The sequence below is a fragment of the Enoplosus armatus genome, chromosome 17 (assembly GCF_043641665.1).
Source record: "Enoplosus armatus isolate fEnoArm2 chromosome 17, fEnoArm2.hap1, whole genome shotgun sequence".
In the NCBI taxonomy this organism is placed as follows: Eukaryota; Metazoa; Chordata; class Actinopteri; order Centrarchiformes; family Enoplosidae; genus Enoplosus; species Enoplosus armatus.
The window spans coordinates 8734217-9015006 of NC_092196.1; the positions used below are offsets into that span (position 1 = coordinate 8734217).

Sequence of the window (280790 nt, forward strand, 5' to 3'; positions counted from 1 at the left end):
TAAAACATCTAAGTGCTTCTTCCACCCCTGAATAAATAACCCCACTCGTTCTTCGGTTCCTCGTAGCTCTGCTGCCAGGAGCCTTTGATTTGTACTGAAAACTTCCTGTGAAGGAGACGGTGCTGTGGGCTCCTGCTGCAGAGAGGCTGCTGCCTGGCTGTTGTTGTTTACGGTCAGACTAATGTAAAGTAGGTCATGGGAGAAGGAGGCTTTGCTAGCCACTCATTCATCTGTCGTGTGTTCACTATCTAGCAATAGGTGGCTTCAAGGAACAACGTCTCTGTGGTGTGGTCAGTGATTTGCCGTGAGGGCTGGTTGTGAACAACAGCCAGGTAACGTTAATGATATCCTTTTATCCAGCGCTGATAGCAACACACAGCTAACGGAAGCTAACAAGCTGTTTTACGCTAGGTCTGGATCCGCATCACCAGGCGAGTACTCCACCTCCGGTCACACTTTTCTTATTACATGGCTAATAAACCGTAAACGCACGTTAGTCAACGACACCTGTCAGTGTACTAAGCTGTATACACGCGTATAACAGCAGTCTGACTTGAATAGTGATGCTTCTGACCTTGTTATAGCCTGCTAACATGTTATAAAATGCGCGGTTCAACGGGCTGACTACTATGTGGCTAGCGTTAGCTGCTCCTGTTAGCTAGGCTAGGTGCTTAACTGAAGCTAGTTAGGAAAACAGCATCGCACGTCAAAGGATAATAATAATTTTACTGATGATGGCAATAATCTGTGGACTGGGACCAGACTACTAACAATTTATTGACGCTAAGTTAAGTAGTTAAGATGATGTGTGTTGTGTTGTTATTGGTGAAATAAGACACCAGGATAATATGAAGAAAGTATGTCATACAGGGTGTGCAAGTGTGAGTCCTTTCAAAAAGATTCAGAGGACATGTAGTGCACAAAGCTACAAGCAGCCATGTAAAAAGCTACCCAGGTTAACTGCCACAGAAGCCTTCAGTGTCTGTGCCTGTCAAGATAATCATGTTGTCACTTTGTCTTTCAGCAGCTGGACTGATGCTGTTCTTCCAGCATCTGGATTGAAACCTGAACTGACTGGCAGCCTCTTCCACTGGTGAGACTCTGTAGCTGTCATGTCCAGACGAAGCAGGAACAGTCGTGCATGGCGATATGTTTGGGGTGGAATAAGACGGGATGCTGATGCCAGGGCGCTTGTGTTGGCCTCTGAAAGTGAAGAATGGAGCTACGACCGCCTAGAGGTAAGCATACAAGGGCTGCTGTTTTCCCCTGGACCTAAAGCTCTGAACAGATATGAAGTGTCAGTGGACATGTTAAGTTTATCTTTATGTCATATGATGCAACTTGTTTACACTCCAGGCAGGAGATAGGATGTGTCACCATGAGTAGACAAAAATCACGTCAAGGAACCTTGTCCAACTTAAACCCTCTGATTTGCCTCTGGCCATTATAAACAGTGTGTGTTTGTCGATGCTTATGTCTGATACTTGAAGCTAAAGTTTCAGTTGTTTGCATGCTTTGTATCAGATCTAATCTTTTTTTTTTCCAGAAAGGAGTGCAACATTATTTTACTATCAAATACTGGAGATGCATATTTTTTCCAATCCAGTGCCCAATTTTAGCTTTATAGCAGCTTATCATCAAAACCAGTGCTGTGTTGTTACATAAGCAATGCTGCTGATGTTTGAATTTGTTCTCTCTTTCTATGTTGTTGCTCCCCAGTACAGCGATTCAGACTCTGAGGCGGACTTTTCAGCAGTGATGGTGCCTCCAGTTCCCAGTGCAGTGCCTGTCACTGGAGAGTCCTACTGTGGCTGTGATTCCCAGGCTGAGTCCAACTACAACCCTCGTCTGCGAGGTTTTCACCAAGTGAAGGACTGCCACTGTGGAGAGGATGACCAAGGTACACGACAACTGCTGCATTGATGTCACTTGAGTTACAACACTGTAGCCAATCATGTTATCTTTTATTGAGCTCTTTGATTTGTTCACTTACAGATTCTACAAATAACGTTTTTGTGTGCAACAAAAAACAAAAAATATTACATTTCTTGTGAATAAATAAATGACTGAATGACTTCTGATGTTTCAGAGTTTGACTGGGTTTGGGATGCCAGCAGCCGGTCCACAGCAACGTTACTGAGCTGCGACAATCGCAAAGTGAACTTCCACTCTGAATACAGCTGTGGCACAGCAGCAATCCGTGGCTCCAAGGAGCTGGCTGAAGGGCAGCACTTCTGGGAGATTAAGATGACGTCCCCAGTGTACGGAACAGACATGGTAAACCTTATCTCCTTGTCTCCCAACACTGACCTGCTCTTATTATGTTAACTAATTTTTCTAAAGAAATCCAGAGCAAATGTTTTGCTTAATTAATGCTTAGAAATTTGTGTGGAAGTTCAAGTTTATTTGTCTATTTCTATACAGATGGTTGGCATTGGTTCTTGTGATGTCAATCTAGACAAATACAGACACACATTCTGCAGCCTGTTGGGAAAAGATACAGACAGCTGGGGTCTTTCTTACACTGGTAAGATCAACACAGCATGCTATGATGTAGTGGTAACTGCTCACAATGGTTATTTTTTAAGTTAGACATCAGTGGTTGTCTTCTTTTTGTCAGGCTTGTTGCATCATAAAGGCGACAAGATGAACTTCTCCTCCCGGTTCGGACAGGGATCCATCATTGGAGTCCACCTGGACACGTGGCACGGCACGCTCACTTTCTTCAAGAATCGCAAGTGTATAGGTTAGTACTGGCAAGCGAAGTCCACTGTTGACCACATCGCTGGTCGTTTGATTCCTATTTTTATGATTTGTAAGGATGAACCGAGCCAACTTTTTGTCTTCTGATACGATTCTCATATTCTGCCAATACTGAGTAACGATCGGACAAGAGTACTCTTCTGTATCAAAAAGTCCAACTAATACTGGATTTGTGAGGCTGATACTGTATACCTCTATCAACATTCTGGCGTATCAGTGCATCCCTACTGATTTGTGTACACTTTTGTGCAAATTAACAAACCTTAATTGCATCTGAAGCATCTCTATAATCATTTTTTTATAAAAACAAATTGGAGAACCTTAACAAATGCATGAAGCATACCTGTGTACTCTATTTAGTGGGGATTCTTTGAAAACTTTAGTACATGTGACCCACAGTGTGGTATTGTAACAAGGTAGGACTCATGGACATAAAAAGTTTTTTCACCATTCTCGATCTAGGTGTTGCTGCAACAGAGCTACAAAATAAGAGGTTTTATCCGATGGCGTGCTCCACAGCAGCAAAGAGCAGCATGAAGGTGATCAGATCCTGCTCTGCGCCCACCTCCCTGCTCTACCTTTGCTGTGCTCGCCTTCGCCAACTGCTACCGGACTGTATAGACACCCTGGACGTGTTGCCACTGCCGCCAGGCCTTCGTCAGTTGCTCAACAACAAACTGGGTTGGGTCCTCAGTCTCAATAGTGGCACCACAGAAGAAACCCCAGATGGGCCTGAGCGCCCCTCACGTTTGCCTGCCCCCCCCCTGGCTGGACCGTCCTCCTCCGAGAGTGACTCAGAGGGTTGTACGTCTGACCCAGAAGCCTGTCAGAGGAAGAGATGCCGCTGGACATGACTGCACGGCTCGAATCCTACCTCCTCTTCAACACTGGTAGACGTTACTGTCCTATGGCATCTAATCTAGTGTTGCCAGCCTCAATCTTTCCTCAACATCAATGTTACACACTAGTGAAGAAAATAACCAGGATCGGAGTGGTACGTAGGTGGAAAACTGTGATGGCAGTATTCCTGCCTGCACGTTTTTACTGTGATCTTCTCTCATGCCATTCAGATGTGTACATGCTCATCATACATTCAGTATCCAAATCAGCTTCAGTAATAAGTGAAAATATGTGGTGTTATTTTGTTAGCTAACATAACTTGTTGCCATGCGTGTGGGGATTAGTGAAATGGTGCAGGAGTGGACTGTACAGTGTAACACTGAAGTCAAGTATGGCCAAATTTTGGTGGTCATCATGGTATATTTGCAAAAAGGGGGTTTCAAGAATGAGAGCCTGTATATTTTCTGTGTTCATCTTGTATGCAAATAATGTATATTGTTCTCAACCTACATGCTATGAATGCATTATCAAAGTAATATTTTACCTGTTTTACTGTTATCTGCAATTTTCTGTTAGGTTGCCAAAGTAACAATCGGTGGGAGGCTGTGTCCCATGAGTGGAACAGTCCGCCCTAGGTCATAGAGTATTCTTTATTTCTCACCCACAAGTTACAGCTCTGAGGCAGAAAAATGTTTAGACAGATCAAAAACTAGTTAGAAAATGTTATAAGGAGGTGGAAGGAACCTGAATGTACTTTGCAGCTTTTAGTCCTCCAAAAATGGAAATGTTCCTTTTCGTCTTTCATGATTCCTCATCAGATCATTCTTGTTTCTTGAGGGAAAAAAAGTCAAATATGTGTTACTTTTATGGCAAAAGCTTATGCTACTTGTATGTAAAAACAATGGATTTTGTCTTTTCTAAAAGATGTAAGCAGTAAAAATTGCTATTTAGCTCTTTTAAATCTGATCACGAGACAAGTATGTCACTCGGAAAAGACTGCCACACATTTTAAGTCACATTTCATCGCTGTTACACCTTATCGCTTTTTAGAGCTTTAAAAAAGTTAGTTTGACAAAATATGAGATTATGAGCAGTTTTAATATTAAACTTTTTTTGTACTGATCTGCTTATGCAAGGGTGTTCTTTTGGTTTTCCCAAGGCCTTGTTCCATTACTTCCTTTACCGACTCCTCTTTACTGTAATTCATTAAGGTCGCACTCTATTAGCACTCAGACCCTGTTGGCCTAAAAGATTGCTGTATAAAGTTCCTTGTTAAAGGAGATCACCAGCTGTGGTCAGCTTGAATCCGATGGATTCCATTGATGAGAACAGCAGAAATTAGTTTCAATGTGGTTTTAGAAACCTCTTGCACTGCTCTTGCAGTACAATCTACCCCTTGGCTACCTTTGTGTATGCTCAGTGTGTTTCTAACAATAATTTTTTAAATATGGCTAAAAACACAGTTTACACGTCATGCTACTGTCTGGTGACAATCACAATTCTGACTGAAGCTGTGGATTTAGGACATACTGAGCACATGAAAGGACATCAGAGAGGTGGAGATTACTGCAGGAGTGGTTTTCAACGTTTCTACTCCTTTTCGTCTGGGAAAATAGCAAATTACAAACATCTTACAGCCACACAAGTCTACAGGGGCTGAGTGGTGTTAAGATCAATTTAAGTATTAACTAATCACGAATGACTGAGGAGGGGAACGTTAACCCTGGGTCACTTAGTTTCTTTGGAGTATCAAACCATAACAATTATTAAAATAGTGTTTGACCCAGGTGTTGAAGCTACACAGTATGCCAACTGCTGCCTCAGTCACCAGTCTTTGATTGTTTTCACTCCTCAAGGTCTTGGTTTAAGTAGACACACTCAGAGACTTATGGTACTATGCAATACAAGCATCTTATGTGATGATGTTTTTCAGAAGGAATGGGTGTTTTACGATGAGATTATGGAGGCCCTAACACAGCGATGATGGTACCAGAGGACCATGCTCATTAGTCATGAGTAGTGTGACATGACACACTTAATTCTGTCCAGTTTCGTCATAATTTATCAGATGTATCCCTATAGATTAAGTAATGTAACCACCAAGAGGCTAGTTGTAGTCCAGCAGATGTATTTTTTTGTCTTATTTCACAGTATTTGTCTTCACATTGATGCATCCATGCACTTTTTCTTACTGTTGTTCTGTAAATAGGGAAATTGTAAGTGTTTCTTCTATACCATGTCATATTAATAATACTGTATGTGAAGGCCTTTACTCGCCTTTTTCTGTATAACTTATCAGCATGATTTTCAGCTGAAAATAAACTGAATGCTAAATATGCACAAAGGACTGGATCTGTTTATTAATTACCAAGGAAACTGGTATCAAGGAAATTTCAATGTATTATTATCGTTATAATTATTATTATTATGTGTATTCATTTATTTGTATTTTGCATTCGTAATTTTTAATTCGATTTTATTCATGTTCGTATTTATGTATCAGTAGTTCTTTTAAATACTGAAAATCTAATCTGACTAATAATTTAAATCAGTACAAAGGCCAACACACTGCCATCATTTATTAAAGTATGAGAGTACATCAAATACAATAGCACATTTAGAAATTATATGGAACACCCTTATATGTTATTAAATATCCATTATTATCTAATAACTCGACACCTGTTATCGTTATCATTAATGTGCTACCTCACGGTTTCTGCTTAATTTACCTCATACGGAACAAAATGCGCACTGGCAGTTCAAAGGGGAACTCTTTGCGGTCGGACCAAACGAGCGGAAGTGTGCCTTGCTTGCGGAGGTCAACTGAATTGATGCTGTTCATCAGGGACAATCAGGTATTTTTAATTCCAGATTTTTGCAGGTAGTAGTTAATTAAAGTGTATTAGTCGGTGCCGGTGTACGAGACGACTTTAGAAGGTGTTTTTAGCATCTAAGGCTAAAGTTAGCTAACACACTCAGGTTAGCCTTGTTACATCAGGACTGTTTGTGCTCTCCACTGACAGTCCATGCTAACAGGTTTACATGAATTACTTCCTTCTGTAACCAACAGACCGAAGAGCTACTTCAGATGTACATACATCACTATAATCTGTTGCAGGATAAACATTGACCCGTGTGTGTGTCAGTGAGGATTGTGGAGTAGCTGCTGAACATCAGACAGTCATGGTGAAGAAAAAGCGACTTCAACTCATAGCAGAAATGGCTCGAAAGATCCGGGCGTACCGAGAGCTGAAGTCTCGGCCGCGGGAGTCCGTGAAGTACGCCCTGGACTATCAGACGCTGAGGCGGCCTCTCACGGGGAAGATGCTGCCTGTGCTGGCCTGGCAGGATGTCCGCAGGGAGAGTCGCCTCTTCTCCCTCCTGGCAGGCATGAGGATGTTCGGAGTGGGCCGCCTCTTTACCCGCAAGTCCTGGCTGGAGGACCACTCAGAGCCCAGCTACTGGCAGGTCACCAAGGTCAAGGTGGACTACACATCTGAGGTGAGAGCTGGCCACATCCGTGCGCTGAGTGTCAAGTCCGCACATTGTCAGTCTAAGTGTGGTTTGGCATGGGGTCTGATAGGATACCAGTAACCAAATTACACCTGATTCCTGTGTTTTCTAGAACATGGATCATGGCCGAGCATGGGGCATCCTCACCTACAAAGGTAAGATATGACCCTTTTTATTTGATTTGAAACTAGGGCTCAACAATATATCAACATTTATCTCATTCATCTGTCTCTGTAATTACACTATAACACATGGTGGATGTTTAATAGGGTGATAGAAGTATTTTAGACTTAAATTAGATTAGACTACTTTTATTTGTTCATTTGCTCATGAAAAATGTCTAAAAAATGGAAAAGGACAGTTCTAGTTTGACATCCCGTTATCGTACAGTTAGACTCTACTCAGACCAACGCTGTATAAAGAAAAACAGGATATATAATAGTAAACAGCAAGTGATAATAATTCTCTAAACAACTGCATTTAGTGACTTTGTTGCATTTTGTGCTTGGCAGGTAAAGAGGAGAGTGAGGTCAAGGAGGTGGACAAGGTGATGTACCATGACTGGCGCCTGGTTCCCAAACACATGGAGCAGCAGTTGAAGGACTTTGAGCCGCTCCCTGAGCCCCCTGTGCGCTACGTCCCCTATCCTCCCCTGCTCCGCGCCATGCTGCTGGCCCAGCAAAAGAAAGCATCAGGCAGCGTAGTGGCCGAGGAGCCGGCCTTGCCTTCAAAGAGGGATGTCCTGCTCAACAAAGACTATTTCCGTAAGCAGGAACAAGACAGGCAGAGGACAGGGGGGACGGCCGTGTAACACTTAGTGGTTCTGAAGATGAAAATCTTGGATATTTTGGACCAGATCAGTGTTGACACAAGCCGTAACTTCTTCTGTCTAAGTACACTGGAAGCCTTCACCTCAATATCCCTATATCTAAGTCCTGGACTTAGATGAGTTCTCTGCTGTTTTCATCTGAAGCAGACCTGTATGTAATATGTATCTGTGTGATGTGGTAAATATTAAATTTGAGATCAAATATAGCTGCTGCCAGTGTTTTTTGATGCTTTTGTGCCTATGGTATATACTACTTTTATACTTCATTAAGGTAATTACAGCACTGAGAATGCACAGTAAACACTTCATGTAGATATGACTGGGGACAGATACTTTAACACCTTGAAATCACCTTTTTTGTACCATCAGAGAAAAGGGAGTAGCAGCAGATTTGACAAAAAAGGTTTACTTTGACGTTAAAGGCCCTACACACCCAAAAACAAAGCGTTAATGGCAGCTATCGTGATTTTATAAAGGATGACTCCCTTTTACCACTGTGCTAATGACAAGCCTGATAAATCCTAACAGCCTAAAAGTGCATTTTGGTCAACATTACAACACACACACATTGATCTTGAGCACTCATGGTAATAACTTGTATATAATCTTACATATGATTTAAAAAAAAAATACATTTATAATAATACATTTCTATGTAAACAATTGCCTTATTATTGCTTAATATTGACTCAGTATCTCGTAATTTTGATTTACCATAATTATTTTCATTTTACGTTTTCGTTTTTTATCGTCGGAAATGGGCGTACACACATTTGCATATAATTTGCTGGACAGGTGCCGCTCCTCGTGAGCCCCGGAACACCACGTGCCCGCGCTTTGGGGACGCGCGTTCGTACGTCAGTCCTCCTTCCTTCCACCCTTCTTCCAGTCTGCTCCGCCCGCCGGCGACAATGATCTGTCTGTTTCTGTCTATATTCGCCTACTTCTTTCAGTCAGGTTGGTGCTACATCAGTTTATACTTCATGGATCATTTGTCGATCTTCAGTTTGACTTTGACACGTGATAAAGTGCTCACAGTTTCCACCATGTGTGAGCAGGAGACGCAGACTCACCGGTCCTCGGCTAGCTACAAGAGGAGCAGAGTTAACTGGTGAATCAATGGTGTCATGAAGCCTTCAATAACTTTGAGAGAGCTTTTTTTCTTTAACTAATTCTATGTTAAACAGAAGCAGTGTAGAGTGTGACTATTAATACTCAGATTGTCTGCGTTTTACTAACGTTACACCCTTAGCAGCTACTTTGTGCAACCACCAGCAGCGGAGTCCATGTGTCCTCCTCACTGTGAAATAAGTTGATTCATCGTCCTATTATTAGCTCGTGTTAGCGCGCTGCCATTGGTGCCTTTGTGGAGCCTGTGAGCGCTGACAGGCTGCCGCAGGAGGAGCACTGCAATGGGGCCGAAAAAAAGGTCACGGCGAGATCTGCATGAACTTGAAGATTTGGTGGTTAAACATGCACGGATTGAAGAATCTGGTGAGACGCGACGTAGGCAGAAAATAAGTGAGCTTGAGGATACTGTGGCTGAGAGGTTTGTTGCAGAAACTGTAGTTAAAGTGCAGAGTTCAGGCCCTGCAGACATGTAAGCAGGCTGAGGGGACTACATGTTCCCCCCACAGGTCTTTTTAGTTCCAGATTACAGTGGCTCTTAAAAACTAACAAATAACAGACAACATGTGTGGAGACGCATGTAGTTGTTGTTCAAACCTGTGTGTGTACTTCTGCATGAGGTTTTTTTGTTTTTATGTGTGTATCCACTGCAAGCAAAACAAACTGTGTTTGACACTGGCTGACTTTCTACATGGATTTGAGAATAAATGCACTCTGCACAAGTAAACACAGCTGTCACTAATGTCTGAGTTGTGTCAGCTTTGTATAGTCTCTGTCTCCAGGTTTACTACAACACACTTAAATGTTTTTTCGCCACTGTGTCTTGAATGAATGATGCAGCCTCCTCCAGTCTACGCCAAAGTGCATGAGAACTGCTCTAGCTTGTGTGTGGTGGCTGTTGACGTTCACTTTTAGCACTTACTGGTTTTACCTTAATTTTTGCCAAATGTTCTCTCTGGTTCTAGGCTGGACTGGCGTGAATGAGCGCACCTTCATTGCAGTGAAACCAGATGGCGTGCAGCGGAAACTGGTGGGAGAAATCCTGCGTCGTTTCGAGAAGAGAGGGTTCAAACTGGTGGGCCTCAAACTTGTGCAGGTATCTGGGGGTGTAGACCTTTTATTCTCCATCATATTTCCAAATAAATGATCATGGCTAAATATAATAAATTATGTTTTTTACATTTTAATTGAATATGTGTCTGTCTTGTGTGTCAGGCATCTGAGGATCTTCTTAGGGAACACTACTGGGACCTGAGGAGTAAGCCTTTCTTCAGGGGACTGATCAGCTACATGAGCTCTGGACCAATCGTAGCGATGGTGAGATTCTCCCACATACTGTACACCTGACCATAGGATACTAAAGGCTTTCAGAAATCCAGAGGGCTTTCGGTTTAACTCACATAATGAATCATAGTTTACATTTGACACATCAGTCTGTCATGAATGTAGAGGTGTAGTGATCAGATGTAACACAAGGGAGTAATCTTGTAGTATTGTTGTGCATGCTGTAGTCATGTGCATTCCTGCGTTTGTTCAGGTGTGGGAGGGTTTGGACGTGGTCAAGACGGCACGCAAGATGTTGGGAGAGACCAACCCTGCAGACTCGCTGCCTGGAACCATCCGAGGAGATTACTGTGTGGAAGTGGGCAGGTAAGATCACCTGAAGGTTCAGTTCTCCTCCTCCTCCTGAAGGAAAATGTGAGGGAGAACAGGCCTGAGAACAGCTGACATTTTGACTTGTCATAGTAGGAAAAGCACAGGTGTTAATGATAACATTAACGATGGCGAGCCAGCATGCACAATACCATGACCCTGAAACTGAAGCAGCTTAATGGGATTCAGCCATCATTTTATTTTATTATTTATGTCTGTGCTTTACCTACTATAACAAGTCAAAATGTCAGCTGTAAATAAGGCTTATAAGAATGATACAGGTGTGATTTGTCTGCTCAAACTGGTGAAACAAACCTAACTGGAGAATTTAGGAAGGACGGCCCCGTAGTGTGAATGTAGAAAGCTCACATGACTGCGATGTGATAAACCTGTCGCAAACTTCCACTTTCAACAGTGTAAACAATCAAATTGTGTTCCATCTTTTATGTTTTATGTTTTTTAAATATAGCTGTTGCTTCTGGAAGTAGCTACAGAATTGTAATCCCTGGATAAAAATGAACCAAATGATCAAAAAGAAGCTGACTGATGAAAGATAACATTTTCAGCTTCTGTCCAGGGCGGATTCAGTTTCTGTGTGTGTGTGAAGGTCCTGAACATGTTTGTGTCGGCTGTGCGTTGCAGGAACGTGATCCACGGCAGCGACTCGGTGGAGAGCGCCCAGAAGGAAATCTCTCTGTGGTTTCGTCAGAACGAGCTTCACTGCTGGGAGGACGGCAGCAGCCATTGGATCTACAACTGATGATCCACATTATGCTGTGTGTGTGTGTGTGTACACCTCTCCTGTAGGTAAACCTGTGGGGTTTTTTTGATGGATCACATCATACCTCAGATGAATATTTGTTTGGCTTTAGTAGGTTGTAGCCGCATGGGAGATGAAGTGTAATTACATTTTTTAAAAATCTATCTGAACTACATTTCTGAGGTGAAATGAATTTGCAAAATAAAACACGCACTAAGTGAGCAGTAATTTGATCAGTAACCTGACGGCATCTGCTTCTGTTACAGTTTTCATTGTAGTCTTTGTTTAGTCCAGAACATGAGCTCATGTTTACAGTTTTTAAGCAATAAGCTTGCAATGTGGAGCAATAAAAGGTCCTGATTCATAATGTTAATCAGGGATTGAAAAGAGCTGCATTTAAATCCACCCTAAAGGTTAATTTCTATTGAAAGTACAGGAAATTTTATATGTAAGCATACAGGCAATGTGCTGGGCAAAGCATTTGAAGTTACACAAAAGATCAAATAACAGAAATAGTTTGTTTTGGATCTAGTTCTGCTGAAATTCACGCTGCACGCAAATACATCTTGTTACTTGGAATAAGCTCCTTGCAATTTGTATGGTGAAAAATCAGCCAAAATATACATGTTTCTCCGGTAATAGTCCTTGCAATGAAAACCCAACAACATGGGAGCAATCATCTAACATCACCAACACAATGATTGCCTTTTTACACACTCATGATTTTCAGTTTCCTGTACCTTTTTTAAATTCAAAAAGTGTGTAAAACAGTTTGTCACTTGGGACTACTTGAATGTAAATGGTAGAAGTTTTGCTGATGCTTACAAGCTTTTGAGGAGCATATAGCTCTGATTGTGGTTTTGTAATGTCATCATGTCAGGCTCAGTTTCCAAATGAAAGAGAAACTGCACTTTATTAAATGCGCGATATCTTTTGTTCTATAAATCTGTGATTTGTCCAGTTTTTGTCACATTCAGGCTTTTCTAAAACACCATGATGCTGTATTCATTGTATTAGAAATGTAAAAAAACAATAAATCTGATCAGGAAATCCTTTTTTAAAATGTTTAGTCGGTTGTTATGTTTCTGTGTTTCGTAAGTAAGACATCCACACATCAACCGTACGTTGTTGTTTTCAGCACACAAATATGTTTAATATTTAATCCACACAGATAGAGATCAATGCATGAATGTCCATACTGAACAAAGAGGATGGGCTTCAGTGTGTCTGGAGATTAACAATAATCCCTGTACACGTAATGACGACAACATCACTGTTCACCTGCTTTACACCGAACAGTCCGATCAAACAGCCAATCAGACGAGAGAAATGCGTGTCGGACTGAAGCCATGACACGTTACGCTCTTCTTCGACTGGTTTAATAACCTTGTTCACACGACTCCAGCACGACTCTTCTGGCCATTTCATTTGCATCAGGCAGCGGCACCAGATATTTCATTATGTCATTTGGGGTCTGTTATCGCACACAGTCGGAGACTCCTCAAATAGAGGTGACTGCTAGATTGGATGCAAAATATTTTAGGTAACAGCAAAAAAAGCCCAGACTTCTGTACTGAATTCGACATGTAATTTTGACTTTCCATTTGTTCCATGCTGTCGTACCTTCGCTAACCCTCACATTTTTAACAAACCCAAACTCGTCCACTACAATCTTAAAGCCAAAACAAGACTTCTGTATGCTGTCTCATTGAATTTATATTCACTCACAAACACTGTCATAGACACCTGACATCTGCATCCATTAACTCCATTTAAACAGGGTCCATAGCATAAATGTTAATGGATTGCTGATTGGCTGTTAGAAAAATCAGACAGCTTTCATGTGGAAATGCAAGTCAGTGTTGTTCATTCACATTTCTGTACCTGCTGTTCTTTTTTTGGTACACTTGATGTATGTTGGGGCTCTGGGCTTTGCTTTAAGACGAAGGTGGAGGTTTTTACAGGTGACAAACTAAGTGGAGGAAGAGGAGGCGTAACTCTGGGGCAGATGCAGGACAATTGAGGTAAATATAGGAGGAGATACAGTGTGCTTACGGGGTGAATATAAGATCGATACAGAGGAGGGAGGTAGTTATGAGGCTGGGTTACAAAGCTCATGAAGATAGTTACAATGCCCTGGGTGGGACAGAAACAGGATGGCAGGCAGATTACTAGATCAGAGGAGGTACTTACAAGGCATTAAAGTTACAAGGGGCAGGAGGGGATATAATAGTTACAAGGGGTGATACACGGCTTGGAGGGTCGTTTAAGAGCCAAGGGGGAACTTTTACATGACCGGGGATAATTACAAGGTTTGAGTGGCTGGAAGCTTTTGGGGGGAGGGGGAGATTTCTTTAAGGAGATGAGTGGGTGAGGTGTTAAAGCAGATCCAGGTGTCACTCAGGTATGTAAGACACCTGCCAGACGATGATGTGGCTCCGCTCGGCTTTGCACAGAGCAGGTTTCAACTGCGAAGCTCCACCACTCTCTCCTTCCTCCGTCTCATCGTCCTCTCCATCTCCTGAGGAAAACAGACAGAGCTGTAATTCCACAACGAACACATACTAAACTTTATTGTGCTGATAATATGTTAAAAGAAGTGGACGTAGCCACCTTTAGGTTGACATTTTGGCCATCGCCATCTTGGTTTTTGGACCCAGAAGTGATCATATTTAGATAAGAGGGAGGAGTAGGACACTATGTATGCCCACCTATACCAGCAACCTGACTTCACCTGGTTCCTTCTCACGCCATGAGAAGTAGCTGCTAACAGAGTTAGCCTGTAAATGTACTTACCAAAAAGAATGAACAGCAGACTTTTACTACAACTGAAGGCCTCTATCCTGATTGACAGGTTGCCAAGGTAACAACTTGTCAATCACAAGGTAGCCCTAAAGCATACCCTGCTTTGTCTATTTTACTCTAAATGGGACCATAATTTACAAAACAAACATCATACTGTATTGGACAAGACTTGAAATTAGCGATTGAGACAATAAACTCATTAGGAAAATGTTTACTGAGGTAATATATCAAGTGAGAAGTAGAGTCATTTTCTCATAGACTTCTATACAATCAGAGTTGCCCCCTGCTGGCCATTAGAAAGAATGCAGGTTTAAGGCACTTCGGCATTGGCCTCACTTTTCAGACCAGCTACACTTAATACATGTGTGTTTATGTGCAGGTGTGACTGCTCACCTATACGGAAGTCGATGTAGCCCTCTCCTCCACTCAGCACCAACACGTTATGAACACTCTGGGCCTCCGTCTCTTGGGGCGCTGTTGAGCCCTGCCCCTCCGATGGACTGTCCAGCACACTGCCGTTTAGGGTGGCCAGGACATTTCCTGTCACGCACACAAGAAAAACAAACCTAACAGGTTAAAGAGTAGAGAATGCAGTCAGTTACAGACATGTATAACAGAATGCAGGTACTTATAATTGAATTCATGTGCTCTATGTTATTATGGGTTTAGACAGATGTTACCTGCTTTAAAGTGTTGGTGGTAAATGCCAGTAAATTAAACATGGCTAACAAGAGAGTACACTGACTTCAGAACACAAACTGGACATGATAATCTGCCGCATCAGCAGGCAGACCGGCTTTGTGCCTACCAGGTACGGAGACGAAGAACTTGACGGCATCACGGTGACCATGGAAACAGAGCTGGGCCTGTGCCATGGAGCAGTAGGGGATGAAGCTGCCGCTGCTCTTCTCAGGGCAGTCGTCACTGTACACATGGATCACTCCACCGGACGATGTAGGAGACACCTTATTGGCTGAGGGAGGAGGAACCCAGGAGTGAGAAACTGACCAACTGGGAATGTTTACAAGCAAATCATACGTGGTAGTATGACGCAGGCAAAAGAAAAAGAAAATAAAAACACCCACAAAATCCATGTTTCCACAGATCAACTGAAAATGAGAAATGAGACGGCTAAAACACATCCCTTTGCATGCAATAAATCTGGTACACATAAACATATCTTTTAGTCATTGACTCCGTAAATCACAAAGATAAACATCATGCAAAGCAACCAATGAGTAAAAGCACTGTTCTGATATACAGTAAAAAGTCAAATCATTGCACACAGAATACTTTTGGTGACCTTCAGCTAAATGTTCACAGATAAAAGAGGACTCATTGAGTTCCTGATATGTCTTCATGTTCACATCTTAACTACGCGTAAAGAAACTGGAAGCTTTAGTCTGCAGACACTGTTTCAGGGGACATGAAGGTTTGACCGGGCGAAGGAGGGAGGGAGCGCTCCCACTTACCCCTCACACCAAGGAGCTGTCCCCGGTGAAGGACCACCGCTACCGGATGCGGAGGAGGAGGAGGTGGAGGAGGGTGGGAGGAGAGCAGAGGAGAAAGAGGACAGTAACAGTAACGGTTATGACCAAGACTGTCTGTGAAAGAGGTGAAACCACTGAGGGAAGGCAGGAAACAGAAGGTGGAAAGAAAGACGGGGAGTTCATGGGGAGAAGAGGGAGTATGCTAAAGGAGAACACAGATAAACAGCACGGCAGTATGTGACGGTGTTTTGATTTTTTTGATAGAAAACTACAGACTCCTGATTGGTCAATTCCGGCTAACTTGTGAGACTTAAGATTTGATACAAGTTGATTTACAAGATTTGATGAAGCTGCAGTTAATGTCTCAAACTGAGGAATCCAGGAATAAAATGTTAAGTGACCACATGGTGGGGCTGCTGGATTCTGACCCACACCAAAAACAAACCACTTGGTCCTTTACTCATGGTCTAATTTTACACCAAATGTAACTCAAATCTGTTGGCGAGTTTTCGAGATACTCAAGTCATAGTCAGACAAACAGGCAAACAAATCAGACAATAAAATAACCTCTTTAGCAGAGGAAACTAACACTGTCTCAAGAGGATTTTAAGACTACTGAAGATTTAAAGGTGTGTTCAAACAAAACGTGAAAGTGAAAAGTCAATGCAAAGACACGAATACGCAAGTTAAAATGTTCAACTTGAGTGAAAGAATTGACTTGACTGAGCGAGCATCAGAGGACAAACTTATTGTGGCCATCTGTGGGCACCCAGAGCTCTACGATTCAATGTCTTAACTGTACAGAGACAGAACAAAAAAGCAGAGGACTTGAAGAAAAATGAGCGAAACCAGAAGTTGACATGGTAAGTTCTGAAAATATGTATCTGTAACTTGATTCCAGCTATCAGTTGTACTTTACTACACACCGACTTTGTAACGCAAGTAACGCAAGGCGAAAATTAGCTTTGTGTTTGGCCTGAACACACCGTAAGATTTGAGACTGCTGATCACTCCCCAAAAAACTTCAGGTCAAAAGGTCATTCTTCTATCATTATGCAGGCACTGTTTGCACAGTTTCAGAACTCATGACACACTTTTGTCCACATGTCACTTGCTATAAACTGTATAAATGAAACTCACTCTCTGTCAGTGGGATGGAGATGATCACACCGTTTCCTGTTCCTACCCAGAGACGATTTCCACCAATCAGAAGTGCTGTGATGCGCACAAAAGAGAAGCCCAGCTTGCCAGTGCCTGTGAATTACAACTAGAGTCAGCTTAAGACTGAACAGGCTGCTTGTAAGAGAGAATACAACACGCTACAGACACCAGCATCATTCACATTTTGCAGTTAAGGTAGCCCTTTAAAGGCACTCTGTGGATTTTTTTTTAGACATATTAAACGTTAGGTGTTGGTTGTTTCGGAACATTAGCTGACAAAAGTAATTTGTGAATGGCAAGCAAGTTAGTATCATGGAGCCAATGGTCCATATAAAATATAGGAACATTACAGATAGTAACGTTATTCTCGTAAGTCACAGTAAATCATCATGTGTGTGTCACATCACTGTTTTGGCCAATGCTCACTCGTGCCTACGGAGTGCGCAGGCAACAGGATGCTGACTGTAGTTAACTTAACAGCCGCCGGTGTCATTAATAACAAGGACTCCGCATAGAGCCTTTAAGATGGAGATATGAAATCTCTTGAATCTACATATTGATGAGGTAAGTTGCGGCCGACCTCGTCTCTGATGATGAGATTTCTCTCTAAAACAAGCCAACATAATCTCACCCAGCATCTTGCTGACGTATGGCTCAATGTCCACATCCTGGAGGTGCTGGTGTGTATGCGCATGGTAGAGACGCAGGGTCGAGTCCAGCCGGATCGACACCCACACGCCGTCGCCGATCCACGCTAGCTGCCGCACCTGACTCTCCCTGCGAGGGTGGGCGTCAAAGGACTTCTACAGAGCAGGAAAAGAAATCAACTCATTATTACAGTTTTATTGCACTTAAAAGAAGTCAGTGGAAATTGCCTCCCCATAAAAGACAAAAGCTGATTGTTGGACTCATGATGTGGCTTCACCTCGATCTGCATGCTCTTGGGTTGGATGACGTGGACCTTGTTCTTGTAGCCGCACCAAACCTTATCATGGACCACAGCCATGCAGCGGATGGAGTGATGAGGCCGACCGAGGTCCATTAGGTGGTAGTTGGACAAATCCCACTGGCCATCTGTTGACAAACACACACGCAGAATGCAAAGTTATAATAACTTGACAACAGTTCCTAATCAACACAAAACACACTAAGAGCATGAATTCAGTTCATTCAAGTTTCGTCATCAGTGTTGATTGAACTGAACGCATACATCTTGTGAAAGCCTTGTGATTGTGATTTTCTTAGTTCTTAGAGCTCTGTTAAAACAAATATTTAGAATCCCAAATACCCTCTGATCTATGGAATATGGCGAGGGTCCCGTCAGCGAGGGCAACCAGCACACGACCTTTCACATGCCTGCAATTATGGAGGAGACAGAGACTGTTGGAGTAACAGAACTTCATAAAAAAAGACTTCTGATTCTTAAAATCCCAACTACACAACCAATACCACTTACACCAGACTGAGCACAGAGTCTTTGAGTTTGATGGAGTGGAGGCACTTCTTCCAGTTTCCAACTGCTGAGTGGACGTAGAGCCTGGAGGGAGAACAGAGGCAAGATACTCCAGAGCAAAACCCAACTGCATATAGAGTTCAAAAGAAGCACGTCATGATATTTATATATATATTTATATTTATATGAGCATCTTGGATGGAAGATAGAAGCACTCTTTTAGGGAATCTTCCTATCCAGTGTGTGACTTATCTTTACTTGCAAAAGTAACAATAGAAATATAAGCTTATGACTCACATGTGAACAGGGTAAATAAATGATTGTACTATGTGTTTTTAGATATTTTGAGGCTGCAGCAGAAGTTTGTGAGTAGTTCTGCTGAGCGACTTACCATCCGTTCTGTGCCCCGAGCCACATAGTGGGAGCCACGCTGGTGCAGTTCTTGGCCTCTTCACCTCCGTCCTCTGACTCTGGAGGCTGAGAAGTTTCCTCTTTGGACTGACCTCCGTTCCTGTGTGGACACATGACATACAAATAGTCTGTGTATGTGTATTTGTAGATCTTTTTGTAGTGTGTTTATTCACATTTCTGATGATTGTCTTCATATGGACAGACTTTGACCTTCTACCTGTCAGAGGCGTCTGCTGGACGAGGCTGGGGATCGGTGAAGACGTGCTCAGTAAATGGTCCTGGAGGTCCCAGCTCTGTGTGGCCAGCCGTTGACTCAGGAACCTCGGTGGCCTCAGTGGCCTCCTCGGCCGACTGGGCGGGGTGAATCCTCCCATTCATGGGGGGAGCAGTGGGGGCTAAAGCACAACACCATCGTAATAAATAGACAAAGTGGTGTGCCTGACACCTTTCTATGATAATAAAACGATGCAGGAGTGTTTAGGTTGTGCTCACCCTGTCCTTTGTCCATAATGGGTGTGTCAGTGCGTGAGGAGCAGTTGCTACGGGCAACGCTGCAGTTGGTGGCACAGCCGACAAGAGTGATACCAGCCAACATGCCCTCCACTCTCCCGGTGTCCTCGCCTCCCCCTACTCCACCATCACCTGGGTCCAACACAATCTCTCCTGCTGGATAGTCACTCTCACTGGCAGCTGGATACAAACACACACACACACACACACACACACACACACACACACACACACACACACACACACACATATTAACCCATGTAAACACACACTATGGCTGAATCTTTCTCATTATATTATTATTATTTATTAAAAATCTTAGCAGTACACATTGTGGGGAAAATACTCAAGAGCGGAGTGTTTCTGGGGTCTGGGCCTCACTGATTACTGTACAAACTTCTATAACTTTATTCACTGGTTTTGGTGAAACTGGATCATATTTTATGGAAACCCCCCCTGATTTCCTCCAGCTGCTCTGCCTCAACCCTTAGTGGTTTATGGAGTTTCCTGATGGACAGATAGCTTTAAAGTAACTGCTAACTGTAGCTCCTGTTAGCTAGTTAGCTTTGCAGCTAGTGATCCTATTGGCTTAGCTGACTCTGCCCGGACTGGGAGCTCGGAGGGGGAGTGTTGGTGTTTACACTACTCACACAGGAGCTTTGGACCACCTCACCTGGCACACTGGAGATGCAGAGCACGTGGGCATTGCAGACGTTGAACTGGTCGACCAGTGAGCCCGGCTGGTTGGCATCGATGATGACCACCTTGCTGGCAGATTGGGTGCTGGTGAGGATCCACACTCGACTGCTCATGGTGTCCGTTTCCTGGAGCTCCTTCGACTGAGTGAGTGGAGGAGACGATGGAGTTTTAACACAATGACAACTAACTGAAGAAGGACAGATATGGTTCATGCGTTCTTCCACATCTATGATCAGTTTCTAGCCGACATGGATGTATGTTTTGAACTACTCTTTAGCAGTAATATAACTAACAAATCCTAAAATGGTTTTCACACTTGGTCTACCTTCCTCTTCTCTGGGGAGCTGTGGCTGCTCTTCTTGCCAGCTCCGTTCTCCTCAGCGTGCAGGGGGTCGCTGCTGCCTGACGGTGCTTTGGCCGGTACCGACTCCTGGCTGCTGGCTCTCCATCCTGTCAGGTCCACCCCAGCTGCACACCACAACTGCAAGCATGTGCACACACACATGCATAATTTAAATAACATGTAAATGGTCAGAGGTTTAACTGCCACCTGAACACTTGTGAATGACTTAAAATGCCCCATGAATCGTTATAAACCACTTTTCCTTACAGGTGGGACGTTGAAGCATGAAGCCTCATGGAGATGTTGCCCCCACCCCCTGTGTTCAACCCTATTTGGGGCACATTTAGGCTTCATTTTGGGCCTCTGGTTGCCCCAACTGTCCCCTTAAGTGCCCTTTGATTACCTAAGTGCACCTATAGTTTATAGCTTCAATCTGCATAGTGAAGATGAAACATTCAAGTGAACTAACAAGTAAAACACATTTTTGGGTAGGAAGGGACTTTAACTGCAGAGCTACGGTGCTTTATATAACAGACTGTCGCCCCCTGAACTCCTCACCTTCCTGTTGGGGTCCTTTTCTACCAGAGGACGACAGTACACCGGGACGGGCACATTCTTCATGCGGTTGTCCTCTTTCTCATTAGTGGTCTAAGAGTAGAGGTGATATGAGGTCAGGAGACAAGAAAAGTAATGAATTATTGTCTGGTTCCATCAAAACAACTCCAGTGTTACTGTCCACTAATGAAAAACAAAAACATTCAGTGTTTGTTATTAAGGTATTAAAGGAAAACTCCACTGGTGTCACTAATCTGTGATGTTGTGGTCACTTCCTCTCAGCATAACATATTTCTTCAGGTAATGATTTCCTATTTTTTTCCCAGGATGCCACTGAACTATGGACCACCTCCGCCTCTTCTATGATGGATTTATCTCTGCTGATGGCTGCTGTACATATCGGTGCAAAATGGTTCTTTTAAAGAGAATCTACTCTTTGATTGTGTGACCAAAATGAGATCTTTATTTCAGATTTTCTGCTATTAAACACCATTGTAGTTGTACTGGAAATATCCTGATGCGATGTCATGTTTTCCCCAGAAATAAGAAAACAAACAAAAACGTATGCTATTATTTAGTAACTTTAAAGTATTTTAAAGTGGATTTTTCCTTTAAGAAAGAACACTCAGATCAAAGCAGGAGTAAGTAAGTGCTGACGGCATCAATGTGTTAAGTCTGGCAGGTTGAGACAGACAGAGGTTAAAGGTTAAAAGGTTGCAACATTGGCAGAGGGAGAGATTAGATTGGAGTTTATCAGAGAGATGCAGTCATAAGAGGGTGGGTGTGTGTGTGTGTGTGTGTTTGTAAGTAACATTTTGTCTTTTGTCACATCATGCCTCAAAATGAAAATGTTCCCTTGGTTTTCATGCATTTCCAGAATTACATTTTATGGTTAAGTTGTACTCAAATCAAACAGTGTTGGTTTTTTACTTTCACATGGAGCGGACAGTGCAAGTACAGTTCATACTGTCTTGATTATCTGAATATGTATTCAGTGTTTTGTCTCTTGTTTTTTTCTGGTATTAGCCATCCGCTGCTATCTAGGGGTCGGGGGAAGGTTAAAAGTAGGGGAAGTCGTAAAGGCGCATGCTGGCGCTCTGTCAGTCTCACTTGCCTGTTGTCTCTTCAGCGGGCTGTCCTGAGCAGTATCCGTCGGACCACCAGGCTGTGGGAGACCAGAATTAGAGCCACCTGCCTACCAACACACTCTGCCCTCTGGCCTTCGAGCTGCACAGGGTCTGCCGGCCGGTTTAAAATACACTTCGATGCTATGAAATCATGTTTATGCTTGAAACCACAGTGGAACAGACTGAGAGCCTTCTACTATTCTTACAGCTGTCGTTTAATTTAAAGGATATTTTTCTTATTGTCAATAAATCTCATAAAAAGACCAAAACCAACAATGAATTGATCCAGCTAACAAGTATTGTCACACTGTCGCACATGTTCCGTCATGAACATGGACACTGTAGTTTATGTTGAGTCAATCTCACATACACCATCCTGCTGTCAAACTCACTGAAGCACCAAATGTGTATTAATCCGCATCTGAAAATAGTCCACAACAAATGCACTATTTACTCCTGTTTGACATTTGCTACAGTTCCCACAGTGCCCAGCTGTTTTATTAAACTACATTTATATTTACATTATTGTACGTCTTCAGTAGTACTGAGAGACAGACTAATGCAGTGCAGGTTTTGGTCTTGTCATGAGGTTTGTTGACAGCTATCAGCATGGCCTCAGAAGGGTCTCTGGCCATGTAGGGTGGGTTATGTGTGTGTGTGTACCTGTTTGAAGCGAGACGGCACACTCCAGCCACAGGCCTGCATGATGCCGTCATCACGGCGCATGTGCTCGCGGACCTGCCTGTACTGTTCACGCCGCTGTTCTCTGCGGGCCAACAGTGCAGAGTCGCTGAGGAGAGACGCAACACCGTTACTGGCCAGTCTGGAAGCAACAGGAGGGAGGGAAAGGAAGAGAGAAAAGGCGAAGCGTTAGCAGCCTGGCCAGCCACCAGCAAGAGACAGAGAGAAGAGACGAAAAGATAGAGCGACAGCAGTTGTTATCAGCACAAGTTAAACTAAGCTTTATTCTAGCTCAAGCTAAGCAATGTTTAACACACTAAACTGAAAATTATGATTTTAAATATGTTTAGTGTTTTAGCCAGTGTTTGTACAGGTATGCCCAGTTTATTTCATGCATGCCTTTGTGTCGATGTATGTCTCTATGTGAGTGATGTATCTGTGGCCTGAATTATTTATGTGTGCCTGTGTTTGTAAGAGAAAGGTAAAAAAAAAAAGCAAAGTCAACTTGAGGCAAAATGAGAACGAACTTTACGATTTAAACTCTGCCATCCTGTCACATCTTATATTAAAAACAGGAGGGTATAATAATTGTTGGAGGTCACGTTCATAATCACCTAAAACCGAACAGTTCAATGTGCAACTTTTCAAGTTCTACCTCATCTTTCCAAATTATCTCTTGAAGAACAATAGCATTAAGAGGTTTATCTCAATGGAATATGAAGGCGTTAACAGTCAATCCCAAATGCTGAATACTCGAGAATCTGCTGGAAGCTTTCTACTCTCCAAGCTGCCACAAGCGAGCAAGCAACCAGGCGTTCAGACCAAAGTGTGAAGCAGATAAAGATGGAGGTTTAGTGTTTTGTGAAAGTATCTAGCTGGTTGCTGCTCACTCTTCAGGGAAGAACTCCAGTGTGCGGTTGGAGGTGGAGATCTGACACATGGTGTGGCTGCGTCGCTGAGAGAAACCAGCTGGTGAGGGAGACTTATAGTGGATGTTGACGCTGCAGTACGGCCGCTTGACAGGCGGAGGGCTGGACGATGAACTGAAGAGACGTGCAAAGCTGGTGGATGGAGGGAGAAAAGAGACATAGAGGTTTTACTTTTGATGGTTTTGTTTTATCAAATCATTTGTTCAGGGTATTTCTAATTGTACTGTAGTAAATAGGTTTAACAAAAGCAGAATCTCACAACTGCCAGATGGTGGACTTCTTTTTCTCTTGGATTTGGGGACTCTCCCTGGACGCCCTGAGAGGAAAGAGCAAAAAATTATGTCTAAACCACAGTCCAGTGGTTTCCTTTTGCAGTGCCCACAAATGTCTACAATTTAAAAAATATACTTATTCTTTAAGATCATTAGTTTAAAAACAAAATATGGCAAATTATTTAGTTGTGTGAATAATGAGTTGAACCGTTCCCTTCCAGTGGTCATCCAAGTTCTACCTCTATAGTTTAAAGCAGCGTCTTCCTCTCGTCTACCTGATCATTTCTGTCCACCGGACGGCCTCCTGCAGCTCCATCAGTCTCTCTTTGTACTGATTCCTCTCCATCAGCACGCGGGCCATCTCCACCCGGGTGAACCGCCGCCTCTGCGTCATCGTCATATCGCCGTCCTGCATGGGTGATGAAAACTGGAAGAGAGCATAGCGCCATTATTTTAATTAAACCAGGTCTGAATATTGACAGCAGTTATGTTGTGTTTTAATGTGTTAAAAGTCTTTTTCTAGATCAATGAAAAATCTGTCATTCTACAGTGAGACTCTCATTATACTTCTGAAAAAGAAAATAACACTGATTTCTCAAAAAGGCCCATGCACTGATTCAATGTGTAAGACGTATGATGCAGACGGGGACAGAGGCAGTTTTACTCACATCATCACCTCCTTCATCCTTGGAGTCCCGAGATGCACCGAGAGCCTCTGCTCTCAACCTGCAGCCCAAAAGCAAGAACAGAATTACACAACCTTTATTTCTACTTCTGCACATGAAAGCGAGGAGTTGATGCCACAAGTCCACTGAGACTGGGAGGCACTGAGGGACCTTTTAGTAGAGAAATTTGAGACTCAAGTCTTTGTTGACAAGGCTTCTGGAGCTGCTGTGGACTACGACCAAACACAACATGACACAACCTGTGGTTGTGGGCTACAAAGTGGATCCATTTTATTCAAGCGTCCCAGTAAGCCATGACAGTGTGACAGTGATCCAGCATGCACAATACCCTGTTTGTTTGTTGGTAGTTTGATCCTCTCTACTTTCCATCCATCCCAAATTTACTACCATCCATTTCTTCTCTGTCTCGCTTCGTAGCCCACAAGTGTATCTATCTTTATTGGGTGTTGTAAAAATGTTGTTGTGCCTCTGGAACTGTGTCCTGGTGAGTTTTACAATTTCCAACTTAGTACTTTATGGCAGCGGAAGTTGGTTTGAACTGCAGGTAAAAGGCATCATCTTCAGATGTAAGCAACCTCCCATCTCATAAACACACATAAGCTGCCACACTCAATGACGCATCTCAATGAATTAGAATATTGAGGAAAAGTTAATTTATTTCAGTAATTCAATTCAAAAAGTGAAACTCATTTAAATTATATAGATTCATTACACACAGAGTGAAATATGTCAAGCCTTTATTTCTTTTAATTCTGATGATGATGACTTTGGACTTGATAAAACACAGTGGACCAACGCCAGCAGATGACATGGCTCCCCAAATCATCACTGACTGTGGAAACTTCACACTAGACTTCAAGCAACTTGGATTCTGTGCCTCTCTACTCTTCCTCCAGACTCTGGGACCTTGATTTCCAAATGAAATGCAAAATGTACTTTCATCTGAAAAGAGGACTTTGGACCACGGAGCAACAGTCCAGTTCTTTTTCTCCTTGGCCCAGGTAAGACGCTTCTGGCGTTGTCTCTGGTTCAGGAGTGGCTTGACACGAGGAATGCGACAGTTGTAGCCCATGTCCTGGATACGTCTGTGCGTGGTGGCTCTTGATGCACTGACTCCAGCCTCAGGCCACTCCTTGTGAATCTCCCCCAAATTCTTGAATGGCCTTTGCTTCACAATCCTCTCTAGGCTGCGGTTATCCCTGTTGCTTGTGCACCTTTTTCTACCACACTTTTTCCTTCCACTCAACTTTCTATGAATATGCTTGGATACAGTACTCTGTGAACAGCCAGCTTCTTTAGCAATGACCTTTCGTGGCTTACCCTCCTTGTGGAGGGTGTCAATGACTGTCTTCTGAACAACTGTGAAGTCAGCAGTCTTCCCCATGATTGTGTAGCCTACTGAACCAGACTGAGAGACCATTTAAAGGCTCAGGAAACATTTGCAGGTGTTTTGAGTTAATTAGCTGATTCAAGTGTGACACCGTGAGTCTACAATATTGTACTTTTTCACAATATTCAAATTTTCTGAGATACTGAATTTTAGGTTTTCATTAGCTATAAGCCATCATCATCAAAATTAAAAGAAATAAAGGCTTGAAATATTTCACTCTGTGTGTAATGAATCTATGTAATATATGAGTTTCACTTTTTGAATTGAATTACTGAAATAAATTAACTTTTCCTCAATATTCTAATTCATTGAGATGCGCCTGTACTATAAAATCTCTTGCTCAGATGTTATACACAGACTGGTTTTCAAGAGTTTAAGAGGCACATTTGAACAGCAGGTCTCAAGCCAACCAGTCGAGACAGATGACCACCCACCCAGAGCCTGGTTCTGCTCGAGGTTTCGGCCTGTTAAAAGGGAGCTTTTCCTCGCCACTGTCGCAAGTGCTTGCTCATGGTGGGAATTGTTGGGTCTCTGTAAATAATATTATAAAGAATACGGTCTAGACAGACTCCATATGAAAAGTGCCCTGAGATAACTTCTATTATGAATTGGTGCTATATAAATAAAATTGAATTAAATTTAATTGAATTGAAAGGTAAACACGGATGCATTAAGGAAAAAAAAGACATAAAACTGGGCTGAACAGCAAATTCACTGTATCCACAGAAAATAGGGAAGGAGTAAAGAAAAAGTAACGGTCATGACAGTGTGCTCCTTTTACGACTCATCCTTCTTTACAGGAAAGTTTCACAGTTAAGGAGTACACTCAGCAGGACACAGAGTTCCTCCTGCCACTGACTCAGCTAAGATTACTGAACGATCAATACAGGACATCACAGGGGTTTGAGTATGTGGCCAAGATGCTCAAGTGTACCTACAACACAAAAAACTGAGATCTGTATTCAGACATTTTGTCCTCTGGTTCTCATACTTGGACACGTAACCAGTGAGGTTTTCAAGACTATCATGTTACTCTTCTTCTGGGTCTGTTGCCAGGATGCATTCATTTGGTTTGTAACGGAGGGTCACTAAGGTTTGGATTACAGGTCAACAGTTACAGCCATTATGTTGAGGGATAAATGCTATTGTATGCTGTCCTGTGAATTTAACTTGCATTTGGCCTGTTTATTGTTGTCTGTAATATCTCCAAATTTATTTCTAATTACATTCCCAATTTAAAGAAGCATATTGTTTTCATCCTCAACTCATCATGTTAATCAAAAAAGTGTTATTTTCACCTCTTGAGTTCTTCTTCCAACTCCTTGACTCTGGCATCCACCTTGTTTTTGGACTGCCTCACAGCCTCCAGCTCCTCCTTCAGCACCTCCTGCTCCCCCGACAGCTCGTCCACTTTGGCAATAAGGTCATTTTTAACAATGTTGAGAGCATTTCTGTCAAACAAAAAGCAGAAAGTAAGATATCAAAACCAGCTCCAGGAAACCACATGCTGGGCTTTCATGTCTGCACACACTCGGTCTAAACTGAGCACACGTAAACTTTCTAAATCCAGAGGAGGTACAGATTACTGAACATCATGAACCCACCAGAGGAATGTCACACTCATTTAAACACATTTGTAGAGCACAAACAATTGAAGAATGAATGAAGATTAAAACTAACACAGTCACATGCACACATTAATCTTCTCTGTGTCTCTTACTTGGTCTCTAGGAGCTGTTTGTTCTCTGTCAGCAGGTTCTCCACCTCCTTGCCCATCCCTGAAACAGTTCACGTATTTGTTACTCATCACACAAAATACATAACATCCATAAATCTACTGATCAATAAGCAAAATGCATTTCCCAGAGTTTCTGTGGCAACTCTGCCTTTCAGACCAGAAAACCTCCACAAAAGGCGAAGGTTTAATAATTGAAATGAAATGAAAATTAATGGACAGATTATTGATTTAAGTGCTCATGTTAACAAGGAAGTTAAATCAGGTTGAAAAGGAAGGATTGTTGTTAAATAATTACAATGAGTACATACTCATGAAACTAAAGTTATTTAAGAAAAACAGTTGACTCCTTGAGTCCTGGAGCATCTTCGACTGCTACATCACCACTGGGCCACAATTGAGCTTAAAGTAGCCAACTGGTGAGAGCATACTGGCACAGTACAACACATTTATACAGAATTCAGGCTTGATCCTTTAACTATGACAGTGTTAATGTCAAACTCAACCTATTAATTCTGTTATCAAATCTTAATTATCGTAATTATTTCCAGACATTAATTGAGAAATGTACGTACACGCAGCAAGCACTGTGCAACATAAGCCAAGCACACAAACTTTAAGCAGAAACTTCAACACAGAGAAACTGGACATGAGAACATGTCAAAAACAAACAAACGAAACAAAAAGCCAAGAGGTTCTTCTATACCAGGTGTCAGTTACAAAAGAAACTGGTGAAGGTTTGTCTACAGAGAAAATGCTCCTTGGTGGAGACTGGATTAGAAAACTCTGCAGTCAGATCACATATCACAACATAAACCTTGCAGGGGAAGAAAAAAAAGTGCACATCTTTCTGGGTTCAACTTGTGTCTACAGTACTGGAAGCAGCTCAGACTGTTCAAGATAACAAACTGCCAGTTTATACCTATTAACTAAAAGTTATGTCTTAATGTAAATCACTCATATGTTGGACATGGAAGGTGGTGAGCAGGGCAGCCGGAAGATTTATTTTTCGATTAACACCCCATCTTAATGGAATGAAAAAACACTTGATCGAAGCCAACTGAGGTGTCTCCTGTTGAACTGTGGTTCACCACACAGCCCGTTTACCTTCCAAAACACTTTCACTAATTTGTTCTTGATTCAGAGTTCTGCACAGCCTCTTCCACCATTACATTACTCTCTTGTAGTATTTTGTTCAGGACTAAAAGGGTATTTTTATAATATATATGTGTGTGTGTGTGTGTGTGTGTGTGTATGTTCTATAAATTAGGAGCCCTTTTTTGAAAAATATTCTTTAAAATGAGGTATGTGGGAAAAAGGTGGCAAAAAAAATGCAACTATAAAGCCACACAAAAAACGGACACAAAGAAGGAACCAGAAGGATGTGAAAGCTGGAGGCCAGGGAATGATATAACAAGCAAATGTGACCATGAGCGTAGGCAAGGTGTGCCTTACCGAAGAAATCATCACGGACTGGAGGCAAAAGAAGAGGAAGGGAGAGGGAGAAAGAGGAAAGGCCACAGATCAGAGAAGAAAAAGAGTGGGACAGGAAGGGAAGAGAGGAGAGAGAGGATGCTGATAAGCATTTATTAATTTGGACGTGAAGAAGAGCAGCAGGGATAAAAAACCAGAACACAAAAGCTGCTATCTAGCCCTCGCACTGAAACAGCGTCAAGGATAAAGAATTATTTATTCATATATCATCAGGTTTATTTCAAAGTCGCAGTGAAACTGAATCTTTAAGAGCATATCGCTTCTGTGAAATAACATATTTCCTATTTGAACATGAGGCAGGGAGGGTCATTCTAAACCATTGGGATATACTGTAAATCTGTCATAATACAGTTGGCTGAAGATTTTAGGTATGTAGACGAATATAGCTTGTGGTAATTACTAAAGATCAAAATAATTTCACTGTGACTTTAAAGGAATAAGAAAACGGTTTTACTGCATGTGTATGGATATTGGGAATCTACAGTATGATCAAAAACTCCAAGATTTCCAAGCAATAATTATGTATTAATAATTAAAACTATAGTAATGTGCCTTTTTCTGATTTGTATACAGCGATTAATATCTACTCTTAGCTGTGGAGCTTGGAGAGTAGAAAAGAGTCGAGAGAGTAAAAGATTAAGATACCAACCAATGCATGCTCAGATACACACCTGAGAACTCGCCTATGGGTGTCACCAGCAGAAGCACATAAAAGGGGAAAAAAAGGAAACGGGTGAGAGGTTAACAGATGGACAAGAAGATGGGTCCCTTTCTATTTCTGCTATAGAGAAATCAGGGACAACAAATCTAAACCAAAAACTACTCAGGGCCAATAACATAAATTAAGATCCACCAGAATCCCTCAAAGTCTATTGGCCCAAAACAAGAGATTGACAATGGACATCTAAGATAAATAATAAGAATAAACATGTAATAAAGTGCAGTGAAATCTGACTCTCAACCTTTAAAAATAAGATCTGTTTAAACTCACAACCTATGAAATGGGCTGCATTAAACAAGCCTCTGCCCCATAAGAAAAGAGAGAATAAACTAAGTAGAAAGACAAAGAAATAATAAAAGTAACACTGCATGAATGGGTTGGGGGTGCAGCCAGTGAGGGATTGCATGGTTTTTCAGGAAGTGACGCAGGGATGAGCTGCTGGCATGGAGTGTATTCCAGCCTCAGCCATGCAAGGTAAAAAAGAGTCCACACAGCCTCACATGGAGCTCCTGCCCTGCAGTAACGCAAAGCAAACACGCACATGCGTCCGCCCTCACTTCCCTTCCTTTGGATCTACACTCTGATATTACTGAGTAATATCACACATTGGCACTAGAAGTAGTCTCAAGCTTCACTTTCACCAGCTCAAGGTGAGCAACGATCACCTCAGGAGGAGGTGAAGGAGCCAGCAGCACTTTTAAGGCATTTCCTGAAGTGAAATACTCACCACTTGCTTCAACTTTACTGCCAAGCTTTAAGACCCTAAGATATGTTTTAACTAATGAACCTGTGACTGCTGCAAAAGTCCTGTTCATACCTAGCAGCTCGGCGCCTGCATCTACATCTCCAATGATGTCTGACTTGGCGTCTTTGATCTCGTGGTAGAGAGAGTCGGTGTTGATGCCAAAGGCCTCGTTCACGATGCCCTGAGAGGGGCTGAAACACACACATCAGATTTCATTAGACAATAGCAGTGACGTTTGCCTCCTTAGACTTTCAACAGGTAAATGGCACCAAAGCCATAAATATGCAGCAAGATTTTGGACATACATACATTCACTGTTCACTGTCAACATGTGTACTGTGGATGTAACACAGCCACAGTCTATTTGTACCTGTTTCCTCCTCCATATACACGGGGGTCCACACACATGTCCAGCTCAGGGGTAGAATCAATGATCTCCTGAAACTCGGACCACTCATCGCTGCTTCCCATACCTGGACAAACATGATAATAATCATTTCAATTATATTTTTTGTTGCACTTTGGATGACTCCAAATTGGGGAGGGAACAAAGGTTGAGAGTCATTATCTCAAGACACTACATGTTTTAACTAAGGACATATTTGGTGACATCAACTTACCGATGCTGACATTCCTGGTTTCCTGGGAAACCTGCACCTCCATGTTCCGGCTGAGCCGCTTGGCACTTTTCCTGCGGTTCCCAGCCCGCATCGCATCAAACTCGGAGTTCGGGAGGAAGCCCTCGTTGATGGGAGTGACAGTGGCGGAGGGGACGGAGGAGGTGGGTGTGTTGGACTTGCTTCCTGTGCTGCTGGGTGTGGCTGCCACTGAGTCGGACTCTGATCCATCCTCCTTAATGTACACAGGAGGTATGAGACGATGACATAGGAGCAAGAGACAAGCATTATATGAGCATTATATAGTGAAGGCAAGGTCAGGCACTAACTCTTTACCTATAACTCCTGAGTTTACACCACAGATAATGGAAGATCACATTGTTTTATCACTTAATTTTTTGGCTATTTTGGAAACCTTAAAGTTTTGATCATGAATTCCTCATTTGTGCTGCTAATTTTAAAGGTATGAAGTCAAATTTTGGTATGACTTCAATGTCAAAATACATTTAATGTTCAGTGACTTCTCAGTGCATGAAACCGTTTTAAATTGTTTAGGGGAGTTATAGGAAATAGGAAATTATACACATATTTAATGTGATGACTTTAAACTGATTTTATGGATCAGAATGTCATTGTTCTCATTTACCTAAATATGTGCTACATACTGCCTCTGATTCTAATTGATTCTAACAACTAATCAAAACTTAAAATAAGGGCATCTAACTCCTAAAATGTGCACTTTAACCTGCGCATATGCTCTCAGGATGTTTTCATGACTAAATACCAGGAAGAGCCACAACAAGAAAACAACACTCTCCTCTTTATTTTCTTACCTTGGCTGTTTCTCTCACAGATAAAGCACTATATGCCATCAAATTGCATGAGTAACATAATTAAAAAAACAAAACAAGGGACATTTGGAGACACTGACTTAAACTTAATGTGCAAGTGTAAACTAAAACATGAGGGCGCATGGTAGAAGCTCCACGATCACACAGTTATAAAGAAAATTCCATGGAAAAATAAATATGGGCCCCAGCTTGCTTGAGTCAACATATATACCTAACAAATCTGACTTTAAAAAGGTAGATTTCCACATGATGTGAATAAAATTGTTTCCTCAACGGTGCAACAAGCAGGCGTGGGAGGGGAGGTGGTCCGTGTGGGCGTGGCTGGCAGGAAGGGGCAGCAGTAAGGCCGGCCCCTCCCCCCTTCCACTCCCCAGGCCGCAGTAATGGTCGTGGAGGAGGACAGGACAGCTGTCCGTCCCACCTGATAGGCGGAGCAGAAGGTAGACTGGCCGAGCTCGCTGACCTGCCAGATGTCTTTCCCGGGCATCATCCTAGCCCCCCCGAGACCCCCACGTACCATGCCTTCGCCGCTCGGGTACAGGCTCAATGATGGCGGGCGCTCCGCTTTGCTGCTGGCAGAGGAGACACAGAGAGATGTGGAGATTAATGTGAGATTGACTATTGAGCACTCATTTATTATGAGTCCCTATATATCACTTTTTCTTCTCCAGGGCTGGAGCCCATACTGTCATGCATTAGATGCAAGGCGCAAAACAACCCGGACGTGACATTTTCCAAAATGTTGAAACACAGTTCGACATTTTGAGAAATACGCTTATCCGCTTATCCGAGTTAGATGAGAAGATTGATACCACTCTCATAGCTGCACAGTAAATATGAAGCTACAACCAACAGCCGGCTATCTTATCCTAAAATAAAGTCTGGGATATAACCCTCTGTGACACAGCTAATTGTCGTTTTTACACTTCAGTTTTTGTACAGATTAAACAAAAACTGATGTAACTTGTGTGTTTATTAGTGAGCTTTAAAGGTGGATTTTTTGACAGAGCCAGGCTAGCTGTTTCCCACTGTTTCCAGTCTTTTTGCTATGCTAAGCGGATGCTGGCTGTAGCTTCATGTTTACTGTACAGACATGAGAGTGGTATCAATCTTCTCGTCTAACTCTCGGCAAGAATGTGACTAAGTGTAGTTTAACTGTATGTCTTTGGAGAAAACCGGAGCACCCAGAAGAAACACACTCAAACACGAGGAACTCCACACAGAAACAACAAATGCCTGCAATCAAACCCACTTCCTTACATAGTTAAAATTAGTAATATGGATAGAGCACGACAGGGATAAAAGATTCTAGGGGAAAGACAAAATGGCTGATTTACAAGCCCTACAGCGAGAGGCAACAAGGGCATGCAGTCCAGTCCACCAGGCCAAACACATTTGCCTCATGAGTTAACTTAATTTACTACAAGGGATACAGATGCAAGTCATCAACACAGGCAACTACAGGTAGTTTGCAGAAAACTCAACAGAGAGATACATTATGAATATAGAATAGAATAGATAGAATATCACAACTATAGGATCAAATGCAAGTTCAAAGATATTCCTATAAATGCACTGTACAGGAATTAGTTCCTCTTATGGGATTATTAATCACATGTACTAACTGTCTGTATCCACATCTGCTACTCTGCAAAACATCAGACATTACAGCTCCAATTGCTACTACTAATTGCAGAAGATACGTATTTCTTCTTTGTATATATTAATGCATATCCATATAACTGCTTTGTCTTTGCATAATATTATTGTTTCACTTTTTGAAGAGGGATAGACAAGACAAGCAGAGCAGGCAGACGGACACACTGACGGACTGACTGGCAACTCATGAGGGAGAAAGAGGAGAAGGTAGATGGAGGAAACTGAAAAATATGCATTGCATTGCTTATCATGACCTCTGAACCATTCCTCATTTCAGTATTTGTTACAATGCAGCATTGTTGATACATTCACAATAATAAATTGTTGTCACAAGCATCAATAACTGATAAAGGCAAACGCATACAGGAACACGTCTTTATACAAGGTGCTGAGGCACAGCAAAAATATGAGGAGGGGCATCAATAATTCATAAGTCACATTTTAAGTCAAAGCAGGCCGGCTTAGATAGCGGAGCTGATGGGAGAGGTGTGAGGGCAGTTGTGGGACCACGTTGGATTTACCTTTTCCTCCATGTGTGGCGTTGACTGTGCAAACAGCAGCACAGAGAGCAAGCCAGCAAGACAGACAGACAGACAGACAGACAGTGATTAGAGAAAGACAGGAGACAAGAACATGCCGTGGCACATGAAAACACACACACACACATACACACACACACACACACACACACACACACACACACACACACACACACACACACAGACACACTTTTTCACTTTTACAAGTTGACTACAGTTTAAAAGTAGTTTTACAATTCTGCACTTTTTAAGATGTCTTAAAACTGCTCCAGATAATCATCAGTTTGTTAAGAAGTAAGCTTGATCAGTAACCATCCTGACAACTATAACTAACACAAACTCTCACGAGCAAACACCGGCCTCATTCAGTGCTCTATTTCTACCAGTTGAAGATTTGTAGGATTAAGATGTCTCTGAATGGACAGTGTAGCTGAATAGATATTTAAGATACTGTGTGTTTAGTCAACATGTTGCAGGAGGCGCCTCATCTACAGCTGCAGTTCAGCTACAGAAGCCGCAGCAGATGTCCCCCTCCTCATCTTGCTTCATGATCTCATATATATTCAGGATTGGCAAATAAACTCCAAACTTTCTATTTTCTGACTATTTCCCACAAGAATCATAATGGCTGCCAGGTTTCTTTGTACAGTTCCTCTCCCCTCTGTCAGTGGGAGGTACCAGCTATTCATCATGGCTCCTGACAAACAAGCGGCAGAATCAACACGATGAGCATGTTGACACACAAAAATACATTCAGGACAAAACATGAAACACCAGCAACAAGATGATGCGTGAGCAAAGATATACGCGCAACGTTTACACAGGCAGAAAACAACTCACGTTCGTCCACAGCCGGGGCCTTCTGATTGGCTGTTGCTCCCTGCCTGCTGCATTTTGGACCGCTCTATGTGCTCGACGTACGTCTGAATCATCTGAGAAGATGTGAGAAAAGAGGGAGAGGAAAAATGTTATGTTTAAGGTATGAGAGATATCCCTGGACTGGTGTGTGAAGGAGTTGCATGTAGAAGTATAGAAGGAGAGTGATTTAATTACTAAATGTTGGATAACTCAAAGGACTATACTATGGCCTTTGCATATTGCTGTTTATTTACTAAAAAATCACTCACTTTAATGTTGAACATTTCTTAATGCACACTCCTTGTTTTCGATGTTCAAATTGTGTTCCTCTACTTTCCAGGCAGCCATTATTTTCCATTTATTCACAGCTTATGTTAGGAAATACATAACAGTGACAAACATGTCTGCACTAACAAGTGTGTTCTTAGCTGAAACCAATGGCTGCCTGGAATGTAGGCTAAAACTTTTTAAATGTAAAAAAATATGGCATGGTTTTGAGGAAAAGGTCGGCACCAATGTAAAGCATCTGATTTGTAGAAAATTTCCTAAAAAAGCAAAACACTGGTATGCTCCTTTCGCAATATTTTGCCTCATTAAGATGATGGCAATGGAGCGTCTGAGGATGATAATAGCCTCAGTATTCAAATTACCATTAGTTAACAGGCATGTATGTTTGGTGGGTTTTGGAGGTATAGAAATGTAAATATAAGTCATGATTTGTGAACTGAGACTCCAGCTGAAAAGTTGCTGGCCTGAATGTTTGCTCGTACCTCAGTGTGGCGCTGGTGCAGAGCGTTGTACTCTTTCTTCATGTCTGATTCTCGCTCCTCCAACCGAGTGACTGAGAGACAGAGAGAGAACAGTGAAATACATTTCATGACAATTGCATGGGGTATGACAACCCTAAGGTAGTTTTTGTTAACTCATGTTCAATCTTGCTTGCTGGTATTTTTGCTATTTAGCTGTTTGGGTCTAAACAGCAGATCAAATATGTATTCCAGTACTCATAAGGTACTGACAAGGGAACAAAAGCAAATCAGAGTTTCAGTTCAAAAGCACCATAATCTAAAAATACAACTTCCACCAACAGTGTGTGTACTTCCCATTAGAACTACAATGGACATGTATTCTTGAGCTTTAGTGTTACTTTTTCTTTTATTTGTGTATTTTAAGGAAAACAGCTTGAAGAGCTGCAGAGTTATTAGTTGAAATTCATCAAAATACTTTTAAAAAACTCAATCAATTCCCAGGTAATGGGACTAGGGCCTAAAGATGCTCAACTGAAATAATTTTTTAATGGATGTTAATTTTCTCCTGGTCTTGACTTAAAATCTAGATATGGTGTTAGAATTAACTTGGACTTGACTATGGCGATCCTGATTTCAGCTCTGCCTGGGACGGCCAGATGTGCACATGCAGTATATTAAGTAGTGGGGACGTCTGTCCACTCACTCTGGTCAGAATAGTTCTTTGTCTTGAGCTCCAGCTGTTTCCCCTGCAGCTCCAGAAACTCCACCTGCACCTGCAGGTCCTTCTTCTCAGCTTCCAACGCATCTTCAAATTCAATGAATTTCTGATGGAAGATGCAATAACAAATGAGAAACGAGGCCTTTACACAGCTGGAAATACATTCACAAACTGTACTAAAAGTGACAAATTTTATAATGATAACAATCACCTTTCAGGACAATTCAGTGACTCTAACTGTGCAGACTGTCCTGCATGAGTCAAACAAAGTGTGAGTGTAGGTTTCAACATGACACGACTGCTGAGTGGTCGTTTTAAAAAACAGTGTTTGGGTGAGAACCATGTTATTTTTTAAAGCCTGTGTCTTTAATAGAAGGGCTCTATAAAACACCTCTATTGGTCCCATAGTGTTCACATTAACTCAGTGACTGAGGAACTAGAATATACAAACACAGAGCTGCCTACTTCCCTTTCACATTGCCTGTTTGGGTTTTTCTTTTTATAAAGCTGTTCACAATGACGTCCTTTTTTCAGTGCAGCAAGTCCACAAAGTCTTAATACTGTAATCCTCCGACTGCAGGGAGACCATGGAGCCAGGAATATGCAGCAGATATGCACCACACAAAAAGGCACTTGCTACAATATGATGAACTACAGTGCGTTACAACCTCTAATATTGATGTCTGACACAGTGGAGAAAAACAATCCCTACTTGTTTATCATATGCAGAGTGGATTTTAGCAGGAAAATGAACCAATTAGTTATTTCAGCTACTGACTGTCTCCACCTCTGAAGGCAAGAAGATGCAGAAAAATCACAGAGATGTTCCAAATGTAATGGTCTAAAACTGGTGACCACCATTATGCTGTACAGTAGTTCTACCGTCAGAGCAGCAGATCACGAAATAATATCCTTCGTCCTATCCCCTTGGGCTGGGAACGTGTCCTACAGTAATGCCCTTCAAATGCACTCCTCTATCCACGACTTCTACCTGCATCCGACACCTAACCTCTCACATCTTTTGTTGTCATCATTTGTTATTAAAACGCAGCATTAATACAAGTACAGCATACAGTATGTAATGCTTCAGTCACAAGAGAGTTAAAAAACATGGTGGTGCATTTTCAAAAGGACATTTGATAAATGCAAACAATACTTACACAGGTAGAATGACAGTGTATGGATTTATGGGCTGGAATATTATGTTATTCTGTCCAGTACCAATAATTCATTAGTGTAGCAAAGTGTGTTTGACTGCAATGTGCTCACACTTCCAGCTATTTACGCTGTGTGCTACCTGAACAGAGAGTGAACTGACAATAGCATGGAAATAATGACATGCGGTAAAATACGAAGTCTGTGTTTGTTTGTATTTAAAAGTATAAAACCTTGAGGAAAAGCTGTCAGGTCATATGTTAAGATAATGGTTTTAAGCAAAGTTGACTTATGATCCCGTTGAATCTGCAGGCCATCAAGAGAGAAGGAGATAAGAGCCTGGTCAGATAAAGCAGAGGCCGAGATGATCAATCTTTTACTGTCATCGCACTCTGAGAAGTGTGAAACCAGCACACTTGGTGATACAAAGCGATGGGTCATTCCAGCAGGCGGCCCCATTAACAAGACAGAAAACAACAAAGATGGTACAAAATGGCTGAATTTGTTAACCTCACTTTAACAACTGTAATCCTGGAAGTCTTGGTGAAGGCTACATGAGCAGACAGGGAGTTGTGGCTTTGTTTACCATTAGCTTGAGCCTAATAACCTTGTAATCTGAGCCGCTTTTTGCTCGTTGCTCCCTGCGTCTTGCGAGGGGCTGTTATTGTTTTCCTCAGGCTCTGAGATTCTCTCTCACTCTGCCTTTTCTTCTTATTATCCTCTGTCCGGTCTGGCCTGTGCGTTTACCCGCTCACCCTGCAGCTTCCTTAACATCACTCACATTTCTTTCTCTCTGCTTTTGTTGTTCTGTCTCATAAGCACAAATCAGGTTACAGTGCCAGGCTCCCTCAGTGTGCTCTGTGCACTATTGATTTCCTATGATTCCCCACCCCTTGCACTTCGTCCCATCCCCCGTTACACCCCTCTGATAGTCAGACGAAACTGTTTATTTCTTCCATTCAAATGTGTCACCCAATTTGAGCATTAAAGCAGTAAATCTACTTCTGTCGCTGGCTGCAAACATGCAGTAATCTTAGCATCCTGAACGCCAAAGAAAATCTAGAAACATCAAAGATGATTGTATTACATTAAAGTCTGAATTGGTTAATTGCTACTTATAAATATGCTTAAGATATAAATAAAACCAAAGCTCAACATTTAATAGGTGTGGGACCAATATGAAACCCAGCTTTTGCAAGAAGGATTCAGACAGTAAATGAGAGAATACAACTTTATGCTCGTTTTAAATACAGAGCAAGGCACCGCTTCAGTGAACTGTTTGGCAGTCAGCAGAAGAAAACAGTACCGGCAGCTCCTCTGCGCCAATGTGACGGTACACTCACCAACACCTTCCCTGGATACAGAGTATACTGATATTGCACTGTTGGTCCATATGATAAAAGGGGAATATAACTCAAATTGTGGAAACGCGTGTGTCTTTAAATACAGTAAGATAAACTGTCTCACTAGCCAATAACAATTCAATATTGTTAACTGAACAACGTGGAAAGACGAAGTCTCCTTTTAAAGCTTTTTTATCATTGATAGTTTTGGTATATTGAGCTACACTGACAGGAAGTCTTATCTTATTCACAAAAACGTATAACAGACTTTTCCACCAGCTCAATGTCTGATTTAGGAGACAACTCTGATTTCTTATCTATGTATATGCGGCCAATAGAGAGACAGAAGAGTGCAGGGTAAATACAAAGGGTTATACGGTCACTATAACGGCAACTACATGTTTATTATAATGGATTTTTCTTCTGTCATGGTATTAAAAGAAGCTTAAATATGCCAACACTGAAATTTTAATATGAACCAGCAAGTCCTCTCAATTAGCAGCTTAAAGTGAAAACAAACTAGATAACCAACACAGGGAGGAAACACAGTGGGGAGAACAGATGATGAAACAGACTAAAAGCTGAGCTAAGCTGATACTCGCAGGGCTGCCAGTGATATGCTGAGGCCTCTTTGGATGGGAGGAGGATTACAGTTGCTGTATGATGCCTGCTGGATCCCACGGCTGCTGTGACACCGCTCAGAGAAAGACATTGGTGGTGAAAAAAAAAAAGATTTGCTGGAGGTGGAGTTTAGCCAGTAATGTGATATCTCCATATTGATGTCCACTCTTGTTGTTTGTGTCCCTGTTCTTCCTGTGTTTGCACGTGTGAACGCCCACTGAGAGTCCTGCTTACACCCTTCATCTGTCAAAGCATTGCTGTCCCTTTATCACCACATACTGTATGTACACTATCATGTCCTTACTTTGTCTTTGCATATCGTGTGCTTATGTATTTGCATGACTTAAGCTGTGGCAGCTCAGGTATACCAAAAGAGCCCTATAAATGAAGAAAGTGTTGGTATTTATTGTGCAGAAATTCATATTGTACATTTGTCACTGTTGAAGCATTAATATTTGCAGTGCTTGAGGCACTGTTAGTGGTTGTAGTTGCAGCAATAATGGAGGTGGTAGTATAAGTTGCAGAAGTAGTTGTGACAATAACACCTGTAACACTAAAATTGAGGTATGTCCAGTAATATCATAGTGGTATTAGCAGTATTGGTATTGGTAGCATGAGTAATAGTATTAATGAATAAACATGCGTTCTGCCGTCATCCATACATATGTTTGCGTTGCTGTGACAGTTGGGATTGAAAACTATAAGAACAACTGTATATGTTTAACATGTGAGTACTGTTTACTTGCATGTAGGCTACTTGTATAAGGTGGCCCACATACTGTACATATTTACATCTCTGCTACAAACATTTCCTAAAGAAACGTTCCTTTTCCTTTTCTTATTTTTATATTTGCACATACTTTTAGTTCTAAATCTTTGCTGCTTTCTACTCTTGAATGGGAGCACCACCCCCGGGGATCAATAAAGTAATTCTGATTCTGATTCTGATTCTTTTTCTGAGATAGAGTGACTGCATATTGACCTCAACATCTTGGCTTAACTGGTATGGTATCACTTCACTTTCCCAGGAAAGCAGATTTAGATTAAAAACTCTACTGTTCCTTGAATTGTGAGGTATTTTATAAAGCATTTCCATTTTGCAGGACTTTCCCTGATTTGTCTGACACCTGAGGTCACCTGCTGAGTAAAAACAAACTTATAAAATATTCTCAAGTAAATGTCTCATAATTTGTTATAAGCATAAGTAAGTACAGAGTTTGAGCACATCTTCAATGGGATACTCCATAAGAATTTGTGCTATAATAACTGTATGAAACGCCTAAGTTTTATTATGTGGCTACAGATTTTCTTTTTCACAGCTTGTTAGAAGACAGTGTGTGAAAATTGTTAACAGTATCTGCAGTGCATTGAGACTAAAAATAATCATGTCACAGGCCTAAACATGAGTCACATGTCTGATGAAAGCTCTCAGTGCAGACAGAGCACCGTGACTATGAAGGAGGCAGCATGACACTGGATGTGATGATGCGGGTTTAGAGGCCCAGACAGAGCCGGGGGGTCACTCACCTCCTCCGCCTGCTTGCGGAGCGCTTTCTCCCTTTCATACTGGGTGATGAGCTGCTCGTTGTCCTCCTTCAGCAGCTCCAGCTCCACTTCGTGCTCCTGGTTCTCCGTCAGCACAGCGTCCAGGTTTTCCAGGACGTTCACCACCAGCGGCATCAGCTCCTTCACCACCTCCTCGTCATAGCTGCGGATCAGCCGCTCGAACTCCCGGTAGATGCTGTTGGCCAAGCCCGACACCCGCTCCGACATCACGGAGCCGGAGCCGTAGTCGTCCTGGTAGACCACCTCGTCTATCTGCAGCTCCATCATCTTGGCAGCTGGAGCCGGCTTCTGTTTTCCAGATGAGGAGGCTGCGTTCAACAGTTTTCAGGCCTGTAAGGCGAGACTGTCACAAGGTTTGGATCCGCTCAGCGCAGAAAAAGGATGAGATTCAATCACGGACCTCAGATAAAGAAAACTTATGCCATTTTGCAGCAGCACACACTCTCTGAACGAAGACTGGCTGTTGTTGTGTGTAACCTTGAGCTCGGTACTGAAAATATTGGCTCTAATATTTGGATGTAAAGAGGGCCCCCTCCTCTTCCACTACCAGCCCGTTGTATCGCCTCCAGACGCGGCCCAGCTATTGCCCTCCTCCCGCGGAGAGCATCTGATCCGGGGAGCGGTGGATGTGCAGTGGGCCGGCCTGTGGATCGGCCCTCGTTGAGTCCATGCCGAGGAACGAAATGCCTTCGTCGATGATATTGCACCTGCCTCTCAGCAGCCGCAGCCATGGACCCCAGCCATTACTGGCAGGGGAAATAAATAAATTAATAAATAGGTAAATAAATAATCTAACGCTCCCGATCCCCGCCTACGCCCGATCCGCCACTATAATATCATTGCCTCCATGTTTTGCTCCCCTTGCAGCGGGCTGCCGATGCTGCTGGCCAGACTCGGGCGTTGATGGTGATGTCTCCCTATGGGAGAGGCTCTCCCTGCTGTTCAGATGGAGGAGCCAGCTGACCGACTCTGGCTGACGTCACACCGTCTGCATTGAGCAAGCACACTCATTGCGTCAAGTCAGAGAGACGACACCGGAAGCCAGCTTCACGATTTCAAAATAAAGCTACAAAAGCTGATTATGATGATGGCAAATAATGATAAATGATGAGCTTTTTTAATGATGTCAAAGCGACACATTCCTTTAATCACACTCTACCGATTTTGCACATTAAAAGCTAAATTTACTCGTCACGAGGAGTAGCCTAGTCTCCCTGTGAAAAAAGTTGTATAATGTCCTCTGTGGCTCTGGTGGGAGCTTTCTAAAATCAGAGAACATGACCCTGATGTTTTCATACACATTTATAACAAAGCCTGAGTTACAAACTGAGGGTGCTGAGTTTGACACATGTCCAGACAGGGAGGGTCAAATAAAACAATGCTATTGGTTGCATTGTGGGAAATGTAGGATTCAGTGTTTCTGAAGCTTGACCCATACTAGAGACTGAAGAGCGGGCTATTTCAGCCTCTGCTGCTTCAATCTTGACCATTCATTTTGGTAATCTGTCTCTTTTGTGTGTACCAACTTAATTGAAGTGCAGTGCTTAATTGCTGGAGTGAGTGACCCTTTTCATTTGAATGTTTGAAATATTAATTTTATGTTGTACGCTCTCTATCTACTCTATTCTTAGTGAGCTCATTTGTGTAATCTGTTCATTTTATTTAAATGACTGAGGTCATGTGTCCAAATTCCCCCGCCACAATCCAAGAAACGTCTGACACCAAAACAAGTACTACATTTTAACTTATTTTTCACATTACATTTATTCATTTATTTGTTCAGTTGAATCATATGTTATCTCCCTAAATGATGATCTAAATACCAAATTCTCATAAACAAATGCTGAAGACATGACCTCAGTGTCCTCAATGGTAGCTACAGAAGACAGGGCTTTTGAACTTTGGTTCATGCAGTCACATGCTTGCCAGTAGTTTTATTTTGTAAGTTGATACCGGAAGTTGTAGCTGTTATTACAGCCCACTTGACCTAAATCTGCTGCTAGAATTTAATAATAATGACAATGCACTCTCCAAAAATGAAATAAAATGCTTCACATTTGAGACAAACAATAGCAAATATACATGATTAGAGTTTATAAAACCGTGTAGATTATTTTAAAGCTAAAAGTAAAAATGTGGTGGTCCATTTTAATAAATAAGATTTCTCACCTGGCAGAATAAAAGTACCTAAAACATTTCGTTTCACTAGCAGTTCCTCAGTTTTTCTGAACACTAGCAACGAAAATCTATGTTATGGATTTAAAAGTTGTGTTTTCCAAAGGATTTGTGCTCTGGTCTACTTTAACCTGTAGTGTAGATTTGTTTTACTCTGCACATCATAGCCTTGTCTGAAGGGGTCAGGATATGAGAACTAGTTATGAACACATGTTGTGTTGACAGGATCCTGCAGTCATTTGATCAAGATTGGGAGGACTTCAGCTCTCCGTGGTCAGGCGTTTATCAGATACAGGTGCAGGAAACACACTTGACTCTGAGAGAAGAGATGAATGATGAGTTGCAAAATCTTCTTGTAGTGGACATTCATGATTAGCATAAAGAGGGAGGGGTATCTCCAGTTTGAAACTTTTGTACACATCAAAACAAACTGGATGATAAAATAAACTAATAAACATTACAGTATGCATGGGAAAACTTTTTGTCTCAGAAAAATAAACACGAGAAAGGCCTGATACTTCATATAAAATGAGTAGTTCCCTGTATAAGATTAATAATATCAGTGGGTGGCAATTTATGATCAACAAGACTAATGTTTTAACATAAGAGGGAAAGGTCACAACCTCAAGACCCCGCAGACAGGACAGCATACAACGTATGAAAATCACTTCTAGACAATAACAAAAAAAAAGGACGGTAAGGAGAGCTGAGAGCAAACATCTTTCACTTGAACCTTCTTTCAGTCAGACAAGTGTAGCTTGGGCTATTGTTTGCTGTGGAGAGTATTAACAATGGAGACAAAAACTGGTCAATGAAGCATAAAAACTGGGTAGATAAAGGCCCCACAGCTCCAAAGCCAAATGAATCTTAACTACCTCCATGTTTAACAATGACTTCCAAAAGCACAACAAAATGTAAAAATGCTTCTTTAAAACTTTAGTCACAAAAATGCTGTCAACAAAAAATGAGATGAGAGTAAATCTCTGGGTTCACGGTGTGCATCAGGCCTAAATGATCTTTCCTCACATGGTACTCTTTAAATGGCCACTCTGAAAGAGAGACAGCAGTATTAATGTACAATATGCGTTCCAGCAGGAACGACTGCAGCAGGGAATCAAGATCATTCAAGCCAGACAAACATAGAAGGAATGAACCACAAGCTAAACCTTATTTCATCAGCATAAAGCTTCAGTTGTCCTTCTTCTTTCATTCAGCAGGTGGCAGTGAAATACTGACAATATTTACATTTCACACAATTCATCAGTTTTCTCCACAGACTCACAGCAGAGGGTGGATGGTCCTTTGAAGGTCCTCCCTCGGTTTGAGGTTGAGGCGTACTGCTTGGTACTGCACCCACAGTGGACAAAACAGACTTAACCTTACATGAACTTGGATAAAGGTCTTGGTCACTTTGGATCTCTTGGTGTCTCTTTGGTTCTGAACTTAACATTTTATTTAAAACATTATCTTACAATTACAATACACAGAAAACAAGTAATGCAGTTTAGAGAAGATAATTTTAACTGAGATAAGCAGAATAAGAGGCTTCACACTGAACCTTTTTTCTGGACAGAATCTTGACTCACTCGAGTAACTTGGGATATCTCAGCTCCTGTTGTGTTTTCCTTCTGCCAATGAGTCACAGGATGCAGCAACCTCACAACATATCTCTACGACCTTCCAACCTGACGAGACGTCTGCCTTTTCAGCCAGAATAACTGAAAACACTTGAATGAGTAGAGTATTGATCACTTGTCCCATGTTATTGCCTAAAATGCACCATATGCAATTCTGTAGTATCATTTGAAGTCAACTGAGACACAAGTTGCTTGTCTGTTTGTACGGTAATCATGATTGAGGAGTTTACGTGACTGCCTGTAGTATCGTTTTACATGAAACGTTAGTTGAGAGCTGCATGTGGAAGAAGCTTTGGTTACAAAACACTCTGGTCAAAATGGTCCAAGCAATTAGCCAGAACTCATTTTATTTTTACCCACAATTGTTAAGCACAATAGGATGCTGAGCGTGAATGTTTTTATTTTATGGGTGACATCATGTACATGTAATAGCTTACTTTAGTTTGGCCTGTGAGCTTCCACATTGTTCACAGCCAGTCCTGCCTGCTGTCTGTGGCTTTAGGAAACGCATACTTAAGCATCATAATGTTATGATATATATGACATTTTTTAAATCAGTGCTTGCATGTAAAATAAGGAGCCCTAGTTTTGTGGTCAGCCTGATATCATGCACATAGGACTCCTATCCATCTCAGTATCTGTGTATACTCACATGTGCAGATATTATTTTGACTGCTCTTTCAGACCATTGTTTAAAGGAGAAAATGCAGAGCTAAAACTACATTTTCCTCCAAGGCATTAAGTGGCCATTTTGTCTTTAGACCAAGCAGCTTGCAGAGAGTGCTGCCAAAGGGCAAAGCTGGACAAAGGCATCAGTGTCACCGATTCAAGAATTAACTACAAATCTGGAGCAGACAAGACGTTGTTTGTATGTCACATTTACACTGATCCAGACAAACATTTCACAAGGTATGCATGGTATGTCCATTTCTTTTATGTGCATTTCACTTACTATACCGCTTTTAATTAGTAATTACTGGATCTCAAATATTCTGAGTAGAAATGTTATTTCTATGTTTTGGGAAAGTAAACAAAATAAGCAACCTCTAAATGCAAAACAACAGTTTTATTGCAATACACAGGATTTCTTTCTTCTGCTGCGCTCATTGCCTGCCAGGCACATCAACACACAGGGGACAGGCTGGCACCAGAATACCATGAATGTGCGTCATTAAGTGGGTGAAAAGGTGATTATCAATGAGCCCACCTGGACTCAGGTAGGCCACACGCTTGTCCAGAGTTCTTTGTCTTCAGCCGTTTTAATTTAAAACATAAACAGAGGCCTACCCCAAGCAAAACATAAGGCATGTTCTCAGATAAAGCAAGCAATGGGGACAAAGCAGAAAAGTACCTGCACAATACAATCGCATAAAATCAAAATGGAATTTCTTTAAGGAAGCAGAAACATTTGGGAGTACACAATTGCATTCATCTTTGTTTCGAAGTCAATTTTTGGCATCTCGAGAAGAAAACCATGGAGGAATAATTCTTGAGAAGGCAAGAAAGATGAAAAAATGCTGAGCTAACATAAGGCTTCTGAGTATACAGTCATTACTTGTAGTCCAACATGTGTATTATTTTGAAAAACGGCCAAAGAAAAGGTTTCATGTAGGCATGGTCAAGGATCTGGCAACGCATAAAAGGTGGCACTAGTGGAACTCCCTGAAACATTTTACATGTTACATTGGTGAGAAGATCTATTGACCCCCTCCTGACTGAACGCTTACACATTAAGGTTTGAAACAATCACCCTGAAATTTAAGCAAATGTCTGCCGAGATTTTTTTTTTTACGCAGGATTTTTGTTACACCAACTCATTTGAATCTAGGACTGTTTAAAGCTGAACATTGTACAAGCACTCCAATGTCTTTACCATTCTTGATGGTTTAGACCATCCAATAATTGTGCCTTACACCAAACTACATTTACAAGTGATTAAAACACAGAAACAGTAACCGCAATATTGAGATTGAACAGTGTCACACTTAAGTGAATAGGTTATAGCTAGCCTGTTGATTGATCGGTTGGTGATTGTATGATTGCAGGTTTCGATAAAGAAGAATATGAAGAATTGGACAAAGAGAGAAGTAGGGCTGAAAGTGCAAGAAGTTTAGGACAACATATTTGACCAGGAATCTGGTGTGAAGAACAAAAAATTCCTGGTGTGTGTTTAGATGTACAGGTGAAATAACCATGCGGAGAGGGGCGTTGGAATGAGAGAAGATTAACAGGGGAGCAGACATGGTGTGTAGGACACAAACAGGGAGGAGTGGCGTGTTCAGCTGATCAGTAGAATACCACACTAGACTTTCCACCAGGGGGGTTGAGGACCCTGTTGTGAGAGCGAGGCTTGGGTCCCAGGTGAGGCTCATGCTTCTTCAGCTCATTAGTCTCATCTCTTTCAACAGGAGGTGAGGAAGAGGAGGAAGAAGAGGGCTCAGGCTCTGGAGGGGCTGAGACAGCAGCAGGCTCTTCCTTGGCTGGCATGGGAGCTGGGGCGGGGGCAGCTTCCTCCTTCACCTCAGGTTGGCTGACCTTGGCTTCAGGTGCTTGGAGAGGAAAAAGAAATAAAGTCTTACAGAAATGCCTAAAAAGATAATATCCTAAAATATAAAAATAAAAAAATCTGTCTTAAATAAGAAAAGCAAATACGTACAGTCTATACGTTTTATTTATTTATTTCAAACTTAAGGAAACAGGTGGTATATTTGATTTGTTTGTATAACAAATCGGTGCAAAATTAAAAATATACATTTTATTAACCATACGATGTAGACCGGAGGATCAACAGGAAAGACAGCTGGTTTCACCACTTAATGAAAACAAAAAAGAACTAACTTTATTCTACTTCTACAGTGAGTAGGATGACTCAAGATAAAAATCTCCCCAAAAGACTTCACATGGACATCCTCCTTTATGTAACAAACCTGGTGATTCGGGTCCAGGTCCCACACTTAGATTGTCCTGAAAAAGGAAAACAAAAAATCAAGATTGGAGATTTCTCACCGTGTAATCAATAAAAGGACTTAAAGGCTCTCTTCTTCATGCTACTTGAATTAAGTTAAAGCACATTCAAATGTAAAACAGTGCAACTTCCAAGAGTCGTCTCCAAGTCATCTATTAGTGAAAGTATTTGTGTCACACACAAATACACGACCTATACTTTGATTTATGATTATTGTGGAGAGTCAGAGCTCAAGGGCACCTCGGCAGTGCCCAGGAGGTGAACTGGCACCGGCAGCCCTCCGGTTCCCAAGCCAAGTTCCCACGGACTGAGCTACTTCCACATTTACACTGTCAGGCCACTAGACTTGACCAGGTCTCTATTGAAAAAGAGATTTTAATCTCAACAAGACTTTTTCCTGTTTAAATTAAGGAAAATAAAATGAAAATGTTTATAGTCAATACATCCTGTAATCCTGTAAAATTCTATCATGTGCTTTGTATAGAGGATCAAACGAGTCATAGCAAGTAAGTGACCGTTACCCATCCTGTGAGTGGTAGTCAATAAGTGAAGCTTATTTGCATTTTCTCCTTGAACACAGAGAACAATAATTGAACACAGAGTAATATGGCAATATATCGGGTCATACTACCAGGCTTTTTAATCATCATTTTTAACTTCTGTGACAAGGAAATTATCATAAATGCTGTTAATACTGGTAAATTTCCCTCATCAAATTTTTTTCACCATGAGTTTTTTCAAATGAGCGTAACGTGTAACTGCAAAAAGTTTTTCCAAAATCATTTAAAACAATCCATTTTCACAGATGTGATAAACACCTCAGTAAGTTTACATGCCATTTCTAGGTTTTACAAAGCTGCAAGAAAACAGCTGTATGGAATACAAACACCACCACAAAGCTCATTACAGGAAACTGGTAAATTAACTGGTTTCTTGTGTCTGCTTGGAATTTATTTGTGTCACTGCTGAGATTGTTGCAATAAGACTCAGCAGTCTTAGCTAACAATGCTCTGGTTGCACAAACACTATTGACCCGTGGAGAAGACTGATTGATACACTATGGTATGTGACACAGTTGCTGTGCTCTTCAAGTCTTACAGGATAAAATGAGGATCGAATATAAGATGAATGAGGAAACTAGCAGACTTTTGGGGTGAACTATTCCTTAAAAACTCAATAACTGGTGTTTATTATTATTATTATTATTAAGAGTCAGGGTGAAAAATAATTTAAAAAAAGGGGGGGTTTGTGTATGTATATATACACGCACACACATATATATGCCAAAGTATAGTCAAAGCAAAGCATAAAATTTAGGTGTATGGCGTACCTTTGGTTTATTTGGGTGGCTTCGGGTTGGGCTTTGGACAGGTGCACTTTTTGCAGCACCAAATATGTCGCTGGTTGGTCCACCTGGAGGTTTGGGTCTCTGTGGTTGAGCTGGAGGTTCAGGTTCCCCAAATATTCCGCTACTCTTCCCACCTAATTAATGTACCAAGATGTGTGTTAAATTCTACAGCACATAATGTCATAATGACACTCAACTCTGTCACATTCAGTCTTGATGGCTCATGAACTGCACTGCCCATTTGGTGGTCCTGCATATTTATGACACTCTGGCTGTACCCTATGATTACTTATGTGGGATTTAAATATTTTGAAATCTGAATTGAGCTTCTTCGTGACCACTCATCCTTCAGCATCACACCATGTGCATAAGCAAATTACAGTGTCATATACAGTACACACACTACAGTGGCAGCAATTCACTGACCATGTCAGGGATGCTAATGCCACAGTGAAAAATTAGCAGATAAGGCAGTCCCAGCGGTTCCTGCCTGGAAACTCAGACCATTTTTCAATAGCAAACTGGACTGAAAACATACTTGACTGTACCACATATTCCACAAACTCTGGAGGTGGATTAAATGCAGGCACAGGGAACAGTGAAAGTGCTTATATTGAAATTATCACATTATAGTAACAGTTTTCACACCCTTTGATAGATGATCTGACTGTCCTGCCTCAGCACATCTATTAGCCCTGACAAGCTGGTCTGACCTGGAGGATTGGAGCGCTTGGGTACACTCTGGGCCTCCTCTGGTGCAGCAAAAACTTTAGAGGCCATTTTATGAGGTCTTCTTGATGGTGCAGAATCGTCTTCATAGCCACCAAACAGGTTACTGGAACCACCCCCAGGAGGCTGCAACACCCTGCAGAAGATGAAGAATATAGTACCACTTATCCAACTTTATTCAAGTCTCATTTCAATCAATTACCGTGTGCAAGTGTGACCTGGTAAAGACAGACTTCAAATAGACACAGAGGGATTTTTACTGGTTTACTTGAAATTCAACATACTAACAGATTGTACTGTATACACTGAGTTAATTTATTAAAAGGTTAACGCTTATCAGACGATGTTAATCCTGGTCAAATGAAAGGGAGGACATTAATGTTTTCAGTCATGGAGGTTCATGTTTACTAATTAATGTTACAAACATGATGTCACATTTTGGCACTGACACACGAAGAGGACAAGTAGGAAACAGTAGGTAACCAGGCTATAAATATGTTACAGTACAGCCGACAGCTTAAGTCAACACAGCCAAATAACAGGTTATTTGATTATAGACTGTGAATGGCGCCATATGTCTGAAAAGTATTAAGTTTATTAGGCTTGACACTATACTTTCTCACGTTATTAGAAGCTACTACATATGCGAACTCTGTTATTTTAGAGGAAATGATCCAAGAACTGACGCTTTCGGAGACAGTAAGAGGAAACTGAACCTCCTTTAACTATAACAATGTGGCCACAACGCCGTTGTTGAAGAGTACAAAGAAGAGCAGCCTGAAGTGGCTTTCGCACTTCCGCAGGCGCAGCAGACAACGCCTGGTCGGTTAGCTTAAAAGCTAATTCTTGACTCTTAAGTTTGCTAACGCAGACAACTCAACCCAAGCTAGCTCAAGATGAACGACTACGAAGGCATTTGGCTTAACTCAACATCGCTGAGTGCTAGTGTTATGTTTGAAGGCATTAACAGAGAAAGTGATGGTGCAAAATCTACGAAGAGCTGTCATATAACATTAACCTACATAGAGACAGTCGCTGGCCGACCGACTACTAACGTTAACGTTACACTCGAAATAAGACATTGTCGGCCATTTCTTTCACAGATAACAAAGCTACACGGCTAGCTACATATTCTTCACCTTGAACTTGTTTTGGAACCAGTATCCAACCCTTGAAACATGTTCGTCGAAGTCATAGTGGTTTTGTTTTGAGCCTTCAAGTTTCCGAAGACAACTTCGTCAGTTTGCCAACTGGACGACCAGCAAGTTCCCCCTGTCTGCGCGTGCCCAACCGAACTCCGTACTGAAGAATTTCAGTCCACCCAAGTGTGACACAGAAGAATATAACTGGTCCACTGCCAATCGGCTGAGTGATACGGTGCGCTCGTTTCGTAGCACCTGGGAGTCCTCCAGCTAAAATAGACTAAGTAATCCATTGCGTCGAAGTGTTTTGAGACAAAACTGTTCTTTGGTCACAACAGCACTGAAGCCACTGTCTTTTGTGCTCTGATTTGCACATCTGTTACATACATGTAATACCCTATACATGTCTTTCTTATATAAGTAAGCGTAAATATCCGCCCTTCTGGTCTGTCAAAGAAACATTAAACAACCGAACCCGTGCTCTGATCTCGATATATGACGCTTGTTCTTAGCACCAGGGCGCCTGGCGTGGACAAAGGCAACGTGGGCGGAGTCTGAGATAGCAAAGAGTGCAGATGCTATTGAATCAAAACCCTTACTGCCATATTTTGTGTTTTTTATAGCTGGCGCTTTGTAATCATGGTTGCAGTGTTTTGTTGCCTGCCGTAAATATCAAATTCTGATTCCGTTTAGCCGGGTGAATTTCGGCGTACGCCAGGATATATTCAAGTGCATCCTCTGAGTTCCGCCTATTGATTTGATCTTCAAAATGTCAATCACTTTCTGGGCGGAATTTATTTTTAGAGCGCCAAAAAACTCAATTGCGGTGACCTAATCTCATTGAAGTAAAGTTTAATTACTGACAAAACAATTAGATTATTGAAAAATCAAACTGGCTTTGTATTTTAAAATACAAATCGGGAAATTTATACGGCCTGACAGGAAGAGAAAGGTAATTGGCCCTTCGCAGGGCCTTTCTCACTAACAATTGGCGAAGCCTTCTGTCAATCAAATTTTAACCGTCGTCCTCGTGTATTTCTGACCAATCACAGGGTTTGTTTTCGAGCTGTAGTGGGCGTGCCTAAACGCGTGGACAATCGAACCCTAGGAACTGTCATCGGTAACAAGCTTGACGACTGCCGTCTGCTAGCAATGCTAACCTGTGCCTCGATTGGGAATACCACCAACAGGCTTCCACTTCAGGTAATTCCTAAACTTTGATAATGTTATCCATCTAACAAACTATTTGAGGCTCTGCATGAAAATAATAATCATGTTACTAGCAGTTTTGTAACGTTATGGCTTGTTTTTCTGCCACAACGTTACCGTTAGCTAGCCAACAACAGCAGCCATGCTAGGCAACGTTACCACGTTATGTATGGTGGCGATTCTTGTATACATGTAATACAGTTTACTACAACAAAGTTAATGACAACTGTTAGTATACATAACTTAACACATTGCACTTCTAAAGTAACGTCAGATTTCGAATATAATACCAAGCCAGTGGTTAGACTACTATAAACACTAGGCTGCAATGACTGAAACATTGCAGGGGGAAAAGGCATTTTAACTCTCTGGAATTAATTTAGTGTTCCTGTAAGATTTTAGATTAACCCCCAAGTTACACAGAAACGATATTCTGACGCTTAGTTAGTTACACCCACCTTTTAACGGTACAATTACTTGAAGTTGTAAGACTTCAAGGAGCGAAAGTAAATGTGAACGAACTTTACTGATAGTTTCGGGCTCTCACTGCGGTATATTTTCTGGCTGATGGAATTTGTCTTAGATTTGGTGTTTGGAGGACACAAAACAGTAACTTAAAGGCTGTGTGTGAATGAAGAAAGGGGGGCATTCCTCGTCATTTTCATACTCAAGCTACTGATGTCCAATAAATCTTTCTTTGTTTAGCTTTCTCTTGCTGTCATCCCTGCGCGCTGCTACCCTCCTGACTATTCAGAAATAAATAAATGAGTGGATAACAATCGAGCAAACAATATTATTAATTATGTGATGTTTACACATCATAACACTATTTTACTAATGTAATACGCCCTGTCTTGATGTGCACCGGGCACATAAAGTCCGGTCCTGATTTTGACGTTTGATTTATTATTTGTATGAGGCGATAGTAATGTTAGCAAATAGAGTATAGTCACAAAGCCTTACAATGGCAGGATGTAAATGAAATAAATTGTTTTGCAGACATAATTTCTACAGGCGATGGTGACGTAGTGACAAGCAAAGTCCACTTGCACACAGGTTAATAAAACTATCTATGCTTATCAATTCAGATGAGCTCAACTGACATGCGCTATAGTAAATTCCTCTTCAATGCATGCTGTAAATATCACTTATTTGTCAGCGGTTAAATAGTTTTATTTCTTGTTGCAAAGAAGCATTGAGTAATATTGTTGCTGATAGAAAACAGTTGAACTGCGCAGAGAGTTCAGCTCAGTCGAGGCAAGAGCAAGGAGAGGGCAGAAAGCGGAGAGATCGGTCTCGGTTTTATTATGCTCGATTTGATCAGTATTTGCCAATCTAACCGGTCGGACTCATGGTGAAGAGAAAGAAGACGTCGCCTACTACCGAAGAGCACGAAAATGGGTAAAATTATGTTTGAAATAAACACTTTATTTAGAGGTCGAATGCACCGAGGGGTTTCGTTGTCGTTTCTGCAGGGCGCTAAACTGAAAAGCGCTCGCATTTGAATTTAGTTGAAATTCAACCTAAAATATTGCTCATTTGAGCCGAAAGACACGTGCTAAAACACTGCCGGCACTTACTTAACTATTTTGGTTGTTGAATATAATTTATCTCAAGACGTTAAATGCATATATTTGGTGTTGTTTTGTCGGGACTGGAGAGGGGATTTGAAACAAACAGCGGCGGCCATGTTGAGAGACAGTGAACGTCGTCTTTAGAAGTTAATTTTGCACAACGCTTTGCTCCTAATGTGACAAATTTCCCCTGAATGTGTTTTGGCAGCATGACACCGGGCTCCAGGGAGGGGATCGGTGTCGATGGGAGAAGGAATCCGTCCAGAAAGCCCGAAGGTTGCGACGAGGAGGAGAGCGGAGAGCAGGCGAGCGAGGAGCGCAGTACAAAGGGAGACGACGGAGTGGAAATTCTTAATCCATCAGCCACGGGTCTCAGCCCCGGTTCAGCTCCGGTCCTCCCCGCCTCTCCACCGAACCGAACCGGGCTAGCCTCAACCCAGCATCCCCAGACCTCAGCGGAGTCCGCCCCCCCGTGTCAAGACCAGCATCATTTTCTCCGATCAAGCGTTCGACCTCCGAGCAAACGGATCCGGAAGGATTCAATCGGCTCGACCATCAATGGACATGGCGGGGCAAAATCGAAAGGTACAGTAGGTGACCGGCTCCGAGGAAAGTGTGCATAGGTGGGATTAGCGGGGGTCTGCTCTCAGTTGCAACTGTGTGACTGTGTTTAACAGTTTGTTTGTCAGTGATGGCTAAACTGGTGCTGTTTTTGTTGGTGTATATTCCCTCTCGGCCACTGGACTGTACGCTGGGTAGATCTCTGGCTGCTCCAACCCAAGTTGCAACAGCATCCCGTGAAAAGGAGGAGAGACACAGACCAGAGCTTAAATTTCAATTAGGATGTCATCTGGCCATTTTCACTTCCAATTTCGTAGAAACTTGCCGTCATGGCTGTAAAAGCAGGGGGCTGTTATGACTGTCGTTATCAACTGAGTGTAGGGAAAATAAATCACAGGTTTAAGACCTAAGTGTTTCTGCATGAACTGAGAGCAGGACAGGAAAGCAGCATTATTATACAGAGTTGCTCACGCTTTGTTCTATTTTTTGATGGGGGTTTTTTTTTTCGGTGAATAGAAAAAAGCCAACAAATTCATTGATTCACTGATCCAACCATGCCTAAATGAGGCATTTCCTCTTCTCCATACCACCAATTTGACAAGAGGCAAAGAAAGGTGTGGCATGAGCATTATTATAATATCAAGTATGTTTGAAGTTTAAAGCTACTGAGGTGGCTTCTGCTCATTTGGGAGCTTGTTATTGAAGTGTTACATCACCAACCAGAAACCTGTATCTTCCGAACTCAAGGCTTTGTTTTCCCTCACAGATTTAGTGAGGAATTATTACTGGCTTTTTTCAGTGTGTATAATTATGCTGCTCTGCAATCAGTTTTTTTCTCTCTCAAAAAATGCCTTTATAATTTAATTGGACTCCGGTCAGACAGGAGTTAACTTTTACAGCATATTGATGAATTAGGGTGCTCTGACTGGTGTGTTTCTGTTGTTGTTGTTGTTGTTGTTGGAAAGAGAGTATGATTGTTTCATCAAATGTATTTTTAGATTGCCCAAGTGTCGACCAGTTGACCAACGAAACCCTACTTGTTTTGATATGATGCTATATTGGTCCACAGCTATTTTGAAAGAGACACTTCTAGGTTAGTGCTTAGGAGCCACACAGATCTGTATTTGTAAATGAACACCCATTTTGGCTAAAAATCTAGCATTGCCTTAACATAGTGCGGTACTGCAACAGCATCTGCCTCTGTGCTTGTGTTAATGCCTCCTGGCATTGTGCTCTGTGTTCTGTGCTTGGCCATTGGAGCCCACCACGAGTTGGTTTTGGACCTGTGTACTGTGGACCTGGCTGTAGGGACTGATTGCTTTTCCTGCCTCCCTGCCAGAGCTGAACCACAGCGGTGGAAGCTCTGCATGTTTTGCAGTGTAATGGCAGTGGGTGGCTTTGTGTGCATGTATTTTAACATCTCCTAAACCACGCACCTCAGAACTACAATTGTATTTTTTTGCTATGCTATACAAAACAACTAGGGCCAAAACCAAAACATTTGGCTCCATCCTTACATTTTTTTACTCTGATATTAAAGCTCTTTTTTTCTCTGAATGCTTTGTGATGGGTTTGTGGGCTCCCGTCTCTGTGTAACACAGGGGCAGAGAATGGCTCTTCCTCCCAGGGAACAGTGGGACAGTCGGGGCCTGTGACCAGCTCCACAGGGGGGATGTCCAAGGCCTCCAAGGGCCATGGGTCTTCTGAGAAGGAGGAACAAGCTGGTAACCAGAAGAGGGCCCGCCGGCAGTGGGAGTCTTGGAGCGCAGAGGACAAAAACAGCTTTTTTGAGGGGCTCTACGAGGTAAAGGGTAGAACCAAATGGATTGTCATAGATTAAAAATGGGCACTACCTTATGTGGCACAAACTTTAACTTAAAACTTTGGTATTTATGTTTATGTTCATGTTTATGTCTTCTCATATGTATCTTCTCATCTTCCACTCATCTCTACTACTCTGGTCTCCAGCATGGGAAGGATTTTGAGGCTATCCAGAACAACATTGCAATGAAGTACAAGAAAAGAGGAAAGCCAGCCAACATGGTGAAGAACAAGGAGCAGGTCCGCCACTTTTACTACCGGACCTGGCACAAGATCTCCAAACACATTGACTTTGCTACTGGTGAGCTGTCATTTATCTTCCAAAGGCAGGTGGGACCTTACTGAGTCTTGGTGAAAGTTGGAGGGTAGAATAGTGTTTATTTCTGAGAGTCATTTTTTTTTTTTATTATTTACCTGCGATACCATCTCATCTTGTCTCACTTATCCTGTTATGTCCATGAGAGCTGTCAGAAAAGTTAACATGTCAGTCGTATGTGTCCGGGGGTTGAAAGGGGTTTTAGTTTATATTATTCACTCAGTATGTCATAACGGGAAGGCAAATTATGTCATACAATAAGGACAAGGCCTAGTTGTTCAAATCTAGCCAAGCTAGCCTTGTGGATTGGTTTTAATGTTGCTCTTAAAACAGTCGGTGTCATGGCAGAAATAATAAGAATAACATGGCAGAATCAAAATGGTGTTAATCAAGAGAATATGAATATGAATTTATTTCTAACTAGTCATATATATTCCAGGTGCATTTTGCTCAACAATTCCCACACTTATGTTTATGTAGCACTTTGTTAGGCAGGGAGACTTTGTACCAAAACATATGTTAAAAAAGCCTCTCCAGATAAGCTTGAGCCCATTTCCAGTACAAATAGCCCTCAGTGCCACTGTTGTGTTATCTTTATGGAGCATACACATGCCTCCTGCGATGCTGGTTACAGCAGTGTTGTGACTTTTGCCACCTTTCCTCCTCAGTGTACTCCAGAGTGCTGAAGAAATCCTCTCAAGAATTGTACGGCCTCATCTGCTATGCCGAGCTCCGCAAAAAAGTTGGAGGATGTAAGTGAAGGCTGTACATGTGTTTAAATGCTTGCCTTTTTAAAGGTGTTTTCTACTGTTAGCTTGGGACACAAGGGATGTGATTAAACACTGCATGCTCCCAGTCAGTCATGGGGGACAGCTGCTCTTGAGGGACGATGTTGTGAACGGCTCTCTGGCTTTGTGTTTTGTCTTTGACAGTAATGGACGATAAGAACGTGGCGAAGCTGAACGAGCTCATCCAACAAGGGTAAGTCGGTAGTAAAATTGAAAAAAATGCATAGCCCACTATTTTCAATTTTTATGTTAAATAACACAAAGGGTCTAAGCCTAAACTAGTCTGAGGTCACGATGACACATGCCAAATACAAGAAAAGTGCATACATTTACTGCATGGCTACTTTATTGTAAAACATTTTTGTTATTTTGTCCACTATTTTAAAATGTTCACCTTATTCTGTACAAGTCTGTGTTTATGGGAATTATTAGCCTACTTCCTTTGGGAAAAATCCAGAGTGACAACGAGGCTTCACTGAAAGGTGTAATGTGATTTCACTGCCTTTCTGTCTGTTTGACCAGGGCCACTACTGTGCGCTCCAAAGGGAGGAACTTGCGAATCAAAGCACCCATGTGCCGTGCACTGAAGAAACTTTGTGACCCAGATGGTGAGCATATGCACGCACACAGACTCCCAACACATACTAACAACATGCAAAGTAAACAAACATCAGTGCTGAAATTATAAACCATGGCAATGCTGAGGCACAGGGTTTGTGGGGGTGGGGTTTTGGCAATAACAATGGCAGCGTGTGGGCTACTGGTGTTTCCATGGTAACTCTGTGGGAGAAAAGTGAGGAGGAGGAGCAGGAGGGAGATGATGGAGATGACTGGTCTGACCTGCTGTCATCAACCCCTCTGTTCAATAAGAGAAGCTCACCAAACTTTTGAAGAAAATATTTGCTTTAACCAAGCAGGCATCTTCTATCTTTCTCATGTAGTCTGTGTTTATTTTCAGTGCTGTATCAGTGTTTTTCAAAAAATCTTGGCGAAGTGCCTCGTCTTGCTTTGTTCTGTTTACTCTTCAGTACAACTGAGTTTGGTTACTGTCTTTTTGCGGCCTGCCAATCCATTAAGCATGAAAGCTTCCACGACTTTCTCTCCTAAGAGAGCTTTGTTTGTTGGTGTTTCTCATTCAATGTCACTGTGTCTTTGTGTCCCTGCAGGAGTGAGTGACGAGGAGGACCAGAAGCCGGTGCGTCTTCCCTTGAAGGTGGCAGTGGAGCTCCAACCCCGCAGCAACCACTCCTGGGCCCGCGTTCAGAGTCTAGCCCACAACCCTCGCCTCAGGTCAGGCAAGCCTGTTAAGTAACGTCTGAGAGGACTTAGTTTAGCATAGCATATCAAAAGCCCAAATTTTAATTTACTTCAGGACCACATGAGAATCAGTTTGCAGTAATATCATAACTGCTTAAAATCCATGAGCATTTAGTCCACTTTCTTGTTTGTCCAAGTTTATTATTGTCAAGTTATAACAATGTTGCATGAATGCATCGTTGATCAGTTTTAAAATAGTGCCTGTTTGCATCTGAAGGACCACAAGACAATAACATAAGTTTGACCAAAACTTTAAAAAAGTATATATGCTTTAGAAAATGGTCAGCAAAAATCCCAAGTATACGTGTGTAGTATATTTGTAGTTAATGGGTTCAAACACGGCAAAACACTGCCCAGATCAATAGCTAAAGTTAATTTATACATGTGTATGTTTACTCAGTCCTTCGTTTAGTGTGAGACCAAGAAGTGCTGCATATGTTAGGTATTACCCAGCCCAGTGCTGTTCTGCTCCATCCTATCACAGCAGCTTGTAAATCAACATCGTTTTTGTTGTGTCTTTTCCAACCCAGGATGGTGGTGGAGCTCCACAGGAAAGTCTCCAGCCTCATTGAGTATCTGAAACAGAAGTGGGCATACCATGACCAGCGGATTGTATCCTTTTAAAAATCATCGTCATATGGGTAGAAACTTCTTTGATGCTACCTTTTATAGTCTTTGATGCAAAGACATCATGTAACAGTGGAGCAGTGAACTTTATGTGTTAATGTTCTTATAAACATAATCAATTTTAATGATGAGATAAGATGATTATGCAGTATCTGTTTTTATTGAGCCAGCTGCTAATAAATAGCATGCTACTATCAGTTATGTCTGAGTCCTTGACAGTGACGCTTCAGCTGAAGAGTCTCCTGGAGAGGGAGGCTCTGGAGGGCGGCCAGTCCAGCACAGCCTCTCCTAGCAAATCCCAGCAGGAGGAGCTCTTTCTTTTCCCAGCTGAGAGCAGCACCTTGACCACACTGCCTGGTGTGGCACGTGTGGTTCACTCCAAGGCCTCCTGCACTGTACACTGGCTAGAGAGCGGCAAGAACCGGCCTAATGCCAAGGAATTGCCAGCTGCCCAGATTCTGGGTATTCACACGGCTCCACCACTTCGGACTGGCACCAAATCTGGACGAGGAGGCACCGCTGCTGCAGCTGGTGGTGCTTCAGTGACTGTATTGGGTGAGAGTCGTCGAACTGAGCCCCTTAACGCTGAGCCTTTACAGGACAGTTATGTTTCTGTCCCTGCTTCCTCTCAGCAGACTGTGACTCCTCAGGAAGACAGAACTGGGATGGGACCCTCTGAGGGGGGCAAAACCTTCACTGGTGTGGAGGCCAGTGGTGGTTTAGCAGTGACCAAAAGCATGGAGAAGTTGTGTAGCGGTTCAGAAAGTTCATCGGAGCAGTGCAAAGAGGAGCAGAACACCAGCACCTCTTCCCCAGAGGCCCACCAGACCCCTCCAGCCAAACCTCCAGTGACTGGCTCGGAGGAGGGAATGTCTGCACCGGCAGCCAAAGAGCGGGCTGTTGAGCAGATCAGAGAGGATGGCTGGAGCACCCGTGACGCAGAGAACGTCACCCTGGCTGAGCTCTACCTGATGTTTGGGAAGCCTGGCAAGCTGCTGCTGGAGTATGAGTGGCAGCCCATTGCAGTTCCTTCCCACAACCAAGAAAACGGACAAGCCTTGGCACAGCCCAAGCCCAACAGGACGCACCGTGTTTTGCGCTGCCTGCTCAAGCTGGTTGCCACTGAGGTCAATCCTAAACCTTTGGTAGGGATTAACTGTTACTTCTCACAATGTTGTTGCTGGTTGCTGGATACTCATTTTAACTTTTATTTATGGACAAAACTTTTTTTTTGTGCATATTGCAAATTAGAAGTTTAACAGTTAAACATGGGCATGAAGATCACATGCCACAGTGGGACAGCAGTATGCAGGGTGCATATTCCTAAAAATTCCTAAAATTGCATTGCTAAGAATTCATCCACAACAAACCCTCCACAGATAAAGGTTAAACATTCAGATTTGTACAATGCCAGCTGAAATTTAGCTTTGGGAATGAGCTGTGAGTTGTGCTATGTGCCACCTTTTCAAACACTAGTGAAAACATTGTTTAGAAATTCACACGTAGAGCAGATGGTGTCATTACTGTGTGCTCTCCTTCAGGCTCCAGAGCTGTGCTCCACAGCCACATCACCACTCAAGACCCATCAGGAGGAGCAAAACCAGGCCGTCACACCTCCAGGGAAGGGTCTCATAGCAGGTGTTCGCAGCCCCAGCTGTGGCCGGCAACAGGCCTCTGTTCGAGGGTCCAGGTTACACCTGCCCAACACTGGAGCCGCAGGTATTCTTGGGTCTTTCTCACATACTCTCAAGCCGCCAATGTTTGTCTGATTCTCTATAAAGATTGTAGCTGCGGTCTTTAGCATGGTAGCTTGTTTGGGTTTAAACTGATTTAAATCAGTAAGATCTCTGATTAAGACTGATTAGGATGCGTCATGATGAATCATGAATCATATCCCACATATCAGCTTTGTTTCTTGGCCCATGTAAGTCTGCTGATATTACTGATTATATGTGTTTGTGCTGATGGCGCTGTAGTTGTTTTGGTTTGACAATGGGAAGTAATCATGAAGTGCAACTCATTCCTGCTTCATAGGTGATTGTTTGAATAATTATTTTGTGTATCATATTTTCCAGTAATGTTAGAAACCTGACACAAATAAACTGCAGTTGCTGTTTTGTGTGTGTGTGTGTGTGTGTGTGTGTGTGTGTGTGTGTGTGTGTGTGTGTGTGTGTGTGTGTGTGTGTGTGTGTGTGTGTGTGTTTTGAAATGAACACAAAGATTCACTGGATGCTGTTCATTGGCTTTATACATTACTCTCAAATAATTGCCCTCCTCACATGACATATCTTACTTGTTTATCCCCTCATCAGGTGGACGCAACCTCCCCCGCTCTCTGCTGGGGTCGACAGCGGGCGGCGACCCAGAAGGCGGCGTGTTTGCAGTACCTACCACACTGCCCCCCAACAGTTCACGGCACAGCAGAATGTTTTCTCCCAACAAGGAAGCTGAGCTAGCCTTCAGACAGCAGCTCGATTCTATCAGTGTAAGGCAGAGCAATTTTTTTACACCAATTGTATAAAGACTAAATTGGTATATCATCCACAGGAATATGCACAAATGTTAATATGCGTTTTTTTTTGCAGATGCAGTCAGATCTTTTCCTTTCTAGACAGAGAAAACCTCGAAACAGACAACTTCGAAAGCCACTTGTAGTTCAGGTAAGAGAAGAACAGAAGGGTGTTTTACTTTGTTTTCTGTGGTATCGCTATGTACATTATGTCATTTGTAAAGTATAAACTTCCTTTAGAGGGCTGTGACAAAGAATATGGAGGAAACATTGTTCCTACGGGTGTTGGAAAAGTTGGAAAAAATGTTCAGTCTGTGTAAGAAATTATGCAAAAAAAGAGTATGTATAAACTGCAAGTGCACACAGTTGGCCCTGGTGTGATTGGATTGGGAAGGAGTTATGGGTTTATGGGGTTCGGGAATTGGTTGAATGCTTGTACTGTAAATGTTTTGTCTAGCTGAAAGATAAACTGCATTTAATTCAGTTGCTTCTGTCTTGTCCACAGCGAACACTCTTACCCCGAACTACAGGAGATACTCCTCAGCACGTCTGCTCTTTCTCCATCCTCTCCAATTCCTCTGCCACAGGTACTCTTCAGACATCCTACAGTACACTTTGTTGTACTTTTCCCTGCAGTGCAGCGTAAAACTGTTACACTACATCATACTTAATGTAGGCCCTTGAATAGGCTTATTTATGTGTTAACATTGGTAATACACTCAGCTAATGTGCTCTTTGTACATAACTAAATGCCATTTCTGTTTTTCAACAAGAACCCCTCTAATCTCTCGCTCTCTCACTTCCCGTTTCTTCCCTCAGGAACTGGATCCTTCCGGCCAATCCACACTCGCCTGGCTCCTCCCCCCCGCCCCCTCTTGTCCAAAGCCTCCCCTGCAGCGTCCAGCTCTGCAGCAGCCAGCCAGCTCTCCAGTATGTTCTGCTAATTATTAAAATCTGTTTTATTAAAACTCTGTTAAATTCTAGATAGACTATAATTGTATTGTACTTTTGAGGTTTTCAGTTTCAGTATTCGTTTAACCTCTTCTTGTCATTCTTTATCCTCCAGTCAATGTAAAAAATAACAGTAGCACGTATAGATGTGCTCTTTTATTTTGAAATTCTCCTGGGTCTGGGACTGGGTTTTAAACTGATATTGTATACAATGGCTCCTTCACTAAATGGGCTCAACTAAACAGGACAATAAAATAAAACCACTTCAAGAGACTTCTACATTTTTGACCTCTCAAATTAAAAGTAATCCTCTACATTACAAATCAGTTGACTTATTTACAGTTGTTATTCCTTTTTTCTGCCATGAAAAAATAAATATTTTTCCTTCTGTTTCAAATCCAGTTATTCAAGTTATTTTTGAATAACACATTGTTCCCAAGATTTTTATCCAAAATCAAGTTCCTGTTTCAAAACGTATGAAAATGATTGGCATCTTTACTCCCACATGATCTCTGACAGTCAATATGGTTTTGAACAAGTTCTCTATTGTGTAGGGGTAAAAAGACAAAAAGAATGTTCTTCCAGCTACACTCGTCCTAGAGGAAGAACTTGTTTTTTTTTCTCCAGTGCTTCTGCTCTCAATTTTTAGATTGTTGTAGTAGTATTTATAGTGAAGTAAACATTTTTCATAAGGTCCTTCTTCACGTGCTAGTCTCAGTTACTGTTAATACTTATCAGGTATGTGCTGATGTGGCAAATCCCTTGTGTTTCTAAACTGTTAATGCTCTTTCAGGTGCCATTGACCTGGCAGCTAAGTCTGCAGGTATCATCCCTGGAAGTCCCTGTCGGGAGCCAAATTCTCCAGCTGTTGATAACAGCACACTGCTCGCCACCACACCCACTGTTGATGCTGAACCAGACTCTCAACTCCTGGAGCACAATGTCCCAGAGGTTTGTCCTGTGTACAGTGTATTCCTAGCATTGGTTGAAAACCACAAAATGGATTTAATATTACAACTAATACTGCAAGTATCAGTGTTTTTTAGATGAGGACATTCCATTTTCATATATATATATATATATATATATAACTATTAACCAAACTCAAATTTTGTGAGATGTTTGGTCACAACAAATCATATAACCGCTTTATCAAACTATTGCCTTCATCTGGGGATTCTCAGTAGTTATCTGTCTAAATATTCTTATCTGGGTAGAAATCGCATGTTGCTATGAAAACTCATCCGTTGTGGAAATAAAACCTGAGAAAATCCCTAACAGACCCAATTAAGTGTTCAACTTGTTCTTTTCTGCAGAATGGTGCGCCTCCACCATCTCCTGGAGTGACCGGGGGAGGGGACTCTCTCCTCTCTCCACCCAGTGTAGCCTCGCTCCTGGACATCTCTCTCCCTGGCCCCCCTGAAGAGGCTCTCGCCCCCGGAGATCCTCAGACACACATCAGTGACTCCATCATCGAGCTCGCCATCAACTCTGCCCATTATGGTGCGTGTGTGTGTTTCTATCCTACATGCTGACATTTGCTTGGAAACCTAAAGTGGGGTTTATTTCTGTAAAAATTACAAATGGGTAGAGATGGGTGTTATCATTAAATTAAAACGTCAGGCTTATTGAACACTGTGTGTATAATCTAATGGCTGTTTGCCTGTTCTGCTGCAGGTGAGGAAGCCACTCTCTCTTCAGCCAAGCTGAGCAACAACGACGGCTCGAAACTGTTGGCCTCGTCTCCCTCAGTCAGCCCGTCCAGAGGCTGGATCCCATCGCCCAGCCACGACCCCCAGTGGTACCCCAGCGACTCATCTGACTCCACACTGGGATGCCTCCTCTGTAAGACACTCTCTTTCTCTCTCACTATCTCTCTAACATACACAAGCAAATACTGACTTTTTTTTCAATATTTTCTTATTCATTGTATCTCTGCTGAACTCTGTGTGCTTCCTATCCAAAATGTTGATACTGCAAATGAAAGTTAAAGCCTGAGACAGACCAGCAGACTTACATCAAATATTAAAAACTACAGACTGCAGGTCTTTGCTCCCTTTGTGTCAATGAAAACTCTAAAATCAGAGTCTACTTCTACCTGTGTTGGGGTTGAAAAGTCTTTGTCAAATTGATTGTAAAATAATACACACTAACTTTAAAAGTGTGTCAGACAAATAATAAGACAAATAAACAAATAAAGTAACATAACTAAACCTCCACAAATAACTCTTTGCCTTCAAATATTCATTCTCATTAATGCACAATAACACTGACGCAGCTGCGGACTTCCTCTTGCAGCGACGTTCCATGAAGACAACTTTGTTTCCACTCTTCGTGTGTGCTGTTCCTTCTGTTCACTCTCTCCCTGTTTGTCTCTTTTCCTCCAGCCAGCATGGTCTCTCCTGATAAGGGCAGACGAACCACCCTAACCCCCTCTGGCCCCTCCAGCGGCACAGCTCTGCTTGGTCCTAGCCTCCTGGACTGCAACTCCCATGATTCCTTTCAGTCCCGAGGCCTTCCTGATGTGGCAGAAGTAAGTCGAGCCCTCTCACATTAAGGGATATACAAGTGGAAAGAATGTTTGTACTGAGTCCTTGTTAAAAGAATAGTTCAACATTTTGAGTTAGATGATACTACTGTCATATCCATGAGTGGTATCAATCTTCCCATTTTGTCAAATCTGGGGAGAAAAGGATTTTTATCTTTTTTCAGTCATCTTTGCTGTTGTACATTGAAAGCTCTTTGGTTGTGCTTGCAGATGGACTCTCAGCTTGCTTGTATGATGAGTGAGAGCAGCGTGGACTACATCGCTCGCTTCAATGACCTGGCTCAGGAGCTGGCTGTGACCGAGCCCTCCATCCCACCGCCCTGAGGAAGAGAGGATCCGGCTCCACCGACCTACAGCCATCTGGAGGACATCAGTTGAGCTGAGCGACCAGAGGAGAGCTTTCTCCTCTCTGTCTAGACTGTCGCCACGCTGTCGCTTCTACTTTGGAGAAAAGACGGCTGATGGTGAAAGACCAATGCCCCCCTCCCCAAAGCCATCCCTGCCCTGTTTGTAAAAGTGCAATAATAATGGTGAACCTTGACCGTTGTTCGAAACTAGTTGGTGAAATGGTGAAAGGTGAAATGCCCTTTAAAAACAAACACTTTAGAAAAACAAACGCGTTTACAAAACACAACCTCATGTACAGGAAAATACTATGCCATATCTGAACAAAATATTTTCACTGATCTTTGATGTCTCTTCCTGCTCTTTGTGTGTGTGTCTGTCTGTCTTCTACTCTCTCAGATCAACTCCCAAAATGTGTAAATCCGCCAAAATGTGCTGTTCAGATCCCAGCTGGTGGCAAACAGCTACTGGAGGGTGATTTTGAAAGCAATGGCAGTGAGAAAGAGGTTGAACGTGGTGAGATACTTGTCATAGTTGTTTCTGTGGCCTCAGTTGCAAAGGTAGAGCACAACGCAGCAGGGCAGGCAGAAGTAAAATCATTTGATACTGCCCTCCTTTTCATGCGCTCTTGATCAGTTCAGGTTTTATTGGTTGCATTTTCGGCACACGGCCTGTCGTGTGTTTGGAATCAGGTTTGTCATTTCTTAAGGTCACATGCAAAATGGCAGCTTTTGTTGGTTTACTACATTTGGTAGTAGCACTACAGATGTGATCATCTGCAGCTTACGACCCTTGAATTTTGTGCTGAAATCATATTGGAGCTTAATGTCCATCGCCAGTCGCCTTGTATCTTGCACTTCAAACAAGCTGTTTTCAGTCAAAGACTGAACAGAGGCACCCTTAACCCACAATGTGACCAATCACGTATTGAGTTTTATTAACAGACTAAAATTCAAAATGTCTTGGGCACCATTAAAAGTTTGCGGTAGTGTTACTCTCCATTTAAACTCCAACAGAGCAAGCTGTCAGAAGTATCTAATGAAATCAAACACGAAAGCCATAGTTGACACTCCACTTCTTTTTAAGTATTTAAATCACTAGTAAAACCGTCTGATTGGTTGTGCTCAAAACATTAATGACTAGTACTGATACTAGATGCTAACAAAACACTATGGCTAATGCCAACATGATTGGCCTCTAAACATGTTCACCATCCCTTTAACATCAGCACACTTTGTATGTGAAGAAGTTAAAGGTAAATGGATGCGTTTAAGTACTTTCTCTCTTACTTTCCACATGTAGTTTCACCATTGAGATGTACTGATGTTCACAGCAAACACACATGTATCATTTTAAGTCCAGACTCATTGCATCCAGATGTTTTCTGAATTTCAATTAACCAGCATCATCAATAATGCAGTATTGTGAACACTTTGTCTTGTCGACATGTTTAACTTCACCTCTGAGTGTAAACTGTAGGAGAGCTCGTTGTCATTCCATAAATGGGATTTAAAACGTTGGTCTCCTATTTTTATAAGCACCTTGGGGCTTTGACTCAATGTAAAAGCTCTTGTGATGTTTTTTCCTTTGTGAAAGACATCTGAAAAAGGCTTCATCTTCTCACACTAGACAAGAAACAATGAAGATGATTCTTAATATGAAATAAACACCAGGTTTTTGAATCTGGCATGTTTTTGTTTTTTTCTGTTGAAGGATTTATTTGTACAAATGGCAATTCCAGTATTCACTGCGCTTTTGTAACATAATGTAAATTGTTATTTGGACTATTTATTGTTAACATTTCAGAAAAGGTGTTTTCTGTTTAACTTAATATTAAGATGACATCTAAAAAGGAAAAAACTGTTTTAAAGTTTTCAGTTTGTAAAAGGTGTTTTTATTCTGTGTATAAAGATAGTTTAAAAAAACCTGCATGTGTTTTGTATTCATTGTGTGTACATTTTGGTAAAACCAGTTCAATTGCAAACTTGTAAAAGGATAGTATGTGGCCTGTGGGTTATTACCACAGTTTAGGGTTTGTCAGCTTTTCCAGAGATCGCCGAGTGGTTTCTCTGCTGACCGTAAACTAAATCCCTGACTGTCCCTATAAAGGAAAATAGGTTCTCACCTATCAAAACAATACAACTCATTTAATAAACTCAACAGGAATATACGGGGCAGAAATATATAGGGGATTGTGATGTTGCCCATCTGGACTTAAATTAAGTGCTAACTGCTGGACCCAAACAGGAAATCAAACTGACCTCTAAAAAAACTTGACTCTGCATTTGTTTCTGGACAGAGATAAGCAGCGTTTCCTTCCTCTACATGTAATAAAAGCATTTTGCTGTGAGAATAATTTTCAGTGGTGTGCTCTGTTTACCATATGGTACAAATGACCCAGAAACAGCATGTCAGGTGCTGTACCACAACTCGAGAAAGACCGTTGAAAGTATTTTTTTTAACCATAGTATGTGTTGTAGTCTAACTGTAACTGTTGTGGGTAGATCTTCTGCCAAAACAGCTTACAGATACCTTCATCAAATCCTGCACTTTGGTTGATTAAGTTGCTCTCTCATACTTGTTTCTACTGTTTGCATCAGATGGACAGCAGTGCAGAGTGATGTTCGCAAATTAAATCTCATCTGTTCTCTTTTTAGACCATATTAAATCTCTAAATTAGCAACTTTGTAAACCAAATCCATGTCAAGAAGTCAGTTTGAAAAACAGCATCACATGCTCACAATGTGTTTATAGCACAGCTTTATCTTGTCAGAGAAATGTGTTTGCAAGTCCACTTTTAAACTGCAATTTTGAGGACAAAGTTCATTCTTGCAATTGCTGAACAACACAGCCTTGCTAACCTGGTCAACCATAGATGGTAGTCAAAAACAATAGAACCCACTCACCATACGTCCTGTTGCAACACACAGGTTTGTGGTTTGTTTCAGATGCTCAAACAACCCTGACATGGCAAAGTGTTAGTAAAGAGCTGCATATATACACACATCTCCTGTCCATTTGGCCTCCATGAGAAGCAGTCAGTTTCATGTTTTGGTCCATGTGCCTCTAACGTGCCCCTGGGAGCCTCTTGGGCCTCACCTGCTGCTGCATCACTCGTCTTTAGGTTTCTGCTCCTTGCGGGCGCGAGAGGACATGAGTTTGAAGAAGAGTGCAGGCCACAGTGTGCGGAGGTAGATGGCCATATTGGGCAGAGGTCCTGCCAAAACAACATCTTTGCTCCTCTGACGGACAGCCTTCAGAACCGCCTGAGCCACATCCCCGGGGTCCCGACCCATTGCTGTGGTTTGATCCAAAACTAAAAGTGTTGCACAAACAAAAAGCATGTTGCATCAATGATACCGGGAATCCAATATAGAAACCCCGGAGAGCAGTTCAATTACTGGGATGGTGCTCCTCTCTTGTCTTATAATGTTGTATTCTGTCTATTCTGTTTTAGTTTATTTTCATCTTCTATCTTATTTAATTATTTTTAGCATATTTATACATCACCTTGCATTTCTTTTATATCTCATATGTAAAGAACTTCAAATTGCATTGTTATTGAAATGTACTATACAAATAAACTTGCCTTGCACTCCATCTTTGATCATATGTTGATTATACAAACTGACCATACGACCAGTACTGACAGTGATGTGTTGAAGTGAGAAAACCTCAACATGAGAACATTAACAAGATGCTACTTACACTAATGAACTTATGCAAGCACCAAAAATGTTTAATTTTAGAAGAATAGAATATGCATGTGCACATGCATGTACATGTGTTGAGGATTTGTTTTTCTCCTTTTGTTTCTTTTTTTTTTAACCAGACTTAGTTGATTATAAACATATTTATCTATTGTAGTTGTTTATTTTATCATTATTTCTTTGTCCCCTGTTCTCCTTTCTTCATTAATTTTCCTAACCTTTTCCTAGACTGGAAGGACAGCAGACGAAAACTAACTCAGAGAGAAAACCCAGAAAACAGGAATTATTTCAAATGTGGCAATGCTAGATACACACACACACCACTTTTAACAAATCATCAATTTTCTTGTCTTTGTTTATACACATTAGTTGATGTACAGTGCAGTGCAAAAGTGTTTGCCACCTTCCATCTGCAATCGCATATTTGTCATATTTGATATTCTCTTATTGTTAGTGTAAACACAGTCACACACTTCTTTCTCCGCCTCACCTCCATACTTGGAGCCGTCTCCTGTGACAGCGTTGACCGACAGGTTAGTTCGGATGTACCCAGGACTGATCACCGTCACCAGAATCCCATAGCGCTCGATCTCGGCCCGTAAGCAGTCGAAGTAGGCCTGGGTGGCGTGCTTAGAAGCTGCATCTGACCACAGTGTGTACAAACCAGAGTCCCGCTTCATATCCAATCAACCGCATAGACTGAAAAGCCTCTTGAGTGTTTGCTTTGTTTGAGTGTTTGCTTTGTTTGTTTACATAAAGAAAAGGCAACTTACAAGCTGATCTGTAAGGAATGGCTATCTTGCCCTGGACACTGCTAATGACAACGATGTGGCCACTGCGCCGGCGAATCAAGGAGGGCAGGAGAGCTGTGAAGGGAGGAAGGAAGAACTATTGAGTGGAGACACTGCTGACAGTTGTAAAATATTGTGCTTCCTGTCCTAGGGAATCTGAAATTGACCATTAAAGCTGTGTTATATTTAAGCGTCTATCATTTCCTTTCCTGTGTAACCAAAGCAACAAACACATCATGTGAGATATCGAGCCACTCACTCCCAATTCATATGAGCTTTTATTTTAAGACCCTTTAAACAATGTCTCCAAGGTTTGGCTCACCAATATATTTCTGACTTTTTAATCCATATTATGCTCAGATCTGGTGATCCAAAAGCTATTAAAAGTTCTAACCTTGAGTAAGAGCAATGGGCCCAAAGTAATTTGTTTCCATAACATCCCGCTGAACTGAGAGGTGGGTATCCAGTATGTTGCCACGGTAACTTATTCCAGCATTATTAATGAGGACATCCACTTGTCCGTAACATTTCAGGATCTCCTCTGCAGCTCTATCCATTGTGTCTGTGTCAGCCAGGTCAAAGATAACAGTGCTGGGAGCGTAAGTCTGGTGGTTGAACAGAGCAGAGTAGCACAGTCACTTCGTACATCGCTGCCATTATAAGATGAAATAATCTATGAAATAAAATAATATACGAGATAAAATAATCTAAACTTTTTGAATGTCTAAGGAGGAGTAGGATACAGTTGGCTTGTGAAAAAGGTGAACCTACGTAATACCAGAGATACTTTTTACTTCAAATATTTGATTTTAGAGAAAATGATATACAATAGAGAGACACAGAGCAGGGAATCTGGTGGGGGAAATAAATCTCACACCATCAGCGGCGTACACACCTGCTGCTGTGAGCCTGTTGAACTTGCTGTCAGCTCCTGGACCACCTGGTGCATGCGGGCTGCATCTCGTCCACACAGCACGAGCCGTGTGCCTGCAGCGTGGAAGACCCGCGCACACTCTGCAACACAAAAAAAACACACGTCTTTGTTCATGGTGATCAAAGCATGGCATGTTAGTACTTGCACCACCAAACTGGTTACTTGATACTTGTTACTTGATTTGTAGAAAGCATCAACATGTAAGCTGAAGAGAAGAAGAAGTGAGCAGGAGTCTGACCTTTCCCCAGTCCAGAGCTGGCTCCAGTGATGACCACCACAGCATCCTGCAGAGCAGCTCCTGGTCTGAGGCGGACAAGTATCCGATAAAGCAGCAAGAACCCCACACTTGCTAAAACCAGCTGAACAACTCCTCCTCCCATGACACGCTCCATGGCTGAAAATCACCCTCCCTGCTCCACACGAGCTACCTGCGGACACAAGCTCAAAACATTTAGTTAGGAAGAATCTTTCCCTACTGCAGCTGTTGATTTGCAATATTACAACACTCAAATCCATTACTCTTGTACAGAGAAGTCACTCAACAAAAATTTTAAACATTTTCACTGAATATATCTCAGATGAGATTGTGTCAGATGAATTGTGAGAATAGCCACCACTAACATGCAAAAGATCTATTTTATTTTGGCATCCAGTCATATATGACTCCTGCACTCCATGATAATACGTATTTGATTAGTTGATCAATGGGAAATTACTTTGCAGATTAGAACTATTAAATGTCAGGTTTTGCTTTGTTTTGTTGGGTTCATACTATCATTATAATAGACACTGGGAATTTATTAGCTGGACATCAGACTAAGTAAGCAAATAATTGTTGCAGTGCGATTCTTCAGTTCATAAACTTTTGTGAGCAAATATATTAATATTTGTATAAACGAAGAATAAAAACACCAAAAAGGGCTTTAAACAGGCCACGGTGTGACCTTGACATGTGCGTTCTGTAAGCTCTCAAGCCCCAATGCCAAAAGGGATTGTGAATGTTTTAATGTCCAGTGCATTTAGTTAAGCCCCTTCCACTTGTCCTGTTTCCAAAGCACAACACAAACAACCAGCATGGCAACAGTGACAAGTACTACCATATAATGACCTCACTCACACACACACACACACACACACACACACTTATAAATGACAAACTTTAGCAAATAAGTGTCAGGAATTTCAACAGAGGACACTCAAGGGAAAATATACTTAAAATACACAGAAAATAACATTTAGTCAATTTAAAAGGTACATAGAGAAGTAAGAAATTATAATATAGTAAATAGTTATAATATAGTATAATAGTCTATATCCTTAATACATGTTGCTAATTTGTCTTTTAACAAGTGATTTTACCAGTTGGATATGCATGAGACAAGACATGCATGCTCTGAACATATTTTGTGTGGACAATGTCCCTCTGTGTGTGTCCTTGCTGCTGTACATATTCCTAATTGTGAGCGGCGACCACAGGTTGAAAATAATAGCATTTGCTGGTTGAACGCATCAATTAGCACACTGAATGACTCACACCTGCTTTGTTAACAGTGGTGATAGTGTCTACATTCACCTTTCACAAGAGCATGTGCAGTATAGAATATGTTAGATGTTAAAATCTTTACTTACAAATGACAAAACACAATGAGCTTAGCATGCACTGCACAGACAGGCTAGTCGTGTAGACCTCTAAGTAAATGGCTGGGGACGCTAATGCTAACGTTAGCTAGCTTCCACATTGTAATGAACCACTAAGTCCTCAACTAGAGTTCGTTCATAGTTACGGCTCACCCGAATTGCTGTCCTCCTGTACAAAACAGCAGCGTGATTCGGGAATATGGGTTGTTCCGGGCTCCTCTGACCGGAGTGTGTTTATTGGAGGGGCTACCGGTTGTGTTCCCCGCTAGGAATTGTGGGAGTTGAGGTTTCGGTACGTCGGTCGGCACAAATGGGCTCACTTTCCCATTTCTGTTTCTCTCTTCGCTGCCTAGTTATCGGTAATTCTTCTTCGTGTATAGGTGAACATAAGCAGTCAAATAAACCCACAGAGCTTTATTTTTTTAACCTAAGGCAAGACGTTTGTTGTCACATCATCAAAGTTGACATTTTCAGACTTTTATAAAATGATATAGTCATGAATTAAAAAACAAAACATTAGTATGGCAATCATTTGTCTACCCTCAGTCATTGGAAACAATATGACTTGGATCTAGTGGTGAAACTTTGGATACATTCTCAAACAGATTATCTAATGTGTAAGACTTGGATAAGTATTAAATAAGACATTCTAAAAAGAAATGGGAGAATAAAGTCTGGAGTTAGCTTTTACCATGACTGTCAGTGGATAAATACTGAGCTGTCATTCTAATGAATAATACCTTCTTAGTGATGACTGGGGCATCCCTATCCCTAAAATTGTTGATAAACAGCCAGTCCAGTCTGAGGTTGTCTCAGGCTGTGCACTCTTCCCTGTGCTTCAGTGTTACCGCCTCTGCTCATCCCATAAAAGTATATGTATGGTGAGAGGAAATAGCATTGGAAGATTTTGTATACTCTGTGTGCATAAATGCATTTCATTTTATGCAATTTCAAAATGACTGAGCGAGAAATGCATGGGCTGCAAAACACTGTGTACACTGTGGTTTTTCTCCAACACACAGCCAACCTGAGTTTGCAATGTCTATGTGTGAAGGTGAACAAAGGGTCTGGCAAAGGTTTGCAAACTGAATCTTCTCCAGGTAACAGCCTGGATCTCAGCTGTCTGTGGTGCTGTTTTCATAAACTGTACACAATTATTAAGAAACTATATATTTTACCTATGTAAGCACCATTTACTGAGGTAAAAATACAAACGCACCTTATTTCAAATTCCAGGGAAATAGGATGGCATTCATCAATATCAACAGTTGAACATTTTTATCAACAACTGAACTGTTTGCAAGCCTACTGCAGCCATTTTAAATCAGGCAACACTTTATAGATTTCCTGTTCGTGTCAAAAATTGTTGACAAAATATTGTGAGGCCAAGGCAAGACTTTTACATTTTCGTGATGACTGCTACCAATCACAGCTGTCTGTTTGCATAATGTGTGATCACACTACTTACTGAAACACTGCCAAAATGTTCAAACCTTGAAGTAAGTTAACAGATGGATGATTTATTTCTGATACATTGTTTAATGGAGGTTTTCAGGGATTTACATGAAATTCTCTTGAGGAAACTCTTCATGAACAGATGTACCATAAAAGGGTTTAATTTGATAATTTCCTGCTGTCAAACAAATAAGTGTTTATGGAAAATCATTTAAATATTTACTTACTCTTACTCAAATGATTTACTTTAAATCAGTGACCATAATGCAATTACTGTGACTCTTAGAATTCAACTAATTCATATCTGAATTCCACTTTATTATTCAATTGTTGCAAGTCTCCTGTTATATCACAACTCATCCTTCACTTCATCCACACTTATTTTGGTTCATCTCATAATTAGTATAAACTCCTCCTGGGAAACCAAATTTTAATCTAGACAGCAACATATAATATCAAGCACCATTGGATAAACAATACACAAAAACTTATGAATTTAGAATTTGCTGTGTAATTATTACCTGTAGTGTCAAATATTGTCTCTCTCTAAATGTCAATTAGGAGGGTTTGGCTTGAAGTTAATGTAATATACATTATTAGAATCATGTGTGAAATGTGACTTTGCAAAAGTTAGTATTTTTGTAGTGTTTCAAAAGAGGACATTGAGCCACAGCATTGTCACCCACTCGAGAAAATCTACATGAACAAGACACAATCTCAAATAAGTTGCAGCTATTTGCTCTTTTCTGGACATCATGTAGAATCCATTTAATGAAAAAAGTAAAATAAAATACAGAAAAGTGAGTTTGAAATATCCTAATGTTTAATGAAAGGGTGATGTACTGATCAGCAAGAATGGGGTACAGTAAAACTACGAGGGAAAGGGGAAAGAGCTTGGTACTCCAAACATGTCTGTCCGTTTCAACTGCAATTCAATTCAGTCCAGAGGAACTGCTGCCATACCCTTGTGCACTAGCTTGTTGTGTGTCAAGGATGCAGGTGGAGGGCACAGGGGAGGAGGCGCAAGGGTACTACAGAGATAAGTGTGCTGTTGTTGTCACATAGAAGTAAAGGAAATGTAAGGGGAAAACAATTCCTTCTAGTTTTAACTATATCCCTCTGATCAAAGTTCAAAATGGAAGCACACACCACATGTGTGGCACTAACTGCTGGGCTTGATCGTGACTTCCACTTTTCTTACATCTGGGGTTGGATAGGTTCTGTTTTTTTGTTTGTTTTTTCCTTTTTTTCGGTTGGTTCTTAAACCCTCTTCAGAGTGCACTCATATCGCATAGAGTTCGTAGATCTTCTTGGCGCAATACGCCAGGGCAGCCAGTGCTATCGTATTATGGAGTCTCTTTCTGTGGACATCATCCCTGCGTACCAATACCACGGGCGTCGAGGAGGTGAGTGTATGCAGGGGCAGCCGCGAGAGTTTTTGGCTGTCATATTCCACCTGGTACTTGCAGCATGGGTCAAACTGCCATGAAATCCCGTAGAGGGCAGCACAGGCCACACTGAGGGCGCCAGCGGGCAACGCCACATAGCGCGAGTATTCAGGGGGCAGTGAAAGTGGCGTCAGGAGGCAAGCAGCACCTGACAACACGGCCGTCTTGTGCAGGCAGTTGCCCACGGTAATCCATCGGGCCGTCTCATCTCCGATGCGTGTGGGCTCAATAACAATGTATTTATACTGGGCCTCCAGTGCCTGCTCCAGCTCATACTCAAACTGGTCCTGCGCATTCTCCCCATTGTAGATCTCATGCACAATGTAGCAGTCTGTCGCCGCCATCACTCCCCTGTGCAGAAACAGAAAAACCAGCGAGGAACAGTGAGAGAAAGGATAGAGAACAGAGTAACACGGCTGGTTTGCCTACATTTTTACACCAACCTGCCAATTTTTTGTGGACCTATGAATAATTTTTGTCTAGAATAGCTAGGACAAACATTTCCAGCTGATTATTTTTACCCAAATGGTTTCTCAAATTAAATTCCTTAAGATTTACAGCTGTATATCTCACTACCTTAATTAACATGTAATCTGCAACATGCATGTATAAATTATATATTTGGTTTAAGTAATAAATAAATAAATAAAATGGCATATATTTTGTACTCCAGGGTACTGAACAAACTACATGATTACATGACTACTCAAGTACATACAATTTCCCTGACCAACAACTTGATTTGAGCTTTTATTTAACATTTATGCATTCAAATTAAAAGTTGATGTCTAATACCTCCAGAATATAAGATGTGGTGAGAGATTGTGAGCACATTCTTACAACATTATGAAGCCCATTTCAACTCGTAATCTCGACCTACACCATGTGCAACTCCACATTTGGTTCTCCATTATTTCAAATGTGTTTACTTGGGTTGCACAACTAGTTTGGCTCCATATCGTTTTGCATCCATTCATATCTATAACATTTCAAAATTGCCAAATGATCATCACAAGTTTAATTTAGAGTTTAATTGCTGACAACAAAATACTTTGTGCCTCTATAATGTGTAATATGGAATAACACAACATATGTGACTATAACCGACAGCTCTTTTATATTTTGGCTTGACAAATAAATTATAACAATTTACAATTTGCTGTTGATCGTCTAGTTTTTTAATCGACTAATATTCTCGATCCTTACATCTCTTTACACTTATATTTTCCCGCTTATTTGTAAATGATCTTAAACATGACAAACACATATGTGTGGATCAGTGTCAACACTCTGAGGCCTTCAAGTAGCTACATGTTGACAAGATGGCAAGCAAACCCTCACGACTAGATGGATACCAAGCTTATTCTGCTTCAAAGACAGTGGGGCAAATGGCTAAAGGGTAAAGAATATGAAAGCGTATCTTATACCAGTGAAAATCGTTTTAGGATCACCGTACAAGGGACATAATGTACATGAGAGTCGGTTATGTAGCATTTGCTAACTCGTACAAAGTTGGAGGACTGGCTGGCTAAGTTGAGGACCATTTTACTTTCAGAACAGGTCGACAAATACAGCGGACAACTCTGCTAGCTCAGCCAGGATTGTGTAGCATGTGAGCTGTGGCATATCACACCAACGCTCGCAACCACGAAAGGCTAAACGCAACTTTTTCCACCAGCAATGGGTTGGTGTGAAATAACCAAAACATCACATGAGCTGCTAGTTTGTTTCCTTGCTAACGTTAGTTAGCAATGCACGTTAGCCAGCTAACGTTAGCTAACCATGGGATAAAATTCCGACTTGTCGTGTTGGCATTTAACTTTACACCCTAAACGATATGCACGTTCGGGATCTGGCGAATGGTGACATCGACAAAATTAAGTATCGCATTAAAACATTTTCGTTTAATGGCCAAGATGTGGAGTAACTGACCTCTCCCTGCTTACTGGGACACCGCGCCTCCTTCCCAGCGACGCCATGTTGGAGATACAACCGTGATTGCAGTTGACGTATGACAGCACCCATCCTTCTGGGTAATGTAGTCTGTCAACGCAGTCGACGCATCACTTGGAGTCGAATGCGGACTACAATTCCTATGATGCTTTAACGACAGAGTACCTGCCGTTACGTATTTTGTAACAGCGCATAGAAGTTTGAGAGGTCAGACCATATTCAAAATAAATCTAACGCAAAGGAACGGAGGCAATTAATCAAGTAACTATATCAAAACTGAACATCAAACAAATCCAGGATCCGATGAGATATTTAAATCGTTAATTGTGCACGTCCTTTGTATGCATCGGTTACAACATGCACACAGTGCAAATACTGTATACAGTGCAATGTATACACATATACATTCCCAACCAGATCATTTTGTAATAGGGTTCGTTTTGTAGACTTCTGGGTACTCACTCATATTGTGCCCTCGCGCGATCTGTTTCTGTGTACCCGTGCGCTAGTATGAGCTGTCTGCCCGCGTGCTGTAACCTGAAGCGCCGTGGATGTAACAACTATAATGGCCAAGTTCAGGAATGTGAGATCAGCTGAAACCAAATGCTGCGCCTGTGACAACTATTGTAACAGCTTTATTATCCAGGGAGCTAAATGACGCTTGCATGACGTATCAATACAAATCCAATCAATAAAGCTTTAAAGCTGTGATTTTTGATTGATGTTTAATCCATGGTTGCTCGACCTGCCACAATATTTAATATCGTATCAAGAATCCTTTCAACTGATGTAGGCTATTTAGAGACATAGAACATGCCTATGTGTTGGAAGGTAAATGATTAATCAATTCACGTATTAATTATTAATCTGCAAATGAAAACATGCAGTCGATTAATCAATAATGAAGAGAAGTAGTTGCAGCCAAGGCTTTTCTAACTTTAGAGTGCATTTAATTCAGGCAAAGCTTGTCCTTTAACACTAGTGCACTGAGCAATTTGATAAAACGTCAAGACATGTTTATATTCCTCAAAGTTAGATATCAAATAGGCACTGATATCAATGCCCAGCCCTAGTCCTTTATTAATTAGGTTAAACTTGGCCCAAAACTAGTCTATCTAGTCTTTCTAAATTTTTGTGCTTTGACTTTATGGGAAGCTGGTTAAATGTGGTGACTGAGGTACCATGTGTCTTTGCAGCACTGCAGTTCAGTGAGCTACCTCACTTCACTCAGAACACTTCTTCTGGGTCTTCTTGTGCAACCAGGAGATGTTCTGCAGTTGATGAGAGGCCTGAAGACTCGGCATCGCACCCATTTGAGGAGTGTTCGCCCCTGAACAGAGTCATCCTCTCATCCTCGACACAGCTTCAATGTTTTTTGTTTTGCTGGTGGTGGACCCTGCTTGGTCAAATTACTTATTATCATCAGATATTGTCAAAAGATATGGTCACACTAAAATTAAACTAACAACACACATATAACAAACATTGTGTATCTCCTTGTGCTAAATTAAATTCACACTTAATTTACATGGATCACAATCACACTGAAATACTGCTCCTTTTTCTGCTGACCCAGTGTATACTATTACGTCCGCCAATGTCATTCTCGATACTGTCAACAGATGGCGCCAAAATTGAAACAAAACAAAAAAACAAAAATGTAGTTTTGAGGTGGACATCAAGATATGGCTGGCTAAAATATATTGTGCATTATCAAATCTTCTCTTTAACGTTGGCTATGTTGTGCATCTTCCTCTGTTTTGTTATAAATACTTTGACATTAATGATGTGATGAGTATTTGATTTATTTATTTATTTATAGACAACAGGAATGGAAAAAAACAAGTCTCAAGCACAAAACAATATAACAAGGATTGGTACATTTTGATTGGTGCATTTGCCACCTGCTCAAAACTTCCTTTCAAGAAAACACACAAATATAAACATAAACACAAAAAATGAAATAACCACCTTGAATACCTGGGCCTGTCAATAGGTGTGTAGTGATTTCCTGCCATTACCCCTAAGTGATTAAAGCAGACAGAGAGTCTGCCTTGCATGTTGATGTATGTCCTGCCAGTGAGCGTGTTGATTAACCTGAGGTATTTTTCCCCTCGACTCGTAAGATTGTCGACAGCAAAAGCTCCTGAAGAGCCAAAAAAGGGAAACCAGTAAAAAGTTTCTTCTATAATGACCTTTATCATTTTGACATCAGCTTGCAAAAGAAGCCTTGTGGGTAACAGACAAAACAACAACAAACAAAATAGACCAAATGACAAGAAAAAACAAGTGTGTAAGCTCATTTTCCTTGACAGAGGAAAAGACGGTGGACACCATAGAATGTAAATGCCCTGAATATAGCAGTGCTGTTTTGACATGCTGGTTTCAGCAGACATATTTATCCATATCCACAGTGAGGTGTTGTACCACACAGTGACAAGCTTCAGACCCAATTTAACACATTTGTGTCTATAACATTTAACACATACAAAGCAGATAATAATGAGTTTCGTCTTGAGGCTTCTTCAGGATTGCACCTCCAGAGTTAGATATTGTCAGCTTGTGTTCTTTGGTTTACAAATCCCTGCACCTTTGACTAATCAATTAGACTCCAATAATGGTCAGTAAGTACATTTCTGTTACTGGGAAGAATGGAAGTGGATAGAGTGACACTGGAACCAAATTGACAGTTTGGGAAAATAAATGTCTTCAAATTACAGATTATATTTAAAAAAATGACCCATTACCCACTACATGTATGCCTATACTTCTTTGCAATTACAAAACACCTCTTTAGAGTAGCTTGATGTTTAAAAAATGCGTTTAGTATTCACAGTCTACTAAATTAGCATTTCAGCCCTAAGGAACACAATTTCTAAGAGAGGGGAAAGCAAATTGAAAAAAAACAAAAACAAAAAACAAAGCCACAGAATATCAAAAAGGGGTCGAAATATAAAAGTCATCACAGTTTGAGCATCAGTGAAGCCCTAATTGCTTCTGTCCAAACTGCCATGGAGAAAGACGCTTGGGTCAGTCATCTTGTCACGCTGCTCGCAACCAGTGAGTCCAAAAGGAGGACAGAAAGTCTGCAACATAAGACTTGACTCACATCTGTTCTACATGCCAAACCCCAGCTTCCAGTCAGTGATGGGTACTCATCCTGAAGGTTTCTGTCTGAGGTAACAGGCTTCAGCTTTGGTTAGTTTATTTGCTCATGTTCTTACAAGTTGGGACAAGCTGATTCACTTCCTGTTTCTGGTGAGTGTGTAACCACGTGTTATGGACATAACTGACCCGTTGACCCAACGTTCAGCTCACAGACGTCTCTGCAGTGAGATCAGTTGTCTCTGGAGTCACTCAATGTTTTGTTTAACAATGCCTGGAAGGTCATTTGTTGTATATCAGCCTGTAACTCCAAAGCATGCTGCCACGCAGTGTTTATCCACTGGGAGTCTCTTTCTCCTCTTCTCTGTCCGAGCCATGTAGGGTCATTGATAAATATGTTCAAAGTACTGAGGCTGAGGATTCTCTTTGACGTATTTCTGAATGTACCAGCAGGTCAAGTGGGCTTTCAGATCCTCTTCCACCACAAAATCCATGGCTGCCTGCCATCACAGAAGCATAAAATCACATCTGAATGGTTCTAACAGGCATTTTATCAGACAGCATTTTATATGGACACTTTGGTCGTTGATTTTAATATCTGAGTACTTATGAGTTTTACCTTGGCCAGGTGCTTGGCTATTCCTCTCCCTCTGTAAGCATCTGGAACTTCGGTGTGTTGCAAGTCCACCGTCTTCTTCCCAACATATTCATACAGAAGAACTGCACGATCATGAGATCCTGAGGGCAGACAGAAGTCGTTGCTCTTGTTTGTGTCAAGTTTGTCTCCACCCGACCTAGTTTCATACAGCTTACAAACAGCAGCCTGACACCACCTTGCTAGGGGTTACTGATAATTCTTGCATGCAATTGTCAATGTTTAGGCCAAATCAAATACAGCAGATTCATAGAAAAATGCTCTTGTAAAAGGTTGGGGACAGGAACTAGGTCGTTATAAGTTACTTAGAAGAATAATTGATGTTTATATTGAATGTCTATTAAACTGACTCTTGTGAGTGGATGCTATTGAAGGTTGCACATTTGCTTTCAGGTAAGGAACGAAGAAAATGTTTTCGTCGTGCTAAAATAAGCAAGCTGGTGAAGTTACAAGTCAAGGCAGTGTCGTCTGTTCAGTTCCTGACAAGAAATAATAGCTGAATAAAGACGTGACACTCCGATTATGTGAAATGAATAACCCCTCTTTGTCTGAAATGGCAGCTGGAGTTATCAATAAGGGCACGACGACGATGTTGGCAGCAAGGAAAGCTACACCAACCTCTGGGCTAGCATTAGCCAGCTAGCATGCTAATGTTTACATGTTGAACTTACCATTTAGTCTTATAACAAACTGCCGACGCTTTCTGTCGTGTTCCACCTGGATCTGAGAGTTGTTTGCATCGAAGGCATTTGCCTGTGCTGCTTGTGCCATACTAGCTTGCTACAGTTGACGATGACTGCTATGCTACTCTACAGAGTTGCTAACCAGAAATGGCTACATGAGATGATGAACGGCCAAAGCAAAACACTTCATCCAACGAAATCAGCTGTGAGGTCACGTGACACCCAGCCAATCAACGCCGGTGTTGTCAGAGCGGAAGAAACAGGGCACATAGATTTAACAATGGTTTCATTTCACATTTCTTAATTCAACCCCCTCTTTTAATTGGTTTCTAATTGAAATTTAATGCTATTTTTTGTTGTTTTTTATGTTATTTTGTGTCTCTTAAATTTGTAACTAATGAGAAATGCATGTCAGTAGTTAAAATCTACTCTTTACCTTAATGGTCGTCTGAAGGCGTCTTTGACCAAATTGATTTTTTTTAATCTATCATTCTCAGATGTAGCTATAATGTATTTTTTTTCTTTGTTAAATTAACTGGTATGACTGATTGTACATTGTTATAACCACATAAAAAAACAATTGTTTAACGCTAGAAATGCTGGAGCTGAAACCATCAAACTTTGACACTGACCACAAATGTTTCACATTCCGTATTCATGTCACGTGGGAGAATAGAAGGTGGGTGTAAAGTTTTATCATTACGTTTCTCCGACTTAACTCAAGAAAAAACAACCTAAAGGAGTTTTATTTAGTTAAACGTCCAAAGGTGAGCTTTATGGGTTAGATCTGGCGAAAGGTTGGCTTGGTGAACATTAATTGATAAATGGACAGAATATAGTAGAGCTCTTGAAGTATAGGCGATGTTGATTATTAGTAATAAACGCACATTGTTCAGCTGTTTGTTAAATTTGGCACTGACAGTTGAGGTAGAAGTGGAGGCTACAACTTTACAGTAAACTGTTTTACTAACCCATGCTTTCATAATGAAATAATTACAATACGTCATCTTTAAACTATGAATGATTTGAATAATTTCAGTCTACTGCCTTACACTTCCTGCCTTGGCACAATTAATTGACAAATTAGTTCAGCCACATTAGCTCTAATTGCATGATAATTGATTTCTTGGTGTATAAAAAGGATTTTATTCAGAAAAGTGATGTATCTAGGAAATAGTTTTAGACAGTTCAGGTCGGGTCACAGCTCACAGATCCACAGTGACAGCTGTGTCGCTGAGTGTCCTCAGCAGAGCAAATGCGCAGTCAGCAGCCAAATCCTTCCCCGTTGGATTTGAGAGAGTTCTTGTGTTTCTCTCCACTATTGTTGTGGACTGTGCTCATGTGAATTAAATACTGTGTCTTGATATAAACTTGATAGACATTTGGAGTATTTCTAGACATTGTAGGCAGGTACGTCAAGTTCACTAAAATTACAGAGTAGTAATCCTGTTAAGCTGTTGGCCTAATCCTCCAAAACTCTAATGGATTTTGTCAACTCTGTATGGGATTGTGTGTGTGTGTGTGTGTGTGTGTGTGTGTGTGTGTGTGTGTGTTTCTTTGGGACACTGTTGTATAGACCTGTTTGTGATTTTGTACGCTCTGGTTTTTGCCATAGTGAGAAGGAGAGCTCCTCTTTTGCAGATGGATAACAATATCAGCCAGAAGTTCTCTCGTTTATCTTAATAGTCATTGTACAGCTGAAAATTATGTCTATGAAGCCAAGGTAAGTCAGTTCCTGTATAACATAGAAACTATAGCTTTTATGCTATTTTTCTGAAAGGAGATGAATTAGTTAAAATAAAAACAGATTAAACAGAGTAATACACCACATGAATAACATCATAATGAGAAGGAACAGCGAAAATGTTCAATTCTCTATGGACAAAAGTTTGTTGTTTCTTATGTACTATTTACCTGGTACTTTGTGTTTCTACATGTGATCACTTTACTGGCTGTGAATTCTCTCTTGCTTGATGTGCGAGAGACGGATGTGGTATAGATTAAAATGTTTTTCAATCCCTGCTCTTTACGCAGTCTCTACATTACACTCACATGGCTGTGAAATCATGTTAATGTTTCTTGGCACCGTCCTGCTAACTCTTGGCGCTAATTTACTATGTGTAAAAGGCCCCTTCATCTCCTGTGAAGTAATCACAGCTTCCCAAGCAGGGCCATAAGCAGCTAAATATTGTTGCGATAGTTATTTTATTGCTTTCTATAAATATATACTTGAAAAATAAATGCCAAATAAAATATGATGATAACATTGTGACCCCCGCTAAATAATTGTTTTATGAATGTGCAGGATGACAGGATGATTTATTCTTAATCTTATCTATAGCAGGTGGCATGAGACCCTGGTGAACTCTAAGACCAAGAAGAAGACAGAGAAGAAGGTATGTGTCACGTTCAACAGACATTCAGAGATGCTGGTTTGGTAGTTTAATGATGCTTGTGACCTTAAGCATTGAATTTTGTCTGAATAAGGAGCTTCTCAGAGATATGAAATGTCATAAGGATTAGGTAACACGTGACTTAAAATATGACTTACTTTACACTTTCATTCTTTGAGAAAAATGTGTGTTTCCCCTGTATACCAGGATTGTTGCTCAGCTGTGTTGGTGTGGATATAGAGCACATTTTATCATGATAAACAATATTTGAACAAAAGCGCAAAACATGTACGGCTGTTGTTAAAATTACATGTCTTTTCAATATAATTAAAATACAACCTTTGAAAGACAGAACTGAGACAAGGGAGAATAAAGACTAAATGATCCAATCCAAACTTTTTTGTGGAAAAAAACCCAGTGTGAGGCTCAGTCTGGTTTGCTGTTTGTTTGTTTTTTATCAGTAATGAGATAAAAATCATTGATTCCCTTTTTAATTATTTTTGAAGCTCACTGGCAAATATCTTATTGTTATCTGGTTTTACAAGTGTTGAAGTACAGCATCTAACAACTCTACCTTCCTCTAGCAGTATAGCTAATGCCAACTATGTATATAAAAGTGTTTAAAATTATAACAATGTTCTGTGTTGTTCACTTAACATGGACACAATTTCTTCAGAGTGGCTGCATGTTTTTGCTAGTCGTGCTTGCATTTGGTTTGAGTTATGAAGCCATTAATGGCAGAAGATCAAGTCAGCGCAGTTACAACCTGCACAAGTCGCTAAGTCAGGACTCTTCGAGCCTCCTGTAATTGATTTCTCTGTCTTGTGGTCCGGCCACAGATTGATTGCCTCTGCAGTTGGTGAGGCTGCATCTCCAGAGACTGGAATAGACCGCCTATGTCTGGTGGCTTTCCAATGCTCAAGTGTGATTAAGTTAAATGTGTGTGTGTGTGTGTGTGTGTGTGTGTGTGTGTGTGTGTGTGTGTGTGTGTGTGTGTGTTTGCCCACGATCACAGTGTTGGTCAGATGGTACTTAAGCAAATTAAGAGCTCTTGTGAGGATTAAAAGGTTTTCTCCAGTGGTGATTGGATTGTATGTGTCAAAGAGTCCACGTAGGGATGGGGGTGAGCAGTAGGTGTGATGTTTGACTCTAAATATCATCATCCTCCAAACTGAAAACCACACAGAACTGTCTTTTTGTGAATAATTATCTTAGAGAATTAGCGTCTGCTCTTGTTCTCTTTTTCTCCCAAAGGAACCAGCAGCATTAACAGCTCCTTTGTCTAGTGGAGGTAAACAGGCTGGAAGCAGTACGTCTAAAGCCAATGTTGGTTATGGAAGGAGCAGCAGCCTCAGCAGCAGAGGGAGTGACTCGTCTGCTAGTGGCAGTAGGGCTGGTGGCACTTTGAAAAGAGGCAGCCTCAGCCACCAAGGCTGTGTGGGCCACCAGGGTACCAGAGAAGCCTCTCGCCCGGCCAGACCAGCTCTCCGCCTCTGCAGCAGCCGGAGCTTTTCGTCCCTCCACACCTCCTCTCTCATTGCTGCTCCGTTCATGAGAAGCAGCCGCTCTCTCAACAGACTCCACCAAAGATCCACTGGAGATGGTAATGTCATTCATGTGGGATTTTTTCCTAGTCCTTAAGGATTATTTACAGAATATTTATCCAAATTAATTAATTTCTATTACAGTCAGCCTATATATTTCTAAAAATCTAAATGTGGTTGCTCATTTTATTATGCTTTTTATGTAGGTTTTTCTTAAATTGCACCACAACAAAGACGTTGTTACATTTAAAAAATGATTTTGTAAGAAGATAATGATAAATATCAGTAAAGAAGCTTCTCAAATTGTTTCTTTACTGCTGTCTCTGAAACAGATTCAGACCATGCAGTTCCAAGTTCACAAGTTAAAAAAGGACAAACCTCAGAAAAGAAAGCCCTGAATTCTGTCCAGCTGTCCTCCTCTGAGGAGAAAATCAGGTCTGTTGTTGTTTTCAAGTTTTTTAAAGAACTGCAGATACTCCTGGATTTTGTTTTTATGGTTGCTCTGTAAAATACTGTTATTGTGCTATTTTTCAATATAATAACCGGTTTATTCAATCTATTTATGTTTTCATCATTAAAGGGATAATAAAGACCAGTGTCATGGTGATGATACTGAGAAAATGAAAACAAACTGCTCCTCTGAGCCTCCAGAGTCTTCCTCCTCTTTGGTTTCCGCCACTGAATGCCATCCTCACTGCAACAAAGTAAAGAAAGAGGTACTTTTAGTTTTACATTTTAAAACAGTTTTCTATATATGCTGATGCTGGTCTTAAGGCTGTCCTAGCCAGAGACGTCCAGACGGCTTTCTGCTTTTGTCTCTCTGTACCAATCAGCATATTATAGACATATATGAATTGTTCTCTATCATCTTGCATAGTTGATTGGAACAGATTCGTGTTGTCCCTCCATATAAAGGTGGACACTGCAGTGATCTTAATAATCTCACCTCTCTTGTTCTGCTTATCAAAAATATTGTTGAGTTAAGAGCCAAGTGAAGCACTAAATCCACATCAGATTGGAGTGTATGAGCGCAGTGGTTTCTTGCTGGTCACTGAAGGCATGCCACATCTTGGGCATCTTCACCATTTACTTAAATGATATTGTCTCTTCTGTGCATATCAAACTGTCTTATCCAACACTGTGTTGCTGATTCTGTTCAGTTATCTATTGTGAAAGAACAAATATCTGTTATTGCACTGCAATTTATATTATAATTGACCTTACATCACGTGAGTGAAACCAAATTCATGCTTTTCTCGAGTATCAGAGACATGGTACATCAATATGCATATCTCTATGTGCTCCATGCTCCTCTGACAGGCATGTATTTAAATTAGTGCTGGTGGAGGACCTGATAGTGTGGGAAGTGAAAGACGTCCAAGGAGGGCCTTAAGACCACAGAATATGAATACTGCGTGAAAGTTTAACTTTATAAACTAATGTAGGCAATTGCAAATTTAAATATGATAATCAAGACAATTCTAGAGATTTGTTTGTAATAAATAGAAGAGAAGGTCAAAAAAATAGTGTGCTATTGTGTGTCCCTCTCTGACTGATGAAGTTCCCATTGACTGGAGCCATGACAAAGATTTGCTTCTGTATTTCTGTGTTTCTACGTACATGTGTGCCAGTGCACTTGAGGATGAGGCCTTGTTGGTTAGTGTGTTGTGTGGCCAATGTTTCTTTCCCTTTTCACACCTTGGCAATTTGCATGTTTTTTCATGCCACAAATAATGACAAATTCATAAAATTATTTAGGAATTTCCTCCAAAACTAAATATGTGAATCAGAGAGCTTAATGGAGTGGAAGTCATTGGGGTATTGAACTCAAAATTATCACAGATTAAAAAAGTACAAAGATAAGGAATTATCTATTATCTAAATCTATTCTGAAGTGAATTAGGAATCACATACTTTACAAGGCGCATGCAAGAACAATTCTAATTGCTGCTCCTCATTACTTACCTCAGCTTCAATTGAACCCTCTTTTGTGTGCCAGGAGTTGAAGCGCTCGTCCCTCCCTCGTTACCGCCGGCTCAAATCTCTCAAGTGCAGGGATGTTGAAGCCTCTGCTATTGTGAGTCTGATCATGACACATTCTCACAAAAGTTTAAGATTTTGCTTACGTTCTATCGCAAATACTGGCTCTTTTACTAATGAATGCCTGCATGTAGTGGAGTTATGTACAGCCCTCAGCATGTTTGAGCCTGCTGACTATTTTGGTTGTGATAGTGTTTAAAGCCAGATATTATCACATTTGAAAAATGAATGATGATGTTCATCAATGAAGCAATAGATATACCTTGTTTATACTCAACACTAGCTATGATTGTGATATACAGTATTTCTTTGGTATGGCACATAAGATGCTTTGCTTCTTCTGCAGCCTGACCTCCTCAACTTTAAGAAAGGATGGATGATGCGGCAGGATGCATCTGGACAGGTGAATTGTTCAATTCACTGTCACTTAAAATTTGAGGAGCAGTGGCATGGCTACAGGTCTGACAAGCTAATAATCTTGTTCTGCTCTGAATGTGAATATGTCTCCTGTAGTGGCAGAAACACTGGTTTGTCCTGACTGACCAAATCCTGAGGTTCTTCAAAGATCCAATAGCTGAGGAGGTGCGCTGGTACCCTGCTTTGTAAAATGAAAAAATAAAAGTAACTTTATAGTTCAAGAAGAAGCTCATATGTCTGTTAGTATGTGAAGATTGATCCTAGCACACTTAAATAGGTAAACAAAACATGAACTCTTCAAATGTGACATCAGACATGTGACACTGCTCAACATTAACTGTGAGTGACTGTCTGAACATGGGTTTATGTGACAGATATTTGCCCTAAGCTGTCTTGTTCCCTGATTGTTTATTTCAGGCAGCTGATGTGGACGGTGAGATAAACTTGTCCACATGTTTTGACATCACAGACTACCCAGCTCAGAAGAACTGTGGTTTTCAAATTCATGTGAGTTCAATACTTGCTCAAATTTACAGTTGAAGAAATGAATATTGCATGTAGTCCATTACCATGAAGGCTGATGATTTCATTGTACCCACATATTAATGGCTCATTACATTTTTAGAGCAATAAAATAAAGTTATTCAGCTGCTACACAGGCAGGTAGGCCAAATACTATGTTGCCGTACCTAACCAATCAGAATCAAGGATCTTTTAGCATTGCGTTGCTGGAAAAGAATGGACCAGAATCTAATTTGTGACTGTATTCAGCTTTTCTGCCAGGAATGTTTCAGTCCGCATAGACTGTCTGGTGTGGACCTCGTATGGATGGACTTTGTGGGGGGAAATTATGCAGGCTTATGTTGTTGTATTACAGTCTTAAATATCTGGAGTAGGGATCCACATAAACAAATCTCCATCGTCCCAAGATCAAGTACCATGACTTGCTGCACCCTCTCCGGAATCACGTGACTTTTTCAAGCGGGCTCCTTTGTGTTGGAGGAGTGATGTCCTCTTTTCTGTTGTAGCGGTGCATTTTTGATGAGTTTTTTCCGCAAACCCCACTACTTATGTTTCCCCCTTTATTTTGTGAATTATTTATTTCTCTGCATCTATGCAATCTTAGCTGGATTTCACTGGATCTGAAGGCAAAGCTGCTTACTTTCTGTGATATGATAAATACTTATCTGCAATTCTCTACGTGGCAGTTGCTTAAGTGAAGAACTATATTGTTGTCATCTGAATGCTCACACAGTGTTTTGTTGTGAAAAGTGGAAGGATTACTTGAAGCAGTAGCTTCAAAAGTTAAAAATAAATTCCTCTTGTATGTTTGCCAAAATGAGTGGAACCAAAGCAAATCTTAACTACTGATATTCTTAACTACTGTTGTTTTACAGTATAATATATACTGTCATATTTAACATAAACCAATGTTCCTGTTTTCTTATTGTACATACCAGTTACAATCCATTATCTACTCACCACTCTATGCACATCTAAGTCTTCTTTACAACATATTATATTTGAAAAATAAAACATACATTTTATCACTAAACATATGAATTAAAAAACTTTTTTAGTAAAGAGAGGTGTTTAGCAGTAGTCAGGCTTCTTCGATATTACCCAACAGTGAGGGTCAACCAACATATTAGATAAACAAGATGGTAATGATCATAAACAACTGGAAAGCAGCCTTTAAAGCCAATACATCTACTACCATTCACTTTAAGATGTGTAATGAATGATATTTCTGTTTCCATAGACCAGAGACGGAGTGTACACGCTCTGTGCAATGACCTCTGGGATGAGACACAACTGGATCCAAGCAGTGTTAAAGAATGTGAGGCCCAGTCTGACACCTGACGTCACAAGGTAAACAGAGTTGCTTTATTTCTAAAAGTGCTGCATGATTGACGAATTTGCAGAGAAAATGTATTCCACTCTTTCATCACATGGGATCTGCCTTTAGGACTGAAGACGTTTTATGGCTGTTAGTGGATTTAACATACTAAAAAAAATACCCTTTGTGTATAGTCTAAAGAAGGTTCTACTCCTGACTTTCTTTTGCATTTCTCACAGCCCCCTTTCAGAGCAGAAGACTCAACAGAAATCACAGCACCAAACCAGTGACTGTGCAGAGGAAACACATCAACAGCAGGAAGAAGAGGCACTGCAGCCAGAGAGAGAGCAGAGTTCTGCTGATGAAAGCTCTGCATCGTCTATGATCTCCTCCTCTCATCTGTCCTCTCCCATCTCACCCTCCACCCCCTCTGCACCCCCAAGGCAGGTGGAGGAGGATGATGGCGCTCCTTGTCATCAATGTACGCTTCTTGTTGCAGCCACAGAGCATGGTGAGTCATTGAACAATCTGAGACAAATGAGAAAAATGTCATCACAGATTAGTTTTTTAAATAATTTAAATTGGAATTTTCCCCATAGGGGAACAGGCACAGTGGGAGTGTTACATGACTACATGTTGTGACATTACATACCACATTGTACTAAATGTATTTCTGTGTATAACCTTCTGTGCACCAGGTGTGACAGATGCATCCTCGAGTGTCGAAGGAGCTGGAAGTGACAGCTCTGCTTCCACAACGATACTGTCAAATGAGTGTTTTGATGAACATTCAAACATGCGGCGTGAAATTGAGCAGCAAGTTAAAACCACAGCCCAGAGTGAGGAGCAACAAGGGTCAATAAACATCACCCATGAGTGTATAAAAGTGAAAGAAAAACTGCCTTGTGAGCAGCAAACTGGGCAACTTGTCAAAGAGGTGAGATTCCACAAACACTCACATCTTTTTTACAGCAAACTAGAGGTGTCAGAAACAGGAAATAACAAGCTACTCAATCTTGTAAGAAATGCTGTAAGAATCAGAAGTGCAGACATGTATTTAAGCATGTTCATCTGAATACATACAAACATGAGTACCTGTTTTGTATGACAGTTTGTTACTATTTCTCTACAGCTGGAACAAACACAGAAGGAACTGTCTCGACTCCAGCAGCTCAACAGGAATCTGCAGGATGAGCTACAACAAGAGAGAGATAGTCATTCAAGGGAAAGGGTAACGCAGAAGACACTCAAACATATAAATATTCACTATATTTAGTTGCACTAGTCAGTTTGAAGGCGATGCACTCATGCCCCCTACCATATTGCACATAATTGTTTGACCGATAAAAGGCAAGAAAGGATATGCGAGAATAAGGTTTTGCTTTCAGATTTATTTATGGAGTCCTTGGGTAACTGCAAAAAAAGTCACCCACACTTGTACAAGTACACTATAATTAATGTAGTAACACAGAACAAGTAAAGTTGCATATTCTATATTAAAATATCGGTGTGCAAAGCACAGTTTGCCCTAATTAAAGCTCACTGTGGTCCTGTAGACGGATCTTCTTTCAAACCCCTCGGAACAAGCATTGGCTTTACAGCGACTGCAGAAGATGAACCATGACCTCCGCTTTGAGCTGGAGGCTCAAAAGAAGAGTCAGGAGGAAGCCAGAGAAGCTGAACTACGGCGAAGAGTAGATCTCTTAGCTCAACAAGCGCAGTTACTGGTCACAGGTGATGCCACAGCGCTCGCACAAGCCCATCTAGAGCAAGATCGCCGGAGGGTTCACGAGCAGCAGATGGAGTGGGAGGGTTGTGTGGCCTCCCTGAAGTCCCAGCTGAGGGCCAGTGAGGAGCAGAGGAGGGAGGCTGAGTTGCGCTTGACACAGCTGCGGCAGGAGTTGCAGAGTTACCACAGTCTCCAGCAGGAGGCTGATTGCTTAAAGAAACATCTCCAAGAGGTGACGACTCAACTTCTTGCTAATGAGGAAGCACAGGCTCAAAAAGAGACTCGCCTGCAGAAGCACCTCATGCTTCTGCAAGCAAGTCAGGACAGAGAACGGAGGAGCTTGACTGCTAGCCTTGCACAGGCAGAACAACACTCACAGGACCTTCAGGAGCAACTGGACAGGGCTGAACAGCAGGTGGGGAACCTGAATAAGACTCAGACCTGGGCCAGGGAAATAGAGGAGGCTCAACAACAGCTTCAAGAGGAGCTAGCATGTACGGTATCTGCTATGCAGAAACTTCAAGAGGAACGAGAGCAGCTCGACCGTCGCTGTCAAGAGCTGCAGAACCAGCTATTTGAGGCAGATGGGGAAGTGAGTAGGCTGCAAAGCCGCTTGAAAACAGAAGAGACACACTACTATAACATTGAGCACTCATATGAGAGAGTTTGTGAGGAACTACAGCTGGCCTTGGGGAAGGTGCAGCAAAAGGAGACTGAAACACAGGACATACGAGAAGGCTACGAGAGACTCCTGGACAGGAAGGAGCAAGAGCTGAGTGAAGTTTTGCTGAAGATGGAAGTCTTAGGTAATTGCCTGGAGGAGACAGAAGTAAAGCTGAATGAGGTGTTGAAAGTTTGCACCTGTGGCTCTTCTCAGATGAAGGATGAATCCTCAGAGTTTACTCATGAGAGACAACATCAGACAACTGATCTTCTCAGTGTAAATGACTGTGGGCAGTTGTCTAACAGCACAAATGCCATTGAACATGCAAGAACTCGCTCCATTGACTCATCACACCAGTGCGTCGTCACTGCAGGAGATGACCGAGAGAGGTTTATGTCTGTGATCCACATACTTGAAACCAAGCTTTATGCAACAGAGGAGAAGCTAAGGGACATCATGCAAAGACTGGAGGAACACCAGAGTCACGTCAGCTGCCAGGACCCTCACCTTTGCTCAGAGCTCACTCGGAGCCGAGCCACAGCTCAGCACCTCAGTCTGCTGCTTCACAATCAGGCCAAGCAGAGCCAGCTCTTCGCCCAGGACACAGAAAACCGCTGCAGGATGTTGGTTGGTAGGTTTCAGGTTGCACTGAACATCATACAAGCCTGCAGAGAGAGGCTTCAAGCCACTCCGATTAATATTACAGACTTTGAGAGGCAACTATCCACCGTTGCTGCCTGCCTTCAGCAAGGAGAGAAAGATGCGGAGAAACAACAACATGAATCACATAAAGCCAGCAAAGGAGAGGACAAAATCCTCAATGATGAGACATTCGCTGAAGCAGAGAGCAACCCTAGTGATAAAGGTAAACTCACTGATACAATACCCTCAGAGGATGGCATGGAAAGTGTTGGGAAGTGTTTAATGAGGGAACTATTTGTTGTAGAAAAAATGGTGTCTGTCCTTCAGAGTCAACATGGCATTGGACAATTGTCCTTAGTACCAAGAGAGGATGAGGGGGATGTGGCACACAGGTACAAGAGCATAATCTCCCAAAGAATAGCCTTAAAAACAGAAGAAAGTGCTCAGTCTGGGAGAGCGGAATGTGACAAAAATAAAGGTTTAGAAAGAACCATTGGTAGAGTCTGTGCTGAAGCTGAGCTCATTCATACTGCCTTCAAATTTCAGCAGCAATACGAGAGCATGACCCAAGTAAATAATCAAGAAGTGGAGTATGAAAGGAAGGGTCTGGCAGATATCAATCCCCCAGAGTTGGCTCCTTATGAGGAGCAAGTGCAGGGAGAGGGCAGAGGTTTAGAAGGAGCTGCAAAACTAGTTGAAAAGGATGAATCTGATGTCAAAAAGGTAGAGGCAGAGAAAGAACCAGACTGGTTAGAGAGACTTATATCCCGGCTGCAAAGACGGGCTAAATCCTTACGCCAACTCTGCCAGGAGATTTCTGATCGCAATGGAGTAGAGTGTAGTATGGATGCTAACTGGGAAAATGCTTCTGCAATTGACTTAAATTGGATGCAGGAGCAGGCAAAGTTGATTTATTTGTCAGACAGGCTGTACTTGGATTTAGAGCAGGAGTTGCAGCAAAGTGAGGTATTACAGGACAAACTGCAAGCTGAGGATATCACATTAAAGGATGGGCAGGAGGCTTTTAATCACACCTTATGTCAGCTTCAGGAGGACAACAGTGTATTAAGAGAAGAACTAGAGCGTGCTGAGCAAAAGATAATATCTGTAGAGACTGGGAACCAGAGACTCCTGGAAGACATACGGAAAATTGAGGATTATCATGAAGAACGGATTAAAAAACTGGAAACAGAGTTTCAAGAGAAGATAACGGAACTGCAACAGATCCATGAAGTGGAGATGAAACACTTGCATGGTTACTACACCAAATCTTCCAAAACCTACACCGAGGCACCTGCTTTCACTGAAAGTACCTCCTCCCTGCCAGAGCAGACTGTGATGGAGAGAAAAACTAAAGAGGAGCTTGGGAACCAAATAGTGGGAGGTGATGCAGCGGCCATGAGAGAGGCTTACCAGAAAGATCTAGAAAAACTTGAGGTAACAAAGACCTTATTTCTTCATCATATACTTTGTCTCTTTAACAAGTAATCCATTTTCAACATTTCACAGCTTTATTTGTTCCACTAAGTGTCAAGAAAAGTCAGCGCTGAAGAAAGATTCTGTCTCTTACTATACCTTCTGCTCATTCAGAGCTTTGTTTACAGATCAGCCTTGGAACTAAAATACATGTATATGTCAAGAGAGAACTTTTTCTACATTCCAACATAGGCATCCTGTGATAAAGATTTCGCTGCTATGGAGGAAATACACAGGCAACTGATTGGTGAGCTACAGCAGCAGCATCAAAAGGAGGTGGCAGCACTTCTGAAGGAGAAAGACCAGCTGCTACAGGATGAGACAGCTGCCACTATGGCAGGTAAAGAAGAAGTCATACAAAAATAAAAGCGCTGTAGGCCTATTAAGTCAATACAAACTGAATTTCGCTCTTTTTATTCATTTTTTTAATTTAATTTTGTTTGTAACAGTGTTTAAATTGATTGACAAACAATGGACTCTAGTTTAGCGATGGCGAATAAAGGACATTCCTGTAATAATGTGGGAACCGACTGGTTGAACTGCATTAGTTGAATGACAAATATGTCTTTTAAGATGTGCAATTTATGAGATTAGCAAATAGAAGACTTTACATGAAGCTTTTGTTCATCATGAAAAGTTAGGGTAACAATGGTAAACAATTATGCAAGTTGTCATATCTTTCTACAGCCATTGTAGCAATGAGGAGAGCCCATAAACAGGAGCTGGAGAAAAGCCGACAGTCTCAGCACATCAGGGAGAGTGCTGACATTGCACAACTGCAAATCGAGCATGAGTGAGTGACTGCTGGTCCTTTCACAGCGTTTGTTTTTACACTGAAGCTACTGACAGACAGCCTCAAACAGTTTGCTCTATTACTGCAGCATTTATTGCAGGGCTATTGCATTGTATTGCATTATATTAAGAAACGGCAGGGAGAAAATGGAAGCACATGTATACTGATGTGAAACCTCTTGACTTCACTACAAGGCAAAAACCACACCTACAACAGGTTAATTTCCTGTCTTATTGTAGTCTCCTCGCTGATGCTGTTAGTAAAGTTAACAGAATATTGATAACTGATAACAAAATAATATATGACTGAACTCTAATAGGTGGCAGATAAAATGCCTGGTGGAGCGCCACATAAAAATACTAACAAATGGAGACATATACACTCATATTGCCCTTGAATGTACACGCACAGTCACAGCTCATCTCATAATAAGAGCAAATCCTGGATTAAAGTGGTGTCATGTTTAATTTGGGAAATAAATGAAATCACAAATTTCTTTTTTCACATAGACTGTTGGAAGCACATGAATGTCATGTACTTATTAGGATATGTATCTGTTCTAATATAATAACTCTGCTCGTCACAAGTCTTTATTGGCAAGATTAAATAACAGTACCAAAGCTGTTTGAAAATACACTCACAATATTCCCGTCACCCAGTGCAGCCCAGATGGTGAATTCATTTGCAGCTCCGTTCTGATGTCGCCGTTTGGAATATTGAACTTTGTCTTTGTTGTCTCATTTGTGTCAGTCTTTCCATAAAGAAGAATTAATTGACAATTACTAGCCTTTGGGCCTGTGTCCTATTTGCTACTTGCTATTAATACTATTTTAACAAAATATCTAAGGTGAAACTAATCTAATCTGTGCTGCTTTACTGCAGGAAGGAGATCCATTCGATGCATAAGGAGCTCAAGGTGTTGTCGGTTCAGCACACTCAGAAATGCCTGGAAAACTCTCAGCTGAACCAGGAGCTGCAAGATGAGAGACAGTCCTTGATGCAGTACCTGAAAGAAAACCAGGAGCTCAAAAAGAAGCAGGTATAAACATTTTCTTTTCACAAAGGTGTCTCAGTGTCGCTGAGAATTCTTCTTCTGTATTCAATTCAAATGTTCTAAATCTATATTTTGATCAATGCATCTTCTCTCTCTGCCACCTGTCATCCTTTAAGAGAGAGACAGATGAAATGTCTCAGCTACATTTCTCACTAAATGGGAAACAGTCACATGTTGCCCCTCAAGCAAACAACTTCTATGAGATGGAGGTAAGTGTCTGGAAAACATTTGTCTTTGTCCCACATCATCAACCCCCCTAGACGTCTCTCTCTTTGCAAATTATTTATCTTTGGTGAATCCAGTTTGAGGTTATATATATATGTACTGTATGTAGAATGCAGGAAGAAAAAGATGGAATCATGATAACTTACTGAAAACTCTAACATGTGCTTTATTGTATTGTATTGATGTCCTTTATGTTACAGGTGATTCTACGGGCGAGGGAGGCAGAAATGCAGTTTCTCAGACAGGAAGCTCGTTCTCTCAGGGACGAGTTGAAGATTGCTCGAATGGTACTGAAATCTCTTTAAGCTGCATAACACTATACATACGATGTATGTATATTCATATTCTGTATGTAAAGGATGCAGCTGTAAAGTTACACATTCAAACCTGTTATTTATATGAAAAGAACTTTGCAGAACTAAATAACAGTCTGATTTCACACTGACCTGTGTGTGTGTGTGTGTGTGTGTGTGTGTGTGTGTGTATGTGTGTAACAGGACAAAATATATGCCCAGAAGAAGCTCAAGGCCCTCTATACGAACAGCCAGGAGGAACCCCGTCATGATGTCAACAAAGTCTGCGAAGATTTCAAGTTTGCCACCTGGTCTCCAGGCAGAGACGCCTCAGGACGGAGCCTCGGTGAGACACTTTGTGTACATTATAAAATGTATTGATAATTATCAGATTTCTACTCATACACATGTTCAGGCGTTTAACATTTCTTTAGTGAATAGCGCTGCCTGTTTTGATGTGTTTTGTCAGCACATGGTTGATTTAATGCATGTTTAGATCCACCTTAAAGGCATTTGAGAAATAAGCTCATTCGCTCTCTTGCTGAGAGTTCGATGAGAAGATTGATACCACTCTCATATTCGTACAGTAAATATAAACTGGGAGGAAACAAAGGCAACAAAGTCCACTTACCAGCACTTCTATTGATCTCCTCATCTAACTTTCATCAAGTAAGCAAATAAACGTATGTTCTGTTGAGCTGTTCCTTTACTTCCCTCCCTCTCTGTGCTTCCTACCCTGTTCTTTTCTCAGAGGACACTGGGACAAGTAATGCTGCTTTTCTGAAGAAAACAGAGAAATCATCCCTCACACATCAGATCAGAGGCGTGAGATCCAAGGTAAAACTTGCAGCTGCACCAAAAGAAGGGCTTTTGTCAGTTGATAAATGCAAAATGTTCCCAACATATAAACCACTTTGAAACCCTTATCTCACAGTGAAGTGTTTCAGTCATTGTAACTAGAGATTATTTTTCTTATTTTTGTTCTGTGTGTTTGACTTGCAGAGTTTAAAAGAAGGTCTTTCTGTCCAAGAAAGAATGAAGTTGTTTGAGTCATTCTGATCCGACCGAGATAAGAAGGGGCAATCTGTGTTTCAGAGTAAAACTGCTGTTTGGTCAGTTTAAAGACTGAAGATGTATTTGTGTTTATTATGCGTAACTCTTGTTGTTACACTTTATGTGTTATGTTATGTGTAACATTTTTTTTACTGTGTAAAAAGTTGATTTGTTTGTTGTTGATGTGCTATGTGCTTTGGAAAAGAGCAGGTCAAGTCAGGTCAAGTCAGAATACCACTAGAGGGAGCAACAATCACACTGGCTTTTCTAGATGAACATTTCTAACAGTTTCCTATAAAAAATATAACAGAGTAATCACAAAGAAATTATATTTATAACTTGGTATCTCAGCACATTGCACAGTTTAACTTATAGACACGTTGCCTATGTTTCATTAAACGTATGTTTCATCAGTTGTATAAAAACTGTTGTCAACATGTTGTACCACTAGATGTAGCATAAAACCACACTTACTCTCCCAGCAGAAACTCCTGAAACATAGATGATGTGTGTACCTGTATCTGTTTTTAAACTTCAAACCCTCTTCTGCAGCTGCCGCAAATAAAAGTAGACATGCAGGCATTTTATGACCAATAATATTTGAGCTGGAAAATAAAATAAAGGCAAGACAATTAGGGAAGGATACTATTTTTTATCAATATATGAAAACATTAGTCATAATGTATGAAGAGTTTGTATTCTGGCATCATTCAGTTATGTGAAGAAAATAAAGTATTTGCATCTTAATTGTTTGTATTTGTTTGTTGTTTAAGTAAGCACATTGATAGCCTATTATCAGTAGCATTCTGTAGAGACAGGTAGTCTCACACACAATGCATGAAATATACACCTGGTCACATCTACTCATATACATTCATGCCCCTAAAAGAACACCTCTATATATATATATATATATATATATATATATATATATATATATATATATATACATTATTTTTAACTGCTGATAGTAGCCTGATAAAGGTTTTGGAGAACATGCCAAACTCCTGACATCCAAATACAGAACTGACATGCTGCCAGTTACAGTAAAATAAAGTGTCCCCTGTGTTGATTTATAGCAGAGTTGGTAGGAACACGATAACTACACAGTGTGAGGTTTGGATGTCTGGTCAACAGAAAGCTGAACCTGGAGCTCTCACTGCGTAGCTCAACATGCAGCGACAGCGTGTGACACAGTGTGAACCTGAGCTCTCAGGAGCCCGGCAGCTAATGAGGAGGCCGGTGCATCATGTCTGCACAAAGCCTGCAGGTGCCAACACACTTCAGCAGGGTCTCCCAACATCAGCCCAGCGTCAGAGGAGTCACTGGTTTCATAGTACAGATCCCAAACATTTTGTAATCTCCTCTGTAACATGCCTCACGTTGCTCAGAGATATGTTACAGCTTGCCTCAGGTAACCCCTAACGCTTGATATGTTTAAACCTAGAATTATCTAGAACGTTACATGGAGAGCTTTTATGAGTTCATGAGTTTTCTTACTTTACTCCAATTTAGCCAGTCCAACTTCATCTATAGAAACACAGATCCATAACAATAAATGTCAACATCTCCAGGTCTGATTTCTGTGTAAATTATAAATCATAGCTCTCAGTGTCCTTGCAGAAGACCTGATCTTGAATCCTTAGAGTCATATTCCTAAAAAGGAACATCGCACCTCATTAAAACCCAACACTCCTCTTTCCTTCCCTGTGACTCCTGCGTGTGAAACTCCAGTCATGTGAGGCGACACTTTGAGAGAGCAAAGCTGATTCTCAGTGTTATCCGTCATGGATATAATTATGCACCTGTGACAGTCAAAACAATATAAACACCATTTCTGCACTTGTTCTCAGAATACATCAGGCAGGTAGGATTTTTCATCCTAAAGCACTTGAAGTTCACGTACTGAAGTTCATGCTCATTCAATAAAATAAATAGTTTCTCACTGATAAAATAAAATAATTATGTGCATGAAAGTTTATTCTTGACTGTGGAAATAGTAGTTTGACAAAATAGTCTTAACTCAAGGTCCACTTTCTTTGCTAGCTCTGAAGCTTTCATTTGCTGATGAATACTAATACTAATAAGATTAGATTGAAAATTCTGGGAAAGGCTAGTAATTGGACTAGAGTTGAAACAATTAGTTGATTAATTGATTAGTCGATTGGCAGAAAATGTACTATTTCAACAATCAATTAATCATGAAGTCAAGTAAAAAAATGAGGATTTGCGTCTTGCCTCAGACATAACCAGATGAACCAATAATGAAAATGATCATTAGTTGCTGCCCTAAAGTGAACCGGGTTGAGAATATTTTGTCATGTGAATGTTTTTGTAAACTAGATTTAATGTGTTTCACTGTAAGTTATCACATTAAATAACTTATCTTATCTCAGAAATATAAAGAAATCCACTCTCACTTTAAAGGGTCAATGTATCCAGAATCTTTTGGCTGCAGTATGTAGCTCTCCAGAGAATTAAGTTTCTGATATAATTTCAAATAATGCATGAAAATTTTCCCGGTTCCTGGTGTTGCATGAATTATGTCCCTTCAACCAGATAATTTCCTTTCTAATGTATCTTTTCACATCTTCTTAATCTTGATACCTCTATGGATAAACACACATGGTTGACTGAATTTAACTGAAGTAACTCTCTGTCTCTCTCTGTCTCTGTCTCTGTCTCTCTCTCTGTCTCTCCTCTTCAACAAACTCCATTTGAAGTTCTATTACTTCTGTTTGAGCAGTGTAGTGCAATACATTTGAGCTTTCAGATTTTTCAAGCAAATTCATTTTAGATGTCCACATTTTCAGTAATGCTTTTGATTTATTTCAGCATTCACTTTTCTAGTTTTATTTCAAATTCCTTAATTATTTCCTCTACATGAGTTTGCAATATTAATGTGACATTTACTCTGGTTACAACATGTAAAACAGAATAAAGAAAAAATATAAGATATACATATATTTGAGATATATATACAGTATGTAAACTTCTCTCTTAGTTCCATTTGTGTGTGGAGTAGTGTTTGTGTATGTGTGTGTGTGTGTGTGTGTGTGTGTGTGTGTGTGTGTGTGTGTGTGTGTGTGCAGCTGTAGGGTTTGTTCTGAGTCAAGCTGGCCTACAAACGCTCCCGGTCCTCATGACTGATCAGCGGCTCATGTAGAAACACCAGTACACAGTTGCACCTGCTCAGGCTGCAAAAATAAGTGGCCCATTTAGTCATGCAAAGATCAATTACTGCAACCAGCACAAAGGCAGCTCTGATCAGTGAGCACAGCCTGCTTCCCCAATGATACACTTCAGTTGTGTTTACACTGCAGCTGACAGGACCACAACTCTGCTTATTTTTCCTCTCACATGTGACCTGGGTCTGTGTTTGTGTTTTCACATGGGTGTGAACAGCAAAGAGCTGCATGGACTGTTTTTTTCCCAATTTCATTTGGATCACATTGTTACAAAATCAGGTCCAGAGGCGTGTGACCTACATGCAATTTGTTTGCTCAAACTCAAATTTGTCAGTGTTTCCATGACAATGGATAAATCCTACATTGTTCACCTGAGATAAATATAAATTTGGCACCAGCATCAGTTTGGCAACACCAGCCTCAGCATGGAGGACGATGAGGCTGATTGGTATTTGGGGAAGCACTTTGATACAGTCCACTCTTATATGTGCTGTAAGTAAAATGTGTCAGAAACAAAGTTGGGTTGGTGTGAAGATGTGAAGCATGTTTATATCAGATATGAACATCTTTAAAAGTCATACAATGATCCAATAATAAAATCAGGCTGGTGATACAATTGATATGTTTAATAATACTGAAGATATTATATATCTTGTAACTGTTTCCTAATTCTCTGTTTATGCCTTTTCTCTGTTAATGACTGAGAACCTTGCAGAGACAGATTGACACCTTTAAACAGAACCATTCAAAATTTCATCTGGACTATAATGGAGAGCTAAACATTGCTTCTGGTCAAAAAATGTCCCTACACTCTCACGTCCATGTTACCTCTATGTTATGCGAGGAAACTTCACTATCCACTTGTATGAGGTAGAATAACAGAAAGAGTTTTTTGATTTAATGCAGATGCAGACCTGAAATTCCTACATTCCTTTTTGTGTGGAGCTAACATTATTTCACAATGTGAGAGCATTTCATTATTACGAGGCAGGATGTTGATTAGGCTGGTCTGGAGCATGTTCCCTAATTGGAGCAGGGAGGTTAGTGAATAGCTCCCTAAAAAAGTCCTGTGTCTTGTGTATGTGCAGCATTTCGTTCTGTTGGGTGGGTGCACAACGCCTCTCTTCCATACTCAGGTTGTTTTTGTCGGTGTTGGCTGCCAACAGAGACTCTCTACATTATCTCTGATTTTTGTGGTTGTTCTCTCTCTTCCTTGTGACCACTTCTGTGTTACACAGGCCTGCGACCATTTTGTTGGAGTTTTTTTCAGGAAATTTAGCTCTGTATTTTTTGTGCTGTAATTTTAAACCTATTCTTATCCATAAAAGTTGAAAAAAAAAAAACTCACTGGGGCCACTGTAACCTAATGTGGTAGCATTTACAGGAATATTAGTTTCATGTTTTGACAGTACTTAATTACTGTCAGTATTCTCCTTTATACGCTGGGATTTCTTACCTGGAAATGTAGTTGGTAGTTTCAGTATAATAACCATGAGCCCTAATTCATGTGTTTTTACCCATTATTACGCTGTTACAGAAATTAAACACCAACATTACTACTAGTCTTAATTAGCATTATCCCAGTATGACCCTGTTCCCAAGATATTACTCCTCGTTGTTATCAAGGAACTGGAATGTAAAGTGCTAATGCTAATGTAAGCTAAAAAAAAAAAGTGTACTTTCTTCAGCTGTAATAAACGACTGAAAGGGATAAAGGAGTTACAAGCTCTTGCTAAAAGATTTTACAAATGCATGTACCAGTAAGATGAAACACAAGAGTTAAAAGCAGATAAATGGGTCGATTCAATGTGTGATTGATTTTATTCCCAACATCAATTACAGGCCATGTCTTACAGCTACAGATACTGTATATAGCTATAGATAATAGAACAATGAGAAGGAAGTGCAGAAACACACAGCAAGTGAGCATGAACAGCAGGAGTGCTGGTGAGACTGAACTAAACAGACGGTTACACAGTTGTATAATTGGAGTACCTGCCATGCTCCTGATCCTGAGTGTCCTGCCAGAACCAGTTACGCTCATGTCTGACTGAGCTTTGAGTAAACATCCTGTGCTCTGAATGGTGTCTTCTGTACCACACAGGTAAAACCACAACATGACATAACACTTGAACTGAATCAGGAGAATGTGTGGTAATTATCTGAAAGGTGATCAAAGTGTGATCAAACGCTGCAGCTAGTGTCCTGAGTGTGGTCGAGCCTGGCCCACTTTGTCCTGCCGCAGTGAGGCAGCCTTTAAATAACTCGCTGGGTACGAGGTATCGGCTGGGCTCTCTCTGTCCCGATAGCACACTTCACATCCCCATCTGGTCTGCCATCTAACTGAACCCATAACCCATTTGCCAGCCTGACATTATAGTAACAGGACAGTAACAGTAACATAGTGTGGATGCAAAGCTACAAAACACACACTCACCCACACACACAGAGGACCTTGTATTTTAAAGTTTGAAATGTGCTGCAGAAAAAAATCATTTAATTACACTTATGTGTTACATTCAATACATTTTCTGCTGAAGATTTTACTCAATGAATTGTTACTAAAATGGCACTTCCTAACAAATATAACCATTTAGATAAACAGAGTGTGAAAATGTGTAGAATGATGTCTCTGGATTTGAACTATACACTAAACACACTGTACATTAACATTGCTTTAAGAATGTCACATCTTACATGCATGATCTCATCTTGCATGTAAGATGTGCATGCTTGTCTCCCTGAAAAGATATGAAGATACATTAGCCTTACTGCTTCAGTGGACACAGATCCAACAGCACTAACACTCACAAAGGTCAAATATTATTTCCTATCATAATTAGAAAACTGATACTCAGACCACCATGGCTTAGCTTCCTTGGAGGCCGTCATATTGCCGTGTCACGCACACTTTCCATCCGTCTCTCTGCTCCTTGATGGCCTCTAGTGAATCTGGGTCAAGCCAGTCCTGGAACTACTGATCCTGTTTCTGTCCTGTGAAACTCCAGCAAAGAATTACAAACTCCTGGGCAGAGCAGTGTGGTGGTGGGTTGTTAAAAACCAGCACGAGGTATGCTGTCGTTTGCCCGCTGCACATAGCAGATTTTAATCTGGGGTGTTTGGAAATGAATTGTGGTTGCACAGAAGTATTGAGCAACAGTGTAAGTGTGTCTGTCCTATGATTTGGTCCTGAGTTAAATATCTCTTACTCTACTATTTACACCATTTTAAAAGTCATGCTAGCAGCAGGCTCTAAGAAGCGCCACCATGAGGTTGACGTTTCTGTTTTTTTAGACTCAAGTATTTCAACAACCATTGGATGGATTGCCATGGAATTTGGTACATGGTGTCCAGAAGATGAACCCTAATGTTTGGATGATCCCCTGACTTTCCCCTTAGTGCCACCAGCAGGTCAATGCTTTCACTTGTTCTGTGAAAAATCTACTTAATGTCCAACACTTATGACCAAATACCAGCAAAACTAATGACATCCTCAGAGTGTACTTTATTTGTGGCAGCAAATAGCAGATAGCATGCTAAAATGCAGTTAGGTGAACATGGTAAACATTACACCTGCTTAACATCATCATGTTAGCATGCTGACATTAGCATTTAGCTCAAAGCACCACTGTGCCTTAGTACAGTCTCACAGAGCCATTAGCATGGCTATAGACTCAGTTTTGCTTTACAACTAATCGGCCCTGTGATTCACTGATTTCCTTCTTTATCCAGGCATGCTCACACACATGAGACAAATGAGTGATGTTCAAGAAACTACTGCCTACATGGGCTTTTCAAAGCCCAGTGTGTTCAACAGGAGCTGCCTTGCTTTCTGAATGAGTCAAAATGGAGACCACACCACCCACTCTGTGATGTGTTTAGTTTTAGTAAGAAAATAATTTACATTACATTACAGAGTACGGTAGTGTATTAGACATGTAAATCATTTATTTATTTCCATAGATGCCTATGTAATGGGTAGATTTTACATCTGGACCAATAATACACTCAGCATGCCAGAAATGCATATTTTTTTCTGGCTTTTTTGAAAGAAAGAAAGGTTATAAAGAAAAATCACTCTACGCAACAGTGGTGTTGTCCATTCTTTAAAGCAATGCTGTCACAGAATAAGAAATGCTTTCTAGGAAAAATAATATACCCAATCAAATCCAGAGAAATCAGTTTAACAAATGTGTGTGTTTATGTGGTCTCTCGAGTACACATCATGCCAGAATAAACCAGTTGCTTTCAACTCTGAGCATTGCTGACCAGCACTGGTGCAACACTTGGTAGGGGAAGAGCACGTAATCTCCAAATGCCAAGTATCTACAGTGACACTGTGAAAGGGAGGGGGAGGACGAGAGCTGAGCAGTGAGCAATAGTTCACTGGATGTGGGATACAGAGTGGGATCTGCAGCAGAACAAGATCAGATAGCAGATATACCAAGAAAGTGTGAGACAGTCGACTGCCCGTGACTCTAAAATAAGCTGTGAGGAATTGATCTTTTGATTGGATTGGACCCTACAGGCCATGTGAGCCCTACAGACATTTAATTTGGCTGTGATCAAGTCGTGCTATTTTGAGGGTCCAAATTATGACTTCAGTGCTTCACTAAAGTAATTTTCTAATTTCTTGTCTGTTTCTGATCAACTGGATATCAATCGAGCAGTAACTTTGGAGGACTTGACAGCAGAAGTGATTGTAATGCTCTCCTCGTTGATTGGAGAAAGAGACGCGTTAAAACTAGGAGGCATAGACATGATGGTACTCTGTGGCCATTTACTTTTGGATGGATTTAGGAGGATAGAGTGGTTCTACCCATAACAGAAGAGAAGAGTTGAAGGAAGCCCGAGGAGAAACATGCAGCAGTTTGGTTAAAAGACTGGGAGATCTCAAAGAAAAGGAAAGTTGGAAATCAACATTTACTGGGAACACTAGCACATAAGGTAAGCTGCTTTTGATTTTAGACAGAAAAAATATAAATGCAATACTGTAGCCAACACCCTTCCATAGATCCCCTGACCTGTGGACTGTCTCTTATTGTTCAATTCAAATATATTTTCTGTGAGAGCAGTTTCTATGGTGAGAAACGTCAGCAGAGAAATCAACTAATCTCTGCTCCGGCACTAAGATCACAGCCCAGCAGGCAGAGTGTGGCTCCTGTGAGAGCCGAGGAGCAGTCGCACAGAATATTAGATATTAATATCCTTTGGACACTCAACATCCTGCTTCCTAGCAACTAGAGCATTTAGAAACAGCAGCTACTCCGTAAATAACACACATACTCATACACAAACGTCAAATTTGTTATCAATTGTCATCCTGGAGTCTGTTGGCATACTCTATATTAAATACGTTACCTGCTGTTTTGTATACCCGTTCTGTTGTACATACAGGGTAATGATGTCTATTCATCCACAGCCATAGCGTATCCCTAGTGGGGACACCTGCACAGCAGCCTTCATGACCCAATTTGGAAGTTTTATTAAAGATGAAATCCCAGTTGCTTTATAACTGTACATTCTTAAAGTGCTGAGGTACAATATTTGGTGTTTGACTGCATCATATCTCTTCTTATCTTATCTCATCTTATCTCTACTACGTTTTCTGAGCAGAGTGTACCCAGTGTGTAACAGTCTTGTGATCCTATTGTTTTCTTAGATATCCTAAAATCAAAATCAACCACAATAATAACTATCTAAAAGGCAACAGTAAACATGTCACAGCCAGTTGCTGACCAACATGTCACCTTGCTCTGACCTATAGTTGAAGTGCTTTCTGCTGGGTCCCTTGAGTCTGCAGTGTGATGGTGTGGCAGTGTCTTATTTTATGACTTGAGATTAGTGAAGTTCCATCAGTGTCAGTGAATTAATAAAATGATTATATAAAGAATGAGAACAGTCGATACAACATCTCTCATAACAACTGAAATGACGCAATTTAAAATCAATTATTTGCAGCATCTTTCGATGTCTTTGGTCCTAATGCAGGTATATGAAATTAGATTTAGCCATGCTAGTGGCGTGGCTCTAGGGATGGCAATGTCTGTCCATCTGTTTGTTGGTCCACCACTTTCGTCTCGACTGAAATATCTTAACAGCTCTTGGATGTATTGCCAAGCAGTTGTGGTTCCCAGAGGGTGAATCCTAATTATTTTCCTCTAGCCCCACCATGAGGCGGTGGGATTTTGATGAGGTCAAAATTTAAACTTGTCCCATGCTTTTGGTTTGTGACCAAATTATTTGCAAAACTATCCCATACTATTCCCATCATCTGTACTCGGTGCTAATTAGCAAATGTAACGATGCTATTGTGCTAAACAAAGGTATTCAACATGGTGAACATCATACGTGCTAAACATGTTAGCATTGTCATTGTGCGCATGTTAGCATGTTGATATTAGCATTTAGCTCAAAGTACAGCCTCACAGAGCTGCTAGCATGGCTGTAGAGTCTTGTTTATCGCAAAGTTGAGTAATCTATAATAGATTATTTATCAATAGACAGTGTGACAGTGTGACAAGATGCTCGGAAGGATTTTGATTGAATATATTGGAGACCAGGACAGGCTGGCTGGATCACCCCAAAATCTGTGATCACATCAAGGCTACAGTATATTTTGTTCATAAAGGTTTGTACAATGAATTTAAAATAAACACATTACATTGAGAGAAGAGGGTGGGATATATTTTTTATATGATTAAGATTCTTTTACCTCGGGACACAAGGTATAAACATAGAAAAGGTTCACATATTAACTGGACCTATAAGCTATAATTTGTAAAGGCCTTGTTTAAGGCATACTGTCTAATGCTGGTGCTTGCACAGTCAATACAGGCTTGAAAAAAATAATAAAAACACATCACACAATTTGCTGGAAATCATAAAATGTATTTCTACCGTCAAGACAGCACAAGCTGGATGTGCTGATGGCTGCAATTGGGACCAATCAAGATAAAGTTCCCTATTTTGAAATGTTTTTTTTCATGTACCTGAAGTAATCCCATCGATTCCTACCATCAAACCATCTTGCTTTGTATCTGAGGCTGTCTCTTCTACGATACCCAATTTTCTGCCCCCTTCTTTTTCAGCCCATATTATTTTCCAGTTCAGCCTCACAGGGGAATTGCACAGCTTCATCACAGTACTCCAATGACTCTAATAGCTGTGCCAGCTGGAGGAAACAGAAGATACGTCACATAAAATGGCAGGGCATTGGATTAGCTGGCTATTTCTGTACCTTGTTGATCAGAGAAACATGTATTGTATATACCAGAGTATTTCCAATAGAGCAGGGAAGAAAGAGAGGCAAGACAGACAAATGTAGGCTATGAAAAGATATATTACAAATGACATGTAGTAGGTTAACTGGTATCTTTTAGAGCAAGGTTAAATATATTACCCTGAAACCAGGTTTTCAACATAGAAGGCAGTTTGAAAATCTATGTATAACTTTATCACTTCTATGTTACATTCATCAATGACATTTTGTCTATATTGAGAGGAAACACAATCAAAAGAGTTGTTACTAAATCAAAAGGGGAAAATGATTAAGTGAAAATACAGCATGCTTTGGCTGGAAAAGCTTTCTAAACCAGCAGCTATTATTAGAAACCAGACCCTAAAACTATTAGAGTTGACAGTGAGTGACTCCTGAGAGAAGTCTGAAGTACATAATAGGCAGCAGAAGTCTGTAGTACAAGTAACAAGTAGTAGTATTAGTCAAACATATTTATAGTCAATGAAGTGCTGAAAAAAAGAGATAGGTGAGAGAATACATGATTTTCTTTATCTCAAACTGAAGCTACATTACACCATTACATAATGTTCATTGGCTTTGTCCAGTGTGCACAATGTGCAATGCCTCTACTGAGACCAGAAGTAACAACACGTTGGTAATGTCAATAAATATATCACATTACTGTACGGTTGTCTTAAGTCTCTGTTTAAACAAAGGTAAATTAATTCATGTTCTACTTTTACAATAATTATATTGAGGGCAGATAACAGATAATGTTGTATGCTAATATTTTACCTGTCCTTCCTTTACAGGAAACTTCCTTTTGTGCCTCACCTCTCAATCCCAGTTGACACTGAGTCTGTTTTGGACGGAGCTGTGCACTTCCTGTGAGCCTGGTCAGTTTTGTATGAGCCGGGCTGATAGTGTGAAACTACGTGGCTGTGCCCCACTGAGGCATGAGTGTGGGAAGGGCCCACCACCACAGCTTCGTGTCCTGTGAAGAAGTAGGCCTTAGACTAAATACCATGCCTGCTGTGGGCAACTTTGGAAATGGCAAGATTCACACGAGGCGCAAATACCACAGCCGGTTTGTCAGCAAGGCTGGCCAATGCAACATCCATTTCTCAAACATGGATGAGAAGTCACAGCGGTATATATCTGACATTTTCACAACTTGTGTGGACATCCGCTGGCGATACATGTTCCTGCTATTCAGCCTGGTGTTTGTGGTGTCCTGGCTAACATTTGGCCTGGCTTTCTGGGTCATCGGCCTCCTACACGGTGACATGGACCATCCCGAAGGGGACGACAGTTTTGTTCCTTGTGTCACGCAGGTCAACACCTTTGTGGCAGCTTTCCTGTTCTCTGTTGAGACCCAGACAACCATTGGCTATGGAGCTCGTTGTGTGACAGAGGAATGCCCGGTTGCTGTCTTCATGGTGGTCTTTCAGTCCATCATGGGCTGCATCATCGATGCCTTCATGATTGGTGCCATCATGGCCAAGATGGCACGGCCGAAAAAGCGTGCACAGACTCTACTGTTCAGCCACAACGCAGTCATCGCTCTGCGTGATGGGAAGCTGTGTCTCATGTTTAGGGTTGCTAATCTAAGGAAGAGCCACATTGTGGAAGCTCATGTGCGAGCCCAGCTCGTCAAGCCCCGTTACACAGAGGAAGGTGAATATATCCCCCTGGATCAGCTTGACATGAACGTAGGCTATGACAAAGGCACAGACCGCCTGTTTCTGGTTGCACCCCTGACTGTCATACATGAGATTGATGAAGAAAGTCCACTGTTTGGCATCAGTAAGCAAGATCTCGAAACATCTGACTTTGAGATAGTAATTATACTTGAAGGGTTGGTGGAGGCCACAGCCATGACGACGCAGGCACGCAGCTCTTACCTGTCCTCAGAGATCCTGTGGGGTCACCGCTTTGAGCCTGTCATCTTTGAGGAGAAGAGCCAGTACAGGATAGATTACGCCTACTTTCACAAAACATTCGAAGTACCATCCACCCCCAGATGCAGTGCCAAGGACATGGAGGAGAGAAAATTCCCGACATCTGGCGCCAACTCCTTCTGCTATGAGAACGAGCTGGCCTTCATCAGCAGGGATGAGGAGGAGGAGGGAGATGAGGAGAAAGACCGGAAGTGTTCATCAGAGCGGGTGAATGAGCAGGCCACTCCTGGACGTGAACAAATGTCCTCCCGTAGAGAATCAGAGATTTAACCCTTGGCTGTTGCTTGTTTTGTTTGTTTTTGGATGCAGAGCAATGCAGTCGTCATGTGAAGAGCCCAATGACCGTCATTCTACTGACAGGAGGACACCACTACAGAGAAACAGCAGCACTGATCTCCATCATACAAGCAATTTCTCATTGGATTAACTTTTTTTGCTTCCTTGAGATGGTTGTTGAGCTTTATCAAATGCAATCAAGACACTTTCAATTTGCAGATGATCCTAGTAATAAAGTGCATGACAATAACATAGTTTTGTATGAATACTTTGAGAAATGTTTCATAGTTTTAGTGGAACTATCTGTAGGTGCTGTTCACAGTCCTCAAACATACCATTTACAACTGAGTGTGGAGTGAAATTGACATCTTGCAGATGACATTTTGAAATCTGAACTTTGGGAATATTTCCCCAGACTCATTTGGTAAAAACAGATGTGTAGATCAACAGTGGATTTCCATCTTAATGACATAACTTATATGAACAATAAGACTCTAAATATTCTACATTATACAATGTCAGTGGATGACTTGGTTAGTTGGTATACATACAACTGATTTACAGACATAGTATGGACTGCATGTAACTATGGGAGATACATGACAACGTAGAGTTGTAAACATTCTCAAAAAGGAAAACACACTTAATGGTGCATCATATATGTAATTTATGCTTACTAACAGGAAAAACCAGTGTGAAACAATAGATGCGTTTCCAGTCACCAGCTGGATGGAAATGGCCAAAATTCGAAATAAAAACGTCACAATATTGCATGAAAGGTTTTTTTGCTAAGGAAGAAAAGTTGGTGTATCGATACAAGCAAATTGTGAAAAGTGCAATGGAAACATATCGAATAAATCATGACAAAGATGAAGCATGTGACTTGAAAGTCCACTGAAGCCTCCACCGAGGATACTAAAAATAGTGGCAGATGAAAACATCAGATCTGTGTGGAGAGCGATAAAGAGACTGTAACCTTCCTCAAATTAATACATGAAACAAAAATAAATGCCATATTGTTTTCCACCGTTAGAGGTTTGACTGGCGCTCTTTTAATTATGTCATCTCGTTGTGCCTTCTTTTTCTGCAATGGTTTAATGGCACCTGACGGAGAATTAGTGCCACCATCTCAAGGCGCTTAACTTCTTGTATTAGCATAGCGGTAGTAGATTTTAGAGTAGAGTAAAATTTGTGCTACATTTGGATGAAAAACTGGAATGTGGCTTTGATCAAATGAGCATTGGCTTGGTCCCGCTCCCCTTGGTTACTGCTGCTATGCCTGTCAACTTCCTGTTCTCCCAAGGCACATAATGTAGTTTACAATAATAATGGAGGCAGATTTTACACTGGAAATCCATAGTATTTTCTGAAAGAATGGGTCTTTGATTTTGCTTCATGAGTTGGTTGCAAATACCATCTTCAGCTAACTTTTCATGTTTGAAGCTGACTAAAACAAGAAAAGATCTTAAACATATCCTGCTAAAATAATTACGCTAAATCTAACAGGTCCCAGGCAAAAAGTTAGCTTCCTTACTAGTCAATGTAGAAAACTTGGAAATAAAGAAACAGCATTGTTCTTGTATTGCAGTATAGAGATGGTTGGTCCTATCTATGACTATGACTATACAAGGACAAATGTAAGATCAGACTGCGTTCATTCTAACACAACCCTGTTTAGCTTAGCTTGCATACTACAGGCAAGACAGAGGTTATATTCGTATGTATTCGTATTTTCCAAGTAGTACTGTGTGTTTTGCTTTTAACGTAGGAGAAAAGGCTTTTAGGATCAGGACTAACCACACTATCTCAGGTAATGCTGGCCATGGTTGCTGGAGTGTAAACTAACCAAAATCCAGTAAACAGCAGGACAGAGCCACTAATATAGCCTACACTCTGATATGGTAGCATCCAGGACCGACTTCCACACAGTGAAGAAATATTACACAGTGGATGTACTAGTCATGAACCATGTTTTTTTCAATGTAACCTGTGACCCCACACAAAATAATGTAGTTTGAAATGCTGCTGGGAAGTAACACTGGATTAGGTCCTATTTCGTATAGGCTTCGCCCTCTAAGAGCGGTTACTACTGGGTTTATCCCAGCACGTATTCGCGAAACCTATACTCATAGAATCTGGGGTTACGATACATAACCAATATTACTACTGTAGGTAAAGCTAGCTAACGTTTGCAAGCAGACAAACACACTGGTTAATCCATTCCTTACACACATGCTCTTGTATTTTTGGTTTTGGAGAGGGTAAAAAATATTTGAAGTCCAAGAAATCCAAAGCTTGACAGGTCTATCGTGCCTAGTTATGGTTGTTAAGCTATGATTGCACAATTGCTGGTTGGGCATGGGGTTTAGCAAATGGTTAATTGAAATGAATTTGTCAATTCTCCTCCAATGCCTTACATGTTCTAAAGGGAAATAAAAATACATCTGTACACTAACTATATTTCACAAATGACACCTTTTCTCCTTAAATGTGCTGCTGCAGGTCAAAAGGGCATCATCATGACTGAAAAAATTACAAAATTAGAAATAACCAAAGAGAAATAACAAGCACCTCAAAGTTCAGCCCTCTCTGTAACCTCAGGACATAACAACACAGCAAGAACAGGAGAATCTAAGTGTAACCCCTCACATATTGGTTACCAAAAACTTGACACAATTTTGGAGGGCCCCCACAGGCAATAGAAGAGTCTAATTAAAGTAATCAGAAATGAAAACCCTGTCACATGCATGACCCGTGGGAGACAGAGTAGAGTAATACTGTATCACATGTGTGCCCTATATTAAGCTGAAATGCTAAATTCCAAAAACAACACTATTCTAAATGGAAGACCTGACAACACACAACATGAAATACATTACTGAAAATATCTGTGCTTGAATGTTGATATAAAGCCAATATATTAATGACTCTTGAATGTTTTAGATGTTCATGGGACACATTTCTTATATTTACATGTTCTGTCAGTCGTGCAAAATAGATATATTTGTGACAGTAAAATTAAAATGTTTTAACAAAGTCTAACTCAGATTTAGATGCATTATAGTCAGTGTCATAATAGATATTACATCAGATGATACATTTTATCTCATGATTTAAAAAGTAAACCATGTAACAGATGATGAAAAATGAATTTCTTTGAAGATGTGTCACAATAAAAACAACTATGTCTATCTGGATTTTCAGTGTAAACAAATCAAACCACACCCTGAGAAATCTCTGTAGTATATTATGAAAGTATGTTCATGTGAAAAACAGCAGCCCAGCATCAAGAAACATTTGTTTAATCATAATCATGTGTTTCATGCAGACATACACAGCTTTGTGGGACGGCAGTGAGCGTCCCCGTTTCACCCTGACCTGCTCATGTTGTGGATCACACACACGGCTACGAATAACAAATGAATTTGCTTTTTGGTAAAATTACCAAGCTCCAAATAAACATTGGATAGATGCACTTTATTTATTAATGTGTTTCTAGTATTGGATCCATTGATGTCATGTAACAGTTTATGTTGTTTTTCTATGTTCTTGGCCAGAGGCGTTATTCTTTCTTTCTGCCTTTCTTTTATTATTAATAGGACAAGTAATAAAGATATTAGGTCATCACTGTTTCACTTATCCCAGGTGAGATTAATTCGTTTTCCCTCCACATTTCTCCAACTAAAAGCTCCATGTGGGTTACCTTACACACCTGACTGCCATTTCAGCAAATTTCAACACATTTGTACTTGTATCTTGCTGACTTGTGCTGAAAATATGACTATAGACTTGCTCTGGAAAACAAATGGTGTTTCCTCTGCCATTTGTGCCAAGAGCAGGGCCAAGGACTAACCCTAACCCCCTGCATGTTTAGTAAGAGGGACGAACTCTTTGTACATTTGTCAGGCCGTTACTGTAAATACATTTATTTATTCTTTGTTTTATTTTGCTGGCTGAATAGACACTAAGTATTACTACATTATTTAAAAACAGTGTTCAGTGTTAATATCATAAGTTTCTTGGGAAAAGCAAGAAACTGCAAGTACTCTCTTTGTTTGATGGACTGAAATAATGTCTACTGAACGACTTTAACCTCTTCTTGTCTTCCACTCAATGCATTTGAAGCAATCTCTGAGTTGCACCTTGTTTACTCCTCACAAGGTTTCGGTTTGTTGTGTGAGACAACAATTTATAAATTCACAGGCAAATAACAAAACTCTCCTGTTGATTACCACAATAAAATATATCTCACAACAGTTTTCAACAGTTTTCTTTGGTCCTTCATTGGTAGACAGACACTAAGTACGGGGATCATTTCACAATAAGCATCTACTGAATGCATTTGTTGTAGAGTTATAACAAATAAGTGCAGCGGGGAGGGAAAGTGGAGCGAGCTGTTTGATAAACACGGAGGAATGGACTGTAATTTATGGCTGTGATTTGGTGGGACGGTATCTGGTTGAGGGTCAGAGGTTTCCTCTTTCACTCTTATGCAACCAATCAGGCACGTCTTTGCATATGTACAGACAAGACTTGGCAGTCCCGCTTGATTTCACTGCCCTGCAACCTTGAACACTGGAAACAAGATCACATACACACGAGCACACACACACACACACAAACAAACCGAGAATTGTTTCGGTTAAATTGTCCAAAATCTGTGTGGGCTAGTGCAACATGGCGCTATCTATATATATCTAAAAACACAGAAAGTTTTACACATAATCAGTAACTGAAATACTTGACCAGAACAATTGCTGGTTATTTTAACTCTCATCACCTCTCTCTCAAAGGCATATTCAAAGTTTCTACTGATGGGAAATGCTTGAAATATAAGTAGAATATCATTGTGTCTATGTGTTGGTGGTACGTCTATCCAAGCTTAGTGTTTGTCTGGTTTTATTTGATTTCCATTTAATATGACGTGTCAGCTAAAGAGCTAAACGGTGGGTGTGTGAGATATTTAACTCTTATCTTGGCAACAACACGTCCCATCCATCACAGCGACATCTAACAGGATAAACTGTTCTATCCTTTCATGCATTTAACTTTCAGGAAGTTATCTTAGCGCCAAATGAATGGATAATTTCTTACTTTAAAGAGTGCTATATCCTCTGAGAGGTGCCGTGTGATGGAAGGAGCACTGAGAATAAACTTGGATGCTTCCCACCCACTCGGCAGTGTTGGAGGATGAGAAGCCGTGGAGGGTCAGTCTTCCAACATGCAGAGTGGGTTGTTGAAAGGCAAATTCAGCCTTAATTGCAGCGGCTCTATTCTTCGCTGGTTTCCCTCAGCTGCCAGGAGGAGGCTGGAAAAAAGTAACATGATGCAACAGCTGCACTTCCTTTCTTAAAGCCATAACTCCAGACATGTTAGACCCAGATAACATAGTTTTTCTTAATTTTTGCCTCTATAGAGCTACCTTATGATACTGATGGATGAAAATGTTGCATATCTTAAGTTTCAACTTTTTAAGGACTGACAAAAAAAGACAAGACCAGAAAGTGTTTCTGATTGGCCTTACTTACTCATTTTAGAATTGTTGGATTATATCTATATATATATATATATATTTATTTATCTTGCTTGGGAATTTAGTTCTCCGGTGCAATCACAGCCATTGGACTAAGAACCACAAAAGCTCCCAAAGCAAAGTCTTTTTCAACAAGCTCTCTTTGTAATGCAGATTAAAAGCTCTAAACCTTCTGGTGCAGTTTTAATATACCTTGGCTATTGTTTAATGCAGTCTGCATGCTCTGCTGTGGTTAATTGATAAGCTAAAAAAAAATGTGAATTGGATGTCTCTATGTTGAAACAGATGTTCTGGGTGCCCTTTGGCTTGATGTGTTTATACAGGAATGTAACCACCCATCTAAGCAACACTCTGATGTAAAGAGATGTTGGTCAGAACAAGTCAGTGTGCTGGGAAATGAGTGTCCATGTTCAAGATTGGCTGGAAATGAGCCTTAAATCTTGTCATCCTTGGCCCGGGGACGTGACATCTCATCAGGACAGAACAATTCAAAGAAAGCAGTTTTAGCATCTTCTTGGTATCATATTTCAGTTTCCTTTTCCATTCAAAGCAGAATCAAATAGCTGAGGCAGTGTCATGTTATTCTTTCGAGGGGTGTGGACAGCGTAAAGGTTAGAGAAGTGAACTTGTGAATGGAAGATCGCTGGTTGGAAAAACCCGCCCTGACTGGGAAAATCTGACAGAGGAAAGTGGTTTTAGAAGTCAGGGTGTATCAGACTGTAATTTTAAAGTACTGTCTAACTGCCCAGAGTGAAGCTGCGCAAAGGAGACCGTGAACTTTCCTTACGATGTAAAAATTTCAGAAACAGACATACGTTGTGTCTGTTTATCAGCATGAAGTATGCTCTTTGGTAACACTTTAATTTAACACCCTTATTTAAAGTAGATAAAATAATAATGTAATATAATATAAACACTTAATGTTAACATACTTTAATGTAGTCGTAAGCAGATATTAGCACTTTTTTAACAGTGTTGTAATGTATTTCCTAACAATTAGAACTTCTCATATGACACATGCGTAACTGGTGTATAATCAGTTAATAAAGGATTAATAACAGTGTAACAGCTGTAATCATGTTTAATTATATATCATCACACACAGTAACAAATCCTTACATTATAAAACATATTTATTAACTGTTAATACACATGTACAAATCATTCACAGGCAGCTTTAAGTCTGTTTATAAATGTCAATTTATCCACTACATTTCAGTGTGAAATATTGTACTTTTCACTACATTTATCAGACTGCTGCAGTTACTAGTTAATTTTATAGTTGATATATGGTAAGCTTATGAAATACAGTGCATGAACTGTGATTTTTTTCTTCTTTCCTACTCAACTCATTAAGACCACCCTGATTGGTATGTAAAACTAGTTCTACTTTAACCAGCTGCTACAGTAAAATGCTGCTTAAGCAATGGCGCATCAGTATTACTAATCTAATGATGAATTATATAATAATATATGGCTCACAGCGGAAATTTCTCTGCATAAGAATGGAAGTACTTAAGTTTGAATTAATTAATTTTTAATGTCGTATTGGTACTTTTACTTAAGTAAATGGTCTTAATACTTCTTCCAACACTGATGATATTGCCAATCATTCATTATGTCTTAGGGATGCTTCACAGGAGGAGGTGTAGTGGATGACAAATATATTAACACTTCCAACTATTGTACATTATAGTGTGTTATAATAATTGTTTATATACTGTATATAAATGCTAAAGGGGGGGGGGAGTTAAAGTCAAGTGTTACCTTTTCTTCTTATTCAGGCAATCAAGCTCATAATGTTGAAAGCTGTATCTTATCCCTCTGAGTGTCTACACACTGTGAGGTTGTTGTCAACATGAACAACGTGTGAACAGAGCATAAATGTCTCCTGAAGCACATTGTCTTGATGTGATTCAGCAATCGTGAGCTACAGGTGAACGCTGGTACGAATCAGCACTCCTGAGAGACAGTTAGAGCCAGTAACACTGACCACCAGCATATACTGGTGTATACTGTCTGATCATCTCTCTCTTGAAGTTATTTTGCTTATGGAGACATTCATCCTCCAGCTGAGCACATCACTCAGCGGCACTAGCTGCTCCAGCCTCGACTCCTGCAGACATACAGTATTTGATTACAGCAACAGGCTGATTGGATTACAGGTCGCACTGACTCAAATACCTACAGCAAATGCAGAGCAACAGGAGAATTTCCTGCTGGGGATGAACCAGCAGAGAGGACACCAACTATTCAGAGCACAGAAACACCAAAAGGGTCAGCCTGGTTTAAATGATCTGCTAAAGGACACTGTGCATTCAAAAACTATTTGGCATCTCAGTTGAATGTGTACGTTCTTGTCAGATTAGTTCATTTCCACAAGTTTGGTTTTTCAGTAACGTCTTTAAAGGTCTGTTCCATAATTTATTGGACAATATCATTTTAAGGTATTTATTATATCATCGACATAGTTGAAGAGTTTGAATCATGAATGGGAAATAAGCATTACATGTTTCTCAGCTGTTCATGATTATGATTGTGATATTTCATCACATTTATCTCATCATAATAATTTTGAGTTGAGAACTATTACAATAGACCTGCTAACAGGCTCTTGAAGCACCTCTTTGCTGCCCTCATGTGGCATATTAACTTTATAACATGTAGTAGCTTGCAATTCTCATTGTGAACAGTCTTTAGCTACAGATAATGATAATAAAGATTTTGTATGAATGTTACATAGTCATATATTTCTTGTTAATATATTATATTTTGTTCTTTTATGTGTGTTTGTTCTTTGAAAAACATTTGGCTAGCAATAGCCAATACCACAAACACAAAGGATGGCTTTTTATTATTAAATACATTTTATTACATAAATGACATAACTTTGACAGTCTGGCCTGTAAACACAAAGACAATGCTAAACATAACAGGGTTCATATTTTGGTTGGGTGGGACTGAGCAATGCATTCATTTGAGTCCTCTCTTGTATGAGGTTTGTGTATGTACTGTATTTGTATATTTCTATAATTATTTGATTTGACCAAGCACAGACAACCACCCATTCTCCCTCCCTGACCCCCCTGAAGCACCCTCCCCCCACCCCAGCCCTCTCTGCAGAGTTTGCCCTTCAGCCCCAGTTGCACTGGTCTTCATCTGTAGCCGTCAGGATGTCTGTGACCAGGCCGGTGCCAATGGTTCTGTTTCCGTCTCTCAGAGTGAACCTCTGGCCTTTCTCCAGAACCATTGGCTGGCGGAGCGTTAGCGTCAAGGAGGTGTCCTCCCCAGGCATCACCATTTCCTGAAAGATGACAAGACCAACAGACAGGAGAGTTGTTACTCTCCATCAAAATCCTGTTATTGTACTACATCGATTACAAATGGAAGAGGCTTAAGAGAACATTAGTTTATGTTATATGAACTTTATTTATAAACTGGCAGGTGCCAAAAACATATCTTCACTGGGACCCACCCACACTGAGTGACCAGAAAATAAATGTAATAAAATCAAGTCCTGCAATACATACACTCTTTGTTAAACATTGTGAAACATTGCTTCAAATGTCAAAAAACATTAAAAATATATGTACTGCATGTCATCTCGCAGTAAAGCTACTTTAGAGTAATTTTTCAAACATATGTAAACAAAGACAATGACTCAACAGAGGCCGTCATACTGCTTTCACAGATTTGACCTGAAACATCAAGAAGTTACATAAAGTACGATATGTTTAATGCGTGCACTAGCTGGGTGAAGTGTTGTGGATGGTGTACAAACTCAACACTATTTGACAAACACAAACACACACACACACACACACACACACACACACACACACACACACCTTGTCAGTGGGCAGAGTGACTCTGCAGGCCATGTCCCAGGTCAGAGAGAACATGACGGGCATGAAGTTGCTGACGAACGGTTTGTGTCTGCCTCCCTCCTCCTTACTCAGAACATACACCTGTGATATAGAAAGCACAAACATACACATACACATTCATGTTTCAGTTTCAAAATTAACCATTTAAATTCACTTATTGTAAAATACTACAAATGAATCAATAACAACTGTCTGCAACAGCTCTCAGACCTGGGCCTTGACTTTCTGGTGAGGCGAGATGGATCCTGGTTTGCACATCACCATCCCTCTCCTAACATCCTCTCTCTTCAGTCCTCGGACCAGAGCGCCCAGGTTATCTCCTGCTTCTGCACGATCCAGAGACTTGTGGAACATCTCAATACCTGAGCACAACAGGATGGACAGCAAGATAAAATTTCTGTTTATGCACCAATACCCGCACAGTATTACATAACTTTGGACACACCAGTATCAGACTTTTCCTCAGCAGCCTGTCTTTTGATCAGATACTCACCATCTACGCACATAAAAAGAGTAAACTAATCTTTTCTTCATCAATGTATAAAGTGCTAGAGGTCACTTACAAGGTTATTCCTTATACATGCAAACAGGTGACTAATTAAAAAGGGAAAAACAATAAAAAGTGTCTCTTCCACAGAACAAAATTCTTCCAAAAGATATTCTTTCATTTTGTGTTTTGATAATGGTGGCGAAGAGCGCCATCTTATGACCCCAACATACTCCAAAATGGTCAAGGATTTGGTCAGCAGACACGCATGACTTTCTTTCTGTACTACATTGACTTTTTGCAAAGGCACATATGTTAGTGTATAGTCGTCGTCTACACACCACCGGGTCATACATAGAAAAAGTATAATTAAAGCTGAACATATCAGCCCATAATCTCCCATAGATGTTCAACAGGGCCGAGATCTTGTGATTGTGAAGGCCATGGCATATGATTCACATCATTTGCATATTCTTCAAACCATTCGGTGAGCCCTTGTATGTGTCTGCATTCGTAAAGTTTCTCCATTTATTCAGGTTTTTAATTTGCCACCTGTCGGTATGTTTGCCATGTTTCGGTTCATGTGCTTTGTAAACAGCACAGGAGCTCCTTCTCTAAGTTTCTGTTGCTTTTTCTTTCACTCACCTGTAACCACTGATTTGAAGCTGCGATTGTGGCCCACAAACTCAGTGTCGTCTCCTTTCTTGATGATTCCCCTCTCCATAGTGCCTGTGACCACCGTGCCCCTGCCTGAAAGACACAATTGATAACCCTCAAATAAAGAGCAAGTAACTTTTTCGCCTCACCATCATCAATACCACCAATATTCCTCCTTAAGTGGGTTTAGCCGTACAGTTCAGTGTTGAGATGAAGTGTGTGCAGGCTGCATTTCTTGCAGTTTCTTAATACCTGGGATGGAATAAACCCCTTCAATGGGCAGAAGGAAAGGCTTTTCCAGCTCTCTTTTGGGCAGAGGAACGTAAGAATCCACAATCTCCAGCAGTTGCATCACTGCATTCACGCCAATGTCAGGCTGTCTGTTCTGAGATGGAGCAAATAAACACTCAGACAGATAACATCCAGATGCCGCTCATTAGAGACTCAAAATATACTGCAATGAGTCACATGCCTTAAATGAAGGAGCAACATTCAGGCTAATGATTTTGTTGACTGAACAAATAAAACCATTCAAGACTAGTTGACAGAGCCGCACACTACTGGTGAATTCAACAGTGGTTAAGATCAGCAGACTACCACAGTATTATCTAAATTGTAAGACAAATGACTGCCAGCGTTCCCCTCACCTCCAGGGCACAGAGGGCTGAGCCTATTACAACAGGTGTATTCTCGCCATCATAGCCAAACTCTGTGAGCAGCTCGCGGATCTCGATCTCCACCAGCTCCACCATCTCCTTGTCCTCAACAGCGTCAGCCTTGTTGATGAAAACCACCACATGCTCGACGCCTATCTGCCTGGCCAACAGGAGGTGCTCTCGTGTCTGAGGCATTTGGCCGTCAGTGGCTGCCACCACCAGGATGCAGCCATCCATCTGAGCTGTGCCTGTAATCATGTTCTGAAACAGGAAAAATATCGGGGTAATTAAAGGGGATTAATTACATTTTCAAGATACTTCTAAAGTAAATAATAAGTTTGAAATGCTAAGAAATACAAGGATTCTGATTAGCTAAAATAACAACAAAGCTGCATCATGTTGCTGCAGGTGCTTTGTTGAAGTAAAGCAGACTGACCTTGACGTAGTCAGCATGACCAGGGCAATCTGTGTGAGCATAATGTCTGTTGGCTGTGGTGTATTCTACATGAGAGGCGTTGATGGTGATTCCTCTGGCCTTCTCCTCAGGGGCATTGTCAATGTCCTCGTACTTTTTATAGTTAGCACCACCAGCGTCAGCGAGCACTGAGGACCCAAAAACACACCAAGGTCACATTTCTGATTCCTTGTTTCACAAAAGTAGAAAAAGTAGGCCTTGACATTTCGTCATAGGTCAGTGGAGCCAATTCAGTCTCCAGATCAAATTGAATAATTCAGTGTGTTGGATTTACGGTCATCTCCTGGGCCACTGTAAGAGGAAAAGCAATGACGTCAGTGATTCTACCTTTCGTGATGGCTGCAGTCAGGGTTGTCTTGCCGTGATCAACGTGGCCAATTGTTCCAATGTTAACATGGGGCTTGTCTCTACTGTATGTCTTCTTAGCCTCTGCAGCAAAGGTGCGACGGTTCAGAGGTACAGCACACTACAAGACAACAACAAACCAAAGAACAAATTATAAACTATAAAATAAATAATAAAATTAAGCTACAAAATCCATGTTAAACAGTCTGTAGACTGCCATTTATGTGCATACTCACCAATTTGAAGGAGCTGTGCAAGAGGCTTGGCGAAGAAAGCTGAAGGGCTAAGATAATGGAATTAAAATCTGAGAATTACATACACCACTGCATGTTCCAGTAAAACATTTCCTGTCACAATATAAGCATTGAAACTTTGTGAAAGTATTTAAGGTCGGTGACAGATATTTAAACTCTGCTTTTCCTTTGTCAATCTCACTGCAAAATATATTGGCGTCCCACACAGTGATTGAACATTTTGTTGTTGCCAACATGTGTTTCAATCAGTGCAGACTTCTGTTGACAGTGATAAGATGCCTCCCGTACCCTATTACCACAGAGTGCTTCACACATCTTTGCTGACTGTCCAATCTAAATCTAAATTATGCAATTGTCAAATAAGCAACAGGGTAAAGCATCACTGTCATTTTTATTTAAAAAGGCATTCAAATACTGTAATAGGGTCTGGTTTGCACCTGCATTGATCAAAATCTATCCACATTTTCTGATGATAGGAATAGGAGTTTTAGATTTTTAAACTATACTAGTTACATCAGGTAGCATCACCTAGCTAAAAGAAGCTCTGCAGCAGCTGAGATTAACAACCCCCTTTGAACCAGAAGGGAAGACATGACAGTGTCATTTTCCTTCAAATAAGCTGCTGTTAGTTGTCTGAACAGTTGGCTTCGGTAGCTATCTAGCTGGTTATAATATTAGCTAGTTTTCCATCATCTTTTATTATGTCGTTATCGTTAGCTAACATTCACTGGTGACCTTGCTCTGCTATCAGAACAGACATCATGTCATCAAGTTACATTTATACAGACGCAAACATCATATTCTGTTGTGGAGAACAAATCAGAGAGCTATGAATCAACAACCTGTCAGAAATGCATATCGAGTCAGATACTAGAAAAGAATTAAACGATTATACCGGAGAAACATGCACGCAGTCCCACAAGCGCCGCCATCTTGGATGGTTAGACAAACTAAAGACGATCAATAAACCAAGCGATTACCTCGCCAGCTCCAAAGCCGTCGCTCAGACTAGGACTGCAAGAATAGCATTTTTATTCGTTACAACTGTATATCAGGTAGGTATAAAATACTACTACTACTGCTATCACTAGTAATAATAATAATAATAATAATAATAATAATACACACCAAGTAATTACTTTTTAAAGTCATTTAATAAAAGAAAGTGTCAAACTGCCGGTTTTAGGATACCTATATGGAAATGTTTTACTTTTCATGCTTTCAACAAATATGTTGATATCCAAGAAGAAAGTGGTAAGATCTGGACATAGTATATTTTATACTATTTATCAATCATGTGTCATATATTATAACATATAACATCACATATATCGTAATATTATATATTACATAAAATATATCGTGATGCGGTAATACTCTCACTTTTACTGATAATCTTTGAGCGTCGCGCGTACAAACGTCACTGATTTACCGTAACTACATTAATACGGTAGAGTTTGCTGTCGTGCCTTTTTAAATACCCGGGTCATATTACTTTCATTTTGACTACATTATAATTTTAAAGCACTAAATTGACGCAGACAAAGTGAAGACTACAATTACTTTGAAAAGAGTACGGCAAAAACTTTTTGCTTGCCAATGTGGTTCAACGTTTACGGTAAAGCATGGCAGCCTCCTTGCCACTCGTGAGATCAGCTAGCTAGAATGTTCTAGCGCATTCGTGTTTCTGTGTTTAAAGGGGGAGTTAACGTGTTAAGAGCTTAAAAAGAAACCGCGTGTCCATTTACTGAACACTGTTTTATTGGACTCTTGAAAAGGTAAGATGGGAATAAACTAATTTTGTAAGTCACTGTTATCCGTCACCAAATGAAAATCTGTAGCCAGTTATGTTAAGCTCATGTTACGTAGAACTGCTGTGTTTCTATGATGTTTTTGTTACTTAGCATGGTTCTCGTGATATTGAGCCGTTACTGCCAAACTGTAGTGTGGTCTTTTAGGTAGTAACATGACAAGCTAATCCTTGCCTCATACAGGTTGTACCAGGGTAGTGCTAACATCTTTAGAGTAAAGTCAGCTGAACTACTGTTTAAAGTTAAAAATCTAAAGTCTGCTGGGTTTGCTTCCTGTGTTTGGGGTTCATATCCTCAGGTCCTGTCCAGTAACGTTACTACTGTACATCATTTTTGAAATCCAGTCGTCCTTGTCTTGCTGATTGTTCTAGGCTTACTTCAGATCATGGCTGAAAACGGACGGGACAGGAGATATCCCCAGAACCTCCAGGGGGTCCTGCGGCTGGCAGTGGAGGCTGGATCAGCCTCAGAGGGACCTGCCCCTGTTGAACCCATGTCAGAGGAGGTAAGTGCCTATTAATCACACATTTCAAATCTGAGACGGCTTTGGGCAGATACTCCCACTCTTTTACTACATTGTGTCTCTTGTGGCATGTGGTTTCATCTCCTAAAATTTTAATATTTGTTATTTTTCCCAAGTCCTATGATGTTAAACTGAACATCTTGAGTTTTGTACTGATGGTCGGACAAAACAGGCAATTTGAATATGACAACATGGACTGTGGGAAATGGTAAAAGGTATTTTTAAACTATTTTCTCTATGTGCTCTACAAGTGCTCAAAACAATTTGGAGGCATTGTGCCAGCACAAGGTAATTTGTCTTTCCCATAATGTCTCTATCAGAACAATTTGACCCAAACTAAATTAAGCCCAGTTCCCTATGGCTTCTTCTGAAATTAAATCCCTTTCTCAAGTGCATTTGGCTCAGTCCAGGAACTCTTCGATCCATTTGGATTTTTGTGCGCGTTGCATGTTTTAATTGAACAGTTGATGGCTGAGTACAAGTTTTTATTGGGACCCATGAAGACTTCTACCTTGCATCAAAGGTAATTTAGAAACATTCTCGTTCTCTTTCTTTGTTACAGAGGAAAGTGTGGCTGAGAGAAGCTCTTGCAGAAGTCTGTAAAGGGCAGATGGATGAAGTGGAGCAGATGAAGGTGTGCGTGGCTGTCTTACGCAAAGAGGGAATGAACGAAAAGGATAGAGAAGGAGAGGAGGAGAGGGATGAAGATGATGAAGATGAGCGGGAATCAGCCTTTGAGATGTTGTCAGAGTTGTGTGAGAACCTGGACAATGCTAGAGGTTTGTAAATAAATGGTATAGGAGTTGATATTCTCCAAATCTATAGATCAGATGTTAGCATGGACCTAGAGCCACTTGCTCGATAGAGGTTAAGGATAAAAGTACTATTTGTTGGCTCTGTCCTGACTGTGTCCCCTCTTTCTCTGCTTCACAGACCTGATGACTCTTGGTGGACTAGAACTGTGCCTCTCCCAGTATCTGTGTCATGCTCAAAGTGGACTGAGGTGGCGTGCTGCTGAGCTTATCGCTTCCTGTGCCCAGAACATGCCTCAGGTGCAGGTCCACTTGCTTAGCATCGGGGCGCTGCCAAAACTGCTGCAGCTAACGGATGTAGACCCCCAACCCACTGTCAGAGTAAAAGCCCTTTATGCTGTGTCGTGTGAGTATCTTAGACAGTGCTGCAAAAATTAATTATCAAAACAGCTTGATGCTCAATATTGCCTACATGAAACTGGCTAGTAATGATGCTGCATAGTAGTTTCAGAAGCATTCATTGGTTTTAATACAGCATTGATTGAGCGAGTGTAGAACATTTAGACTAGATTGTAATGCTGTCTGCCTTCATGCCTTCAGTTATAACTGTGTCCTGTTGTGACTTTAGGTCTGGTTCGGGAGCAGGAGGCAGGACTCCAGGCTTTCTTGTCCCATGATGGCTTCTCAGTGCTGATGCGAGGCATGCAGTCAGAGAACGAGAAGCTCAGGACCAAGTCGGCATTCCTTCTGCTCAACCTGCTGACATCGCATCCCGATCAAAAAGGTACAATTGGGTCAAAAAGCTTGCATTCAGACCATGTTGTGATACTATTCTACTCCAATTTGTTTGAGGTTTAGTAGTTCTTCAATGTCAAGTCAAGGCAATTCTATTTATATAGCCCAATATCACGTATCACAAATGTGCCTCAGGTGGCTTTACAATCTATACAGCATACCACACCCTCTGTCCTTAGACCCTCGATTTGAATGAGGAAAAACTGACAGTGTTAAGTTGCATCTTCCCTGAACTGATTCTGGGACATTTCTGTTTCCTCCTTCCTGCAGACACAGTTGTCTCCATGGGTATGGTACAGCAGCTGGTATCTGTTCTCCGCACACCACACTCACCTTTCCATGAACATGTGCTTGGCGCCCTTTGCTGGTAAGAAACATTCTCTACCTTGCCATCTTCAACACTCACAAGTTGACATTAATTCATAGTCCACATTAGTAATTATACCCATTTGTGTTTCTGATGTCTGTCTAGTCTGGTGGAGGACTGTCCACAGGGTCTCAAAGACTGCAGGAATCCCACTCTGGGTCTGGAGGAGTTTCTCAGGCAGCGATACAGAGAGCTCCAAGGAAAAGAAGAGAGTCAGGTAATTCCTATGTCTTTGAGCCTGATGGTAAAAGCTGGTAAAAGTGGGTTCAAGTATTGTGATTATTTAGACCTATAATTATGTCTTAGTCTTTTTTATTTCTAAAGCAAGCAGAACAGATGGTTGTAAGGACAGTTGTCTTTGCTCATGTACAAAACTACTACAGCCTAACTGCAATATCTAGTGTTATGGAAATGTTGTGTACAGTAGTAAGTCTAAACAAAAAGCCACCAACATTTGACCATATCTATTTTCCATTGCTTACTTGATGCCAACATGGAGATACTTTTTTTGTTAGTGAATTAAAATTCTAGGACAATGAAGATATCTGTTTATAAAATCCATGGTCTAGGATTAGGCTTAATCCTTGTCCAGGATACAGCTTTTAAAGTCAATTTTTTTGTTTCCAACAGGAAGAACTGGAGTTCTGCGAGCGGTTGAGAGTAACATGTTTCCGCGCGCAGCAGTCGGATGACAGTGGGATGGATCGCTGAAGTCTTATTTACCTCACCTGTTTTGGTATCAGTGTGTAAAGATGACAGAACATTCATGATCTGGATCATGGATGTTAAGCAAAGTTTTTGTCTGTGACTCTGTCCATATTTTGCATGTAATCCAGGAGCTGGATTTTACTGTGTAAATAACTATATGTATAAATATACTTTTTCAAGTCAGCTGTTATTTTAGTCCAGTGTTTTCAGTTCTTCTTAAATGTAATACCAAACATCTCCATCACAGGTATTATGTAAAGAAATGTATATTTACATTGTTAATAATCATATCATATCCCAATGTTAATTTAGTTACATGTACAATTAGTAATTGTTGTTAGTTAGGTTTGTTTGAAGTCTCTGAGGTTAAAGTTCATTTTGTTTGTTTTGTCTCTTAAAACATGACTCAGAATTATGGACATCATTGTTCATGTTTTTACACCATATTTATTTGTCATTAACAAAAGAAATGGGAATATCTATATACATATAATGGCCAGCTCACAAGTGGAAAACATTGCCACCACATCACAGAATACATGTATTATTCTTAACTGATAATGATTGAGTTTCTTACTGTCTTATTTGTAGACTGTGGTATTTAAAAATGTTGAGACTGTTAGTATGATCATTGAAATATCAAATACAAATTGGAAACATGGTAAGATATCTTAACTTGCAAGCTGCTCTTTTACTCCATCCTCAGCTAGTAGCTGTCAGGTGCTGAGATTTAGGCGAACTGTCCTCTTTTCCTGTATTCTTGTACCCAATACAATAAGTATTTCTAGGCAGTTTTAGGATTTTACCAGGGTGAGGGAGATACTTCAGACTTTAAGGATGCTAGGACCTTTTCCATTTTGCAAAGTCGTCCTTGTTCTCCACTGCCTTTATGTCACCCACAGCTATTAGTAGCTGTGCCAAATAATATGTCACCATGACTATAATATGACCATGCTCCATTGGTGCCGTCACTTTGAAAACTTGCAGAGCCAGTGACAGGTCAGACACCATGAAGAACAAACTTCCTGACAGTGTTGTTGCGTGGCGGGTTCTGATGGCTAATGCCCCCATTAGAGTAATTAGGACAATGTAGATCCCCACGCCCGGAACTAGTAGATCTGAGTTTGGCGCCTTCTGCAGGAATGGATATAGGTAGATATAAAAACCTCCTCCCACCATAAACAGGATCAAATATAGAAAACGGGTCCAGGAGGAAGAGACATGTGCTGCATAACGACTGGAGAGAAAGGTGAGTGAGTACAGGAGATGAGCCACAGCGAATGCACCCATTCCTGAAACAGATGTGTGACATGTAGGACATACAATAAATGAATGAGTAAAATAAATAAATGGGGAAATAAAATGCAAATCTTTGTAGCTTGAATTTAGAGGGTCTTATTGATCACATTTAAAGATTGGTGTTAATATATATTTTTTTATAATTACATTAATTACATATATTCTGAGTATTAGGCCTTTAGCACTGATTTCATTGTTGGCAAATAATGGACAAAACACCCAACCTGCAGCTTCATATGCATCTGGAAAAGGCCCCAATTTGTGCTTCACTCATGCACGAACAAGGTACTTACCATGCAGAAAAAGCTCAGGCCACACCAAGCAGCAGTCACCAACAGCAGAGAAGAGCAGTCCTCCCACCACACCCAGGACACTCTGACATCCGTTCCAGCTCAGCACTACTGCAGCCAATAGGAGCGTTGGTGCCGATTTGACACCTGCCGACGTGATGGACGCGGGCAAGTCGGGAGTCCACAGGTAGAAGTACACGGCAGTGGACAAAAAGAAAGGCAAGAGGGAAAAAAGGAGAGCACAGGACTGATAGAGAGGGAGGAACAGAAAGAAACGGGGAGACATGACATGAATTTTCAAAGAGTAGGCTGAAATTATGATTTTAGACAATTTTGTCCTTTCCACACAGAGAGAGGCGTATTAAGTAATACAAACCACTATAAACCAAAGACTATGAATAAGAATAAATGGTTTTTAGGTACCATATTTCTCCGCTGCCGCCTGTCATAGGCATCTGTCTCAAGGATGTCCATCGTCAGCACTGTCGTGGGTTCCAGCAGATGTCTCGGTTGAATGAACCTGTCCTGTTTCTCACTATCTATTTTCTTCTGTCTTTGCAGTTCTGCCTTTACCGGCTTGGTTACCAACACATATAATCCTCAGATGTTCTTGTCTTGTTCTGCTGTCCCCCCCTGTCTCGAATCTCTGCTGTGTCTCTCAGTCTGTTGGTATTCCAGAGCAATGAACTTTGGACCGATCCTTTCTGTCTGATAGCACTCAGATGATCAATGTTCTCCCTGTTTTGAGTTCTCATGGACAAACAGCTGACCTTTGACCTCCTCAGCTGGAATATATCGGTGACATCAACACATGATGGGCAAAGTTGAATTAGTAGTAAACTCATGATAAAGGTTGTTTTCTTACTTTACATGCAAACTTCTGATGATTGTTGGTAATGACAAATCAATAATGGGATTTCCTTTGAAAATCCTTTGAACATATCTCTGAACCTGTTAGGTGATGCAAAAACTTCTCAGCAACAACTTTGACAAGAGAGAGAAATAGTTCTGATGGAGTCACTACTCAAGGCGAGCGACACCAACCAAGTAACACCATCCAATTTTCAAAATTCTTTAATGTGAAAGCAAAAATATGCTGCTGTACAGGATTATTTGCCAACAAATGTGTAATAGGTCACATATGACACTTTTGTGGGAGTTGCAATCAAAGGATTATCTTAGTAAAGGAAAAATAGATGCCACACTGCATTGTTTGAGTTCACTAGATGGCCACACCGCTTCAGATTTTTCCAAAAAGTCAAAGGCCACCCCACTTCATATTGTATGTATTTAACAACAGTAGATATAAAAGATAAGATAGAATCAATTTCAGTTTCATCTGTCATATAAAGTTTAGTCCTTTGTTGCACTTTACAAGAGATTCTGAATGCATCTAAACCGGAAATTGTTTAAATGGATGGAGGAGGAGCCCAGTGTGAGATAATTCCACACATTGAACTAACAATTATTAACTATGGCCTCTCTGAGTCAAACTTTGTACTGTGCTTGCCCACAGTTCACTGGATAGTGAGCCGGTCGTTGTGCTTCAAGTCAGGAGACAAGCTGCTCTGGAGGGGTGTGGGATTATCTGGTGAGTAGAGCAATAAATAGCAAGTGTTACACTGATCAACACGAGATTGAGGGAGATCAGATAGGAAGTAAGGTCAAAAGCATGTGTGTTGGTTTGCTTTCTCAGCACAGGACATGGCAACCAGCTCTTCCTCCCAAAGGATTGGAGTTGTAGGATATGGACATCTAGGTCTGAACTCTATTAATCTGTTGTAATCTTCTATCATCCAAATGAATCATACTGTCACAAAAGTATCCTACTGTACATTTTTCACTGTGCATGTGTGTGTGTGCTTCAGGGCAGTATCTGGTGGGGAGGATCCTTAAAGATGGAGCTGCTCTCGGTCTAACTCTGGCTTTCGTTTGGAACAGAAATTCTGACAAGCTCAAAGGTTTAGTTCCTGACGAACTCATACTTGGTGATCTATCATCTTTTGCAGACAGGTGCAGGCATACACATAAATATTATAAACGCATATGCAAAACACAGTATGCACATCTTCTATTATCTCTGTGCTACCATAGACAACAATCACCTTGTGGACGATGACATCTTTTTTAAACGTCAATGAATGATGACTGTGTGTTTCACAGGCGATGTGATGTGATCGTAGAGGTGTGCCACCCGCAGATAGTGAAAGAATTTGGGCGTCACTTCCTGTCCCAGTCTCATTTCATGGTGAGATTCTCCTCTGTTTGTGTGGGACATTTTTCAGGATTTTTTTTCACTGTCACTGCTTTGATTTTGTAGTGTTTTAAAAATTTGTTATAGAGAGCTATTTCAAGATGTGCCTTTATTTCTCCTCAGGTGGGCTCTCCATCTGCACTCTCTGATCCTGATCTGAACCAGAAGCTGCGTCAGGCGGCTCAGCACTATGGTAGGACGCTCTATGTCCCCAGTGGTGCATTATGGGGAGGCCAGGACATCCAGAGGCTGAATGACAGTGGGGCCTTGAAGGTAACACTGGGGTAGTGCAGGTCGGGTGTTAGACCTGGAGAGGAAAGCATGCAGTGGCCTCTCTTCAGGTAAACCTTGTTGTGTTCTGATTAAACTCAGTTTCTTCGCTTGACTTGTTTTCAGGCTTTGTTTATAAGAATGTCCAAGCATCCATCCTGCTTCCGGCTGACAGGAGACGTCCTCTCTGATTGGACAGAGGGAGAGGGCAGACGTGTTTTATTCAGAGGATCAGTGGCAGAGTTGTGCCCACTTGCTCCAAACAACGTAAACACCATGGCAGCAGCAGCAGTGGCAGCAGGAACGCTCGGCTTTGCTGGTGTTCAGGGAGAGATCGTGTCTGACACAGCGTGAGTCTTTCTAAAACTCCACATTGACCTGATGCAGCCTTTCATACCTGCTTGAATCACACTTTTCATACCTCTTCATTCCCCAGGTTAAGTGATTATCACGTGGTGGAGGTGGAGGTGACTGGACCTGATGGCTTCTCAGTAAACACAGTGAGGAGGAATCCAGCCAGACTCGGAGCTGTAACCGGCAGTGCAACATACAACTCCTTCTGGAATAGTTTACTTGGTGAGTTCTGCAAGGTTCCCAAACACTCAAGCTTCCTGATGGATCCTGCCATGTTTCTACTGGCACTGGTGGGAGAAGTACTCAGATAAAGTACCAATCTAAAATATAAAAATAATGCCCCTGTGACTGATAAATTATTATATTACATGATTAGATATAGATACTGATGCATTGAGTGCAAATAAATTAATTGTTGTGAATTCTGTTCTTTTTTCTTACAGTTTGCAAAGGTCATGGGGGCCGAGTTTACTTGTGCTGAAGCAGACAAGAACATGATTAACAACAACACAGCAAGAAGATTCACTGTGAAGTTCCAGATAAATCAGATGGTTTATCGTGATAAGTTGTGTGGAAGGTGTCACTGAATCAGTAGGTTACTGAGAATGTGAAAACCCACAGACCATTGGATATTTGTGGTCCAATAAAATACATGCATACAAAGAAAGAAGAGCCAGTTATCATTTGTAAAACACTAATAGTTATATATATTTAAACTTTATTATAAGTTCCTCTGGTGCAAGATTGTAACAAATGATAACTCTTACAGGGAGTGTGAGTATACGCCTGGTAAAACCATTTTCCATCTTCAATAATAGACAAATAGACAAGACGTACTCTAGCTCCTTTTCCAGCCCTTTCTCTTATGTCCTTCACCTGAAAACATAGTTGCAATCTCAGGATACAATCCCTTTCCCCCCTCTTATCTGTCTCACCTCTATTCCTTTCACAAATAAATACTTGTTGAAACAGGGAAACCCAGGAATAACTATTTCCACACAAGCACACACACAGACAGACAGATAAAAAGGAGTGTGAGGTTGTTCATGGGTGATCATCACTGAAAGGCTGTGATACAATAAGGCGCAGAAAGAAAATTAAAACACAGAAACGCTATTCTTAAAATGGATGCTATTTGTTGTACATTTAATTTCCATTCTGGGACGTTTTGTAGTAAACAAGGCATTTGAAAGAAAGAAGAAAAATGCTACAAGGTGGACAGTTGAGTTTGAAGCTCACCACACAAGTAAAAAGAAAAGGTGTGCTTTGTAGCTACTCACAGCAACTGACATCATCTTTACATGGGCCTTTTTTAAAACAGGAAAATAGCTTTGAATGTGTACAGATGACAAGCTGGTAAAAAGGAGGGTTATGCTGTTTCCCCTGCTCTGATCCACCTTTGAATCAAGTATAAAACTCCCTCCAGAGACTCACAATAATCCACTGTTATTTTTTCAATGCTTTACACCTATGTTATCCAGTGTTAGTACACTACAAAATCCAGCAATCCTGATTTGTTTTCCATGTTGAGCTGTCGTTTAGCCCTTTCTAGCTGCTGCATTTACTCCTCAAAGCAAACGGGTTGCACTGCTGGTGTGAACTGAAACAATACCAAAACATATCAAACTGAGATTGACATGATATTTTAAAAAATTCTGAGGTACGCACAGGTTGGGAAGACACAGTGATGCAATTTTTCACAACAAGCCAATATTAAATTTATCACTCGCATTCACACAACTGCACTCATTTATAAAGTTTGTGAGTACATGGATGACTTTAACAAATGCCACAGATAACGTTTCACTAGTGAGGTTTAGCATGTACTGTGTGTATTTATGTGTGTGCGCGTGTCTCAGTTTTTCTCGCTTGTGACACCATCACTGTTTCCATTGGCCCCATGGACAGCAGAAGACTTGTTTTTGAATGGCAGGGCGTAGGGCTGGCGGATGTTCACCCGGTCCTTCTCTGCCTCCAGATCCTCGTCATAGCGCTCGTCTTCATCGTTGTCCTCAGCCTCACTGTGGTGGGGGGAGGAGTGGCGGGACAGAGCTGGAGACGGTGGCACAGAGGCTGGTCGCGGGTACCGGAAGCCCGAGGTCTAAGGACGAGAACCAAAAGGCATCAGAATTTCAATCAGTGTGTGAAGGTGTAAAGATGGATGTTAAGATAAATAACACTAAATAGCAATTAAAGCAGGTGAAAGACACACAAGTTAACTTACAGAGGTGGGCTCATGAAGTTCATACATGTAGGTGTCAGGGAAGGCTTTAGCCAGGGCCATATGACGGGCAGATATATAATACTAGTGCAGAAAACAAGAAAAACAACATTTATTCATCTTGAAGTTGTTACATGAACACATTTCACATGTCATTGGGATTTTGAATCTCACCCTGCCGAGGTATCTCCAGTCCAAGAGTTCGCTCAGACGCTCAGTCCGGTTCCTCTGGATGATCCGCTGGCGCCGGCTCTGCTTGCAGAACTGAAACAGGAAGGAAGTGAGCTGGTTACATGACTCGTCAACCCCCCGATACCGCCGGTCCAGGATGTAAATACCTGCAAAAAGAAACAGCATGGTGTGAAAGAAAGCATCAGTTATCCCTGCAGACAACAAACTTTGAGAATCACAGAGAATTTAACAGGTGAAGTATGAGAAACGCACCATATGCTGAGGGGTCTGCTATATGCTCCTCCATGAAGCAGCCAAAGCCTGACAGGTTAGTTGAGATTGAAGGAATTCCCATGACTGTGCACTCAGCTGACAGTGACAGAAAAAGTGAGGCCTGATTAACATTTTATTATTTTACAAAATACTCTCACACATAAATACCCCTTGTCAGCATGCACAAGTCGTACCTGGTGTGTAGCCCCAAGGCTCATAGTAAGAGGGGAAGACGCCAAGGTGGCAGCCTCTTACAAACTCCTCATAATCCATTGGAAGTAGGGGAGAGGTGGACGAAAGGAACTCTGGATGGAAGATAATCTAAAGAAGAAGAAGAGAAGCCGTTCAGTATCAGAGGATATATATTTACCAGTGTGAGCAGCCAACTGTAATTCTCAGCCACAACACGATGCTCTTAAAAGTCACAGTGTGGGATGATAATCACTGCAGAAACTCAAATCACATGTTCTCGTGAATGGACAGTGATGTACCAGCTGGCACAGTTTCGGCTCACCTCCACATTTAATGCATTATTAGATATGTTACATACAAAGATGAGAGGGAATTTTCAGGGGTACCAGGGTGATGATTTTTTTTGAGGTTTAGGCTGTTTATGGACTGACATACCTTGACACGGTCAGCAGAGCTGTTGAAAAGGCCGATACGGCGGACACAGTTGAGGATGGGGTCGCTGCTGTCCTCCAGCATGTTATGGGTGCAGATTGGAGGCTGGCACTGTCTCTGGGTCGCAAAGATGGCACGCTTCATTATGGTGAAATCCTCTTTGTCCAGCATCTTCGACACATCTGGCAGCTGCCCACTAATGAAAACAAACTTGTTTTAGACTTAAAGGAAATTTGTTTGATCAGATGGGACGACATTTCTAAGATGCATATTTGGGTTTGCCAGTCATTTCCAAAAACAACTACAATAGAATATGTATTAGCATGAATAAATTCAACCAGCTTGTTTTTACAATGGCATTACAAAGTCTTACATTTTGTACAGAATGAGAAGATTAAGTATATCCAGGTCTGAAGAGAAACTTCTGGATTCTGTTTATTAACAGACTTTTTCACATTAAACAAGTTGTCTCTTACTCTCTTCAGATTTTTTGTTTCATGGTGCTTTAAGACAGATCATTCCACACCTTCAACTTACACTAGAAGTGACTCATAAAGTTTCTTTCCGAAGCGTTCCTTCACAGTCTGAGCAGTATCCCTGCCGGTGACAAAAATAGAGAGAATACAATTATATTGACAACTACAAACACTTTTCCAAGTGTCTCATGGTGAAGACAAATCAAATCAATCTCGGTGTGGATGAGTGTAGCACTTTAGCTGAACACGTTTAGTTAGATACTTCATACTTCATGATACTTCATCATGAGAAGAAACCTCACCAGAGCTGTTTCCTGACTGCTTGGCCCTTCAAGGTCTCCACATTGAAGTTGTTTGTCCGAGCTGGCATGATGAAGAATGCAATGACGGTCACGTCACTGTGATTGACCTGCAACAGGCAGACCATACGCAAACATTTTTACACTTCTGTTTCTGATTCTGCTTCCTCCTTGTCCTACACTACAAATACATGTGTACATCTGTTGACACAGCTACACCAACACACACTTACCCTGAGTAGATAGTTGAGTCTGGCTAAAGCTTCCAAAAAGATGTCGGCTCCTTTGTTGGAGAACTCATACCTTCCAGCAATGAAGAGGAACAAACACTTGTCCAGGTTGAAGTCAAGGTGCCTGATGGTCAAACCAAACACAAACCAAAATCTGTCACAAGACCTGGATAGGTGTAGCGCTTATAATGTACACATTCTGTTATTATCATTGTTCACTATGATAAGTAACTATAAATAACTTGCTTCAGAATTTGACTCGTCTCTTTCATATCACCCAGAATTAATTCATTTCAATTTCAGTTATTAGGTGTTGACTGTGATGTGTGTTGTGGGGTCTCTGACCCGTAGAAGTGCCCCCTGACGAACTCCTGAATCCGATTCTTGCTCTGAGCGTGGAGGTTTTGAAACTCGTGCACGGCTGAAAACTTCTTCACGTTGAGCCCATTGGGAGTGACAATATCTGTGTGTGACGGGAGAGAGTAAATGTAAAACTTTGTAGAGCAGAGAGACAGAGAAATCAGTTAAGCTTTAGTTAAGTATCTAATTAGCTGGGTTGCTAACTTTGTCCATTAAAATGACATTACATTGAAACATTCAGTAAGAAAGCAGTGAGAAATACAATATATCCCTGTACAGTAAGATCTACTTGCCCGACCAGTGACAAGTGAGAATAGAGTGAACCATCAAGGAAGTTTCTGAATTTCACACATCAATTCACCTCCACTCACCTGGTTTCCTCTTGAGCAGGTACTCTGCCTCAATGGCAGTGATCTGTGACACAGTGGTGAAGACATGGGCACAGTGAGCAGCCGCCCGCTCCAAACAGTAGCGGTGGTAGATCTGTCTATCACCTGCTTCCTTATCCACATTGAACTGAATGAGACACAAAATGGAGAGAGAGAGAGAGAGAGAGAGTACCACAGAGTAAAGTTGCCTGTTGAATATGTAATCCATTGCATTCATCCATCTGATCATGTATATATTTTCAATTTACCCACAGAAGAATCAAAGTCAACTTGACTGTTAAAGGGCTCTTTCCATTATTTTGTGTTTGTTTTATTGCATTCCTGTGCAATAAAAATGTACACAGGTACACACACATACATCAGCAAGCTTGTTATAGAAGTCCACGTTTCCAGCACACAGGTATCGTCCCAGCAGGGTGGCGTGAGTGGTGAAGATGGTCGCAATGGGCAGCTGTCTATGTCTACACAACACCAGGCCCAGGCCGGCCAGCCACTCATGGAAATGGGCCACGATGTGTGGAGGATCCTCACTCTGGGCTGCGTACTGCGATATGAGAGACAACACGGTAAATATAGATTAAGCACATAGGGTTTCGACATTGGATATCTCTTATAAGGCCTTTTCAGACTTTTCAAGGACCTACAGATAATAATATTCCTTCTGTACATAAACACGCAGTATTTCGACACAACACAGCTGAAACATTTTACATTTAATTTTTATAGAAATTCTTGTCACTTGTCAGTTCTCAAAGTGGCCGACCTCTCCCAGAAGCCAGGCTGTCAGAAAGCCAAACAGCACCGCATCGTTGGCCTCGCGGTCGAACCACGGCACGCCGATGTCACACAGCTCCCACAACTCGCTCTTCCAGCTGTCTAGAGACCAGGCAGTGAATGCGACATCAATCAGAATGACATAGGGACTGCCCTCGATTAGCCACCGCCCAAAGTAGACCTGCGGGGAAATGGAGAAAAGGATGAGAGAGGGGAATATTACTTTAATTCTTAATGCCACACACCAACATATGATGAGGGCACTCATTTTTTTTATTACTTCAATTCTATTTAGTGAGATAGGTTAAATGATTTGTGGTTAATCACTAAGTGAATCATCCTTTACAACAAAAATAGTATAAACCACTCAAAGAGTTGAAGCTGCAACAGCATCTCCTATTTTTTGTTACACGCATGAATCAGCTATTTACTTTTACTATGTGTTTATATGTAGGTAAATGGGTTAGTCCTTCCGTCTGTAATCTAAAAGTACTGTATTTGCAAGGCACATATCCCAACGACAAAAACATATTCCAACCACACAATCCAAGATTAACCTTGATGAAGTTTGTCTTGCTGACACAGAATCGCAGTCAAATTTTGTCACTTCAAGCCTCAAGTATGACTAAACTGAAAAGCGGGAGTTTAATGTACTAATACAGGACCTAAATATCTTTTAAGGAAAAGCCAAATGAACTAACTGGGCTCTGGCGCTGGTCTGTCGTGAGATTAAAGGTCACTCAAGGTAAACCAGACCGGCTTTGTTGAAAAGGCTGCACTATCCCTTTAAAATAGTACCACTACCACTCCTCGCCTTGACCCATAATTCCACAGCACTCCCAGAGTGATACAGCATAAAGCTTTAAAAGTATCACACACACACACACACACACACACACACACACAATCTATTCCTGGAGTGTGTTTTTTTTAAAAGAGAGAGAGAGAGAGACAGAGAGACAGAGAGACATTGATACAACCCCTAACCTTTGCAAGGAAATGTCACAGAGTTTAGAGACGTGGTCAGGGACAGAAGGTTGAGGGGCTAAGGATGATCTCTAACTGTGTTTTTAAGTGTAGTGCACGTATTCACAAATCTCACTCTATAATCACTCCATCTATATGTGGTAAGAATGACTGTCCTTGAGTGCAACATACAAATTTAACTCAGAGGCGAGTGTGTTTGCTGTGTACGTGTGGTAGTACCTTACACCCACTGGAGTTCATCTTGTCAATGGTTCTCTTCAGCACAGGGTTGGTAGGCTCGATCAGCTCCACCTGAGTGCGCACGTTGCTCTCCACGTAGGGACCCACCAGGAAATAGTTCTCCCCCCATTCCTCTGAGGTCAGACGGGCTTTGGTCTGGATGACGGTGTAGATGCCTCCAACTTTACACATGCAGCAAACAAGCCACACGCACACACAAAGATATGATGTGATTCAACCTGATATACATGAGGCATTATGACGATATGTCTCTCTAACAACTCGAGTTTCCCTCAATAAATAATAACCTGTGCAAATAAACAAGATTAGACATGAAGATACATGAAATTTTTCGCTTTTCATGTCTTCATCCAGTGTTTATATACGCATACCATTTATTTTCACAAACTTTAAAAAGAGCAGGCACACAGGAATACTTGCCTTTGTTTGCAACCTCCCACGCAATTTCAAAAAGAACAGCATCCTCCAAATCAAACTCCTCGTCCCACTCCTCCAGTCCTGACAGGGACGTGACAGACAGGCTGCGAGCCAGCGGCATGCTGGGTAAACACAGAGCACACTCAGCTGAGATGGCAGCGCCTCACAACTGTGTATCAACAGTACACGATTGTCACTTATTCAACTTATTTACCAAAAGTATCTTTTGATGTGTGAGCAATTCACACTCAGAAACAAGGCTTTTACATCGAAACTTGTTTTTTGTTTTTATTTCTTGGCAAAGAAATTCAATCATATAACACCAACGTTGGGATACAAAAACATTAATTACATTTGCTGTCAGGATGCTCTGACTTTAAACCAACTGCCTGTGGTGACAGAAGGAATTAATCATTTTCTAATTAATCAATGTAAGTTTCTCTGGATAACAGTATCAGATAAACCTCAAGTGTAAATGACACATTTATTAAACATGTAACTTTCTCTTGAACATTTCCTCACACACCTGGAAGAAACCAGAATGTCATCAATGAACCACACATCCTATTTCATAACACTATTACATTATATTAATGTGATGTAAATGTAACCTTTTGCAATTCTTTTACAATTTTGACAATTTTCAGTCTCTCTGGTGGAACTGCGGTGATCAAAGTTGTAGTCAAACATTTTTCTGGCTTAACCTTTGGCTGTTCTTACAGGTTCCCTAATCAAACATACAACACTGAAGTGGTACATTGAGTAATAGGGAGCCGACATACGTATGTATGTGTGTGCGCAACTGTGTGTCTACAGTATTTGCTCTGCTTATAATCTGAGATGGTCAAAGGGCTTCTTCTGGTTACAAATACTACTCCTCACTACATAACACACACACACACACACACACACACACACACACATACAGTCATGCATATCACATACTACATGTCTGTTCATACATAAAAACTACAAGTTTGCTCCATGAAATTTTAATCCTAATTGGGTTACTACAGCAGTCATGCACTATGAAGGCCATAACTCCTGTCAGTGCATCCTACTGCAACAAGTTTAAATATCCATCTTCCCATCAGCAGTGGACACATAAAAGATTAAAAAGATTGATTAAGGGAGAAGTGCATTCCTGCTGACTGAGTGTAAGATGCACTGGAAATACTACTTTGTGTTCAGTTCCTGCTTGCAGAAAACATTCAACCTCCTGAAAAAATAGGGGAGTGGTGTGAGAAAGGATGCAGAGGTGGAGAAAGACACAGACAAGGGCACAGATCAGGTATAAACTTGATCCCGCCGTTCACACTGGGGCACTTGTTGACATGCTCCTATGAAGTGTTGTAATCGTGTGAAGTTGAGACATGTGAAAAAACTACAAAAATGAACCAACCACAACAGGTTATGCATAGACACAGTGGAAATGCTCTTCCACCTGTACAACACTCAACTCAACTTTGATGTTTTCTACAAAAGGGACACATAAGATAATGATCTGAGTTTAATGACAGTCCCTCACTGTCCAAGCCCAATAAAGGCCCAGATAAACCACCACCTGATGAAAGAGTGCTGTTTCAAATAAACTTTCCTTCATTTGAATGTACCTCAGATATTCACATCAGACCACTTTAAACAGAAGTTCAAGATCCCCTCCAGACATGTTTAAAGACAGAAAAATACTCTGCTTGGAATTATTATTTGTGTATAATCATCCACAAAATAAGTTCAATTACCTCATTAAAAATCCTTAAATCCTTAATCCTTTAAAAAAAATTAAGTGCTGTACACAAGAGGGCTCCTACTTCACTAAAAAGTCCATTCCCAGTGTATGTGCACTTTAGGCTTTAAGTTTCCACATCACACTTGTGTAAGTTACTTATTGAACCATGACTGGTTTCCAAACTAGATGTGATGTCACAACATCACTCTCATATGTACATGTCTTAAACACAGAGAAGCAAAATTAATGTGAAAACAACGTGCAAGCAAAAGCAACTCTGCACGTTGATCATCCTGCACAGTGAAGCTCAAACATCCAAATGAAGTAGCAACAAGTAAAACCATTTTTGAGTGGAGGTGGACTTTAAAAGAGTCTGTTTGATATGACATGGAGGGAGAAACAAACATATGAACAATCCACCATCCTTACACAGACTTATAGAGTAAATACCACTGTGCTGAAATTGAACTGCTACTAATTTCTTCGGGGACCCCCTGGGATTCCCCCAGGCTCTCTGTGGGAACTCTCACTTGCTTGGGACACCACTTTATAATGGAGTACTGACACTCACATGAATATGCAATCACAATGACCACAGTCTTGCCCTTGTCATACCGGTTTAAGAATATTTTTATATGTAATGTACAGTGGGCCTACAGGTCTGGTAGAGGACAAGGATGGAGGACGCACTCCACTTCCACCTCAGGCAGCGTTGGTCGTCCAGAGACTACGAGCGACAGCAGAACCATAAACGCACGCTGCCTATGTATCCTATGTTAAACAACTCACGTTCAAGTTGTGAACGTGACATCAGGCACATAGCCTGCTGCAACACAGCTGCGGAAACATGCAAAGGACACAGCGTCCTGATGCGCGCACACGCCCATTGAGGAAGTAATCAAGTATTGTCATTGTGGAAAATAAAAGACAGATGACTACTTACCCTTCGGTTTTGTCCTAACTTCACGAAGACGAGCTACACATTGGCAGCTGTCGCACTCATTCCAAAAAAAAAAAGGAAACCTGCGGAGAGTGAGGAGAAGGGGGCGGCGGCTTGAGTTAAATGCCGGCACCTCACATTGGTGTGGTGCGTTCGCTGTCATGTTGAGGGACAGGCCCGACAGCCCGCCCATAGGCATTAATATAGGAAGAAGTTTGGGTTGGTCAATGCGGGGTCTGTGCTGTCATATTATTCATGAGCTTCACACCCATTGGCCTCAGCTTCCTCTTGGTCTCCGCCTCTGTGCACAACGTGCCAGGAACTGGGCGTTTTCCTCAACCGAGAGACGCAATTGGCTGAGCAGAGGTTAAAGGGAGTTGCGGTGGTTGGTGAATTATTATTTCATCCATACAAAAGAGGGGAGTCATGGGAAACCGGGCAGCTTTTTATTTTTTTCCCAATGAGGAGGCAGAAAAGCAAGAGAGTTATTTTTAATGTCATCTAAGGGTCATGGAGAGCATAGTTTTGAGAAAACAACGTGACCAGTGACATTAAGACACCCAACCCCTCTACATATCTCTGTGGTCTATCCTACAGTAACCCTTATAGCCGTTTTCCACTCGCTGCTATCTGTCTAGCCCCTCCACCATCCACCCATGATAGGCCTGACCACATGGGACAGGGTCTATATTGGTTAAGCTGCTGAAAATAAGTGTGTGTGTCTGTGGTCACAGTCAGTATCTCAGGCCCTTGATTCCAGTAAAGCTCTGCATTGCTGGAGTGCCACTGAGCATGGCACTATCCTCCTGCCAGCTTCAAATGTGTTGTCCTGTGTTATGACCTCCGACCTCTGACTTTGTGTATTTATGTGTGTGTGTGTCTGGAGAGGGTGACAGAAAGCACCAACAGCATTCAGGGATAAGTACAGACATCGGTGAGTGCACTGATTTATATGAAAAGCTCAGATGGTCATCGTCACTGAGATCTAAAAGGCATCAGCATATGTGTGATTTCATGTGTTTTATAAAGCCTTACTGCTGTCCACGTTTCTGGGATTTACCATCTTTGGTTGAGTTTAAAGTGAATAACCATGACACTTTAAAAGTTCCTCTTACCAACTCTGCAGATTCATTTCCTTGATCTGCTGATAATTCACTTGATTACTTGATTAAATGTTTGGTCAATAAAATACCTGAAAACATAGTGAAAATTCATCATGTCATCAAATGTCTTGTTTTATCTGACCAAAACCCAAAGATACCCAATTTAGACTAGAAAAGAAGCAAATTCTCATATTTGAGAACCATCAAAATGAACTATGAAAAATGACATAAACAATGAATTGATCATCAAAATAGTTGCCAATTATTTATCTGCTGATCGACTACTTGACTAATCGACTAATCTTTGCAGCTCTAAAACTGAAGTTGGGGACACATGTTCCTCTGATCTACTTTAAAGTTTTACTTGCTGATATTTTTAATAGTTATTGATTTGATTAGTATGTGTGATGAATGTTTTGTGTGACTAAATTGTCTTGTTGTGATCTTGTTTATATGTAATTCTCAGGCCTCTCTTGCAAAAGAGATCTTGATCTCGATGAGATTTCCTGAATAAATAAAGTTTAGCAAACAAACACTCAAGTAAAGTGACTCTACTCTGGAATACAGAACGGACAACCAGAAATCCCATTTTCTGGATTTTTAGACTAGACATATTTGTAATTGTTTGACAATACTGTCTATACCTTCAGTCCATAATTTCCCCCCAGGGATCAATAAAGTATTTCTGATTCTGATTCTGATAAGGTTGCAAACTGAGTTCATCATTACCCAATGTAAACATGGCCTGTTTGAGGGCTGCAGTCATATCTGTGCAAAATGAAACACTGTTGCCTTCCCTATATACCTACTGCATTATTAAAATCCAAAACCTCATATCAGATAATGACATAATATCGCATAGAAGTTATTAATGAGGGACAAAGTAAATGTTCTAGATACTCTTCACAATCTAAAACATTTACATTACAAGTACAGGGATATACTAATCACACTGTCAACAATAAAACATGTTATTGTCAACAAAACAGAACTTAATATAATCATAATGGGATAGACCAAAAACAAAACGTTTTCCCTAATTGTTGAGTCGTTTTTCCCTCCCTCGCTGCTGCGTACGTCCTGACGTCATTTTGCCGGGAACACACGGTTTTTTTAATCTACTGGGTTATGTCAAGCCGCGTTCAACTTCCTACTCGTTAACCGCTGAGTTTCCGCCTTACCAGTGTCGTCATTGTCTATTCCTTTAATATTGGGTCTACTAACAAAACGGAAATTTTCCGCGCTTTCGTAGGTGAAAGTACTCAAATTGAAGAAGAGTGGCGGGAGCTGTTGTCAACCGGGGGCTGTTGTCAAGAAGTATCGTTGAGAGGTATTTGTAACTCCGTGAGAAACGCACCAGCCATTGACAGTTGTCTCCACAGGTTTCACAGTGAGATCAGTCCTGCGGTTTGGTAAGATCAGCTTTGGCGCGAGACTGTTCTGTGTTTACGCTCGTGCTTGCTAGCTTGCTGTTTTAGCTCGTTACAAAAGAAAGCAGCCGCCCTAGTTTGAACAAAACATAACTCGACATAAACTTAACCTGGAGTACTGAGGGCTGTACATATTATAACTCGCAGAGAAATGTGAAAGTACAGCTGTAACACGTGGATAACAATTATAAACTTGAGTGCACTTAACTGAAATAGCATTTAGATGCTTGGGAAGGCACAACGTAATTAATTGTGATGCTAACTGTATAATGTGTTGCGTGAAGTTAGGAGGGGCACAGCAACAGCCATGTTAGCTTAGTTACATGTCTACAGTATGTGCAGTATGGAAGGTTGTCTCTCTTTCGTTGGTGCTTATTACCAATTACATGACATCCAGTTCACTACATGTCGCCCCCTGTTCGTGATATCAACAACGAAACATCAATTAATCTAACAAATGTAAACATTATGCTGATTGTTTTGCCCTTTAGTTTGTTATTGCACTTTATCCCATCCACTCAAAACACGCTTTGCTTGTGGTATTGTTTGTTGTCACTGACAGCACTATTATTCGCACTGAGCCCACCATAGCCCACACAGTTTCTAAGTATATGCACTACATGCCAAATATATTCCAACAGTGTTGCATAGAACAGGAATATTAATACAAGCGTCAGATTACTGTGTCTTTTTTGTTATGTCTAACCTTTCGTATGGTAATGTCTTGGTGTCCATCACCAGGTGTAGGTGATAATAAGCTCTTAAAGTAGTGCAAAAGAAATGTGTTGTTTTGATGGTACTGCCTTATTCTGAATATATTTGTTCACTACTATCATTCTCTCTAATAATCTTCCCTTCTGCCTTCAATGTTTCTTGCAGGCATGGATTTTAAAAGACGCAATGGTGGCCCTTTTATTGGTGGTGCGTCTCAGGCCAAACGGGGGAAGACGGCTGGTGAATGGGAGGACAGTCCGTCGCAGTTTGAAGAAGAGTTGTCCATGTTTGACGATGCAGAGATGGAGGCAGAGGAGATGGAGGGGCAGGCAGGACATGATGTTATTCCCGTAGGTGAGTGTTGCACAGAAAGGCACACAATCATAGTTGGCATAAGTAAAATGGATTACTTACTAGGAAGAGATTATTGAATTATGTAAGTGACATGCAGACCTGTTAAAAACGTCAATGCTTTACAGTTTAGTGTTAAATCATCTCCAGCTCATGTCCAAAGCTGTATAATCACATAGCACCCAACCTATGTAAAGTCCATATGTCACATATTGATGCTTATCATTTTCTGTAATAAGCAGAACTACAAACGCTATTTATTCTGAAGAACCCGTAGAATAATAATCATATTTATTTTACAGCATGATTTTTCTCATTTTAAGGTGAGTCATTTGTGTGCCTGGTAGCTCTAACAAATCAGACTGGATCACTAAATTGGTAATCCAGTCATGCCTTCAGTAATTAAAGCATGCTTGACTTTGTCGGCTGGGATTGGTCCAATTCCCCGCGACCCTCAAGGATAAGCGAGTATAGCTAATTAATGGATGGATGGACAGCTTTGCTTTGTGAATGATGCAACAATAAGTGGCAACTGTTGAATTAGTCAACCATCATTCCAGGAATTACTCTTAATGTGTTGGTTCAACTTCTGACTTAAACAGTTCTTAGCTATACCCACTGACATAATAAAAAAATGCACTCTGGTTTTACTTCTGTCTTTCCTCCTTGTTTCGTCAGGTGACCTCTTCTCAGCAGACCTTAACCCTCGTTGGCGGCGGCCTCATGCCCCTTCACTGGACCCATCATCTGACACTTTGGTGTTTCAGCAGATTGATCTCGACTATTATTTAGGTAATTATCAAAGGACTTTTGTTGAAGCTGAAGCCAGAAACAAGATAACGTAATTCTGTGATATTTGCTGTATAAATAGGGTAGAGATATTATGGAGAGCAGTTCCATATTCACATTAATTTTTATTTTTTTTTAAATGTCACACAGATTTGATTTTCAGAAGTGACTGCACCATACCATTTAAACAAAAATCTCACAGATGTCTTTGCATTTTCTTGGCTTCTTTGTTGTTTGGATATAAACAAGAGTGTAGAACATATCCACCTGCTCAAATGCCCTTGCTGTATGTGAGAAGAAAAGGTATCGAAGTTGGTTCCCTCTTTTGTTGTATGCAGGGGCAACAGTGGCTGGCATGCCTGGCCAGTTACAGGGAAAAGTCCCAGTCATTCGAATGTTTGGGGTGACAGACAGTGGCAACAGTGTGTGCTGCCACATCCATGGTTTTGCGCCTTACTTTTATGTTCCTGCACCAAGTGGTGAGTACTTGTCATCATTTTGTCAATACATAGAGTATGTGAATATTAACACTTTGTGTTTTGATGACACATTTGCTCTTTCAGTCAGTTACCATTAACATCCTCTCAGTAGAGCACATTTCTGTCTTCTGAGCATCTCACCTTTTCCTGAATGATTTCAGCTTTTATGGAGGGGAGTCATCTAATTCTTATAAATCCTACAATGTTTTCCTCTCTCTGCTTCCTTTTGAAAAGGGTTCACTTCTGGTTATCTGGGTGAATTTAAAAGAGAGTTAAACTCTGCTGTCCTGAAGGACATGCGATCCAATAAGGACAACATCTCCGTCACAGTGTTGGCTGTGGAAATCACCCGTAAAGAGAGTGAGTACAAGTGATGTGCAAATCATGTGCATTTGTTGTGCGCCGAATATAAGTGTGTAAAGGAATTGTAATGAAATGATCAAATTATTGAACTGAAAAAGCTGAGCCTAGTTACAAAACACATTTTATAGTCAATTTACATGCAAAGTGATAAAGTTAAGTGAGGTAAACCTCTCATTTTATTTTTCCTGCAGACATGTATGGTTACCATGGGAAACGCAGTCTGGATTTTTTGCGGATAACCATGGCGATGCCCCGTCTGATCGCCCCAGCAAAGAGACTTCTGGAGCAGGGCTTCAAGTTCGGACCTTTCCCCATACAGGGTTACCAATCCTATGAGGCCAACATAGATTTTGAGATAAGGTGTGTGTGTGTGTGTGTTTGGGCTGTGATGGTGATTTGAAAACTTCAGATTACTTCAGATGGAAGCATTATGCTTCTTTTCAGAGATGCATCTCAAATTTATATGTTGTTATTTAAAATGTATTTAAATTTTGTAGCCGTATTCTTTTATTATTGTGTTATTATATATAATTTGTAATCTCATTAATTTTAGTCTTGAAAATGTGGCTCCAGGTAATGAAGACATCAGGGGAACTTCTTATAGCTAAATATGTTTAGTTTTGATAAATTACTTTCTTACAAAACAACTGATGCATAAAAGCTTAATGAGCCTGTGGGTGTTGTCAGGTTTATGGTGGACAGTGATGTGGTGGGATGCTGCTGGATTGAACTTCCCAAAGGCAAGTACAGAGTGCGTGAAGAGAAGAGCATCACGGGGGACACGGATTCTCAGTACCCAGGCAAGGTAGGTCTAGTTCACACCTTATTTGTTGCATGACAGTAAAACAAATGGCTGTTACGCCACATGGGTCAGCGGTTCACTTCCCTCTGAATACCTTCATATAAAATGTGTTCTTTCAGGCTTTTACAAACGGTGTTCATGAACTCTCTCCCTGTTTTTGTCCTTCAGGTGTCCTTGTGTCAGTATGAGGTGGATGTGGGATGGACAGATTTGATAAGTCACCCTGCAGAGGGAGACTGGCAGAGGATTGCTCCACTCAGGGTCCTCAGCTTTGACATTGAGTGTGCAGGAAGAAAAGGTGGGTTTCTTTCTTTCTCTCTGGCGTTCTCAGCATGCAAAGTGTTACCCCTAATTACCCCTAATTTTTTTTCTACAAGGCCTGATCATATTTGATGAAAATCTGAAAGTTTGACTCTGGTGTTAACTCTTTTCTTTACAGGAATCTTCCCAGAAGCAGACAAAGATCCTGTGATTCAGATAGCGTCTATGGTGCAGCGACAAGGTGAGACAGAGCCCTTCATCCGCACCGTGTTCACACTCCAGTCCTGCGCCAGCATCGTGGGCTCTCAGATATTGTGCTTTACACAGGAGCAACAGCTACTGCAGGTATACACACTGGCGTCAGTAAAACATAAATATTCTGACATGTTTTCCCTCATTCCCTTTTCTAATGTTTTGTTGATCATCTGTCACGTCATTGTGTGTCTGTTTTTGTCTCTGTGAGCAGAGCTGGGCGGAGTTTCTGAGGACAGTGGACCCAGACATCATCACTGGATACAACATCCAAAACTTCGACTTTCCCTACTTGCTCAACAGGGCAGCTGCTTTAAAGGTTAGCTGGAGCCACATTCGTCTACTTCTTCCATGCAATACCAAGGCGGATTAATAGTAATCCACTGCCTGTGGAAGAATATATTTGTAGTAGAAATACTAATGAATAACACATAAAACATGTTCTTTTGTGTTCAGGTGAATCTCTTTCCCTACCTCGGCCGAATGCGAGGCATCAAGTCAGTCTTGCGAGACTTGAACTTCCAGAGCAAACAGATGGGCCGCAGAGAGAACAAGACCATTAACATGGAGGGCCGTGTTCAGTTTGATCTACTGCAGGTCAGCTTCAACTGCAGCAACAGAAACTTGCTATTGTACATCACAACCATAACAATATGAAATAGTAAAAGTTACTATACAGTATTTGTTTTTAGGAAAAGACACAGTATAGTCTGATTGGTGTGTTTCTCTCAGGTTCTCCTCAGGGACTATAAACTGCGCTCGTACACGCTGAACGCTGTGAGTTTCCACTTCCTGCAAGAACAGAAGGAGGATGTGCAGCACTCCATCATCACTGATCTACAGGTAAAACACAAACCAGTAATCTTGTCGGATCTGGAAGTTATTATTATGAGCTCTGCAGATTCAAATGGGCTCATTAATCAAGTGAAAAAGTGTATGGGTATTTTTTTTTACTTACACACCTAAAAAGTCTTATGTACGTTTCTTTAAAAACTTACATTGAGTTGTTTTTTCTCATCTATCCATCCCTCTTTTTTCCTCCGTCACAGAATGGCAACGAACAGACACGTCGTCGTTTGGCTGTCTACTGCCTGAAAGATGCCTACCTCCCACTGCGTTTGCTGCAGAAGCTGATGTGTGTGATTAACTACATGGAGATGGCCAGAGTGACAGGGGTGCCTCTCACCTACTTGCTCTCGAGAGGACAGCAGATCAAAGTCGTCTCTCAGCTGCTGCGACAGGTAACAAAAGCAAACACATTGGGCAGTTGCTGTATGCGTGCATACGGATTTAAGGATGGAAACTGTGAGTGTCTGTACATGTTTAGGCCATGAAACAGGACCTGGTCATGCCTGTTGTAAAGACAGAAGGAGGAGAAGACTACACTGGAGCGACTGTCATTGAGCCAGAGAAAGGGTATGTACATCTGCTGTTTGTGTTGATGGTTTGGTACGTGCAAGCTTCTCCTATAACTTTTCATTGCCACCTTCTTCTCTGTGTAGGTATTACAGTGTTCCTATTGCCACCCTGGATTTCTCCTCCTTGTATCCATCCATCATGATGGCTCACAATCTGTGCTACACCACCCTGCTGCAGAAAGGCTCACTGGAGAGACAGGGGTGAGCAGTGGTCATCTTGAAAAACCACTAGGAATTAGCTTTTGTTTTGTGTCAGTCTGCTATTTCCCACTTGGACACAATGACGTACAACTTCAGCTAGTTTGATCAAGTATGAACTTGATGAACTAACATCTGAAGTGGTTGTGTGTCTGCAGCCTCTCACCAGAGGACTTCATAAAGACTCCGACTGGTGACATGTTTGTGAAGAGCTCTGTGAGGAAAGGACTTCTACCTGAGATCCTGGAGAACCTGCTGTCTGCCAGGAAGAGGTTTGAATTGTTCAAATAAATCACAAAATCAAATTGACCTGAACTGGAGTGAAAAGTTGACAATTCAGTAGACCGCTTCAGTCCCATGGTACCTTAAAATTTAACTTGCTGCCAAGCCTATTAACATTTTGATCCTTTGATTCACAACTAGTGTTTAATGTGTTTCATCTTGCTGTAATAATGTTCAGATTTACCATTTTCCAAAATGGGTGTACCAAAACAAACACATGAAACTCAATCAATTTACATATGATTATATTTTAGTTCCAACAGATGACATAAAACAGATGATTGTGCTCCGGTGTGCTTATAAATCGGTCAGACGTGGCTTCTTTCTCAGCTTGTCCCACTGTCTGTCCACAGGGCCAAAACAGAGCTAAAGAAGGAAACTGACCCTTTCAAGAGGCAGGTGCTGGACGGCCGACAGCTGGCCCTCAAAATCAGCGCAAACTCAGTCTATGGCTTCACAGGTGCCCAGGTGGGCAAGCTGCCCTGCCTCGAGATCTCACAGGTGAGCACTTGACTCTAGGTCTCATGCTGGTATTAAAGTTACATATTTTGATTCACCTCATCAACAAGTACATCAAGATTAGAAAACTATGGAGTTTTCAAAAGGAAAATCTGAACAAATCCTACTTACTCAGCCAAAGAGTCTGAGGTTGCATGACTGTATTGTTGTACTTCAAATCCATTTTTAAACATATGAAATGTTTACAATTCTGGCCCAACACAACTGTTTTCACATTCATGCTAAATGAAATCGTCCCCTTTTGACTTGTCGTCACATTTACCCATACACCCACTGTTCTGCACAGATGTGAAGTCAGAGCACAGATGGTAGGTAAGATGTAGAGCAAAGATTAGTGTTGAAATAGAAACCACAGAACAGGTGGAAATCTAAATTCAACGCAAAGACTTACTGTAAGTGTAGAAATGAACCACAACAGGCTCTTGCTGTTTTTGGAAGGTTGACTTTTTTACACAATCCCAGGCATTAAAACTTGGCCTATAATGATGATGATTTTGCTCCATTGCCAATGAAAGCTTATTCTAACACCACAGATCATTTGGTGATAAACTTATTTAAATCTTTCCTTTTTTTTCTCTTCTAGAGCGTCACTGGTTTCGGGAGACAGATGATAGAGCAAACCAAACAGTTGGTGGAGTCCAAGTACACCATTTCCAATGGTTACCAGGGTGATGCCAAGGTGAGGAACACGTGTAGCTGCACCTCACCAATACTAACCCAAACTCCTTTTTTGCATGTTACCTTCTTATGAGTTAACATATCTGATTTATTTATATTAAGAAATACTGTTAATGAGTTTTGAGCTGACTAAATGAGTGGAACCTACTACTTGATGTTTTCGATGAACCCCTCAATGTGTGCGTGTTGTTTAAATGTTATTTGTATCTTTTAAAGGTAGTTTATGGGGACACAGACTCCGTCATGGTTAAGCTTGGAGTTGCCACAGTGAGGGAGGCCATGGATATCGGGAGGGAGGCAGCAGAGTGGGTGTCGTCCCATTTCACACCGCCCATCAAACTGGAGTTTGAGAAGGTACTGATGTGTCATTGAAAATTAGACAACAGTTTCAAATTGCACTGAGTCAGGGTTTGGGACCACAGGAGAGTTGGAGCATCCGATCAGCGAATGAGAGCTTATATTTGTCACTCCGCAGGTGTACTACCCATACCTGCTGATCAACAAGAAGCGCTACGCAGGCCTCTATTTCTCCTCTAGTGCAGAGACACATGAGAAGATGGATTGTAAAGGCATTGAGACTGTTCGCAGAGACAACTGCCCTCTGGTGGCTAACCTTATCAACACCTGTCTGCAGAGAATCCTCATAGACCGGTACACACACACACAATCTGTGCATAATGCATTATCAGTTTATGTTGTTGTAAGTTCTCTTAACTTTCAAACTGCATGATCCTGTTTCATCAGGGATCCTCAGGGTGCTGTGGCTCATGCTAAAGAAGTGATCTCAGACCTGCTGTGCAACCGTATCGACATCAGCCAGCTGGTCATCACCAAGGAGCTAACGCGCACCGCCCAGGAGTATGCTGGGAAACAGGCGCACGTGGAGCTGGCTGAGAGGTCTGATTACACACTGAGACATCTTATTTCAAATAATACTCCAAAGGAAATTGACCCTTTTTATATTGATATTTCACAGAATGAGGAAAAGAGATGCCGGCAGCGCCCCCAACCTGGGAGACAGAGTTCCTTATGTCATCATCAAGGCTGCAAAGGGAGTAGCAGCATACATGAAGTCAGAGGTCTGTAGTGTCATCATTGATTGTCTGTAAACAAGCATGTTTGTTCCATTTGTGTATCCCCCTTTTCTTATAATACATATTTAATCCTGATTCTTCCACATGTTACTTTAGGACCCGATCTATGTGCTGGAGAACACCATTCCCATCGACACGCAGTACTACCTGGAGCAGCAGCTGTCCAAGCCCCTGCTGAGAATATTTGAGCCCATCCTGGGAGAGAGCAAGGCAGAGAGCGTCCTGCTCAGTAAGTCTACAAACATCGTAGTCTTTGGGCATTTGTCATTACTCTTGATATTTTAAAGCGTATCTTTAAGAAAAAAATCAATGCAGTAATTTATAGTTTGATCATCAAAATAATCAGCATCTTATCTTTCTGTGTATCATGTACAGAAATCTAACGAGTGAAATGTAACATTGCCAAGATTATAACAACCAAAGCAAGTGTCAAAGCTGCACAGTTCAGCCAATAGACTTGTAAATACACTTGTGTCCCAAAAGATATAATATAGATGTGCTAGTCAAATAAATTACACTTAGCATGGCGTGTTATCTTCTCAAGCTTTGAATCTAAGCTTTGCTGTTGATTTTTTGGCATCTTTCAGAGGGTGACCACACACGCTGTAAGACTGTGTTGACCTCGAAGATCGGAGGCCTCATGGCATTTGCTCAGAAGAGGAGCACCTGCATCGGCTGCAAAGCTGTGCTCAAGACGGACGGTATGTGTGTGCTCAAAGTTTGAAGGGGTTTTTTCTTACTTTGATATCCACTTAATGAGGTTAGGTGCCACTTGTTTAGGTGGGAACGTTGTTGAAGAGCTTTATATACATCAAATGTGTGTGTCATTGCAGCGGCTGTGTGCGATTTCTGTAAGAAGAAGGAGTCAGAACTGTACCAAAAGGAGGTAGGCAAGATGCCAAATGTCAAAAACGCCAAAATCGTTTCTAAGTTGGTTTTCTTCACTAACAGGGCTCAGTTTATTTGAGTAAAGACTACGTTTTGAAGAAAAGCTTTAAGGTCTTATCTTTAAGCAATATCTGTCCAGTGATAATCATCATATTTCCCTCTGGTGGCTCTTCAGAGCTCAGGGAGTTTATTAAAGGTAATCTGATATCAGATGTATTAAATACATTGAGTTAAATGCAACAGAACGTATATTTTAATATTAAATCAAATGTAATAATTTACTTTTGAGCTGCTGTCTTTCTAAATTGACTGTTCCAGTAAAGCACAAACGGTTCATTCTTCATTAGATTTTTAATTTGTTATCACAAGAGAGCTTAATATCTGAAAACAAACGTGCAAACAAATGTGTTTCTAACATTTAGGTTGTAAATTACAGATCTTTCACCTGAACACACTGGAGGAGCGTTTCTCTCGCCTGTGGACTCAGTGTCAGCGTTGTCAAGGCTCCCTCCATGAGGATGTGCTCTGTACCAGGTACATATACAGTACATATTTATTATAACTGTGCGTTTACTGCAGAATTATGGCTGAGCACACAGTGGCAGTCCTTGTCCAGTAACACTGTCCCTCCTGACTCCTCTGCAGCCGGGATTGTCCCATCTTTTACATGAGGAAGAAGGTTCAGAAAGACTTGGATGACCAGAGCAAGCTGGTGTCTCGCTTTGGATGGTGAGAGGCACACACTCCGATTCCTTTATGTGCCTCGTTTCAGATGGACTCCTATCGTCTCACTGTATTTGTTTTCTATGCCTTTTTGGTGCTTGTAAAAATGCATATGTATTGCACTATGTTTTCTAATATGAATAAAATTACATTAAGTAGTGTTTTTTTGTAAAATAAAGTCAAAAAGCAATCTATTCCTGTTGGGCTGTCAAGTATGATTATTACTGATGTAACAATCATTGCAAAAATGGTATTGTAAGTAACAAAATGTAGACACAGGATGCTGAACCACACTGCTGTAAGACAGACGGTTATGTCTGTTTGTGTGACATGTCCTGTGTGTGTGTGTGAACCTGCCTGTTCAGCTGTGCATTCCCCAATCTTAATTCGACATCAAGGTACACGTGCGTACGTTTAGGGAAATGAAAAGAAGAACTTCGTTGCCGTACTCTTCAGTGTTATTGTCTTAGTCAAACCTCATAAACCACATCTCTTCCTCGCCACTGATTTGGAACCGGCGAACTAAAGCCTGATCATTTTTAACTTTTGAAGGCACAAACTGGATGTAGTGTTTGTTCTTCCCTCTTGAAAGACATGAAAAGATGTCTTATCAGTGGTTACTAATCAGATCTGGTACCATATTCTCTGCACAGTTTGTGTTTGAGATAAGTTCTTGTCATGTCCTACATGTTTAAAAAAAAAAGAAAAAGAAAATACATTTAACCTCTTGAAACTCCTTACCAGTAAAGATCAGAAAACAAAACAGACCAGACGTAAAAGCTGAAGACATTTACTTGTTCATTACAGCAGAGTGCATTAAAGATTTTACATAGCTGTCAGTGAAAGACTTCAAATCAAGTTTTCAACATTTGAGTTACTCCATATTTTAACAATGGAGCTACATGAAGTCCAGATAATGAGACAGGCATTTGGAAGCTGCTGCTTTAACACCATAGCAAAGTAGAAACCCTTCATGGATGAATTCATGTCTGTCAGCAGGATGCAACTGGAGTTAGCTCATTGAACTTTGTTATAACTAGTAAATATGTTGACAGCAGTTTCTTAATATAGATGCTGTTTTTTTAAATTGGGGAAAGCTGTTTAATACTACAAAAATAGAAGTTTAACAATCCATTACATTTTAAGGTGACAGTAATTATCAAAAGAAGACAAACTGCTATAAAAAAAACTGATGCCCTGTTGAATATCCTTATCCAGCAGATCAGATAACATGACTGTCGCTGAGTCTGAGCTCTGAAGATTTCCTGCTGAGTTTAACAGTGTGGTTTAAAAGTCATATGTAGTACCACATAGATATTTGCACATACTGCACGCCCTGGTAGAGTGTGGTGTAGCATAAACAGTGGTTGGACACAGTGACTAAACACCGGGACTGACATAAAACTTGCATTCAAAGTGGACTTTGGAGTACAGTGTGACTGTGGAACAAACAGCAGGGCTGACACTTCAAACAATAAGTTAATGATGGGCACAGGCATCAGATCTCAACCGATCATTTGACACAGCTCTCTGTTATTCCTCATAAAAACACTATATTCCTAAGTCAACTTTTAAAATGGCACTAACTAATGCTAAATTCTACAATAAACATAACAGGAAATGAGTAAAGTGCACCTCGGAGTCTGGAACACTTGGCTTTGTTACTGTGGTGATCCTATCCTAATACAGCATTTTCATTGAAATATGGAAAATGGAGAATTTAAAACACTAGATATTGCTGTTGAGTTTCAAGCCCCAGAGGACACACTAACCTATGAAAAAACATGAGGGGAAGACAAACACATTTTTCTAAACTTTGTGAAAGTTTTGACCAATCATCTGTCTGGGAACAAAATGTTTTCACAGTAAAACAGTATCCTTGTCAATATGACACCGTCTTTGTGGGACTTTTTTCCAATTTCACCACCTTAAACACTGTGTTGAGTCCTGAAATTATTTTGGAGATTTGGACTGAATGCGTCACCTGATGTGACAGTGCGAAGTGCAGTGACGCACCACTGTGAACCCTCAACCCCCTAAGTAGTCAACAGGAGCTGAATCGTCTGTAAAAACACTGGCCGGATAGATTACATTTCTTTCTACCACAGACTCAAATGAAGTTTGCACAATTGCTGACCTAAACCAAAAAGAAATGCAACTAAAAACTGCAGTTTCTAGTTGTTTGGTCATGAAACCAACTGAATTCACAGCGTTAGATGGACACTGCACAGTGGACGAATAAACGCTAAATCTTGTGGTGACAAACTGTAAGTGGAAACGGTGACAGCAGTAAAAATGGATTTTGCCACGTCTGCTTCCCTGTCCGAAGCTGTGCTGGATGTCCCCAACGTGACAGAGGAGGTGCAGTGTGTGAGGATGAGCATGAAACAAGTGCTGTAAGGGATGCAGGTGTGTGTGTGTGTGTGGTTTGCTATAGTATTATGCAACGTCTCTGATTATTCTTCTTACTCTTCTTGTTGCTGCGGTTGGTCTCTTTATATCTTCTAATCTCCCGTACTAGCGAATAGAAAGCCTCCTCCACACCCTGCAAGACAGAAACAGAAAAATGTTGGTCACACAAAGTAAAGATTAAAATGTGTTTAATGATATGGTATTTTGGTGATTTGGGGAGTTTTATTTCAGATATTGGTTTGCAGATGTCTTATTTACTCAAACAAGGCTCATAAATGCATTGGTGCAAACTAAATACAAGTTACAGTCTTTCCTGCGTACCTGTCTGGTTTTGGCAGAAGTCTCGACAAACGGCACTCCGTAGTTTCGTGCCAGCTCCTGAGCCTGCCGCGTCTCCACCGTGCGGGTACTCAGGTCGCTCTTATTCCCCACCAGCACCATGGGAACACTGTCACTGTCCTTCACCCTGTTGATCTGCTCTCTGAGGATGAGACACATGCCAACACCAACGGATCAGAGCTTTGAGGAGCATATACTGTGTAAATACAATAATCCAATCACTCATTTGTTGTGTGTTGCTGTAAGTGCTCATTAGGCTGGCATTGTTACATGTACAGAAGACAGATCTGTGGGAGGCATTAAACATTTAATATTTTCTTCAGTATTCTAGTGTAGAAATGGCCCCACAGAACTTGTAACCAGACTCACACGTCCATAGATATGCTTTACAGATAATTACAAGTGCAGTTCCTGCTAACCAGGAAGCAGCCCTTATAGTGGTAGACTGTCTGAACCTGCACAGTACACTATACACAGCTGTATTTCTAACACACACTGAAATAGACTATTAGTGCTTCTTCCACAGAATTGTTTCAACTTCTTTCTCCAGGTCCAGCTTTATGGTGTCTACTTGTGAGCCATGAAGCATCTTGTACCTGTAGAGGTGAACGTCCTCAAAGGACTTGATGTTGTTGATGGCAAACACACAGAGGAAGCCCTCTCCTGTCCTCATATACTGGTCCCTCATGGCGCTGTACTCCTCCTGACCTGCAGTGTCCAGGATGTCCAACAGACAGGTCTCTCCATCGATCACCACCTGTTTTCTGTACGAGTCCTGTAAATGCAGCATTGACAAGATCACGCAGGCAGTACCAAACACGCCTGCCAAGAAATCCGACAGTGGATTGCATCATATTAATTCCCATGTTTTTCTGGACAAGTCACACTGCTGCGTCATGTAGCAACAAGACCTTGTTGAACGGAATGCTTTGTAATGAACTTGCAGAAACGTGAATATCTTCTGTGAAACTTTATCATTAATTGACATATTTAACACCATCTGAGAAATAGAGATTTACAACCAACTTGTGTTTTTTAGGCAGCAATGTGAGAAACCAAAGAGTTTACATGGCAGGGTTAATGAGGTTGATTTATATCTGTTGGTGGCAGTTATTTGAATCTAATGAGGATTTACAGGAGAGGTGTTTGCTTTAATGGTTTTTACCAGATGTTACCACATTTAAATCAACTTTTAGAGCAGATTCCCACAGGTTTTAGGCCAGTCTGATGGTGCTGTAGATGTGTGACAGCATGGCCTGATGTGTGCTAAGGTACCATAGCACCTTGGCATAGTGACATTTTACTCCACCACATTATAATGCATTGTCGTAGTATATAAAAGAGTTAAAATTAGCTTTGACCTCGTCCAGCTACAACATTAAAATGCCGTTAAAATTAATAATAATCCTATAGCATAATATATAATAATGTGACTCTGACAGGGGCCATTATGTTGCATAATGAATACTTTCATGTTTGATATCAGTACATTCTGTTGCTCAAGCTTTTACACTTGAAGGTTTTTAATGCAGGACTTCTACTTGTAATGGAGTATTTTCACATATTTGTTGTGCTACATTTACTTAAGTTGGTTAGTTATTTATTGTGTCATGCACATACCCAGTACCATGTTGACACTGTTGCACTGGTCAAGCTATATATACATATACACAGCTTTACATATAAAATGTGGTAAAGGGAAGGGAAGGAGTAAATCTGCCATCACTTCTTAACCTAACTCACTTAACTTAACGTAACCTTTGACTTCTGGCATAAGAAAGAGCAACAACCCTGTGTATTGGTCAATGTCCACTACCAGGGCAGATATGACTTTTCAGTGTGTTTAAAACTCTGAATCCTTAAAGCCACATTCACTCTGACGGTTACACTGATATAGTTCAGGATAACTCACATTGACCATGTAGTTTCGGCTACACCAAACTTTACCCAGGACACTTTAATGGTTAGTCTCTCACCTCGATTGTTGGATCATATTCATCAACGAAGTGGTTCTGGATGAGCTGGATGGTGAGAGCGCTCTTTCCCACACCTCCTGCTCCGACCACCACAAGTTTGTACTCGGTCATGCCTGGAGAGGATTAAACCGGCAGGTAGCCGTGGTTTTATATCGGATTAGCCAAGTATCAGGTGAACATGAACAAATCAAACCAGTGGATGTTACCCTCTTCCTCTCTACATTGACATGGCGAAGAGACTGACCCAGATTTAACGTTACTGTCCGCTGACGTTAGTTGTCTCTACGTGAAGTCTTCCCTAAAGTTACTGAGTCGATATGAATGAGTGGTGAAGGTCAAAGTGTGAATTGTTTAAACGCACCTACCTTTATGTAAGATTTATAACAGTCTGTGAAGTGATAGATGAGTTTACGAATGGATAAATGAGATTAGCTTGCTACATAACGTTAGCCTGAGACGATTTCCTCATTCAAAACACTTGCAGACAAACTTCACGATATGTCCGCAACTTGTTTTTCTGACAAGAATGACGTGTCAAAATATGAACGACAGAATTTGTGAAGCTACTAGTAAAACTATAACTTCGTGTTATAAATAAATTAAATGCCCGGATTCGTGCGAGTTCCTATTTAGTCTCCATTGAGGTTCATAGTAAGCAGAGCGTTTTCACGTTAATCCCCTCGTCAAACAACCAATGATCTGCCAGCAGGCAGACGGACGTTGTGACAGCCCAATCACAGTGGAGTTTTAGGTTATGAACTCGCCTACAATCAGCAAATCCATCGAATCACAAACAGGAGTAGCCCTAATTGGGCGTAGCCTCTCAGGCAAACTCCTCTCTCTCACAGATGGGTCTTCTCTACTCCACATCTTTCTGTGGGCAGTTATCTATACTGATAACTATCTCTAAGGGTATTTATACTCACGTAAGTACTAATTTAATCTATATCATCAACCAGTTCCAAACATTATGAACCTCTGCATCATAAAATGCATTCCGATAAATAGCGCTGCAATAAATTCTTTAAATTGTCAGTAAGGCCGGTGTCTACTAATTAATTTACTTATTTTGAAAGTTTTTACAGGAAGTACTAGTATGGTATTGTGTCTGCCTTGACACTAGATGGAGTTTATATGAGTGTTCACTGCCCTCCAGTGGTCACAATGCGGAAGTACAATACTACATATAAATTCGTGGCTGATGCACATTAATGATCAGTATAATAGTAATCAATACAGTTGTCATTAATAACAATACGGTCAACTCATTATTAGTGTGACTAATATAAATAAAAATTGTAACATATTATAATAGTATTATTAATATTGGTAATAACTGTATTATTTAGGAGCTGTTCTGACAGTTTACGGCTGACTTAACTGAATTAACGCACTCACCCCCTACTGGACACTTTATCTGGACACTTTACTTTATTCTGGTCACTGCACTGTTGTTATTTATCTTATCTTATTTTTATTTTTATTCTTATTCTTATTTTAGCTTTTATATTCTACATATTTGTTATCAAAACAATAGCACCTTCAGACCACAGCAAATTCCTTGTAATGTATGTTACTTGGCAATAAACAGTTTCTGATTCTGATTCTGACTTCAGTGTATTTAAAATCATTGTGGGTTTGTGTTCACTGCCCTCTGGTGGTTACAGTGAAGAACTGCAATGCTATAATAAATTCGTCAAGGAAGCGTCAATAGAGACATCATAGTGCTATCACTCCCGGTAAATTCTTTCAAAATAAAGACCAAACTAAAGCGATCAGAAACGAACCAACTGGAATGATTATAAAATTATTATGATAAGATGATTATGAAAATCGCCAAGGACTTCCTTGGCCATCCTGGCTCCCTGGGAAACAGAGTGATATCAGTATAAAAATCACCCAAGTTATGCCTAAAGATTTTTACAATCTGAAAATTATTAACCAATAAAATGCTGGTTCTTCATTTGAAAATTACACTGCTGATTGAAAGAGGCCCACACATGATGTCTTACAAAAAAAAAATATATATATATATTGATTTCAAGTGCTTATTAAAGGGTTACTTTCAGTTGCACTGCACACACACATATACACACAATTGTTAGTAGTCATAATCTTAATTTCAGATATCGAAAATGAAAAACCATTCCAGATATCCATAAGGTAATTTTGAATCCTAGGAAGTAATATTGAATTTAGTTTTGACTAGTACAATCAAAGTTGTAGATATCCTGAAATACAATTTCTACTTGTAAGAATGTACAGCATGATATCTCTAACTGCCATTCTGACTAATAAAAATATTATTTTGACTAGGACAATACTATTATGGATTTCTAAAATGTAATTACCATAGTCTATGGTAATTACAGATAGGAGTGTGGTTCAATTAAATGTTAAAACCCCTTGCCGTACACGCACGCACACAGAGCAGGCATCATGCCCCACCCTCTGACCCGTCATCCTCACTTCCCTTGTCTGTGACGTCCATGTTTCTCCCTCACTCTCCCACTGAGTGCATCTGCTCTCCTATCTAATCTTTGCCTAAAATCACAGAGATAATCCTGCATCCATCTGTCCTGAGAGAAAGACAGAGAAAGACAGAGAACCGACATTGCGCTGTAATGATGTAAAAAATTCAACACAACTTTAATGCGTCATCATGCTTCGTTGATAAATCCTGATGACATAATTGGGCTGAAATAGTGACATCATCTTAAATTGCTTAAATTTTATTATACACAAGGATATCTCACATATACATCTTTTTTACATAGAATATTTTTCACATTTTTGCATGTTTAAATATGATAATTTCCTTTTTTTTTTAATTTTTACACTGATTCCCACCACACATTTCATCAAGAAGGAGGAGGACAACATTGGAACAGCCATTAACTGAGACAAAGAGAAACTTGATTCAAAATACACTGATACAACACTTAAAAATGAAATTGTTCACATGAATATTCATTCATGTCCTTTAGACATCTCACTCAAAACAAAATGGTAATTTGCCTTAATCACTTTTGAAACTAATTCATTGACATACCAACACATTTGACCATTAAACCCTCATTTAAATCAAATAAATTACTTTTAACATCCAGCAGTGTATTTTTTTGTCACAAAAATGAGCTCAAATCACAATCACCTTCTATGAGTCAGATATAATTGGATTCTTGATACTTGAAAAAGAGCCGTTTGCAAATGTACTTTAAACTAAGTGTGTGTGTGACATGACCTGTGAGTACACACAGAATGCAGAAGTTGTGTTTGTGTGTGCATGTGTGTGTGCATGGCTTTATCTACTGTATGTGCAGGCGCAAAGAGATGTACTGTGCAGCTTGTACAGTACGACAGATCCTCTCCTGTATGAGAATGTCAGTGTCCTCTCAGGAGAAGCACCTCTTGACTCTCCTCTCCAGTACCCAGCTGTCAGTGCGTCAAGATGGAGATGGGCGCTGCCTTTAAAGGACATGAGAGGAGCTGATGTGATTGGCCATGACTGTTACCAAACTTTCACACCTACAGCCATGAAAATACCAAATAGTGTGCCACCACTCCCCCTGCACACTGCGCATGGTGCACATGACTGTGCTTGCATAAAATTAGCTGTGTGTGTGTGTGTTTGTGTGTAAAGAAGAGAGGGATGGCCGGGTACTGCACTGCTGTGCTCATTAAAACATGCTCACCGCACAATGTTTCAGCACCTGCACCCAACACAACAACACACTCACTGTCACACACACACACACACACACACACACACACACACACACACACACACACAAACACACACACACACACACACACACACATACACAGACAATCTGAAAAGCTTTGACCCACCAACTCAAACATGACTGACATTTACTGAAGACATGGAAACAGCTCCAAACAGAGAGGAGAGGACATCCTGTTAAATACAGGGAGGAGGACGGAGGGAGAGGCAGCCACAGAGACACAGAAAAAGGCAGAAACAGAGGCAGCACGTGCTGTGATGCCCGGTAATATTATATCCACGCTGGTTAATCGGTGGAACAGTTAAGCAACTATTACACTCTACTTGTCATTCTGGGCCACCTCTCTAATGGGAGCATACACACCAAATGGAAAGTCACAAATGTCAGATGATTACTCATGTGACCCATGAGCCCGGCTGGATGTGACCTAGTTAGGTCAGACCCAGGTGAGATTCAGCTAGACACCACATGCAGCTTTGTGCACAAGCTCAAACACACACCTTTGCACATTCAAATGCACACACATACGTAAAGGGGAGCCTGTTGTAACAAAAGCTTTACAGCTTTACACACACAAACACAGACTGATACAACATCTAAGCACCTTTTTTCCTCTTTGATTGAATCGTTTTTAGATTTCATCATATGATCAATATGATTTCTACTATGTCAGAGAGCCTTGAGACAAATGTAGACTAGACAAATAAGTGGGAGCAATGTACAGTAGTGACGTCACATTTTGTTTTTAGTCATTTGGACAATGTTGGAAGCTCAAAAGTTTTACGTTTTAAAAACGAGGCCCCAAAGGTGCTTTCCCAGCAAAAAAGTAAATGTGTGGCTTTCACATAAAAATTTAAATACAACACAATGCCAGTGGCTTGAGAGAGTTGCTGCACAGGCAAAAAGCCCACACACACACACACACACACACACACACACACACACACACACACACAGAATCTCCTCAGTGATGTCATGGAAACAGAGTGCCTGACCAATCACAACAAGCTCAGGAGCAGGAAGGAAGTCAGGGATATGAGTTCAGTTTTTACAAATTACTACTGTATGTGTATGTGTGCATTGGCCACTCTAACACCTGCATGCACATGCCTACACACACATACACACACACACACACACACACACACACACACACACACACACACACACACACACACACACACACACAATGGAATAAATCAGATCCATACTTTTGATATGTGCAATTGTAAATATTGTACAAAAGCACACAGCAGGTCCATTCAGTGTAGCAGTGACTCTCTTACAATCCCTTTCCAAAAACAATCTTCTTTCTTTATCTTGTTTTTTTAAAACTTGTATCACGTCAATCTTCTATGTCAGCTCCCTCTCCTCTTCTCCCCCGTACATATAAGAGTTGTATCCAGGCGGCTGCACATACTCCTCAGACTTATCCCAGTCCGACACCCATCCAGGCCCGGCTCCTCCTCCTCCGGCACCTCCTCCGTTAGAACCAACAACTGGTTGGCTCATGGCCCCATACTGCCCGCCTCCGTGGTAGAGCTCCTCTGTCTCATTGGCCAGTTCATCCTCATTGATGATACCACACTTCTCCTCGCTGGTGTCCTCTATGTCCGCCCAAGCCTGCTTTTCTCCTGATGCGAAGAGTCCTAGTGACAAAAACATATGATCAACGTTTAGACTGAGGTCGTCTGTACATGCCTCACAAAACACAATATTCAAAGTCAAGTCATACCATAGAAAATCACTCCTCCATAATGAACGAGGGCAGCTATAAGGAAGACATACTGCCACTCGTCACGTGTCTGAAATGATGTAAAAAGGTATAAAAGGTGCTTCAAACATTTCAAATGTTGTATACATGGCATTATAAAGTCAATACAAGTGAATGGTTTTTACCTTGTGTTTGGTCATGGCCCCCACTATGAGAGGACACACCATTCCAGATAATGTTCCCACCCCATTTGAGATGCCCATCAGTATGCTGGCATATCGAGGGGCGATATCCAAGTGATTGACATTAAACCCTGAGTGAAAGAACAAAAACAGTGCACAACTAATTTCCCCCAGTCCCCAAGATTTTCTTTTAACACTTAAGCAGATTTTCATAGTTAGGCCAAGTCAGCCCTCAGCAGTGTTAAAGGAATAGTTATGGGAAATAAGCTCATTCACTTCCTTGCCAAGAGTTAGATGAGAAGATTGATACCACTCTCATACTAGCTGTTTCCCCCTGTTTTCAGCTAAGCTAAGCTAAGCTAACCAGCTTCTGGCTGTAGCCTTATATTGAACAGACAGATATGAGAATTTTATCAATCTTCTCATCTAACTCTCTGCAAGGAAGTGAGTGACGGTATTTTCTAAAATGTTGAACTATTGCTGGGGCAGCAAGCCATTGTTAACATTCAATTTTTTCATAAATTGCTGATTTGATCATTTACACTGAACTCACTCAGACATAAATCAGATTTTCAGCATACTTGTTTCTCTTACCTGAGATAGCAAATCCACTGAAACCCACAGCGAGGACCAAGAAGGAAATGGCAACACCTTTTGAGTGCGAGTATCCCACCACCAGCAGGAGGGTGGCCTCCATTCCAAAACCTGAAACATGTCCATGTAAACACATCAAAAACTAGTGCAAGAAGGGAGGAATGAGGAAAACTATCCATGACTTTATTCTCCTGACATGAAGTAGTGTATTATTATGTTGTAATTTGCTGTTGTTAGAAATGTTGTTTATGCACATGCAGAAGAAACACTGATACAACCTTTAAGTTGTGCTAAAATATTAATATGATTCCAGTCCTGGAAGCTGCTGCACTTCAAACACTCTGAATGAGAGTTGCTGGCTAAAAGGCGCCAGACAAATGATGTTGACAATTATTAACAAATACAACTATAAAATGTCTTTTTATTTTTTTCAACAATGCTGCTCAGATTGATCCTTAGTTTGTCTCTAATTTTTCTGAATGTTGCTTTCACTACAGCAAAGGTGACATGCCATCTTCATTTCTACCTGACGACAAGATGAAGACAGTTCGGCTTAAGTGACATGCATGTGTCTGGATGTCTGTAAAATGTTACTTCATTATCAGATAAAGTGGTCAGATATTATGCCACACTTTGCCCAGACAGATGTCTACTCTAGTCAAAAGTTAAACTTTTACACAGACCATATTATTTTATTTTTACAGCATCTCAAAATATTCAAGGTCTCTCTCTCTCTCTCTCTCTCTCTGCATACCATCACATCATTCACAAACACAAACTCAAACAGTAGTCTAGTTGGGTTTGAACTGTCATAATGACATAATTTGAGGTGTTCTTAAGCAAACTCAGGTGATTCAGTGTGTCATTCTGTGTCTGCTCTACCATTGTCTTGAGCTTTCTGTCTTTCCCTTGTTTTCATTCCTCCTCACCCTCCTCCAGCTATCACCCTCTTCTGTTTGACACACTCACCTCCACAGTTCATGAGCTTCCTGACATTGGTGGTGGACATCAGGTTGTGGGTTCTTAGGTAGTCTGCCAACTGTCCTCCTATAGGCACGATGATTGTCATCACCAGATGGGGCAAAGCTGACACCATGCCCACCTGAAAGAGCAAAGAGGAGAGAGAGTGTGTATGAGAGCGAGAGAGTGTGTATGTGTGTGTGAGAAAGAGATTTCATTCCTAGAGTATTAGAAACAATGGGAGGTGGAAGGTAGAAAATCTCCTGTTTCGGTTTAAATGTGTTCTGACATCCAATCTAGATTTGTTTCATGAATACTTATAATAGCACATCAATCTGGATAATAGTAAATGTTTATGCTGGTTGGTGCTCCTTTGAGCTGAGATAATGTGATCTACATGATGACATAATATCAAAGACCATATATCTAGTCCGGCAGGGAATGCCTGTTTAATGCTGTCTCCCCCTCTCTCTACACTGTCTGCTATCAAGTGAAAGCTAAATACCCCCAAAGATACCAATAGCTTTGTCATGCCACCCCTCAGACTCTTACAGTCAGTCTTGTTTTTTAATTAAAGGTGGAAAAGATCGTTTCTACGTGAACTAAAGATAAACTACAGTATTTAAGTCCATAACTTACTGTAATCTTTACTGTTTGCAGTGCTTTGTAGAGATTGATAGTTTAACCCCCTGACACACCTCATAAAATTTGGATATGGGACTCACACAGACCCATACCGTAAAGGCGAATTCTGGTACTTTTCATTTTCTTAATTGTGGCTGTTATGACTATCATAGTAATGTTGCAGTGGTCAACTCCATTGTAAGGATTCAGGAAACATGACTCTGGCAAAGCAGTGTATATCACAGCAAGCAGCGCAAGCCTCCTAAAGCTTTCCAAATAAAGTTTTACTGGTTGAGGTGATGAGTACAAAGTTATTATGATCCATAGTCACAACAGCAACAATTATGAGAATAAGATCCAGGTTGAAACTTTAACTCCAGTTGAATTACCTTTGAGTGAAGCCTTAACACCTAAACTCTCCAGTGAAGTTGCCGTTGGCTGCAGTAGACTGTAGCCGTGCATATTTCAACTGTGAGTATACAAGGACGTTTCTGGAAAAACTCAAACTATAGCTTCTGTACAGAAAGTCTTAATAGCTTTATAGATGATATAATCTCACCTTGCTGATCTCAAAGCCAAAGACTTCTTCAAAGTAGGCCGGCTGGCTGATGAGCAGCAGGTAGAAGGTCCAGCTCCTGCAGAAGTTGGCCACAATGATGGCATAGACTGGCATGGAGGTGAAGAAGTGTCTCCATGGGGTTTTAAATTTCTGCCATCAAAAAGAATAAGATATTACTGGGATCCACTGACTTCACTCTGATGGATCAAGAACTATAGAGTCAGCTGAGTGAGAGAATAAATACATGTGTACATCCACACTCTCCGTGTTTGTGTGTAGGTCTAAGAGATTAGATTGATAGGCTACATATGAATATCATATAGTGCCATACATGGAGAGGATTAAGAAATGTCGCAGACTCTCCGATTGCATCTTCAATGTACTTCCTCTCCTCTGGTGTGATGGTGGGATGGGCTGCGGGACTCTCATACGACACCAGAATCCAGAACAAATACCAGAATATCCCAAAGCTGCCTGGGAGAGGGAGAGAGAGAGACAGCCACAGACATGGGTACAGTAGAGGAGGAGCAAGAGAGCCAGAATGAAAGGATACAGTAGTGAGAGAGCAAGAGAGAAAATGAGAAGTAGCTACTCAGACTTCCTTCCAGGTTGCTGTTAATGTTGTGAAGCTCAACTGTTGAGCTTTACAACATCAGTAGTAGGCTGGGAGGATATGTGTTTGGGGCATGCTGTTGAATGCTATAAGGAAGACTAGCACTAAAGAAGCTAATGTGCGGTTGCAAGTACTATGCAAATAACTTTTTATTCTAAATTTCAAAAAATGTAAGCCCCAAACCTTACACTTAAAGATTTTGAACACCTGATGCAGACACATAAAAACTCAGAAACAACAGAAACACACTAGTTAATGGATTTGGAAACATTTGAAAGAGTGCTAGTGTATGTATTAATATATTACTTGGCTGAACAGTCATAGCACTGCAGTGAGCGAACACATATTTGAACATAAGGGTACTAACCATAGACATAGAATACTGAAGGCCACCCAGTGTATTGCACCAGTATCCCAGCTAAAGGCATGGCCACCACCGCCCCCGCATAGGATCCTGAAAAGGCATCAAACATAAAGAAAAGCATTCATTCATTTTTCCTTATAATCATACAATCATTTCAGCGCTCAAAATGCTTAATATATATTGCTATTAAGTGGCCATGGAAATCCACGTCCAGTACTTTTAACCTCTTGAATCTCTGGCATCTCCATCAACAACGTCATGTTCAAACTCACAGAACTTAATTCTAGTGAAGATCCCAAAGTTTCTGCAGATATCAGAGGTATTGGATTTTTGGGGAAATGTGTCAGTAAGGTGTGAAACTTTACCACAAAAGGCTGTTGTGGCTAATCGACTTCTCTCAAGAGGAGGCGCCCACTTGGCCCAGATCCCGTGGCAGGCTGGATATGATACACCCTGAAGGACACAATACAGTCAGGGAGTCACTCATGCATAGTAGTTTTACACAGAGTCCTGCAAGCACATGTGCACACAGACACGTACTGTACCTCAACAAGGCCCTGGCATATCCTGACAAGTATGACGCAGCTGTAATGGCAGCGAGCAGCAGTTGGAATCAGCATGTTGAGGGTGGATGTGGCCACTATGGCAAAGCCAAACACTCTTAAACACACAAAAGACAAACAAGCTGCCTCAGATTGAATAGTCAACAGTAACAGCAGCACAAGAACGACAAGAAGAAACAAATGCTCCACTGACAAAGGATGAAGCTTCATGGTCGTGGTCTTACATTTGATTTTCATACCCAGCACAATTACCCAACTGTTACCAAATCAGCCAATTTATAGGAGACCAGATTACAGGAATGCCCATATTGGCGAAGATATTGTAAACGTGAAGACATTCACCTGTTGGCTGCAAATTTCCGACATATAAAGCCACCCGGGATCTGTGTGACGATGTAGCCCCAGAAGAAGGAGCCGTGGATCATCCCCACAGTCTCAGGGTCCCAGGTGAACTGTGCAGCCTGCAGACAAAGGAGATATTTGACTTTAACTTAATTAAATTCGAAATGTACTCATTTTAAAACAGAGGAGATAACTGGCATCAGGGCTTCCACGGTTCATGGACAAAGAAATATTCTTAAAGGTATTCGAACCTAAACATGTCTGTTCACCCAAGTCAGAGAGCAACCTCATTTTTTATTTTGATGACGGTACAAATGTACAATATATATGCTCACGGTGTATCACTCGTGCACTTTATAAGTACATGTGGCCTGAGATCAGTGTTTTCTCTATCATTCATTTCTTTGTTTCCGAAAAAAGAATATTTTCTGGCATTAGCCAAGTGCAGAAATGAAGCAGGCCATAGAGAAACAAAAACAAATCCTAAACAACATTTTCTAAATGTGAGTCTTGTCAAAGACAGACTGATACAGTAAAGGTGAGTCCAAAAGTTATGATTTCTGTTTGCTGACTTACCACAAGTACTTCCTTGTTGCCCTTGTAGACAGTATGGTCATTGACCATGCTTACAATGGCCACACCCAGGTTGCACCGGATGCCAAAAGAGATGCAGAATCCCAAGCCAGATAGGATGGCGATGATGTACCGCCTCGGCAAGCCAAAGCAGGTACAGTCCACCACCGGCATCTCCTTCTCCTCCACCAGCTCAGGACGGCCCTCCGCTGATAACTCAATGGTTTCTCCATTGGGCTGCCGCTTCTCAATCAGCCTGAGGGGAGACACAGAGAGAGCTTGCAGGAAAGGAGAACTACGAGCCATTTACAATATTTTCACAAATGCGTGGAAGATGTTATGTTTTTGTGGGGTTCACGTGTTATTTTGAGACTGTGGCAAGGAGTGTATATATCTTTTCTTCATGCATGTTTTTTGCTGCCGAGATTTTGGTGAATGTCTCTCTCTCTCTCTCTCTCTCTCTCTCTCACACACACCTCCATGCAGACAACATGCACCATGTTGTGGTTGTGTCTGACTCAGCGTGTCCCAGTGTGTGGAAGCAGCTGTCACTATAGCCGAGGAGCAGAGTTAGCTAGGACAGCACATTCCCCCAGTGTCCGCTCCTTCAGGATGCCTGGGACCTGCTGCCCTACTGGTGCTGTTCAAGATGTCCACTCTGTCTCTCAGACACAAACAGGAGCTCTCTGGAGACCGTCATCTAACCACATATTACTGGATGGACAGGCTTGTGTGTTTATACAGTGAGGTTATTCAGGCGGTATGTGAATGCACAGACAGATGAAAAAACAGAGATAATTAAAGTAGAGAAAGGCATGAATTTTTGTCTTTTAGATGGCCTGCTTAAAAAACATACCATCAGTTTGTACAAGTGCATTATGCTGATTTCCTGAAAAGGAGATTTTGTAGAAAAGCAGAAGCATTTACAGGTTTACAATTCACTGAACTGCAAAATGTTTCAAGAGAGTGTAATCAATATTTGAAGTGCTATTTCCAAAAATACATCCAGTCTGTATAGACGCTTTGATGTTTTGTCTAAAATGTTTTTTTGTCAACCAAGGACCTGTGTTTCAAATTATTTTGTATTACCTTGAAGTAATTTTTGTTAATTATCAGTTTGTCTTTGAAGAGACCAACGTTTGTTGTTATTTTAGGCTGTTACTCAAATTGTGTGAGACCAGTTTTTTCAAATGGCGAGAGTCACTTTTTTCCACGGGAGTCAAACAGAGAAGCCAGGAGAGCCGCCATCTGTGTATTACAGCCTCCATACTCTGAACTACACACCCCCACTATTAAACACAAACACACATGCATACAGCAGACTTAAGCACATGCTTTTTGCAGATAATTTTTCTCAGATTAAATCAGACATAGTGCCACACTTTCCAGTGTATATCTGTTTTAACTTGAGCGTGTGTGTTTTTGAGTATATGTGAATTCACAGCAAAATGCAGTCGTGTGTCAGTCGTCCACTTTCCATTGGGCTGATCCAGTTAGTCAATGAGCTGGAGAATTATGCACAGAAACAGGCACAATCACCACAAGGATTTGTTCCATGTGACGATGATGCATTTTTAAAAAGTTGTTTCAAATTTTAGCTTCAATAAGGTCCCCAAACCCCCCCCCCCCCCCCCAAGTCTTTATTGCATTGAATGCTGCTCTTTTCTTCAAGCAAACATTCAGGGGATTTCATCTCTCTCGGGCTCTTTGCACGCTGAAACTCCAAGATAACTCATTCACGCACGCAAACACAAGACAAGTCAGACTCTGATTTAATTATTGATGTGTTTTTGGGTGAGATAAATAATTCACTCTGGCTTTTACACCATAATCTGTCACTATCTATCTATCTGTTGGCCTGTCTGTCTGCTTCTCTGCATATACACTCTGTCTCATCCATCCAGTCGTTATATATTTCTTAGTTATGCATGTGGAATTCACTCCCTCCCCCACCATAATCTCTTCATACATCCATGCCAAAAAAATCAATAAATAAAAATGATAAAAGATATACCAGTATAATGATGTATGAATGAAACCTGGGTCCATCGTGAGATATTCTACTTGTCAAGTAAAACACAATGAACAGAAAAGTAGTACTTTGTTAAGCAACGTTTTGGAATTTGTAAGAGATTAGAGGGGCTGCATCCTCTCTCTCTCTCTCTCTCTCTCTCTCTCTTAATCTGTCACAACATTCAGATTAGGATTACAAAAATGATTTACTTCCGGAAATGAATATGGAGGGGCAGACTTGCGCTGGGCATGGTTCAGCATGCTTCTCCTTCTCTCATCACGACACACAGTTGAGTTCCTGCCTGCTTTTGATTCAGCTTTTTAGTCCTTTTTTAAGATCAGATTGCTTTCATTTACATGCAGTTATTTTATGTTTCAAGTCAAACATTCAATGATTTTTAAAATGTCATTTTTTTGGTCCATCTGTTACAAACACATCATATTTTTTTCTGTGTAAGTAAAGAGCTGGGTAAATATTCTATTTTTAATATTTCTCTGAGAAATTACCTGCTTGGTTTCAACAAAAGGACTGATACAAGCCTCTCTTCATTATTGTTTCAGCTACAGCACATGCAGGCACATCATATATATTTGATAGAAGGTGCACTGGCCTCTGGACATGGAGCTTTAGCATGTGCACCACAGCACATTAAACACAGGAAACAGAAAAATAACATTGTTACCAATTCTGTAAATTAAAGCAATAAGATGATCAAAAAGCTGATCAGACACAAAGGAAGGTGTGCGCATGTTTTCTGTTGAATCAGTTGGCCACACTCACGCTGCTGTCCTCTCTGTAGTGGACAAATGTGCTGACTTGCCCCCTGAGTGGAGCTCAGCATCCTACTTAAGAGTTAGTGAAGGTTGCAGAAGGATCCTCATTAAACCTCATGACAGATTGCAGCCTGACACCTACACATACGCTACCAGCTAACGAGGGTAGCCCATAGCAAAAATTACCGTTAATTACAGATGCTTCCCACTAAAGGGCAATCTCACACTAGTGCACATGGAAGTGTCTCAAAATAGCTGACTAGCTGAGGGTCTCCCTCTTCTAATATGGTTGTTTAATGTGGTAGTGAAGGAGTTTACTGGTACTTTCAGTTTACAAACAAATACAGTAATCTTGATTTAAATCAGCATTTGTCAGCATGTCTGCCTGCCAGCACAAACTTGTTAACTGTGTAAAAATTATCTCTGAGCAAGTAGAGGTATGAGACATACGTAGAGAAAAGCTTTGTCCCTGGACGTTTTCTACGACATACAGTGAGCTTCCTCTCAGCTGATGTAGCTTCTATGTTAGCATAGAGGACCTGATTGGTCTCAGCTGGCAACAATTAATGAGCGAGAGAGCATGAGCAGGCAGGAGTCCCGTGACCTCAGGCTCTCTGAAATATCATAATTACAATAGTAACAGGCTCAGCGGAGACTCAGTAACTACTCACACCTCAAACTGAGCTCATCTCTGTGCTTTTCACCTGAGCACAAGAAATGAAGTTCAACCTACAACATAAAACCTGAATATAATTCTGACACAAATGTTCAAATTCAAAACAATTTAGTCTAACAAATATAGACTTAATTTGGATTTCCACCTTGAATATTATTAGATGTTAAAGTGGTTATTTTCTTTAATCTTGTAATATTTTCTTGATTAATCAATTAATCATTTTGTTTATAAAACATCAGACAATTAGTAAAATAAATACCCAAGATGATGTACGTATACAGCTTATTTTATTCCGTTAACAGTCCAAAACCCAAATATATTTACTCAAAGAAATTTTGAAAGAGAAATCCTCAAATTTGATAATCTAATCTATAACCAGCAATTTGGGGGCATTTTGCTTAAACAAATGACTAAAGCTATTGTTTCATTATCAAAATAGTTGACAATTCATTTTCTGCCATCAACCCATCGAACAATTGAATAATCTACTAATTGCAGCTCTTAAGCATTAATGTGCAGGCCCCTCCTCCTGAGCCCACACACTTTCACATAATATATAATGTGAAACTCCTTAAGTATTATTCCTATTTACAGCCAATATGATAGTCCATTATTGTTTTTTTTTCATATGGAGGTGAAAGGAGTGACAATCTGCCTGGAGGTCACTTCTACTTAATCTTTTTTTCCATATTTGCTGTTAAATAGTGAGAAAATGTTTATAATTCTGACTAATTTGTGATTTTGCCTTCATATATCAGCTTTGAGAAAATAACACTGTGACTCTCATGTGCTGGTTGGTGACCTGGGACTTTTGTTACCCTGTATATTAAATTCACCAATTCACAGAGCGTTCGGCGTAATCCTCTCATAAGAGGATGATAGAGAGGGAGAAAGAGACAGCGAGGGAGGTTGACAGTAAAATATTATATAACGCCAGACGCCCTGGTCATTATTTGTCCACATCCGTGTGCTGATCTGTGCAGTATGTAAACTATGCTTTTCTTTCCTCATGTCAGCCCACCCACTTTATTCCTGTTGTCTAAAAGCTATTTCCCCCTTATTCGCCCTCTATTTGTAGGTCAGGTGTTTGGGTATATGGGCGGTAGCTTGAGGACTTTTTTAATTTTTAAATTGCAATTTCTGCAGCTATTTTGTAATTTCGATAGTGGTGTCTCCCCCTTCCTCCATGAGCCGCTCACTCTCCCTGAAGTGAACAGATTGGGTCTCAGTGGGACTGTGTCACCCAGGGAGACACCCTCCTCCCCATCCTGTCACACCACTTTTTTTTCTCTCTCTCTCCTGTGGACACACACACAACGTTCAAACACCCACACGTGTGACCTTCATAGACTTATTATCTAAATACTCACATAGTATAACTCAATCACTGTGTGAGTACTGACTGCATATGCACACACACTGCTTATTTCACTACCTTTACTGGACAGCTAACAACGAGCTGAGCTGGTTCAAAGATAAATTTAAAAAAAAACTTCTCTTCCTGTTTCTTTGCTTCCCAGTTCTGTTGTGTGCCACGGTGTTAAACCCAACAACGCATGGAGGCAGCGTAAATATGAAATACTGAAGCATTACTGACATCATGGATACAAATAGCATTGCTGCCAATATCCAGGCACGCTGAGTGGTTGCAGCTGATTTTCCAAACTGCTCAGCTCCTCTGACAGATCCATCATCTGCGTAAAGACCCATCAATAAACCTGTGTACATGTAGCCACTTCCACACACAACAATACAGGTCAAGAAAGTAACACACCGGCATGGACAGACATAAAGACAAAATATCAGGATAGAGAACACAAAGTCTCCAAAAGCACCCTGCCTGCCCCAAGGATTCACTGAGTGATGTTTTTCTTCCTCAATTACAATGACTGCCAGCAGAGTAATAATTTTTACACTTGACATCCAGCCCAATAGCTTTAACATTATCACTGCCATTGTCATAATCACAATGTTCATACTGTAATCATCACTACTGATGTGAGGTACTCATATCAAAAACGTTTTTAATATGTTTTTTCCCCTTCCATTATAAAAATAAATTGGACCACCCACAGTGTATTGTGCAAAAGTGACTAAGGTAAGTTAACTGCAATATTACATTTCACAGGTTTCCAGAAATGTGATGCAAACACCTCATTCATCAAGAAATCCCTCTGATTGTGCACATGCACAGAGAAATGAAGCCAAGTAGCAAAGCTGCACTGTCTCTGAGTGCACTTAAGTATTAAGGTCAAGAACATAGTGTAAAATATAATACAACAATTGACAATAATTCTTAAACTGATAAGAATTCTATTATTAAAATTGTGCCGAAAAGTTTCTTGCAGTTTGCCAAAGCCTAAATGGTAAAAAAAAAAAAGCATAGGTTCATCTCATTATTATCTGAATATTTTATTTAGACCACTTTTCAGACTGTGTAAGGTAGCTGAAAATGTAGCACTCCACCGCAAGTAAAATGGATTAAAAATGGATTACCTGTTATATTCTGTATTGCCTTGTGCGTAGTGAAACACAAGCTCTCCTTGTGTAACCATGCAATGCTGGAGATGAGAAGTCTTTTAATAAATCTATATGTGCCATTTTTATGAGATGCACAATGTTCGTGGGATACTATTAGCAATTAACTTTTGCACGCAGTCAAAATGGTGACGAGACGACAGTTGTATGATTATATTTCATGTAGTGCTGTGGAGTAGTTCCTTGGCATGAGGAGATGAATAGATGATATTTAGGCATTTATTTGAAGATGTTAAAGAGGGAATATAGGAGTAGAAATGTAGAGTGCACTTGACCTTACAGTGTGGAAGTTTATGCTTACCTAGTGGAGTTTAATATAGAAACAGGAGATGCATTCTGATGGAGAAAATGTTTAAATAATAGATGAACTCCTGGCTGCTTTCATCAGGAGGGATTTTGTCTATGAGGTGGTGAGATTGCACACAGACACACTCATCTTTCACACAGTGCAGGGACATCCTGTCTTCAAGATGCAACATATTCACACATGCACAAATTTATACACACACACACACACACACACACACATACACACACAAACACACACACACACACACACACACACACACACACACACACACACAAACACACACACACACACACACAGATGCATGCCTCAAAACATACAAATTTTCCACATAAATTTGAACAAAATATTCACTTTTTCTATTGAAACCACTGCCTGTACCTAACACTGTGTCCACATAAAACCAGAGTTCACTGGCTAAGCTGAGGAAACGCCCACTGAAACCAATCTGGATCCAATCTTCTACATCTCTCATAGCATCAGCTGTAGCCGTGCACATGCATGGCTCACGACCAGTCAAAGAGAAAATGCCTGAGATTTGCATGCCTTTTAATCTGGGAGACCCCGATAGGCTGGAAGTTGTCTGTGCTGGTGTCTCAATGGCTCAATGGATGGATAGAGGGATGGAGGATGGAGGAGGAGGGAGCGGCTGGAGGAAGTGACATGGGCAGGGATGGAGAGAGTGGGAGGGGAGAGTTTAGGGATTTGCGTGGCTCGACAGCTGGACTGAAAAACAGGCTATTTCAGGACGGGATTTATACGTTTGGTTGCTACCTCAAATCCTGAGAGAGCGAAAGCTTAAAGCAATGGTTATTGCATGAGGTTCTATCAGTGTCTTTAATCTCTCGGTTTTACTGAAATATTGTCAGCACATCAACCTGTGTTGCAACTTTTGTATTGATATTCAATGTATTTACATATATCCACCACTTTTTTTTTTTATGAATGAGAGACTGCTGTGTTGATCTTTTCTTTAAAAATTACACTGGCACAGACATGAACTAGGTCTCTGTGAATCAAGGTCTTCTTCATAAACCATCTCAAAAAACATCTACAAATTGCTTGTTTTGTCCAACCAACAGTCCACAACCAGAAATATTAAATTTCTATCACATAAGACAAAGAAAACGAAGTGGAACTGACTGAAGCTAGAAATACATTTTTGGCATTTGTGTGAGAGAAATTACTCAAAAGATTCATCGATTATCAAAATAGTTGCCAATTAAGTTTCTGTTGATTGACTAATCGATTAATCAACTAATGGCTTCAGCTTTGTATTACTAAAATGATTATTAACTTACATTGGCTTTGTTATACAGAATTAAGTTTCATAAAGTTAGTTTCCATGGTAAATGTCATGAATACTGGCATGAGATTTCATGGTTCATTGATGAAAGAAAGACAAAAGTAACTTCTGTCAGAGGATGCCCTGATAGAAGATGGATAGATAATTACTTTGGTTCCAGGTCGTGCTAATAACACACGGAAACATTATGTAACCACACTTTCTTCTCGTCTGAAACACCAATATACTCAATCCACTTTGAGCCAGGCCAAATCTGATAGGAGCCACAGAATCATTCATGATTTTTAGAAATCAATAAATGCAATAAAGCCTCACACCACAACAAGAAAACCTCCCTCTAGTCCCATATGCACTCAGTAGCGAGTTCACTGCACACTTGTACCTCGAAAACATCCCCATAATTGACTTCTATGGTAGTTTCTGCCATTATTTGTTTTTTTTTTAAAGCTATGAGAATGAACTATCCATGAAATGACAGCCAAACATTTTCTCCATCACTGTCAGCATTTTTAACCACTCAATCCAGTCACTACAATGTGCGCTGCGCAAAGCCGGACTTTTCCGCTAACAACATGCTGTTTGGGACATAAACCCAACAGTCGCCTCTTTTCCCAGTTAAAATCAATAACGAACTTTTTCTCAACTAGAGAGTTACTGTATGGAGGAGAGAGGATAGGAACCCGCAGCATGATGAACTGCTGTGTCCCGCACAACAAAACTATGCTCAGCAAACGCGTGAAAATGGGGAAAAGTCAGAGGTGGAGTCAGGAATATTTGAAATAGGTGTGTACCTGTGAATTTTCCCCAGAGTTTTGCCTGCGACCGCCTTAAACCTGTCTGGTCGGATCTCCATCCTTGCAGCTTCTTGACCCAGCCGGTGTGCTGATGTCCCGCGCGCCCTCCTGTCCTGCCTGAACGCGCACAGTCTTCCCTCTCTCTCCCTCTCTCATCCCTCCCCACCCACACTAGCCTCCACTTCACTCACAGATAGATAGGCCACAGAAAGGTGCAGACGTTTCCGGTTCACGGTAAGAAATTACATGCAGCTTGAGGTCTTCATTGGACGTATAGATTATGGGAATACATATGATATTGAATATTCAAGTCGTTTGTGCCAAGTCTAAACTCATGGTCCACGTTTAAGAGAAAGAAAAGAAACACAAGTTGAAAAGACAAACTAAACTCAATAAGGCTGTGGCACAAACAATATGGCTTCTATTATGATTTATTATGTTTTGGATAAAGTGGTATAATTAGGCATTCCTTTGTAAGTATGTGTTGGGGAAGAAAGTTTTGGTTTGCCATTTCAAAGGGCTCTTTGCACTGCAGCCCCTTTATTCTATTATCTGGCAGGATGCTTTCATCTCTCATGATTTCTGTAACTGAAATTTGCCCTTTAAGCCCTTTAGCAACGTCACAGTCACAGATTTAAGTTTACTTTTGCAAGGGCCTTCAGTTTCATGAAAAATTACAAAACCGCCATAAACATTTATTTTACTCTTTCTTAACCCAAATACACATGAAATATCATAATGTCCATACATAACGACCTCATGAATATTATCTGTGATCTTTTGAAGCATCAGTTTGAGTGATGTGCAAATCATAAAAAGGCACATCCAGTCAGGTTGCTGCCATCTAGAGGTTTATTTAAGTCCTCATCTACAATACAATACTGCTACACTGAACTCTTTGTGAACACATGTAAAAACATTGCTGTGGTCTTATGAGGTAAAGTTATACAAATATAAAGTTATTTATAACATCTGTCATTTCACATCCAAACTGATTCACAAAAGACACACAAATGTTCAAACGGACAACACACACACACAGACATGCAAACACATCACAGTTCCTAAAGGTAGAATGTTTTCATGCAAATCCATACTTACAATTTAGCTAAAAATACTTATCATAAAGCATATTTTTGTCTGTTGCTGCCTTCCTCAATTAACCAGCCACCAGACAACTCAGCTAGCCCATTTGAAATAAGGCAGAAACAAAGGACAAACCTAGTTTGACAGGCTAGGAGCTTATTCCTTTTTCATGTAGTATGAGTGCTTTTATTTTGGTAAGGAGTTGTAATTGTAGTTTCATAACTACAGAATCTAAAAACCTTTTAATATGACAGGTAATGTACCTTCAATAATATAAATAGTTAAAATAACTTGTCAACAATGTAGAGTTTGCTGAACATGATAAATGGATGCAACCCAAGATTCTTCCTCAGATTAAGGATAATTCTGTTTATGACCGCCCGTCTTCCTCTTACACATTCAACATTGAAAGATTTTGTCCTCTCACAAACAGCTACCCTCCCACAGCTGTGCTCACACCCCTGTATCTTGTTCCTCATCTTCCTCCTCCTGCTGGGGCAGGAGCCGGTAGTGTTCGTTGCCCAGCGGCAGGAAGGTAATCCTGGGATGAGCCTCGTCTTCCTCAGAAGGGACTTGGTGGTGGGAGTTGGAATCCAGCAGCTCAGTGGAGCTGCACTTGGTATACAACTCGCGGTGCATCTCCTGGCCACCTACCTCCTCAGAGCGAATGTTACGGACCCTGTTTTTCAACATGGAATGGATGTAACCAATAGGCACAGGCAGGCTGGCCAAGACTATGAGCATGACAATCATGGCAAGAGCCCAGCCGGGGTAATCCAGAGTCATCTCAGAGGCCTGAAGTGAAGAAGAGACAGAGCACATCAGAGAGAGAAACATGGACAGGCACAATACCAGACAAAGATTTAATCGTCTTTCTATCACATTACAAATAACTTGATTTTTTTGTATAAAGTGAAAGTGAATATGAAAAAAAAATTGCAAAGTTAAAATTGAATGATTCCTGTAGGAAACAGGGTCTTAATAACTGCTAAAATTAGCATATCCATAGATAAGAATACGAAAAAGGATAAGCAAGGTTGTAAATCAAAACGAAGAACAACATAATCACAACATCAAAACACATTGAAAGTACACTTAATAAATATTGAGTTGATCATACTACAACAAATGCTTCAACAGCTTAAAACAAATTGACAGTTGTTGTAGTTATTGAGTACCATTGGGAGAACAAATACACAGAGAGGTATCTTGGTGTATACGTCATATATTGTAAACAACAGGGTATTTTTTATAAAATCCTTCTGTGTTGGACAAAAAGCACTGGTCCAGTATCTTACTGTGCTTTGATTCCAAGCGGTGTACGTGGGCGCTTTGAAGACCATGCGCAACAAACTGGCAGCCAGAAGACTAACCATCGCCAGTAAACAAACATATTTCCAAAGATATTTGTAAATCACTGGAGGGCGCCATTTGAGCATGACTTCAATGTCATCCAGGAAGCTGCAGTGAGAGAAAAGATTTATATGAGATGCAGCTTTTCAAAATAAAAAAACAGAGAAAATGAAAGACAAAAATAAGTTTAATAGTGAAAAGCTGTCAGAAATATTGTTGTCTTACCGATCAGTTCCATAAACCCATGCCACACTAATGGTTTCAAAGATTACTACAATGACTAACGGTAGAGTTGCGGAGTAGTCATCAAACATAGTCACAAAATAGTTGCCTGAGCGCTGTGTGAACAACAGTCCCATCAAGAACCCCAAAGTACAGCTGGACACTGAAAAACAAATAAGAAGGCAGACAGTGTTAGAAAATAGCAGTTATCTATACAAACTATACATAGTAAGACATCAAAACTAAGAGAGAAACATTTCACATTTTAACTGTATAAATCTTCTTTTTAACCATATATGCCTGGACAAGAATCATTTAAACACAAATTGTTGAACTGTGTGCTTTACCAGTGAGTAGGGTCCGGTGGCGCCCCAAGAGGCTAAAATTATCCATGAGAGGTGTGAGGATTCCTTGCATGGTCCCAAACATGGTGCTGAGGCCCAGGTTAAGCAGCATTAGGAAAAACAGTGTGGACCAGAAGGGGCTGGCAGGGAAAAGGGCCATCACCTCAGTGAATGCTATGAATGCCAGGCCTGTCCCTTCAACGCCCTGTGCTCATACAAAGGGAAGACAGAAAAAGAAGAGGGAATACGTCTGAATAAGAACTTTATAAATGTTGACAGAAGATTGCAAACAAGTATTTGGTGGCTCCATGCACACCCAAAGAGAAAACAAAATATGTCACTTGGGATTGGTGTTTTCAGCAGCAACCCATGCAAGTACATGCCCAATCTTAGAAGTCAGTTTTTGGACCCCTACAATGTCTTTTCTTTTTTGCATGTTCAATTGGTTCGTGTTCAATAGCGCCATACCAGAAGCACTGTCTCTGCAGTACATGGTGAGTAATTTTTTTTGTATTTAATTTGTAATAATAATAAATGTAATTTTCAGTATGTAAATACCTCTATTTTTTAAGTGTTTAATTTGTATGATAAATAAACACTGTTAGATAACATGACTTTTAGTACCCCTTCCTCTGTTTCTTTAGTGTCTCCTTTCACTCCTCCATCACAGCTTGTTTCCATCTCTCCTAAAGACCTACTAGACACAGTATCCCATATGTTTTCTTCCTCTTGCCAGCTGGATATTTTACAGTACCTCACAGATTCCTCAGGGGTCCTGGGAACCTCAGCACTCCACCTACTTACTATTGTTAATGAAATGTTCACCTCTGTTTGAATCCCTTATTGTTTTTTAAGGAAGCCAGTGTCCAGCACCTCATAAAGCAACCTGTGGTGATCCTTGTCTTGCTCAAAGATCTGTTCTTAAAAAGGTAGTTGCATCAAAACGTTTCATGGTATACAATGAATAAAACAGCTTCTTGAAATTCACAAGTGACACGAAACGGGTTAAAACTACATCTTAGTGCTACATGACAGGCCTTGTTTGATACCAATGGCCACTCCATATTACTGATATATTTGGTTCATGCATGTCATGCAATTTAGTGCATCCATACAGTACATTTCAACAAAGCCGCTATGACCACTCTTCTAATCAAGATCTGTTAAATGTACCTCACAAACCATCCACTTAATTCATCTACTAAGGGTGATCATGCTTTCCAAGAATCACCATTCGCAATAAATTAATAAATCAGGTCAATTCCTAAACCTTCTTTGAAATGTTAATATGATTGTTGTCTCCTCTAACAGTTCTAACTGTATGCTTTTATTAGCTTGTTTTTTATTAGCTTTGTGAAGCATGTTATGACTTTTGTCTTGATAACCCCTATATAAAGAAAATTAATTCAAATGTTATCTCAAGAATACCTTATTCATCTCCTCCTCCAGACTGCAGTCAGTGATGTTAGGACCCACCATGGAGCTGTGTTGACTGTACCACTGTCTGTATTCAGCTATAGACACGGTGCTTGGATCTGTCGTGTTGATCCCAGGCCAACCAAGGCCAGCCAAGCGCTGATTAGATTCATCGGACGTCATTAGGCTTAGAAGACCAAGATTTCTGGAAGAGGTTAGAATAAAATGATAAAATATAAGAAAGACAATATCTGCTGAGAAAAGCCATTCACACCAATATTATGGTTAATTGTTATGGTTAATTTTTAATTACATGTCAAACATCAGGAATTATTGCATTCTACCCATGGCTCCTCTTACAATGTTGTATTTCATCAATCTTGCATGAAAGTGTTTTCCTTCAATACATTTTTCAACCTGCGGAGTAACCGATATCTTACATTTAACAATCCACTGCAAATGTGCCTGAATTGGAGACATATTTAAAGCAAGAGAGCATTCTTTCTGGACCTATTTTAGTTACTAAAATGGTATGGTCTTTGAGAATACTGTCTTTTTTAGTATTTTGCAATTATACAAACTTGTGGGTTTATGTGAAAGAAATTATATTATAGAAATTATGTGGTTAATAATGGGCCAAGGGAAGTCAATATTCATGCACACACACACACACACACACACATCCGTACTCAGCCACACAGCGTAGAGCGATGTTTTTGGCACGGAAACCCAGCACAACGAAAACCACTAGAGAGGCCAGCACAGACGTCATGAAGTTGATGCCGGAGACCATCAGTGCGTCCCTGTGGCAGTTGTTGTGGACTGGATTGTAGGAGGAATATGCAATAACGGAGCCATAGCCCAGTCCGAGGGCAAAAAATACTTGTGTAGCAGCCTGCCGCCACACTTGCACATTACCCCAGATTTCCAGCTGAAAAACACCACAATATAAAGTCTCATTAAGTTGTAAAGGCTACAAAACGTCCTCTTAAGTTTTTAATACTCTCTAAACAAAGAGGGCAACATGAATATGATCAAACACATGATGAAATCTGTGCTTACTTTAGGATAAAACATATAGGTGATTCCGTCCATCGCACCGTCCAACATCAACCCTCTGATGAGGAAAATAAAGAGCACCACATAGGGAAAGACCGAGGAAAAGTACATCACCTAGGATTTGGAAAAAGAAATGGAGGATAATCTTATGTAAAAAAAATAGTTTGACATTTTGGGAAATGTGCTTATTTGTTTTCTGGCTCAGCATAAAGACTGAAAACAGGGGGACACAGCTACCGTGGCTCTGTCTGGAGGTAACAAAATCCACCAATCCAGCATCTCTAGAGCTCACTAATTAACACACCATATCTCATTTGCAATTCACCAATTTATGTTGTATTTGCAATGTTATGTTCCAACTATTTCTTGACTGATCTTTACAAGTGCTGGTAGACAGATTTTGTTGCCTCGGCTCAGAGCCAGGCTAGCAGTTTCCCCTTGTTTCCAGTCTTTGTGCTGAGCTAAGCTAACCGGCTGCTGGCTGTCGCTTAGGCTATATTCAACGGTGAGATGAGAGTCGTATGGGTCTTGTCATCTAACTCTCTGCCAGAAAGCGAATAAATGTTTTTCTCAAAATGTCGCCTTATTCCTTTAACAATGATACAAGGATAAATATGTGCAAGTATTGGTTGTTGATATAGAGATCCCTGAGGCTCGGGTGACAACGATAAGAAAGGTTAACTTACCTTTGCAGAAGACTTGATGCCCTTTATCATAGCCAAGGAGACAATTGCCCAAGCAGCCAATAAACAGCCCGTCATGATGGGGTTAAACTCTCCAGATTCTTCTATGGAATTTGTGATGTTAAGGGCTTTCCGAAACCAGAAATACGACGTTGGGGAAGAACTCGCACATTCTTTCACTGTTGATTGAGGACAGACAACACTAAAGACCTTAGACTGGCATCTACATGACATCTCCTTTTTAATTACCTTCTCAGTTATGTCAGTACCTGTGTCATTGGTGGTTACATCAATTGGACAGTGCTCCCACGGCAGAGGATACTGAAAAGAATTACCCATGTAGAACAGGCTCCATGCAATGATAACATTGTAGTAAAGAGCCACATAAAAACAGACCTAGAGGAGAAAAGAGGGTTCATGAATGATTTACTTAATAAATTATCAATATTTACATGGCAAGTCCTTGAGATACGAGCATACGATATGTGCTGAACTGTATGTAGTTTATTCTGAGAAAGGTCTTCCAAGGTCAAAGATTTGTGAAAACAGAAAACATCAAATGGATGTGTAACCCAAAAAGTTACTGAGTTATTATTAACCTGCTGACACTAATGAGAAAAGGTATGCTTAAAGTGTAGCCATAATGAATTGTCACACTGACATTGACGGAGTAATGAGGTTTTTTGGAAAAGAAAAACTTTTTTTTTTTTTTTAAAAAGCATGGATGTCTAAGCGTACAAGTATATGTCTGTGTGCTGTTACGTGCACAAAAAGTTCTTGTCCACTGTGTGTTTGACTTGTCCCGCCTGTAGAGAAAAATGTTATGCAACAAACTGCCAGCACTTCAGCGTACCGCAACTCTCACATTACAGCATAGCAGGATGTCATCATCGTCCTTTCTTAAGTATGCACACAGTGTGGCTAGTAATAAAAAGAAAGGTGTTTACAGAAAGGTGATAAAAGAGGTAGCGCGTGCTATGGCTTTTTAATGAGACAAGTGGAGGAAAACTTCATGCTTAGTTTAGTTAGTTTAATAGTTTTAAAAGATACTGACAACAGCACTATCTTTGAAACTCAAAGCCAGCCAGCTACCAAACTACAACAACCTAAATGAGCTATGAGTAACCATTTTGTAAACATGAAACCTTTTTTTTCCAGAACAGTGTTCATAGTTAAGGTGCCTTGTGCAAAAAAGGATGGATAATGGATTTTGGCTTTTTGTTTGCCCCAACTAACAAATAAACCAAAGTGTTACTTTTTAGACATAGATAAACACCTCAATCCCAAACATTGGAAAAAATATGCAACTAAACCCAGAAAAATTATGATCCTCACCATGCAGCTGGAGTAGCCGATCCCTGCCAGCTTTGGGGAGATGTGCTTCCATACACCGATGCTGCCCTGGCGAATGCTCTGTCCAGCTGCCAACTCCATAAAAAACAGTGGCACTCCCACAATCAGTAAAAGAAAAACATACAGCAGCATGAAGGCCCCTGGAAGGAGGGAAGGAAGATTTAGCATGAAGCCATATATAAGAGTTTATACACACACACGTGCCCAACTTATTTCACTTTGTACATCCCTTCATAGTTTTTTCACCCACCTGTTTGTTTGTTCAACAGCTCGCCTCATTTCTATTTTTGAACTAATTTTCTTTATCAGTTGCGTTGTCTTATGTTTGCTATGTTTTCTAGCATCAATAGGCCCATATAAAAAAAACTGAAAGTTGCCAGCTTCTGGTTTCAAGAGAGCTACCGTGGTGATCAGTCAAAACCACTGAGTTGAAATTCTTTCTTTAAAGACACTCACCTCCTCCATTTTGGTGGCACAGGTATGGGAACCTCCACACATTCCCTAAGCCCACACTGAACCCCACCTGGGCCAACACATACTGGATCTTAGAGTCCCATGCCGGCCGGTCTTCATCGGTATCAACTCCATCTGGACCTTGCTCAGTATTAAGCTGAGTTTCAAACTGGCCCTCACCCAGCCAGGCTCTGTCCTCGTTGCTGTCCAGTGGAGGTTTCTCCGTCTTGTCATAAACAAAGAAGAAGATTGATAAACATAACTGATGAGTCGATATCAAGTTTCTTATTGTAATAGGACAGTCCAGATAACGTTAAACGTGATTTGTTATGCCAATAAACTTTTGTACATGGAAAAGAGATATGTATAAAGACAAAACCAACACCTGCAAACAAAAATAATGTGTTTAAGGTAAGAATATATATTCAAGTGCCTTCAATAAGTCTATTTCCCATTCTAGCAGAGCAGAAACATCAGCTCATCAGACTACACTTGAAGTACACACTGTCTAACTCACTCACTAACTTAGCTCAGATGAGTGGGCAAGATCCAAAATGGCTTAACAAGAGCCAAATGGGCTTTATGACATGACCTAGCTAGATGATTGGTATCAGCCACTGCTGGTATCAGCTGGTGAGAATGGAAAATTACGAGAGGTGTATGACCCAGAAAGTATGTGCCTGGTAAAGACACATGGCCAGATAAGTCAGGTGATTTCAGAAATATGTATACACACATGCACAGAGGAGTGTGGGAGAGTGACAAAAATATGCTTGTGCACACAAATAGAAAGGAGGGGAAGTGGGAAGAGCAGCAGCCACTAGGCAGAACTCTGGGTGAAGGAGGGATAGTCTTCTGTGACATGTGAGTGGGAGAGCCCACTGGGAGGTGTTCGGTTCACATTGGTTCACACTGTGGGTGGTGCTGAGGTGCATTGCTAGCCCGTGTAGTGGATATCGTTGTAAACAAGGCAGGGGATTTCTTTCAACATTTTGAAGACCCATTTATCATGGACCACGTTGTCACATGTGTCAAACACCATCCCACAATTAGTTGATTAATTGATAAGTCAGTAATTTTGATAATCAAGTACATGTTATTTATTAAGCAAATAAACATTCACTTGTTCCAGCTTCTCAAATATGAGACTTTGCAAGTACACAATGGTGTTTGAAGGTGTAATTTTTCAATACTTTTGGACTTATTAGATAAAGCTAATATACACTAATAATTGCTAGTTGCAGCCCTAGGTACCTCCAGATTCAGCTAACCTTGGATAGTGATTCACCAAGGTTACCTGTACCTGATTCAGTATTACTATATTGTGAACTGATAAAGTCTGGCTATCAGATCTGTGAATAACCTTGGAGACATATCCATTTCCTTTCAAAGAAAAACAAAATGCCCTTCAAATCACAAAATGTAGTTTGTCATTGAAATGGAGCATACATAAATGTAGATACAGTTCAACTCTCACTCAGATTTACAAGATTGGATATTTCAGTGCATCGTCAAGATCTTAAAAAACACAAGACTGTATCAGGTGTTCTTGTAGTTTGTTGAAAAAGATCATGATGAACATATTTGCACACAGTTGCAATTTGTTTTAAAATGAGCGGCCGTTGTATTTCACGTACATTTCCACTTTTTCGGAAGTTGTAAGGAGGATTCTAATATGCTTTTAACATGTCTTCAAAGGAAGTAGAAAAATACTGAATGCTTATATTTCATGCTATGGTCTATTGCAAAAGAACTGCATTTTTCTCTTTCCTCCTCTATTCTATACTTGGCCTAATCTTAAATTATCTTCTTGCCCCATAGCCCCCTTCCCCCAGCACACACACATGCACACACCAACAGGCACAAAGCACACACACAGAGTGGTTGTACATTTTTGCCTATTGGTCAGTCAGGGTTTATCTCTGGGTGCAGTTGGAAAACAGGCAACCACACTTCTGTACTCAGTGAGCAGTAATAGTAAATGTACAAAAGCATGCAGCAGTGGTGCTACCTGCCCTACTAATCTCTAAAAATACCTTTGTTTTGTCTTTATGTTTATGGACAACTGAAACAGGATATTACTGATTGTTTTTATTAATCAATGTGAATGTATTTACGCATAACTGGAATCCACTAAAACAGGACAAGAATAACCTAGGATTAAAATAGGTATCCAGTAATTAAAAATACTTACAGTATATGTTCTCTTTAAAATCCTCCAAAATGCGAGCTTTGTTGCTCAGTCATTGCCATGCTGAACTCCACAATATTAGAATAGGTACTCGTTAGTTTAAAAAATTCCAACTGTACTAATTATTTTTAACTTTTACTCCCTTATTCCCTAACTTCACATCTTGTCCCCTTGTACCTACGTGCATGTGTCAGTATGTACTGTATTGGTACACCAAAGGCACAAAACATTACACTGCAAATTGGGAAGAGTTATGCTGCATGACTATTCTTGGCAATGATGCCATATTAAATCCCTGTATTTACACAGTAAACACAGTAACTAAATGCAACTGGCATGCTGCTGTATTCTGTGTACACATTCATTTTATCAGTTAACTCTAAATAGCAGTCAGAATGACACCTTATGATGAAATGTGATGCAACAGCCTGCAATAAATACTGTCCAACATAAAATGTTAAAATTTGTTGAAACTGCTACTAAGTATATTGTGCACTGGACTGCATTACACCAAAATATCCACATGTAGAGGAGCAACATAATGCAGTTTTATAAAACAACACCACTAACTACAACTTAAAAAATGACCATAAGGGTCATTCAAAACACCTACAATGTACAGATATTCCTATTTCTCTGTTAGCTCAGTGTAGTCAAATGTATCTTACTGTGGAAAGACTTATAGATGTCTGAGAACTATAAACACAGGTTCCTCATACCTCATTCAGTTTTTCTTTGTAGCCGATACACCAAAAGCCTTGATCAGCCTTTATCTAGTTTGACAGTTAGCTAAATTGCATTATAAGAAGTTTTAAATATATTACTGAAAATGTTTAACAGTGGGACTGTGGGATATGCTATTTTTGTTTCCTTATTTAGGCTTGTGGCACAACTTTATATCTAAAAGGTATTTTCCTACAATGTATATAATTCATTGTTAAGTGTCCATTACAGAAACAGTAGAGTATTGAATAGTTGAGAAATAGAGGAAGCATATAAGCATATAAAACCAAGTGGCAATAAATAGTCACACATATTCAGTATATAAAGACCTTTGTTTTATGTGTTTACACATTATGTGGGAGAATGCCTTAAACAGCATGACACTCAACATGTGTCTCAGTTTGCAGACACCCCAACCTTCCACAAACAGCCAAAATAAAGCCCTTTTTCATGCACGCAATTTTACATGTTGATGTCAAGTTTGAAAAGGAGCCAGAGTCATTTTTTTCTGAAAAAGCCTCTTGGCAATCTGCCAACTCAGGACCCAGTAACATTTCTGTAACGCTTCCACCTTTGCTCAAGAGTAAATTAAACAATCACAATCATCAGGCCACCAATTACCTTGCCATACGTGTTTTATGACCATTTTAACTTATGTAGTGTCTTTGAGTACTCTGAAAGACACAATAAAATGTATTATTATTATTATTATTATCCTTATTATGTTCAACTTTCTTTAAAGTCAGCTGCTACCGGATGAGGATCAGATAGCAAAACAGGAATGAAACAAGAGCCAAAAACTAACTATAATGTCTTCTCAACCTGTATAATGTTGTGTCAGTACTTATGATGATTAGCTCACAAGATCTATTGCAGTTATGATGTCGGCCTTGTGCAAAACATCACACAAATGACTGTTTATCAACACGTGTGCAACCACCATAATATAGGAAAATTACATACAGGATTACATACAAAGTACTTAAAAAGACAGAATACTAACAAGACATTCTACTATCAAATAAATCACAGCTGTGGCACAATTGCACCAAGAAGCTGCAGAATGGGAGCTACAGTATATTATCAGTTATAAACCACCAGCACTGCGAAGTTCAAATCAACAGACATCAAGTTTATTTAGTCACTTTCTCTACCTGCCTCACCATGTTTTAGGGCTGGATTATATCTCAGAGTACATTTAATGAAAGGAAAAGGGCCAACACCCTGCACAGGTATACACTAGCAAATACACATATGATATGCTTTCCCCAACACACACACACACACACACACACACACACACACTCCATAGTATTGCATAACCTAAGTAGCCATCAATCATGAAAACACTCACTACTTTTTTCCTCTTCAGTGTAGCTTATTGCCTATGGGATACCATGGAAAAATACCTCTACATACAGTAGTTTGTACAATGTTTTACTATACATTTGCAGGAAAAAAGATCTGTATGTGTACTTGAGGGTTTGCGGACAGTTGCACATTACTATGTTGGCTCTATACTCCATCTTATTTGGTTTACAATGAAAGAATGATTATGAGGTTAAAGGGTTGTCTTTCAGCTTTAATTTGAGGATGTTTACATCCACATCAGATCAATGTGTGGAACTGTTGTCAATTTTAGAGTGAGGGACTCAACTAATTGTAAAAATTAACAGACTAAAAACATCTACATTTGGCTGTATGCTGGTTTGTGCTGCTGTACAGTACAGTATATGGTTTATCTATATTTTACTTAAAATGAACATCACAGTAGCCTTCATGTAGGCTCCATGTACACTGTCAGTGTACATGTAGGCTCCATGTACATTGACAGTTGAGGGTTTTGAAACATATCTGTCGCTTAACATATTGAGCAGCAGCATGGGTTTGTACAGAAAATCAGCTGCATAGGGGAGATTATCCAAAGTGAGGCAAACCACAGCCTTAAAGCCTATTCATGACTGGTTAAGTAACGGACAAAGGAGTGTAGTTGTTAGCGGTAAATTATACAATCTATACGTCCTAAACTTCCCACAAGAAAAAAGGGAGGACGGGAAATTACAAGGTCAGATTTTAGTCATTAGAGCTCATAAAGTCACGTTAGTAAAGTGTTAAAGTGGATCAGCGGTGTGTTGCGGGCATACCATGCTGACTGCACGGTCCAAGAGAGGAGTAGAGTTTCCAGAAGTCCTGGTGTTGGGTTCTCTGCTCGTCCCTCTGTGTCTCTTTTTCTGACAAGGCTACTTTTAAATTCTTCCTTTTTTCGTTTTAATAATAGTCAGGCTAACCTGTATAATTTGCTAAGGGAGAAAAGTCTCGACCAGGTAGTTTTGACAACTTGTGGCCACGTTTCTTGAGCTGGAACAAACTCTGTCGTCGCCAACCCAAGAAGACATGGAGGAGAAGTTAGTGCAGCTGGAGCCAATGGGATGAGGGGGCTGAACTGCCCTTCCCCAAAACGGTCAGCGGGGCTGGACAACACACAAATACACGTTGCTGGATGTTACTGTGTGGGTATCCTGCAGCTTTTACAAAAACACCCCTGAAGAGGGCGTGTGCCCTGACTGTGATCATAGGCTTTACTGTACTGCTCCATACTGCATTCAAATATGCTGTCGTTTGAGGAAATTTTAAAGGCCGACGATTTTATTTGCACGTATATTCGTGCAATTAGGGTACAGGGGCTGACTGCATCTTTAGTACACAATTCAAGACTCGGCCGGAGCGCAGAACAAAAATGTGCAAGCTGTCTGCGCCTAATTAGCGTCCAATTAGCTCACAATTGCAGCTCAAGCAATCAGCGCCCTGAATGGACCGACTGTTGTTGCATTCTGCAAGAGAAAAGGGAAGAAAAACTCAATAGACACGCATTTCTGTGGGATTTGAGTGAGATCAGCAAATTCAGAAAAAAATACAATGCAGGAGTTTAAATTTGTGGCTGTCTGGGATTATATTTTATGAACTAACTTATATAGTTTGTCTGTAAAATCCTAATAAACTAAAAATAGATGCTCTGTGTGAAGTCATCACCACTTGTATTATTTCTCATTGCAGTTAATTCATGTCAAAGACAGAAAGGGTCATCCTGAAAAACTGAAGGACAAGTGTAAACAATGTCTGAGAGACAGAACACGTGTCCACGATGGACATGAAAACTATTCATATACAGCACTACATAAAACAAAGCAAGGATTAAAACGTCAAACATGTATTCAAAGCTTGGGTGGACTCATATATAACATAGCTAAATACAACCTCACAATACATTTAAACATCAACATTACCACAGCTGATTCACATACACAGTGTTTTTTTTCTATCATCAATGCCATGGGACAGAGAAATAGAGAATTTCCACTTTTGCACTTGTTGCTGCAACTTTGTTGCTCTAATTTTGGCAGTTGTTTTTAGCCATTGAAAAAAATTATCGGCACAGAAAATAATGGTGTATGAAATACTGGCATAACAGGCAAACATCTGTGGTCACACAGCTGTGCTAAACAAGTAGTAAATTCTGAGCCACCTGTTGGCTGAATATGAGGAAAAGGTCTATTCCCCCTGGTGGAAAATATGTGCCAAGATGACCCAAAGTACTTGCTTTCTCAAATGAATGAATTCAGGAATCCTCAGTTTGTAACATGAGTCCTCAGTTGTGTGTGCTTGCTTATTTTGACATTTAGGACCTTTTATACTGCCAGAGAATACGGGCAACTTGTGATCAGGAACATGTTTTAACTTCCATTTGGGCACTTTTCCACTACAGCCTTGTACCCCTACTGTTGGGATGCAGATTATAAGTGTCCTTCTACAAGTCAAAGCTTGGAATGAATGCTTGGCTCACAGCAGTACAGTAAATCCTAAGCTAATTGTGGAGATCAACTGAAAAGCTCTCAGGCTGAGATGTTATGTGTATCATATCAACAGTAATAAATGCGAAGTCATTCTTTCTTCTTTCTTCATTCTTTTAAACACAGAACAAAATGTAATTTCAGCACACTACTTGACTCATTTGGTCCATAACTTACTTGAGTAGTTGGCCTTTACTTCAAGCCAGGTGAGGGCAGCTGCAGAGAAAATGTTGTGTTCATATAAACGTTTGTTCTACAGTCAGCATCTACTGGATCCTCCATGCAGCGAAGCAGCAGACCTGAAAATGAACATAATTGACCCAAAACAAGTAATGGCTATACCAATATACATACACCCCACCAGTTTATTATTTCTGCTGTCCAAAATGTCACAAAGGCAAGACAATATCCGAAACACCAAGAGAAAGAGATATAAAAGTACTGTTGTGCACCGCAAATCAAATCCCCACAATTGCTGCAGAGTTGCAAGCCTACATCTAGTTATTACAAAACAGTACAGAAATGAATGTCTTGTATAACTGCTAATACTGCAACATCAACAGTGGTACCTGCAGTATATTCTTCATAGGTGAGGCTTGAGGTGAACCTGTTATGCTTTGTGGTTGTGTGGCAGCCAATGGCTCAGGAATTTCTTCCCTTTCTCCTCTACACTTGCTACACTTACTCCTCGGTACTGTCAACTCTTTGATTTTCAGTTTGAACACTTTACAGTTTCCCGATCTGTGCAACAGTCAAGTGAAACATGAGGAGAGCTGCAGGAGTCTGACCTGTAACAACCAGTTGGTGTCACTGTTCACCAACACCTCAGTTTTCCCCAATGTCCCCAACCTGCTTTAGATTCTGTATCCAAGAGTATCTTACCTACTGCATCTTAGTGACTTCAGGCTGCAAGTTGTTAAAATCATGATGGAGACACCATCCTAACTTAAATGTTAAGTAGACCCACTTCTCAATACCTCTTTGCTTGCTCTCTGGTAAATTGGCCACTGAGAAATAGAGTCAACATGTTCAGGAACATTTGAGGACTTCTGCAAGGATTCTGTCGCTTTGATTAAACATCATCACTGTTACCCTGAAACCTCTTCATGTTAAAGTAGCATCCATTCTAGGTGTGTATATTCAATAGAAAGAAAACCTTAAGTGTGTTCCTGAAAGAACACACACATCCATTATTATCTGTATTATCTACTGTGTGTTTACTAATTAATTCAACACCTGTCTGTCAAGCTGCTGAACATTACAAGAGGCAGCAGTGTTACAGTGTTCTGGAAAAACGTCTCAATATCAGAAACCAGATATTCAATGTTTTGCCAACATCCTTCTCACATATCATGTCATAGACTGCTCTTCCTGTCTGTTGTTGCAAACCCTTATTGTTACCAATTTGTTCTGTTGCTTTGTTCTGTTATTTTCTGAAAGAATTGTGTCTTTATTTTATAATCTTGCCCTTCTTAATCACATTGTTCCCTAAAACCAGTAATTACATTTTTACCAATACATTTCTTTCATTCACTACATTTTATTTGACAAATTCTAGGTTGATTAAGTGTTTCAGAGTTAAAAAACGACAACCCTTTACTTTCCCTTAGCCAATGAGAGCTTTTAAAGAACAGAAAACTACAGTACAAAACAACTACAAGAAAATGGGCAATTTATTCTGAAATTAATTTATCATTCATGAAGGGAAGTCCTCATAGGAAGGAATGTTCAAAACAAATTAGCTAAGGTGACTTACCTAATACCATTTATCCTTAGAGGAACATCCAAAGAATTCATTAAATATTTAGTTTCTTTTTAGTGATCTTTCTTAAATTGAACTTTTAATGACCTTTTTACACCTCTGAGCCTTATCTTGGCCTCGGCTTTGTTATTATAATCTCAAACGAAACTTGATGTCACTGAATTTGTGGAGGTGGGGAGTTTGAGGAAGACATGCATTACATTTCTCCAATGGCATGTGTTACAGTTCACACTTGCCCCTTAGCACAAGCCACAGGCTGTTGTTGATAGAAATGCCTGTCATAACGAAGGAGAGGCTCACAGAGATGCAGAGAGCAGAGAGAAGAATGGGAGGGAGGGAGCATGACTGTGTGTATCAGAGAACCAGAGGAGAGTGAAAGCAACACAGGTTAACTGTGCAAGAAAAGGCAGACTCGTTTTTCTCGTTTCTGCATATCTCAAGAAGGTAGGACGTCCTCGTGTAAACAGCTAAGCTTAGTGCTCATACATCTCAGCACGAGGAGTGGTTTCTGTGCCTTGGATTTAAACACTCAAACTGCACTGAAAGGTACAATCTAGATTTTATGTGTTAACTTTGTGCAAACAGTGTGTGTGCGTGTATGTGTGTGTTTGAGAGAGGGTTATAGAAGCAGGTACACTTGTCATAATAAGGACAGCTGCCTAGTGTCAGTAATATTCTTTCGTTTCTCAGAGGACACTTCATCCAAGCAGCTTCACTTCATCTTAATACATTAGAATATTTCATAATTTTTATTTGCATGAAGTGTTTTGCCTGTACATTCATTTTATTAGAAATTGTTAATGCTTGAAATAGTTCATGCAGTATTCACTGGTTCATCAATGTGTTGGAAGAGGAAGAATGGCAGAAGAAAGACAGGATGAAACGTGTTTGTGTAGCACAAACTTGTGATAAACTGACTTTAGTAGACTTTAGTAAACGTTTTAGTGGTTGTGTCAACTGCATACCATGCATCTGGTGACAGTGGTTTTTCCTGTCGTGTGTATCTGTCACACAAACATGCAAGTGTGCCGACAGAATACTCAGCATTCATACCATCAGCGTGTGTAACGTGGCAATATCAAGCTCATAATTCATAATTTTTTACGAAATTCAGATGAAGTCAAGATGACCTTGTTTTGATCAGTATCAGTATCAAAATATTTCCCATTACACATCTAGGCTGTCTAGTTAAAGAAGTAAAAACATATATATGATAATTAATAATTATGATACTATGTATTATAGTAACCGAGCATTATCCCATATTGCATGTATATGCTTGATTTTACTCTGTCTATATCCACACACAACAGATGTCTGGACTACCTCCTCCGGTGGTCCCCAGAAAGCCTTCAGGTGTCCGAGTCATGATAACTCCAGGAGAGCAGTCTCCTCCTGGTGGCCTACCCCTCTACATAGACTCTGGCAAAGGTAAATTCATCTGCCTAACGTGCATGTATATGTGTGAGCATGTGTTCTTGTCACAAAGATGTATTTTCATTCTCTGCTGCTTGCAACCGATCTAATACAACAAGCTTGGTGTTTTTGTATATATGTCCGGTTAACTTCAATGGCCTTCTTCCTCTTCTCAGAGAATGGTGCCAGTGGGGAGTCAAATCATAAATCTCTATTGAATGCAGAGAGAGAAGTGGTGGGTACTCGCATATATCATTTAGATATTCTTTTTTATATATGTATATGTGTGGGTACATACTGTATAGCTGCACAATCAAGACAGAGACTATACTCTAAAAAAAAAATTGTAGCAATAAATTGCTAAAACATACAGTAAATGTCTTCATCAGGAGATTCTGAACCACTGCTTTGACGATGTGGAGCGATTCATGGTGCGCTTGCAGCAGACAGCTGAAGCCCAGAGTGTTCTCAACCAAAGGAGGAAGAAGAGAAGCAGAAAGAGCAAGAAGAAGGAGGGCCAAGATGGTGAGAGTTCTTCATCCATCCTATCAACTACCTACTGCCTTCAAAGTTTAACTAGGATGGTCAAGATAAAAGAAATACCCTGCTGAAAAACTGTTTGCATGTAAACAACCCAGCCTGACAGAGTTTTCAGAAAGAGACCCTTATAACAACATGTACAGTAGTAGAAGGCTGCAGAAGAATAGTAGAGGCAGAAAACTGGAGACAAAGGCTGAATATTGGCAAACTATTTTACACGCTGGAAGCAGGTCAACAGGCAGGTTGCCAAAACGTCCCACAGGTAATTCTGAAAATTCTTGCCCTCAGCAGTAAGCATGGCCAAGAAACGTGACAAAGAAGTGACTGTTCAACTGTGATGTGAAGAATAGTAGAAAAAACAGTGAGAAGGTTGATCTTTTTGTTGTGGACTGTTGTTTCTTCATCACTGGACACTTTCAATTGCAAATAGGTGTGAATGGGAGTTTTGGGAGTGTTTGTGTCTATCTGTCTTCGTCCTGTGTTGTCCTGGCATCATGACCAAGGTGTTTCCCAGGTTTCTGGCCAATGTGTGCTGGGATAGGTGTGACCCTAGATAAGACTACAGGCAATGGATGTATGAATGCATTAATAATGAAATAGAAGATTGTTATTAGTCACTCTGAAGGAGAATACTCACTGGAACAAGCTAGAACAAGCACTCCACACCTTTACTTGAAGACTTTATTTTACCATCGTGTTTCTGTTACTCCTTTCTATTATTTTATTACCTTTCATTAATTCATTTTATTAATTTATTCTTCTATTTTCCTAAACATAAAGTCCTAAAAGCATGCTATTTAACTTGCATTTGGCAGCTTGCAAGTTGTTCTATGACACCAACATATATGAAGTTTGAAAAATCAATGCATGTATAATAACATGATGATCGTGGTGTGGTTAAGTGTCTATGTTTCATATGTATCCTTCTGTGTGCAGATGATTTGTTGACCATGAAAGCTTGCCCTCCATCAGAGGGAGAATTTGTGGAGCTCTTTCAGAAAGTCAAGTACTCTCTCAGTCTGCTGGTGAGATTAGACTAGTCATAATTGAGCACTGAGTAACACTGGACATTTACAATTACATTTTTGATAAAATCACTGTAAATGGAAAAGTAAATTACCCTATGTTTATTTAGGACCGTCTGAAGTCATCCATCACACAGCCTGACGCACCAGAGCTGCTGCATCACGTCTTTGTGCCTCTTAGACTGGTGAGTCTTTTTAATGTTTCATTCAGTAGTTTCTCTTTCTCTCTCTGTGATACTGACTGTAGCAACGCTCCCTTACACAGATGGTGAAAACAACTGGAGGGCCAGCGTTAGGTGCGTCGGTGGTCGGTCCTGCTATGACCAGTGGTGCTGTTTCACTGCTCCAGGAGCATCTCACTGAAGAGGAAAAGGAGCTGTGGACTTCATTAGGGCCCTACTGGATTTCACCTTGGTCTGTGTGTTTATGTACGTGTGTGTAAATCTTAATTTGAGAGTGTGTCTCGTTGCTCTCTAACAAGAACCTCTTGCCCTCTTTCCCAGTTCGCACCTTAGTGTGTCTGTTCCTCCATACTCACCTGTCTTCCTGGATGGGTGGCAGCCTCAGGCCTATGACTCAACTGGCCAGCCCTTTGATGATCCCATTGAGTCGCAGCACAAACAAGATGCTTTCAGTGAAAGTAGGGCAGCACAAACTCTACAGGACCAAGCTCGACAAACAGCGGAGGGTCATGGGGAAGGCACTGATGAAGTGTAAGCCTGTAGACATTAAAGAACAAGGCATAATTATGTTTTATAGCAGGAGTGACAATGCCAGCCAAATTCCTAATGGCTGCAATTACCAGTATATTGACTAATAAAAATGTCTAGAGGTTATTAAGACTGAAAATAACGCAGTTCAATGTCCCTCATCAGAGATTAAGATTACTGATAGTTGACTCTACTTTTTTAAATGTTTTTACATGTTGCATATCTTTTAAATGACATTTCTATTTTAGAGAAGAAACTTGGCTCCCACCAGAGGGTGAGAGACTTTACTGCTGCAGTTATGACTTTGTGGCTAGAAACAGCAGTGAACTCTCTGTGCTACAAGGAGAAACACTAGAGGTACACACCCATAACTAGAGTTAGAGGTGGTGACCCACCTATAAAAGTAAACATATTCTTGGAATATATCACAAAACTTGACTGATCTGTGTGTCATCTTACTTTAGGTAATTGAATCATCAAAGCGATGGTGGAAGTGTCAGAACCGCTTTGACCAGATAGGATTTGTTCCCTTTAACATCCTGGAGCCTCTATCTGCTCTGAATAACACTGGGAGAGAGAGCCCAGTGGTACGCAGAGAGTCAAAGGTACAAGTACACACACAACACATACAGGACATACAAAGTGTTGCTGTTGTTTGTGTCAGTGTCTCAAACATTGCACGAGGGCTTTTTGTTTTATTCATTCCTGCTTTTCCACAACAGAAGATGCCCCTTTCCCCTCGGACAAAGTACTTCTCATATGCTCCGTCAAGCCCAGTTGGGACCAGTCCTATCGCTACAAGCCCAGTGCGACCACAGAGCATGGTTTTACCATCGACACCAATGCAGGGAGAAGACAGTGACCGAGGTGACACACCCATACATGTTGAATATCATCCATAGTAAATCATGTGTACAAACATAAGAGGGTCTTAGGAGTTCACAAACATATTCTTCTGGCTTTTTTGTGCATCCATTTCTAAGAGAAAGAAGCTAAGTGCCTTACTTCCACTACCAGGTTCCCTATATCCTAAGTAGCTAAAATTATCCAGGAAATTGCATTAGGTCTTTTGTTGTTAGTGTAAAAGGTCTGAGTTATCAAATGTACTGACCATTTATATAATTCATATCACAGAGAAATAGAAGAAAACCAGCCTAATGTGATATAAATGGTCTGGAGCTATGGAAATGTATTCCATACTATACTGTATTTATTCTAAACACTATGAAACTAAAAACAAATTGAGCCAATCAGTCTGTAGCATTCTCAGTTACGTACTTAAAGATTGCCTTTTATTTGCAGGATAGAACACAATTCATCATATGAATGAAACATCTTTGTCCTACAAAACACTGGGATAATGTTGATATTGAATACAGAGATGTGCTGACCATAAACAGACCTCTGACTATGTGGTGTGTCTAAAAGTCATTAGAAATTCTGTTAACACCTTCCATGAATATTTATCACATTTAACGCTAAACAACCCTGCAGGTGGAGCACTGATCTTGAAATGGAGAAATGTGAAAAAATGCACACTACTTGCATGTGTATGCAACCTAAGTTTTCTGTGTATTGTATTTGCAGTCCTGATAATGAACGATGAGCTTCTTCAGCGGCTAGCTGGGAAAAGAAGCTCAGTCCGTCCGCTGGTGGTCCCCCGCACAGCTGACACCTCTGGTCCCCTGAACTACCACTCGCCGTCTGCCGAGGTGGAGGCCTGGCTCACCACCAAAGGCTTCAGTCAACAGTGAGTGTGCACATTTATAGCCGAGCCTCAGATTCCACTAGGAATATTGAGTATTATTAAGGAATATCTCACATCCAACATGTCCAACACTGGTTGTGAGCCTATCTATGCATTTGTATCATAATGATATAATTACCCACATAAATAGTTTTAATTTAATGAATGCGTTAATATTGTACTATAAAAGTAGATTCTATTAGTCCAGTGGAGAAGCACTGCCTTCAGTATGGCGGTGCTTATTGGACACTTGGGTGCTGTGGACTTGAAGAACAATGAAGAAAATGAAATCAAAATCATCTCCACAGTTTACTGCATTATATATGCAGCACATGCAGCTTTCAAAGGTACACTCCTTGATTTTGTTTAGTGCACAATAGCGCCCTCAAATGTCAAAATGTCCTCCCTGCCAATGTTTATGCACTGCAGCTTAACTGTGAACTGAGATCAACATAAACAATGAGCTAGGAGGACATTTAGGACACTTAGGGGCACTATTGAGTGCAACAAGAAAATGAAGAAGTGAAAGAGAAGCTTTGATTTGCTTTAGATTATTCCACTTTAGATTCTTCTTTTTGACAAAGACACTTATATACAGGTTATAGATGACAATGAAAGCTCTGTGAAGGTGAACAGACACCAACACTGATTTTGTTGCTCCTTCCTCCTCTGTTAGGACAGTTCAGAGTCTTGGCATTTTAACTGGAGCGCAGCTGTTTTCCCTAAATAAGGACGAGCTCCGCACAGTGTCACCAGAGGAAGGTGCAAGAGTCTACAGCCAAATTATGGTGCAGAAGGCCCTTCTCGAGGTTTGTCCTGTTCATCTGGATGTACTGTGTTTGTCTGCGTGTTTGTGTGTGTGGTTATGCTTGGGTCCATGTGTTCTAAGCCAGTTGTTTGCTCAGCCTTGGCTTATGCACTCTTGCATCATTTTACCACATTGTTACTGACCTACATTGACCTACATTAGCTAATATGCAGGATAGTTGCAGTGGGTAGACTGTGTTAATTATTAAAGAGCCTTCTTGGTCTTGTTCTGGTATTAAAGGAATTTCATAATGGGTGTCTTCAAGGGTGTGTTTTAATTTGGCCTTCCCTGCACAGACATTTATTTAAAATGTGACCAAACAGAACTGACATTTAAGCACATGTCAGTTGTCAGTTTTAAAGAGTTGGGAAGCTTCTTTTGAAGTTAGCCAAAAAATCAAAGTTGCCTTGATATTTCTCTGTTAAATCACATTTTATCTTGTGTCCTCCTCAGGATGTGCGCAAAGCCACAGAACTAGAGACGGTGATGGAAAAGCAAAAGCTGAAGATTGACCTGAAATCAGAGAGTGACGTAGTGTGACAGAGCTTTCAAACATCCACTAATACACATGTGGCATCAATGGAGATAAATGTTGTATTGCATATACAACTGGACGCACGTGATGTTGCCAATGGATTTAAATCTTTTAATCATACGCCACAGATTAATGAACAAAAGCAAATTTTTAATTTTGACATGTTTTTCAGACAGAGGGGCTTTAAACTTCAACTTCTCTAACCCGAGTTAACTAAAGTTATTCTTTGGTTCATCATATTTTTTTGTTTCTGTTTAGGCAATATCTAAAATATGACAATAAACACAAATGCAATACAATATACTGATGATTAGTTTGATGTGTTAACAACAATGGACTGAAGCCACTTTTTGGAGCTATAAAAAAAAGTGCATTCTGTTAAAGATGTTTATGACTCTACAGAACAGACATCTGTTGTATTAATTCAGAGTTTTTATTGCTTGCACATCAACCTGTATTACAACAATGTCGCTTGTGGCAGCCAGATGCTGTTTTAGACTAAACTGTGGAGCGTGTCATGACATAATGTACAACACAGAAACATAAGGGATTGAATGAAACATTGTGTATTTTTGTATAATAGCTTTATATGTATAATAGTTTACTGCAACTCCTCTTTACATATTCTGACAGGAAAAAGTTATATGGTCAAAACATACAATTTAAAAAATATATAGATAAGATAAGTAATTTCATATTTGATACCAAATGCAACATAAGACTTTTTTTTCAGCGGTATAAAGAATTAAAAAAGCAAGTGACAATGAAGATGTCAACATACATAAAATCTGAATAATTCACATGTTCAATAATAGCAGGTGGAGGTAAATCATCATCATACAGAGCTCTGCAGTGCATGGCATGTTACTTCAGTACATCTTTACACTGATAGCACCTGCACAGTTGTCTTGAAACTGTTCACCCTCTTATTTATTTTCCTCTGCTACACAGTGGTTTTAAACAGAGGTAGGAGGAACAACTTCATTTACACAAATGTACTTATTGAATAATTACACTAGTGTTCGAGGACATAGTTCAAGTAAACAATTAACTCTTTAGCTTCACTAAAAGTGTTGCACTTCTTACTCCCCAAAACAACACTACTACATATATTTTGTTAAATAAAAAATGTAAATAAAAAACATTATTTCACTTGGTATTTGTCTTTGATGCTTTGTAATACTTACATTTGGTTTTGATCTGATGTAAAGTAACTGATAACTTTATTATATTTAGTAGCAGTATAGACTATCTAGACCACTAACTTTTTTGGTGACTGTTCACTCTCGGTGACTGAATGTCTAAAATAAACAAGCAAGTCAAACTTTATCCAGTAGTCAGAAGGACTTTGGCATATTGAGTGATTGTTGGATACATTTTGATGTTGCACGTGCTTTAAGCTACGTGCAATATTTCAGCTGGAAATCAGGTTTTGAGCCACAAACAATTTCTGCATCTGTCATGTTTAATTAATTTAATCGATTATAGTTCCTCACTGCAGATCAAGGTTTCACACATGTTGATAAAATACTGTATCTATCCGCTACAAGGGCCAGAATAACAAATTATTAATATACACATTTCATCCTGAGACCAAAGGCAAATTTCTGCAATTATGGCTGTTCAATGAAAGATGTAACAGCTATACATTTATATGTGTGTGGTTGCTAATGTAGCTTGAATTATATAAAAAGTCATTTCACATTTCATTCACATTTGTTTCAACAAAAGTCTTTGTGATTCTAAGTTCACTTGCTGAGGTAAATTATTTGGTAGGAACACTGAATATGACTTCTTTTTTGATCACTGTGGTCATTCTGTCACAAGAGACAGACCTTTGAGCAGCAGGAGAAGAGGTAGTATTACTGATTCTCACTGCGTTCGACAGCGTCTTCACACCTCACAGGTGCTGGTCTGGTCACAGCAGTCCCAGTTCAGGAGCTCCTTTCCCTGAAACCACAACTGGATCTCCCTCTGTGCGCCCTCCAGGGAATCACTGGCATGAACCACGTTCCTTTCAATGACCAACACACATCATTATTTTACCTCCAAAACAGAAAGATCACATGCAATAGCTTCACAAGATACAATACCTGGAACATCTCATTGGGTCGTTGTTTAATCCTGAAACTTACGGTACACATAAGGAGATCTAATGACAACACCTTACCTGCTGACATGAATGCTGAAGTCTCCTCTGACTGTTCCTGCCTGGGCCTCCGCTGGGTTAGTATGTCCCACCATCGTACGTGATGTCTGGACCACTTTGTGCCCTTCCCACACCTAAACAAAATTTTAAAAACACACATGCACACACATAAACAGGACTTGCAGAAATTTGTAGCAGGTTTACACCTGAAATACTGAGTACTAGGTAGTTTTCTAAAACATACCTTTCATGTCTGTCAACCTAATGCAAAGGTAGAAATAATTCAGAAAAGAAGTAGAAATAATATAAAATACATGGGGTATCTCACAAGGAGGCAGAGAGAGGAGCCCTCACCATGACAACCACAGGCCCTGAGGTCATGTAATGCAGCAGCCTGGGATAGAAGGGTTTTGTCCTCAGTTCACAGTAGTGTTGAGACAGGAGATCCTCAGACACCTTCACGACAGAGACAGCTGCAGTTAAAAATCAAACAGAGAACTTCACATCATACAAACATCGCCAAACACATTTATTTCAGACTTGTATACCTTCAACATTTTCATGCCAACCAGCTTGAAGCCCCGCTGCTCAAACCGCTGAATGATTTGTCCAACAAGACGACGCTGAACTCCATCTGGCTTTACAGCTATAAGAGTCCGCTCCCTTACCCCTGGAAGACCTGGTGGGTCAGACGGAACAGAACTTCTAACTTCAACAGCTCTAACACTCACACACTGCCAATATTAGTAACCTATAGGGAAGAAGAGGACACATATTCACCCAAAGTCACCCACATCCAGGAAAACAGACACACACACAAGGGTATGCATGCCAAAAACAAACGAACTACCGTCTGTGAGCACAGTGAAAAAGGCACATCAGATATTGCATGTATTTATATAGTTAGTTGTAGTTGCGCACAGAATAGCAGCTGCAACACCACTAATGAGCTAATGAATGACTGCACGCGGTCAGTTACATTCACGTGACCCGCCACGAGAGGAACTCAATCTACTGGCATTTAACTTTAAGACTGTCTGTGCCAGTACAGTACAGCAACTTGGTAACGAGCTGAATGGAAGTTTTGTTCTGAGAAAAAGATTTGGGTGTACTGTGCTTTGCTGAATGCGCACAGGTTTTGGCCCGATTACACACACCGAAAGTCACCGTTGCTGTAACCCACACCTTCATCACTATCTTCTGTGCCTCTAACCTACTTCCAGTTCATGACCCCATGAGTTTGGCAAGCGAACTAGTTTTCGGAAACGACCCCGTTAAGTTTGGAACAAATAAACGTTGCGCGTCAGAGGTAAAGTCTGTAAGACTCGGTGCCAATACTGTTTAACAGTAATCTCGGCTATTATTGAAATCTAAAGAAAATATATGTATGTCATCACGTATTGGAAACAGAGAGATTTTTTATCAATTAAACATTAAATCCCGGAAGAGTTCCTTTAGTTCTTTGACTTGATAGCGTTTCTTAATGAAAAGAAAAAGTCGTACGATTCAAGTGTCTGAAAGACTGCAAGAAATATACAGAAGCAAAATCGACGGCCTTACTGACCAGTTGATTTTAGTTCAGTCACTTACTTGATGTGCTCCTGTTCCCAGCAGCTCTGTGTCCATGCAGCAGCGCTGCGGGAAACCCAGACGGTAGACTTTTGCAGGTTTCTAGATTCCCCGAATAAAACTGTTGGAGAAGTCTCTTAAAAGTGCACCGTTGCAACATGACCATGTTTTAACGTGTTCTGTCAGCCTCTGAAGAGAAAAGTCAACCCTCCTCAATCAGAACTCACCAGTCGTCCCCCTGTCTGTCTACCCCCCCCCCTCCCCCATTGTCACTCATACTGAAAAATATTTAACTCCAAGTATGCCACCAGACGTGTTTCAGCTATTTATCTTCTTATGTCTGCAAAAACGTGTTTATTCCAGCATTGACAGACAATTCACAAAAGTTTACGCCTGTCTGATTCCATCATTGGATTTAACAATAAACAAAAGTTCACCAACTGTCTCTTTCTGCAGCCACCTGTATCAAACACTGATCCTCAACTTCAGTTTCTACTTCAACTAGAGCTTTGGGAACAGGATTAAAGTTTTACAGCATGTCCAAACCTTTAAACTGAATGTTAACCACAAAATAAACCATGAAGAATATTAAAGGGCTATTCCAGCGGCTGAGTAGCATAAGGCATTTTCATGAAGTTGGTGGAAAAACAAACAAAAAAATGGGTCAAAATTCAATGCTGTAGAAGCATTTTGGATATTTTTAGCTCAAAAGTGGCTGGGTCCCAATCCCAATTGCCCATTTGTTTCAAGCTCCACACACACTATTTGTAAAGCAGGCTAGGGTTATTGTCTCAGACTTGACAGCCACAACTGTTTTATAAGCTTTAAAGTACTCTCCAATAATAATGAATACAGAGTTCTTGAACATTGATGGAATTCCTTTTAAATAAAACCACATAAATATGAAAATCTTGGTGATTTAAAGACATTTTAGGTTCAATTTCAATGCATTGAAAGACTGTAAGAGTACAATCAACACTAAAAGGAAGCCTAAAATCAATTACATCTATGCTTTTAAAGACATAACTTGTATATATTTAGCATCAAGATGAGATTTTGAGCCAAAGACAAGCTTTAAACAAATTGAGGACGTGAAGCAATAAAATCCATTAGTTCTGTTAACCTTGTGGGTTGTGCTGAGTCACATGAACTTCAAGTCTGTTTTCTAATACCCAGCAATCACACAGAGCTGAACATACACAGTAAACTTAACAGTATAACAGAATAAGCATTTGCCTTCAGTATTTAAGACAGCAGCCCTCTCCAGAGAAAAGCTTTGGTGATGCCTATACATCATATTATCTAAATTCCTGGACAGATTGACAGCAACAGACACTAATATTAAAGCTGCAATCCTTGCTGCAAGTTCAACCTACAGAAAAGACGTGCGTGTCGAGTTTGTGAAGTTGTTTAATTATTCTTCCTGTGCTGATGTTTCCTATCTTCTGCATGCTGTGTCCTCAAAAACATTCTTCATGTGATGCTTCACATGCCATGCATTAAACCGCTGTCTGTTGATGCTTCATATCTGTCAAGAATTTTAGTAATTCTCAAAATGTAAATCTGCTCTGCCTTATCTATTGCCTCTGTCAAGACCCAAACCATTTAATTATTGAAAATGATTCACCAGTTGAAGTATATTCATTTAAGTTAAAAGGAATTTTAAAGAGATGCTACTGACAAGTGTAAAGTGAAACAGTGTAAACATACAGGAAAGTCATGAATCTCTTAGTACAACCATTATTCTCACAAACAATACTGTAACAACACTGTAAGAGTAAAGCACATAGACAAACAAAATCATGAATTAACAAATACCTGAGTTTTACTAAAAAAGCACTTTATTAATCAAGCAGGTTCTCTTTTTCAGAATGGAATGATATGAAAGATCTTAAGTTGAGAGTCCGTCTCCTTTGGAGATGAAAAAAAAATTGAAGGCAAATAGAATAAAAGCAGACATTTTAAAAACTCAAAATGAGTTGAAAGTGCTCAGTCCCAGCCCAGCTTTGTTGCTGAGGTGTGGGAAAGAAGGCCTGGCTCAGACTGCTCCAGGTCTGGGCAAAAGCCAACTGCAGACCAGGTTTACATTTCTTGCCAAATTATCATTGGCAACACATAAGGAGGGCGCTGCTTTAAAAAAAAAAAAAATTACGCGCCAACCTTCTACAGTAGAAATCAAAGAGAAACATCAGCAGCATCCTCAACCTCCAATTACTCAACCAAACCATGTGTGTTGTTCCTTCCTATTTCTTTGAATAGGCGGAGCAAAGCTGAATTGGAGAAGGAGTGTTGGGCAAAGTGGTCAGCACAGGCAGTCCTTGAAGATCATAGTTGATGTGTGGAGTGGTTCAATCTGTCATTGTGCTATAGCTTGATGGTGCCAGTCGGAAGGCTACTATTACACAGTCTGTAGTAGCGAAGGTCATTCACCAGCCGCTGCACGCTTTGAGTGAACGAAGGCAAGTCCTTGAGAAAGAAAAGTTGAACAGTGATATTAATTTACAGAAGAGACAGGAGCTGACCGAATGCAGAGGAGAAGAAAACAACATTCAAGACAGCTGACAAATAGAAACATACTGGTGCTAGAGGTGAAAATGTTACAACATAGTTACATGATTTCATTATTAAAACTATACATTCGTAGTTACGGCTAGTATGTCAACATCAACTTGTGTATAACACAGACTCATCCAACAATTAGTAGGTTGGATGAGGCCCTGCACATCCACACAGGTGTTTATTTACTCTGTTTGATTTGAAGATGGATGGAGCTATACTGAGACTTATATGAAGGCACCAAACTCTGTGTAGTCATAAGAATGATGAAAGTTGGCAAAAAAGCAACCGCTCTGTCTAGAAAGGTTTCCCTGTTACTCCAGCCCTCACTGTAAACAGCTTTCTTGGGGACTATTTAATAGTCCCTATTAAACTGTTTGCAGTGTGTTCTGTGGATTATTTAGAACACACTGGACAACAGCAACCTCTGAAAAATTAATAATCAAATAATTAAAATTGTTTTTATTAAAATTGTATTATTAAAAACTTGTTTATTTGTAATACTTGTTTCCAAAAGAGACCACAAAGAGATTTCAGGAGTGACATTTTTGTGATACTAGAGCCAAGAAAATTCATACAACGGATAAAGTAACAGTGTAAACATATGCAAGTATTTCAGATTACTGTCATATTTGTCAAACAGGGAAACAGATTAAGACTCAGTAAATTACTTGTCAGCATGGAAAGATTGGACTGTGTCGGTTATTTAGAGCAACTTAAAATACTGTTCAGTATTCATATGCGGCAAAACTAAATGCCACTGTCGTCTGTCACTGCCACTTTATTTCCATATACCATGATGTGGAGAAATCAAAGTTGTCTTGCTACGTTATGTATGTAACAGTTGGTAAACCCTGTCTACGTCTAATGCAACATGTGTACCAACAGCCTGAAAATTACATTGCCTTGGTTACTCATTAGGTAGAGAATATCTCACAAAACCCACAAGTCAATGCATGCGTTAGTTTTGAAGCTGTGATTTCAGTACAATTCATGTTAGTATAAAAATGATTCTTACCCGTTCAAGCTTGAAGTTGCGTGCAAGAACAGCTCGTTGGCTGGTGTCCACACCCTGGCAGCCATTGAGGAACTCTGGCATGAAGGCCGAGTAGAAGGCATCAAAGTCGACAGAGGCCATGTTGTAAATAGCAACGGTGATTTCCTCCTGAAGAAGGTCGTGACTTTTGTGGAGAAGGACCTGCAGCAGCACATTGATGAAGTGGAGGAGCATCGAGGTCCTGAAAAGCTTCTAAAGCACAAGAAAAAGACAATAATGACAATGGAGTCCTCACTGTAGCTCTCAATCAATCAGTGTTTGGATGAGGGGAGACAAGTCTAAATTACAGGTGAATCTTATTATCAAGGATATTATGAAAGAGTTTAGTTCTAAAATATATCTGAAATATCTTATATGTCAAATCTAATCGTAACGTGCGTCCTACTAATCAGTGGGAAGAGTAAAAAGGTCACATTGATCTGAGTGCCGCCATGTGTTCTCTGTCCTCCTGATTACTAACTAGATTTTATTTGTCAAAAAGGGATGCAAAGGCCAAAAGAAAAAAGAAAGCGGCTGTGACTTGGATGAGATGACATCAACATGTTTACATCTGCATGTCCCTTCCTATAAACAGCTGGCAAGTGGAGAAGTGTTCTGATAATGACTGAAAAGTTGCCCTTTTGGAGACAATCTGCAGACTGCTAAAGCAGAATGAGTGAAATTCAGAATTTGAATGCGAGTCAAAAACTCCACGACATGCTGCACCACTAACGACAGAGTGACAGAAAGATAGTGACATAAAAACTTACCCTGTGATACAACTTGTGCTTGGTGTTGAGTGACTCCAAATAAGAGAGATTCTGCTTGAAGATGTGGATGTCAGGCTGCAGGAAAGACTGTCCAAAAGCCTGGCAAGATATTTCAGGACAAGTCAGGAAATTAAGTGGAGATAGATTTAACAATGTGTGCTATGTTGCAATTAGCACATTTCATAATTTGGGATGATCGAAATGTGCTCTCAAAATGTATTATTGTTACACCAACTGGACAGTAAATTGTTGTTCACCTGTAAATCAGAAATGTGATGACAACTGAAGGCAAATGCATACACACACCTGCATGGCAGCTGTGAACTGGGCTTCATTTTCCATGGTATCTTCAGCAGCTCCTCTTTGGACACTTGTTAAGACTGAAGTTTTAAAGAAGTACCTCCAGTTTTGGTGAAGTATTTGGTATAGCAACTCAAACATCTCTGCCTTGACGTCTGGGGAAGACCGCTATAAAAGACAAAACAATGACCATCTGTTATCCAGAACATTCGATGAATGCCAAAGACACAAAAGATAGCATCAGAAATAATATCACTATTAAGCACCTGACAATTTTCATTTTCAGAATACTTAAGACCCAATTGATTGCAGGCTAATCAATCCAGATGGCAAACAAAATCAAGCCCCAGAATGTCAAGACAGATGAACACCAACTCACCTCTGCCACAATTGGGTAAACCTGCTCCATGCACAGAGAGAGGATGCTGGGTAGGAAGGGCTTGAAAGCTTGACCAGGCTCTTGCACCACCACCTGCAGGATTTTCAGGAACTTCTGTACCACTCTACACCCTGCACTGCCCTCTTGCAAAATACTGGCTGCCAGCTGTTCCCTGGAGCACATACAAGTGACATTGCATCAATTAGTGTTCAGAGTGATACCAGCAGTTTCAGTGTTTGCCCCATGCCATTTAAACCTTTATCCGTCAACAAATAATAAAAGTAGCTATTGAAAAAAACAATTGTGGTGAAGTAAAAGTTTTTATTACCTGGTGAACATGCTCAGGAAAGTATGGATGATCTGCCCTGTGAAGGCAACACCCATCTGGACTCGCAATGCCTGAAACAGCGTCAAGAAGAAGGCCAACATCTCATCTGTCACATCTGGGGAAAAGAAGCGAGAATGAACAAAGTTGGCCAGTCAGACAACCTTTGGTGTTGACATTTGTTGAAGTGTTCAGCTATTTATTTATTACTATTAGTATTAATTAGTATGAATTGTGTTTTGTTAAAACAGCTTTCAATCATTCTTATGCAAACAGAGCATGGTTTTGTAAAGAAATAAAGAGACAAACTATGTAAATCAAGTTAACACAAGATGCTTGCGCACTTTTTTTTGTTATGCTATTTGACACAAACTAGCTGCAACTATAAATACCAGTTGCTGCAGTACAGATTATGGCACTATGGCACACAGTAAAGTGTTTAGATTGTATAGTGTTACATGCAATGTTATCATCATGCATGCACAAGTAGGAGGCCAAGAAACATCTTCACACGTGTTTGCCCAATGCTGTGCATACTGGGATAGGCCTCAGTCCCTGTGACAGGATAAGTAGGTACAGAAAAGCGAATGGATGGATTGGATCATCTTCATACTGTGATCAAGTTTTTAATACAAACTCTAGAGGGATAGCCAAACAGTAGATAAGAGACACTGACCTGGCTGCTGAATAAACACTGGGAAAAGGCTGAGGGACACTTGGACAGACTCTTGAAGACTCTGATAACAGATCTGACGTGATTTGGTGGATTCCCCAGAGATGCTGTCCACTATGTCTCTGAGCACAGGCAGGGTCTGCTGTATCACTGCTTTCACTGAAATTGAAAGAAAGATGGTCAGAAAACACAATTAGACCAGGACAAAGAGTGACAGAGAGTGAAAAAGCGTGTCAGTAAGAAAAGAAAGAGTAATACGAACTGTCCAGATCGGGTTGCCGTGGATTAATGTTCACTGTCCCTCTTAAAACACGATATTCTCGAGTGAGTGCTGCCAGTAGGCTGGCATGGTTGCTGGAGCGCGTTTGCCACTGCTGTTCATTCTCTGGCAAATTCGGCCACGGGAGCAGCAGCATGTTGGACAAAGCCCTACACACCAACATGTGAGCCTATATGAGCAAGCACATACACACACAGACATACACAGAGTAATTACTTCACGTACTGATGACATTTCAAGAACTTCAGAATCAGAGATTCAGTTATGTTTGTGAGGTGTTTTATTTTATGAGAAATTTTGGACTAAATATTGACAAAGATAGAAATTTCCAAGTCAAAGTCTTATGACCAACTTTGCTACTTCTCAAAACTGAACACATCCACTATTTATCTTTTATGAAATAACTGAGTCATGACATAACATGTGCAAACAAAAGCAACAAACATTTACCTCTTGGGGAAGTCTGTGGGTCCGATTCTCTGTAGTAATGAGGTTGAAGATGTTCTGAACAGCTGGCAACGTGACCAAGAACACAGGCCGCACGGTAGAGGTTATGGAAACCATCAAATGACATGCAGAGAGTAGCAACTTTTCAGGTACCTGGAGATAAAGACAGAGTATAAGTGCTGAAAGGAGAACCACTTGGTAACAACACTCTTCACCCTGTTTCTCTTTTCACAATCTCAGCACAACCCTAAACATCTTCCTCCCCCGGTTTTCAAAACTATTTGCTTGCATTTTTGTAAATGTCACTCAGTAGGTGGAAAGGAGCTTTCAAATGTGTGCAAAATGAGTCCTCACCTTACTAATAGTGAATAACAGCTATATTGTAATTTGCTCTTTTTTCAGTTATTTGATGAACAAAACAAAGACCTTACCCTAACCCTAGTGGCCCAAATTCATCAAGCTGATGTAGTGTGTTGAGTATGTTATAGTGATTTGAATATGGTCTGCTCTGTCATGTGTTCTTTATGTCTCATCATGTAAAAGGCAATACTGTCAATAATGAACTATCACAGCTGATTAATCAGTTATGTAAGATGTGAATGAATGAAATTGCACCATTTTATCATGATACTCTAGCAAGGGGAATATTAACCAAAAAGGACCAGATAAATAAAGCGGACAATAAACAAAAAAAGAAGCTCTTGTGAACCTTTAGGTCCTTAAGGTTTTAAATGTTGGTTAATATTTTCATACATATATTACATATTCCTCCTTAATGAACCAAATTCACTTTTATCCATGAACTGCACTTTGTTATATTTGACAATTGATCAATTTAATTTCTTTAATGACCCAAATAAGAGATTGTGCATAAATCATATTTAAATTTTTTTAAAGATAAGTTTAAGTACGAGTCAAGCTACCTTGGCTGTGATGAGTGGACTACTGGCATCTATTGCAGATGTGATGAGGTTGATGAACTGGCTCTGGTTTTGACTGTGGACCTCACTGTAGAACTGTGCAAGCCAATGAGAGTAGGCTTGAAGAGCAGCAAGGGCCTGTGCATGTCTGCAACAAACAAAACACACACACACACACACACACACACACACACACACACACACACACACACACACACACACACACAATTAAAACATGATGCGATGAAGTGAATAAAACCTATTTGCTTCTTCTTTATACAGGTTAGTCCAATTTGTTCCAAATTTGCATTTACAATGTTACTTACGATGTGTGTATGATCTAGTATTAGTTGTATTTGTCATGAATTTCTAACAAGCACTGAAACATGACATTTAAATGCAAGATTGGTCTGAATTTCTATCAAGTCAGTCCCAGAAATAAAATTAATCTGTAACTTCATTATGTAGAGTTGTTGGAGGCAACTTCTCAAACACTGTGCTAACAGCCAAATGCTTTTCAGTGGCTTTTGTTAATGCTGTTAAATATGGTTTGTGTGTCTAAATTCAAACAAACACTCTCTTGCTGTTCATACACTCAGTTCCCCTACTAATTTGTCTGTGACGCTGCAAAGAGCATTTGATAACAGAACAGTCTAGTCTTGTTATTTGTAACTGAAACCTTTATAAATAATTCTCATATACAAAAAGTGTGACATCCATGTTAGGATTGAGTTTTGTTTTAAACTTGCGATACTCACACATCAATGAGGTCTGGCTTGAGCACAGAAGGCACAGCGGTCTCCAGGTCATAAAGGCTGGTCTGAGAGCCGTAGCAAGTCACTTTAACCAACCTTGAAAAAGACGCATGGAGCAAAATGAACAGCAGAAAATCTACCACCACTATGCTATGCTATGCTATATATATATATATATATATATATATATATATATATATATATATATATATATATGACAATTACAGCACTGACCTCTCCACTACTGCCAGGGCGTCACTGAAACGTGCAGCAAAAATTTCCCCAATGAAATGCTCAGCCAAGCGTCCGACAGCTTGAAGTAGGGAGCTGAGGTCCCTGAGAGAACAGTGAAGTCGACGGCAATCATTCTCTGCAGAGATATTTAGCCTCCGACCTGAAAGAAGGACATCATGACAGGTCATCCTAACAGTTTACTATACTGAATTAGTATCACCCAATGTGACTGTACCTCAAAACAAAACAAAGAAGCAAGAAATATAAAAAGGGAAGGTTACTTACTTGTGCCAGTGGTGACAATAAACTGCTGCAAACCCATGTATACGTCCAAATTTTCTTGGAGGACTGGAAACTTGACAGAGAAAAGAGGAATAAGGAGGAGGCCGCCAATGTCACTGACTGGAATATATTTCTTAACATGTAATAATAGAATGTGTGAAAAGAAGTTTCTTTTTTTTTTTTTTTTACTTGTTAGTGTGTAGACACAACACTGAAAATAACACATAACATGCACAATACGCAAAAAAGAAATGAAGAACTCATAACCAGAACCCAAGACATAATCTATTTGGAGGAACCGGTTCCAAAAAGGAACCAATTCATGCAATCACATTAAAACAGAATTCTATTTAAGTTTTGTTCAAAAATAAAAAGATAAATAAAAGTATGATAGCACATTCGCTAGATACAGCATTTTACTAAATATTGCAACTCATCTCCTGATGTGACCTATTCCAGTCTGACATTGTTGTTTACACCTAAATTGAACCAAAACGTAAATTAATTCCAAAACCCAAACTGTTAATCTAAATTATTTCATTAGTTTCACCAATTAGTAACGTAGCATGAAGTAGTATTAAGTGACACTGTTGTGGGTACAGTTTAACATAGAATTTTATCATAACTTTACACAATGATTTTGAAAAGTGGTTGAACTGTTGGCCATGACTGTGTTTGAGGTGACCTGATGCACAATTTTAACGCACACCTGGAAGCCAATCAAGGCCAAATGTTCTAGTCAGTATTGCTTTAATGTTTTGGGAAGTTACAGTGTTCACAAAAAAATGTTTGCTGGGTTCTAAATGTTTTTGGTCGCAAAATTCCTACAACCTTAACACCAAATACTTTTCCATGTCCATGTTGAAGAATATCTACAACTGCAGCAAATTTGCACCAGCTGGAATTCTAAAATGGTAATACTCCAGTGAGGTCCACCTTAAGATAAAAACCTAACAAAATGTCAATGTGACACCAACAATGATCTCTTACCAGAGTAGAGAATGCATGGGATGGGAGCAGCTCCATCACCTTGGCAACTACCTCCAGACTCTGACGCAGGTACCTTTGCCACTCAGTCTGTTGCTATAGTTACCAAATGAAGGAGAACATTCAGACTTTGAAGTGAAAGAAATATGCCATTGTTATGTGTGAATGTCTTAAAAAGGGGTAAATATGCTAATATAATAAACTTTTATTATAGACTTTATGTGGCTACAAGCGATACACAGCTACACACAGTATTAAGTTAAAAAGGTGCAACTGATTGACTGTGAAATATATGTAAATTTTTCTTACATCATCATCCAGAGTCTCATCATCCAGTTCTTCCAACTGGGCCTGATTGTATCTGAACTGTATGCGATTCAGAACTTCCCTTAACAGAAGAACTATGGCATCTTTGTACCTGTCCAACCATAGACAAATATATTTAACAAGCACATTCTAAACAAAAGCAACAGCAAATCAATAACAATACATCAGGCATTTTATTCACTTGATTGCCTATATTTTATAAAGTTGCATTAATTTGAGACTATTTTCAGTTTACTGGGTCTTTCAGAAAAAGCACTAAAAATGATAAATAGGTTTTCGGAGCGACTTACCTATTTAGAACACTTTCTCTCTCAGCGAGTCTACTTTTGATTTTGGTGGTTAGAAAATCCAAAAAGACACTCCATATATCCAAACAGGCAAAGTAGCCTTCGTGGGTAGGCTGAAAAAGAACGAGAAGCAAGTTTTGTTATCTGTCAGGAAACCTGTATCAAATCAACAGCCTGTGGTGCTCTGCATAAACAAATGACTGTTTGACAAAATGATCATTACCTGGTTGAAGGTGTACTTGAAAAGCAGGGCAAGAAACTCTACAATTGGAAACTGAGGACTGGACTCAATGCGTCTCAAGTGAACACTAACAAACAGGCGCAGAAAATCTGTGAACTTTTCCAAATAACTGCAAAATGAAAGAGAAAGCATTAAAGTCAGCACAAACATCTTGCAGTCAGAAGTTACTTCACATAGTCTATGCTGGTCCAGTGATTCCCACAGGTTGAGAATTTGCTTGTGGTGGTGGGTGGCAGGCGGGTTCAGGGATAGCTATTTATAAAATATAACAAATGTCAGTAATGCTCCATCCAAGACTCTGACCTGTTGATGATTCCTGAACAACTACAGCTTGTGCTGGTTTATACATGGCAGGAACAACGGACTGACTAATACGCACCACATTAAAACTTGAAACTGATATATATATATATATATATATATACACACACACACACACACACACAGTACATGGTCATGTTAACTCGACAGTCAATAATGAATAACTTGAAACCACATTTAATATATACATAAAATAAAATAAAATAAATAAAATAATGGGACCACAGAGAAGTGGGATCATTCTCAGCTACTGTCAAGTCAGCTGAAAAATGGACCAAAATTGTGTAGTTCAAAAGTTTTCAAGTTAATCATAATGGCACGGTTTTAAACACAAGCAGAAAGAATGGGTCAGAATGGTACATGGCTGTATAGAGCCAGTGTGAAGAGCAGCAGTGATGAAAACAAAGACTGTTTTGAGAAATGGACTACTAAGAAATACCACAGTGCAACTTCTGATTGCAAATGAGGTTTGAGTGTAACAAAAGTAAATATGACCACATGCTGAAATTGTCATGGTGGAATACACTCTCTAGTATGCAAACACTTAATTATGCAACTTACAAATATTAGTGTCAACCAATAGACTGAGCCATACCTCTCATCAAGTTCCTGTAGGCGGCTTTTGACTGTATGAGCGTTATTCTCTCGTGTCAGCCTCTGCAGGAGAAAGAAGGTCTGCTGGAACATGCGCAGCAGGTACTCCTCAAAATCCATTGGCACACAGTTCTTTGACACAAGCTCATTGACACAGGTCATGGCGAGTACACCAAGCCGGGCACGATCCACCTTGTTGCCCTCACTCTGCTGTACGTTTCTCCCTCCTCCATTAGATGTTGGTGGCATTGTCCCAGGATTAAGCTGCCCATTGGAAGAGGAGGAGTTGGAGGAGATGAAGGATCCTGTCTTGGCCTTTGTCCGAATATCACAACCAAAACGTGCAAAATGGAAAATGGATGCCAGCAGGGTGGGTGTGATGCTTGTGGACAGAGGGATCCAGCTGAACAGGTGAGCCAAACACTCCAAAACGAGGCAACATAGTTGCTGACTGTCATTGTCCAATGCTGCCATGGGCTGGCAAAGCAGCTTTGAGTACTGGCTGCCCTGAAACAAACTGCCCAGCAATTCCACTGACAGAGAGACAAAAAATGGTCTGGTTAAAACACAACAACAAACCATTTGGTAAGATGCTGTCTGTAGGTCAACGTCACCACATTACATGCAAGTCTTTGTGGTTTAATGTAACTAATGGACAATTCACTCACCACTTTCCCCTGAGGTGGGTGACGGAGGTGGGGTGGAAGCTATGACACTGTGCTTGTCCCAATAGGTCTCCAGGATACCTGCAAAACAAGAGGTGACAAGAACCCAATTATCCACATATACTGAAGGTTTTCCACCAAATCATTTGCTCTGACTGGCAGCCAACTCTAATGTTTGGCAGATTTTATCTTTAGTCAAATTTGGGCATTAAAAAAACATTTTTACAAGTCAGACTTAAACCTCATTAGTTGGTTGTATCATAGGTGGTTTTATATCCAATTCAAATAGCATTTCTGTAAATGTGCCTCAGTCTGAAAATTGGATTGGATTTCAGACTGGATTTCAGACTGTCCTTTACATCCCTGGCACGTAACACTGATGTCACATATAGAGAGAGCAATATTAACTCACTCAGATTTCAGCAGAGTCGTTGTTACATACACCCAAGTTCATGTATCAATCACTAGTTCTGCACCATAACTAGATAGTGCTATAGATTAAACAGTATGAGCATAAATCTCTTTTCTACATCTTGCCATCATCTATTTACAGTAAGAAATCACTTTGTGCAAAGTATTAAAGATAGTTCTCACCCGTCAACAGTCCAAGCACTGTCGGTACCTGCTCCAGCAGCAGTTTGCGTAACTCATCTTTCCTGGCGACACTCAGGTCTTCTCGCGGACATGCAAGTTCCTCTGATGTGGTTTTCAACATCACCAACCCCAAAGGAGCCAGAGCTGGGGACTGGATCAACTGCAGTTCACAAAAGGTTGACAGACAATAGCTCTATCAGTAAAGATAAAGATTACTGAATTTTGCCCACTACCTACTTGTCCTACAGTTTCCAGACTGTTTCATGCAAGGAAGCTACTAATAGAAGCTTTATGAGGGTTGGTTGACAGTTCTTTGCAATCACTTAATAGAATTAATACACTTTTCTGAAATGAAACATTAGACACAGCACATTCTATATAAATATTAAGTGTGGCCGTTTAGCTCGTCATCTGCTCACTAAATTGATCACAAGACAAGATGCATTAGAATCTATTGTATGTGGCTTATCACTTTGGCTGAACATTTGTTTTTAATGCAGAGTGTGGAAAAAAACTTAGAAAAACAGAATAAATACTTTGCATCACCAAACAGACTGCCAAAATGGGATTAATTTGTTCTAAAGGTGCAAACATTCATATTAAATCGTATGTAGTAGACACTTCACATGGGCCAGTCCCTAGGCCAGTCCCTTACTCTGAAGGAAGAGGGACCTACAATGTAGACTGTTGACTTTTCTATTTAAATCAGTGTAATCAGTGTATCAGTGTAATCTATTGCATTTCCATTATGCAACAAAAGGAAACTGAATCAGTCCCTCTTTGATGATTCGATGTCTGCAAACAGCAATGTTCTTTTTAAATACTGTGCTCTGGAGCAATAGTCCAACCTATCCACCAAGCAAAAGTACAATGTTGTAAGATTTAAAAAAAAAAAAAAAAGAGAAGACATTTAGCAATTTTCTTGTGGGTCATAATATAGCTTCTGCCCTTGTTCATGTCTGGCCACATCCTCATAACATACAGTAACTACTTAAAAATGCTAAATAACTAGAATACATTGTTCCAAATGAACACAGTTGATTTAAAAAAGAAAGTAAACCTAAAATGCTATTTGAATATGTTTGAGAGGTGTGCAACAGGGAGAGGGAAGAGGGATACTTTTTAGATCAAATTCACATTATCAAAAAGAACACATGTTCAGTCAACAGAACAGAAGCTAAGGTTTTGTGGTTTGCTGTTTTCATGTAACTTCTAAGTCGTAGTCAACTTCAATTAACACATCAACCAGCACCCAGTTCCTGATGATTTAAACTGAGACTAAACATTTTAATAGCAGAAACGACATCCGCAGGGCTTACCTGAAGTGTGTTTGTAAAGAAATCATGGTAGAACATTGGCCAGTCCTGGCGACCAATGTCCACAATGACTTTGCACAGTTTGTTACGGATGAAATAGGGCACCGATTTGTGCTGACCAAGTAGGAGTTTGGGCAGACAGCTGCGAATCTCCATCTTGTCTTGTGAAGCAACACCAATCCACATCTTGTTCACCAGGTTCTGAAAGTAAAAAGGGAACAATCAGCTGTTATAGCTGTGGCTGAAGGAGACTACAAATGTATTTAGTCAAATTTTGTAACTGTTCTCAATCTGTTGAATAACGTCCACTGAAAAACATTTTTATTATCACACCTTCCATTACAAGCATAACACTGCAAGTGAAACACTTAAATCTAACCATACATATCTCAGATATGCATTAAAGAAGGTGAGAGAGGGGTCACAGGATGTTCAACCTTTTATCCCATACAAAATGTATTGCACATTTAGCTAACTTGTTTTCCAGAATTAAAGCAATGAGGAAAGAGGAACACAGCATGAAACAAATTCTCTTCTCAGTACCTATAAAACAATACTTTCATTTGTGTCTTATTTTCATAGAAAAGGCAAAGAAGGCCCTAGACAGTACTATGAACTGAAAATATGTATCTCCCACCTACGGGACTTACTTCAAATACTGTGAGGCTGTACATCATTACATACTCATTCCGAGTATTGGAGAGGAAGAACAAGCAGTGGCGCCATGCTCCGGTCTGCTGTGCAAAGTTATTCAGCAGCTCTTCTGCAGAAAAAAGGAAGTAGGCATGATCTCTGACAGAAGTACATGACACTGTAGTACCTCACTTGCCGACAGACTGAAAGTAATGCGTCACAACACAGGAAGTGTGTAAAAAAAGTAATGCAAAAAGTACTTTTAATAGAAAGCCAAATATTTTCAGATCACATTAAACATTGACCTACACTACAGTAGATTCCAATATACAGTACATTGCATTTGGGGATCAAGACTTGCAGATGGCAGATATGTGCCAACTGTTAAAAGAATTTGGGATAGTATCATGCAGGGAAAAACCTTTACCATTTGTCAAACCTATGATTCAAAGATAAGAAGGCCTCGTACACATTATCCTTTTATCAAAGTACGAGATGAGATACAAAAAGTGATTAATTTCACTTTGAATAAAACACACCCTCAATTTTTAAGTTAATGTGATATTAAACTGACCCTGGGGAAAAAGGTTGACAAACAAGGTTTTTCAGACTTTATTTAATTTCTTTCCCTCTCTTCTCTGTTCTTTTGTTTTAAGCCCTATGTTGTTTCCATTACAAACCAGCTTCGTGGAAACACAAACTTGAAAATTCTTGCGGACCATGCCCTTGCTTGTAATGTCTAGTGGTAGGTTTTACAAGGCCAAACTTACCTATTTCTCTCTTTCGCTCATTGGTCGTACAGCTGTGAAAAAACTCCGTCATAAGGCTCTCCAGTGCACGCAATGATGCCTCCTCTGAAGCCTAGTGGATAATAAAATATAAAGTTGGGTACAAAACGCATATTTAGGTTATCTATTTGATCCAAACCACTGACTGCTGTACTTTTTGGCATAATCATTTACCCATTAGGCTGACAAAAATCACACTTCAACCATTATCTGTCTATTTGACAGATAAAATTCTGTGAGTGCATGTCATGCAGTATATATGCACAGCAGATGCTCAGATTAACACCAATCAAAAGCCTCTCCAAACACCTGTTCTCGAACAAGAAGCCCATCCTCACAGTGAAGAGAACAATGCCCTGCCATTCAAATATCTTGTTCAAGTATCTGAGCATTTATTATGCCAATTTTTATCCATTAATTTGTTAAAAAAAGACTGGCTGCGTGTGCAGATTACTTCAACATGTAACCCTGTGGACTGATTTAAAGAGGAGACCTTCTGTAAGTTAGTGCTTGCAGGCATATGTATACAATAAGACATCTTGCTCAGGTGGGTCACTTGAGTTGGAAACTTTTATCTTCACATGCCCATGCCTGCACATAGCTATAGTTGGTCATTGCACATGTATCACTGATTGCTGTGTACGTTTTGGCAGTCTCATGAACACAGTTCACAACTGCAATCTGACTTGTTCGTATGATGCAGGAGGATTGCATGATAATTCCAGTCTTGGTGGTGCAATCCAAATTAAGTTGTAATTAAAACAAATAATTTGTGTTATATCAATTGTATTACCACGCTTGGACAGGCGAAGGAAGTTAGGCCTTGCCAAGCAAAAACGAGATAACAAATTGAGATTTTAAAGGGCAGCTCCAGAGGCAGGCGGGTCTGAATTCCTCAAATAAGCCACAACTTGCCGAGGCTCAACACAACTCAAATATTCGGTTTTGCAAGATGGGCGTCTTGTATCGTGAAATGGCTTAACGAGCTGTCACATCCCGTGAAATACCTGGCCTCTCGCAAACCGTTATATGGCTTAACAGGCATAGAGGACCGTAGTGCATGCAATCATACACGATTAGCTATATGTAAAGACATTTAAATTCATTATTAACAAAACTTTAGGTCTTCCTGTTCAAATATACGAATCAAAAGCTTATGCACCACGTTAGCTATCAGCAAATAAGACAAGAAGACAACGTGAATAACTGGGTAAATACTGAGCGTTAAATGATACTTACCATGTTTAGCTGGCTCAGGGGCTTTCTTCAGTTTACGTAGACTCGGATTAAATACAGTAATAACCCAACATTAGCTACCTAGCTAGCCAATTCTGTAGCTAGCGTTAGCTAAGGTGTTGCTGACCAATGTAACCGCAGAGGGGGCTCATCATGGTCTGCTCGCCTGCTTAGGTCGATACTCCACGCACAACAAGCTAGCAAAGGTTGGCGTCGTTGACTTTGCTTGCAAGAACAACGTTGAACACTGAGTTAATTTTACCTTGCGCGAAAACAACGCGTTTTTGATTAATAAGCATATAGGCTTAACATTGAATCAGCTATCTCGAATTGGTAACGTTAGGGTAGCGGCGTTGTCGTGCAATTCCATTTACAATTAAGCTATGTTAAATATAGAAATCTTGTTTTGTGGCACATCTATCACTAGCTCCACCACCGGAGAAATGTGCAACGTTAATTAGCTTTCTATGCCAAACGTTTCGAAGCTAAGCCCAGTTGCTAACGTTGCAGCGGATGGCTAACTCGCTAGCGTTTCTAGAAGGATGAAGGCATCATTTTTGTTAGCTAACGTTAGCTGTCAATCGTAGACATGCTTCTATGTCTTTTGGTCACGATAACTTGCCTTTTCCATTTGTATTTTCAAAGCGGGTGAATATGCACACCTAAGTTATATATCTGACAAATTTGTTACAACACTATGCGCGCTTGTTTCTGTTATTCCCCTTTTCAATGCTTAGGGCGGCTCAAGAATATAGCTAGCTTGCTGGTTACAGGGTTTGCTTCGCAACTTCCTCTTCTGCTGCAGAAATCAACCAACCCAATCAGTTTGTGTCAAGTCAGTCACAATAATAAAAGCACGATCTCCGGATACATCTTTGAAACTACTGCACTTTTTTGACAAATACTGAAGACAACGTTGGTATGCAAAAAAATAAATTTAGAGCACGGAGCAATGAGTTATAAAGGAAATAAAAATGTACAACTCAAAACGTAATTTACATGTTGTATGTAAGCTCCTAAAAGCATATATTGTCCTAGAATAAAGCAAGCCCACACAAGACAAAGGCAAAGCTATCCTGGATCATGTAGTTAATGCAGCATTTACTTTGAATTATTTATTATGAACAATATCTGTGGCTGCTTACAACAATGACATGTTTTAGTCACTGTAAACCGATATTGGCCCACCTCAGAATGTCAACCACGGTGGAGTTTCACCCAGATACTATACACATATTACCTGAATTAAGTGTCCAGCACATGGTGCATGAGAAAGGGCAATTTATAGTCCATACATAAATTAGAGCAATTACTTTTACACCAGAAACCGTCACCGCAAGGTAAAAACAACAGCAACAAAAAAAGAATCAAAAGAAAAAACAATCGCCAAAAACAAACCTACTGGATAATAATTATTTACAACACACATCAGATAAATTCCTGTAGGCTGTAGGCCTACTATACATAGGGATAGAGATGTTACTGTATGTACCCTTTATACACTATGGACCCCATGGGGTTTATATAAGTGTTACAATCTGTTTGTGTGTGTGTGTGTGTGTGTGTGTGTGTGGGGGGGGGGCTTCCAGAGCCTGAAGAGTTACATTCCACGCTTGCTGACACAAAGACTAGCTGCACTATGGAATCCAGAATTTCCTCTGAAGTTGTCAAATTATATGGAGTCCTGTATAAGAAATAATAATAAGTAATAATCAGAAGAACACTTAAAACATAAATTAATATTCGGTTGGGAGGCAAACACTTAATACAATAGAAAAAACTGTAAGTGATGCAATACTTAAAAGCTTGCTCCCCCCAGGCAGATAATTCAGCATTCTAGAGGCAAATGTGTGGTTTTCCTTTAATAACACTAACAGAAACCCTGGCTCAGGAATTTCTGGTTGCTTATATCAAATGAAATAATCCATCAAAATGGTAGAAGAGAGCATTTGTGCAAAAATGTACATGTTTACTAATCACTGTACTCAATCATCACTCATTTTAGTGCCACAGTGGATTGGAAAGCAACAATAGTTTGTCAGAAACATCCGCTCGTAGATGTAGTCAAAAAGTATTCAGACAGTCACGTTAGGTTAAACTTCCTCAATATTCCAGTGAAGGATATTTTATAAGATTAATGATATACAGTTTAATTCCATGTTACAGTTTTAGAGGGCAAAAGACTAGGAACATCCATGTAGCTTCAAGTGGATCCTTTCTCATTGGTTAGTTCATTGTCACTATCTGTGACTGTGAGCTTGTCAATTTTCTTGAAGGTGTGCTGTCTTTGTGCTTGGATGCTATATGCCCAGGCTCTGTCCACACCATGTCCCTCAATCCTGCAGGGTGTCCAGTCAGGGAAGGGAAAACGACCAGCTACCACTAAGGCATCATCAGGAAGCTCAGCCTGCAACTTCTGCTGCAATAATGAAAGCTAGGAACAAAAGAGCACAATAAAAAATTACTGAAATACTTCAACAGAAATTGACCCATAATAATGCATCCAAATGCAACTACACCTCAATCATATGCTGACAGATTCTTCCTAGAATTGTTTTGCTTGTATCTAGAATCTAAAAAATGTAGTAAGGTCATTATACTCAGGTTCCTTTTAACAAGTAGCAAATGAACAGTATTACAAACACTTTAGAAGAGAGGCTGCTTTTCCATCAATAAAAATTCTCTGAGTGGAAGAACATTTATACAGCAATGTATATATAAAATCATGTTCACCAGTGCAATGTGATTCAATTGTTATTAAAACCATTGCAACGATGCAACCTGGCATAAGGGCTTCCTGTTTCAAGACAGAGACAAGAGTTTCTGTAATGCCTGCGGGGGACCCACCATGCCTCATCTCACCCGGTTTTAATTAACTCACCTTTATTTTGTCTTTATTTCTGCATTATTTGTTTGGCTGTATGCTACATGGAGATGGTCTATATTTCACAGTTTATAGGCATCTGTTCATTATATTACTCACCACGCTAGGAGCCAAAAACACTATGACATTCTTGCATTCTGTCAAGTCGACCTGTGATGAGACACAAGGCAGGTGGTAGACAGGCCAATAACTTTATTAACAATTCAGCTTTAAATAACATACATACAACAATCACACGTAAAAACTATGCTCTTTTTAGTATTCAAATGGATTTTTTGAGGTCTGTGGTTACTAAAGGATTGACCATGACCTGACCATGTTCAATTAATGATAGCAAAGGCTCCAGCTGAAGGGAGGACAAATAAGCTGTGATATCTTCAGATATGCAGACAATGCGCACACACTACCAGAAATAAAGTAAATTAGAAGGGAAGCCTAGACTGCTAGGAAAAACTTGTGTGTATTATTCATTAAGATTTTTGGTCTGACTGTGTCATTCTTCGATCTTTTCCGTTCAAACTATCATGTTGTTGCAATAATACATTATTGCCAGGACCAATTACAATAATGTGAAATGCCAGTCATTTAATGGTGCCTGATGTAATTTAGGGTGTAGTAACTGTCTGCAAATTTGAACAGGAGTGTTACTAATGCCATAATACAGGTGGCAAATGTTCATACCTTCCAGAGATCTTCTCGTCTGTAGGACACTTTTTCATGATGGCCTGCTCTCCATGCATGAAAGCGGGCCAGGCGAACAAGCCAGGGGTTGAGCTCATAACCAATAGCAGGAGTGAAACCCTGCCGATGGGCTTCCAAGACCTTAATGGTTAGAAATGACCACAGTCAAAACCAATTGCTAACCAGTGCAAGAAAAAGGAGCCCAAATGTCTTGCTTATACTTACAATGCGGCCATCACCGGACCCCAAATCCACCAGGCCTCCCTTTCGACCTCTCAGATGTGTCATTACATTATCTACTTGAGCTTTGCTGGCAGGAATGTACGGAACCTGGAAGAAATTTAAAAGAGCTTCTACTAAAAAGAATGTTGTTTCTCAAACCTTTTTTAGAGGTACAATTGGTACAAGAAGTTACATCAGTTATGAAAATTTAGACCATACCTGTAGCCTCAAGGGGACTTTTCGGAAGCCTGGCTGGAGGATTCCCACCCACATAACATATACTGAAAGCCCAGTGCCAGCAGCTATTTGAGCAACACCCCATCCCCCAAGGTGTCTGGACTTGAGCTCAGCAAAGGCCTCGTCTGGTGTGTCATCAACCATTCCTGCATGAAATGTGGTGTAGTGTCTAAGTAAATCTAATCTTAGAGAATATGCTTAAATTCTCAGTGAAAGGGTTATAAAATATTTTTTCTTTTTGTTGTATGAAATAGTATAGTCCGTGGCAGAGAGGCTTGGGACCAAATATCTATGATCTCTCTCTCTACACATACACCAATGCGGCAGCCCTTCACAGATGCACAAAGTGTGTTCTGAATGTAATTTTGCTAAGAAATAAGTTAGCTGGTGTAACTTCATGTGCTGAGATTGTAGTGATCAGCTGATGGATGGGTGACTATTTATACATAAACCTGCATAAACAACAGAATAGCACAGGATTGGACACTATACTGGTATAATGTGCAGATGTATGTTTCAGACACAACCTTATTTAAATTATTTTCTATTTTGTCCCATATCAGTGTACAGTAACATTTGGTGATCAGAAGAGATAAAGAAAAATACTAAAATCATTGAGATTAAACAAAATTAACATTTGGTTTCAGCCATTTGGATCTAGCATCTACATTGACATCTGACAGTCGGGTTATGTGCAGCAGATTGAGGGTCACGTGCATGCGGTTATTATTTTGAATCCAGGCGTTGTCTAAAATGTTAGCAAGTACTGACACATTCATTAGCGACAATCTTTTTGATCTAACGTAATGCTGCTATGAACAAAAACGCAACTGGGCTAGTATCGAAGTTACTGACAAGAAATATCTCATTGACCTGCAGGACTGCGTGCGGACACATTAACTCGTAGGACCAGTCCGTCTGCGAAATATTCCGTATGTGTGAGAGCTTACTTACATTAGTTCCGGAAACATGACGCAGACAAACATGTTTCCATGTGAAACACAGAAACAATTAAATAAATAAGTGTTCACACGAACACTTACAATTGCCATTTTTCTTTTTTAACATTGAAAACCTGTGGTCATGCTGGCCTCCCTCCTCAGTCAAAAAAAGCAATAGTAAATCAGCACGCTTCATGTTTTCATCCCCTGGTTGTTCCTTGAGAGCACAATACTTTTATTTGAAATTGAACATGGATATACATGAAACATTTTTTTTTATCATCACTCATATTTTGATACCTTATGTATCAATTTAATTCATATACATTTTTTTGTGAAACATTTCAGAAATTTTTAGTATCAGTATCAAAATAATCTGTGAAGCCCAAAACACAACTTGTACAAGGAAAAAGGAAAGTCCATATCCAAGTAGTCTCTGAACATTTGTAAGAGGAATTATCCCCGTCAGTCGCTATCGGCATCATCACTGATGATCCCCTGCAGGTTGGCCCAGTCTTTTCCTCTTCTGCGCCCTCTGCGAGTGTTGAATGGGGGGGATGGGGGGTCGTGTTGTTCCTGCCACGCTGAGGCTCTTCGTTTAGGCCGACCTGAAAGAGGTATCCACATTATTGGGTCTCATCAATCAATATTATTATATTTTGTATGCAATACAATGATACATTTAATTTATATTAGTGACTCAATCACTCCAAAATTATAGCCAAGGTTGCAACAACAACATTACTATGGGCACACTGTGCACTATAATTGCCAAGCCCAATACATTAACACTAGTTTGCTTTTCTAGAAAGTTAGCTTGCATTCATTAGTATTTTGTGTTGGTACAGGTTTTTTAAATCATGTAGATTCAAAAAATTACTGTTTCAAAGCAAGTGTGTGGTTGGAGTCTAACCGAATTAAGGGGAACCAATAGCAAAATTGTGTACTTTCCTTGGCCAGTAAGTAAGTATAGAAAGAAACTCTGCTTAGCTACCTAAAAATACTCTTTTCCTCCAGAAAACTGTAAAAGCTTATAGTAATGGGTGTAAAACCAAGAAAAGAGACAAACAGTTACCTTGAGTGGCAATGATGTTGCTGACATCGAGCTCAGCAAGTTCCTGAGCTTCCTCTCTCTTCATTCTGACTTTTTTGCATTTCTCAATAGATGGCTGACCTGTGTGAAAACACATACAGACATCACTTTAACCCATGGTTCAGAGTAAAGAAAATGAAAACAGTTTTACTTACAAACATACAGTCTACTGAAAGTTTTTGTTTTTGTCTCGCCCATCATTCCTTTATAAGCATATTGATATTTTCTTTGCATGTGGCCCTCTGGTGACACAACAGAACAGGTCAAGGGACATCAAAAACATTAGGATTCATTCTCTGGCGGTCACAAATATCCCCTTTACTCTTTTACCACTTAGAATGAACAGAAAAGACCACCTTATAATGGACAAATGTAAAACTGAATTTGGGACTCAAAAATATGCCATTATGCCAGGTTTGTGTGGTCTGTTAAAAAGGTGAAAGTATTCCCACTGACCATGGATGCCAAGATCTTCAAGCTCCTTCTTCAGAACAGCCACCTGGGAGTGAATGGAGCGACAGCCATCAAGGAGCTTCTTGTAGTTCAGCCTCACACCACAGAGAGCGATGTAGCGTTTGAGCCTCACGACTGCTTTGTTGTCATCCTGCAGGATGAATTCGAGGACGGACAGGTTGTGAAGACAAGATGCAATGTTTATTCTTCATCTCTAATCTACAATTACCCAATATACACCTACATTTTGGTGATCCATTTTCAAAACTTAATCTTTGCTTTTCTACTGTCCTATACCATCATAAATATCACACATTACAACAAAATATAATTGATTGGATTATTTAGACTTAATAAAAACTTAACAAAGCTCGATTCTTCTGATTCTTATTGATAACATCACTTATGGGCTAACCTTTTGACTTCTGGCGCTCTTCTCTCCTCCTTTTTTCACTGTTTTCTTCTTTTTATTATCTACTGTATTTTCTGTCACACTATCCTGTTCACCCTCCACAGAGGGAAGTGACGATGAATCTGAGTCTGGGTCGTTATTTTTCTTTTCCACCGAGACTTTTTCTTCTGCATAACACAACAGAAAGTTATATCATGTCATGTAAAAAAATCGTGACAATATAAATGCCTCTGCAGTCACATGGCCAAAATATATACACACTATTCTATCTTATTTGATTTATTTTTGCACAGTAACTGACTGAGCACCCATTTCCTTTCACTGCATGTTTTACTTTGTATTTCTGTGCATGTGACAAATAAAGAATTTTGAATATTTAAATGTATGTTTGAGTTTCCATAGTCACCTTTTTCACTGTTGTCTGAGGAGTCATTGCCGTTGATTTTGTCGCTCCTTTCTGACTGATCCGTATCAGATTCATTCTCTTCATCGCTCTGTGAGGTTTTCTTTCCTTGACTTGTATTTCTACTTCTTGTCTCTCCATTCTTTGTATTTGCACTCTTTTTCACCATTTCTTTTGGACAGTCACTCTCACTCCCTTCTTTTTCTGCCTCATTAATTTCCTCATCTGTAGAGTCTTCACTGTTCATCTGCCGTTCACGGTTTCCATTTGTCTTTCGCTGTGATTTTTTCACCTCTTGATCTTCATCCCCAGATCCAGATTTAATTTGCATTACCTCTTCCCTCTCCTCACTTCCTGTTTTGCAGTCCTCTTTATCCTCCGATTCTGGCATTCACCAAACATGAAAAGACAACATTTCATGGTTTACAACAGAGCAACAATACTCACTGAAAAGTAGTGAGTGAGATCATCTGAAATGGCAACTCCCTCCAATGAGTGGTATGCCAACCTAAAAAGTGCGCTATGGACGTCTATGGACAAATGACTGCTACTATTGTCTTTTGTGAAATAAACCACATACATATATATATACATATATACATATATGACCAAGGACTGGAATAATGACAAGAGTACTACTGTATGCTAACTTCCATTGCAATTATGTATCTGTATCTCCAGTCCTTCTCCACAGCCAAGCTGTGACTAGCTTGCTGCTTTATTCCATAGTTGAGGTTCAGCCACATACTAGTATTGCTGAATGTATGTGTCCTACTGCAACAATTAGTCGATTAATCGATTAGTCGTTTGTCAGAAATCTAATGCCAAACATTTGTTGGTTCCAGCTATTCTATATCTCTGTAAAGTGAATAGTTGATGATGACCTGATGATGAGCTTGGCTGACAACGGGATTTCTTTGCCCTGGATTCATCTTCATCTTCTCTCCCACTCATCACCTTGTCATTTTCCTTCTCTCTCTTCCTTTTGTTTTGGGGCTTCTTGGTGTCCAACTCACTTCCATCATTGGCCTGGCAGGAAAAAAAAAATGATGATGACAGTCATAACTTAAGCACTGAAAATGATGTGTGTGCAAAAGTCTACAACACTCAACAGAAACATATATAAAAGGTGTATAGGAAGAATTCAGATACCTGCATTTTCATCAGTTCCTCTTCTACCACCCGCTTCATGAAGTGTCTGGCCTCTGGACTTAATGATTCATGTTGCACATGTGCCAGATATCGCCCTTTTAAAATTCTTAAGGTCAGTGTGCTGGAATAAGACATTAGAAAGATTTCATCAAGGTGAGGCAGGAGGTAATTTACAGTAAAATACGTAATTAACATCTGAAAACAATATTTAACATACCCACATTATACTGAATGACTTGATTTCTAAAACAGATGGACACTGAACATCCTGAAGTGACTGTCAAATGCAAATTCAGAAGTAAGTCAAGAAGGAAATTTAGTTTTTAGAATATTACAATCACTACCGGGATACTATGGGACATCAAATTTCAACTCATAGATTTTACCCACAGAATTGATTCTTTCACTCTACAACAATACACAGGCCAAACAATTCACAACAAGATGGAGAAACAACACTTTATTTTGTGCAGGAAACGTTTGTGACTATGTGGGCACTACTTTTAGTACAATACTACTATACAAGTTAGAGTTTTTATATATCATGTAGATGTGTTGCACGGTGTATTTTTCTTTATCACCGAAGCAAAAGATTCCAAATAGTCAACTAAAATGTATACTACTTCTAAAAAAAAGAGAGAAACCAATTTTAACCAATTACAATTACTAAAAAATAGGCGTGCACATTACTCTATCCACTTTCAGCACAAAACTTAATAACCAAAAGTTTGGCACTGTTGGTCCACTGAAAGATACCACTTCCCACCAGGAGCTGTCGTGTAAAATTGATAGCTCATTCACTACTATGATGGCAAATATGAATCCTGGGCACGTCACTTACACTAGCTAATACTTAACTTTGAACAAAGCTAGTTCGGCTACCTAATGTTACATTTAAGCCTTGCGAGGCTAACTTCGCCTAAATAGGCTGACAGCGTTGTGTTGTGATGACAATCCATAACATTATCAACCTGTGTCACGTGTGTATTGGTGACAGTTACAGTAATTGCAATGTTAACGTTAACGCAACATGCAGCTGGTTTGGATAGCAGTGTTTAAAAAGGTATATGCTAAGGGGTATTTCTGTTAACTGCCTTAGTCCTGCATGTACACCAAAGTTAGGAACAATTAACTCTTAACACACGCAAACAATCAACGCACAAAGACCTGTGTTCTTATTCTTGCTCAATCAACTCATCGATGTTTAAACTTTACCTGAGGTCTGGCTCATCACGGAGTTGACGACACACAAACCTGCGGATACTTTGTGTGTCTTTCACTGACACCATCATTTTTAATTGTGGTGGTTTCTTTTTTTGGCGGCGGCGGGACCGACTCGTCGCAGGAAGTGGCGTCACACCAGCGCCACGCCCTTTCACAACACAAAATATAAAACCTTGGACAACTCGTAGTTTTTTGTAGAAATTAGACTGGATTACTCATTTATCTCTTTACTATAAAGAGATTGTTCAGATTTTAGCTGCAATTATCAACGGTATAAACACAATTTTAAACTTTAAGCTAAAGAGGTCATTTAGATTTTATTATACATGTAATGATTTTAATGGGAAAATGTTTTATTCACAAATGTCGTTTTTCTAAGAGATAACCTATAGTTACGCTTTTCCTTCATGATTTAACATGTTTCATAAACTCTTTACAATTTCATGAACACAGAGTTTTTATACAATTAAATATAACTACATAGATTTATAATTTTATCTGCCTTTATTTTATTTTATTCACCTTTATTGTCCTAGTCCTTTCTACTTTCTGTTTCCTATCATACGATTTAGTTGTACCTTCCTTTTACACTGTTACCTCGGCCATGGTGAAATAGAAAAGTGTTTTAATTGATATTGATAAAATATTGGACTGTATCTTTCAATAACTTGTCAGTGCCGTGGTAAATAGCTAAAATCTTGACTTGAGTTTTGTTCCATACACCAGAGTACAATAATGTTGAATAACGTCCAAATATTTCATGCCACTGTATTGAGCATCTGTTAAGATTACATTCCTATAATCAGCAGTTTGAATGAATGAAATGTTTTGTATCATATCAAGTAAACCAGTGATAAATGTCCTGTCCCTCTGTAACATGTATGTGTTTGAGTCAATTTCTTTATTATACAAGAAGGGAAAATGAGACCAAGAAGCTAAAGTTGGTAAAGTAATTTATTCAGAACATTCCCATGACCACTATTGGACGGAAGTTATATTAGTGCATATTTTAAGGTATTCCAAGGTGATTTTATAAAAGGGTCTGAGATACATATTGCTCTCATTCAATGTTTTTGTTCAGTATTCAGAGTGATTAGGTTTACACAAGACACTGGTGAATATCAGAAAGAAAATACTTATCCTCTCCCTGAGGGAAATAAAAATACAACCCAGTATTAATTACCTTTATCATCACTGTATGGCCAATTACTTTGAACAAATTTCAGTGGCTGGGTGTAAGACATAAAGCAAAAGTGAAAAATCATGGCTCAGAAGAAAATGCAATATCAAAGAAATGGTCACGGTTCCTCTTGAAACATTAAACTGAAATGTAAGTTCACTATTAAGTCATTTACAGGAGTAAATTCAAAATCTGAAGTGTGCTATAGAGTGCATCATATCATTCCAAAAAGTATAACTCACGTGAGCACTAGTTAACACAAAGATTGCATACAATACGTTAAATACCAAACAATAAATTAGGTTCATAAATTAATTAATAAAAAACATCTTGAAGCAACAGCAGTAATAATTTAAATAAAGAAAATGGAGCTGCTCAACAATCTCATTCATAGAAGACCTCGCTAAGAACGGCTACTCAGTTTTATTCCAGTGTTAACATATCTAAGCTAAACTTGACTGTCCTCTGTTCATCGCTGTCAAGCAGCATAACAGTCCGACTTATGAAAAGGCAACAGATGTTTCACAACCTGAATACACAGACTGACACAGTGTTTCCTACGAGTCAAACACAGAGGAGGGCGCCAGTGCATATCATCAACACCCACATTAACAGCGGGCTGTCTGCTCTAGGAATACAAACTCACCTGTAGGGTGGGAGTTGGGTTTTGGAGCCCATTCAGTAACTTTGAGGAGGTTCCTTTACATTTGCCAAGTAATATTTATGCCAGTTTCATGTCCCATGTAATTTTACACATTTCCTATTTAAATAATGTACACAGTTTGTTTTCTTGTAAACAGAAGTGTCTTTCATCTCCAAACGACTCTTACTTCAGTTACATCAGTCATCAACCCCTACATTTCTGCAGTGATGTCTAAACACATTTAAATAACTACCAAGCTATTCCTTCGATCAAGGATATCTCTTTCATTCTGCTAGCATCCAACAAAAAAATGAACATACATGAAGTCACTCTCCCATGTTTTCTGTTTTCACATTATTAGTCCTTATACACAGTTTGCTGACCGTGCCCTCTTTCATCGTGCATTATATGCCTCCTTACGTGGATCCGTCTTACTCGCCTGTCACCTCCCACAGCACCCTCTTCCTCTGATTGGCCAGCTCCCAGTGAGCCTCTTGAATCTAAAAGATGCAAGCCTCCTGGACCGGATCCTCTGCCATTCTCATAAATGAGGATATTGAGGGTTTCTTCAAAGATTCGAGCCTCAGGAAACTCAACCTAAAAACACAGATGTTCAAGTTTGGTGGTGAGTGACTCACGATATCTTTGCTGTGGACAATATACAGTAGTTTTTTTGTTTTAGTTTTAGCCTGTTAAAGCAGAAATGTTAGTATCAAAAAATACTAGCATGTGATTTAAGTGTATAGACTTGCAATAGAATGGGTTGCTGTGTTTGCAAGTAACTGGTGTAGCGAAAGTGTCGTGTTGAGTTCAGCAGCATTTGCTTCATAGCGTTGCAGTGATTCACTTAAGTACAGCTATATGACTTACATGTGTCATTTCTAATCAATGGTATTGTTAAAATATAAAGGCTACAGCCAGCACCCGGTTAGCTTAGCTTAGCATAAAGACTGGAAACAGGGAGAAACATCTAGCCTTGCTCTGTCCCAGATATATGTTAGTTAGTGATCTTTAGAGGTGCTGGTGGGCAGATTTTGTTACCTTTGGACAGAGTCAGGCTAACGGACTGTTGTCCAACCCAATATCAGACAGCGAATGAGCGTATTCCCTAGAATGTCAAACTCGCTTTAAGGACTTTGTGTACACATTGTGCCATGCTTACTTTGGTCTGCTTCTTTTCTGTGGCATAGACGATGGAAGTGCAGCATACTTCAGCAATCTTGCGGCCTTCACCATAGAAAGACCAACAGCAGATCTCATCTCCAAGCACATCTTTGACAAACAGGACGCGTCCATTGAATCGTAGCACAAGTTTGTCAAACAGTTCAATGTTCTTCAGCAGGTTATCATCAGAGTTGCTGGTCACAGGGAGAGACAAAGAGTAAGTAACGAGACGATTAACTGAAGCTAAAAACTGATGATCAAGTGAAAGTTGATAGTTTATTGTAGCAACATGGGAGTTGCCAAATAGCTTTTCATACTCTCTGTAGGACACATGTCAGCCTTGATTTTTTTACCTGGTGTAAGAGTATTTGTTGTTTCCTCTGTTGTTCTGCAATTTTACTACTGGCTGTAGAGACAAAAAACAGTAGTAGTAGTCTATAAGTCGAACATTGTCTTTACAAATTGTGTGTACATACAAAGAACACCAACTTCACAATGTCAGTGGGTCATTTGATAAAGAAATAAAACGCAATCTACCTTTCTACAAGTAGCAATCATCTTCTGCTCTTCCTTGGTGGAGGTGATCATGGGGATGCGACACACACTTTCAAAGACATCCTTTTGTTTCTGGAGGCAAACAAAGAAAAGCCCATTAAAATACATCTGCAACTAAAACTTTTTTGTGAGTATCAAGTGGATAATAAATAATCAATTAATAATTGATTCTATTTAATGTCAAAAATAATGCTGAAAGTTTATTGTCCAAATATTACATTTATTTTATATATTACTATTATTATTTTATGCTTTACATCTGAATGTGTGTTTGTAGATGCTCTTGTACACATAAGTATCATCTATTTACCTGCATGGCACTGAGGCAGTGCTGGACGAGTCCCTGGACCCGATAGTACTGGGCCTCCTTCAGCACCTCATCCAGTTCTTTGTGGTCCTCTGGAAGTGGTACCGAGCCATCGCGCAGGAAGTTCAAAACCAGCCCAAAATGTCTGCCACACCTATCCAAAACTACCCAACCTGGGAAAGACGGAGAAATTATTTTGAGTAATTTTCCTTCTTCAGTAATCTTTGTTACTTTTTGTGGTCTGCTATCAATGTGGTTCTAGCCTCACAGCGAACTTTGAGCTCACAATTATTTAATATTGAATGTGGAAATAGTTTTTAGATTTTGACAACAGTATCAATATCAAAGTGTGAAACTTTCTGTCAAGTGGATCACAATGTGGATCCAGTAAAGAGGTTAGTGCTCACCAGACAGACACATACACTCACCTTCTGAGTCTATGGTAACCTCTGTTCCTCCATTGCATATGCTCCGCAACATGCTGTCTTCCTTGCTTAATGTCTGGACGGTTGTATAGTGCAGTGAGCCACCCACATTTAATTTGACATACTTGCTCCCCAGCAGTCCCCGATTTCTGAACTCATCTGTGTTGTGGAAGGCAGGCTGGGAAACAGCAGACTGGGTCGAGTCAGCAGCATTACTGCCAACTGAAGCCTCAGCAGACATGGGGCTGAGGAGTCACGTCCCGACTGTAATACGGGAGAACACGTTTATAGCACAGATTTGGACTAAAACAAGTGATGAATGATTTTTTATTAACATAAATGTGGATAGTGACAATTTCAGTTGTCTCTCTTGTTGTTATATAGAACAGGACATGATCATTTGTATTTATGGAAGCAGCACAGACACCAGATGTGGTACCACATCCTGCATGAAATATTAAAAGTGCTAGAAGCCAGCGCGTGCACTGGAAAATGGAGTAAGTGCTTCTGATAGGTGGGGATATGCACGTAATCAAGCCCCATTGTGTGAATTATGATTAGGCTAAATGCTACAGTTAAATTCTGGGACATTCCTACATACAATACCCCTCATGTGTAGCTTGTCTGAAGGCTACATCATCATGAAACAGCTGTTGTAACGGACACCAAAAGCCTAAGAAGTGTAGTGAGAACAATGCTGGGGCAGGACATTGAGAGACCACAACATCTCCTTTGTAATGATGAAAGATGATGGTTCTGTTTATCCGACCAGAAAGACAGATTCTTCAACCACACCCATTGTGTGTCCTGTACTTTGTTTTGGTACTTTTTTTTAATGATTGTCCACTCATTTGACAAAACACAAGGATGTGAAAATACCCTCAATGGACATCAAATGAACATCTAATTTCCAAACTGCAAAACAAAGGAAAGAAAAGTGACTAATTCCTTCCTCCTTGTGTGTAATACGCATCCGTTAACTACCAAGCTTTTTTCAGTGGGATGCAGGAAGCATTGTTTCAGAACAGCCCTTGTTCCTTAATGTAATAAATCATCCTACATTAGCACGTAGTCCTGTCAACTGACTGAGGCGTGTTGTGCTACAGCAGTGCCACAGCTATGAAGAGCTGACCGTAGCTATCACCAAAGTTAGGTGTTAATCTACATAATGTTAGCAACAACTAAGCTGGCTTCAACCACAAGTACCGTCAGTTTACAGCACATACAAATGATAGCACTGACTGAGATCGAGTTAGTTGTTCATATGTTAGATGCTAACTAATCAGGCTAATACAATCAAACAATATTAAGTTAGCTTAAAACAAATTGTACTTACCACACTGAACATCCAAGGGAACTACAAGAGTGAACCTAGCTAGGCCAAGACAGCTAAATGTGTAGTCAGCCAGCAATCAATATTCAGCTAGCTGGCTAATATGAACAGCCAAACCCACACAGATGAATTTACAACGCAGCTAACGTTTGAGAACTCATTTTAATCGCAGTCAGCCTCACGTTAGCTAAATCAAAGTGGCTAACAACAGCTAGTCTCTTTTGCTACGCTTTAAGCGAGCAGTGCTCCTTTGTTTTGTACCGCTTCTTAGGTAAAAAATCAGAAACTAGCCATCAAAAAACGCAAACTGCTAAATTAAGAACAGCTAATTCCATTGTTGGACGTAAAGATTATTAACTGATGCTAATGGGAGAAGCTAAATAGGTCAATCGGAAACGAAACTAGCACACCTTCTTCCGCTGTTTTCTTCTTCTGCTTCTTCTATTTGTGGCATGAGTTACTGCCACCCTTAGGAATGGAAACGTGTGTTACTAATACCTACAGTACATAGGTGACTGTTACAGTGTATCATAGGCTACCCAAATACTATGTCTTTTTTAATAAGGCCCATAGTTTTTGAGCCGATGACTGTGAAAGCAATACAGTTGGAAAAAATCATTATTTTATGCAGTTTATGTAGCTCGAACTAAACAGTAACCAGTTACAGGCCTATGGTCCAGATTTTTGAAGGCATTCTTTAATGTTAAATTGCACTGCAGTATAAATGTGTTTTGATGTGTATGTTTTGTCCTCCTCCATGTATATATTAGTGGACAAAATATTAAAAACACGACTGTCTTGTTTGGTTGTTTTACTTTGAAAGGTTTGCACTGCCCCCCAGTGGTCACAATTAGGAACTACAACACTAAAATTTAATTTGCGGCTAATGCACAGTAATGCCAGTAATATCGTTTTGAACATTAATACGCACAACTCATATTACCGTTGTTATTGCAAATAAGAACAGTTTCCTGATGTGGAGATCAGTCTACCCTTCTAACAATGTTCATAGCATCAAGGGAGAGACGACAGTGACCCGTGCATTTAGGGCCTATAGGGTTAACTGCCCTCTAGTGGTCACAGAGAAGTACTGCAACATTAAATTTGTCAAGGTAGCGTCAATGCAGACATGAGAGCATGCTAACATTTCCGGTAATTACTTTCAAAACAAAGTAGCTAATGCGAAGAATCCTACCAACTTGAAATTATAATAAAATGATCATGTTCGTTGTCCGCTATTTGTCACTGTAGAAACCATACCGCAATATTCAGTGGGACTAATACAGATATTCATACTGAATAATATAATGTTTATCTATATCACAAATATAGACTTTATTAACAACTACACCATGTAATGCATTCAAATAAATAATCCTGTATGACTGTGAATATCAGTATTTGTAACTAATATCAATATGTATCACTCAATATTAGTGGTACATCCTCGACCTCGACTCAACGCAGTTGACTGTGGACCATTAGCTGCAAACCATGAGTCTTTACTGCCCTCCAGTGGTCAAAACGGGGAACTGCAACATTTAAATTCGTCAAGGTAGCGTCAAAGTTGAGAAAAGGCTAAAACTTCCGGTAAATACTTTTATAATAATGCTATGTTCGTTATCCTTTATTGGTCAGAGTAGAAACTACAACTCCACATTCTTCAGTGGGACTAATACAGATTTATACTGATTATTATTATTATTATTTCCTGGAGCCCTACTCTGTAAGCCACAAAGAAAAAAGCCATAAAGGTTGAAAATAATCTCTAAAGTGTATAACATACTTTTCCATTGTGATATTCTGGATGAGTTATAAATGTATCAATGTGGTGTATGTTTTGTGTATGCACAAATGTGGGTGCAGCCTCATTATTTGGAAAAATAAAAGCTTGTTTCCACACGTTTTACACCATTCAACAGAGACTTTATTTCCAGTTCAGCAAATAATTTACTGCCTTCAAAAGAGTGTATTCATATATGAAGCAAAGAAATGCTACTGATGATAAGAGAAGAATTAAGTCTACAAAGCAACGGTCTCCAAGATCCTTCATGTGGCACAGTGAATGACACTACATTCACTGTTCAAACAATCAGTTGTAAATAAATACATAATGCATCACAGCAAGCAGCCAAGTTTGTAATTTTTCATCAACGTAGTGCATACAACATCAAATCTGATAACAATGATAACTGTCAATAACTATAATGATAATGGCAAGATTGAGCAGAAGCAATATAATTTACAATCAGTGCATGCTATAAGCATAATGACATTCACGTCCTCACCTTTTCTTATATGTCATGTGACACTGGGTGACGATGCACTCCAGAAACAGCGAAGAATAAAATAAACACTGCCTTTGTAAACAGTATTGCAACAACAGATGAAACACTTAGGGACATTAAATTATTTATATTTTGGCACTGAATTTTCATTACATATATAATGAAAATATATAACCTCCCGCCACCTTGTATAAGTGTATATATGAGGCTTATATATATAATTTTGTACATATATCAACCTCAATCAATATTAAGTCAGATATTTACATTCAATTTGTGTGTGTGTGTGTGTGTGTATGTATGTGTGTTACACAGCGAGAGAAGTGAGGAAGAGAGATAATGACTGTGTTGACTTTTTCTCATGATGGAAATTAAAGTATTCTTCCCCTTTACTGTATCACTGTAAAATGTAACATCGGCCACTCTAAACACGAAAGAAAAACATTCAGTGAGTAATTTATGCTCATGACTGTAACTTGTGATAGTTACAAAGTATTGCCAAGTTATCTAATGTTTTGGCCTCCTAATAATTTAACTTAATAAATAAATCCATTTCCCTTCACCTTTCCCCCCTCTCATGTTCTTATGCCTCCCACACTGTTGTTTTTTTCTTTGTTGTAATATCTTACCCTTCATAAGGCACCAGTCCTAATGATACAGAAAGTTGGACCGTGAAGTAGGACCCGCGTTTGGCAGACCACCATATCAGTGCAACAAATCAAAATAAAGCACTTCCACAAGATACAGAGATACAGTGATGACAAAACAGAAGGATCATTTAAAATGAATGATAAAAGGGGAGTGAGGCCTTAATACTAAGGAAATTTGTTTTCCAAAAGAATTTAATCTTTCTGTGGTTTTTAATTCTCTCCAAGACATTTTCTCCTTTAAATGGATACTTCGTACTCCCGTGTATCCTGTGGTCAAAGTAAGAAATCAGTTAGTAAAAAATAATTTAAGACTCTGAAATGACTAAATATTTCTAAGGAAAACGTGAAGGACGCATAACGGGTCTAAGGTCTCATTAAAACAAATATGAAGTACAGGAAAGTTTAAAGTATTAGCCCTTAACTTACCCCTGCCTCATAAAGAGGGTTGTTGAAATCGGACTCGACTGTAATTGGACTGTAGGAGTGTGTGTGAGAGAGAGACTTCCAGAAGAGCGGCTTCCATTCTAGTCTGCATATGCTGTGAGTGAGAAAATAAAACAACATATAACCACATGAATAAAGGCTACAGTATGTTATTATTGGACATGATTGTGAATTGAAGTGAAGAAAAGTAAAAGCAGTGTTACAACCACAGAGATGGATGAATGTGAATGCATGCTGATCAAGGATTAAACGTCTCTTTGGTTACCCAGGGAACTTACTTTGTATAGTACATGTAAATTCCTCCAATCAGAAGGATGACCAGGATTATTGGCAGAATTATTGCCAAAGCAATGTTCTCACTCAGGATCTGATGGGACGGCTCGAATGACTGGGACACTGTGAAAAGTCATCACAAAAAGAAGGCTTTTCATCAACCGTGATGTTTTTCTGTTCATACTCATACTCCTGATTTTGGTCATTAATCTAAAATGTCAAACACATTAAAAATATGCTGCTAAATCTAGAGAAACTCTACAATTTTAATACACCAATTAGCACTTACATTTAATTTCCTAAATCTAAATTGCCTACATTGCTCAAAGTTTTTTTTTAAAACTTTGCCTGCATTAATTGCACTATATATTTTGTAAAGTAATGAAATAGTGAAATAGTGTACTAATAATATAAAAACAAACTAGCAACTCTTGTTTACTTTTGTAGCAGCCTCAGTGTCGTTTGTAATACCACCACTAGATGGTGCCAGAGCAAGGAATTAAAATCCCACATGAAGTGACTTTAAATACTATGTCTTTCTGACTTTATACGCATCACAAACACAAGAAGAAAAAATAAATCACCTTCTAATTTGTGATCATCCAAAAGCTCCTCATATGCCACTGAATAAAACATACATAAAACAAATGATTACAAATTACACCTAGAAATTTCAAATGCACCTTTGAGATCTCATGATCTATATTCTGTTACTAAAACAATGGCAGACAAGAGCATAATACCTTCATAATCAACATGTTGAAATAAAACACTTTTAAAGGCAGCTGATCTTAAAAACTTAACCTCATGAATTCAAACCTGGAGTCAATGAATGAGGTGTTTCGAGCCATTTTCCTGTTCTGTTCCTCGATTGAAAACAGTGCTCAAAGATGCTCCACAGCGGTATTTGAGAATGTCGAGACAATGAAAACCTTTACCTTTGCAAAAGGGCGGTGGGCTGTTCCACTGAGAGGGATGGCCGGGAACACAGCTGATAATGACCTCACCGATAAGTTCGTAGCCCTCATAACAGAAGAAGCGCAGAGTTTCTCCTGCCTGGTAGCTGTGCTTGTACAAGGTTTGGTAACCATTGTCAGGGACACCAGGGTTTGGGCATGGGTCATATTTTACTGTTCAGAGCACACAGAAACACACAGAGGTCATGAATTTGCATCAAAATCAGACAGACAAAAGCAGCAGAGTGCAGGAAAGGGACTTACAGACACACTTTGGGCTGCGATCACTCCATTTGGGGGTGCCGGTGTCTCGTCCATGGCAGGAGATTTGGCTGGGACCCTCCAGCTGATAGCCCTGGTTACAAGAGAAACGAACGACTGTCCCAACTGCAAAACCTGCCTCTGGGCGCACCGAGCGCGCTCCGTTTACCACCTCTCCTGGATCAGGACACTGCTGGACTGTGGGGGAGAAAGTGGGACATACAGTATATGACAGCATTTAACAGAGGAGCAATAGCAACATGGATGATGACTGCAACAACTGTTTTTGACAAAAGTTAGAAGAATAATTTGACATTCTTTCTGGTGTTAGCATCACTCTAATGTCTGTACAGTAAGCTTTGGAGGTGCAGGTAGGAGGATTTTGTTACCTTTGAACAAAGCCATGTTGGCTGTTCCCCCGTTTCCAGTCTTTATGCTAAGCTAAGCTAACGGACTGCTGGTTGGCTGCTGCTGGCTCTAGCTACATATTTATTTTACAGATATGAGAGTGGTATTGATATTCTCATCTAACTCTTCGTACGAAAGCGATTTAGCGTATTTGCCAAATTATTCCTTTAAAACTAGCAGAGCAATTGACTGTATATGGCCGGGTTAAAAACTTGGATGAATCCTGGATGTGTTTTGTCTGATATCTACTATTAATCTCATCTAACCTTTACATACAACGGTCACATTTCTTAGCTTCTATACAAAATATTTAGTTATTACAAATAGTCCTTAACTGAGGTTTCTGTGTGGAGTTAAGATCTTTAAAGTATGTCCTGGTACTTGTCTCACCTTTGACACATGTAGGTGGACTGCTGCTCCAGGAGAGGTCCCACTGGCAGGTGATGATGTCAGAGCCACTGATGTCATATCCCGGCTGGCACTGATAGGTCAGCACACTGCCTCTCACAGGCGAGGAGTGGGACGAGCTGATCCAGCCGAACTCAATTTGAGGGAGGGTAGGGCAGGTGTCGTTTGGCTCAACCTCTGCACGACAGACAGCAAAGAAATAAATAAAAATAGGTTGTTCATGATCTCTTCTTCAGTAGTGGCAGGCCTCACTTATAGGCTTTTACATTAGTCTACTGTATATTTCAAAAGTAAAAATGTCACACTTTGAACCATAAAACCAGTTACTTAAGGAGTGCACTCACCATGATAATGAATGAGGAATCCCTGACTCAGGATGAAACTGGAATCATCTGGATCACTCTGAAACTGAATGGTAACCTCTGACCCCCCAGACACAACCTGAAAACGCTCTCTGGACCCCAGGTATTGCCCGATCACGTGGGACATGAGATCACGTCCGTCAAAAACAGTCAGCACATCAGTGTGGCGGATATTTAAACTTTAAGGAGGAAAGACAAGAATACAAAAGAAACATGAGATTTCACTTCAGAGAGATTCTGTTTCTGAAGACGAGCCTACCACCCACCTGACGCATTTTATTAGTCAGTACACAGTACAGACAGAAAAGGCAGGAGAGGCCGAAGATTATATAAAGCTCCTACATGAGATTATCTTCCTTTCTCTTTCATTTGCTATTTTACTTTTAATGAGGTACAATTTATATAGAGTGCAAAAGATGTTCAGTATAATCTATGTAAATGCACATTTATCACAAAGTAAACTTGCTATTAGATGTTAGAGGAAAATAAAATAGAATAACATGAGTTGAAACTGTGTATATGTAGTGCAGTGCATTAGTTGATTTTGACACCAGGATGCTGGTTAAATTGATTTCTGCAATTGATTTGGCGATCAAATGAGAAATGAGAAATTTCATTATAAGCACATTTACATTTAGCAATATGTCTGTGTTTCTGTGTCATCAAAAGCTTGTCTACAATCTCCAACCAAAGCTTTTCTTGACTTCAAATATATTGTATGGCAAACCTATGGCAAATATATGTTTGGCAGTATGAAGAGATTATCTTAAACATTAAAGACATTAAACTAATTGATCTTTACATTTTGTGCGCAGAGCATAGACATGACATTGCAAACAGCAAATACCTTGCTGAAACCATCAAATATTAAAGACAATGCTATGCAGTATTTTGGGTGAAAAATGTAAGACAGTGGACGGCATAACAGCACAATGTACATTGTACATAATGCAGCACTGAAACATGTACTCCAACTAATAAAAATCAGTCAGATTGCAAACCTGGATTTAGCTTTCCAGTGGTTTGATTCAGTGTGTGAAATACAAGGTTGGATCACTGGCTCTGATGGTATGCAGGTCATTATTACAGTACATGTATGTAATAACAATCCTCCTAATATGCACCTTAGGGCTCAGAGAGAATTTGAACTCAGCAGTTAGAAGCAACATCTGTGAAGTAAAGGGATTATGTCACTATGTATACTATGTGCAGGGATCTTGTGTTTTTGCTAATTTCTTTATTATATAAATAAAAACAATATGCAATTATTCTATTTGCTGACACACACACACACACACACACACACACACACACACACACACACACACACACACAAAACATGGTTACTTTTTAATTGCCAACAACTTAAATCAGCAATACTCACATATGGACATCCAGTTCAATGCGTTTCTCCTCGTTGCCATGGATCTGCCATACACAGTCTAGCCCCTTGGAGTAGCTCTGTGGCCAATCAGGAGACAGGATGGTGCCCGAGGGCTCGGTCAACTCCCCTCCGCACAGAGCTTAAAGAGCAGAGGAGAGGAAAGAAACTGAGGTGAGGATGTGGACTGGGAGACAGAGAGAATGATGAAAGGGCTGATGAAATAACAATAGAAATTGGAAAAAAAGAAAAGCAACTGGAGAAAAATTTTATATTAATGGAGGGAGAGAAAATAAATAAAGACACAGTGAAATGATCAAGGAGAGATGATAAAGATTTCAGAGGGCACTTAAAGAAGAGAGATGTGCTGAATATTATATGTATATCATAGTATATATATATCATAAGCAAAGGCTTACTTCAAACAGATCTGCTGTTTCCATGGCATAATTAAAAACAGTAGTTACATTATTTGTAGTGTGCATGTTATTATTTTGCAGCTACTAGGCGGATCAATTACAAAATATGATCAATTAAAGAATATGAAAAATGATCCCTTTGACACTAATACCTCATTGCTTCGCAGAAAAACAATACAAACAGTTAGGAAAGTGTCTCAGTGGGGAGTTGACAACTCTAAGGTGCAAATTGCAGTGATAGGAGCCAAATGCAGCACTTCTATTTTGATGCAAACACACAATGTTGCCTGTGAGAACACACTCCATTTGATTGTGTTTTGGAAAATGCTGCTGACTTCACATACAATGCCAGGCCTTGCTCTCATACAAAGCAACTCCTATCAAAACTGAGGCATGAAACTGTGAAGCCAGACAAACACAAACACACAGACATACACAAGTGGCCATTGGTTCTGGAGTAAATCCAGGATTGCTCATGACAACCATGTGATGGAATCAAACAGTGCATGAAGACAGTTACACCCAACAAACACCTCCTTGGGAACATTTTAACCACAACATTTGTGAAATATATTTCAGTGAGAGCATAACGAGCAAACGTGTGCAGAATAACAACAAGGACTGAATACTGGAAACCAGCTTTGCTTTGAGAGGAACTCAATTTGGGAGAGAGCTATAAAATATTACCAATCACAGATACAAGAGCTCCCAACCACCAGCTGATCCCTCATTCATTAAGCAGTTGAACAGTTTCCACCGAGAGAGAGAGACACAGCCCTCCACCATACACGGATGTTCAAGACAACCATGAAAACTCCTCTTCGCCATTTTACAAATAGCCACCATCCACCTCCCTAAACATCACAGCGTATGAGCTACTTGTGCTTTCCTGCAAGCAGAAATACCACACAGCATATGGCTTTCAGAATGTCTCTTTCACTTAGTTGAAACTATAGCACCTGTGTTTTCAGCCAGTCCCTGACCCAGTGCAACGTCTCTGCCAGTTTTATATCTGCCACAGTCTCTCTGTCGCTCGTTTTTCACAGCATGCCAGCAGATCAGCAGATGACACAGTCAGCGTGGTTGTAGTCTTCATGCTACAACATCTTGATGCTTCAGGCACCCATCTCAACACAATTCAATTTGAATATTAATGAATTAAATGACTTTGTCACTTCATGCAAACACAAAACTCCATGTGTTTTGGAAACACGGGTTAGTAGAAGATTCAGGTTTAGGTAAATCAAGAAAATGAAGCCCAGAAAAAAAAAGGAATAAGAATGTTTGTAATTCTGATTAGAGAAACAAAAAGCAACCTAATTTAATAAACTGCTGGCATAATGGCTGACATGTCACTGGATTCACTTATTGAAAATACAACCGAAGCTCAGTCCTGAAACTTACCTCGGCACACAGGCTCGCTGTCATTCCAGTGGGGATTGCTGGGGTCGACACACTCAATCGTCCCCGAACCTTGTTCCATGACAAAGCCTGGAGAGCACGTGAAGGCAACCGTGGTGCCCAGCTGATACGTGATGTCACTACTGCTGAAATTTCCATGGGGCATGTAGGGCTCCCAGCAGTGTTCATCATCGAAAGCTAAAAAAAGACAGAGAATCTAGACAGTGTGTACAGTATTTCCCTTTTCCCTATATATTTTGTTGTGTTATAAAAGTTGTTCTCCTGCTTGATGAAATTAAGCAACCATACAAATTTAATTGAGGAGGGAGCAGTATAGCTTTTCACTTGGGATGACCCAGAATCGCAAACCCTCTTGGCTAGAAAAAGCCCAGGTGTAAGGCGCTAAAATCTTGAGCAGTGAGCATCTCTAAAGCTAAAATAATTCCCACTGAAACGTGGGCAGACTGTAAGCACTTACGTGTCTCATTATGGCCGTCTTAAACACAACAACAAACTAATGAAAAGAAAGCCTTGGTTTTCTACAGGGCTGTAGAATTATATAATATATAACATATCAATTATCTAACTAAATTATCTTTAAACTATCAAGATTAGAAAGGTCAACCTTGGAAGAGGATTTTTGAGGTAAAATTAACCGGTAAGTGACACATTCTGGTAATTCTATAATGAATCATATCTAACTTTGTTTTCAGGCAGAATGCTGACCCAGGTATTGAATATTATATAATAATGAGGTTAGAAGGAATTGCAGCTCTGCCGCTGCCTTTGTGTTTTGCTGAATTCGGGAAAGGGTGCAGACTGAGTATCAGAAGTGTCTCTGCTCACCCTCATATCGCAGCGCCAGAAGCAGAGGGATGGAGGAAGAATCAGCTGTGAGCTCCAGGTACAGTGTGGAGCTCTCACTCAGCAACCCACGTTCTGGGACATCATCCAGGTCGGAGTCAAAGAGCGGTGGAGACAGGGAACTGTTTCCACTTCGCACAATTAACCTAAGAGGAACAAGCCACACAGACGCCTGATGGTAAGCTCGAGAAAAGAGGGACATGTTAGGATGAGTGTCTGAATAAGGAATAAATAAATGTGCATGGACAGCAAGTTTGGTATAACACTGGTGTAGAATAAAAAACATTTTGCTTTGGTCTAGCATACAGTAGCTATTTAAGTATACAGGGAATAAAAGGGAGGATATCACTGCATCAAGGTATAAAAATAAATGTGTCTAATGTCTAACTGTCTAACGTAAATCTGGTAGCTTTAACATATAAATGAGTTTCAGTTCAACTGAACATTAAAAGAAGGTAGCTCGGATCTGACTGACTCAGAGCTTTTCAACAATCTGCAATAGGAACATAACTTTGCTTTAAAAACCAAAAATACAAACCTTATTTGTCACAATGATAACAATGAGTGCTGTGTGCATTCTACAAAGATTTTGTGACATGCAAACTAGTGGAAACACAAACTAACTTATCATCATCTTCATCCAGTGCAATCCTCTCAAAGTGTAGGTGGAGTCTGTGTCCCTCTTTGGCTTCTATTAACCAGTGGCAGCTCAGGTTATTTCCATTACTGTGGTTACTGACAGATGGAGGGGGTGGAGACAGTATCCGGCCCACCGTTGCATTGCGAATCCACCCTCCACAAGACACAGCTAAGGAACAATAATATCCCACATATTAGTTTCCAAAATCCACAACCTTTACCTTTTGTTACCAACAACAAGCCAGTATTGTAACTGTTTAATTCAAATCTAAATCAGCTTACTGACCGACACATTGTGGCTCAGCAGTGCTCCAGTGTGGTTGTGTTGTGTTGACACAAGTAGCCACCTCATGGCCGCGGACCTGGAAACCTGGATCACAGTGGAAGTGTGCCTGACCTCCAGGATGGATGTCTGTCACTGTCACTCCACCACCCTCAGGAGACAGAGGGAATGGGCAGGACAGCAGAAAGGCTGTTGATGTTGATCAAACAGGAAGGAAATTACATTTATTTGGTAAAATGGAAGCTGAAACGTTGAGGTTAAAGTTCAAAAGGGAGATTTTCTCTCACATAAAGTTTTCTTCTGGCGAATTTCTAGCACCTCTGTCATCTTTACCATGCTGTCACTCTTCTCATTCACAGTTTTCATGTGTCACTATTTCTGATCCTTCAGCTTTTCCTCCACAATCTATGAAATACTCAGTTGGATGTTGATCTTTGAATCTTTAGATTTCTTTGATGCTGCCATTCTGGCTTTCCCTTCATCTCCCACGTCATCATCATGATCGCCAGATTGTCCTGAGTGACTCGGCCAAGCAGGTGCCACTCTTCCACTGGCTGTCTCTTCACTAACACCGGTATCATCTATCATCTGTTGTTTCCCTCATCCCTAATAAATGCTATTCATTTCTAATCAATTTATTGAACTTACTCCACAGTGAAACACTCAGTGTCCTAGCTTTCAACTCATTGGATAATGTGTCATCTAGAAACTTTCAACATTTAAGTTGGAAAATGTGAGGTACAGTACTGTGGTGCCTATCAGTGCGCCTTCCGTTTCTTGACTATGACCATTGGCCCCACATCTACCATGCTTGTAAGCTTTTGAATATGCAAGTATGTGGTTATCATTTCAGCCACAGAACACTTTCTCTGACTAACATTCCTTCAGGCGCAGAGGAAAACATAAATCAGTAAAATAATCTTACTGTTAACAAGAAAATAGACCCAAAGTACCAATGAAAAGACCTGCTATTTCTAGTCATTTTATGAAAGGTTAATTTACCTTGATAGTGGAGGCTGAACATGCCATGGTTGCTCTGTCGGAGACTGCGATAGTGTATGTACACCTGATTGGTTGTACTGCGAATCACCTGACCCTCTCTCATCAGGGTCTCATTGGCTAAGAGCTCTGGTCCCACACCTCCATACCCCATGATCGTCAGGGACTCTTTCTTAGATAGGTTAACCTTCCTCACCTAGAGAGAAAAGGAGGAAATAATGACATGCAATCTGTTCTGACACCTGCCTTTAATTTAAAAGAACTTGCCCTACAATTCAACGAGTGAAATAATCTACAGCCTTATCTAACCCATGACATACTGTACAATGTTCAGTTTTTCAATGCAAATATTGTACCTTTCAGATGAACAAAACATAAACAGATAGTGTGCTGTGTGAAATGGTTTTAATTTAATTTAATTTAATAATTAGAGGTATTATGTGGCCATCTTTTGAATTGTGGCTACAATTTACTAACATTCCACTTGGGCCTCATAAGCTAAAAGTTAACACTGTGTAGCTGATTGACCATATTGCTGCTGCAGCATTGTTGCTATTAGAAATATACTGCACGCCCATGTGATTACTGCTACGTTTTTTTTCTAAATGTGCAGTTAATTAAAGTCAGTTAAATCAACATACACCACCGACCCTGCCACTATTTATTAGACTGAAATTGTGCCACATAGGTTTGAGTATGTTTAAAGATGAAAAATGCCCATCACAATTTCCCAGAGAACAAAGTGACACCTTCAAATTGTTTCTTTTGTCCAAAACCCAAAGACTCTTCATTTACTATCATAAACAACAAAGAAAAGCAGCAAATCCTTACATTTAAGAAGGTGGAACCAGCAAATGTTGTACATTTTTGCTTGAAAAATGACTGAAACGATTTATCAATTATCAAAATTCCTGACAACTAATTTTCTTTTAATCGATTAATCGAGTAATCGTTGTAACTCTGCTTTATTTGACAAAAAATATCTTAAGTCTCATTTTTATACTGTGTCTGTATTCCTCTCAGTAATTAGAGTACAATTAAAGTACAGAAGCCTACATATTCAGTTCAAAGACAACATTAAAATTGACTATTTTACAGTGGAAAAATGTCTTTGAAAAAAAGGTTAATATTTGAAAAGATTAATGTTTATGGAGGAAGTAATGCACATTACCTGAATTTCCACACCATAACCTGCATACACAGTAATGCTGTAGGTGCACTCCAGAGGGGAAAAAGATGATGATGATGCAGGATCTGGTGACTCGACAACATCCTCCATTGCTGACAAAGTTGCATTGCATTGTACTGTGAAAAGAGGGAAAAGATAGAAAAGCATTAGCAAACATACAGATAATAATAATAATAATAATAATGTCTTTTGTTGGTTGACATAGGAATTTTTAAGCAATTATTAAAGTTGCATTAAGTTATATTTGGCTACATTTCATGGCACAAAAATGTTACTGTTATATCTTTTGCACTTAAAAAACATGTCTTCAGGCACTTAAATTACACAGTAAGAAGCAGATGAGACATGATGTTGTTGCATCCCAGAAGCCTGTTTTTTTTGGATGAGGATTGGTGGGAGAAATTGCTGCTGAGAGCATTCAGTGATGTGAAGATGAGAGAGAAGTTACAACATCTTTTATTGAACTGTGTGAACTGTGTGTCCACTGATTCTCGAAGATGCCTCCTACACTTCTGATGATGTACATTGCATAAACCAGGAAGTTATGAAGCACATAGGAAGCACAATAGCTGGTACTGGTTGCTCACAATTTAAGGTTCTGCATTTATTGAGGCATTTGTACTTGTGCTTGTGCTGGAATTAAACAATTACATGGGAACCTTCCTTTAAAATTAGAGGGTGCAGATGGGCCACACACACCTCTCTTGCTGCTGTCAGATGAAGGGTGATGCTGTAGTGATTTAGTAAACTGAAAGGAAGACCTTGATCCTGCAAGCAATTGTGTCTGGCTGACACTGATAAGAATTATAACCATACAGGTCAGGCTCTGCTTGGCTGCCATCATTGCTATTATCAAATTAAAACTGTATTTCTGGTGTGCATATAAATGCATTTAACAGACAATAATAACATACAATATACAATATTCTTTAGTGATTTTGGAAAAATCTACTTGGGTGTGCATGCTTCAAGAGACAAAAAAGTACAAAACACAAGAGTGCCCTGTGCTGTTGACCTCTTTCAAGTAGGGCAGTCGTACAAGATGCAAATCATAGTCATCCTTGACACCAAAAAAGCTGTGCATGGCTAAATAGGCAGTTACACATCCCCTAATGTGGAAATCATCAAAATAATCATCAAATAAATGATGTATATAGTATAAGAGCTGTAAGAAATGGTATTAGGTGCAAGTTGCTCAGACATGTTTTGTTGGGTTTACTGGTTTTAATATGAATAACCAGCAACACCTATAATGTGAGTTTCTCATTTCCAGACATATTTCTTTGTGTAGAGAAAATGATAAATGAATGCTGGGGTATTTTTGATGCTAAGTAAGTGAGTTGGCTGAACCACACCTGCCTTAGACTGTACCTGCCTGCTGTCTCCATATTGGCACTGTTGTGTAATGGGAGCCAGTGCCTAATACTGGATGTAGTAAACAACAGCAAAACTCTAAGCCAGTGATCAGTTAGGGGTATGTGTATCACAGTGGGTACTTCTACTGCTTCTTCTACTCCATGGAAAGATTGAGGAGTAGCTCAGCTAATTTGAAAAACAACATTTATGATTTGGTAAAAAAGTGTCGACATATTTGTCCAAAATGTCCACATATTATTTTGTAAGGCTTAGCTTTAGTATATTTATTCTCACAATAACCAATAAACTTCCAACTACAGAAATCAGGGACAAGGAGCAGCTCATTTCTGCCTCGTCTTTGGGCTTAAGATCTGAGCCTGACAATAAAAACCTGGCTTATCATCACAAGTGGCAGTATGTAGTTGTCAGTGACAGTATACCAATTACATTTAAAATTGGTAAAAATTAAAAGCATTTCCTACCAGTGAGTACTGGCTGAATTGAAGCACTGCCTCGGGATAAGCTGTTATGTGCTGGATTGCCGCTCATTAAATCATTTTATTGACCACATGACTGACTGAAACCGCTGCTATGCTTCGGTAGAATCAAATTACTGACCACCCCTTATAATACAAATGGCAACTGGAGAGGACAAGGGTTTACAGTCCATTTGGCTAACAATGAACATAAAAAAAAAGAGTTAGCTAAAAGCATCAGTAAGGGGAAAGCAACCCAACAAATTTCACTTGTGTGGCAGATTTTAAAGTAATCAGTTGACAGTGTTAACTGAGCATGCAGACAGGTAGGAGTAAGATGCAACTGTTAAAGATGGACATGATTTGAGTGTAGCAGATACACTTGACATGATTTGAGTGTAGCAGATACACTTTTGTGCTGTCACATAATTCTTTAATGGCAGAGAACGTATAATAAGTTGTCCGATATACATAATGAGCATTTTAGAGTTGAAGTTCTTTTCAAAAGTTAAAGGAATAACTCAAACATTTTGGGAAATAAGCTTATTTGCTTTCTTGCTTAGGGTAGTGGCGTAAAGACTGGAGACAGACAGTGGGAAACAGCTAGCCTGGCTCTGTCCTTGGGTAAACAAAATCCACCTACCAGGACCTCTAAAGCTCTAAAGATCATTAATCTTGCATGACATTTCTCTCCCCACATCTGGTGTAAATCAGCTGACCCACCTCCTACCTGCTCAATCACATTTCCTCAACTCTCATTTGTAACCATTACTGTAATGGTGTCTTTTATTTCATGACCAGAATGAGCAACAGCTCTCATCCACTTGCAGTGAGAGTTGCACAGGCACCCCAAACTGCCATAATGTTGTCTCACTTAAGTCCACTTCTGACAGTTATTCTTACAGGATGCTGTTCTGTTCTTCACCACTCCCTGTTAGTATTCTGGTCATGATGGCATTGTTGACTGACTGGTTTTTCAAGTTAATACTTCTCTTCTTACTATATTAGAACAAAAAAAGTGCTGGCATTGGTATTCATGGATTCACCTGGTTGCTCTTTATTCAGTTAATAAGTTGTTTTCATTCTCACTGATTAAGTTTAATTGGTTTGTTGTAATAATAACTAAAAGACAAAAAGTATATATATACTTTATTGTCAATATTCTTCTGGATACAGGACTTTTCATGTGATGATGTGAATGAGGACGGCACTAACTGCGAATGTGTCGCATGACAGTAGTCACAATACATGTACAAAATTCCTCCAGATATGAGTCCAAGCCCCTGTTGTATTTTTCATATCTCACTAAAATCTTTTTTTTTAAGTTATCTGCTTCTCTTTATCGACTGGTATAGATTTTATTGAAGGTAATAAATAAGGGTCATGGATTTTTAACACTTAAGAACAGGCCATATAGATCCTAGATTCTACAGATTTAATGGCAAAGGATGACCACCCTGTTTACCCAAACCAGACACCTTCACTACCCTGTGCTGTATTTTCTGGGTACACAATATGTGTGCTTTTCAATGCCAGCTGTCCTAGCCATCATCTAAGTCAAACATGCACACGTCCATGTAAGACATATTTACTGATACATCTGGCCGCAGTCATCTCACAGCAGTTCAGACTGGTAAACCAATCTGCTTTCTTGTTTTGGGTAATGGAGGAGAGATACAGTAGAAGAGTTGGTTTCACTGACTACTTCAATCAGGAAAGTGTACTATATCATATCACCATTCAGTGTATGCACTCATTGCATTGTCCCTCCAAAAGTTTAAAGCATAAATCCTGAAATGTAGGACTGCAATAAACACATTATTCTCGCAGTAATAAGACCAGAAGCATAGACAAAATGTCTGCACTCTTTTTCTATGAACAGCTCATATTGTTACCAAACAGAAATGTTCCAACCTTAGCAGTGAGCTAAAAATCTGAAGTCAATACTGGATACTGAACATGTTACAGAACGGTACTTCACATTAGCAGGCAAATGGTAAATAGTTGCATTTATATAGAAGGCAGCTATATTAACTCCATAGCCAGCTAGTCACTCCAGACTGGTTATGTGATAGTGTTGCAATTTTCTAAAATATATTAAATACATATACATCCTTTTTCTTTACAAGTAACTCACATTGTACAGTCACCTGTTGATGTTTCATCATGAATACTTTATGACAACATGTTTCACGTTACCTTGTCTGTCAAGATCTCCTTGTTACTCTGTCTTTAAAGCCAGGCAGAGAAGTGAAATTACTGATGTTGCGACGGAAAACAAAGTGATTCTGTTGGAATTTGTTGTAGGTGCTGGCGCCACTAAAATCTGAGCATTTCTAAATTCACAGGTCAGATTCTGAATGATATGTTCAATCTATTTTCACATTGCTTTATCAGAACCATAACTTACATTAACAAACAACGGAGACTCAGGGGAAGGCAGGTGATGGCATGCAAGTACCTGGCATGTGCATTGTGGTTATGGTGGTCGTGGTGATCAGAGTGGTGGTTGTCTCCTCCTCTATGGGCAGCGAGGACATGGTATTCCTTGATCCTGTCTGGCTGGCAGCAGAAGAGGAGCTTAAAGCTGTGGTGAGAAGCCCTGGTGATATGACTGTTGCTGTTGACTCGGTCTGCCCAAGCCCTGGAACAGCCTGCGTCGGGTTGGTGGTAGTACCTGCAGATTCCACAGGTTCAATTCAATGTATGTCATTCCCACATTGTCCTGTAGCTGAATTATGTAAGCCATAAAGGCCTGGGTTAGTGTACCTGTGCCTGCAGAAGCCTCTCCTAAGTATTCCTTACTCTGCAGGGCAGCGTGGATCAGGTCACCCAGAGGGTAAGAGTCTGGGGTTGATGTTGGTGGTGTATCAGGCTCAGGAGTCATAAAGCTCATACCTGAAATAGCCAGGACTAATTATTATTTTTGTTATTTGAAAAAATAAAATGGAAACAAACCTAGTTAGCAGGACATAGAAAGCAAACTGCATAGAAAATAAGTTTTCTTCTCTAGATTTGAGATAAGCAAAACACTGTGCATTAGTCCATGATTGTGGTGGGACAACAAATATGCATGCATTAGAGGACACACACACACACACACACACACACACAGTTACCTGAAACTAGGTGGATCATGGTGACAGACAGCATCACAGCACGGCTTGTGAACCCCATGGCTTTGGATGAAACTGAATGACCTGAGAAGGTTAAGGGAGCAGATTGATTAGCAATTAAGTAATAATGTCAATAGAACAATTACTGTATCTTGCACTGTAATGTAATTGCTTATAAGTAGCTTAAAATTACTACACGTTGCACAGAAATGACACATGTTGACTGGAGTGGTAATGAATAGAAAATCATTAGTCATATCATTTAACATTCTCTCGCAATTCAGGTACTGATCATATGTTTACATCACACAGGCCACAATGACTCGGATTAGAGGACCATTGCGATGTGATACTGTAAAAGCCCAGCTCCATCAATCTGGAAAATATCTTTTCAGTTTATACTCCATAGAAGCGTAAAATTACAATCAAATAAAAGTTATATTTTACAAGTCTAGGTAAAAGGAACAGCTACACATCGCACACGGTATAAGGTTAAATATTCAGGCTTTCCCCCCTGCATTTTCTCACCCAAATCTGCAACAACATGCCCGAAAATGCGCTATTCCAAAATTCACCGCAGGTAGACTCTAAACCTTATTCTATTATCAGCCTGATAATGCTAATGTGTCAAAAGCGCCTCCGCTGTTATTCGAGGCGTTTCCTCGGTGAAATTACCAGCCTGGTGTGTGACAAAATGATGGGGTATACGAGGCAGCATCACTCGCACCTCCCCCGGCCCTCTTTGTGCGGAGGACGATTTTTGGCATCAGTCATCACTACAGTGAGACAGACAACCATCTCAGCAACATTGAAAGGTGGCTGTCTTACCTTTATCTTCCAGTCTGCGTCCTGCGTTCTGTTACTTTGACTGTATCCTGTTGCTTTAGGCCCCGAGAACACGGCGGGGTTTGTGCTGGTGAGATGCCCCTAGCTGGTTACCGTGTGGTTGACGCATTCGGCTATGATGTGAGGGCATTTATGTTGAAGCTTCAGGTGCGCCCTAGCGGCCGCACGCAGTAACTGCAGCGGCGCGCGGGAGATATTCACATTTTGTCTGTGGGCGCTGGAGGAGGTGTCCACCAGCACGGTGCTGAAGTGTGTCCGAAACAACGCTGCACGGTATATTAAGGTAATCTGACAGAGATGTGAGATGCGGCACGCAGTGTACATGTTTTCTCATTTAAAGGCCTGCATGTGCCATACGGTATGCATGGCGAACATTTTGTGCCGTGGTTTCCTGTAATGGGTGGATGTTTGCGCTAACATGGAATGCGGACATTAAACATGAGCCCGCTGAGCTGTGGGGTCTGGTGCAGAGCAAAAACAAAATGAATGCTGAAGCGACTGCAAAAAAAACCCCGAGTTAAGTCCACAATTTATGGAACACCTTTATGATGAGAGCTGTAGCCTAATGGCTGTTTCCTGTGGGCAGTATCATCACTTAGCATGTAATTGATGCAACTTCGAAACGAATGCGTTGGAATAAGCCTATTAGGAGAGAGCCCTCCCACCTAAAACACAAGCGCACACACGGAGACGTACACATGTTTTCTGCTTGTGGGTAACAGTAAAAAAAAAAAGAAAAAAAGTCTGTCTGTCTGTCTGACTCTGTATAGCTCTCAAACATGTACACACACAGTCTTTCACATGACTTCTGTATATTGCCTACTGTGAAATATTTAGCTACATCCACAGCTAGTTTCCACAGAGAGCAAGGGGTCCAAGATCAGGAGTTACATAACACCACGAAGTCAGTCTCAGAGGCAACTAAACCAAAGTGTCTGTGGCTACGTGATGGACTGGCAACCTGTCCTAATTTCTTCCATTTGCATGCTCGGATATGCCTCAGCTCCCTGTGACCTTTGAAGGGGATTAAAGTAAAGAAAATAACTGAATTAGTAGGCTGTTTGAAACCAGAACAGTCCATCATTCCCTTTAGGCTGTTCTTGTTGGCAAATAGAGCCACTTTTACCATGATCTGTGAGACTTTGACAAGCCAAGAAATGTCTTTGGACTGTAGGAAAGACTGTCTGAGAACACTCACTCCTCTTTATTATGTAAATTAAGAAAACAGTTTGGGGTGTAGAAAGTCTGGAGTCACCTAAAGAATGACTTCTATGCCAGTAAAACATGATTTTTATTTTACTGAAATACTTATTATTTTGCAGTACTTACCATAACCTCTCAATCTGTTTCTATTTCAGTATTTTAGTGTCTCACAAATTTAAAGGATGCACTGGTCAATGAACACACTGCCCTTGCCTCCATATGTTGAGCTGGGTGTGCATTCACTGAGTGGCCTTCTGTGGACTCTACTGCTACTTTTTCTGTGGCACTGTTATCGGATGGGCTCCGACCTGCCAATCCCAGGCCATGCACATGCTGGAAAGCTAAAGTCAGGCTCAAGGCGGTCCATGATGGCCCGTGGCGGTAGCTGTGCTGGAACAAAGTGTAGTGCACGATCCAAGCTGTCGAGGAGTGATCAAATTACTCCCTTTATTTCCATGGAAACAGAGGAGGATGAGGAGCAGGGACAGGGCTACCTCACCCCAGTGCTGAGTCATGCCTTGTTCCCAGCCCAGGCATCTGCAGAAGCCAAGAAACTGTACGCAGCACTGCAAGAGTACGCCAAGCGCTACAGTTGGGTGGGCATGGGCCGCATTCATAAGGGCCTCCGTGAGCAGGTACAAGTTTATTCCATCAAGCCACAAGCTGGTGCTTGCTATTGACAGTAAATCTTGTGTATATGAGTTGTTCATTAATATGTTACATTAAATTTCATTGTGGTCAGTTTGTTATCAGCAGCAGACATAACTGCAAAAAGTAGTCATGCTAACACAAAAATATTTCAATCAAGGAAGCGAAGGAGGAGGGAAGCATTGTCAAGAATTGATGATTGACTTCTTATTGTTCTCACTTTAGGTCAGACTGAATGATCACTCTGCTATACAGAAGCCTCATCTCTTCTTTCTGCCAGATGTTCCAAGTGTTCCTTTCTTCCCACGTGATGCTCATCGACATGACATTGAGGTCTTGGAAGCCAACTACTCTGTAATCTTGGCTGAATTCAAGGCTGTTTACCAGCGGGGCATTGACTCAAAATTAGGCTGGACCTGTCTGGGACCAAAGGTACACAATAAAATCTATGAGAAAGGGGCAGCACTAGAAAGACTTCCATGCTTTGTATAAAAATCACTAACATTGGTTATGCAGAGCACTAAGTGAAAGAAACTGGCACCATACTACCAGCTGAAACACACAGTAGCATTATGTGGATGAAGAAAAAGGGTAATTTTTTCTGGTGTTACAATTGATGAAATGCAATTTCTTTCCCAACATTTGTTTAGATATTCTGATATTTGTGTTGCAGAGCTTTTGTGTCTTTGCACACAACAGCAATTAAGCTTGTTTGTGACCTATGGAAGGAACTTGTGCAGCAAAAATATTTTTTCTATTTAATTATTCAAAATAAAGTTTCTAAATTTAAGCTCTGATGTTAATAGGAGGATAAACTGATTGATCCTGTGTAATTCTGATCTCTGTGTCTCATCTGAGTCATATGTTAACTGCAGGTCATTGTCTCTTTCAGGGCCAGGCAGTGTTTCCTTTGTACAGTGCAGGTGTCTGTGTGGCAGGAAACTGTCGCTCCTGTCCCTGCACGTACCGGACACTTCTCTCTTTACGTACGTTTATAAACAGCAACTCTTTGGGGTCTGCTGGATTTTGGCTGTTGGGGCCTGGGGCTACGTTGGGGAGCTCATATGGACCCACCAATACACGCCTACGTTGTCATCTTGGTGAGTCAAAGAATTACACTAATAGTGCTTATCTGCATTAATCTGCATCTTAGACAAATCTGACTCTTCCAAACAAAATCTACTGAATCACAGTTTTGCTTCACACAGTATACTGTTTTACTGTTTTAGATTTACTTTCTTAACCCACCTTTTAGTCAGTCAGGATACCCTATGATGTATTAAATGAAGGGTATTCCTTGACTGACTTTAAATGTGATTACTTGCTACAGTGGTGAGTGCCTTGTTTGCATGTTTACTTCATTCATATGCCAGTACCTCCCAAAATAGTACCTAACAAAACATTTCAGACAAATCAAGGTACAACATGATTTGAACCTCTCATATTCAAAGTAACGTAAAGAGATGCACTAGCAAAGGTGATCAAATTGCGTGAAAGAGGATACAGAGATATTGTAGGGTTCAGTACACTATGGTGCACTTTGGAACTGTGCCCATGCAACTAATACATTGTTGACATCACTACACCAAAATAAATAAATAAATAAATAAATAATGTGGTACTTTGTGGATCAGGGTAGTAGTTCATTTCCCCTTAGCCCATTTAGTTCTGTGATCCATCTGGCTATAATCCTCTCTGTTTTAAACACAGACAGGAATGGAGTGCATGACCTTCTTAGGGAAAACATAGTATTTTGTTTCCAAAGTTTAAAAATCACTTTTGTAGGTCTGCAGACTCCACCCTCGTGTGAGCTGGTGGTGGGAGGGGAGCCTCAGTGTTGGTCAGAGGGACACTGCCTCCTGGTTGATGACTCGTTCCTTCACACTGTTTCCCACAAGGGTTGGTGAATCACATACAATTTTGAAAAACAAATTTTATTGTAATATGTGACATGTCGTATTTCTGGTGAGTGGGAATTTACTGCAATTATTATTATTTTATTTTAAAAAATGGAATTACAGTAAAGACAAATGGTAAAATTGTTATGGGAAACAAATTATCGTAACATTAATTTAATTCAAATGTTTACTAGTAATTGTATTCTAAACTGAAGCACAAAAAATAAAAATGAAATGCAATGCATAATCTCCCAAAAACAACAAGCAATAGTATTTTTAGGTGACTCCTTACTTAAAGGGTAATTTCAGTATTTTTAAACCTGGGCCCTCTTTATCACTTTTAGTGGACGTACTTTGACGGGTGCAGTTGTCCCCAAGGATTACATTGCAGCCACTGCAGCCCATTCATGGCTGCCATCTGAGGTGATCTACTGGACCAATTCCAAAACCTTTTTGTATTTATTAATCATTTACACCCCAAAATATGTAAAAATATGGCCCAGGAAATTACCCTTCAAGTATCTTTGGGTTTTTTAAGTTTTTGCTCCATTTCATGAGTTGTTCCCAACAGTTGAATCTAAATGGCTGTCACATTTTTTAACCTAAAATTACATCTGTTTCTATTTTTAAAGGGCCTCCCGATACTGGACCCCGAGTCATTTTGAGTGTGGACCTCTGGCATCCAAATGTGGCTGCAGCAGAGAGACAAGCTTTGGACTTCATGTTCAACCCTGACCTCTGAATTTGTTCCTGCACAACCAATATACATCATGCAGGGATGCCTTACCTTAGCCCTGCTTGTTGTGGGTCATGCATCTCATTCCAGTCGATGAATCACTGTGTGAATCTGCCCTAAGAATTACACAAGCCATTAGCCACGCTTTCACGTGGCGTTGGATTTATGGTCTTCACCAGGAAGTGCCACATGAACGCATTATTATGGATGATGTGTTAGACAATATTACATGCTAGACAATTTGGCTGCAAACTACAAACTGACATCTCTTGAAAGCACAATGAGATCCAACCTAAGAAGAGCAGTTCTGGTGTTAACTATTGTAAATCTTATCTTGATATCATATACTATGCTAGTGAATGCTACTTGCATGTGAAACCTATCCGTCCTGATTACTGGAATTTGTCTTGAGCTGCTGATGCATGTGCTCATTTGCCATCAGGGTGGAAAGGCCATTAAAGTCAGTGAGGGATGCTTTATTTTGAAATTTAGGTAGATTACCTGTGGCTCAACCAAAAAACTGTGAAAACATGAAAATCATCGAAATGAAAATTTTAATTTATTTTTGTTTTCAAAAATGAATGCATAACTTTTGAATACTGTGGTTATTCTTTCTCGTATTATTACCTCCATGTATGCTTGTATGTTCGTATCTATAAATCTATTAATATATATTTTCTTTTATTGATCTATTTATTAATATAATTGGTGGTCTACAAATTGACATGCATAAATCAGGGTTTTTGTCAATTCTGTTTTTCTCTGAATCCAAATAAATAAATAACAAATAAATCAGTATTGACTCAGTGAATAGATTAATAGAGTAATACAAGTTCATGAACACTTTTGTTGATACAATATGCACGGAGCAGAACAGAAACTGTTTTGTAGGGATCTCAAAATACATAATGAACTTTTATGGGGGAATACATTTATCTTAATCTAATAATTCTTATTCAAGTACATTATCTTTATTAACAGATAATAAAAAATAGCGTGTTGACTACTTGGCTTGTTAAAAAATAAAATGTAAGTATTTTTATTCTCAATGGAACTCCAAAATGGCAAGTGTTATTGTTTGGGAAGTCTGTAGCCTACAAAATATAATACATTTCTAATTAATATATCTTGATTTGAACATAATTTTAAAAAACACATTCTGGTTCATTAAATTCCTATTGCATTTTTTATTTATTTATATGTTTTACTTTTTTCAGTCAGTAGATGAGAAATAGAGTGGTGATTTTGTCTTATCTGCCATCTGTTCGTCTAAGGTTCCCATGATGAGGATTACAGAGACTGAAATAATCCACCCCAGAGAGGCAGATTACTCCTGAGATTGTTTATATGTGGTTGTATGTATGTTGTTTCAGGATGTTTGATTCGGTCAACACTTGACATTTATTCTATGAGCTGTGTGGGATTGGATGGGAAGCTTAACATCATTGTCAAATTTTCAAGCAAATAATGTAACAACTCAAATATTTAGTAGTACTGTCATAGGTCAGCATTAAGGGATAGCAGTCTTGGAATAAAACTCTTATCTTAAATTTACTCAACCACATCATCACAAGATTGTGCACCTTGCTATTTCACTGCGATGTCTTCAAATCAGCGATGGAATCTGCAAATCCTTAGCGTGCAGTTGTTTTATATCTTGTATATATCTTTATATCTTGTTTTATAACATTGGTCACCACATAGGTTCATGAAGCAATCTTTGTTTCCCAGCAATTGCATGTCATGACATTGATTCTACAACACACATCAATGTCTTTCACTGATAATCTTGACATTTGGCTATAGCCTCAAAAGATAGGGACAAGCACATTTATTTGAATGACAAAAATAGCTATTGTCACACTCAACAATTTTCATGTTGGCCTTTTGTTATGCAACAGCATTAGTGACCTTAGAGGGATTATTTTCAGTGAAAGATGCCAAATGAACAAAGTGGTTGGAAAATAAATCTGTTATTATTATTATCATTAGCAATCTGCCATTCAGACATAATATCAGCCATACTTGAAATGTGGATTAATCTGCTTATGTATACAGAATTGTATTAATTTAGGTTCAGTTAAACTATTTATTTAGATGTATGGCCTACAACAGCATATACATCCCATTATAGGGCAGATCAAAACTCCAATAATCAACTGTACTCAAACAGTACATGAAGTTTTATTTTGGAAAGTTCTTTGTTGACACATGCCCAACAAAAATTCAAATACAAATGCACACATGCATGTTTTGCATGGTTGTGCCACTGAAGCCAACACCACAGGCTTGACCAAAGTGCTGGTCAAATTTTGTTGACAGTGGTGCTAGACAAAATCATTAGAGATCATCCTCTGGGGACCGGAAAGCTATCCAGTATGTTGCTCGGTGTTAGATAGATGGACAGATGAATGGACAGACGAATGGACAGACGAATGGACATGCAGTTTTTAAGAGCTTATTTTCCTTTTTAATTATTCATTATTAAGAATGTATTTTCTCATAAACACAGGTTCTTCAACAGGGGATCCATAAACTCCTAGGAGTCTATGAAGGAAATTCAAGTGGTAATATTTATTGGCAATTCACTGCATCGGCATTAGTAATCGTACTTTTTATTCTAATAGTTGCATACATTTACACACTATACTGACTGTATTTGGCCATTACTTCGTAATCTGAGCATTATAGGTCACTGCAATATAGCTACTTGATCACAAAGGAACAATTTCTTATTAGACCTGTGTGTTACCCCTGTTGCAACAAGTGGAGGTGATCTTGATGATCTTGATTTGCAAAGAAAAAGTAGAATCACAAACATCTGTGAAATACCATGAATTTTTATTTTCTAAAATTTGCAATTTATCTTTCAGATGTAAGTATGCTCATGTGAAAAACTCAATCACTGAGAATTTAGAAGACAAACCTCCAGAAAACACATTTGTGAATACCATTGTTAAAGAAACATGATTGTGGGCTGCCTTTACACCCTGGTGAGACAGAGGCATGGGAGGTGAAGAAGTGGCAGTAGAGGACACTCGGCCCTGTTGAGGTCACGTTCTCCAGGTGTCACTGGAGGGACAGATGGTTTTTATGCCAGGGTCAAGGCTGCAGTCACATCAGAGTAAACCATTACTTTTGGGAGGTCAGTGCAGAACATTCTCAGCTGATTGATAATCCTCTGGATCAGATACAGTTCACTGCAGACACTCCTAATAGCAGGTGAGGAGCTGCCTTAAGAGGGAGCTATTGTCATTGTCCATAACCACTATGCCCTGAAAACCAAGTAAACATGGACATCTCATGTCAGCCAAAGTCCTTGCTTCAATGTAATTAAGCCAAAGTTGAATGGCTATAGTGCTATATTGTCAAACCACATAATTTTTAAACCCACGAGTTGTCAATATTGTGAACTCTTGCAAGTCATAAACATGGGAGTGTGTCCCCTCTCTACCATTCATCTCATATGATGTAAACATGGCATGAGCCTCATATTCCACAGGCCAGTAAAGAAACAGATTCATCTCTGAAGTTTACATATAAAGGTCATTACAGTGCCCAGATCCCAGAACCATTGAGACAATGCTCAGTCTTGAGATGTGGAGAGGGTTGTGTAATTTACCAAAAGTTGTTTGTTTCTGTGCCCAGGCATACATCATTGTGCAAGTTAACTACTCTAAAAGTCAGTGATCATCCAGGTTTTAGTACTACTTATTAACATTTTTAAACAAATGAAGTTCTCCATTCTGGGTCAAAACACAAAAATTTAATTTATGATAAGGATGGCCAGTTCATCTGTGGAGGGAGGTCCAGAGAGGGATACTCACATACACATTACTTCCAACATGTAACTCTATAGTATGTTGAGTATAGAGGTGCCCCATTCCAAATGTGACACAGGTTTTCACTTCATCTAAAGAACATGTCAACTAATATAATTCAAGTCATCTTTGAATAGCACTGTAAAAAAAACTGTAAAATAAGTTTTTACACCATTTGGTTTTACTTTAATTCTCCAAGGCTAGCCCACAGCATCTCCACAACACAGATTTGTTGACGGATACTCACTCTCTGTACTTCAACTTCTGCCGACATGCTTAGTGGGACATCGCACACACCTCTAATTTCACATATTTATTAGTTATTCCTTTTTGAACAGTCAACAATGACATGTACACTCACTGCCTGTAGGACAGGTCTGGGGAAATTCAGGGCAAACTAGATGACAATAAACTTTTCAAATTTGCTGAACTGATATCCAAAAACACAGGGTGTGGCTGTCAAAATTCAACAAAAAGAACAAAACTTCTTTGTTCATTTGAAACTAATGAGCTCCACATGATCGTGTAGGAGGCAGATGCCAATTAAATAACAGGATAATTAAGTCAAATTATTCATAAGAAATAGGCTATCATCAGCATAATATTCAATCAAAAATGCATCCTCTCCATTCACAGTCATCCACTCATTCTGCAGTCCTCATTTCTGCGACATCATTTTCACAAACTCTGTAAAGAGAATGGACAAGATATTGATTAGCTAAATTCTTGTAATTCTTACTGAATCTTAACAATAGATTTTTTTCATGGCAGACATTGCGACTTGTCAGCAAAAGCACAGGAGAAACTAATAACATTAATCATGGCTCAGATGCCTGTAGGTGTGCCTGTGAGACACACTAGTGAGCCAGCTACAATTCCAAAGCCCTAGATGTTTTCCAATGAATGAACACTACAGCCATTTATTTTAACTAAAACTTATTGATTAAATTCATGTTACTTCAACCTCTGTGTCTCACAGAGCAACTCAACTAACTCAACATTTAGACAGTAGAAGTTGATATAAGGCCATAAAAAAGACTAAATGAGGCTTTTTTACGTGTTTTTGTATGTACTTGTACAATATCTCACCCTCAAAGTCAACTGTTCCATCTCCGTTGTTGTCAGCTTCTCTGACCACTGCATCAATTTCATTTTTGCTGGTTTGTTCTCCTAATAACTTTATCATGGCATGTCTCAGCTCATCAGATGTGATAGAACCATCACCATCTATATCAAACTGTAGGAGAGGGGAAAAACAAATGATAACATAATGTCTTGCCAGACTTCAGTTTTTACAGTAAGTTAATTTGATATCCACCATTGGGTGCCAAAGACCAAAAAGAGAGAATAGGTATGTTGAGCTCACCTCCCTAAATGCATCTTTAAGTTCCTTCAGCCCAATCATCCCTGCAGTTTCAGCCAGAAGCTTGGGGGTCATTAGTTCCACGAAATCTTCAAAGTCCACCCGTCCCCCCACTGTGATAAGACAAATGATATAACTAATATAACAATAAGCAGGCAGTAGCCAGAAAACATGGCTTAAGCAAAGTTGGAGTGCTGTCACACTGACATGTGTCTAGGTTTTAGCTTGCTGTTGGAGAGATTTGTTATCTTTGGCAATTAGTGATACTCTATTTCATACATTACATTTCACTCTGCTGCAACAGTCACAACAAGTTAGATCCTTCATGCAGACAGCACTCATGCCATTTTCTCTGACCATTTATCTTCCTTCTTATAAATTACTGACTTCATTCAACATCTTAGTCGAGTGAAAAACTTGCAACACACAGTGTTCAGTCAGGTTTCATAAATGTGCATAGGATGGTTTACGTTGTTAACTGTCAGATGTGATGTACAAATATATGATAGCTAGGATGATATCTGTGCTCTGCTGTAAAAGTTATGTGAACCACTGACCAACAGAGCCAACAGACAATATATACATGTGATCGTTCCTACCAACACCTGGCAGGCTACTTTCAAGATCGAAATATGCAAATACACTCTGAGTCTCAGGGGACACATTTCCTGAAACTTTCAAAATGATAAATCACCCTTGAAGATGTTTTGCATTATATTTTGAAACATGGTCTGGCAAAAAGTAAAAGAAGTGCAAATTTGGCATTGAAACATTATTTTGTTTCTACTTTCAGTAATTCACTGGTAAAAAAAATGGAAATACCCATATTAAAACAATGGATTATATTTTTTATCACTTCATCAGCCCAACATGACTGGCAGTAAGAAAACATTTATGACACATATTTCTACATCATAAATTAGAGGACATTACTCACAATTCATGTTGATGTTCTGGCTCAGTTCTATGAGCTCCATTTCAGTTGGCATGTAACCCATGGTCCTCATCAGATTCCCCAAGTCCTTACAGGTTATGAAACCATCCTTGTCTTTGTCAAACTCTACGAAAGCTTCACGCAACTCTAGAGAACATAACAGACACAAAATAATTCAGAATGATATGTGACTAAAATGAAAAAGAAAAAAAAAATATTATACAGCACTGAAATGAAAACAAAAAAAACAGCAATTACCTTCAATCTCATCGTGTGTAAGAGCTCTTGTCTGCAAAAAAATAATGGCATGGGTACAAATATGAAATGATGTTAGTATGTTTTATTTACAATAGTTTACCACAACATGTACAACTATTATTATATCCACAATGATCTACATTGTGTTCTTCTGCAAAGCAGTGACCTTCTTTTCACTGTAACTCCTGATATTAAGCTGTTTGTTATTTTGCATAGGCTTTTAATTTTTTGCCCCTGTAATATTGTTTAGCACATGAACTTACAGTATATAAATTCAGTATATAATTAGTGAGAAAACTCATTTACTTTTATTCAGTTCTGAAACATATTGGTTTGAACTAACATTTCTTATGCATTTGGAAACAACAGATTATTATTTTTTTTAACATTAACATTCTTTTGCATCTGCTTTTACCTGCAGGAAGGATCTTGGACTATTATATAGTACATCAAATATATATAAATCAGCCTGCTGCTTCTGATCAAGACACATTAATGTGTATTTCTGTACTTTCTGGGAATTTGGGTGAGCAATAACGTCCAGACACATTTTCTTGGGCTTCTAACATCTGTAAATATGTTTTGACATGAGGATTGACACATGAATTAAGGCTAACTGAGTCTGTGTCATCTGTTAAATCCTTGCTTAAATATATATATTTTTTACAGTATTTGATTGATCCCAGATCATACATTCATTAATTTTGGGATAACATCAGCACAGATTGCTTATACATTTAAATTACTGGTCAAAATATGTAAGCAATGAGTGCAGAATGCAACCCATGTAAATATGTTTTGATTTGAAATATTGAGGTTTGTGTAAATGTATTCTTTGAAGTTAGGGACAAAGCCAAAGTGCCAATACATTTGCCTAATGCACCAGCTAAAAAGTTTGCCCTCCCACCTCTACTCCACACTGGGACTAGTCCTTTAAGCTTCTTTTCCTGTTAACCTCAAATAACATGATATAAGAATGACCATAACAACAAAACAATATTTGTTTCATAAATGATCAACAGATAAAAGCATGATTTACGTTCATGAAAAAGATAATGATAATCTATATATATACTTAATTAATTTGAGATTTAGAAAACTCTTAAGCTTAAGACATACATAGTAAAAACTACCATAAAACCATAAACTATACTGTAAAACCATTAAACCATTTTGACTTACTTGTCTCCTCGTTCCTCCTCTGAGAAAGATGCAGGCTTGTTTAATACTCATGATGAAAGCCTTGGTCGAGATCCTGGGATACGTGTATTTGTGAATTTCTTTGTTAAAAAATGTAAATTCACTGTGTCATATGTGGCTGTATCATTCAGTTTCTTTTTTTTTCTGTGCGAGCATGTGTGTGTGTGTAAACCGTGATCAGTAGTGATCTGCGTATGCCAGAGAGGAGGGACGAGGTCTCATATGGATTATCTCTGCAGCTTTGGTCTAGAAAAGAAAGATGGGCTTAATGCTGTGCACATACAGAATTTCATATGCACAGTCAAACGTTACTGTTAAATATCTATGATAAAGAATAGATGCATCTAAATGTCATAAATACATTTTGGAAGGAGTCCTCAAACTTGACACACTTTCATTGGTTCTAAGTGAGTAAATGACTGTCTGGATAAAGCTTTCTATCTGTTTTCACTAAATCAAACAAAAGAGAATACAACAGATGGGAAAGGGAAAAGGTCTAGTATTAGAGGGATTGTGAATCATATTCCACTACATCTACTGTATGCATCAGCAATTTCTTTAAATATGTGGAAAAAATAAGACAACTTCATAGGTACAAGTTCTGACTCAAATTTAATATAAATCTAAATAGATACAATACATATTTTAGTATGGTGTTTATTAATCTCAGCATGCAAGTTGATTGATTATTAAGAAATGACTTGCAGCACTTTAGAATGCTTGCATGTTTTCATATTCGAATATACATTATCAGTCTATTACATAATCATATATGCTTTGGCATAATTGAAGGTTGTGTGCAATTTAAGAAGATATTCTCAATCTACACGCAATGATCACATTTGAAGCTGAATGGTTTGTTCCATGAGAGTCCCATGGATGAAATAAAGCACATGACCAATTTTATCACACAAAAAAAACATACTCAGTGAAAATTAATTTCAAATGAAGTGAATTTGGTCTGTCTGTATGTGATGTATTTAAACAGGATCAGCATTATCTGACATCATGAGCAGGATGCAATAATGCCATGAAATCTCCTTTCATATCTTTTTACGTAACACCATTGATCCTATTCCTATGCATCCACCACATACAGACAGATCAAATTTACCACATGAAATAAAACACATTTCTCTTGCGATGTAAGTCACAGAAATTGGCATTTCACTAAGAGTTATATCATCATTGTGCTTGAAATATGTTCCAAACTTTGACTGAATAGGATTTGTCAATTTAAAGAAACTGTGTCAGATATGACACAGTAGCATGATGATGCTAAAGAGAAAATTGTCAGAGTTACAGTCAACAAGGGGTGGAAAGAAAATTAATGCCTGACATTTAAATGTGTTACAATACAACAGCCCTTCAACAAAACTGCAGTACAGCATATTTATCTTAGATATGTAATATCTATTTATATGAACTATTTTATACAAATATTTGTCCCTCCCTTACAAAATCCCGATGCAAATCCAGAGTTTTCAGAGGGTATACTTCGGTCCTCCCGCTGGCTTGCTGTCTTCTTGCTTAGTGTAAAGCAGCTGAGTTCACATCTTCACTTTCAACATGATGGACAAACTGTCTGTTCTGCTGACAGCGCTCTGTCTGCCCTGTAAGTTGCTTCATGCTGCAATACAGATAAAAAAAATGCATACATTTGATGTTCTGGCATTTATACCACTCTTGTTCTCACTGGTCTTTTTTTACTTCTGGTTCTTTGGCAGGTTTGAATGGCCAGGCTCTGGAGTCCATTCCATCCACTTCAGTGTTGAAAAAGCCTCAGGAAGCCCTCAGCCTTTCCTGCAGGGGAACTGGATTTGATTTCAGTCAGTATGGAATGCACTGGGTCAGACAGCCTGCAGGAAAAGCACTGGAATGGATGGGGGTTATTTACTATGATGCAAGTAAAACAGTGTATGCAAGCAGTGTGCAAGGACGTACAGAAATCACCAGAGATAATAGCAACAGCATGGTGTATCTGAGACTGTCCAGCCTAAAACCAGAGGACTCTGCAGTGTATTACTGCGCCAGAGACACACTGTTTATTGTAAGCAGAGAGGCTTTACAAAAACCTCAAACAACTTATTTTTACAATGACCAACAGGGGGCAGCATGAGATCTTAAATCTAAAACATTATGATAAACCAGTATGGCATTGCACCGACACATACAGAGAAACAACACAATGTGCAGGCACCAGCTGAGGTTGTGGTTTGTGACTTCCACATTTTTTTTTTCTACAACAATGTACTGGTTAATAATATTCACATCTGTTATTTTGTAAGGCAGGTGTGAAGCATTTTCTGTTATATTTCAACTATGAAAAGAACAAATTATAATTGCTAAATAATGATCGAAAGGACACAAATTAAACACATAATGAATTTAAAAAATGACTAATAACTGATTGTAAGACATACAAAGTAAGCCTCATCCAGGAGGGAAAAAAATGTTGACTCTTAATTAAGGAAGACCAAGACCATTTCATCCCTTATCCATTTAATCTTAAAAAAATATGTATTTCAGTGTCACTCACCCTAACCCTAACTTAACCCTTTCCTTTCCACAGGTGTAAAATAATAAATAATGAAATAAAAGCTGATTTAACATCACCCCTGACAGTCAATCAAGGTCAGATACCACCCATCATCTGCCAGGTCTCTTATTTTGTTACAAGCTTTAAAAAACTCAGGTCAAAGAACCTGCAGTAAAGACCGATTCACGTATCACCAGATTATTAGAGTAATTATAAAAAAATAGAATACAATTCTGAGTCTTGACTACTTGTGCCATGACAGTCCACACATCTTTTATGGTCTGTCAGTGTCCTTCTTTATGCAAAGTGAACTTCCTCACAGTCTGCTATAAAGACTTGATATCATGCTGTCAGTTGCAGTAAAAGAAGAGAAGCTCCCATCAGATCACCTTCAACATCAACCATGTTGTCTGTAGCTCTGCTGCTGCTGCTGACTGCTGGATCCTGTGAGTCTCACTGAGGCAGAGACACTGACAGTATGATCACAGCACACTGACGGGTCACTGTTATTACACTGATTCAATATTCAACATGTTTTCCTCCACAGGTGTGAAGTGTGAACAGTTGACACAGCCAGACTCTGTGACTGTGCAGCCAGGTCAACGTCTGACCATCACCTGTCAGGTCTCTTATTCTGTTAGCAGCTACTGGACAGCTTGGATCAGACAGCCTGCAGGGAAAGGACTGGAGTGGATTGGAAGCAGAGCTGGCTCCAGCACATACTACAAGGATTCACTAAAGAACAAGTTCAGTATCTTAGACTCTTAGACTCTTCCAGCAACACAGTGACTCTAAACGGACAGAATGTGCAGCCTGAAGACACTGCTGTGTATTACTGTGCCGGAGAGCCACAACAACAACACAAACCATCAGTAGACCTGAACAAAAACCCCTCAGTGCCTAAACACTTGTAACATGAAGCCACCAGAGGAGGAGCCCTCAGACCACTAATGATTTCAACACCAGTTCACTGTTTACAGTAAAAAGGCTTTAAATTTCTCCATTTAAATACTTAAATATGTCAAATCTTGTTGTGGTTTGTGGTGAACACATGACCACTGTAGACTTCAGTCTGTCATTATTGTTAGTCTGACAAGTCAAGACAGGACCACAGGCAATTGCTCACTAAATGCAGCTAAGGTTGATGGACTGATGTGTCAAGTGGTGAATACATCAGCACCAACATTACAAGGACAGGCTAGTGTTGCTTCAAATTAAATTAGAAAATGGTCAGACATCATGAATATGACAGGAGAAAAGGTCAGGGCAGAAACCTCTATACTGTGCAATAGAATCAAGTCAAGGGTATTACCTCTGGAATGACTAAGTTCATGTACAAAAGTATCATGAAGTGCCAGAGAGGCTTTACGTTGAGGATTGGGGGACTTTTTTAGGTGAATATTGAAATCACCAATCATTAAAATCTCACCAAAATGTGCAACAAGGTCTGAGATAAATTCTCCAAATTCTTCTAAAGATTGGGACTAAGGACCAGGTGGTCTGTAGAGTACCACGAGGTGGAATGATCTGAGTCTGTTGCCCAGGACAAAGTCATTTATGGTTGATAGAGATGGTTTTAATACAAGAGCCTCAATATAGTTTAATTTAATATAAAGATTGTAATAAAAAATATTAATAAAAATTTGATTTATCGATTAACACAACACCTCCACCTTGTTTAGTAGCAACATGGGCATTGGTATAGTCAGGTGGGGAAGCTTCATTTAAAGGTAGTAAAACATTTGGTTTCAGCCATGTTTCACATACACCAGTCATATCCTCATTATGCTCTAGAATCAAATAATTTCTCAGTAAGGCTTTGGTAAACAATGATCTGATATTTATTAAATCAAATTTGAGGGTCTTGTTGGGGCTGCAGTTTTCATTAGTAGGCCAATCTGTGGAGCTGCTGCTGCTGCTGCTGCTGCTGATGTATTAATTGGAATGAGAGGCCTGATATTAATATTATTGGAAAATGTCTGTGGCCTGTGCACACCACGATGTGGGGATACAATTGTGATTACCGTAGATATTTTGTTTTGTAGGACTACATAATTTTAAATACTCTAACATTACAATAACAGATATATCATTGAATGTATATATAACCTTTCATGTGATGGAATAAATTCAGCTCACAACTTGGTTTTAAAAGTTTGTGATCTAACTACAGTGTGACTTAAAGAGTAATTTTCTCTGCATTAGTAACATAATCGGAAGTTTTTATGATGTTAATTAGTCAAACTACTGCATTTACTGTTATATTGTTTGATGAGCTTATACAATTCGGTGTATTTGATTTTTCTGTTAATTTATCCTGCTTCATCACAGTACTTCACATTTGTGAAAGATGCTTACGATGAGAGTACTTTTTGTGCTGCCTTTGTCTGTGAAGATCTAAGGATCTTTGTCTGTGTGTCTGCTGTATGCATGGATACATGCCTATATGCAAATAAACTCTGTAAGGAAGTTTATTCGTAGCTCTGACGGTTTCTACTGCAAAGTTTCACTGCTACAGGTGTGGTCCCAGAGGTGCAGATAGAGGGAGGAAATGAATCTCTAAAGATGATATGTTTAGAAATGCCAGGAAATTGAAAAACCATAAGAGCTTAACTGATAACAGAAGTTTATGGTATGTTGACTTGATATGTTGGTGTTATTTTAGATGTTCTGAACAAAATCCTCAAAAGCTTTTTATGTTCATCACAAGCAATAGTGTGCTTGTGATGACTCACATTCATACTCCCTTTAATGTTTATGTGGCTTAACTAATCTTATCTATTGTATTATATCTAATTAATGATGAAAGCAAATACAGTAAGATCAACCTAATGAACAAACATGAATAGCAAAGATTTATAGTCAAATTACAAAATGCAAAACCACATACAGAATATCAATTTCTACTACAGTGCAATATATTTACTTATTGTCAATGAAAGATAATACTACACAACACATTTTGATGACACTAGAAGTGATCAAGAACTTCTGGAGTCATAATGTAACGACAGTAGACAGTAGCTAATGAACCAAAATGTATTCATATAAATGATTAAGAATTGCAGTTTTATTTTTCTTCAGGTTACATCAATTTTTGATGACATTATGACCATTTAATTTAGCAGATGTACAGTAGATCATCGATCATGTACATGTTTTTAAAATTTGATAAAAAAGACAAAAAACAAAAGAAGACCTGTCGTCGTCTATGTTGTACATCCATCTCATCCTTTATGGTCTCTTCATCTGAAAAAAAAATCTAACAATTAAAAACAATATATTATATTCACTTGTCAAATACAGATTGTTAAACAGTGGTAAGGTTTGATTGATCACTTCACTCAGCTGGAAAATTGACACTCAAATGATCTCTGTGTCTTCAATAGTTGTGGCCAGCAGATTTGCTGCAGCACACATCTCAAGTTGTCAGACAATGTGACAAAGACAGATTGAAACACAATGTGATGTCAAACAAAACTAAATTGACATCTTTTTACCTCCATAGTGGACAGTCAGATCTTGAATAACTGGAGTCATATCGTCTCTAATGACACAACAGCGCACTTTGTTGACTCTCTGGCACTCAGTGTGACTACATGTCATCGTGCTGGTTTTGCTGTGCTGACCGTCTTTGTAATTTGTAATTTCAATGATGTTGTCAGAACAGAGCCAAACATAAACCTTGACATACGAAAATGAGAAATCAATGATAGCATCAGAAACATTATACATGTAGCTAAAGTCATCTTTAAAATGTGTTGTATGTCTGGTCAGTGGTTTGGTTTCTCTTCTTCACTTTGCACTGAGATAAATAAAAATAGAAGTAATCATGATTTGCATTGACTCCGCCTCACAGTGCTGAGAAAGTAATACTTACTCAGAGGGTATTTTTGTTGATTATATTAAGATATTAATTAGGGGTGTTCTGCCTAATCTTTGCATATTATGTAGACACACAAAATAAACTGAGAACTGAGTGGATCCAACATTTGGTGCCTGATTCTGAGCACACAGCTTCTGACAAACAGACACTATAAGCAACATATGATCTATTTCTTACATTAATCAGTGGCACACAGCACAACTGAACAGAGTATTTTGATACATGTTTCTGTCATTTTATGGCAAGAAGTGAGGAACAAATTTGGTTGAGTTCATTTTTACATATGTGTTGACACGGTGAGGAAACCATCACAGACAATATTAATTGTAAGTGTGTTAGTGGTTTCCTCACTGCCACTACTTTGTTGTAGTACATGTTCCCTGTAAGTCCTTTACTGTGACCAGTATTAAAAACACAGTTGGTCCTTGTCTGCCCTCAAGAGTTTTAAAGGAGGGACTGTAACTATTTTCTATTTCAACACAATGTAACTCACTTGTGAATCCTGAAAATATAGACAGATCGTTGTGTTCTGTGATACACTGCTAACCTGTGTAGGAGATTTCCCTGCCTTTCAGAAAGTGCATGCTGGGATACACTCCGGGGAAAAGAAGCTGTAGAAAAAGGATGGATATGATTTGTGGATGATGATTGTTGCATGATGCGATGATGGTAGTAAGACAGATATCTGAGTGGTGATGTTTTTTGACATGAGTAGGTGTGACTGTTTTTAGTACTGTTGTGTCATCATTTCTATATTTCTTCTTTACCAGTTTCAGTAGTCTGCACTTTATCAAGTTCTGCATGTCCATCCATTTTCTGAATCCTATTCTGTTTATAAAAAAGATTTGGAAATTCAACTTAACTGTTTCTTTGTACAGCTGATCCAACAAGTGAAGGTTCAAGGTTCATTGATTTATCATTATACAACACAAGGTTGTACAATGAAATGGCTGGGGTGGGTATTGTCTTTTAGTATCCTGCGGGCCAATGATGTTCTGAGTGGTTTTAATCAGCTGCAGCAGAGCCCTGGGCGGTGCACATCCCATGTCAGTTTGTAATGTTTCCTGTCAGGATGCTTTCAATTGCTCCTCTGTAAAAGTGAACAAGAACTTGGCACAGGAATTTTGCCTTCTTAGATTTCCCTTTAAAAAATACAGTTGTTTCTGAGCTTAATTTTCCATGTGTGATGTCCATGACAGTTTCTCTGTGATACTGTTTCCCAGGAACCTAAAACTTTACATGCTCCTCCTCAGCTCCACTGAGACACAACGTCAGTCACTGTGGGTGTTGAGCACAATAATTAACAGCAGAACCTTCAGTCTTCAGACAGTTAATCTGAAAACAAGATCAGTGAGGATCTTCACCTGCCCAGCAGAGAGTTAAAAGCAGCAGTCCTGTCCTATAGTCCATCATGTTAAACCGTGTGTCCACTGTTCTCTGTCCTCCTCTCTGCATTCAGATAAGTAGAGGTGGAAGACATCTGAGTTTTGCATTGACTCCTCCTCACAGTGTGGAACTGGATTTGACTTAGATCTCAGTGACTGTTTGATGAAACTGGAGAATGAATGTTAACTGTACATGAGATGGTACATGAGTATGTTTCAGTATTATTTGTACAATAGGTTGACAAACACATTATTTAAGTTGGTTGCTTCGTTATTAAGCACAGTCTGCATCATGTGAAGACTATGACAATACTTTATCAATTAATTTCAATTTAATAGAAAAAATCAACAACTAATAACACCTTAACAAATGTTCATTATGCTACACTGTTGATTTTCTTACACAGTGTTCATAAGTCAACCATTCGCAGGACATTAGGGGAAAGAAAACCCCAGAAAGAATAAAAGTGAAAGTGATTGCTTGTAACATGAAGCCACCGCAGGAGGAGCCCTCAGACCACTAATGATTTCAACACCAGTTCACTGTTACAGTAAAGAGGGAAACAACCTCTCAAGTGATGGAATAAATTCAGCTCACAACTTGGTTTTAAAAGCTTGTGATCTAACTACATCAGAAAAAATATAAAATATTAAAAAAGTCAGTTTCTCTTCCATTACATTGTTATTTATAATAACATAATCCAATTCCATAATTATTATCTGAATCCTAACTGCATTAATAATTGAATCAGTTGTCTTTAGCCAACTTCATGATGATTAATTAGTCAATTAGTCAAAATCCAGAAATGTTTGTTTTCATTACGAATCTAAAGTGTGTTTGTCAGAGATTCACGTTCCGCCTTCTCTTTGTGTGAGATGAAGAGAAACACAACATTTCCTCTTCACTTATTTAAATATACTCAGCTGATTTGCTATCATCAGTATGTAAATTGGCCTACTTGTATGTTGCCTCATAAGGAAGCATGTGTGTGTGTGTGTGTGTCAGTGAGAGGACAGAAGAGCTCACATCAGTTCAGCCTCAACATCAACCATGTTGTCTGTCGCTCTGATACTGCTGCTGGCAGCTGGATCCTGTGAGGAGCTTTCAGTGGATTCACACTAATAAACACATTAGAAACACTGAATAGTCAGATGAATGATGGAGATAATGTTGATTTCTGTTTCTGCAGGTGTGAACAGTATTGATCTCACCCAGCCAGACTCAGTGGTTGTGCAGCCTGGACAGTCTTTGACCATAACCTGTCAGGTCTCTGGTTATTCTTTGACTGATAACAGCTATGCAACAGGTTGGATCAGACAGTGTGAAGGAAAACCAATGGACTGGATTTTACATCGGTGGGGAGGAGGAGACTTTTACCAAAATGCTGCTCTGAAGAACAAGTTCAGTTACAACACACACGTTTCAACTAGATCAGTGACATTAACAGGACAGAATCTGCAGCCTGAGGACGCAGCTGTGTATTACTGTGTACGTGGTTCCACAATGATAAAAACCACCAACAGACCTGCACAAATACCCAGCAACTAGCAAGACTCAAGAACAAATTTTAGAGAGATCATTGATTCTTGAGTTCAACTTCACATGTACCATATAGACAGTCTTCATTTCTACTTTTGGGTAATATGATAAAAACACGCCAAAACAAAAAAAAGTGCTCATGTCTCCTGAAGTGATACTGTTTTGCACAAGACAATCAACTTTAAATTGAAAAATTAACACGACTAAATTAAACTATGTGCCAGTACAGGAACCACTCCCTCCCCATGATATCCAATTCAATTCAATTTTCAATGAAATTGAATTGAATTGAATATCCTGATGCAAATGCCCAGTCTGTGCAGTGTGTTTCTGTCCTGGTCACATCTCCAGCCTCAGGATGATGAACATTCTAACTATATATGTCATTAACTATTTCATACTGACATTAAGACAAGTATGACAGTGCATGTAAACACACACACACACACACACACACACACACACACACACACACACACACACACAAAGATGGACACTATGAAAGCACCAGCTTATGTTGTGGTTTTCAAATAAAAGGTAGTTTGGGTTTTTACTAAAATCTGCTTTTCAACAACAATGTGATGGTTAAAAATGTTTCCGTTAATTGTGAATTGATGATTTAAAAATTGGCATGAATGCATGATATGTCCAATATACAAAGGTCAACAAAAGGCTGCTGAACTGAATGACTAAAAACTAAACATGGTTTAAATAAAAGTTAGCAGAATAAGATGAAGCACATCTCCATCATTAAAAAACATTAAAAAGCATTCCCAAAATAATGATATGAACCAAGTGTTTTGCTCTTTTGGGGGAGGAGTTGATGCAAAACTCTGATCTCTTCCATCTCTACATATGTGTTGCAGAGTGAAGGACAGAGACTAAATCACTGACATACACACGGACAGAGACAACTGGCTTTTATAGTGATCAGACCTGATCATTTGGTTGGTTTTCTCATCCTGTCAATGAACTGGGCAGGTAAGATCAAAAGATCAAAGATCATCTTTACAGAACTGATAGACAAACGCTATCTCACGTGTTTTGTGCATTCAGTTGTACATAAATAACACAAAAACAACACAAAATTTAAAGAGTTAAGTAAAATATACAAGATAAATATACACTCACCCTCTAAAAACTGAGCGAACGTCAACAACACTCATCTTAGACATGATTCTGTGACGTTACAGTTCTTTAAAGAAGAAAAGATCAGAACTATGAACACTTTATTTAAATATAATGAATAAATCACTGAATATTGAAATTAAAGTCGATAATAGACTACAAATATCAACTAGCCCCATCGCTATTGTTGTTTGCAATTGTCTAATTTCCCCCCCGGGGATCAATAAAGTATTTCTGATTCTGATTCTGATTCTGAATTACACAAGAATTTATATATTTTAACATTATTATCATCAATAATAGAACAATATGAAATAACATAACACATTTAGTTATTAATAGTTTACAGTAAAAGCAAAGTTAACACTTGTCATTTCTGTAAATGCAGGGACATTTTCAAAATGTTACAATTGAGTGTGTAATGATATGACTACTTGTGAGACAACAGTTCATCCTTCTTTTATAGCCAGTCAGTGTCCTTCTCTATGCAAAGTGAACTTCCTCACAATCTGCTATAAAGACTTGATATCATGCTGTCAGTTGAAGCAAAAGAAGAGAAGCTCCCATCAGATCACCTTCAACATCAACCATGTTGTCTGTAGCTCTGCTGCTGCTGCTGGCTGCTGGATCCTGTGAGTCTCACTGAGGCAGAGACACTGACAGTATGATCACAGCACACTGACGGGTCACT

At 40.0% G+C, this 280790-nt stretch overlaps 29 protein-coding genes across 32 annotated transcripts; 11 read left to right on the top strand and 18 right to left on the bottom strand.

The window, feature by feature from the left end:
- The first annotated feature begins 1064 nt into the window (after positions 1-1064).
- spsb3a (splA/ryanodine receptor domain and SOCS box containing 3a) lies at positions 1065-4053 on the top strand. Its single transcript, XM_070923727.1, has 6 exons — positions 1065-1238; positions 1720-1900; positions 2090-2277; positions 2425-2527; positions 2621-2746; positions 3226-4053. Exons 1-6 carry the CDS (start codon positions 1113-1115, stop codon positions 3615-3617), a joined length of 1116 nt encoding a protein of 371 aa, XP_070779828.1. The 5' UTR covers positions 1065-1112; the 3' UTR covers positions 3618-4053.
- A 2348-nt stretch (positions 4054-6401) lies between these two features.
- Positions 6402-8154, top strand: mrps34 (mitochondrial ribosomal protein S34). Its single transcript, XM_070922447.1, has 4 exons — positions 6402-6461; positions 6725-7107; positions 7232-7274; positions 7632-8154. Exons 2-4 carry the CDS (start codon positions 6790-6792, stop codon positions 7928-7930), a joined length of 660 nt encoding a protein of 219 aa, XP_070778548.1. The 5' UTR covers positions 6402-6461; positions 6725-6789; the 3' UTR covers positions 7931-8154.
- Positions 8155-8846: 692 nt separating this feature from the next.
- nme3 (NME/NM23 nucleoside diphosphate kinase 3) lies at positions 8847-12529 on the top strand. 2 transcript variants are annotated; one of them, XM_070922449.1, is made up of 5 exons: positions 8847-8905; positions 10042-10172; positions 10292-10393; positions 10614-10726; positions 11372-12529. In XM_070922449.1, the coding sequence occupies exons 1-5, from the start codon at positions 8860-8862 to the stop codon at positions 11487-11489; spliced, it is 510 nt and encodes a 169-aa protein (XP_070778550.1). In that variant the 5' UTR covers positions 8847-8859; the 3' UTR covers positions 11490-12529. The 2 variants fall into 2 exon arrangements, with proteins under 2 accessions (XP_070778550.1, XP_070778549.1); XM_070922448.1 differs by lacking the exon at positions 8847-8905 and adding an exon at positions 9361-9442.
- Positions 12530-13885: 1356 nt separating this feature from the next.
- Positions 13886-41639, bottom strand: mapk8ip3 (mitogen-activated protein kinase 8 interacting protein 3). Its single transcript, XM_070923788.1, has 32 exons — positions 41334-41639; positions 36673-36793; positions 35991-36061; positions 35203-35294; positions 32571-32733; positions 31317-31548; positions 31067-31169; positions 30769-30887; positions 29902-29913; positions 29192-29209; positions 27722-27779; positions 27300-27452; positions 24570-24651; positions 24201-24334; positions 23913-23969; positions 23615-23785; positions 22707-22833; positions 20920-21009; positions 20344-20499; positions 19993-20158; positions 19302-19499; positions 19027-19204; positions 18790-18909; positions 18402-18482; positions 18234-18301; positions 17871-18019; positions 17577-17748; positions 16925-17038; positions 15767-15805; positions 15103-15267; positions 14688-14834; positions 13886-14010 (listed from the first exon to the last, which is right to left on the bottom strand). The coding sequence occupies exons 1-32, from the start codon at positions 41637-41639 to the stop codon at positions 13886-13888; spliced, it is 3987 nt and encodes a 1328-aa protein (XP_070779889.1).
- Positions 41640-46231: 4592 nt separating this feature from the next.
- Positions 46232-51511, bottom strand: jpt2 (Jupiter microtubule associated homolog 2). Its single transcript, XM_070923586.1, has 5 exons — positions 51366-51511; positions 50211-50362; positions 49480-49631; positions 48112-48148; positions 46232-47733 (listed from the first exon to the last, which is right to left on the bottom strand). Exons 1-5 carry the CDS (start codon positions 51419-51421, stop codon positions 47471-47473), a joined length of 660 nt encoding a protein of 219 aa, XP_070779687.1. The 5' UTR covers positions 51422-51511; the 3' UTR covers positions 46232-47470.
- Positions 51512-53873: 2362 nt separating this feature from the next.
- cramp1 (cramped chromatin regulator homolog 1) lies at positions 53874-67752 on the top strand. Its single transcript, XM_070923336.1, has 20 exons — positions 53874-53978; positions 54360-54736; positions 56314-56516; positions 56681-56834; positions 57518-57601; positions 57782-57830; positions 58160-58245; positions 58804-58927; positions 59485-59566; positions 59812-60726; positions 61123-61300; positions 61894-62066; positions 62167-62241; positions 62596-62677; positions 62910-63020; positions 63835-63992; positions 64358-64544; positions 64719-64886; positions 65429-65574; positions 65800-67752. The coding sequence occupies exons 1-20, from the start codon at positions 53929-53931 to the stop codon at positions 65911-65913; spliced, it is 3516 nt and encodes a 1171-aa protein (XP_070779437.1). The 5' UTR covers positions 53874-53928; the 3' UTR covers positions 65914-67752.
- A 927-nt stretch (positions 67753-68679) lies between these two features.
- Positions 68680-73225, bottom strand: dhrs7b (dehydrogenase/reductase (SDR family) member 7B). Its single transcript, XM_070923453.1, has 7 exons — positions 73161-73225; positions 71608-71797; positions 71331-71449; positions 70830-71040; positions 70418-70510; positions 70135-70287; positions 68680-69250 (listed from the first exon to the last, which is right to left on the bottom strand). The coding sequence occupies exons 2-7, from the start codon at positions 71759-71761 to the stop codon at positions 69045-69047; spliced, it is 936 nt and encodes a 311-aa protein (XP_070779554.1). The 5' UTR covers positions 71762-71797; positions 73161-73225; the 3' UTR covers positions 68680-69044.
- Positions 73226-74557: 1332 nt separating this feature from the next.
- On the bottom strand, positions 74558-77889 carry tmem11 (transmembrane protein 11). Its single transcript, XM_070923680.1, has 2 exons — positions 77843-77889; positions 74558-76261 (listed from the first exon to the last, which is right to left on the bottom strand). Exons 1-2 carry the CDS (start codon positions 77887-77889, stop codon positions 75745-75747), a joined length of 564 nt encoding a protein of 187 aa, XP_070779781.1. The 3' UTR covers positions 74558-75744.
- A 2942-nt stretch (positions 77890-80831) lies between these two features.
- Positions 80832-82394, bottom strand: natd1 (protein NATD1). Its single transcript, XM_070923982.1, has 3 exons — positions 82295-82394; positions 81588-81706; positions 80832-81468 (listed from the first exon to the last, which is right to left on the bottom strand). Exons 1-3 carry the CDS (start codon positions 82392-82394, stop codon positions 81352-81354), a joined length of 336 nt encoding a protein of 111 aa, XP_070780083.1. The 3' UTR covers positions 80832-81351.
- A 1618-nt stretch (positions 82395-84012) lies between these two features.
- Positions 84013-97428, top strand: LOC139299937 (trichohyalin). The gene is made up of 15 exons (XM_070922891.1): positions 84013-84029; positions 84651-84702; positions 88243-88320; positions 88630-88686; positions 88797-88865; positions 89118-89207; positions 90463-90572; positions 90780-91021; positions 91239-91477; positions 91673-91771; positions 92097-95012; positions 95244-95391; positions 95739-95844; positions 96727-96883; positions 97324-97428. The coding sequence occupies exons 1-15, from the start codon at positions 84013-84015 to the stop codon at positions 97426-97428; spliced, it is 4485 nt and encodes a 1494-aa protein (XP_070778992.1).
- A 12425-nt stretch (positions 97429-109853) lies between these two features.
- On the top strand, positions 109854-111128 carry kcnj12b (potassium inwardly rectifying channel subfamily J member 12b). The gene has a single exon (XM_070922588.1). It carries the CDS (start codon positions 109854-109856, stop codon positions 111126-111128), a length of 1275 nt encoding a protein of 424 aa, XP_070778689.1.
- Positions 111129-119779: 8651 nt separating this feature from the next.
- Positions 119780-124360, bottom strand: tufm (Tu translation elongation factor, mitochondrial). The gene is made up of 10 exons (XM_070923580.1): positions 124324-124360; positions 123411-123457; positions 123157-123295; positions 122791-122957; positions 122346-122615; positions 121951-122083; positions 121687-121791; positions 120765-120916; positions 120516-120635; positions 119780-119971 (listed from the first exon to the last, which is right to left on the bottom strand). Exons 1-10 carry the CDS (start codon positions 124358-124360, stop codon positions 119801-119803), a joined length of 1341 nt encoding a protein of 446 aa, XP_070779681.1. The 3' UTR covers positions 119780-119800.
- Positions 124361-125127: 767 nt separating this feature from the next.
- On the top strand, positions 125128-128567 carry hspbp1 (HSPA (heat shock 70kDa) binding protein, cytoplasmic cochaperone 1). The gene is made up of 8 exons (XM_070923648.1): positions 125128-125206; positions 125611-125744; positions 126325-126541; positions 126696-126920; positions 127143-127298; positions 127580-127676; positions 127782-127893; positions 128307-128567. Exons 2-8 carry the CDS (start codon positions 125625-125627, stop codon positions 128385-128387), a joined length of 1008 nt encoding a protein of 335 aa, XP_070779749.1. The 5' UTR covers positions 125128-125206; positions 125611-125624; the 3' UTR covers positions 128388-128567.
- Positions 128568-129224: 657 nt separating this feature from the next.
- Positions 129225-130447, bottom strand: tmem86b (transmembrane protein 86B). The gene is made up of 3 exons (XM_070923992.1): positions 130397-130447; positions 129977-130220; positions 129225-129676 (listed from the first exon to the last, which is right to left on the bottom strand). The coding sequence occupies exons 1-3, from the start codon at positions 130445-130447 to the stop codon at positions 129225-129227; spliced, it is 747 nt and encodes a 248-aa protein (XP_070780093.1).
- A 1000-nt stretch (positions 130448-131447) lies between these two features.
- Positions 131448-133332, top strand: aspdh (aspartate dehydrogenase domain containing). Its single transcript, XM_070923941.1, is given in 8 exon segments — positions 131448-131564; positions 131675-131732; positions 131842-131986; positions 132137-132221; positions 132351-132500; positions 132624-132847; positions 132934-133073; positions 133295-133332. Coding segments are annotated over 8 exon segments (957 nt in total).
- Positions 133333-133574: 242 nt separating this feature from the next.
- Positions 133575-143036, bottom strand: gys1 (glycogen synthase 1 (muscle)). Its single transcript, XM_070922761.1, has 16 exons — positions 142985-143036; positions 140316-140434; positions 139875-140056; positions 138658-138849; positions 138253-138438; positions 137877-138021; positions 137491-137608; positions 137149-137269; positions 136919-137025; positions 136678-136737; positions 136144-136336; positions 135711-135837; positions 135517-135612; positions 135247-135410; positions 135076-135156; positions 133575-134952 (listed from the first exon to the last, which is right to left on the bottom strand). Exons 2-16 carry the CDS (start codon positions 140431-140433, stop codon positions 134707-134709), a joined length of 2136 nt encoding a protein of 711 aa, XP_070778862.1. The 5' UTR covers position 140434; positions 142985-143036; the 3' UTR covers positions 133575-134706.
- A 3441-nt stretch (positions 143037-146477) lies between these two features.
- Positions 146478-155497, top strand: pold1 (polymerase (DNA directed), delta 1, catalytic subunit). Its single transcript, XM_070923134.1, has 26 exons — positions 146478-146582; positions 147258-147371; positions 147707-147847; positions 148082-148207; positions 148402-148570; positions 148898-148980; positions 149185-149310; positions 149452-149618; positions 149740-149844; positions 149982-150122; positions 150258-150368; positions 150575-150766; positions 150853-150941; positions 151028-151144; positions 151300-151413; positions 151777-151924; positions 152526-152621; positions 152837-152974; positions 153096-153271; positions 153365-153517; positions 153597-153699; positions 153811-153943; positions 154302-154415; positions 154548-154600; positions 155039-155136; positions 155248-155497. Exons 1-26 carry the CDS (start codon positions 146513-146515, stop codon positions 155333-155335), a joined length of 3165 nt encoding a protein of 1054 aa, XP_070779235.1. The 5' UTR covers positions 146478-146512; the 3' UTR covers positions 155336-155497.
- Positions 155498-156099: 602 nt separating this feature from the next.
- LOC139300551 (GTPase KRas) lies at positions 156100-160650 on the bottom strand. Of its 2 annotated transcripts, XM_070923692.1 has the most exons (5): positions 160418-160650; positions 160053-160165; positions 158673-158851; positions 158059-158218; positions 156100-157870 (listed from the first exon to the last, which is right to left on the bottom strand). In XM_070923692.1, the coding sequence occupies exons 2-5, from the start codon at positions 160161-160163 to the stop codon at positions 157757-157759; spliced, it is 564 nt and encodes a 187-aa protein (XP_070779793.1). In that variant the 5' UTR covers positions 160164-160165; positions 160418-160650; the 3' UTR covers positions 156100-157756. The 2 variants fall into 2 exon arrangements, with proteins under 2 accessions (XP_070779793.1, XP_070779795.1); XM_070923694.1 differs by lacking the exon at positions 160418-160650 and having other exon boundaries at positions 160053-160175.
- Positions 160651-165151: 4501 nt separating this feature from the next.
- slc17a7a (solute carrier family 17 member 7a) lies at positions 165152-179353 on the bottom strand. Its single transcript, XM_070923691.1, has 13 exons — positions 179292-179353; positions 170890-171142; positions 170314-170432; positions 169954-170068; positions 169774-169861; positions 169412-169498; positions 168763-168905; positions 168432-168581; positions 167258-167390; positions 166289-166399; positions 165698-165825; positions 165534-165603; positions 165152-165447 (listed from the first exon to the last, which is right to left on the bottom strand). Exons 1-13 carry the CDS (start codon positions 179351-179353, stop codon positions 165152-165154), a joined length of 1755 nt encoding a protein of 584 aa, XP_070779792.1.
- Positions 179354-180833: 1480 nt separating this feature from the next.
- slc6a16a (solute carrier family 6 member 16a) lies at positions 180834-192573 on the bottom strand. The gene is given in 12 exon segments (XM_070922511.1): positions 180834-181175; positions 181679-181841; positions 181959-182118; positions 182303-182504; positions 183728-183920; positions 184405-184646; positions 184778-184888; positions 185461-185636; positions 185727-185853; positions 186793-186950; positions 187267-187489; positions 192322-192573. Coding segments are annotated over 12 exon segments (2349 nt in total).
- Positions 192574-196224: 3651 nt separating this feature from the next.
- On the top strand, positions 196225-202867 carry eps8l1a (EPS8 signaling adaptor L1a). The gene is made up of 14 exons (XM_070923273.1): positions 196225-196333; positions 197101-197218; positions 197380-197438; positions 197593-197728; positions 198680-198768; positions 198879-198953; positions 199034-199182; positions 199272-199481; positions 199727-199835; positions 199943-200083; positions 200201-200345; positions 201066-201228; positions 201902-202034; positions 202487-202867. Exons 2-14 carry the CDS (start codon positions 197101-197103, stop codon positions 202571-202573), a joined length of 1614 nt encoding a protein of 537 aa, XP_070779374.1. The 5' UTR covers positions 196225-196333; the 3' UTR covers positions 202574-202867.
- Positions 202868-204329: 1462 nt separating this feature from the next.
- nme4 (NME/NM23 nucleoside diphosphate kinase 4) lies at positions 204330-205309 on the bottom strand. 2 transcript variants are annotated; one of them, XM_070924007.1, is made up of 4 exons: positions 205266-205309; positions 205072-205173; positions 204739-204851; positions 204330-204582 (listed from the first exon to the last, which is right to left on the bottom strand). In XM_070924007.1, exons 1-4 carry the CDS (start codon positions 205278-205280, stop codon positions 204462-204464), a joined length of 351 nt encoding a protein of 116 aa, XP_070780108.1. In that variant the 5' UTR covers positions 205281-205309; the 3' UTR covers positions 204330-204461. The 2 variants fall into 2 exon arrangements, with proteins under 2 accessions (XP_070780108.1, XP_070780109.1); XM_070924008.1 differs by having other exon boundaries at positions 205233-205295.
- Positions 205310-208143: 2834 nt separating this feature from the next.
- On the bottom strand, positions 208144-223364 carry xpo6 (exportin 6). Its single transcript, XM_070924006.1, has 25 exons — positions 223236-223364; positions 221979-222069; positions 221226-221338; positions 220579-220776; positions 219260-219419; positions 218669-218746; positions 218266-218533; positions 218002-218205; positions 217068-217194; positions 216848-216957; positions 216540-216648; positions 216234-216326; positions 215247-215316; positions 214962-215121; positions 214731-214823; positions 213976-214120; positions 213056-213205; positions 212588-212774; positions 212329-212484; positions 211656-211770; positions 211328-211499; positions 210955-211116; positions 210649-210747; positions 209861-210091; positions 208144-208752 (listed from the first exon to the last, which is right to left on the bottom strand). Exons 1-25 carry the CDS (start codon positions 223236-223238, stop codon positions 208651-208653), a joined length of 3396 nt encoding a protein of 1131 aa, XP_070780107.1. The 5' UTR covers positions 223239-223364; the 3' UTR covers positions 208144-208650.
- A 1858-nt stretch (positions 223365-225222) lies between these two features.
- antkmt (adenine nucleotide translocase lysine methyltransferase) lies at positions 225223-228075 on the bottom strand. Its single transcript, XM_070923901.1, has 6 exons — positions 228060-228075; positions 227239-227402; positions 227023-227127; positions 226798-226938; positions 226216-226266; positions 225223-225666 (listed from the first exon to the last, which is right to left on the bottom strand). The coding sequence occupies exons 2-6, from the start codon at positions 227398-227400 to the stop codon at positions 225436-225438; spliced, it is 690 nt and encodes a 229-aa protein (XP_070780002.1). The 5' UTR covers positions 227401-227402; positions 228060-228075; the 3' UTR covers positions 225223-225435.
- A 378-nt stretch (positions 228076-228453) lies between these two features.
- hirip3 (HIRA interacting protein 3) lies at positions 228454-233002 on the bottom strand. The gene is made up of 8 exons (XM_070923695.1): positions 232926-233002; positions 231711-231831; positions 231443-231587; positions 230562-230942; positions 230159-230322; positions 229747-229894; positions 229273-229371; positions 228454-228805 (listed from the first exon to the last, which is right to left on the bottom strand). The coding sequence occupies exons 1-8, from the start codon at positions 233000-233002 to the stop codon at positions 228663-228665; spliced, it is 1278 nt and encodes a 425-aa protein (XP_070779796.1). The 3' UTR covers positions 228454-228662.
- A 1528-nt stretch (positions 233003-234530) lies between these two features.
- kctd13 (potassium channel tetramerization domain containing 13) lies at positions 234531-238841 on the bottom strand. The gene is made up of 7 exons (XM_070923289.1): positions 238545-238841; positions 237212-237472; positions 236787-236956; positions 236459-236548; positions 236275-236327; positions 235920-236115; positions 234531-235354 (listed from the first exon to the last, which is right to left on the bottom strand). The coding sequence occupies exons 2-7, from the start codon at positions 237447-237449 to the stop codon at positions 235115-235117; spliced, it is 987 nt and encodes a 328-aa protein (XP_070779390.1). The 5' UTR covers positions 237450-237472; positions 238545-238841; the 3' UTR covers positions 234531-235114.
- A 2875-nt stretch (positions 238842-241716) lies between these two features.
- Positions 241717-256775, bottom strand: sez6l2 (seizure related 6 homolog (mouse)-like 2). Its single transcript, XM_070922969.1, has 18 exons — positions 256718-256775; positions 256368-256496; positions 256060-256275; positions 251749-251882; positions 250581-250773; positions 249582-249767; positions 249281-249464; positions 248639-248802; positions 247796-247990; positions 245976-246114; positions 244574-244770; positions 244212-244406; positions 243417-243611; positions 243135-243326; positions 242781-242819; positions 242202-242319; positions 241906-242017; positions 241717-241746 (listed from the first exon to the last, which is right to left on the bottom strand). Exons 1-18 carry the CDS (start codon positions 256773-256775, stop codon positions 241717-241719), a joined length of 2676 nt encoding a protein of 891 aa, XP_070779070.1.
- Positions 256776-257786: 1011 nt separating this feature from the next.
- asphd1 (aspartate beta-hydroxylase domain containing 1) lies at positions 257787-262689 on the top strand. The gene is made up of 6 exons (XM_070923615.1): positions 257787-257843; positions 258919-259398; positions 259637-259843; positions 260304-260511; positions 261197-261310; positions 261942-262689. The coding sequence occupies exons 2-6, from the start codon at positions 258946-258948 to the stop codon at positions 262049-262051; spliced, it is 1092 nt and encodes a 363-aa protein (XP_070779716.1). The 5' UTR covers positions 257787-257843; positions 258919-258945; the 3' UTR covers positions 262052-262689.
- Positions 262690-266489: 3800 nt separating this feature from the next.
- cabp5b (calcium binding protein 5b) lies at positions 266490-269654 on the bottom strand. The gene is made up of 6 exons (XM_070923175.1): positions 269604-269654; positions 268422-268452; positions 268167-268310; positions 267233-267342; positions 266956-267103; positions 266490-266553 (listed from the first exon to the last, which is right to left on the bottom strand). The coding sequence occupies exons 1-6, from the start codon at positions 269652-269654 to the stop codon at positions 266525-266527; spliced, it is 513 nt and encodes a 170-aa protein (XP_070779276.1). The 3' UTR covers positions 266490-266524.
- Between the last annotated feature and the right edge of the window lie 11136 nt (positions 269655-280790).

What these genes read in the sequence shown, in the direction of transcription:
- spsb3a (XM_070923727.1), top strand. Translation starts at nt 1,113, where the DNA reads ATGTCCAGACGAAGCAGGAACAGTCGTGCATGGCGATATGTTTGGGGT. An exon ending in CTGTGGAGAGGATGACCAAG is followed by an intron (nt 1,901 to 2,089) that starts GTACACGACAAC and finishes CTGATGTTTCAG; the next exon opens with AGTTTGACTGGGTTTGGGAT. An exon ending in CTGGGGTCTTTCTTACACTG is followed by an intron (nt 2,528 to 2,620) that starts GTAAGATCAACA and finishes TCTTTTTGTCAG; the next exon opens with GCTTGTTGCATCATAAAGGC.
- mrps34 (XM_070922447.1), top strand. Translation starts at nt 6,790, where the DNA reads ATGGTGAAGAAAAAGCGACTTCAACTCATAGCAGAAATGGCTCGAAAG. An exon ending in AGGTGGACTACACATCTGAG is followed by an intron (nt 7,108 to 7,231) that starts GTGAGAGCTGGC and finishes TGTGTTTTCTAG; the next exon opens with AACATGGATCATGGCCGAGC. An exon ending in GGGCATCCTCACCTACAAAG is followed by an intron (nt 7,275 to 7,631) that starts GTAAGATATGAC and finishes TGTGCTTGGCAG; the next exon opens with GTAAAGAGGAGAGTGAGGTC.
- nme3 (XM_070922448.1), top strand. Translation starts at nt 9,361, where the DNA reads ATGGGGCCGAAAAAAAGGTCACGGCGAGATCTGCATGAACTTGAAGAT. An exon ending in TGCACGGATTGAAGAATCTG is followed by an intron (nt 9,443 to 10,041) that starts GTGAGACGCGAC and finishes CTCTGGTTCTAG; the next exon opens with GCTGGACTGGCGTGAATGAG. An exon ending in TACTGTGTGGAAGTGGGCAG is followed by an intron (nt 10,727 to 11,371) that starts GTAAGATCACCT and finishes TGTGCGTTGCAG; the next exon opens with GAACGTGATCCACGGCAGCG.
- mapk8ip3 (XM_070923788.1), bottom strand. Translation starts at nt 41,639, where the DNA reads ATGATGGAGCTGCAGATAGACGAGGTGGTCTACCAGGACGACTACGGC. An exon ending in TTGGAAGAAGAACTCAAGAG is followed by an intron (nt 24,652 to 27,299) that starts GTGAAAATAACA and finishes TTTGGGCTGCAG; the next exon opens with GTTGAGAGCAGAGGCTCTCG. An exon ending in GCTCCCCAGAGAAGAGGAAG is followed by an intron (nt 20,159 to 20,343) that starts GTAGACCAAGTG and finishes CCACTCACTCAG; the next exon opens with TCGAAGGAGCTCCAGGAAAC.
- jpt2 (XM_070923586.1), bottom strand. Translation starts at nt 51,421, where the DNA reads ATGACTTCGACGAACATGTTTCAAGGGTTGGATACTGGTTCCAAAACA. An exon ending in CAAGCGCTCCAATCCTCCAG is followed by an intron (nt 49,632 to 50,210) that starts GTCAGACCAGCT and finishes TACATTAATTAG; the next exon opens with GTGGGAAGAGTAGCGGAATA. An exon ending in GCCACCCAAATAAACCAAAG is followed by an intron (nt 48,149 to 49,479) that starts GTACGCCATACA and finishes TTCCTTTTTCAG; the next exon opens with GACAATCTAAGTGTGGGACC.
- cramp1 (XM_070923336.1), top strand. Translation starts at nt 53,929, where the DNA reads ATGGTGAAGAGAAAGAAGACGTCGCCTACTACCGAAGAGCACGAAAAT. An exon ending in TTTTTGAGGGGCTCTACGAG is followed by an intron (nt 56,517 to 56,680) that starts GTAAAGGGTAGA and finishes TCTGGTCTCCAG; the next exon opens with CATGGGAAGGATTTTGAGGC. An exon ending in GCCTTCCTGATGTGGCAGAA is followed by an intron (nt 65,575 to 65,799) that starts GTAAGTCGAGCC and finishes TTGTGCTTGCAG; the next exon opens with ATGGACTCTCAGCTTGCTTG.
- dhrs7b (XM_070923453.1), bottom strand. Translation starts at nt 71,761, where the DNA reads ATGGAGCGTGTCATGGGAGGAGGAGTTGTTCAGCTGGTTTTAGCAAGT. An exon ending in CATTCCTTACAGATCAGCTT is followed by an intron (nt 70,288 to 70,417) that starts GTAAGTTGCCTT and finishes CACTGTGGTCAG; the next exon opens with ATGCAGCTTCTAAGCACGCC. An exon ending in AGACGGCTCCAAGTATGGAG is followed by an intron (nt 69,251 to 70,134) that starts GTGAGGCGGAGA and finishes CAACACTTTTAG; the next exon opens with TTTTGGATCAAACCACAGCA.
- tmem11 (XM_070923680.1), bottom strand. Translation starts at nt 77,889, where the DNA reads ATGGCGTCGCTGGGAAGGAGGCGCGGTGTCCCAGTAAGCAGGGAGAG. An exon ending in GTCCCAGTAAGCAGGGAGAG is followed by an intron (nt 76,262 to 77,842) that starts GTCAGTTACTCC and finishes GTTTCTGCACAG; the next exon opens with GGGAGTGATGGCGGCGACAG.
- natd1 (XM_070923982.1), bottom strand. Translation starts at nt 82,394, where the DNA reads ATGGCACAAGCAGCACAGGCAAATGCCTTCGATGCAAACAACTCTCAG. An exon ending in GTTTGTTATAAGACTAAATG is followed by an intron (nt 81,707 to 82,294) that starts GTAAGTTCAACA and finishes GTCTGCCCTCAG; the next exon opens with GATCTCATGATCGTGCAGTT. An exon ending in TAGCCAAGCACCTGGCCAAG is followed by an intron (nt 81,469 to 81,587) that starts GTAAAACTCATA and finishes CTGTGATGGCAG; the next exon opens with GCAGCCATGGATTTTGTGGT.
- LOC139299937 (XM_070922891.1), top strand. An exon ending in AGAAGAAGACAGAGAAGAAG is followed by an intron (nt 84,703 to 88,242) that starts GTATGTGTCACG and finishes TTTGTGTGCCAG; the next exon opens with GAGTTGAAGCGCTCGTCCCT. An exon ending in AAGATCTAGAAAAACTTGAG is followed by an intron (nt 95,013 to 95,243) that starts GTAACAAAGACC and finishes ATTCCAACATAG; the next exon opens with GCATCCTGTGATAAAGATTT.
- kcnj12b (XM_070922588.1), top strand. Translation starts at nt 109,854, where the DNA reads ATGAGTGTGGGAAGGGCCCACCACCACAGCTTCGTGTCCTGTGAAGAA.
- tufm (XM_070923580.1), bottom strand. Translation starts at nt 124,360, where the DNA reads ATGGCGGCGCTTGTGGGACTGCGTGCATGTTTCTCCG. An exon ending in TGCACAGCTCCTTCAAATTG is followed by an intron (nt 123,296 to 123,410) that starts GTGAGTATGCAC and finishes GTTGTCTTGTAG; the next exon opens with TGTGCTGTACCTCTGAACCG. An exon ending in ACCAGAAAGTCAAGGCCCAG is followed by an intron (nt 120,636 to 120,764) that starts GTCTGAGAGCTG and finishes TCTATATCACAG; the next exon opens with GTGTATGTTCTGAGTAAGGA.
- hspbp1 (XM_070923648.1), top strand. Translation starts at nt 125,625, where the DNA reads ATGGCTGAAAACGGACGGGACAGGAGATATCCCCAGAACCTCCAGGGG. An exon ending in ATCGCATCCCGATCAAAAAG is followed by an intron (nt 127,299 to 127,579) that starts GTACAATTGGGT and finishes TCCTTCCTGCAG; the next exon opens with ACACAGTTGTCTCCATGGGT. An exon ending in AAGGAAAAGAAGAGAGTCAG is followed by an intron (nt 127,894 to 128,306) that starts GTAATTCCTATG and finishes TGTTTCCAACAG; the next exon opens with GAAGAACTGGAGTTCTGCGA.
- tmem86b (XM_070923992.1), bottom strand. Translation starts at nt 130,447, where the DNA reads ATGGACATCCTTGAGACAGATGCCTATGACAGGCGGCAGCGGAGAAAT. An exon ending in GGCGGCAGCGGAGAAATATG is followed by an intron (nt 130,221 to 130,396) that starts GTACCTAAAAAC and finishes CCTCTCTATCAG; the next exon opens with TCCTGTGCTCTCCTTTTTTC. An exon ending in GCCTGAGCTTTTTCTGCATG is followed by an intron (nt 129,677 to 129,976) that starts GTAAGTACCTTG and finishes CATCTGTTTCAG; the next exon opens with GAATGGGTGCATTCGCTGTG.
- gys1 (XM_070922761.1), bottom strand. Translation starts at nt 140,433, where the DNA reads ATGCCGCTGGCTCGCAGCCTGTCTGTCACGTCCCTGTCAGGACTGGAG. An exon ending in GCCTTGGGGCTACACACCAG is followed by an intron (nt 135,613 to 135,710) that starts GTACGACTTGTG and finishes TGTCACTGTCAG; the next exon opens with CTGAGTGCACAGTCATGGGA. An exon ending in AACTTCATGAGCCCACCTCT is followed by an intron (nt 134,953 to 135,075) that starts GTAAGTTAACTT and finishes TCTCGTCCTTAG; the next exon opens with ACCTCGGGCTTCCGGTACCC.
- pold1 (XM_070923134.1), top strand. Translation starts at nt 146,513, where the DNA reads ATGTTTGACGATGCAGAGATGGAGGCAGAGGAGATGGAGGGGCAGGCA. An exon ending in TCTCTCAGCTGCTGCGACAG is followed by an intron (nt 150,767 to 150,852) that starts GTAACAAAAGCA and finishes GTACATGTTTAG; the next exon opens with GCCATGAAACAGGACCTGGT. An exon ending in GGCTCACTGGAGAGACAGGG is followed by an intron (nt 151,145 to 151,299) that starts GTGAGCAGTGGT and finishes GTGTGTCTGCAG; the next exon opens with CCTCTCACCAGAGGACTTCA.
- LOC139300551 (XM_070923692.1), bottom strand. Translation starts at nt 160,163, where the DNA reads ATGACCGAGTACAAACTTGTGGTGGTCGGAGCAGGAGGTGTGGGAAAG. An exon ending in AATATGATCCAACAATCGAG is followed by an intron (nt 158,852 to 160,052) that starts GTGAGAGACTAA and finishes CTGCATTTACAG; the next exon opens with GACTCGTACAGAAAACAGGT. An exon ending in GAGGACGTTCACCTCTACAG is followed by an intron (nt 158,219 to 158,672) that starts GTACAAGATGCT and finishes TCTCATCCTCAG; the next exon opens with AGAGCAGATCAACAGGGTGA.
- slc17a7a (XM_070923691.1), bottom strand. Translation starts at nt 179,353, where the DNA reads ATGGAGATCCGACCAGACAGGTTTAAGGCGGTCGCAGGCAAAACTCTG. An exon ending in GGGCCATGACCAAACACAAG is followed by an intron (nt 165,604 to 165,697) that starts GTAAAAACCATT and finishes ACATCATTTCAG; the next exon opens with ACACGTGACGAGTGGCAGTA. An exon ending in TGGAGGAGTGATTTTCTATG is followed by an intron (nt 165,448 to 165,533) that starts GTATGACTTGAC and finishes TTTTGTCACTAG; the next exon opens with GACTCTTCGCATCAGGAGAA.
- eps8l1a (XM_070923273.1), top strand. Translation starts at nt 197,101, where the DNA reads ATGTCTGGACTACCTCCTCCGGTGGTCCCCAGAAAGCCTTCAGGTGTC. An exon ending in GGGGAAGGCACTGATGAAGT is followed by an intron (nt 199,482 to 199,726) that starts GTAAGCCTGTAG and finishes TTTCTATTTTAG; the next exon opens with AGAAGAAACTTGGCTCCCAC. An exon ending in ACCAAAGGCTTCAGTCAACA is followed by an intron (nt 201,229 to 201,901) that starts GTGAGTGTGCAC and finishes CTCCTCTGTTAG; the next exon opens with GACAGTTCAGAGTCTTGGCA.
- nme4 (XM_070924008.1), bottom strand. Translation starts at nt 205,280, where the DNA reads ATGAAAATGTTGAAGGTATACAAGTCTGAAATAAATGTGTTTGGCGAT. An exon ending in AAATAAATGTGTTTGGCGAT is followed by an intron (nt 205,174 to 205,232) that starts GTTTGTATGATG and finishes TCTGTCGTGAAG; the next exon opens with GTGTCTGAGGATCTCCTGTC. An exon ending in CAGGGCCTGTGGTTGTCATG is followed by an intron (nt 204,852 to 205,071) that starts GTGAGGGCTCCT and finishes AATTTTGTTTAG; the next exon opens with GTGTGGGAAGGGCACAAAGT.
- xpo6 (XM_070924006.1), bottom strand. An exon ending in CTACAGGAACTTGATGAGAG is followed by an intron (nt 217,195 to 218,001) that starts GTATGGCTCAGT and finishes TTCATTTTGCAG; the next exon opens with TTATTTGGAAAAGTTCACAG. An exon ending in ACGGCAACCCGATCTGGACA is followed by an intron (nt 212,485 to 212,587) that starts GTTCGTATTACT and finishes TTTCAATTTCAG; the next exon opens with TGAAAGCAGTGATACAGCAG.
- antkmt (XM_070923901.1), bottom strand. Translation starts at nt 227,400, where the DNA reads ATGGTTGATGACACACCAGACGAGGCCTTTGCTGAGCTCAAGTCCAGA. An exon ending in GACGAGAAGATCTCTGGAAG is followed by an intron (nt 226,267 to 226,797) that starts GTATGAACATTT and finishes GTCTCATCACAG; the next exon opens with GTCGACTTGACAGAATGCAA. An exon ending in TGTTTTTGGCTCCTAGCGTG is followed by an intron (nt 225,667 to 226,215) that starts GTGAGTAATATA and finishes TTTTGTTCCTAG; the next exon opens with CTTTCATTATTGCAGCAGAA.
- hirip3 (XM_070923695.1), bottom strand. Translation starts at nt 233,002, where the DNA reads ATGATGGTGTCAGTGAAAGACACACAAAGTATCCGCAGGTTTGTGTGT. An exon ending in CGTGATGAGCCAGACCTCAG is followed by an intron (nt 231,832 to 232,925) that starts GTAAAGTTTAAA and finishes GTCTTATTCCAG; the next exon opens with CACACTGACCTTAAGAATTT. An exon ending in TCAGCCAAGCTCATCATCAG is followed by an intron (nt 230,943 to 231,442) that starts GTCATCATCAAC and finishes GGTGAATGCCAG; the next exon opens with AATCGGAGGATAAAGAGGAC.
- kctd13 (XM_070923289.1), bottom strand. Translation starts at nt 237,449, where the DNA reads ATGTCTGCTGAGGCTTCAGTTGGCAGTAATGCTGCTGACTCGACCCAG. An exon ending in ACTGCCTCAGTGCCATGCAG is followed by an intron (nt 236,549 to 236,786) that starts GTAAATAGATGA and finishes GTTTGCCTCCAG; the next exon opens with AAACAAAAGGATGTCTTTGA. An exon ending in AACAAATACTCTTACACCAG is followed by an intron (nt 236,116 to 236,274) that starts GTAAAAAAATCA and finishes CCCTGTGACCAG; the next exon opens with CAACTCTGATGATAACCTGC.
- sez6l2 (XM_070922969.1), bottom strand. Translation starts at nt 256,775, where the DNA reads ATGGGGTTCACAAGCCGTGCTGTGATGCTGTCTGTCACCATGATCCAC. An exon ending in GTTCAGCCTCCACTATCAAG is followed by an intron (nt 249,768 to 250,580) that starts GTAAATTAACCT and finishes CAACATCAACAG; the next exon opens with CCTTTCTGCTGTCCTGCCCA. An exon ending in TCGCAGCCCAAAGTGTGTCT is followed by an intron (nt 243,327 to 243,416) that starts GTAAGTCCCTTT and finishes TGCTCTGAACAG; the next exon opens with TAAAATATGACCCATGCCCA.
- asphd1 (XM_070923615.1), top strand. Translation starts at nt 258,946, where the DNA reads ATGCACTGGTCAATGAACACACTGCCCTTGCCTCCATATGTTGAGCTG. An exon ending in ATAAGGGCCTCCGTGAGCAG is followed by an intron (nt 259,399 to 259,636) that starts GTACAAGTTTAT and finishes TTCTCACTTTAG; the next exon opens with GTCAGACTGAATGATCACTC. An exon ending in TCACACTGTTTCCCACAAGG is followed by an intron (nt 261,311 to 261,941) that starts GTTGGTGAATCA and finishes CTATTTTTAAAG; the next exon opens with GGCCTCCCGATACTGGACCC.
- cabp5b (XM_070923175.1), bottom strand. Translation starts at nt 269,654, where the DNA reads ATGAGTATTAAACAAGCCTGCATCTTTCTCAGAGGAGGAACGAGGAGA. An exon ending in TACACACGATGAGATTGAAG is followed by an intron (nt 268,311 to 268,421) that starts GTAATTGCTGTT and finishes TATGTTCTCTAG; the next exon opens with AGTTGCGTGAAGCTTTCGTA. An exon ending in CCAGAACATCAACATGAATT is followed by an intron (nt 267,343 to 268,166) that starts GTGAGTAATGTC and finishes GTCTTATCACAG; the next exon opens with TGGGGGGACGGGTGGACTTT.